The 278746-nt window shown below is 37.8% G+C and overlaps 34 protein-coding genes, 3 long non-coding RNA genes and 4 other non-coding genes across 68 annotated transcripts in view; 21 read left to right on the top strand and 20 right to left on the bottom strand.

Annotated features, from left to right (window-relative positions):
- Positions 1-1041, top strand: part of LOC137940554 (anthranilate phosphoribosyltransferase, chloroplastic-like) — a 6465-nt gene extending 5424 nt beyond the window's left edge. For 2 of the 3 annotated variants that reach the window (XM_068785680.1, XM_068785681.1), the window contains exons 8-11: positions 49-108; positions 192-310; positions 521-655; positions 744-1041. In XM_068785680.1, the coding sequence (XP_068641781.1) occupies positions 49-108; positions 192-310; positions 521-655; positions 744-767 (338 nt within the window). In that variant the 3' untranslated portion in view covers positions 768-1041. The remainder of the gene's footprint in view (positions 1-48; positions 109-191; positions 311-520; positions 656-743) is intronic. The other variant, XM_068785682.1, reaches the window with a different exon arrangement.
- A 255-nt stretch (positions 1042-1296) lies between these two features.
- On the bottom strand, positions 1297-3909 carry LOC137941585 (glutaredoxin-like). Its single transcript, XM_068787059.1, has 4 exons — positions 3796-3909; positions 2073-2161; positions 1566-1664; positions 1297-1487 (listed from the first exon to the last, which is right to left on the bottom strand). Exons 1-4 carry the CDS (start codon positions 3849-3851, stop codon positions 1414-1416), a joined length of 318 nt encoding a protein of 105 aa, XP_068643160.1. The 5' UTR covers positions 3852-3909; the 3' UTR covers positions 1297-1413.
- Positions 3910-4843: 934 nt separating this feature from the next.
- Positions 4844-6244, top strand: LOC137941886 (F-box/kelch-repeat protein At1g23390). The gene has a single exon (XM_068787496.1). It carries the CDS (start codon positions 4931-4933, stop codon positions 6095-6097), a length of 1167 nt encoding a protein of 388 aa, XP_068643597.1. The 5' UTR covers positions 4844-4930; the 3' UTR covers positions 6098-6244.
- A 3443-nt stretch (positions 6245-9687) lies between these two features.
- LOC137940890 (isocitrate dehydrogenase [NADP], chloroplastic/mitochondrial-like) lies at positions 9688-20449 on the bottom strand. Its single transcript, XM_068786007.1, has 10 exons — positions 20230-20449; positions 12323-12391; positions 12153-12239; positions 11954-12042; positions 11766-11869; positions 11143-11414; positions 10615-10649; positions 10349-10491; positions 10090-10237; positions 9688-9774 (listed from the first exon to the last, which is right to left on the bottom strand). Exons 1-9 carry the CDS (start codon positions 20447-20449, stop codon positions 10216-10218), a joined length of 1041 nt encoding a protein of 346 aa, XP_068642108.1. The 3' UTR covers positions 9688-9774; positions 10090-10215.
- Positions 20450-26038: 5589 nt separating this feature from the next.
- LOC137940032 (protein NSP-INTERACTING KINASE 3-like) lies at positions 26039-31064 on the top strand. 2 transcript variants are annotated; one of them, XM_068784933.1, is made up of 11 exons: positions 26039-26902; positions 27543-27675; positions 27759-27830; positions 27944-28087; positions 28265-28318; positions 28433-28492; positions 28600-28694; positions 28802-28951; positions 29136-29477; positions 29779-30170; positions 30387-31064. In XM_068784933.1, exons 1-11 carry the CDS (start codon positions 26800-26802, stop codon positions 30702-30704), a joined length of 1863 nt encoding a protein of 620 aa, XP_068641034.1. In that variant the 5' UTR covers positions 26039-26799; the 3' UTR covers positions 30705-31064. The 2 variants fall into 2 exon arrangements, with proteins under 2 accessions (XP_068641034.1, XP_068641033.1); XM_068784932.1 differs by having other exon boundaries at positions 26040-26902; positions 28247-28318.
- Positions 31065-31682: 618 nt separating this feature from the next.
- Positions 31683-31765, top strand: TRNAL-UAA (transfer RNA leucine (anticodon UAA)). Its single transcript has one exon. It is a non-coding gene; the product is annotated as a tRNA-Leu (tRNA).
- A 391-nt stretch (positions 31766-32156) lies between these two features.
- On the top strand, positions 32157-32239 carry TRNAL-UAA (transfer RNA leucine (anticodon UAA)). Its single transcript has one exon. It is a non-coding gene; the product is annotated as a tRNA-Leu (tRNA).
- Positions 32240-32288: 49 nt separating this feature from the next.
- Positions 32289-36982, top strand: LOC137941283 (uncharacterized). Of its 2 annotated transcripts, none has more exons than XR_011110377.1 (4): positions 32289-32672; positions 35011-35168; positions 35958-36083; positions 36181-36982. It is a non-coding gene; the product is annotated as an uncharacterized lncRNA (long non-coding RNA). The 2 variants fall into 2 exon arrangements; XR_011110378.1 differs by having other exon boundaries at positions 36176-36982.
- Positions 36983-37189: 207 nt separating this feature from the next.
- LOC137941282 (uncharacterized) lies at positions 37190-41638 on the bottom strand. Of its 3 annotated transcripts, none has more exons than XM_068786620.1 (3): positions 41198-41638; positions 38443-38790; positions 37190-37937 (listed from the first exon to the last, which is right to left on the bottom strand). In XM_068786620.1, exons 2-3 carry the CDS (start codon positions 38765-38767, stop codon positions 37258-37260), a joined length of 1005 nt encoding a protein of 334 aa, XP_068642721.1. In that variant the 5' UTR covers positions 38768-38790; positions 41198-41638; the 3' UTR covers positions 37190-37257. The 3 variants fall into 3 exon arrangements, with proteins under 3 accessions (XP_068642721.1, XP_068642722.1, XP_068642720.1); XM_068786621.1 differs by having other exon boundaries at positions 38443-38771; XM_068786619.1 differs by having other exon boundaries at positions 38443-38768.
- Positions 41639-60549: 18911 nt separating this feature from the next.
- LOC137940402 (homeobox protein knotted-1-like 6) lies at positions 60550-71010 on the top strand. The gene is made up of 5 exons (XM_068785447.1): positions 60550-60944; positions 61856-61975; positions 62063-62198; positions 70284-70522; positions 70638-71010. The coding sequence occupies exons 1-5, from the start codon at positions 60651-60653 to the stop codon at positions 70794-70796; spliced, it is 948 nt and encodes a 315-aa protein (XP_068641548.1). The 5' UTR covers positions 60550-60650; the 3' UTR covers positions 70797-71010.
- A 9522-nt stretch (positions 71011-80532) lies between these two features.
- LOC137941844 (vacuolar protein sorting-associated protein 25) lies at positions 80533-86899 on the top strand. Its single transcript, XM_068787441.1, has 8 exons — positions 80533-80655; positions 80759-80850; positions 83976-84068; positions 84693-84832; positions 84985-85038; positions 85126-85214; positions 85475-85550; positions 86576-86899. The coding sequence occupies exons 3-8, from the start codon at positions 84010-84012 to the stop codon at positions 86695-86697; spliced, it is 540 nt and encodes a 179-aa protein (XP_068643542.1). The 5' UTR covers positions 80533-80655; positions 80759-80850; positions 83976-84009; the 3' UTR covers positions 86698-86899.
- Positions 86900-90076: 3177 nt separating this feature from the next.
- LOC137940300 (2-phytyl-1,4-beta-naphthoquinone methyltransferase, chloroplastic) lies at positions 90077-94814 on the top strand. 2 transcript variants are annotated; one of them, XM_068785275.1, is made up of 8 exons: positions 90077-90409; positions 90627-90691; positions 90773-90863; positions 91512-91600; positions 93019-93152; positions 93230-93291; positions 94048-94147; positions 94487-94814. In XM_068785275.1, exons 1-8 carry the CDS (start codon positions 90275-90277, stop codon positions 94585-94587), a joined length of 777 nt encoding a protein of 258 aa, XP_068641376.1. In that variant the 5' UTR covers positions 90077-90274; the 3' UTR covers positions 94588-94814. The 2 variants fall into 2 exon arrangements, with proteins under 2 accessions (XP_068641376.1, XP_068641377.1); XM_068785276.1 differs by lacking the exon at positions 90077-90409 and adding an exon at positions 90441-90520.
- LOC137940295 (cysteine-rich receptor-like protein kinase 2) lies at positions 94685-100186 on the bottom strand. Of its 8 annotated transcripts, none has more exons than XM_068785259.1 (10): positions 99972-100186; positions 99059-99227; positions 98485-98591; positions 96843-97608; positions 96609-96722; positions 96325-96464; positions 96034-96244; positions 95703-95937; positions 95471-95621; positions 94685-95308 (listed from the first exon to the last, which is right to left on the bottom strand). In XM_068785259.1, exons 4-10 carry the CDS (start codon positions 97585-97587, stop codon positions 94967-94969), a joined length of 1938 nt encoding a protein of 645 aa, XP_068641360.1. In that variant the 5' UTR covers positions 97588-97608; positions 98485-98591; positions 99059-99227; positions 99972-100186; the 3' UTR covers positions 94685-94966. The 8 variants fall into 8 exon arrangements, with proteins under 8 accessions (XP_068641360.1, XP_068641364.1, XP_068641361.1 ...); XM_068785263.1 differs by having other exon boundaries at positions 98485-98526; XM_068785260.1 differs by having other exon boundaries at positions 99059-99193.
- Positions 100187-104110: 3924 nt separating this feature from the next.
- On the bottom strand, positions 104111-108987 carry LOC137940297 (sucrose-phosphatase 2-like). The gene is made up of 9 exons (XM_068785269.1): positions 108681-108987; positions 108419-108510; positions 108037-108336; positions 107803-107904; positions 107237-107431; positions 106412-106702; positions 104994-105180; positions 104433-104479; positions 104111-104358 (listed from the first exon to the last, which is right to left on the bottom strand). The coding sequence occupies exons 2-9, from the start codon at positions 108476-108478 to the stop codon at positions 104266-104268; spliced, it is 1275 nt and encodes a 424-aa protein (XP_068641370.1). The 5' UTR covers positions 108479-108510; positions 108681-108987; the 3' UTR covers positions 104111-104265.
- Positions 108988-109712: 725 nt separating this feature from the next.
- LOC137940299 (putative E3 ubiquitin-protein ligase SINAT1) lies at positions 109713-114606 on the bottom strand. 3 transcript variants are annotated; one of them, XM_068785272.1, is made up of 5 exons: positions 114376-114606; positions 113242-113380; positions 111883-112226; positions 111075-111461; positions 109713-110432 (listed from the first exon to the last, which is right to left on the bottom strand). In XM_068785272.1, the coding sequence occupies exons 3-5, from the start codon at positions 112135-112137 to the stop codon at positions 110100-110102; spliced, it is 975 nt and encodes a 324-aa protein (XP_068641373.1). In that variant the 5' UTR covers positions 112138-112226; positions 113242-113380; positions 114376-114606; the 3' UTR covers positions 109713-110099. The 3 variants fall into 3 exon arrangements, with proteins under 3 accessions (XP_068641373.1, XP_068641372.1, XP_068641375.1); XM_068785271.1 differs by lacking the exon at positions 113242-113380; XM_068785274.1 differs by lacking the exons at positions 113242-113380; positions 114376-114606 and having other exon boundaries at positions 111883-113110.
- Positions 114607-119015: 4409 nt separating this feature from the next.
- LOC137940296 (cysteine-rich receptor-like protein kinase 42) lies at positions 119016-122507 on the top strand. Of its 2 annotated transcripts, XM_068785267.1 has the most exons (8): positions 119016-119168; positions 119277-120054; positions 120347-120460; positions 120550-120689; positions 120781-120991; positions 121261-121495; positions 121588-121732; positions 121822-122507. In XM_068785267.1, exons 2-8 carry the CDS (start codon positions 119295-119297, stop codon positions 122149-122151), a joined length of 1935 nt encoding a protein of 644 aa, XP_068641368.1. In that variant the 5' UTR covers positions 119016-119168; positions 119277-119294; the 3' UTR covers positions 122152-122507. The 2 variants fall into 2 exon arrangements, with proteins under 2 accessions (XP_068641368.1, XP_068641367.1); XM_068785266.1 differs by having other exon boundaries at positions 119016-120054.
- A 497-nt stretch (positions 122508-123004) lies between these two features.
- On the bottom strand, positions 123005-126531 carry LOC137940889 (cysteine-rich receptor-like protein kinase 3). Its single transcript, XM_068786006.1, has 7 exons — positions 125757-126531; positions 125263-125376; positions 125037-125176; positions 124720-124930; positions 124384-124618; positions 123674-123815; positions 123005-123575 (listed from the first exon to the last, which is right to left on the bottom strand). Exons 1-7 carry the CDS (start codon positions 126529-126531, stop codon positions 123252-123254), a joined length of 1941 nt encoding a protein of 646 aa, XP_068642107.1. The 3' UTR covers positions 123005-123251.
- A 1166-nt stretch (positions 126532-127697) lies between these two features.
- Positions 127698-128486, bottom strand: LOC137940301 (putative cytochrome c oxidase subunit 5C-4). 2 transcript variants are annotated; one of them, XM_068785277.1, is made up of 2 exons: positions 128454-128486; positions 127698-127933 (listed from the first exon to the last, which is right to left on the bottom strand). In XM_068785277.1, exon 2 carries the CDS (start codon positions 127918-127920, stop codon positions 127723-127725), a length of 198 nt encoding a protein of 65 aa, XP_068641378.1. In that variant the 5' UTR covers positions 127921-127933; positions 128454-128486; the 3' UTR covers positions 127698-127722. The 2 variants fall into 2 exon arrangements, with proteins under 2 accessions (XP_068641378.1, XP_068641379.1); XM_068785278.1 differs by lacking the exon at positions 128454-128486 and adding an exon at positions 128268-128347.
- A 601-nt stretch (positions 128487-129087) lies between these two features.
- LOC137940298 (serine/threonine protein phosphatase 2A 55 kDa regulatory subunit B beta isoform-like) lies at positions 129088-133659 on the bottom strand. The gene is made up of 12 exons (XM_068785270.1): positions 133578-133659; positions 133445-133468; positions 133274-133359; positions 133043-133134; positions 132707-132825; positions 132057-132180; positions 131806-131929; positions 131292-131360; positions 130157-130248; positions 129958-130035; positions 129569-129642; positions 129088-129470 (listed from the first exon to the last, which is right to left on the bottom strand). Exons 1-12 carry the CDS (start codon positions 133582-133584, stop codon positions 129334-129336), a joined length of 1026 nt encoding a protein of 341 aa, XP_068641371.1. The 5' UTR covers positions 133585-133659; the 3' UTR covers positions 129088-129333.
- Positions 133660-143853: 10194 nt separating this feature from the next.
- Positions 143854-146972, bottom strand: LOC137940294 (LRR receptor-like serine/threonine-protein kinase GSO1). Its single transcript, XM_068785256.1, has one exon. The coding sequence runs from the start codon at positions 146970-146972 to the stop codon at positions 144063-144065; it is 2910 nt and encodes a 969-aa protein (XP_068641357.1). The 3' UTR covers positions 143854-144062.
- A 2587-nt stretch (positions 146973-149559) lies between these two features.
- LOC137941771 (uncharacterized) lies at positions 149560-153826 on the bottom strand. Its single transcript, XM_068787347.1, has 5 exons — positions 153330-153826; positions 152094-152160; positions 151565-151990; positions 150777-151117; positions 149560-150237 (listed from the first exon to the last, which is right to left on the bottom strand). The coding sequence occupies exons 1-5, from the start codon at positions 153405-153407 to the stop codon at positions 150019-150021; spliced, it is 1131 nt and encodes a 376-aa protein (XP_068643448.1). The 5' UTR covers positions 153408-153826; the 3' UTR covers positions 149560-150018.
- Positions 153827-154011: 185 nt separating this feature from the next.
- Positions 154012-158528, top strand: LOC137941799 (sirohydrochlorin ferrochelatase, chloroplastic). Of its 3 annotated transcripts, XM_068787379.1 has the most exons (7): positions 154012-154243; positions 155200-155241; positions 155946-156166; positions 156255-156316; positions 156765-156875; positions 156977-157069; positions 158156-158528. In XM_068787379.1, exons 1-7 carry the CDS (start codon positions 154200-154202, stop codon positions 158255-158257), a joined length of 675 nt encoding a protein of 224 aa, XP_068643480.1. In that variant the 5' UTR covers positions 154012-154199; the 3' UTR covers positions 158258-158528. The 3 variants fall into 3 exon arrangements, with proteins under 3 accessions (XP_068643480.1, XP_068643483.1, XP_068643481.1); XM_068787382.1 differs by lacking the exon at positions 155200-155241 and having other exon boundaries at positions 156066-156166; XM_068787380.1 differs by lacking the exon at positions 155200-155241.
- A 2209-nt stretch (positions 158529-160737) lies between these two features.
- Positions 160738-161251, bottom strand: LOC137940888 (probable inactive poly [ADP-ribose] polymerase SRO2). Its single transcript, XM_068786005.1, has 2 exons — positions 160861-161251; positions 160738-160811 (listed from the first exon to the last, which is right to left on the bottom strand). Exons 1-2 carry the CDS (start codon positions 161249-161251, stop codon positions 160738-160740), a joined length of 465 nt encoding a protein of 154 aa, XP_068642106.1.
- Positions 161252-164359: 3108 nt separating this feature from the next.
- On the bottom strand, positions 164360-179091 carry LOC137941091 (alpha-glucan water dikinase, chloroplastic-like). The gene is given in 34 exon segments (XM_068786344.1): positions 164360-164766; positions 166572-166687; positions 166915-167007; positions 167215-167388; positions 167714-167812; positions 168040-168150; positions 168337-168462; positions 168619-168757; positions 168888-168991; positions 169123-169336; positions 170536-170642; positions 170731-170907; positions 171839-171922; positions 172042-172194; positions 172278-172337; positions 172437-172499; positions 172572-172634; positions 172729-172914; positions 172989-173078; positions 173165-173327; positions 173475-173609; positions 173803-173891; positions 173993-174133; positions 174245-174340; positions 174468-174575; positions 174657-174998; positions 175100-175315; positions 176485-176656; positions 176739-176830; positions 177004-177082; positions 177165-177274; positions 177350-177391; positions 177797-178093; positions 178983-179091. Coding segments are annotated over 33 exon segments (4407 nt in total). The 5' UTR covers positions 178055-178093; positions 178983-179091; the 3' UTR covers positions 164360-164561.
- A 4104-nt stretch (positions 179092-183195) lies between these two features.
- On the top strand, positions 183196-185662 carry LOC137941378 (large ribosomal subunit protein bL12c-like). The gene is made up of 2 exons (XM_068786760.1): positions 183196-183901; positions 185380-185662. The coding sequence occupies exon 1, from the start codon at positions 183305-183307 to the stop codon at positions 183863-183865; it is 561 nt and encodes a 186-aa protein (XP_068642861.1). The 5' UTR covers positions 183196-183304; the 3' UTR covers positions 183866-183901; positions 185380-185662.
- A 1100-nt stretch (positions 185663-186762) lies between these two features.
- Positions 186763-190268, top strand: LOC137941842 (PWWP domain-containing protein 3-like). Its single transcript, XM_068787438.1, has 2 exons — positions 186763-186855; positions 186958-190268. The coding sequence occupies exon 2, from the start codon at positions 186978-186980 to the stop codon at positions 190059-190061; it is 3084 nt and encodes a 1027-aa protein (XP_068643539.1). The 5' UTR covers positions 186763-186855; positions 186958-186977; the 3' UTR covers positions 190062-190268.
- A 743-nt stretch (positions 190269-191011) lies between these two features.
- On the bottom strand, positions 191012-193059 carry LOC137942102 (uncharacterized). Of its 2 annotated transcripts, none has more exons than XM_068787783.1 (2): positions 193009-193059; positions 191012-191812 (listed from the first exon to the last, which is right to left on the bottom strand). In XM_068787783.1, exon 2 carries the CDS (start codon positions 191701-191703, stop codon positions 191116-191118), a length of 588 nt encoding a protein of 195 aa, XP_068643884.1. In that variant the 5' UTR covers positions 191704-191812; positions 193009-193059; the 3' UTR covers positions 191012-191115. The 2 variants fall into 2 exon arrangements, with proteins under 2 accessions (XP_068643884.1, XP_068643885.1); XM_068787784.1 differs by lacking the exon at positions 193009-193059 and adding an exon at positions 192274-192346.
- A 3794-nt stretch (positions 193060-196853) lies between these two features.
- Positions 196854-199146, bottom strand: LOC137941716 (dof zinc finger protein DOF5.6-like). Its single transcript, XM_068787251.1, has 2 exons — positions 198951-199146; positions 196854-198227 (listed from the first exon to the last, which is right to left on the bottom strand). Exons 1-2 carry the CDS (start codon positions 198999-199001, stop codon positions 197343-197345), a joined length of 936 nt encoding a protein of 311 aa, XP_068643352.1. The 5' UTR covers positions 199002-199146; the 3' UTR covers positions 196854-197342.
- A 7861-nt stretch (positions 199147-207007) lies between these two features.
- LOC137941222 (small ribosomal subunit protein uS12) lies at positions 207008-209271 on the top strand. Its single transcript, XM_068786537.1, has 4 exons — positions 207008-207116; positions 208539-208694; positions 208773-208899; positions 208997-209271. Exons 1-4 carry the CDS (start codon positions 207112-207114, stop codon positions 209135-209137), a joined length of 429 nt encoding a protein of 142 aa, XP_068642638.1. The 5' UTR covers positions 207008-207111; the 3' UTR covers positions 209138-209271.
- Positions 209272-210742: 1471 nt separating this feature from the next.
- LOC137940887 (uncharacterized) lies at positions 210743-211129 on the top strand. Its single transcript, XM_068786004.1, has one exon. It carries the CDS (start codon positions 210743-210745, stop codon positions 211127-211129), a length of 387 nt encoding a protein of 128 aa, XP_068642105.1.
- Positions 211072-214975, bottom strand: LOC137941393 (universal stress protein A-like protein). 2 transcript variants are annotated; one of them, XM_068786777.1, is made up of 4 exons: positions 214668-214975; positions 213766-213887; positions 213544-213662; positions 211072-211407 (listed from the first exon to the last, which is right to left on the bottom strand). In XM_068786777.1, exons 1-4 carry the CDS (start codon positions 214873-214875, stop codon positions 211299-211301), a joined length of 558 nt encoding a protein of 185 aa, XP_068642878.1. In that variant the 5' UTR covers positions 214876-214975; the 3' UTR covers positions 211072-211298. The 2 variants fall into 2 exon arrangements, with proteins under 2 accessions (XP_068642878.1, XP_068642879.1); XM_068786778.1 differs by having other exon boundaries at positions 213766-213848.
- A 5810-nt stretch (positions 214976-220785) lies between these two features.
- Positions 220786-221547, top strand: LOC137942142 (putative 4-hydroxy-4-methyl-2-oxoglutarate aldolase 3). The gene is made up of 2 exons (XM_068787835.1): positions 220786-220816; positions 220906-221547. The coding sequence occupies exon 2, from the start codon at positions 220923-220925 to the stop codon at positions 221487-221489; it is 567 nt and encodes a 188-aa protein (XP_068643936.1). The 5' UTR covers positions 220786-220816; positions 220906-220922; the 3' UTR covers positions 221490-221547.
- A 1362-nt stretch (positions 221548-222909) lies between these two features.
- LOC137940545 (uncharacterized) lies at positions 222910-224855 on the bottom strand. The gene is made up of 2 exons (XM_068785668.1): positions 224774-224855; positions 222910-223752 (listed from the first exon to the last, which is right to left on the bottom strand). Exon 2 carries the CDS (start codon positions 223697-223699, stop codon positions 223172-223174), a length of 528 nt encoding a protein of 175 aa, XP_068641769.1. The 5' UTR covers positions 223700-223752; positions 224774-224855; the 3' UTR covers positions 222910-223171.
- Positions 224856-224890: 35 nt separating this feature from the next.
- On the top strand, positions 224891-226425 carry LOC137940546 (uncharacterized). Of its 2 annotated transcripts, none has more exons than XR_011110331.1 (3): positions 224891-224982; positions 225087-225357; positions 225788-226425. It is a non-coding gene; the product is annotated as an uncharacterized lncRNA (long non-coding RNA). The 2 variants fall into 2 exon arrangements; XR_011110330.1 differs by having other exon boundaries at positions 225781-226425.
- A 7119-nt stretch (positions 226426-233544) lies between these two features.
- Positions 233545-235815, top strand: LOC137940547 (uncharacterized). The gene is made up of 3 exons (XR_011110332.1): positions 233545-234375; positions 234522-235559; positions 235655-235815. It is a non-coding gene; the product is annotated as an uncharacterized lncRNA (long non-coding RNA).
- LOC137942271 (small nucleolar RNA snoR1) lies at positions 233633-233729 on the top strand. The gene has a single exon (XR_011110515.1). It is a non-coding gene; the product is annotated as a small nucleolar RNA snoR1 (small nucleolar RNA).
- On the top strand, positions 233756-233852 carry LOC137942270 (small nucleolar RNA snoR1). The gene has a single exon (XR_011110514.1). It is a non-coding gene; the product is annotated as a small nucleolar RNA snoR1 (small nucleolar RNA).
- LOC137940544 (cinnamoyl-CoA reductase-like SNL6) lies at positions 235142-236959 on the bottom strand. Of its 2 annotated transcripts, XM_068785666.1 has the most exons (5): positions 236701-236959; positions 236423-236592; positions 236045-236242; positions 235784-235937; positions 235142-235524 (listed from the first exon to the last, which is right to left on the bottom strand). In XM_068785666.1, exons 1-5 carry the CDS (start codon positions 236957-236959, stop codon positions 235241-235243), a joined length of 1065 nt encoding a protein of 354 aa, XP_068641767.1. In that variant the 3' UTR covers positions 235142-235240. The 2 variants fall into 2 exon arrangements, with proteins under 2 accessions (XP_068641767.1, XP_068641766.1); XM_068785665.1 differs by having other exon boundaries at positions 236423-236959.
- Positions 236960-238811: 1852 nt separating this feature from the next.
- Positions 238812-243478, bottom strand: LOC137940312 (proline-rich receptor-like protein kinase PERK13). Its single transcript, XM_068785294.1, has 8 exons — positions 242100-243478; positions 241519-241989; positions 241338-241436; positions 241172-241242; positions 240999-241075; positions 240657-240804; positions 239766-239927; positions 238812-239500 (listed from the first exon to the last, which is right to left on the bottom strand). Exons 1-8 carry the CDS (start codon positions 242974-242976, stop codon positions 239144-239146), a joined length of 2262 nt encoding a protein of 753 aa, XP_068641395.1. The 5' UTR covers positions 242977-243478; the 3' UTR covers positions 238812-239143.
- A 5482-nt stretch (positions 243479-248960) lies between these two features.
- LOC137940886 (probable inactive poly [ADP-ribose] polymerase SRO2) lies at positions 248961-250854 on the top strand. The gene is made up of 5 exons (XM_068786002.1): positions 248961-249565; positions 249645-249889; positions 249974-250110; positions 250202-250297; positions 250411-250854. The coding sequence occupies exons 1-5, from the start codon at positions 248961-248963 to the stop codon at positions 250429-250431; spliced, it is 1104 nt and encodes a 367-aa protein (XP_068642103.1). The 3' UTR covers positions 250432-250854.
- Positions 250855-252095: 1241 nt separating this feature from the next.
- On the bottom strand, positions 252096-269218 carry LOC137941223 (serine/threonine-protein kinase BLUS1-like). 4 transcript variants are annotated; one of them, XM_068786538.1, is made up of 21 exons: positions 268911-269218; positions 264966-265306; positions 264079-264333; positions 263775-263899; positions 263621-263665; positions 263250-263331; positions 263105-263173; positions 262846-263016; positions 262679-262744; positions 257407-257475; positions 257137-257277; positions 256969-257045; positions 255311-255595; positions 254560-254651; positions 254355-254434; positions 253515-253634; positions 253368-253410; positions 253230-253273; positions 252670-252734; positions 252539-252590; positions 252096-252285 (listed from the first exon to the last, which is right to left on the bottom strand). In XM_068786538.1, exons 2-21 carry the CDS (start codon positions 265131-265133, stop codon positions 252226-252228), a joined length of 2109 nt encoding a protein of 702 aa, XP_068642639.1. In that variant the 5' UTR covers positions 265134-265306; positions 268911-269218; the 3' UTR covers positions 252096-252225. The 4 variants fall into 4 exon arrangements, with proteins under 4 accessions (XP_068642639.1, XP_068642642.1, XP_068642643.1 ...); XM_068786541.1 differs by having other exon boundaries at positions 254355-254431; XM_068786542.1 differs by having other exon boundaries at positions 257236-257277.
- Between the last annotated feature and the right edge of the window lie 9528 nt (positions 269219-278746).

The following is a 278746-nucleotide window of genomic DNA, read 5'->3' as shown; positions in this document are numbered from 1 at the left end:
TGAGTTCCTGGATCATTTTTGTTGATTTGGGTTCATGATGGTACGCAGGACCTGGAGTAGTTCTTGATGTCACCCCAGAAAGCATAGACAAGTTCTCCTTTGACCCATGTATGCGTGCATATTTTCTATTTCTTGAAAAAAAAGTTTATTGTTTAATAAACCTTTGAGCTGAGATCCCTTGTCTTTCACAGTGAACTTTGGCATCCCTCGCTGCACTCTAGAAAGCTTGAGAGGAGGTGGTCCAGAGTTCAATGCCAAAATTCTGAGAAGCACCCTATCTGGTGAAGAAGGACCAGTTGCAGACGCCTTAGTATGTTCTCCATCCCTCCTTCCTACTTTTTTTTTCTTTTCTTGTTAGATAAAAATGAGCTTGGTCAGTCTGGCCCACTGCCATTGAAAAGTAATTTCCCATGCAAAATTATGTCAAGACCTGGCCTATATAGAACGCTTGGGAAAAAAAAAAAAACTCATTGATTGGGCAATTCTAATGCAAAATACTGAACTGTTATCATATAACCAGATCCTAAATGCTGCTGCTGCTCTGTTAGTCAGCGGCCAAGTAAGTAGCCTTGCAGACGGAGTAAACCTTGCTCGTGAAACACACCGATCAGGAAAAGCAATCGAGACCCTGGATTCATGGATCGATATCTCCCAAGTGAGTATATAATCTTGTCAAACACTCTTGAGCCTATAATCAGATTTCCTCACAAAATTATAATATACAAATTTGTACCCTTTTTAAGCAGAGGCTGAAAGGTGGGAGATGAGGTGAAGTAGCTTGAAGCTTGTCACTTCAGTTTAGCTTAAAAAGTTGGGTCGATATGTTGCTGTGGTAACCATTGACTGACCCTGCTCCGCGAGGAAGGTAGAGGTGTGTCTATTTTACTCATCCACCCAAACTTTTTATCTAATTTATTAAATTATAAACGGCCTGATTAAATTTTTCGAGTAATTTAATTTTACCTGTTTATTGTTTAAATGAATGGAATGAATATGATTATAATCACCATTTTATGTGGTCTTTGCCATATTTATTTTATGAATTCCATCAACATTTTGTTCTTATTTCATCTTTCTCCGATTCAAATTTATTTTTAAAAATAAAAGCTTAACTTAGATTTTTTTGTTCATATTTGGGACTTCAATAGCTCATGCTCTTCTTAGGAGTTCTAATGACCAATGATACCACTTTTGAGTTCAATCGAAATGGACCAATGACACCAGTTAAAAAAGCCGGTTTGCTTCCTACTCCCATCAACCACGAGAATTGCTAACAGAAAAGAGCAACTCTTGCAATGCTGTGAAGACTGAAACCAACACTAAACACGCGACATAATTACAATACCAAATTTTATTCTTCGCAAGTTCAACAAGCAGCTGTTTTATACACCATTTTTCAATTAAATCGGACTCTCAAGAGGCGGACAGAGCTCCGGCTTCCGTCAGCAGAGGCACAAGCTTCCCTCCACTGTGTGTTGAGGTAACAGCTGAAATCAGCTTAGAAAGATTAGATTAACTCGAATCTCACAACACTTAAAACACTTCAGAAGTTTATGGGTGTTTACCATCACAACCGCCTATCTGCTTTCCTCCGATGAACACGTTTGGCACCGTGCGCTGCCCCGTCCACTCTGCTAATGCAGATTGTATCGCATTTCCATCACCTTCAACAAGGAAATTTTTTTCTTCAAATTTCAACAAGAAAAACTGATATATAATTTAGAGACAACATCTTGATCGAGAAGAACTTTCCTCCCTCTTACGACGGGTATTAATCAACAATAACCCATTTTAACCATCCAAACACAGCAAGGTGTGCTTCAGACTCCAGATTTGCAAGGATACACGAGGATTCATTACAGCCGGTGTGAAATCGAGTTGTGAATGTGAGACATCCAGTCAAAATTAAATGCAAGTAATGCTCAAAAGATCACCTTCATATAAAATTAATTCTCCTAGATATTGTTAAAAAAGACAACGGAAAAAGAAGATATCCCTGAAAAGGGTAAGGAGCCAGCAACTAAGGAAAATTGATAGGTTTGAAGTATAAAAAGAAAGAAGAAGATACTTGCTTTCAGCATCCAATTCAATCACTTTGTAATTAGCACCCAATTGGTTTAGCAACTGCTTGACTCGTGTACAGTATCCACAATATGTCTTGCTGAAATGCAAACAGAGTTCAAAATCAATCACTTCGGTGAAAAAGATAAAAAATGTTTTCAGGCTAAACAGGAAAGTACAGCTATAGAGGTCATTAATTCTGTATGAAATTGGTACCTAAAAAAGTATTAGTTAAGAAAAGAAAATATGATGCATTTGAGTTTAATTTCAGGGATCCTTTCTCCAAATATCTTCAGATAAGGATGAAGACCACTTATGTAGCTTTCTAATTCACTAGTTTCGATAAATTGAAAACACTACAAACAGTTGTGAATCTTGGAAAGCTCTTTTCAAGTCATTCTCCATATCTAGTCTCCCTCAAGGATGGTCACTTGCCAACGAGCTAGAATCATCAAAGACCACCTTCATACGAGGTCTTGGCAGAAAGAACAGAACATAGATAGAACTGAAAGTGCATCTACCCGTGATATAAAATGCAAAGGCCACTAATCCATCTGTGCTTTCATGACCTTTTTGCAGATTTGATCTATCATTCCTAAAAAACACTACAAAGCAATACATAAACAATTACACACCCGTTGATTGATCTATGTATACAATGTCGAACTCATTCAGCTTCACAATCTCACTCTAACAATAACTAGATCAAACACGCTTTTGACCAAAGAAATCTCCATTATCCATTCTCTTATGTGTCATCGTGTTGTAATTCAAAACATCATGACAGGAAAAATATATATATATAACACCTAGAGATTAAGTGTTATGCAGCCCAGGCGAAGCATGCAGGCCTATCCAGATGGCTGGCTAATGGGTTCAAAAATTCAAAATTTGAAGTAGGGAGGGACCATCTAAACAGATTTGGATAAGATTTTTGAGGGATTTTAGGCATGTGGGATAATGCCTTATTTTAATCTGAATAAATTTGAGATTTTGCCTTCTTAGGTGGCAATTTCTCATTGATTAGAGCTTTGAGTAAGGGATAAGGGGGTTTATCCCCATTAATGTGAAAGGTTCATCTTCCATCTATCGGCGATAGACTAAGCCTGAAAGACAAAAAGACAAAAAACTGCCTGCCGGAAATACAAGCGCACAAGTGATCCGAAGAATAAAAAAAATAGAAAAGGATGTAACAGACACTAGATTAATTAAGTCTACAATGTACAAACTTAAAAATAATTTCTCAGTGAAATGTTTGTAAAGCGAGACGCAGAGGTTGCCCGTGAAGGAAGCAAGAGCCGCAGAGTCGCAGCCCTTGAAAATATGTAAGAATTTGGCGAGGGCCGCGAATGTAAAATCACTTCAACGGAAAATCATGGAATAAATAATACCAACCGCGTATCCCTCGTTCCAATATTCCCCAATAATACGCTATTGAATAGCATAATCATGGAATCAATGCACAAATATACAAACCCAGACATCCATCGAATTTCAGAGGCAAAGCCAACGAAAATATTGACACATTCTTGTCTTCCAAAAAGAAAGAGAAAGGATCAAAATGATACTCCACAAACGAAACTAGAATCAAAAGATAAAGCTAAAACCAGTAACCATAAATCAGAAGAAAACTATAAATAAGGAAGCAAGAAAAAAAAAAACAGTCGTACAGCTGATACCAAAAAAGAAAACCAATCGAATGAAAAAAGAGGGAATCAGCAGAGAAATCCGAACCTGAATACAACAACAGGGTTGGAGGATACGATCTCCTTTGCCTTTGGAAGAGCCATTTCGAGCCCTAATCCACTGCCCAGGTACGAACTGAACAATCTTCCTACTGATACCGTCTCTTGATTTGCTATTTATAAACGAACGAAATCAACATTCATATCCCCAATTTTCCTCTCCGACAAAACATATAATTTTTTTTATTTTAAATTAAAAAAAATGAATCGTTATTATATAATATAATTTAGATTTTGATATAATTTTGAATTAAAATTTTTCAATGATAGAGTTCAGAAAATAAAATATTTATTTAATAAAATAATCACCAATTGAATGTATAATAATTAAATAAATATATATTAATCAATTACATAATTATTTATCTTATTTAAGTAATTAACTAAAAATAAGTAAATTTTATAAGTTTAAATTATTGTATACAAATATAATTTTAATATTTATTTTTACTAATTAATTATTATTTTAAAAAAAAAAAACAGAGGAGCAGCCTCCCATGATGTGAGGGCTTTCTCCCCCCACCCCACAGACTGCAAAAGACAACTGAAAAGGGAAGAGATAAGAACTGGCCGGCTTCTCCACGTTTTTATCTCTTCAAATGGGACCTGGAAAGGGAAGGGGAAGGAAGGCAGGGGGGGGGGGGTCCCAGTTTTGCAGGTTAGGTTTGCTTTTATACCATTAATAGGGACTTGATAGTAATCCCAAACCTTTATAGGAATAAGAGTAATTGACCTACCACGAATTGTGAACTAACACATGGATCAATTCTACTGACTCCGAAATATAAAAACACGGTTATCAAACGTACGGCTGAGATACTTGTTGATTGGATAATTGAGATGGTTGATTAGATGTTGAGATATTGGCATGGTTCGCACTTACATAACTTCTCGTATAGGCCATGTGACTTTTGTTTTGATAAAATCGAGTGAGCCCCCAATTAAGGATAGGACCCACAGAGGTCATTCTCATCCATAGAAACTCGACGGTGCGGACAGATTGGACAGATAAGACAGGAGGAATACGAAATGGTTTGCGGCGGTCGATGCTGGAAGTCTTACGAGTGGTTGGCCATCCTCAACCTTGAAACTCCTCCACTGCACATTATATAGTATATCCATTCATGGCGGCTTCAGACTCGCATCTTGACTCCTCAACCATGGCGACGATGGTAGAAGAAACCCAAGGGATCCAAGTATCCGCTCCAGCACCCGCAGCGGAGTCCTTCTCCCCTCTCCACGGGGATCTCCTCCAGGCCGTCCTTTGTCGTCTCTCGCTCTTTGATCTCCTCCCCGCTTCTTGTGTTTCCAGGTCATGGAGACGTGCGGTTACCCTCTCTCTCGACAACCCGCCGCGAGTTAAACCGTGGCTTATCCTTCGCCGGCGAGCGTCGTCCCCGAGTGCTCCCCCAGCCGCGCTTGCCTACGACCCCAATTCCTGCTCATGGATTTGCATCCCGTCTGTTCCGCTTTCGCATGCGTCTCCCCTCCGCGCCTCACATGGAAGCCTTCTCTACAGCCTTTCTCCCTCCAAGTTCTCTGTCTCGTGGGACGCTCTTAACTTCGTCTGGCGCGACGTGGGCCCCCCGGTGGTGTGGCGTTCGGACCCACTCGTGGCAGTCGTCGGGATGCATGTCGTCGTTGCCGGCGGGGCCTGCGATTTCGAGGACGAACCCCTCGCGGTGGAAGTGTACCGCGTCGATGATCCCCGCCGGCGGTTATCTTGCCAGCCCATGCCGCTCCAGTTCAAGAACTCCTCCTCGCCCGTGTGGCTTTCAGTGGCGGCGTCCAACAGTCAAATGTTTGTTTTGGGGAAAGATTCCGGCGCTTTCTGTTCGCTGAACATGGATACCATGACCTGGGGACCTGTTTCAAGCTTGAGTCCTGGCCCCTCGATCTTCTTCTCCGTCATCGGGTTTTCGGATGGAAGATTGATTCAAGTGGGGCTCGATGGAGACGCCATGAACGTATTCGGCTTGAGGATCTGGGAAGTGAGCCCTGAAACCTTTGAACGGAATCTGCTTGGCGAAATGCCATCGGACATGCTTGAACGGCTTAAGAAACCGGATTCCTCGCCCCTTTGGTCGATCAAAGCTTCTGTATCTGGGGATTTTGCGTATATCTACGACCCATCTGATCCAAGAGAGATCTTCTTCTGCGACTTCTCCTCCAGGAACTGTTCCTGGTGTTGTTTCGAAAATCCGGTTCTCAATGAAGGGAATCTGATCGACAACTTTGTGTTCACTTGCTCGAAGGTGGAGATTGATGACCTTCGGCCGGTCTGTAGGTAACCGGAAACATGTCTCCCAGTGAATTTTCTCCGCATTTGAATCGAATACCAACGGTTTGTTAGCCCATGAATTGGATTCGCCTTGTCACTACTTGTTGCCTTCGATCAAGGCATTCTGTTTCCATTTATCCACCCATTTACCCGTAGGTATACGGGTAAATAAACGGATGATTTAAAATTTAAACATTTATTTCCTTGTTCACGCACCTCAATATGCGCATATAGTAAAAGACCTTTATGATTTTAATGAACCAGTTTCTCCTTTAATCAATCAGTAGTATCAAATCAGTTGCTTCAACCGAGACTTCTCTGTTCCTCATGTACTGGAGCTTCCAGAGCTCCTGGTTGGAGCACCAGAAAAACCTGTTTCGCCTGCCTCTGTCTCTACACTACTAGACGGCAAATTATCATCCCAGTTCTTTAGCAGCTTCCATGGGATCAGAATCAATAGAAGTCCACCTGTACAGAAAGAATCATCAACTGAGCTTAAGTGTAATATCTGTTTAGATAAGGCATACCATTCATTGCCCATCTGTGCAATAAATCTAAATAATACCTGTTTAAATAAGGCATATCACTCTCTTTCTCTCAGTATGATTATGATTTGCCACTTCTATAAAAAAATTCTGGCTTCGCCACTGGTTATACTCATCCTCTCATTACTTGCAAAACATAAACCTCATAGTCAACATTTAGGTTCCATCGAACACTAATTGTATACTGACTGCGCGTGTTAAGTTATGCTAACACTATTTTGGATACTGACTGTGCATGTTAAGTTAAACCAACACTATTTGTATACTAACTGTGCATGTTAAGTTAAACTACTTCAACTACCTTTTTCAGAATACTTAAAATTTACCTCTTAAAATGATCCAAACTTACAAACATGACATTTATCCCTCACATTAATGTTGCTGATATGATGCACAAAATACTCACAAGATAAGCAAATCAACAGTTCCCCAGGGTCTTTCAATTACAGGGAAGAAGGAAACCTGTACTTGTGTCGAGAACACTTTGACTGTCAGCAGACGAGTTGAGAAAAGTTTCCGAGAAGTACGAATAAACATACAGATCCCTTTAGCCATTAGTGGCCTCAACCATTCTTATCGCATTGTGGAGTTGAATCAACTTTTCTGGGATATGGGTCCTCAAGCTCATATATACATTCCTTCTATCTGGAAAATATGGAGCAAAAAAATTAGCATCGGAAGAGACTACCAAAAAATCTGAAAATATGTACACAGTCAGTAAGTACATTGCAAAAATAAGAACTTGAATTACATGAACTTGACAAACTCAGCAACCAACTGAAGAATGTCTTTACAGATGAGTCCGTCCAAAACTTTCCAACATCAATGTGACAGTCCTCTATACTTTTAGATAGAGAAGCTTTTAGTTCAACTTCAATTTAGAGATAATTTGTCAGAAGCAAAAACTTTGCATGGTCCACCTGCAGTAATCTTCGATAAGTATGTTGTGATTAGTCACTCATCCATGAATTTTATGCCTTTCCTCCTTTTCGTGTGGAGTACATACTAAAATTTTCAATTAACTCGTCCTTTTAGAAAATTGATTATTGTCTTACTTTCTGAATATTGAAAACAGTGATTCCAATATGACTGTATAAAGAGAGTCAAGGATAATATATTAAACTTAGTTTAGCATTTTCAGAAAGGAAACCATTGCAGCTTCTGGCAGTGTCCAATCTGAAAGAATGAGAAATGGACCATCGAATTTGTTGTTCTTGTAAACCTGTTACCAGCAGCATCTGTACAGAAATCCTTGTCCATTACCAGCACCAATCTTCCACATTCTATGTCAGCAGATAATCTAACAAGGAAAGAAAACTTCAGGTTTGGTTGAAGAATTTTGAATGTGGACGGGATATTGTGGCCAGCACCATACACAAGAAGCTAGACAGGAACCAAACAGAAATCTTAATATTAAGTACACTGATTTTCATTCTAGGAATCAATATGGTCACAAGAATTTCATTTCTGCATAAGTTCAAAGGAGCAACTAAGGGGTTTGCTTAAACTTGATAACAAAGACACCTAAGCTTAAGATGATAAAATCTGATGAGGTTAGTCAACCAACAATTCACAATACAAGAATTGACAAAGGAGCACCTGGATCCACCTCCACCAATGCATGGTTCATTGAAAGAAATATCTACAGATACATTTTTTGCATTTGTGAAAGAACCTTCAGCTGAAACATATGCAGTACGTGGAACAGTATCTGCACAAAATAGAACACTAAAATTAGTTGAAACAAACTGACTTGTCCACAATAATATCAGATTTCTCAGTTTATTCATAATTATTTGCAGGTTTCTAATTGTAACAAAAAATTTATATATCTGAAGGATAAAGAGAATGTTCTCAACCAATAGTATGGTCATAGCTATCACAGCTAACTTGATCTCTTCATCACTTTGCATTACCATAAACAGAGCTAAAGTTTCTTGTCATACAGAACTACTGTTCTAAATCTTCTAAAAACAATCCAATAATAAGACGTTCAAACATGTTTCTTGAAATAACTGAAACATGTGCATCTAAAAGGCCCAGAAACTTGAGGACCACATAAAAATGAAAAAATGCATGAGAAGAGCAATAAATGGTCTTCCTGGTCCAGAAGGCTGGTACAGAACATGAATGAGATGACTGTGAGTAGCAACGCAGTAGTAGGTGAGTGTTGATGGATTCATTTAATATATATTTTGAACACAAAAAAATTGTCCATGTTCACTATCGAAGGCTGAGTTAGCGATTCTCACAGTTTTCATTTCAAAATGTAGAGAGATCAATCTAAAATAATATGGATACGACAGTTAAAGGCGACAGCAGCCAATGCACCATTTCTGTTCAGATGCTTGATTTCAACGAAAAGTTAACGGAATCACTTCCTCTACTGAAGTCATCCTTCTGGCTAGTTCCAATGGTTTTTCCTCATAAACCCATTTACTGTTAAGCCTATTTTGATTTGAACATTAAGTCGACCCTGAGTTTCAGCTAGATAAATAACAGACACAATCTGACCGTACTGAGCAATTTACTGTTGCTACCTTTGCCTCTGCAACTTTTAAGTCAGTGAGCATGATGAAACTCTTGAATATTTCCGAGCCAAGGTACAAAATCTTGGATACCTTGTGTTCAATGACGCGAATCTCTGGCTTCCCTGCTAGTAATCAGTTCTTTATTTTAAATCCGACATACACGGGCCATCAACCAGCAGTTTGTAATATACATCTTTTGATCAAAGCACATCATGGAGAATTTCTGAACCGATAAGACCACATTGACTTGGTGTTGGTGAATGGTGATCACTTGAATGCACAGAATTGTTTATTTCAGTAAATAGTGACCTCTGTGGAGACCAGTTAGACAACTGCAGCAGGTGGTGCCAGGATCTTGCCAGCTAAATTCTGTGCAACAGCATCAATGAATTCTTTGGTGTAATGTGTGGATCTAATGACAAGGTAAATAAATCGGTAATCAAGAAATAAAACAAAAGTGCAGATGATTACTGACTTAGGGCCATGGATCAGCAGGGTAAGATCTTTCGTCATTTTGCCTGACTCAACTGTTTCCACACAGGCAGCCTCCACCTTAAGTGCAAAATTCATCAATTTCTGGTGGCTATCAAGTTTTGCTCTGTTAATTATTTCTGGGAACAACGAAAAATAGAATTAGCATATACAAATCTATCCTAAAAAAAAAATCCATATTATAAATCAATCACACAGTTTCAACACAAGATGTTTGGCATGTCAGAAGATATTTTTAAGCTTTACACCTCTGTGTTGCAAGGAACCACAAAAAGCAAGAAAAATAAAAGGATGCCACACCAACCAAACAAAACATGAAGGGACAGCTACTAAGATGCCTCCAATAGAACATTCCAAAGATCCAGGAAAGTATCACTACTTCCATTAACTCAGTAACTCAAAATATGAAAGTTCTTGACAGGCTTTTCACTTACGACAATTTGAGAATATTCAACATAACAACAATTCCCATCCTCTAACAACATTCCAGTGGAACTTCCAGGGAGACCAGTTTATACACGTCCAATGCTCAGACAGATACTTTCGCCTTTCAGATTTATTCACTGGGTTTTTATCAAGACACTGCATACGTTAAGCATGTTAACACTAAGTCAAATTACTGCCTGAGCTTGTTGACGTTTCATGATTAAAGCAACAATGCCATCTGGGATTATACAGCTCTGAGGACAATACCTGTGCTGGAGCCCTCGAGTCCAAACAAATATAGATGCAATGCTATTTGTACTAGTTTCTTGTCCTTTTTTATACAAGTGAAAGTGCCTAGTCACAGTGCCATGAGCCGCCTCAGCCTCTAATGTCTTCCCATCAGAAGATAACTGTGGAAGGATTGAAATAAATTCGACAAATTGAAAGAGAGGAAGATACAATGGGTGTTACTAACACATTAAACATTCATACATATTAAACAACCAGTGAAGCTAAAAGAAATTCAAGATTACCAGCACAGATGTCATTAAGCCCAGAGAGCCAAATCCTGCATCCATCAAGAGAAAATTCAAACTTTACTGGAAAGTAACCATTGATGGTGCTAATTGCATCCTAATGCTCCGTTTTGATTGATATATACAAGTCTGAATTGTCATTTCTGGGGTATGCATGAAGGAGGATAGAAGAACAATCATGATGGTCCAACACACTTTCTAATATAAAATCTCACCTTAGGCACTTTTCAAAAAATTTACAAGCTTAACCAACAAATACAACATGATATATTCAGCTTGAATAAATTAATAAATAGATACTCTCCATTAATTTGTCAGTGTGCTCAAACAGGTACATGACAGTCAAGTTCAGAAAATATCTCAATCCAGCTAAAAAGTAATCTGTTGATTGGGCCATTGGAGGTGGTCTTAATTAAGTTCAAGTCTCAGCAAGGAAAGGAGTGCAGTGCGCAGCGTGCATGTGTAATCAACATCCAAGAAAATAATAATAACTTGACCTACATGATAACATGATAGATTATGTACCTTGAGCAAGAAAATCACTTTGGACATCCCCATCATAATTTTTGCAGGCCCATACATATCCACCTTCACGTTTTAGTGCATATGCCACCATATCATCAATCAGGCGATGCTCGTACCTGTGTTGATATATTTGCTGCCAAAGATTACAACATAGTTGGGTGATACAGATGTGGTGTAGATTCACCAGCAGGAGTGCCACCAACCATATGGATTGCTCTTCAAATTTGTCCTTCCATTTCTCTTCATACACCTCCTCAAAAATATCCTTGAACCTGTAAAAAGTTCTCAAATACTTCAGTTGCTTTTCTATAATAAGTCAATTACATAGTTATGGTTATTGAATAAAACAGGTGAAACCACATTGTAGAGTAGTTATCAAAATCACTAGAGGCAAAGGTGACTGAGCAGGTCTGAAATAGAAGATGGATGAAACAGTTTGACACAAACAGGAGTAAATCATGCACCCACTCAAACTACAGTACGCTGATCAGACATTAACAACCCACTGAATAAATTATGAAGTTACAGCAAATAAAATCACTTGAATTGAAAACTTGATTGTATCTTCAATAAAACACTGAGGCATATGACTAAGAACGGGTACACATAAAACCCAAGAATACCTGCCATCATATTTTTTCAAGATAGTATTCTTGGTGCTCAAGTAAAGAGGCCATTTCTTTCCATATGCCATTGCCATTGACAACTCAGCAAAGGCTCTAATAGACTGCAGGTTCAAGAGATTTCAGTAAAACTCCAACAGAACAACACAGATACAGATCGTCCGACCAGAATCCAATAGAAACCATACCGTGTCAACATTATACATGGACAATGCAATTCCTGGTCCATTAAAGTCGAACACATCAAGTTCCACAGGAACACTTCCATCCTCTGGAACTGAAACATAAAAAAATAAAGAATGCCAATGACAAAGAGAAAACACTTACAAAGAACCTCTATGATTTTTTTGCGAGTTTAATAAAGAATCTAACTATTGATGAGCTCACCAAAGACCATCTCAAGCTTTCCCGGTCCTCCAATGACCATGTCAGTTGCACGATACTGATCCGCAAAGGCATGTTTACCTATGCAAAAATAGGTTTTTTTCAACCTGAACAAGTAACAGATTATAAGATATAAGCAAGACATGAATTCAAGACTGAAGTATCATGAGGTATAAGTAAGACAATGCCTGAAACCATCCTGGGAATATTTCGGCAAATAATGGGCTCACGGAACACAGTTCCTGCATCAGACAAAACAACAATCATCCAATGAGAATAATAGAAGACAACAGATAAACCATTGCAGCCCCAACATTCAAACCCAGCAGTATCAAGATCAGGCAAAACTTAGATGTTAAAACTATCAGAAACATGCTCTAAGCATGAACAAATAAAAAGTACCAAAAAAGAGATGCCCATTCTCTTTCAACTGTTATATGAGATATACAATGATGACAAGAAAGGGGGAAGCAGTCTCTGGAGTTAAACTTCCAAATTGAAAAGATAGGACCCATGACTATGGTACCCAAGTTCACTGGACCACTAAGCTTCAGAAATTTATTACAAGAGTTTGAAATTTAAATTTTTTTAAACAAATTAGTCTTGAGAATGCAGAAACTTCTTTTTAAAGGATAACTTGAGATTGAACACATTATTATAGAACTCTATGAAACTCAATGAAACAATAGAAACCAATTCGTTAGTGACCTTATGATGCGGAACGGCATGAGTTTAACAGTTCTGAAGGTAAAATCGGGGAAGAACAGACGGGAATCAGAGAAAGAGAAAACTGGGACTGGTATTGAAGGAGAAAAAAATGTTGAGATCGTTGGAATTATGGTTTCAAAATATATTATTTATAAAATAAAATTATCATGATATTAAAGGCATAGGGCCCACTTCTAGATGTTGTCATTGAATGTTCAGTACAGGGAATAATGGCCAGCACATCCCACTGTAGAAGTAGATTCATTGGGTGCATTGACTAGACACATCCCTTGGGCATAAGGAGATGTATCTCTCTTGAGGAGATGTATCTCTCCTTAGAGGATATATCTCTCCTAAGGGGATGTATCCTTATGAATAGTCATAAGTGCCACACCCATTAGAAATCTATAAATTCCTCCATGGTCTTCCAAGTGAGACTAAGGCTATTTTCACAACCAGTCTGGCTGAATGGGAGCAAACTTATCACTTGTAAACGAATTATCAAAAGTTATCTTGTGCACTTCAAGTTCTATTTATATTCTTCAAGATGAAAGGTACGCTCTCTTTATTCTTATTATTTTAATTCTATGATATATGTATGACTCTCATGATAAAAAAAATTATGGAAGATTTAATATTTATTCCTATGATGTTTATTTTATTTTTATTAGACATCAAATCTAACAAATACAAGTGAATAATGCCTCTGCTGGTATCATAGAGATAGATTCTAAGTTTCTATATTTTTTCTATATTTTTTGGATTTTTTGGATATTTATTTATGAATGGAAATAAGCTTAGTTTAGGTTTATTGGGTTCTGGCGCCGCAGGCGGGCTTGCTAATACGGGCTGATGTAGGCGGGCCTTCTGTGCACGGGCTTCTGCGTGCGGGCCTGCTGGTGCAGGCTACTGTGCGTGGGCCTGCTGGTGCAGGCTTGTGCGGTCCGGGTCGGTAATGACCCAGAACCATGAACCAAACCGGGTTTTGCTAATATAATGAGCCAGAATATGTTTTAAGGGTTTATTTTTACCCAGAATTGTATTTTGAATAGAATTTCCATGTTATTTGGAATTTATTTGGCTATTTGAAGTATTTATAATTTGTGTTATTGCATGCCTTGTTATATATCTTTATGTATTTGTATGTGAAAATTAACTTAATTATATAATTTGAAAAATCCCCAAAGGGTAATGCATTTTGTATAGATGCATTTTGTATAGATTAAATTAATTTTATGTATGTTTATTTTGAGTATAATTTGTTTTATGAGTTATACTAATTTTATTATATGATTAGCAAAATCTCCAAAGGGTAATGTGAATTGTATAATTAGATTAGTATGTTGTAAATTAATTAATATGAATCCCCAAAGGGTAAGTATGAATTAATTTATTTGTTTGTTTGTTGGTTTGTGATATTGTTGGTTGTTTATCATGTGTGGAATGATTTGCCTAGTAACTCTCATGAATCCCCAAAGGGTAAATGGGAGTACTAGATGGCTGAAATGATTGTATAATTATGTATATTCTCCCAAATATTGAGATATTTTCTGGATGACAGGAATATCTAGTAGTGGACATAATTTTGCTGAGTCCCTAAAGAAAAATGTACTTGATGGGACTAATTATGTGAACTGGTCACAACGGGTTGACTTAATGCTACGAGGCTATAGGTTTGATAAGATTATCAAAGTGGATACTCCTCCTCAAAGACCTTCCCGAATAAACTACCCTGATAATCTGAAACAGTATAAGAAGGACCTTAGAAAATTTAAGGAATGGGATAATGCTAATGAAATTTCTAGGTCACATATTCTAGGGGTTCTAAGTGAGACTCTCTTGATGACTTATTTTCATGTCCCCACTACAAGAGATTCTCGACCAGATTGAGTTTAAATATGGTAAAAAGTCGTCTACTCACATCAATAACTTATGGCAAAAGTTCACTCGTGCCAAATGGGAAGAAAATGCTGATGTGAGAAAACATGTAAATGACATGCTTGCAATGGCAGATGAGTTACAATATCATGGTAGACCAATGGATGAAGAAACTAAAGTGGTCACCATTATCAACTCTTTACCCAAATCTCTCAAATATATTCAATACTTTTATTCTTTGTCCAAGACAAAGTGGACTATATTTGATTTGGTTACTATGATCGACCACCAGTCTGAAAGACTCAATCCAAGTATTGAGTTAGATAAACCTTCACCTAGTGCTAACGTAGTTTTGAAGCCGAAGAAAAAGAATTTTAAGAAGAAGGGAAAAAACTTTCGATTTCACAACTTCAAGGACAAAAAAATCAATCAACAAAGGGTTGAAGTACATGCAAATCAACGTGTTTGCTTCTTCTGTAATAAGTCAGGACATATAAAGAAGTATTGTAGGGATTTGAAAACCATGCAAGAAGGGCAACAGGAGAACACTAGTGAGTCCTTATCTCTTGAAACTTGTACTATTTATATCAAGCCTTTTAGTTGGTGGGTTGATTCTGGTGCAACTGTTCATGTATCGAATGAGTTGCAGGGCTTCAAGGAGCTAAGAAAGATTGAGGACAAAACAAGCTTTATTTACATGGGAAACGATGAAAAGGCCATTGTGGAAGGCGTGGGAACTTACAGGCTAAAGCTTGTTGATAATAAGTTTTTTGATTTAGAAGATTGTCTTTATGCTCCTTCTATGAGAAGAAGTCTATTATCTGTATCTTGTCTTGAGAAACTTGGATTTACATTTTACTTTGGAAATGGAAAGTTTCTTATGTTACAAGATGATAAAGTTATTTTGAGAGGTTTTTGAAATTCTGGTCTATATCAATTGTAACTTAGTGGAAATATGGTGTTTAATGTTTCTACTTCTTCGGATATTAAAGAAAAGGAATTGTATTTGTGGCATTTACGACTAGGGCATATAAACAAGGATAGAATTACGAGACTTGTGACACAAGGATTATTGAAAAATCTTTCACATAATGATTTTCCTATTTGTGAGTGTTGTATATATGGGAAAATGACAAAGATACCTTTTCCATCCAAACGCTCAAGAAGTTCTCATGTTTTGGATATTATTCATTCTGATATATGTGGACCTATGAATGTGAATACTCGTAATGGTCATTCGTATTTTATCACATTTATAGATGATTTCTTAAGATATGGAATAGTATATTTACTGCATAGAAAAAAAGAGGCCTTAGATTATTTCAAAACCTTCAAATTGGAGGTAGAAAATGCCACAGGAAAGAAGATCAAAACATTGCACACCGACAGAGGTGGAGAGTATTGTTCGGAGTTATTCTCTGAATTTTGCAAGTCAAAAGGGATTATCCATATGTTTAGCATGTCTTATACACCTGAACAGAATGGTATTGCTGAAAGGAGAAATCAAACCTTACTAGAGATGGTAAAATCTATGATGGCACTTGCAAATTTGCCAATATCCTTTTGGGGTGAACCACTATTGACAGCTACCTATATCTCAAATAGAGTACCTTCAAAGTCGGTTGAGAAAACACCTTATGAGGTATGGTCAGGCAAACTCCTAGTCTTAATCATTTTAAAGTATGGGGATGTGTTGCTCATGTTTTAAAACTTGATCCTAAGGACAAATTGAAGGCTAAGACTCGAAGATGTTTATTCGTTGGGTACTCTAAACATTCGAAAGGATATAGGTTATATGATCCCAAGGAGAAGGTGATTATTGAAAGTAGACATGTAAAATTCATTGAGGATAGATTTGATTGTGATGAAGATTTAGGTACGAAGTCTTACTTGGAAGAATGTGTTGAAATGTCTTCTTCTGAATCTCCTTCTAATATAGAGAATTCCACCCAAACGGATATTCGAAGAGGGACTAGAGAAAGAAAACCTAGTCAACTCCTATCATCTTTAGATTTTTATACCTATGCTGGAGAAACTTATGAAAGAACAAGGTTGAATAAAGATGTTACTGATCCTGTCACTTACAAGGAATCACTCCTTGATGTGGGTTCCAACAAGTGGAAGTCGGCAATGGAAGAAGAAATGGACTCTATGTATAAAAATGAAGTTTGGAAACTTATTGATCCTCCTACATTGGTTAAGCCTATTAAGTGCAAGTGGATTTTTACAAGGAAGAGAAATGTTGAAGGTAAAGTTGAAAGATTCAAAACTCGTCTTGTTACCAAGGGTTTTACTCAACAATACGGGATTGATTATGATGAAACATTTTCTCCTGTTGCACGAATACAGTCTATTCGAGCTCTCCTGGCATTGGTTGCATATTATGACTATGAGTTGTTCCAAATGGATGTTAAAACCGCTTTTCTAAATGGAAATTTGGATGAGAAAATTTATATGGAATAACCACATGGATTTGTTAGACCTGGAACTGAAGCAAAGTGTGTAAGTTGGACAAGTCTATTTACGGTTTGAAACAAGCCTCAAGATTATGAAATATCAAGTTCAATGAAGCAATTACAGCGTATGGTTTTACTCAGAATCCAGAAGATCACTGTGTTTATATAAAAACAGTGGGAAATCGCATTGTTTTTCTTACTTTATACGTAGATGATATTTTATTAGCCGGGAATGATATTCAGTTACTCCAAGGTATAAAGACATGGTTGTTTCAAACATTTGATATGAAAGACCTTGGGGAAGCTTCTTATATTCTTGGCATTAAAATTCTACGGGATAGATCTTTGCGAAAATTGAGTTTGTCTCAAGAGAAGTATATCAACACTCTTCTGGATCGGTTTCACATGTCTAACTGTATACAAGGTAAAGTACCTTATGATAACACTAAAAAGATGAGCCAGGTGGATTGTCCTTCTTGCCTCAAAGATAAGTTGGACGAATCTAAGTATCCATACGCTTCTGCTGTGGGGAGTTTTATGTATGCTCTTATATGTACAAGACCTGATCTTGCTTATGTTGTTGGGATTCTTAGACGGTTTCAGGCTAATCCAGGTTTCACTCACTGGGAAGGGGTAAAATGGGTAATGCGCTATCTAAAACGAATAAAGTCATATGCTTTGACTTATGAAGCGGACAAGTTGGAATTGGTTGGTTATTCCGACTCAGATTATCAAGGATGTATTGATACCCGAAAGTCTACTTCTCGTTTTATCTTTATGTTTGGCGGAGGTGTCATTTCTTGGAAAAGCAAGAAGCAAGACTGTGTCACGCAATCAACCATGGAGGCATAATATGTGGCTATGAACTTAGCTACAAGGGAGGTTGTCTATGCTTCACAAATTCTTGCGAAGTCTTCTAGTGGTAGACTATGTGGAGCGACCTATTCCTCTCTTTTGTGATAATGAACTTGCTATTGCTATCACGAAATATCTGAAGTGTCACTCCAAGGCTAAACATATCGAAGGGAAATACCACTACATACGAGACATGCTGAGGAAGGAGGAAGTTGTTATTTATAAGATATCTTCTCCGGATAACTTAGCTGATCCACTAACCAAGTGTCTTCCCGTGACCAGTTTCACTTTCCATGTGGGGAACATGGGTTTGATTTGTTTATAATTGATGAGACCAAGTGGGAGAACATTGTTTTGTATGCATTGTGGTCTCAATGATTCGTAATACTATGTATGTCATGACATTGTAATTTATATTCCATGGAATGATTTTGAAAGAATGCATATGTTTTTGTGTGATAATATGAGTACTCAGTGTATGCCTTGAGATTCAGCTTCCCTATTAGGTATGCACTTGTACGTGTATATGTGAGGGTCTCGATAGGGAATAAAGGTTGAGTCTCTAAATTGTCCAGGCCAATGGGACTGCATAGGCACAATTTCTTTTACGGCTAATACTCATGCTGGTATAGAGCTTTACCCTGAGCTCCTCAGGTACTGAGTATGCTATGGACGGTGAGATGTCTTGATGTCCAGCTTTTCTATTAGGTATATACTTGTATGTATATACGGAAGGGTCTCAATAGGAAGGTAGGGTTGGATGTCTAAATTATTCAGGCCTATGGTACTGATTAAGCACAGTTACCTTAGTGGCTAATACTCGAACTGGTATAGAGTTTTACCCTGAGTTCAGGTCCGAGTATGCTATGAATGGAGACCGCTGAACTGGCAAATTTGACAAGTATGGATTTGGTATATTCCCCAGCCTTGGATATCTAAGATATATACTGTGTAGGCCCGGGTTAACTACACATGTATATTAAAGTGTTTAAGGTAATGCTTATGGTCATGGTATGGTTTTATGTGTCAAGATTGATTTTTCATATTTTTTCGAAAATCGGAATTTGAAATGGATTTGAAACCAAGTGGGAGTTTGTTGGAATTTTGGTTTCAAAATATATTATTCATAAAATAAAATAACCATGATATTAAAGGCGTAGGGCCCACTTCTAGATGTTATAATTGAATGTTCAGTACATGGAATAATGGCCAGCACATCCCACTGTATAGGTAGATTCATTGGGTGCATTGACTGGACACATCCCTTGGGCATAAGAAGATGTATTTCTCCTTAGGGGATGTATCTCTCCTAAGGGGATGTATCCTTATGAATAGTCATAAGTGTCACACCCTTTGGAAATCTATAAATTCTTCCATGGTCTTCCAAGTGAGGCTAAGGCTATTTGCACACTCAGTCTGGCTGAACAGGAACAAGCTTATCACTTGTAAACGAATTATCAAAGGTTATCTTGTGTACTTCAAGTTCTATTTATATTCTTCAAGATGAAAGGTACACTCTCTTTATTCTTATTATTTTAATTCTATGATATATGTATGGTTCTCATAATAAGAAAAATTATGGAGAATTTAATATCTATTTCGATGATGTTTATTTTATTTTTATTAGACATCAAGTCTAACAGAGATGAGGAAATGTGTCTACGAGAATCCCACGACAGACACGTAAAACTAGTCGGAACACATGAATACGGCCAACCTGGGTCAAAGTTCTCCTCCCAACAAACATGGAGAACTGGAGATACAGAGCACAAAAATTAAACTATCAGCTCTACATGAATAGGATCACAGGATAATATCACGGCCCAACTTACTTAAGGGTAGCTTCAGCACTTTCCACCATGGCCCTATCATCAGTTGCGTCGCGATTCAGCAGTCCTAAATCGAAATACTTTATATCCAATCCAAATACGGAAAGATAAGCTGCGGTGAATTGAATTTACATAAATTAGAACCGAACTCGACATTACCAAATGCCATAAAAAATAACCGAAACAAAGAACTATCAAAGCCCACAAAGAGTACAAACCAAGTAATCTTACTTTCTCTTTTATCATTCTCCATATAATTCTCGTCATTTCATCACCTGCAAGTACCCATAAATATCTACTTAAAAGTAAAGATGATACAAAAACCAGAATTTTTAACAGAATTTCCGAAACTACCATCCATTTCGACGATAGGATTCTCCACTTTGATCTTTTCCACAGCAGCAGCAGAAGCAAAGCAGCGCGGGGAACCATTGGCGAAGCTACGGGAGATATTAGGGTCTCCAAAACGTACTCCATTGAATAAACTACTTCGAGAAAACGTGAAATATTTAGGATATTTTGAAAGCTTGACGGAGGACGATGACGGGGAATAGACGACGGCAGCGGCGGACATGGCTCGGGAGAGAGCGACGCAAAATTTAGCTGGGGGAAGAAACGGAGGGAGAAAGGAGGGAGCCACTCGCATTTAAAACGTGTCCTGCATGTATTAAAGCCCAAAAGAGGGGGATCGCTGTCATGGTGGCCGGCAAACAGGGAGGGCATCGAGCCTAGTCGAGCCCGAACCTGATTATTTTCGAGCCGAGTTTGATTTAAATATTTTGAGTCGAATTTCGACCCGAGCCTCATCTCAAACCTAAAATTGTTATCGAACTCGAGCCCAATGAGTTCGAGCCGAGCTCGAGCCTCAATATATATTTAAAACTTTTCAAAAAATATATATCAAATATATATTTAAAACTTTTCAAAAAATATATATCAAATAAAATGTATATAAAATTATACATACATTTTACATAAAATTGGGCATGACCTCTACATATAATTGGGCATAATTTATATATATAATACATATATAAGATTAGGCATAACTTCTACTTAAAATTGAGCATAATCTATATTTATAATACTTGTATAAAATTTGGCATAATTAATATACATAATACCTGCACAAACACTCCATAAAATTGTCTATACATTCCATAAATACTCCGTGAAATAGTTTATATACTCCATAAAATAGTCTAAACACTCCATACAATAATCAAACGCAACAAAATTAAATGAAATATCACTATCAATTTATAATCACCCAAATAAAAACTATAAATCCTTTAAATAAAATCCTATTACTATTTGAGACTTACTAGAAAATTACAATAAATATTTTAAATTTTTCTTAGGAAAGTTAAATGGACCTCTTATTGCCTTTTTTAAGGAAATAAATACAAATTAATAATTAATCTAATATATTATTATACTTATCGATAAATTTTTAATCACATAAAATGTCAAACACAAAATTGTTATGAAAATTGCCTCATGCTCAAAGTATTATATCATCAACTGTCAAATACTTATTCAAATTTTTTCTATATGGTTTTCTAACCCATATTGGCAAGAAAATCTTACTTAGAAAATTATATGATTTTTTAAAAATAATCTGTAATTAAAAAAATATTTTGAAAAAATATGAGGCACTAATGGTCCCTATATTTCTACTAAAAATGTTTTTTCAATATTTATTGAAAAAACCACTAATAGTCTCTAGAAACGTATTTCTACTAAAATATCTTTTCAATTTCTTTAAGAGCCATGAGGAAGGGACAAAAAGTTTTTTTTTTCTTGTTTATAATCTCACACGTAAGGGTGGCCTTGAATAAATTATATCTAAAATTATGCATAAATTTTTAAAAAATATAATGATAGGGGAGTTTCAGGATTGAATTTCAATAATGGATTAAAATGCACCAATATTAATCCTTTTTACTCTAATTGTTGTTTAGCTTGTTTTTTAATTTTTGAATCTGGCCATAATAAATTATGGCCTCCTTAGTGCCCTAGATGAAAATTTATATTTTAGGAAAAACTAAAAATATTTTTCCTATGATACATATTCCGAAAAAAACATTTAAATAAAATTTATTACTATTAGTGACTTATTAGAAAATTACAAGAAATATTTTAAAATTTTCTTAGGAAAGTTAAATGGACCTTTTATTGCCTCTTATAGGGAAATAAATAAATATTAATAATCAATATAATATATTATTATACTTATTGATAAATTTATAATTAAATAAAATATCAAACACAAAATTGCAATAAAAATTGCTTCATGCTAAAAGTATTACAGCATCAATTGCTAAATACTTACTCAAAAAAAATTTATACAGTTTTCTACCCCATTTTGGTACGAAAATATTACTTAGAAAATTATATGATTTTTAATAAAAAAATCAATTAGAAAAATGTTTAAAAAACATGAGACACTAATAGTTTATAGAAACTTATTTCTATAATTTTTTTTTTAAATTTTTTTGAGTGGAAAAGTTTTTTTTTTTACTTTATGATCTCGCACGGGGGAGGGGGGAGATTATTTCTCCCTTGAACTTAGGTTCTGGGTTTCTGCCGAGACGACGGGGAGGGAAGGGGGTTACGGTGTCGGGGATGACGGTTGCGACGGAAACAGAGGCGACGGCAAGGAGAGGAAGAAATCGAACGGACAACCATAGAGGCGGCCGACGAGTAGTTGCGACAGCGGTAGAGACGGCCAGTGAACAACTGCGACGATGGTAGAGGTGACAATAACAGCCGATGGGATGAAATACCCCCCCCCCCCCCCCCCGCTCTCGATCCCGATACTAATCCGACTCACGTCGAGCCCGCTCGCGAGCCGACGAACCGAACTTGGCTTCGATCGAGCTCGGCTCGATAAGGTAAATGAGCCGATTTCAATGCTTGAGCTCGATAGATAACGAATCGAACCGAGCCGAACTTGAGCCAGCTCAGTCCGAAGCCACCCCTAGCTTGACCGGAACAAAAACGGTTGGAATAGTAATGGGCTGAGTTATAATAAATAAAAGGCCCATTTTATGGACATTGAATCTGATGCAATAGAACATCTAAAATACACTGCAGTTGGGCTTCATGTTTTTTACCCAAAGGCTCTATTAAGTTGGGCCTATCTCATGATTTATGATTAATATTTACATTATAGTAAAATTTATAGTAATCATATAAACAATCTGACTTTTGGAACTTTAGTGCCCTAACCTTGACTAAGACCTCTTTGTCCATGGTCCTATTTCAATGAATACAATAAAATTACAAGTTATTTGAAATTGAATTTATTAATCCCCTGAAATTAGGGGCTTAAGTCTCATCCGATGACTAATAAGACCCATCTCAGATTTTGCAACTAATATTAGGTGAAAGTAACGATGTGTGACAAATTAATTAGAAGAGTCGTTTTCACATTGTCCTCGTGATGATTTGGAAGTCATGTTTAAGCAGACAAGAGCCAAAAAAAAGGTCAGGGGGACTTTCTGACATTTGATCCTGACAGGGTCACGATGCACTTAGGACAAGTACCGATAACGAAAGAAGCAAGTTGGTAACGATTATTAAGCAGGGTGTTTTTTTTAAATAGACTAGAATCCGACTCGTACACCTGACAATCCTAAATCGGATAGATAAAAGTCGGATCTAAATGAACTCGTTCAGTAATCAGGAAGAGTGGGAAGGCATTCAATCAGACTACTTAGACATTGAGCTGAGTCTCTCCTGATATAGACTCAATCGGAAGTGATCAATTTACTCAGATTCCCATTGTCTAATTCTATGCGGTAAGGCATGATTTACCCTCATCAATCTCACTTCATTTCTTCAACTCCCATCCCTCTTCCCAAATCAAAACTCAAAAAAAAAAAAAAAAAAAGTCAAACCCCGCCAACTCCACTCGATTATTTTCGGGTAACCTGATCCATCATAAACTCCACACAACACAGAGCAACTCTACTCGCCTTATCTGAATATCTTAGGTCGCAATGATTGAGAGAAAGCCCTTCCGTTTTTCTGCTCCAAGGAAAAATTCAAACCGGAAGCCATAATTTTGCTTTTGCATCTCAGGCCCTGAAATTATGAACGGGTAGTTGACAAAAAAGACATTTTTACTGAGTTGGATTTTAAAAATCATGGCTAATAATGCGCAAAACTTGAAAATAAAGCGGATTCATCTCCTACCTCGAGCCAAAAGGCAAAAGGTGAAGTTCCTTACCGACCAATCAAGCATTGTTTAATAATTCCAGAGGGACACGTCGCCTCCTTCTGAGAAAATCAAACCCGCTTATGCTTTTCAAGTATCATTCCAATGTCGGGAACCACCCCCCACTACCCACAAACATGATGATGTCATTGGTTCCGCTCCTTTACTTCGACCCAACTCAACCCCTTGGGTTGCTCAATGTTTTGCGTCTCGGGGTCGGTTGTTCCCACAACCCGGTTTGGGTAGGCTATATATATCAGACCAACGAAATAGAAAACAAGTCGGGAAGAATTCCCAAAATCTAGTTCGGAATAAAAGTGACGTGGCTCGCGGTCTACATTAATTATGTCATTTTCCTTTAGATATTGATGAGCCTGATTATCGGAGAGTTTTGTCCAGCGTAATGATTGGTACGCGAGCGACTGGCATAAGAGGTCGGTTAACTAGACTAGGTTATATCAATCCTGAAATGAGATGCCCACATCACAGGCAAGGTTAGGGGTTGCTCAAGCAAAACTGGCTCTACACTGAAATAAGATTTTTATTTTTGAAGAAAAATCTCGAAAATTAAATTCCAATAATCGCGGCCCGTTGGCAACTGCAGCCCTCCGGTGTCTCTCTGCGCCATCCAATTCCAACCCTGACTCAGCCAGCCCCACCACGTGCTATGCGACTTAGGCTTAGCCCCCGAACGGTGATTAAATTTGAAAACCAAAATAAAATAAAATAAAATCACTTTAAATAAAACATTTAAATTACGAGAAAAGCATGTTATGTTATGGCCTATGGGGATAAGCGCCTTCGGTAACCGAGTCGGGATTCCTTTTAACCCTCTTTCTTTAAAAACCTACAGAATATATGTCTGCAATCTGTGTGTGCGCAACTAACCCATTTTAATAATGCGGACTAGGACTACGTTTAACTCGCAGAATATGAGTACCGACCAGATCGGCGCGGATTTCCGTGGGACCGACTCTAGGTGAGAATCTAGTGAGACACCCCTCAGTGGGTCCGGTTCATGATGCTTTGTGCTTTGACTAAACGCGGAGGGCCCTCTTTCATGATAACTCTGACCTTGTAACATCTTCTAGAATGGTGGTTATGGGATAAAGGTTAAATGTTCGGGACGACTGATCAGGGCCGTTGGATTGGGTGGGTATAGATGGGGGAAGATTACCGCGAGGCACGGTAGCTCTACAGGGACGAATAATAATTGATAAACAAGATAGCAAGTGGAGATTTGTGCACAAGGAGAGGAGGGAAGTGGGCCCCTCGCGTATTTTAGTCTATCCCAGACCCAGACATCCCCTGCCAAAGAGCGTAACAGAAAGTTTCTATTTTTTTATTGAAAAACTTTTAAAAAATTCCAAAAGCAAACAAAGGGCGGGACAAAGGCAGCACGTGACCTGCCAACAATTTACCTTCCCAGCCCTTTTTTTTTCTTTTCAAAGCTTTTCTCTCTCTGTCTTCTTCTCACGTCCTCTCTTGTTCGTTCTCCGATCATCCCGTCTTTCAGTCCAATCACTACGGCTCGACAACCAGAAATATACTTTTAAAACCCAAAATTCTCGTCGCTTTTCTTCAAACTTACTGCGAGGGATTGACGCCATTTGCCTTGATTTTTTCTTCTTTTAACTCGTTTTAAGTGACTGCTATGAGTGTTTTCTTCTTTACTGATAATTTCGTGTCTCTCTTAAGTCTTATCAGTCCTCTTCATACACTCGTAAGAGCAGAGGAATTTTCAGAGTACCCAAAAATAATACAGCCTTTAATCTGCCAGTTTCTCCTTTTTCGACCTTGAGAAGAAAAAATGTAGAGATCTCAATTATTTTATTCTGTGCCCGTCCCAGGGCATCTGTATCTGTGTCGTATTAGGCTTTTGGCAATTTGCCTTTGCGTGATTGGTTGTATGTTTTTTCCTCTTAGGTGAAAAGATACTTAGATGAGAGAGAAGCAGAACAGATGAAGAAGAAAGCAGGGATAAAAACGAATGGCGCACCCATTTGGAATTTGCGGGCATTGGATGGGAGGTTTAGAATTGCTGCCGGAAGTTGCAAATCTCTAGAATTGTAGAATTTTAGACATGACAGTGTCCCTTCTCGAGAGTGAATCTGTTTTTCTGCTTGAGATGAAATGGTGTAGTTTCGTCGATGACTTGATGTTTTTAGTGGTTTGTCCTTTTACTTCGGTGTCTAAGTGAATTTCCGTGGGAATTCTGGCTACTGATACTAGCGTTGGATGTTGGGGGGACTCTCAGTCTGGTTCTTAGTTTTTGTTTTTTATGTTCCAGTAGTTTGAGCATCTGTCTATCGCCGAGAAGAAGTTTTAGATTTACTTCGCTGGAAACAAGTATAGGAGAATCTGCATTATCTAGGGAATATGGAGCTTGAAGCGGCAGGCTTACCTGGCCGTTGCGTCTAAGCAATTTGCCTAGGGACTGTTAAGCTGGAAATGGTGAAACTGGTCTCTATGCTTCTGTTATGGGGTTAATGTTGGTTTAGGAATGGCGTACTGAGTGGAAAACTTTTGCGAAAAGTTTATCATCTCCCAGAGGTTCTCAGAGGAATTTTTTCTTCGAAGATTCTGAATCTGGTGCTGCTTCAGTGGTTACAGCCAGCAGATTCTCTCTAAAAATGGTTCTCAGGTAGTGGATCTTTACCATCAGAAGACACTGAGATGTTCATGTAGCGGAATAGAGGATGGACAGGAGAAACTTATTATTTTGGATAGTGATTTGGGTGGTTTTCCTGTGGATAGAAAGTTCCTCTGCAACTCTTTCTCCTTCCGGAATAAACTATGAAGGTCAGAGGATTTCATTTCTTATTTTCTCTTATTTTCTGTTAATTTTGCTTTGCTTTCATTGTACTAGCCATATATTTGTTTCTTCATTTACCTAATATTCATTGAAAAAATATGGTTTACTTTAATTACCTTTCTTTGGTTCCGTGTTTGGGATTTAGTTTAATGGAGAAGTTTCATCACAACTTCTCTGTTGCATGTGTTGTTTCTCTTTCCCTCTAGCTTCTTCTTTGCTGTCTCTTTTCACAATTTTATCTGTTTTTTAACGTTTTCGGGAGTACTGAATTATGTTGTTGTTGTTGTTTCGAGATTTTGTTCACAGCTGAGATGGTCTTGTGAACCATCTTGTTTCCCTAAATGTTGTACGAAGAACTGTTTGAAATGTTTGCTCTACTTCCTGTGCATTACGCCGTTCTTTTTTTTTTTTTTCGAATCTCTTTTATTTGACTTTTACTCTTTGGAGAAGGCTGTCATGTATATCACCTCTGTTCCTGAGTAGCATTTTCCATGATTCTGTGTACACAATTAAATCTTGTCCCGTGTTGAATTAGTCAGTTTACTTTCGATTTTAGCTCTGTTTGCTGCGAAGCTTGATGTGTTTCTCTGTATAATTGCTGACTTACATTTGTACTCTATTGTTCAGTTGTCGCTCTGGTGGCGATAAAATCTAATCTAAATGACCCTTTTAATGTCCTGGAAAATTGGGATATTAATTCGGTTGACCCTTGTGGCTGGAGGATGGTTACCTGCTCTGCGGATGGCTATGTGTCTGCTCTGTATGAAACATGACTGTCTTTCTATTCCTTTACTAATCTAGACTTGTATTTCTACTAACCTTCTCCCCGGATGCCATTCGCAGAGGACTGCCTAGCCAGAACCTGTCTGGGACCTTATCTCCAGGGATTGCAAATCTAACGAATTTGCAGTCTGTGTAAGTTGTTGAACTGCTTATGCTTTGGATATGGATCTAGAGCTCCGAGTACTGAGTATGTTTAAAGAGTCCACAATGTGCACTGATCTTGGAATAAATGTTTCTCCCTGTAGGTTGCTGCAGAACAATGCTATTTCGGGCCCTATTCCTACCAACATTGGTAAACTCGAGAAGCTCCAGACACTTGATCTCTCAAACAATCAGTTCAGTGGGGAGCTTCCGAGTTCTTTAGGACAGCTGAAGAACTTAAATTATCTGTAAGTATTCTTTTTTTTTTTAACCTAGAATACTGGATTAAACAGGAAATTAATTTCGGTTCTTGCTATGAAATTTACATTCTTGTGAGTGTTTTCAAAGAAAGAATCTTATTGTGTTTCAAATTTTCCTTCTTTTGCTTTCTTCTTATGCTAATCCAGGCGATTGAATAACAACAGCTTTTCTGGACCGTTGCCTGAATCTTTATCTAATGTCCAAGGTCTAACACTCTTGTATGTCCAACATTCTTCACCTCTTGTGCATTTTTACATGTGGTGTTATAATAGAGACTAAGCGCAGAAGAATATTTTGTCCCACATATCTAATGATCTTCAAACTACTCACAGAGATCTTTCCTATAACAATCTGAGTGGTTCTTTGCCAAAGATATCTTCTAGAACTTTCAAGTAAGCATCTGGTGTACTCCTATTGCTACATCCCATTACTGAAGGCATTATTATGAACCCGAAATTGCTTTTTCAGTAATTCATTTTCTTGTATTTTGTCTTTTCAGTATCGTTGGAAATCCACTTATGTGTGGGTTTTCTCAAAACAACTGTTCAGCTGTGTCTAATGAGCCACTGCCATACCAGCCAGACATTTTAAAAGGTGATTATAAACAGAAACTCGTTCTTTCTTTGAAACTGGTAGAGAATATATGTTATTAATATACCAAAAAACTTGGGCGTAAGTTGTAGTTATTTTCTTCATTTCAGGTCAGTCACACTCAAAGGGATCAAGGAATCGGAGGCTGGCTATATCAATTAGTATAACAGTTGGTTCTGTGTTCCTCATCGCAATTGGTATAGCAATGTTCCTTTGGTGGCGTCACAGATACAATAAGCAGATTTTCTTTGATGTGAATGGTCAGTTTTATTTAAGATGGACCTTTGTGTTTGTTTGATATGCTTTTCTTTTCTTACACTTTTTTCTCAATACACATGTGAGATCTAATTGAAAGTTACAATGTGTTTTTTTGTTCTTCTTCTGTTACTTCTGCATGGTGCTTGTTGTAAATTTGTTTATTTGTACAACCCATTTTCATTGCAGATCAGTACGATCCAGAGGTATGCTTGGGTCATTTGAAGAGGTACTCTTTTAAGGAGCTTCGAGCAGCCACTGATCATTTTAATCAGAAAAACATTTTGGGGAGAGGAGGATTTGGCATCGTATACAAGGGTTGCTTGCAAGATGGTACACTTGTGGCTGTCAAACGACTTAAAGATTATAATGCTATTGGTGGGGAGCTTCAGTTCCAGACAGAAGTTGAGATGATAAGTTTAGCTGTTCATCGAAATCTTCTACGGCTATGGGGGTTCTGCACAGCGGAAAATGAAAGGCTGCTTGTCTATCCCTATATGCCTAACGGAAGTGTTGCTTCTCGATTAAGAGGTGAGTCGTTTACCAGTTTGTACAAGAATTTGACAGCCGATTTGTATTAGTTGAAACCTGTGTTCATGTTTTGAAGTTATCAAATTCATATTCCTGACTTGGCTCAATATGATAAATGCTGTTTTACTGTGGCAACTGTATTTTAGCATGTTTTTTTCTAATAATGTGGGTCTCCTGCATCCTTTCTATATGCTTATTATTTTGCTTCGCGCTCTCTCTCTCTCTCTCTCTCCCTCTCTCTTTGTAATCTCGGAGAGAGCAAATGGATGCTCAGTTCACTGATGTCACTAGTGTGTAGCAGATCATATTCATGGTAAGCCAGCACTGGACTGGGTGAGGAGAAAGAGAATTGCATTAGGAACAGCAAGGGGATTACTGTATTTGCATGAGCAGTGTGACCCTAAAATCATTCATCGTGATGTAAAAGCTGCAAATATTCTTCTGGATGAAGATTTTGAAGCCGTCGTTGGAGATTTTGGGTTGGCAAAACTCTTGGATCATCGAGAGTCACATGTGACTACAGCAGTGCGTGGGACTGTTGGCCACATAGCTCCAGAGTACTTGTCAACAGGACAGTCTTCCGAAAAGACGGATGTCTTTGGCTATGGAATTCTGCTCCTTGAGCTAATTACCGGTCAGAAGGCGCTGGATTTTGGACGGGCAGCAAACCAGAAAGGTGTAATGCTTGACTGGGTAAGTTATATAAATTCTACTCATTTTCTGAGTTTTGGATTACTGGGTTGCTCTTGTTGCCGCCGGAAACATGCGAGGAATCCTAAACTATGTTATTTAATTCATTAACGTTAAGAGCTCGCATTACTGATCATTAAATGCTTCGCTTGATGTCAAAACTTTTAAAACATTCATGATCCCCCTCCACCAACGTTTTTTTTTATCATTTATTTGCAGGTGAAGAAGCTTCACCAAGAGAACAAACTCCATGTTATGGTCGACAAGGATCTGAAGAACAACTACAACAGGGTGGAGTTAGAGGAGATGGTTCAGGTTGCTCTTCTTTGCACGCAGTTCCATCCTTCTCACCGACCGAAAATGTCTGAGGTGGTGAGAATGCTGGAAGGCGATGGCCTGGCCGAGAAATGGGAGGCCTCCCAGAAGATCGAGACCCCCAGATTTCGCTCAACGGAGAACCCGCCGCAAAAATATATCGACTTTATGGAGGAGTCCTCGTTGGTGGTGGAAGCTATTGAACTTTCAGGACCCAGATGAAACATCTCCGGTCAATCTTTCCCAATGTACACATCCTGCCTTGTGGGTGAGCTTTTGATGTGAAGAAGGAAGTATATGATTTTTGGTGGAATTTTTGTGCTCATAGCAGTCGCATGCTTTGTAATTCATCTGTATAAAACAAGGAAAGAAAATAGTGAGAACTACTAGTTCCTCTTACCGTGGAAAATCATTTTCAGCTTTCGGGTTTGTTTATTTTTAAAAGTTATTTCGTAAATTGGCTTGGGTGGTGGTGTGATCGTGTTCAGGTGGGATGGGTATCTCTCTTTTTGTGTAACTTACCGGGGCATTTCCTTTTTAATTTTATTATTTTATTTGAATTTAGAAGTTAAATTTTAATTATTTTCGTTTTGTTCTTTTTTAGTACATTATTGTTTATGCGGACTTTAAACAAGTTTTCATTTTTATAATTTATTTAAGATAAAATTAAAAATGACGTTATTCTAAATAAGCAATACTAACAATATTACAAAATAGCTCTTTTTAAACAAGAAAAAAGACAAGTATGGATATGGTTCACGTGTAGGCAAGTGGATAATTTTTGGTGGATGCCTACATATGAGAATTTTGCTCTGATACCGTGTTAAATTTGGGTCCAAGTCTTTATTTTAAAATGATTGGCCACTTAGGAAACCTTTACTCCCAACTAATAAATACAAGATTTTTATACTCACTAATGTATGTGAAATTATCCTTTAACATAGGTTGTATTTTAAAAAACCGAACCCTAATACCAAAACTCAACACCGACTCGATCCCTATCCTTGTATGTTGTAAAACCTCGTTCACCCTTTCTCCTCCTAAATCCAATTCATCTTGCCTTCTCCCTTTATCTAAAATTTGATGGTTTTTTTTTTCTTTATTTTATTCCAGACCTATGGGTGAAACTTGGAATCCAAACCAGGTTGGGTCAGATCGGAAATCAACCAATATTCTATAGACTATTAGATAGACGCAAGAGCTGGTTTGCCCGAGTGGTTAAGGGGGAAGACTTAAGATCTTCTGCACATAAGTGCGCGTGGGTTCGAACCCCACAGCCAGCAAATCGCATTTTTTTTGTAGTTTACAGTAACTCGGGGTTGGATTATCCAGTAGAAAAACCCTGCCTTTTACAAATTATATTTTAATAACAATATTTTGCTATTTAAAAAGTTTCAAATAAATCGTATTTGTGTCCCATCATGCCCCCTACCATCGGGTGACAATGTCTATGACATCTATGGGGTTGACCTAATTACTCCCAGATGAGGTGTTTTTTTGGCTAAACCGTCTACTTTGTTCCGGATGATTCCTCGCTGTTATTAGTATATTTTTTTAGGACAAAATATTTACATTTATGCTTAAATTAAAATCAAACTAAGACAAAAAGGACAAGAGGGAATGAAACATTTTCTCTTTTGATTGTTTTTAAGGAATCTTACACTATTGCAGATAGCTGGTTTGCCCGAGTGGTTAAGGGGGAAGACTTAAGATCTTCTGCACATAAGTGCGCGTGGGTTCGAACCCCACAGCCAGCATCTCAGACTCTATTACTTTTGTAGAATTTTTTGCGAGTACGAGATTCTTTCCAAGATCCGTCTGAGATTCGAAGATCGAATCTTTCCAACAGAGTTTCCTCTGCTGCATCTTCCTCGAGTCTTCAAATACGAGATTCTAACCAGAATCCTTCTGATTTTCGAAGATGCAATCTGTGCAAGAGCGATTTCCTCATCCTGCATCTGCTGGTTTTTTTTTTTTTTTTTTTTTTGCTTAAATCTACTACTTCTCTCACGAACTTGAACCTAAAATCGCTCTTTTGAAATACCAAATGAATACCTCACCTGTATTGCGACTATTTCTGCTTTGAAGACGATATATTCGAGGTGTTTCATCGGAGACGGCGGCAGATACAGGTAGCATCTGGAATATGAAGAGGAGCGTCGACAACATCATCAATCACTTGAACTTTAGGTAAAAGACTGGTACCCAAAAAATTATTTTCTCATCTGATTGCGCCAAGTTGCTTTTTTTTTATTCACACACAGACAAACAATACAGGCATGCTAGTGGTCTAATTGTTTCAAGCACAAGCAGAAGCAGAAACATAAACATAAAAAGAAATAGTTTCTTTCGTGTTAGTGAGTAATCTGCAAAAGGAAATATAATTGTTCGAAAATGTAAACAATCAAGTGACCCGGGAAACTACTTAGAAATTTTATTCAAGAACCTGAACAAGTGCATCATACACCTCATCAGTTCTATTCTACAAGAACTGATCTACGACTTATTCGAATCATCATAAACGCTGACCAGGTAACTAAGAACATGCCTAACTCACTAAATACGGTAGAGTCTACCGACTGCTAGCAGTAACTAGCGCTTCATATCTAGCCAAGCAAATAAATAAAACCAGAAGACCCGTGTTACTGGGTCTGCCATTGCCGTTCCGTGACTTGCCGGTTTGCTCGGTAATCAGCCAAGAGCTCCGCTGAGTTTCATAAAGAACTGCAGTGTCTGACGCTTCAGTATGGATTGGCAAAGCTTATGATTGAACCAAAGCAAACAAATGATTTTGGAGGAGAAGGTGGACTGTGTCCCCGTCTCTCCAGATTTAAGAGCTTTTCAAGACCCATGCAAGCAATCTTGCCAGAAAATTTCCATCGTTTGAGGGGAGAGCAAGTGCCTCAAGATACTTAGATGTGGTATGGTCTTGAGACGAGCTGAGGGAGAAATTTGAGCAAGTGATGGATATATATAGGTGAAGCCAAATAGAAGTTTCGATCAGACTGATAGAAAAAGGAGGAGGGTGTTTTCCTTACTTAGCCTCTTGTGTTTCATATATTGCAATGAAGGGTTCTGGATTTCCATATTATTTTTCAAAAAAAACGAAAGGAAAGAAAAATTATCTGGACTTCTGGACGGGCTGATATATAGATTTGATGTTGATTCTGATAGTACTATTCTTCGTCCAGGAATATGCTGTAATGTGTTTACTTTGAAACTTTATTCTTCAATTTTCCCGCGGTACACCTTTCTCAGTTTACATCAAACCCAATGGATCGCCCTTAACTGAGAAAGCAGGCTGAGTTTTGATCTCAAAACGGAAAGTTCTACCGTGACCATGACACTGCCAGGCTCTGCCATATCCACAGCTTCTGTGCTGAAGGTCAATCTATTCAATGGAATCTATGATTTTGCTTTGAATCTTTCCCAAAATTGGGAAAAGAATGAGGGATCTTCTTGTAAATTCAATTGATTCATTATACACATAGAGCACCTTTTTCAGTAGTGGATGACTTTTTGACAGCTGAAGCTTTTTCTCTTTATTATCTGATCTGTGCAATCCACTAACTCATGCTAATCTGTAACTTTTCTTTGCATCAATCTATATTAACTGCCCACTAATTCCTCTGCTCCAAAATGGGGCTGCTTGCTTTATCAAACTGATTTGGCCTGAGCTGCAGAGCTCATTTTCTTTTCCAACATCTGTGGCACACAGTTGTAAGGGGGTAAGATTGCTGATTGTATTTTCCTCACAAAGAAATGGCTCCAGGGGAATGGGTCAAAATGATTGGTGCAAGCACTCTCAGCCATCTTCTTGTCTATTTCCCCCAAGCATTTTGTGGGACCTGCCGATGAAAGAGGCTAAGACCACTGTTTCCAGTACAAAGAAACGTGTCATCCACATTGTGGATATCTGCCCAATATGGGGAAGAAGGCTGAGAAATGTTCTTTGTCCTTCATCAGGACTTTGTAGGATTTGTGTGCTAAAGGAGTGACCTCCTCCTCAGAAATGCACCCAATAATGTACACTTATACACTTAGACTATCCACTCATGTTTCCTTTCTGATTTGTGGGGGCTTCCTTTATTTCCTTTTCCTTTTTCTATGGAAACAAATGAACAAACAGACAGACAACACTTCCTTTTCTCAAGGAATCTGGCTTCTCCACTTTCTGTTTCCTATATCTAAAGATCATATGGGCAGATTGAGTTAAGCAAAGTAAGTTGGTCATCCTGCTTTAGGTTGAATTAGTGTTTCTGAATGGCAGAGAATCTGATAAAAAAAGTCCAAATCGGTCCAGCTCGAGGCTATAATAATTACTGGCTTTATCAGGACCCTGATCTTTTCTTGAGCAGTCCTTTTTCCTTTGGGCAGATTCAGGAAGGTAAATCACAGCTTCGAAAGAGGTTCTCTCTTCATGGCTACCGTAGTGGGAACCAAATATCATCATTGAAGAAGGATAGTCAGATGCATGTTAAAACTTACATACTCACTTTTGACTCAGATGGATTCCTTTTTCTTACAGGGGCTTGAACCTACAGTTATCAGACAGCGAGAAATCAAAGTTCAGACAGGAAATAGAGCTGCAGGCTTTTTGTTGAAGCCATCCATGCAGTAGTTCTCTCGAGACAAGCCTCAGCTTGATGATGTTTTGAGCGAACAAAATCTACCTCCAGTTCAATGGTTTGTGCTCTGTTCCCTTTTACAACGAAGAGCCACTTCTTTGTTTGCCATAAAATAATGCTAGACAAATCCAAATACGAAATTAGAAATTAACCTTAAGTATTCAAACTAGCAGTGCTTAGTTGTGTAATGAGATCAGGGTTGGGAGCTAGTGACAAGAACAAAGTGGGGTAGCTTGTGGCATACTGTACTGTTGAGTGGGAAAAAGTCCCACATTAAAAAATGGGAAAAAAGTAAATGTGTTATAAGGTTGAGCGATAAGACTCCTGTGTAGTTAGTCTTTCTGGGATAAAACCGATATTATAGATTCTGTAAGGCAAGAGTCTGTGTGCTCCATTAAAGAGTTTGTGCACACATCTTTGGTTTGTTATGTGTATGCCTAGACGTGAGTGGGAGTGTATAGTGAAAAAAAATTCCCACACTGAAAAATGAGAAGAAAAGTTAATGGGTTATAAAGTTGAGCAATAGTTCTCCTAAGTGGCTAATCATTTTGGGATAGAATTAAACTCAACCCAAAAATCCAACTTGTACAATGATAGTTTTTTGTTTCATCTTAATCTATATAATCTAATGTGAGGGAGGGAGGGTGGATAATCAAAATTACAATTTGGTAGAATGACCATTTCATCTTTGATTTTAATGGATTTTATTAACCTTATTGGGAGATACAGACTGTGGTATTGAAGAAGATTGTGTTAGAACATTACTTAGTTTTATCAGTAACTCTTCCCTTGACAAACGAAAAAAAACAGTGATTTTGGGTTTGTGCTCATGAGTTAATCAATATAGGCTTGTGCAACGGACATGCAATGGAGATGAAGGTGGTAAACGATATGAAGGCATATGAAGAGATCTAACACCAAGAATCCCAAGAGTGGAGGCCATTAAGGAACTTTATCCTGTGAGACGGATGAGGTGAGGAAAAAACCCATGTAGGTTTGTTTTATATCTTATTATGCTTTTCATTTTTATATATTATGTTAAGGATTGATCGGACTGTGAGCCAGCGCAGGATTGGGTCGAGGATAGGTTGGGGAGAAAGGAGAATGGAACAGCGACAAGTTGGATGCAGGGTCCATGCACAACCATTTTCTTACCATCATTTATGTGATTGAAGATTGATGGAGGAAAAACTAGAAATAATGATGAAGAACATGAAAATCAATTGAATTTAGTCTAGTCTTCTGGAACTCTTTGAAAAGATACTAGTATTGTTTCTAGCGACCATGACCTAGCGTAAAAAATGATACTAGTTTGAAGTTTTTCACTGGTCTTTATGAATCTCTTCTGCAATACGGACAAAAAACATAATTCAATAAAAGAAAGTGGCATTGTTCTATGCAAGATTTATATATCTAAATCCAGTTTTTTCCTCCATGCCTTTGTTTTGGTTTACTTTTGTAAAGTTTTTGAATATAATCTTGATTATTCATCTTGTCTTGCGCCTAATCTTTTTCATCAACCTCTCGTTCCCTCTTAGGAAAACACAAAGATTTGGAAATGAATCCAAGGAGCTGCAGAAGGCATTGTTTGCCAGCGTGCTCTCTGAACCGTATTGTACGTGCAAAAGAACCTGAGAGGATACAAAAAAGCCTGAGTTTGGGTTCTAAATTCTTATTTAAACTTTTCATATATAATGGCCAGGTTTTGCCGTTACAGGAAAGAGGAGAATGCTCAACTCAAATGGCATTTACAGGGCAATTATCAGACACAGCTTTCATCAGAAAAACTTAAAAACCCAACGAAAGATTAGGGCCGTGTACAAACGGTGCTTGACGAACATGCAATTAGTCAAGAGTTAACATTGTATGTATTTGAGAACGATAAAAACCCACCGTCAATGCTGGGAAGGAGGAAATTCTGGTTGTATTCAGTAATTTAGAACTGCAACAACGAGTTTCATTCCTATTTCCACACCCTGAGGACAATTGCCGGCAACGCCCATATCCATGGGATGAATGTCGCTGATGTTATAAAGTTTGAAGGAGAGATCAGAGACCAGGAGACCCAAGAGAGCAGACTAAACAAATTGAGCTCCATTAAGCAACCACCACATATAACTTTCATCTTGTACGACCATTTTACCACCCTACCCCAAATTCTCTGGTTTCCATACCCGGACAAGCCTGTCATAAAATGAGCATGTGGCCACCAATCCCCCTCTCTGCCAATCTGCTCCGTAAGCAAGAGACTCATGCTTCTTGTAAGCCTCCTTCACAACAAAATTTCCACTTGAGATATCCACAACTGCAAAACCATTGTGCATGCATGCTGCCAAAACAACATTAGGCATAAAAGGGTGATGCTTAATCCTCCACACTCCACCTCCTAAAGAAATAGAATTCTCATTGATGGGTTTGTGTGGTGATCTCACATCCCATAAGCGAAGAAACTCATCATAGCTCCCAGTAAGGAGTATGTTTGAATCTGAAGGATTCTTAGTAATACAACAAACACCCATTTTATGTGTTTTTCGGTCCTGGAAAACCACTTTTGAAGGACTTTCTCGCAAATCCCAGCAACTGAATTTACAGTCATCAGAGCCAGTGTACAACAAATGTGGTCGGTGAGCATCAAACGTGGTGGTCCAAACCTCAAAATCATGGGCTTCCCACTGTCGTGATATCTGGGGCCGAGACTCTCTGGAGGTAATTATTGATACGGAACCATCTGAAAGCCCAACAGAAACACATGTTGCTGAGGGTTCCCAGTCCAAACACAAGCACATGGAAGAGCTGACTTTTTCTGCTCCAGATTCTTTCAGAACCGCTAAGTATGTGGAAACAAGGACAAAAAAGATAGTTCAGACACTATTCGATAAAAGTAACAGAAGTTCATTTAGATTACTGCAGTAGATCTTTTGTTATTCAGCTAGAACAAGATATCCATTGTATGCACCATCTGTGCTGTTCTCTTAGTCCTCAGGAATCAACCACAGGCCTTGAAATGAAAACAGTAAACATGTAAATCTCCTCTCTACAATGATGAATTCAACTTTATTTTTCTGAAAATTTCAAGACTTTCCTTTGTAATGATTGATGACTACATAGTTGCAAGCCCATCCTTCCAGAACCTCTTACCTCACACTTGCCCACAGTTCAGTTGTGGCTCAGAGCTGAAAACGGATATGTTTGCCTATAATCATGATTAATCTATATTAAACCCTTCAGACCATCTCTTTCTTTATAATCTTGTAATTGCTAGTCAGTAATAATTGGTTTTCTTTTTCAAATTGGAAAACTTAAAATCTAAGAAAACCGGATCAAGGAAGTACCTCTACATTCAGATATATCTGAACTTGAATCTAGTCTGTGAATTTTCAGACAGCCATCAGCATCTGCTTGAGCAAGTAGAGGGTGCAAGTTTGCTCCTGCAGGGCTCCATTTCATGTCAAATACACCAGCTGTTTTTACTTGGTGAAGTAAGACCAGGCCAAGAGCATCATCAACAGAGAAAAGTGATACACTGCCAGATCGATTTGGTTGAACACCCTCTTCGAGTGTGTAAGTTGCAGCAGCTAGAATGTGATGGAATGGGTAGTGTGGGCAAAACTCTACTGCATCAGCATTGCCATCTAGATAGTAGTGAGCAAAATCCATACTGCTATTTTCACCGAATAAAACTGAATGTTAATAGAAACATCCGGAGTCAACAATTGTTTCAATATATAAACAAATAATGCTAGAGTAACAACTTCTTTGCACATTAGATATGTATGATGTGTTTAACTGCAAAGGCTCATAAAGGAATGCAGCACAGGGAGAATCTGTGCATGTTGAGATCAGCATATAGAGCCAGCAACAAATGCAATTACCTGCAATAGGAACGTCTCTATAGACCAGTACAACTTCCTAATGCTGCCATGATTTCCAATTGAAATTCATATTTAGACAGCATACGAGGAATTAGAACCATAGGTAGTCCCCATTTGAACAGAACCACAGGCAAATTTTAGACATTTGCCGCCTCAGGCAAGAGGCTGGGGTTTTGAAGATCAAGGCCCCAGCATTCCCTCAATCATGTGGCAGATATTGTCTTTCAAGGTACCAAACTTGAAGTAAGTTTCTTTCTACTTTTGAAGTACAATGATCAAACTTGTTGAGTTTTGATTAAACTGTGGGAATTATTCTAAACAACATTTTTTTTGCCCTACCGGTCTTTGGTCTAAGAATGACTTCTTTTGTCCATAATTGCAGACAGTGACATGAACTGCCAAGTAATTCAAGTTCGACAAAGAAAACAAACATAAACGCCAATAACAGAAAGAAATCACCTACAAGATAAAGAAACTTATGGAAGGCAAAATCAGGCAGACAATAGCTAAAGGCAAGATGCTCAACGATTGTGGCAGCCGAGTGCCACACAACAAACACCTAGTAGGAGGTCATTTCCAATTGGACTCTACACATTCTCTTCTCCACTATAGTGACTCAAATGCAAGCACCACCTTACCTTTGCAAGTCAGGAGTTCTTAGGCCCTCTGCGTATGTGAGCAAGTTGATAGAAAAAAATGAAGAAGATCAAATTGTATCCTACTCCTACCCCGAGAGGAACCATGAAATGTTATAGTCGATAAGAGCACAATTTATAGTCTGAACCAGATTTTGTACGTACGAATTAGGATAAAACCACAATAACAACAATACCACCATTACCAATGAAAGAAACAAGCAAAGAAGAAAATTTTATCTTCTCAATGGTATTGGCCCCATCAACATTATACCATTTGCACAATTTGAGCCTTTGCAACAAAGGCACATCATCTGCCCTACTTAATTGGGCTTACTACGGGTCCTCTCCCATATCAAACATATTGACAGACTCCCAGACTGTATTACATATATCTTGACACTCGATGAAGTAGAAAAGCGGATTTTAGGTGTTTACGGCATAACATTTCTCGACTTTATGAGAGTTTTAGAGACCAACCTGTATGGAGGGACAGAGGATGTCCGAGGAGAGACGCTCCTCAACGATGCGAAACGAGTGAAGCACTTGTCCGTCAATGAAAAAGCTCCACGAGGGTAGCGGGTAGAATGGAAAGGGAAGGCAGACAGCGTCGGAGGTTTTAGGTCTGTAACATCTGGTAAATCTCATCGGCTTGTTCAGCAGTATTGACAATTGAGAATTACCAAGCCCAATACAACCCAATCAACAAAATTAAAGATGGATCTGTATATTACCCATTTAGAAATAGCCCACAAATGAAGGAATACCCATTAAAGATCATCAAAGTCATCACCCCTTTGAGAACTCATAGTACGAGACAGAATCAGAACCGTTTATTCCTGTAGGATTCCCAGATTCTGTCCCACACTGACACCGCACAGAAAATCTCAATAGCCATTGCACTGCATCACAAAAGAGGTTTGGACGAAATTGGCATAGAATTTAGATTCAGAACCACAAGTAGTAAGAAAGACATGAGGCCCACCGAGGGCCCATTTCCGTAAGTAAAAACTTGCTTATTTCAGAGAAGCTTCTTTCGCCTCAAAGAGTTCACGACATATGTAACGAAAGCTTCACATAGGCACAATCGTTCTTTCCCCTTATGTGCTTCTCAACCCTAAACCCTATTTAACGAAAGCTTCACATAGGCACGACATATTTAACCCTAAACCCACCCTCCATTATCCCCTACACCCTAAACCTAACTTTTTCTCAAACCCTGAACCCTAACTCCATTAGCCCCTAAACCCTTAACCCTAATTCCATAACCTAAACCCTAAACTTTTTACACTAAACCCCCTAAAAGCCCCAAAACCTAAACCCTATTAATCCCAAACTCTAAACCCCTAAACCCTAACTTCTATTAACCCTACCTTGACCACGCTTTAAAAAAAATATCTAAACCCTAAACTCTAAATACCCTAAACCCCGAAATTGAACCCCAAATACCATAAACCCTAACCCTATATCCCGAAATTATGCAGAAACTAAACAATAAATACAAATACCACACACAGAAATTAAGATTAAATCAAATACAACAGTACAAATTAATTAAAAAAATTAGGGTTTAGGGTTACCTTCTGAAATTTGGGGAAAATCGAAAGCCAACGGGGAAATCGAAGCCAACTGGGGAAATCGAAGTAGAATCGAATAAATTGACGCTGAAATGGGGAAATCGAAGGAAATCGAAACCGAAATGGGTTAAATCGAAGGAATTCGGGAGGATTTTTAAGGGTAGAGCGAAGAGTGAGAGGGAGAAGGGAGAGTGAGGCCGAGAGGGAGAAGAGAGAGGGAGACGAGAGAGGAAGGCCGAGAGAGATAGGGAGAGGAGATGCGAAGACGATGAAGGAAGAAGAGAAGCGAAAACGATGAGAAGGGAGAAGAGATACGAAGACGACGAAGGGAGAAGAAGCGGAAGGGAGTGGGGAGACGAGGGGAAGAAGACATCGGGAGAAAAAAAAAATTCGGGGAGCGAGGCCGAGAGGAAGAGGTGCGAGTGAAAAAAAATCGCCGGGGGAGGAAAGACGCGTCCGAATGTTCGCTTTGTGGGGGTGAGTCAACGTGACGTTTCTCAGTTCATCTCTTGTCGGTAGTGGATAACCGAGCTCGAGCCAGCTTGATTCGATTCGGTATACCTAGATATTGAGCCGAGGTCGAGATCCAAATATGGCTCATTTGAGTTAACGAGCCGAGCTCGACCGAATCAAGGATCGGCTCGAAATCTTACGAGTCGGCTCGTTAACTGGTGAGTCGCGGGATCGGGAGTGGGAGCGAGAGCGAGAGCGGGGAAATGTCGAGCCCCTCCCGTCTGCCACTCTGGCTGACTCTGTCGCCGTCCATAGCTCCTTGCCAGCCGCTACATCCCCTTTCCCTCCGATTTCTTCCTCTTCCTGCAATTTCTTCGCCTCCTCTGTTTCTGTAGCCTTTGTTTCCATCATCGTCGCTTCCATCCCCGCCGCCTCCTTTGCCGACGACAAGTCCTTGCCGGCACCGCGCCTTCGCTCCGCGTAGTCACATTGGAAAACCAGAGCCCAGAGAGAGTTACCATAGTCGGGAGAAAAAATCCCCCCCGTGAAGTCGATTTTGCACGTGTGTAAATCACACATGCAAGATCATAAACAAGTAAAAAAAAAAAACTCTTTGTCGCTTCCTCATAGTTCTTGTAGAAATTGAAAAGACATTTAAGTATTATGTTTTAATTAAATATACTATTACAAGTTACTCATTTTCTTGTTTTTTATATTTTTCTCATTTTGGGGTACTAACATTGGAAACTGTTTATCAGTGTACATGAACTCATCTGCACTAAACACCAAATTTGAAGTTGAATTTTATGTAGATGAATGAAATGAATTTGAAGCAGGAGATGAAGATGAAGTTCAAAATTTAAGTTCCACGATTTTAGCCTTAGATGATTACCTACATTTTTCAGATGATGTTGGCATTGGTGCACCACTAGGGGTGGCATTGAGCAGAGCCGAGCCCGAACCTGAACCTACCTATGTTCAGAGCCGAGTTTGATTTAAATATTTCGAACTTGAGCTCAAGCCTAAAATTGTTATCAAGCTCAAGCCCAATAATTTTAACCCAGTTCGAGCTTCCACCTATATTTAAAACTTTACATAAAATATATGTCAAATAAATTATATATAAAATTATCTATACACTCTGCATAAAATTATTCATAAAAACTGCATAATTATATATAAACTTTATTCAAAAAATTAATTTATCTATAAAAAAGGAGCAGTTTTGCATTTCCTCTCTCTCTCTGCAGTCAATCCTTGCCACGATGGGAAGGTCACATGTGGCTGCAAGTCAAATGAGGCTATTTAGATCTCGAACTTAATAATTTAGTGCAGTATACTGTTTAAACTAAGAAACACCGAAACCACCACCCAGCATATCTTATGGATCTTATGGTTTCAGCCCTCAAGGCTTCCACAATATATTTCACCCATACATTCTTCCGCTTTTCTCAGTAAGAATTTAATGGCTTAGAAGGATATGCTTACTTCTCTCCTTCGTGTCCGCCCCGAACTCACTATGATCTTAATAGTTTCGGTCAGTTTTTACCCCACTTCAACTACCTTCACCCCCCACAAACATTGTATACAATCCCTTTATATTATTAATGTTGAATTTATAGAAAAGAAAAATATTTCATTGATTTGTTATAATCAGAGTACATGAATCTCTATCTATAATAGAGGAAAGCAGTAGAGTCCAATTACAGTTAAACTACCTTTAGGAGGGTTAGTCAGCAAAATGGATTTTTGAAGTTTATGCTCATCTCCAACATGAAGATCATGTCAGTCATGTACACGAACTTCAACTTCGCACTTGGTGTTAGTGTTGATGACTTCATGTACATTAGAAAACAGTTTCCAGTGTTAGTGCCCCAACATGAGAAAAACATAAAAAATAAGAGAATCCCTAAACCCTTACAATACACTTAATTACAACATAATCCTTAAACCTCAAATTAGTTAAAACAACCATTATTACTACACGAATAAGTTATTTAATGTATAATTAAATATATTAATATATTTATTAATTGAATTAGATATTTTTTTGTGCTTTCATATGGTAATTACATGAGCCAATGAAATATGCACATGATTAATTACAAATAATAAATAAATAACGTTATAAATAACAAAAACGAAAGTAATACGTTGAGTTATTAATTTATTAATAACATATGATATACTTTAACTTAAAAATGAATGATTTAAGAGAAAAAATTGATCTAATCATAACTTTAACACACTATATATTTGTACATAATATATTTTATGTATTATTAATTAATAATATATTGTCACAAAATTTAAAACCATTGGTTTAATTAATTATAGCAATTGGATAATTTATCAAATATTTATTTTAACAATATTTTAATTATGACTATTAAATCACTATTTTAATATAGTAATTATAAAATTAATATATTAAATAAATAAAAATTCTAAATTAATGATTTTATGATGATAGTTTAATTTTCCTAACTTAGGAAAAATTAAACCATCTTCATCTTCCTCAGCGGCGAGCCAGCGGGCAACGGCAACAGCGGCGGCCAACGTCGACAGAGGCGGCGCTCTGACGGTACACCGAGAGGGAGACCGAGAAGCTCTGCAACAGATGCTCGACCTCCTGTGCACTGCGACGGAGGTTGAGAGGGAGAGGAGAGGGAGGATGGCCGATGGGGTGGGGGAGGAGAGAGGGACGCCGAGAAGGAAGAGAAGTCGTTGTCAAGGGAGGAAGGCCTCCCTCCCTGTCCTCTCCCTCTCGACCTCCGTCGCAGAGCCTCTCGATCTTCCGTACTCTACACCGGAGGTCGAGAGGGAGAGGCCGTAGAGAGGGAGACCGGAGAGGGACGGTAGAGACAAGAGTGGGAGCAAAGAGCTCAGAGGGGGTTAGTCAACAAAATGAAAATTTGATCTTGATCTTCATCTTCATCTTATGTATCTACATGATCTTCATCTTATAGAAATTTAAAATTATTGATTTTAATAATTATAAAAATGAACTAATTAAACCAAAGTGTCTGAGTTAACAATATTTTAATTACCACTATTAAATCACTAATAAAATAGAGTGAATAAAAAAATTCTAATTAATGAATAAAAAATATTATATTAATAACATAAGATAGATTTGTATTGTATTAATTAATAATATATTTTGACATAATTAATGATGATATATTAATCAAATGCATACTTTAATTATATTTTATTTACCAGAGACTTAAATATGAAGTTTAATATAGTAATAAAATAAAATAAAATAATAAATAAATACATATACAACTTTTAAAATAACCTAAAAAAATTATTCAAATAACGAGTTCGTGCCTTTAATATTACAATCAACGAGTTACAAGTTTAGTACATATAAATTACGCATGTTCAAAAGTAATAAGAGTAAACCATCATTTATCGTTCCACATGGATGTCGATATGGCATCTCGAAATTGTGCGGCTCTTGTGGATTCTAATGCACTCTGCCTCCGAATGCTTGTTACTTGGCTACCCACATCCTCAAGATCATCGCAATCGTCACTGTCTGTATCATCCATTGCACCTAATTGGACCGCATCACCTCCTCCACCGAGCTCGCCACCCGAATCATCATCTTCATCTTCAAATATATCATCATAATCTTCTGCACGTATATAATTGTGCAATATGCAATAAGCATGTACAATTTTCACCTGGATCTTAAAAGAAAATGGAGGAGTGCCTTTTAATATTTGAAATCGAGCTTTTAAAGCACCAAAAGTTCGCTCAATAATATTCTGTAAAGATGAATGTCTTCGGTTGAATAATTCTTTTTCATTTCTAGGAATATTATCTCCAAATTCTTGCAGATGATATCAGGTTCCTCGATATGGAGCCAAAAATCCCGGAAGATTTGCATAACCAGCATCGACTAGATAATATTTTCCTATAATAAAAATTATATACCACATAAAATAATTGAAGATAAAATAGATAAAAAAGTACTGCATAAAAATATATTACTTACCTTCAGGTACAAAGATTTTATCTTGACGAGTCAATGCATCCTTCAATACACGGGAATCAGCTGCTGACCCCTCCCATCCAGCAAGTACATAAGTGAATTGCATATCAAATGAACATGCAGCCATCACATTTTGTGAGAATGTTGGCTTCAAGTGGAATGTTGGCTTTGATATGAGTTCCATCAATAGCTCCAATACAATCCTAATTATACATTTTCAATTAATATTTACTAACTTTGTATATTAATATAAAATTATTTAGTTATAGGAAGTGATGTTACCTTGAAGTAGGGATAAAACATTGAATTTGTTAAAATCTTCGAGTGTGTGCGTTCCGAAGGTCGTTTGACGTAATCAGAGTGAAGTTTGAGGATTGCATCCAACACCTTGTTGAAATACTTACTTATCGTCCAGTTTGATCTATCAAACATCTCTGCTGTGACACTATACACTTGTCCTTGACTAACAGTTAGGAGGAAATATGCAAGTTGTTCTTCAACTGAGATGGTCTTTGTGGCTGATAAAAACCCTTTACTAGAAAGTATATCTGCGAATTTGTGAAATACCAGTTGGTTCATCCTGTACACTTTACGAAATTTAACTGGAGATTTGTCTAGTGCCTTTTGCAAATACAATGGACTATTCATCCCACAAGAACGTGGTACACGTCTGTTGTAATGGTACATATAGTATCTTTCCATGGCGATCATCAAAGTTGTGAATGCAACCATAATTGCAACCTTTTCATCGTCTGTCATAGTATCCATGGAAATCCACAAATTCAATCACCTAAAATTCATAAACACGAGTAAACATCAATCTTCAATCATAACCTATTTGCAATTACACCTATAAACAACCATATTCATCCACATTCCCACATCCTACATTCATCCACATTCACACATCCTACATTCAATCATATCCTACATTCATCCCCATTCCCACATCCTACATTCAATCACATCCTACATTCATCAACATTCCCACATCCTACATTCATCCACATCCCACATCCTACATCCAATCACATCCTACATTCATCCCCATTCCCACATCCTACATTCAATCACATCCTACATTCATCCACATCCTACATTCAATCACATCCTACATTCATCCTACATTCAATCACATCCTACATTCATCCACATCCTACATTCAATCACATCCACATCCTACATTCAATCACATTCCACATCCATACTCAAAACACCATATTTATCTATGCAATATATAAACACAACAACATATCAAATTTAAATACAAACCATACTAATAAGTTTTGCAACATCATAATTCAAATATCATGTCTACTACATAATAATATTCCAAAAAAATAGTGTATTTATAACGCATTACAATTAGTTTTCAAAACAAAATTTAAGCCACTCAACCCGCTCTTCCACTGTCATTTCCATAAACATGACCTTCTTAGTTGGTGTATCCAACCATGAAGGAGCGCGATACTTCAATTCTGTAGGCAAGTCCGGGATTTCCCTGAGGGCATTGACGCAACCTCTTACAATATCGTCTTTCATCTTGAAATCCTGAAATGTCTGAGCAATTCGATCTATTGCATCAAAAATTCTGCTACTAGTGTCGTTATCGGGCATTTCGGTTCTCTTTCTACGACGACTTGAAGATGACCGTTTACTTCTTTCAGATTGATTACATAGAGACTCATCCATACTTAATAATGGTGATGGAGTATCGCTAACTATATCAACATCCGCTGGCTCATCCATCGGAACATGTTCCGATTCACGGATCACCTCATCGCCCTGATCTACAAAGGTTGAAGCTCCTGACCCTACCGCTATTGTGTTTCCCACCACCACAGCTAATTTGTCGTATAGGGGGCAGCCTTCACGTCTGTACTTCTCAGCATCTTTATGCTCTTACAAGAATAAAACATCATTTAGACGTCTTGGAATAGAGTTATACTAACGCAAAAAACATAAAAAATATTTTATAGTACATCATATAGTCGAGCCATACAGATTTACTGACCTTTATGTAATCAAGCCATACAGAATTACATGCAGTAACTCGTTGTGTGATTGCATCCCAACCAAACCCACTAGTGTTGATACAGCTCGTTACCGTTTGGTATATTTTCTTCCATGCTTTTGTTCGATTCTTCACCTGCTCAACAGTTTTTTTCATGACTGTGTCTTCATTGAACTTATTTACACAGTCCATGTATACCTCATGCTTCCACTCCCCGTTAGGCAACTTGTTCCCTAGATTGACCTGCTCGACCAAGAGATCGAGCATTTTGCTATCATCATCGAATGTCCAAATATCATATGTTCGACCACTTGGTTGTCTTCTTGCAGCCATGTATAATCTAAATCCGATACGGTCCTCACGGAAAAAACTTTATCAGACAACCTTTACTCGTCACGGAAACACAAACCATAAAAAAAAATACCATGTGGTGGATATGTATAATACCCGACTCTCCTCACCACATGGCAAAAACATTTCATAGCACTTCAAAAATTCTCAACAACATTCTCACACATTTCAAAATTAATTAAATTATTTTCACTAATGCATATGCACTAAACAATGAAAACACACACACATCAAATCCAAATTCACCGAAGACCCCTGGTAGAGCCCCATATAACTTCGCAGTCACTATGAACTGTACCTCATCAGTGATGGGGGTCGGGTTTCGTTGGCTAATGGATGCCCCGTGTAGGCGACTCAACCTTGTTTTGAATTGGACTAAAAACCCTTAAACACTAATTCCAGAACTTAATACCTTAAAAACCCAAAACCCTAAACCCTAACCCCCCCTCCCCAAAACCTAAAAAACCCTAGAGCTTAAAAACACAAAACCCCCAAAATCTTAAAAACCATAAACCCCCTAAACCTTAAAAATCTTAATCCCTAAAATACCCTAAACCCTTAGCCTAAACCGTAAACCCGAAACACAAACCATAAAAAAAACTACCATGTGATGGATATGTATAATACCCGAATCTCCTCACCACATGGCAAAAACATTTCATAGCACTTAAAAAATTCTCAATAACATTCTCACACATTTCAAAATTAATTTAATTATTTTCACTAATGCATATGCACTAAACAATGAAAACACACACACATCAAATCCAAATTCACCGAAGACCCTTGGTAAAGCCCCATATAACTTCGCAGTCACTATGAACTGTACCTCATCAGTGATGGGGGTCGGGTTTCGTTGGCTAATGGACGCCCGTGTAGGCGACTCAACCTTGTTTGAATTGGACTAAAAACCCCTAAACACTAATTCCAGAACTTAATACCTTAAAAGCCCAAAACCCTAAACCCCAACCCCCCCCCCCCCCCCCCCCAAAAAAAAAAAACCTAAAAAACCCTAGAGCTTAAAAACACAAAACCCCCAAAACCTTAAAAACCATAAACCCCCCTAAACCTTAAAAACCATAAACCCCCCTACACCTTAAAAATTCTAATCCCTAAAATACCATAAACCCCTAGCCTAAACCTTACCCGAAACACAAACCATAAAAAAAAAAACTAAACCATCAAACCCTAAACCCTATCACCTACTAAACTCTAAACCCTAAACACTAATTCCAGGACTTAATACATTAAAAGCCCTAAACCCTAAACCCTACACCCTAATTCCCAACCCTAAACCCAAAAAACCTTATAGCTTAAAAACCCTAAACCCCCTAAACCTTTAAAACCCTAATCCCTAAAATACCCTTAACCATAAACCCTAATTACGCACTAAACCCTAAACCCTAATCCCTAAAATACCATAAACCCTAAACCGTAACCCTAAATCCCAAAATAATGCACAAATAACCCCCAATTACGCATTGAAAATAAATTTAAATCAAATAAAACACTAATTTAATGAAAAAAATTCGGGTTTAGGCATACCTTCTGAAATTTGGGGAAATTCGAAGCCGAAGGGTGAAATCGAAGGGGAAATCCGAAGCCGAAGGGTGAAATCGAAGGGGGAAATCCGAAGCCGAAGGGTGAAATCGATGCCTAATCGAGACTAGCCAGAGAGATAAGGGAGTGGGAGGCCGAAAGGGAGAAGAGAGGGAGAAGACAGAGAAGAAAGGGAGGTCGGGAGGGAATAGAGAGAGAGAAGCGAGAGAGAGCTTGTCCGAGAGAAGAGAGGGAGTCACGGAGACGAGAGAGGGGGTGCGACAGAGAGGGCGAGGCCGAGAGAAGACCGAGAGTTGAAGCCGGAGACGAGAGGGAACTGAGATAGTGGCCGAGATCAACGTCGGGGACGCAGGGAGACGAAGGCCGAGAACAATGTCGGGGGCGCAGGGAGACGAGAGAGGGAAGGGAGTGCGGGAGAGAGGAAGAAAAAAGAAAAAACGACGCGCGATGGGGGGGGGGGGGGGGGGGGTGCGAGGAGAGAGAGCGAGGCCGAGGACGTCGCCCATCCTTCAATTCGAAGAAGATAAAAAATGGCCTTCTTCCACATGATTGAAATTAAACCGTGGAGATGGAGGGCCCCTTCATCCCCTGCATCGAGATGAAGCTTCATCTGCGCTCCACTAACGACTTCAAGTGGAGAAGGGCGTTATGTGGTTGAAGATCATCTTGTCCTTCAAGTTGACTAACCCCCTCAGGGAGAGAAGGGCTGCGGGAAACGAAGATGAGCAGACTCATGGAGAGGGGCGTGCTCGTTTCATGTACATGATTCTCAAAATTGGGCGGAAAGTGTTTTCCCTCGTTTATGCTTTGGACATGATCTCGTGAGTCATGTTAGTCATGTATATGACTTGAACTCCGGCGCTCCACTAACGACCTCAGGATATGAACTGAGTAATATGGCTGAAGTTCATGTCCTGATTCATGTTGACTAACTCCCCCTTGTCCCAATTACACTCAAACTCTAACACTTAAAGATAAGTCCTAGAATAATAAAATAACCTAATATAAATAGAAGATTAACATGACTAAAACACCTTTAAACTAAAACTCTTATGTGGGTTCATATCTTATTGGCTTGGGTCCATCTTCCAACATTCTTAAATATGTGGGCCTTCATTGGTTGTGTGGGCTTTAGGCCCATCTTGTGTGGGTCCATATCTTATGGGCTTGAGCCCATCTTCTAACACTCTTAGATATATGGGCCTTCCTTGGTAGTGTGGGTTTTGGCCCATCTTCCAACACTCCCCCTCAAGCTGGGGGTGAGAGAACATCATGAACTCCTAGCTTGCTGCAAATTATGTATATGATCTTCTTGTATAAAATGGCAGTCCTTCGTATTATCTAACACTCCCCCTCATGCGGGTGGCTCTTCCACGAGGCTCAACTAGCGTAAGATAAGTGAGAGTAAAATCATTCCATGTTGTATAACATTATTCCATACTCCAGTAGGGCACACTCTTATCTTCTATAGGGAGTGGGTCTATACGCAATGCTCAAAAGTGTAATAAAATTCTTCCATCACCGTGTCCCTCTACAGGACAACGACTCTCAAGTCGTAGTAATAATAAATGCCAATTAAAGGGGGTATAACATAGATGTAATAATAAACTCTTCCATCCCGGTGTCCCAACCCAAGCACCGAGTCTCACAGGTAAAAATTAACAGGTAACATAGATGTAGTAATAAGCTCTGTCACAGTGTCCCAACCCGGACACCAACTCTCATGGGTAGAAATTTACGGGTAACATAGATGTAATAATAAGCTCCTCTGTCAAGGTGTCCCAACCCAGGCACCGACTCTCACAGGTAGAAATGGGTGAGAAGTGGGAAATGCATGTCATTCATAAGATGACGATAAAAGACCCATGGGTATACATATAAAAAAGTCTCAATGGACTTAAAACAGCCATATGTATATGTGATGGACTTAAATTCACAACTGAAACAATACTCAAAAGGTTACAATAAAGGTTGGCCCAAAGATATGTGTGAGAGTCAAATAAAGGATGGTATGAGAAATGATATTGAGGCCACCACTTTTTCAATAATAATGTCCCATCTAAAGAGACACAATAGCAAGAGTTAAAATGGGTCTGGGCCCATATAACACGAACCAAATAATAAATCTTGTAAAATGACCCATTAAATAATCCGATGCAATATGTTGACCAAGGAATGTGTTGCGAATACCTCAAAATAATAATCCAATCGAAAAAAATATTGAATCGCACTGAGTCAAATAGTAGATCAATATAGCCGAGTCACGGAAGAGTAGGTATAAACTTTGGGCCCAGAATCATATACTGAGGCAGGAAATAAGTGTGTCGTGTCTGAGTTGATTCGGACCGAGTCACAACCCGTTGGGTTAACCCGATCAAATAGAACTGGGTTGCTCGACAGACACTCGACCTGGATTTAATCAACGCTTCCAACTTAGGAAAAAATTAATTTGGCCATACTTTGTCTTCTTCCCCGACGCCGAAGGACTTAGTGGAAACTGTCTTCGTCTAGAAACGACAACCAATATTCTCCATAGCCAAAAGATTTCTTGATAAGAACTGCAACAGAGCTGGCGCAAGGAGAGGAGTCAGTGAAGGACTTCCAAAATTTCAGCATATTAAAATCAATTTTGGTTGATAAATAGGCGGGAACAGAGAACTTAAGATCTAGCCGCAACCGAATAGGAATAAGTCGTAATCCAAGATAATTTCATCTGGCTCGATAATTGAATGGACAACAAAGAATAAGATCAATTTGCGATCTTCGCCAACCTGGGATGGATAGCAGCAACCGGATTTTCTTGAAGTCTCGGGAGCAAAGTCGTCTTCTTCGACGATGTTGGCCTCTGAAAAGTTATGAAAACCAAAGAACCACCAATACTTCAGATGGCAATCACGACATCTTCAGAGAAACAACGGACGAAAAATCAATCAGTAAAGGAACTTTCCAAAATCAGTACAGTCATCGTCCCCACTTCCAAAACATAACCGAAAAAAATAATCTGGCTAACAACGACAATCTTTCAACTAGCAGAAAATACTGGGATGGAGACGAGCCATCGAATGCAATATGTGGTATAAACAACTGGAAAAAAAATCCTTAATGTATGGAGTCAGTAGTTGTATATGCCAATCAACTGGATACTAAGCAGCATGAGATATGCCCATTGGAAATTTCTAGCAGAATAATACCAGCCCATATCAACAACAAGCAAACAAGCAAGATACCTGCAGAAGAGAAACTTTGTCGAAGAGCAACTTTGTATGAACTCTGAGCAATTCCGGTAACATATAATAAGCAAACTCCCGAAAATAGAATAGAAGTATAGAGGTGAAAACGTAAAGCAACTAACGGGTATAGGGACTGAAAAAAATAAACACGAACCTAAAACTGCTAGAGATAATAGATCAGAAAAGGATCTCATTACCTTTGTGGGTTGACCAAGTCAACTCATAGAACTTGCTCGGATACCATGCTGAATTTATGGAAAAGATAAATACTCCATTGACTTGTTATAATCAGAGTACATGAACCTCTATTTATAATAGAGGAAAGTAGTAAAGTCTAATTACAATTAAATTACCCTTGTCCTAATTACACCCAAACTCTAACACTTAAAGATAAGTCCTAGTATAATAAAATAACCCAAGATAAATAGAATGTTAACATGACTAAAACACCCTTAAGCTGAAACTCTTATGTTGGTCCATATCTTATGGGCTCGGGCCCGTGGTCCAACATTCTTAGATATGTGGGTCTTCCTTGGTCATGTGGGCTTGGACCCATCTTATATGGGTTTATATCTTATGGGCTTGAGCCCATCTTCCAACACTCTTACATATGTGGGTCTTCTTTGGTCGTGTGGGCTTGAGCCTATCTTCCAACAATTAAAAATAATCATGAACTATTCATAGACATGATAAAATAAGGTTAGGGATCAATGTAATATCAGTAAGAACCGAGCCATACTGCAAGTAAGTCAATGGGTAAATTTTTTCTTTTACGAAAAAACAAATACAAAACATCAATATGAAAATTGGTGCTCATAGTGCCAATTGTCACGAAGATGCATCCCATTGTTTCATTCTCATAGAAGTACAAGTGATTGCAAATAACTTATTTCCACTCAGGGCTACTTCACAAAACAATTGTCCTTCACTACATAATCCATCTCACCGTTACCCCCATGGCAGAAGGTAAGTGATTCTATTTCATTCGACAAAGGTGGTTCTCCTCCCATAAAATTGTCTCCATAACACAGGAGCCTTTGACGGGAAAATTTTGTTTCACTAAGCACCAACAAAAAATAAGAGCCTTGAGGCTTGAATACAAGATATACCAATCCCTTGAGGGGAGAGTCTCTCAATTTTCATTGTTCCCATAATAAATTGGCAACACATGTAAGTTTGCATAAGGCAGCTTTGGAAAAGTCAAAAAATGGCAGACTTGTACTTCCAAAAAACAATGTAGTATTAACATCCATTAAACCCATAGCAAAAAGAATTTCATAAATTATATGGAAAATTTGTAAGTCATACATTCGGTAGCGTCCTAATGTTAGTTGTATGCACATCATCGCATTAACATTGGTTAAAAAAATTATTCAAAGAAAGAAATTATCATTCTACACCACCATCATTCACAACCCATAAATTACAAATTCACGTGAATAATTGAAGTTAAGAGAGAGAAAGATACTTACACGCCAACATTGCAATCCACTGGCTTCCGCGACAAAACTCCATGACCCGTCGACGAGGAAAATGCGATTGTTACATCTTTGCAAAACACCCTGAAAATTCTCCTCCTTGTCCACCACTCTCCTGTTTGAAATTGTACCCACGCAAGTAGGGGTGGCATCGAATCGAGCAGGTTCACGAGCCGCTCGAGTTCGGCTCGGTTTGATTCGATTTATCTGGATCTCGAACTGAGTCGAGATCTAGATAAGGCTCGTTTGTGTTAATGAGCCGAGCTCAACCGAACCATGGTTCGGTTTGAAAACTCGCGAGCTGGCTCGTTAACGAGCTAAATCAAAAGCGGGAGTGGGAGCGAAGGGGGGGGGGGGGGGGATTCTTCCTCCCCTCATCACCTTCGAGCCCCTCCTATTTGTAGTTGTCGCAGCCTCTATCACCGGCCACTTCTGTAGTCGTCGGTTCGATTTCTTCCTCCCCTCGTATGCCTTCATCTTTGTTTTCGTTGCTGCAGCTTCCGTCACTGCTGCTTTCGTTGCAGTCGTCATCCCCGACGACAGGTCCTCGCCGGCGCCGCTAACCCCCTTCCCTCCGCGTCGTCTCGGCGAAAAACCAGAACCAGAGATACCTACGTTAAGGGCAAAAATAATTTCAAGCCCGCCCCCCCCCCAGGAACTATTAGTGCCTCATGTTTTTTGTAAACATTTTTCTAATTAAAAATTCTTATTAAAAAAATCATATAATTTTTCTACCAAGTTGGGCTAGAAAATCGTATAGAATTTTTTTGAATAAGTATTTGATAGTTGATGGTATAATACTTTTAGCATAAGGCAATTTTCATAGCAATTTTGTGTTTGACATTTTATTTGATTAAAAATTTATCGATAAGTATAATAATATATTAGATTGGTTATTAATTTGTTTTTATTTCCCTAGAAGAGGCAATAAGAAAAATTTAAAATGTTTCTTTTAATTTTCTAATAAGTCCCTAATAGTAATAGGATTTTTTTAAAGGTTTTTTTGGAAATATGTATCATAGGAAAATTTTTCAACGAGTGGCGCTAAGGAGGCCATAGTAAATTTATGGCCAGGTTAAAAAATTAAAAAATAAGCTTGACAACATTTGGAGTAAAAAAAAATTAATATTGATGCATTCTAATCGATTATTGAAATTCGATCCCGAACCTCCTCTTTTATGATTTTTTAAAAATGTATGCATAATTTTATATATAATTTATTTGACATATGTTTTATATAAAGTATTAAATGTAGGTTAAGCTCGAACTTGGTTAAAATTATTAGGCTCGAGTTCGATTACAATTTTAGGCTCGAGGCTAGGCTCGACTCGAGTTTGAGTTCAAAATATTTAAATCAAGCTCGACTTGAACAAGGTTCAGACTCAGCTGGATTCAGTGTCACCCTTATGCTCAATTTTATGTATAATGTATGTATAATTTTATATACAATTTATTTGACACATATTTTTTGAAAAATTTGAAATATATGTTGGTGCTCGAACTCGAGACATGTATTTTTTGAAAAGTTTAAAATGAATGTTGAAGCTTGAGCTCGACTTGAACTTGGTTAAAAGTATTAGGCTTGAGCTCGATAACAATTTTAAGCACGAGCCTGGGTGGAGCACTAGCTAGACAATGAGAGTACCAACACCGAAGATGACACAAGCGACAATAAAAGTGGCAACAAGCCGGCAAAAGAGGTAAGCTCGACGAAGGGAGTGCGCATAAGGTTGTCGAGGGGGGGTCGGATAGGGGTAGGAAGGGTAAGACGAGTAAGAGGGATAACCAAATTGTGACGCTGGGTAGCCAGTGACTGTCAGTGCCTTATTGTTGTTGTCGTTAGTAAGTAAGGAATCAAAGAGGGAAAATGAGGAATAAGAAGACCAAAACCCCCCATTTTCGCTGAATCGCTGCTTGAAGAACGCCGTTTCCGATCCTTTGATTCCCGTAGAGAGAACTAAAGCAGAGTGCCAGTGCCAAAGACGAAATGGAAGAGAGTCGATTGAAGTTGACCTCCCGCAACACTCTTGCTCTCGACTCCCCGAGTCCCGCCTCCCGCCTCCCAGAATCCTGAGCCGTCGTTAAGTTAACGAGCCGACTTGCGAGGTTTCGAACCGAACCATGGTTCGGTCAAACTCGGCTCATTATCTCAAACGAGCCTTACCCAGATCTCGAACTCGGTTCGAGATCCATATAACTCAAATCCAACCGAGTCGGAATCGAACCAAGCTTTAGCCACTCGCGAACCGGCTTGGTTCATATGCACCTCTAACAGTTTAATTGAATGAACTATGTAATGCATGCAAACTTCATTTCAACTTAAATGTTGACTAATCCCCCCATAAGTTTTAGTAGTATTATTATAATTTTATTTATCTATAAATCAAACCAATGTAAAAAAGTTATGACACTAGTTCATAATTTATTTTCTCTCAAGTTTTTTCCAAATTAGTCATTTTCTATGAGTCTTCAAAATCAACCTAAATAATTCAAATCCCAGAAAGGTACCTTATTTTTTTAAATTCTTTTCGATCGAAAGAGATGCTCAATCTTAAACTTAGTTATTATAAGATTAGGTAGTCGTAGGTGCAACAACTGCCTTTGACCAGGTGATGAGAAATTCCCTTTTGCAATTAGATAAAAGAGTGTTTATGCGTTTGACTGATGGCGAACCAGCTACGGCCGTCAAACAAACGCAGCCCGTTGCCATTCACCACCTCCTCCTCCACCACCACCACCAATCTTCAAAGTGCGCATTACCTCGAGGCTTCCAACTTTACACATACCAGGTATTTTGTTTCGTGGAGATGAGAATAAACTTCCCTAGATTGTTTGCCACTTCCTTCGTTTTGAACCCAATCGCAACCATTTTTCAAATGCACGATACTCTCAGACATGAGAGAAAGCCAGAACTTGAGATGGGTTTAATGCTTATTTAAACTCAGCAATGGAGGAATAACTAAAAGAAGTTCACAGGGATTGAAAGCTGGTGAGACTTCATTTCCTCAGCTGTTATTTTCATTGTCTGCCAAACTGTGAGCAGGAGGAAGAGGAAGAGTCAAGGCCACTGAATATGGGTGTCAACTTCCATTAACTCAAGCTCCATTCATGCAACCCCTTTTCTCGATGCTTTTAGGGGTTATCGCAGATCCAAGTGGTAACTCCCCCATCGCTTAATTCTCATTCCAATCTTCAAACTGTGAAGGCCTTTTGAAGCTATAGGCCGAGAGAGCATCTGAAGCCAGGGCTGTTGATCAGTAGGCATAGATACTACTCTTGAGGCCTTTTCTTCTCTCTTCTTTTTTGAATTGGTTGAGAGAGCACAATCCCTACTGGGATGATTCTGTTCCTTGTTTATGGCTGAGGTCAAAACCCCAAAACAGCATAGGAATGTTGTTCCCCGGCAGCATTAGAGTAAAATATTTGAGAGGTTCCTCACATAAGTCCATACCACTCCAATTCTTTTTTAATTTAAATGGGTAGAGGAGAGGAATCCTGCTCTTTTCCACTTTCATGTTTTGAAGATTTGCGTTGGAGTTGAGACGATCATTGTCTGTGACATTTTATATAAAATAATGGAGACTCTGGGAGATAACTCTACTGGGCTGTTGGCCAAATGATAATATTATCATTTCATCATGTTTTGCTTTTCAGGACACAACTAATGGAAAGTGCTATGTGGTTCTGTCCAGACTCTACATCCTCTGCAGTGTTTGGCCCTGTAAACTTTTGGATCATTATTAGTAGGAAACAGTGAGTTCCACTCCCAATGGAATTACAAGAACATTTTTTTATTTTTTAATTCACCTAAAAAGATGTTTATGTACTATTTAAATAAATTAAAATTCTTATTTACTCATGTTTGAATCTCCCTCTCTCTCTCTCTCTACTTTGAACCATCCTGTGTTGGAATCAAGTAAAATTCGAGTCGGAAGTACATATATGTAGTGCTTCTACTTGTGTGGAAGCTGTTGTAATATGCTTAATTTGTGATACAATTGAGTTTATGTTTCCCTCCCAATAAGTATTATCACGAAAAATTGATCGTCTCCAAAGACATTCTTCAACTTCTCTTTCACTAGTTTGTGCGTTTTCTTTATACACTACTCTCACGTGGCATAATCGCACGTAAAAATAATAAAATTTGAATGTTAAACTCCCAAATTTTTTAATTTTTAAACTCATAATTTAATAAAAATATAATTTTAAATATTTACATTTTGGTGTGTATGAGACCCAAGCTAATTTGTTAAAGCTTCAATTGTAAAAAAATTGCCCTTGAGTGACATATTTTGAAAAAAAAATTAGAAGTAATTTCTTGCGGTTTTTCTCTGATAACTTTATTTTGTACGTTATCTTGTTTTGTTTCAATTATGTACTTCCCAACCCATCTTGTCCGCTCCACTTCAAGCACAAAAGACTCCTCAAGTCTTCTTCCGCTGCCAAACTTACTTTTATAGCTACAAACAAAATTCCTTGTTATTTTCTTGTTCCAACCAATTGTCTCCTTGGGGTTGCTCCCACCACTCAATTCATTTTCTCCCTAACCCTGATTTTTTTTTTTCTTATCTTATACGTGATTTTTCTATCAAAATTCAGGTGCATTTTAGGACTTCTTGAACCATGTCTCAACGAGACACCAAAACCAAAAGTAATTTGTCGGATTTTCCGATTCATCTTCTCATGGGACGCAATATAGGCTGTCGAGTGCCAGAGCTATACTTTCGTTTCATTCTTAATCATTACTCGTGAATAAATTCCAGTCTATGCAGGTGAAAGACCTAGCTTTTCTTCACGTTCATGTTCGAGTAATTTTCCAACGCTCACGTAACAGTAGGGTTCGATCAATCGTCAGAGCTTTTAAAGTTTCAGCAGCCGAAACGGTGCAGCTGGTCTCTAATCTCCATTGCCACCCATACGTAAACGGCTTCAACAGCTCAAAGTTGAACTCAACGAAGAAGATGACGGAAGGCAGCTAGACTGACAGATAATGGATCTTGTGGAAGATCAGAAGAGCAAACATTCATCCATCCTCGGCGGAGAGAAACTAACACAGGAAGAAATTTCTGCAACTGTTGAAGCGGACCCATGACACAGTGAGTATAAGCTACTAGTCTTGACTGGTTGCCGCTGGAAATTAAGATTCTCGACATGGAGAATGACATGGGTCCCAGGTACCACTTCTACTCTGTACTGGAACACAAAAAAGCTCTCTTGGATACTGTAACACAGACTCACACACAGGGACATTTCTGTTAATGCCCCTGGAAACGAAGGGCAAATGTAGACCCCTCCATCGTCTCGCCAAAAAGCTAGCGAACGCATGTTCTGGTGTCTGAAACTCCTTTTGTAAGTTGAGATCTCCCGTCAATCAATCAATCAAACTGAAGTCCGCAGAGCGAGGTGCGACGAGGGGAGTAGGCGGAAGAGGAGAGTAAAGGAAAGACTCAGACAAGAACGAAGAGACGAGAGACAGAAAGAGAGAGAGAGAGAGAGAACAGCAGAACACGTAAACGCAGGCTGCTTCCTTCTCAAGCTGATTGCAGAAGGGTACAGTGAGCGGTCATGTTGCAAGGTGAGAGGAGAAAGATTATAAAACTTCCCGTGTCGTATCGCTCTCGTCGACAGATATCGTTGTGTAACGTGTCGGTCGAGAACCGAGAAGCGCCCATTGAGACGGAGAATCGAGCTTTCACGAAGCTCTATCGATTTCATTGGAATAACAGACCGGACTCGGATGAATTGATCCTTTTTAAGGAAAAAAATGGGTAAAATTTGAACTTTAGGGTAGTAGAAGGAAAAGAATGGGATCGATTTCTTTAAAGAGTAACGGGAGGGGCAGTATCGGAATAGCGGTCCCGAGTGTCACTCGACAGATCTCAGTTCAGTGAGTGTCCTTGGCTTGCGCCAGTCGCATTTATTGATTCATAACACCTTCAATATCGGGGTCCCGGACCTGGGATAGCGACCCTTCCTCTCTCGCCCCCCTGGCGCCAGAAGAAATCGCGCGCGAAACCGGGGGCATTTTCGTCACTCGCACTCGGAAAAAATCCATGCCGTATGATTCACCCTGCAAGTTATGATAACTTTATTAATTTCTAGAAAATTAATTAAAAAAACTAGAAAACACAAATGGTGTAGTTTGTACGAGGCCAGCCAGTCACACGCCCCAAGATCACTTGCAGTTCCTCTCTGCTGCTCCATAGCCGGAAACCTAAAAAATATTATAAAATAAAGATATCCAAAGGAATAATTTCTTCACCCTTTTTTTTTTTCCTTCCTCTATTTATACGGCCCAGTGGAACGGAACAGCTCTCGTCGGAGAATTCAGCTTCCGCGCCCCGGGTTTCCGGTCGGTGATCGCATGGAGGATGTGTACGGCCTCCATCACACCGTCGACTACTGCGATCAGTCTTCAATGTCATCTGAGAATTTCGTCTCTCAAGCCGATTTGCAGTCTATCTTCGCTGCGGGACGTATTCCGATCTTCGCTTCCGATCAGGTGTTCGAGGCGGCGCCGATCACCGACGCATCCCTCGCGCCCGATGTTCGCGGCGGACACGGTAACGCTGACGAGATTTCGCGGGCGATCAAAGCCAAGATCGCTTCGCATCCTCGCTATCCGAGGCTTCTGGAAGCGTACATAGACTGCCAGAAGGTAAAGAGTTTTTTGAGCGTTTCCGTGAGAGAGAAACGGAAAAACAAACACAAACACACACACGCACCCTCGCCCGCGGATTGTTGTGTTTCATGGAGTCTCTGCGTTCGAGCTTCTATCAAGTATCGTCTGTCCTTGTAGTGAGTCTTGGCGTTTCGTTCAACTGGTTTCCTTGGTCTTTTTTTGGCTCTTGTAAGATCTTGACCAGAAATTCCATTGAAAAGCTAGTTCTTTAGGGGCGAAGACTTTCAAAAACGCCGTCTTTTCTGGAAAGCCAAAATTTCTTTGTCTGAATTCGTTAAGAATTCCGACATTTCCTCTCGTGTAACAGCAGCGATTTCAAGTGTATTGAGGCTGTAAATATTTTCGTCCATCTTCAACCTTCTTCGCTTGTCTGTTACAAATCCAACTGTCTTTAGCACTTTCGTATTAATCCAAGTAATTCTCTCTACTCTTTAGTTGCAAACGCTTTTCTGAGTGAAAAGATGAAAAAATAGGTTCACAACGAGACCGCCTGGACGACGTAAGGATGCAATATTTGCTTCACTGTCGTTACCTGAAAAATCTCCCTTTCTCAATCTTCTGAAAGCTAGCTGTTATTGTAAGCTTCCTTTCGTCACTGTTCATTACTCTGCTCTCTTGTCTGCCGATCAAATCATCAAAATACTAGGGATAAATATTTTTTTTGAAATTAAACTCGCTTTCTTCGTCACGCTGAAGTGGCAATTTCTAGTAAAGTGCTTCTCATTCTTTCTCCGTCGGTGATCACTCAAATATCTTCTTTATCTTCTTCACGGAATAGTACTCAAAATTTTGCGCTATTAATTTGCTCTCTTTCTGTCTCTCTTTTTTTTTTTGTTTTTGTTTTTCGTGCTTCTACTCAAATCTTGTCTCTTCAACTTCACTATCAGGTCGGTGCGCCTCCGGAAATTGCTTCTCTTTTGGATGAAATCCGTCGAGAAAACGACGTCTATAAACGAAACACCGTCTCCACTCGCTTAGGGGCCGATCCCGAGCTCGACGAATTCATGGTCTCTCTAAAACTTAATTTTTCTTTCAAATGTATGATGTCTGCTAATTCTATAGTAGTGTTTGATATTTCTTCCCCTTTTCATCAGGAAACTTACTCCGACGTTTTGGTGAAATACAAAACCGACCTCGCCAGACCTTTCGATGAAGCAACCACCTTCTTGAACAACATCGAGGTGCAGCTCAGCAAACTTTGCAAAGGAGCTTCGAGAAGTTGCGCTTCTGGTATATATTACTGTCAACTCCTTGCACTTCCCTTCTTTTTTCTTTTTTCTTTTTTGAATGTTAGGTTTTAGGTGACAGTAGTATGTTTTTCGACTGCCGTTTCATTGATTTCTTAAAATTCATTTCTTTATATACAATTTGTTTTCCGCACGAATTCTCATATTGGCAGATCAGTCAACGACACAGCGAGAATTTATATTCGTGTATAAATAATAAAGTATCTTTTTTAATGGAGAAAAGTTTAGTAGGATGTTTCTCTGAGCGTCCATACGTTCAATGAGCAAACATAATATTTCATTATTGCATTATTGAGATTTGAAACTGGACTGTGTGCTATCATGCGCTGTCAGGCGAAATTAACGCCATCGATTACCCAATGAATGCGGCCTTATCGTGGCGTACTTGTGCACGTTATTTCATTTTGTTCCTAAAAGAAACCCTAGAAGGGAAGGTGCAAAATCGCAGGAGAAAGGGACTGTTCTAGCAGACATGCGAATGTTGTATTTGCTGCAGCTGAAATTCATATTTTGCTATATCTTGTAGCCAGAGGCAATCCTGTAGATCCGCATTCATATAATAACCATAAGCAGAGGACATAGATTTCTGTAGTGATTGGCGCGTGATAACTGAAATTCGACCAGGCTTTTTAAAGCTCAGGGGTTCGAGTTTCCCATACATCTCTTCTTTTCTCCCGTGTTATGTGCTGTGTTTAGGCTGTTTTTCCGGTCAGAAGAGATAAAAGTGTGTAGGAAACAGTAGCTGTTTACTAGAGTTTCTGATATAGACGTTTCGAGATAAATGACATCACCACTTTTTTTCTGATATTTTATTTAATATTCAGGTGACTTGATAGGGGGGGTGGGGGGTGTTTAATTTATATTATTTCTCGTTACAAATGCTTTTAACGTCAATGGTCATGAGCTTTCATGCACCCATACGCCCTTCGGATAATAGGAATATCAACCGTTGGTTCTACGTGTGTGCCAACAGTTCTTTTATTATGCTGTAATATGATTTTGGAGATAACACATGCCTTTTAGACACGCTTATAAAGTGGTATTGATTTCCATGTTAGTCGCGCTGTTTCTCCGTCTAACCAGTCGTCGATATTTTTGAGGTACTCCAGCTGCCTCTCTCGAGTTGGTTTTCTTTACATCATTCAAGTTCCAATACAACGAGTCTGCTGCATGTTTTGCAGGAGAGGTAGTAGATAAATATTGTGCAAACTCTGGGGTCTGTCAGGTCTCAAATGAATTCTTTAAACATTTTCTTGGAGCCCATGGAGGACTTGATGAGTTTTTTTATCCTGTTCAATCTGGTAATCTAAGATGTAAAAACCAGAAATGAAAGCAAGTTTTTTTCCTCCATGGTTCCCCAAAACCGTTGCAGGTACCAGATCCAGTCGCCCTTCTATCTTCTGATCCATTCTTGCCAAAAGCTGGTCTTTTAGTAGTATTTAAAGGTTTAATGTTCCTACGCTTCTTATGCTTGTTTGGACTTTTTAAACATCTTGTAAACTGGCCAAACTTCGTTTGAACTGCTTTGATGTGTTAAATATTACCTACCTGAGGTCCAGATATGGGATTTGCAATGGAAAGGGTCTCTCCCCCTGTTGTCCTCCTGGTTGTTGTAATTGCCTGGTTTATCTTTTTTATTATCTTAAAAGTGAATGTACAAAAAGTGATGATTCTGCCAACCATTAATCCTCACGTGGAGTCTTATACTTGTACAGTTGCTATCATTAATTAAAGTCTGATGTTCTGTCAGCTGTTTTGATCAAAGATATGGTTTTGTACTTCTGCTGAGGACATTCTCTAGTGTTCTTACTGTTATAATTAATTCATTGTATATCCTTTATTTTTCTGAGCCAGTTTATGCACTCATCAAGCGGTTCTCTTCCTTCCTTTCTTGTTATTAGATGATTTCGACATGCTACTTGTTCAGATTCAAGTGCAATCCTGCTGTTGCGTTACCTCATGTGGTTAGATGGTGGAGTTGATTTGTTGGTTGGGTAAACCAGTCCTGTAAAATTTCTGTTTGAACCTTTATGTCATCCATTTCCAGAATCCAATTAGATTCTTACAAGAAAATGATAAATAATAGAAAATGTACCAGCTCCCAGGGTGTACGCTTAGTTGGCTATAACTGGAATCCTATCTTCTCTCCTGTGGCATGTTTGCTTGATAGTCCAAACCTACCAGTCCTGGTGTTCCCTTAGTTGGCTGTAACTGGACTTATTTCTTCTCTCCCAGGGCATGTTGCTTGGTAGTCCTAATCTCTTCTGATTTCTTTGCTCGAGTCTGTGGGGTTTCCCAGTGCCTGTATTGTCTTATCTATATTGCTGAGTGAGTTCAGTCTGCCTTTGCATTCTTTCACTAGTTATTGCACAATCTTTGCTTTACACACTATTATCACATGTGACATGATGCCGTGAAATTTCAGTGTTTGATTAGTATATCTATAATTGCATTGGCATTGCTGTTCTGGTCAGTCCATACTCTTGGGATTGGTAGTTCTTTGGGAGAATTTGTGAACTATTGGTAGATTGTCTCTATTATATCCTATTTTGTAGATCACTCAACCAGCTTCTGTTTTCTGCAAACAATTTTTATCGTTCTAATTATGCATAATATGCTGACAGTGTACATATGTCTGGAATGCACTGTCTAGGATGGACCATAAATTTAATCTGATCTGTAATTACCATATGTCAAGAAACATATCTTTGACTGTAGATTTAATTAAATAATTTTAAAATGGGTTTTCCTGCTGTAAACTACTGGTAGCGAGTCTCTAATATAACCTATTTTGTAGATCACTCAACCTGCTTCTGTTCGCTGCAAACAATTTTTATCGTTTTAATTATGCATAATATTCTGACAGTGTGCATGTCTGGAATACACTGTCTAGGATGGATCATAAATTTAATCTGACCTGTAATTACCATATGTGCAGAAACAAATCTTTGACAGTAGATCTAATTATATAAATTTAAAATGGATTTTCCTGCTGTAAACCATTGGCAGACAATCTAAGGTTGTTTTGCTGAAATTTGATTGGTTCTATGGTCTTATTTTATGTTTGTATGATGGACTTCACTGTAATTAATTGCTCTGATGTTTAGTTTATGTAATGATTTTACATTTTCTTGTGATTAGACGTGAAGTTGAAGACCAAGTTCTTTGTTTTTCTGTGTGTATGTTCCTGTCTTCACAGAATGTACAGGTTGCAGCACTTGCAGAAGTTTGAGGCTTTCTTTATCTTAATAGATAGTTGATTATGATTTCTTTTGAGATGCATTGGTTTGATAATATTTAATGGATATTTTGCTTACCCTTCTAGTGGGAAAGAGAACTTTGCCAATTGATATATGTGAAAAGTAAGGAGAGAGAAGAAGAGATGAAGAGAGAAAGAGAGAAGAGAATGGTTCAAAACTGAACTGCCTTGGGTGGCTTGCATGGGCTTATTTATTAAGTAGAAAAATAAAAATTACATGTATGCCCCTCACTTAAGTGATACCCTATTTTTCTTATATCTTTCTCTAAATACCCTATTTACATGAAATTTGGCTATAAGCATAATTCAACGCTAGGAACAAGACTACATCAAGATAAAAGTGAAGGCCATGTGAAATGACCAAATTGCCCTTGTAATCTTGTTTTTCAACATCGCCCTTCAAGCTGGAGTGTATATTTCAAAGAGACCTAGCCTGTCACAGATGGAGTTGTCGCCTCTTTATTCATTACTTCATCTTTAATGAAATGACAATTTACTTCTATGTATTTTTTTTCATGAAACACTGATTTGCTAGCAATGAAAATGTTACCTGATTATCACAATTCATTACCATAGGATCTCTAGCTGATTTTCAGTAAAGCTTTGAGCTTGCATATTCAGCATCAGAACATAGCTTCTATTCTCAAGTGATCATTAGGCCTATGGAGTAGGTTTTTTCTTGGAGCTCCTTTTAGATATTTGAAAATCTCTGTGCCGCCTCAAGATGGATCTTACATGGGTGTTCCGTGAACAGTCTAATAATACTCATTTCAAAAGGGATATCTAGTCATGCGACCATAGTATATATGAGTGTGCCCACTAATTGTCGATACATTGTTTTATCATTCAATTGTGGACTCTATGATCATGAAAATTATGTCCTATTTCCATGGGTGTCTCAACTGGTTTAGCTCCCAGAAGATCATATTCTTGAAGCATGTAAGGTATTATCTAGCATTTGGCTGTTCAAATAATACAATCCTCCACTATCACTAGCAAAACTAATCGTCTTCCTCGTCACGAGATCTTGGAAGACAAAACGAGTAGGGTAGAAAGGTAAAGAACAATTCATAGAGCAATTGGATTGATAGACAGTAAGTTTAAGGGGAATTTAGGAACAAGCACGCCAAATTGAGGTGATAGAAAGGAGGTAGGAGTAACATTTCTCACTCTTTGTACTGGTGTAACTGATCCATCAACAAGATTAATTTGTTTAATAAGAAGTGACTCTTTAAGATAAAAAAATTAAGGAAGACATACATAACATATGTTTAGCTACTCTTGATACCCAAGATGGTGAATGACTCACAATAAATGCAGATATACTTGTGGGAGTTGGAGTACATGCTAAAGATGTAGTGGGAGATGTGACAGATAGTTGTGCCATATACTGAGCAATTTGTTGTTGTTGTTGAATTAATTGATGCATCCCATCTGTGGCACTAGATGGAATAGGTGCATTGAATCAAGTACATGAGCAGTACTATCATGTCTAATAGAATATGCCCATGTAGGTTTCCCAAAATTTATCCAACATTTGTTTGAGTAATGATTTGTGTGTCCACAATGAACAAATTTCATTTCAAATTTTCTATTCCCTTGGCTTGAATTGTCTCTACCTCTACCTTTGGTAGTCCTTGTGCGTCTTGAAAGACTTAATGGAGGCGGATGCACTAGTTGATGTTTTAAGTGCCATGGCTTCAGCCATTTTTGTATCTTTTCCAACTTTAGGCACAATTGTTTTCTCAACTCTCATTACTCTATTAAAAGTAGTAGAAAGGTTTGGGACTTCATCAGATTCAAGCACCTGACCCTTTATGTTGTCAAATTCAGCGCCTAAACCTGGAGTTCCTATTCATCCGTAGTAATGGGTGATGAACTTTAATTTCTTGCCAAATCCTAGAAACGAATTGTAATACTTTGTCATTGTTGTGTTACCCCTCTTTTACCCAAAAAACTTTATATAATTCATATACCCTAGAGAGATTGCTCTCTTGAGCATGTAAAGCTTTGAGAGATAACCACATAGCCTTGGTAGTCTCAAAGTTCATAATCTGATTTTGAAGGGAATAGTCTATGATATTGATAATCCAAATCATAACTTGGCTGTCCTTTGCTTCTCAGTCATCATTAGGAGGGACATGGGGCATCCCTAATAACCTTTAGCTTCTTCCTACCTTTAAGATGCATTCTAATAGACTTTGCTCAAGTAATATAATTATCACCATTCAATTTTTCAGATGTGACAGTAATTATATCCTTCACATAAAAAATATCCATTTCTCTAGGTGGAGTATACTCCTCACCGAAATCAGCCATAATATGTGTTTATGAACGCAAATTAGATCAAAGAAACCTTCCAAAAACTCTTTATGTAACTAACTCTAGTGCAGATTTAGGGTTAGGGCAATTACTGTGATGTGTGCACACCAAAGAACCAGAATTATAGAATATATTTCAAAATTCAGATCAAAATACTCAAAAAATGATCAACTAGGACTGACTTCAACATAGGTTAAAAATGACATCAACGTGAGCAGAGTAGAAATTGGCTCACATCCCAAAAAACAGCATAAAAATCCCTTCTTGGGCAGTTTAAAACATATAGATCTGTTTTATGAACAGCAGAACCAGTAACCATGTGGTTATGGTGGAGAGAAAAAAAGAAAACAATGGATTTTTACCAACCAGTAGTTGAAAGAATCTGAAAAGATCCTCCTTTTCTATAGACGCTGGCTTTAGAGAATGTAAATGATAATGAAAATATTCCCAGATTCAATCTGATGCTCTGATACTATGTAAGGAGTGAAGAAGAGATGAAGAGAAAGAGAGGAGAAGAGAGTGGAGAAAATGGCTAAAAACTTAATTGCCTCGGGTGGTGTGCAAGTCCCCAAGCTTATTTATTAAGTTGAAAATTATAAGTATGCCCCTCACTAAAATGAAACCTTATTCTCCTTATATCTCTCACCCTACATGTCCTATTTACCTGAAATTTGGGCTATAAACATAATTCAACATAAGGAACAAGATTCTAAGATATAAAAGTGAAGGTTAGGTGAAATGAGAAATTGCCCTTGTATTTGTTTTTTCAACAATACCATTTAAAAAAAATCTTTCTTAAAGAAATTACTAGTGGAAGGTTTGAGAAATATGAGGCAACAGGTGCTTTTCTGATTTTTGTATTCTTGTCAGTCACCTAGTGGATTTCAATGAAGTACAAGATTTTTGGAAAACTCATTGTTGCTTGAGTTTGAAAAATTCTCTGTCCAATTTTCGTTGGATGCTGTTTTCGTTGTTCTCTTTTTTTTTATTGTTACTTCTTTAAAATTGAATTTTCTGTAATCTTAGCATTGTCTTTATCTTTTGGCTCATTTATTTCTTTATGAGTCCATAAAGTAGGCACCAACTTTGGAAGTCATTGTTTAGACTTTAGAAGCTTACATTTCCTTTTGATGATTTTTTTATTTTTTCATTTTATTATGTTTTATTGTTGACTTGTGATTCTTTTTTCATTTGGGTGAAGCCCAGTTACTTCAGTGAACAATTTGTTGCAGTCGTATGTTTGGGTAGAGTTGTATACTATGGGTTATTTGGCTTCATGGTTGGAATATTGTTCAAGCTTTTATTGTTATTGTATAAAGTATGTTCTTCATCATGATGCCTGTATTCTGCTTGGAAAAGGGTGGATAGTTTAGTCATTTCACAGTGCTCTAGCCCGATATTGTAGGAATGGACTGCATATGCTAAGGACGCTGTCATTTTCTCTTGCTGCTATTAAGGATACCAGTTGCGGAGAAAAGAAGGCTGCAGCTCATATTTCTTTACTTGGCCTGGGATTTTTTCTTATGCTGTGAGTTTGGCCAAAGTGTGTTGCAGTGCTCATAACTCTGCTTGCATAAAGCTCATATGCTAAACCCTAAAGCTCATATCGGTGTTCCTGGTGGACTTGGATATGCTAATTTTGTTCTTTAGTTGTCTCCTTGTTAACAGCTTAAATGCCTCCTTCCATGGTTTTATCTTGGTTTATGTGATGATACTTGTTTTCCTATTTTTTTTTCTTTTTCTGATCTTGGTTCTTTATTTTTTCCCCGTATAAAATCTCATAGACCGAGGGAAGGGGGAATCTGAGATGGATTTGACATTGTCAATGTAGACATAGAGGAAGGCCTACCTGAATGGTGCACATGATGCTACTTGCGTATTATGGGAATGAGGTGTTACCTGAAAGTGGCATTGCTGGAAGTGTTGAAAAATTAATTGAAAAAGAGTTCACCTATTGATTGACGTAACATATGATAGACTCATGTGGCCATTCTATAATGGTCTAAACATGCAGCGTTCAATTGGGTGAATGGTCATTTCAGTTTGTTGTTGTTATTCTCTTGGGATGTGTCACTTTGGAAGTTCATCAAACTATTGGCATGATAGAGAATGATTTTCTCGGATATGAAATCATGTGTTGGAACTTTGCTGAACAGCAAATAGCAGTGCAAATTTGGGTAGAGCTTCGTCAATAGAAATAGCTGGATTGTTAATGTTGGAAAGCATCTCATGATATTGTGGTTTGCTTGGAAAGATAATTTTTAGCTTTGTGTTACCTATCCATGTCAAGAGCCTTTTATTATCATTACGGGGATCTGTTTTATCCATGGGAATGGTTAAGCTTGCAAAATTGTGAGTCGCTGAGAATGTTGGTGTATTTGCAGTTGCTGAAGTTATTGAAAGCTTCTGTAATTGGTTTTTATAATTCTTGATGGAATTTTTTTCAGTATTCTTTTTGTAAAACGAGTGTTGGTTGTTGTGTTTCAGACGACCCAGCTGGATCATCTGAGGAAGAATTGAGTGGGGGAGAGATAGATGTTCCGGAAGCACATCCTAGGTCTGAAGATCGAGAGCTGAAGGATAAACTTCTACGTAAATATAGTGGATGCTTAAGCAGTCTCAAGCAGGAATTTTCAAAGAAGAAGAAGAAGGGGAAACTCCCTAACGAAGCGAGACAGACGCTACTCGACTGGTGGACCATGCATTACAAGTGGCCTTACCCCACCGTAAGTATTTCCTTAGCAATAGACGAACGACTGTAAACAGCGGATATTTCATCCGACGTGTGAACATTCTGGAGTTTTTCTGGTTCTAATTGTAACAATTTCTTTGATGCTTCAGGAAGCTGATAAGATTGCATTGGCGGAATCAACTGGCTTAGACCAGAAACAGATAAACAATTGGTTTATAAATCAAAGGAAGCGTCACTGGAAGCCGTCAGAGAATATGCAGTTCGCGGTTATGGACAGCCTCTCAGGCCCCTTTTATGTAGACGACTGAAATGGCTTTCTCCTCTTTATTGAACGGCTGTATATTCTGGAACACTGATACAAACTCAATGGAACGCTTTGATTTCTCAGCAGTGGCATGATCTCTGTTTTGTTGGTGCTTCACGTCGCCTTCATGAGACCAACCGCCACCTGCTTAATCTCTCACTCATTCATCGCTCAACCATTTACACTTTATAATGAAACTTGTCCTCTCGTCGTCTTTATCCGCTCTGAATTCGATTCGTTGTGAAGTTTCCATGGTTGTCGTTTAAGTGTTTTTTTCATGGCTACATTTGAAAAGATTATTTTCAATATTTTTGTGTTTTTCTTCAATTAGAAAACGAAGATTTTCAAATGGTTTATAACTGTGTATATCAAATACAAATGTCATCCAGACCTTAAATCATTAGGAATTCTTTTTTCATTTGGGTGAAGACCTGGTTCCTTCGAGATGACAAATCCATTGCAGTTGCATGTGTAGGTAGGTGGATTTTCTAGCTTTTATTGTCGTTGTATGGAGTAGGTGGTTCCATCATGATGCTTGTGTTCAAGGTGGAATTGGGAGGACAGCGTCGTCATCTGACAATGCTCTAACCCGATATCATAGGGAGGGGAAGCATGTGGTTTGTCGGTTTACTTGGAATATTGATTTGATGGCCAGGGTAGTCATTTAAGATAAAACAAGGCCACCATCCTATCCTCTCACAGCTTCATTCTACTTTTAGTCTTCTCTCATAATGGCCATGGGTAGGCTGCAACCCACGTATGCCTACGCACCCACCCTCAAGCTTTTTGCTTCTGTCGTTTGGCCAAAGGGAGAAGTCCTACTCCTAGCTCTAGCTGCCTTAACTCTCCTACTTATACCCCATAGGGTCTTCTATTCTTTGGTTATCACCGTGCTAATTCCTCAGTAGATTTGATAGACCAGCTCCTGTGACTATTTATCTTGTATTTTCATTTTTTGGTGCAGCCTTAATTACAAATTTGCTATTGCCATTCCCCTCTAATTGGTCCTTACAAAGAGTGATATAATTAAAGAATGTGGACTTGAATGTGGATTTCTAAGTGATGTACAAATTATGAGTCCTTTTAAGGACTCCGGCTACCTAGTTTGTGTACTTAACCATCTATGAAAGGGGAGGTGAGGCTACCCATTGTACACAATTCTTGGAAACCAGTAAAAGGTGTAAGATCTTTCATGAGTGGCTACTAGTCGACATGATGTTTTAGAATCTGAATGGGTCATGACTTTCCTATCTTGGTGAAATCATGGTCATCGAAGTGTATGTACAAATCCTGACTCTTTTTTAAGGACTCCAATTACCTAGTTTTTGTACTTAACCATCTATGAAAGGGGAGATGATGCTACCCATTGTACACAATTCTTGCAAACTAGTAAAAGGTGTAAGATCTTTCATGTGAGTGTTCGTTTATTTTGTGTGAGGGTGTGAGTTCCTAGTAAAGAGAGCTTTGTACAAGGAATAATTATTATCTTGTATTATTATTTTATTAGTGTCAATAATAAAAAAAGGTAGAGATCATACCCCATAGAGGTATACAAATTGTCGAACTACATAAATCTTTTTATCACTTAACTTTTCTCTATTTGGTTATCAATTTTATTATTTGCACTATTTTCTTCTCTACAAGTTGCATTGGTCATAACATCTGGTATTAGAGCTTATGATTTCATTTACAAAACAAATTTTATTCAATTATTTTGCCGACAAATATGTCTAGAATGGTCATAAATAGCATCACCAAGTTCGAGATACAATGGTTTGACAATGCAAAATTTGCAATAAGGAAGTTGAAGATGTATGTAGTGTTAGTGAAAAACAACTACGACTTAGCTTCGTTGGAAAATAAAGAAAGTCATCAAAGATGAAAGATAAAGAATTCAAAGGAGAAAGATGAGTTAGACAAAGTTGATATGCTTAGGGTTTTGGATGAGTTGGTTCTATCCAACATGGAAGCTTAGAATATTTCAAATGGATCGATGGACAAACTAAAAAACATGTACCAAGGAAAGACTTTGGCAAACTAGATTTTGTGACTTTGACAGTTATACAGCCTGAAGACGAAGGTTGATATTTCTTTTAAAAAATATTTAAACAAATTCAACACTGTTGAAAATAAACTAGAGTGAAATTAAAAAAATTCGAATTTCGTTGGCTAGGATTTTGTATCTTTGATTTTGTTGGCAAAACAATGTTTTTGATGTGCATCCCTTGCCAACGAATTTAATTTCTTCAATTTATTGGCAGTGATGCAACCTAACCTCTAAAAGAGAATTATTAATTTCACTAACCGGGGGGGTATACCATTTTTAATATAAATATAATTATTTTATTAAAATATTCTCCCTATTTAATAAATATATTAATTAAAAATAAAGTAATTAATTGATTAAAATTAATAATATATAAAAATATGAACAATAAAATCCCAAATATTTTTATAAATTTTATAAAAATTTGCAAATTGTATATATTTTTTTAAAATATAAAATTTAAAAATTACGTAAAAAAAAACTATACCACACCAATGGGAGAATCTAGGAGTGACTGGTTCTGAGTCTATCATCTGCTAAAAACTCATTGCACCTTCATCTTTGAGTTCTTCATCTTACGATCTTGCTTCTCAACACGACAATCATACTGCGTAGCACGATGCTAAAATTCCTCAACATGACGTTGGACACTTCTCATCTACTCGTGAGTTTAGGACAACACCTCTTTATTTTTCTAAAGCTCCTCTATATTTGTAGTCAACTGAGATTGAAGATGGTTAGGCCATCCTAGGTAGAGGTGGTTGGGACAAACTCAACCCCTTAACATAGCCAGACCTTGCTCCACAAACTCAACAAACAATGATACTCTAGCTCACCAGTCTCCTATGGCTCTCATACCATCCGTTCCATCTCATCCGATGAAAAAAAACATAACTCAATTTTAATTATTTTTGTTTAAAATAAAATATATTATTTATAAGAAAGTTATACTTGCCTATTGTTCTTTAGATCTGCTAGTCCACTCATACTTGGATTGATGAGTAATCCGAAATTGCTCAATACTAGAGCAATTTTTACCTTATACATATAGAAGGACACATAGATGTAAATATATTACATTATTAGTAGATTTGAAAGAAAATATACTCTAACTTAAATACATATTATCTTCTCTTATACGCATAAAAGATTTTGACCCTATAGTATGTCGAATATTTTTTTACTAACATATTTTGACATTTACTCAAGAATATCTTTGCAAATAGAAATTAGACATGAGTAAAAATAATAATTGAGATTTAAAAACCTAATCCCTAGAAATCTAATCACTTGAAACCTCTCCCTTGAAACATGTTCACGCACAACCAATACTAGTCTTTGAAGGAAACCCCTCTATAAGGAGTGGACATTGTAGTGGGGTAACCTCTACGCTCCCTATACCAGGCGTGCATAGCAGTTCAGTGCTATTGAAATGCATCAAACAATATATAACACACAACAGCTCATGCTGCGTATCAACATCAAACTTCTCCTATAATACAAAACATTATCAAACTTAACATATAAGCTCAAAAAATAAAAGAAATATTTAATTGAGTAATTTGTAGTATTTACCTCAATACAAGGATACACAAGCTAATTGATCTTCAGTGTAGGCTTTAAACTTTTCCACCTTCACCTCCATATGTGTTGTTAGGATATGCACCTAATGAGTGAAAAGTGGAGAAAAGGGTTCCGAGGCCCTCCTATGTGAGTCTAAAAATTCATCGAGATCATCCCGTTGTGGTCTCCCATCAAACCATCAATAAGGAGCCCTTGCTCGGACCTCATGATTGCCTCGTCTGTGAGGAAATGGAAGGAGACGAAGTGGATGAAGATGGTGTCGAAGGTGATAGGGTAGATGTATCTATATACACAAAACATATATTACTATGAGCAAAATATAATTTAACATAAAAGAGTGCTAATATTAGTTGGCTTGCATACTCTGTCTCTGGGGGATGATCCTCTCCCCCATGTAACTCACTATTATGCAACTCAGATGGTAGTTCTATTGAATCTATTGCCTCAAATGATGCATGATATGTCGCTTGTGGTAGCCTAAGTGAACAAAAAGGCAAGATATCATATGAGCCATTATATTGAGTACGTTTATAGTATTAATGATGTCATTTCTAAAATAAGAATAACACTAACAATGTTTGTTATTAATTATTTATAGAAACTAACGTTATAGACCAATGAAATAAATATTCAAATTCATTGTCATCTATCAATATTATTTATCTTCGTTGTTTTCTTCCCCTTCTTTGCCAACCTCTTTTTTTTCTTCTCCTACTTTACCTTCTTCTTCCTTGTACTTGTATTTTGCCTCAAACTTCGTATTCTTCGTTTTTATCTTCTTTGTTGTCTTCATCCTCAAATACTAATATGATCCGGAGGAACATTTGACCTTGTCAATGGGCCTACATCATTGTCCACTTGGTCAATAGAGACATTAGTATTGGACAACTCTTGTTAGTAGGTAGTCATTTCATCAGGCGTGGACAATTTATTACTCTAACACATAACAAACATTTTCCATAATCACAATATAGACTACACACTATGAATTACCATGTTTTCAGTCTTTCATGTAATACATTTGTTCGGTTTGAAACGCTAATGCACAAGGTTTGTCATTTCACCAAGTTTACAATATATCAACATTGGTAAACCATTTATTTATCTTAATACTGTGCCTACTATTGCTTATATCAAACCACTTGCACTTGGGCCCATCAATAGAATTATTGCCTAAGTACCATAATTCGATTATTTAAGTTAAGATGTATAATAATCAAGGTAATTATATTTATAGTACCCTTTACAATTACACCATTGTTTTAAGTTTTAAAATTTACCTCAAGTTGGTGTGGATGCACATGTGATTAACAATACAATTCGAGTAGTCGTTACTTGATATTGGACCCATTCCAAGATGATAAATATCACTATTCATTTCAAGTTGGCCACATGCTACTAGAGTTTTGACATGTAATAGATTAAATAACATTAGAATTGTTCAATAAACCCAATGATCATGAGCCCATGTAATTGATTAGCACAATTATCCTTTTTGTTTAAACCAAATGACAAATTCTTCTTTATGTCGTTAGTCCATGTTAATTGTAGTCTCCTTTTGTAAAACTTCTATGCGTCCATTGTATAATAGAAATACTAAACGATTTAAAATCATATTCAATAACTAAACCTATAATATGAAATCAAGAAGTATTTACAAGATGAATTGTTTGATCTCATTGCAATTGTTAAGTACAACCCACAACATCTTATCATACAACTTCATGTCAAGAATCAATTTTTTGTTTTCTTCTTTGTTCATGTGTGTTAGGTGCTAAAACTAAGAGTTTATCCTTCTGGGGAAGAACATCTATATCATAATTTCGATATGTCCAGTTAAATTTCATTTCAACACCATCCAAGTACAATAAGCAAAATGTCAAAAGTCCATTGTCAATATGAGCATATGCAATTGAACATTTTTTTACGAACTCTATTCTATTTTCACTTTATGAATAAACCTCTCAATCGGGTACATCCATCAATATTGTACCAGACCACATAATATTGGTTATTGAGGTAGATGAGCTGCCGGATGGACCATTATATAAAAAAATGAGGGTTAAAATAATTTTCTCACTCTCATTAGATCACCATTATGTCTCCTTGTAATATTTTTAATACATAAACTCTATTTTTGAACACAACTCTTTGAATAATAATTATAGCTCAATGATTAGAATAGTTACACTTTTTGTTAAACAATCGCATAATCCTACTAGAAACAAATATTGCATCATTATGTAACAATTATGACTCTTTAAGCGTGATATATTTGCAGGATCCACCCTGACACAATATGATATATTTGAAGCAACTCCATCTGAAAACTTAATGCTAAAGTGCATGTACAAAATCATTTTTTATTTTATTGAGTCTTGAAGCATATAAATCGAATCATTGTTTCTTCTCAAATGTAATTCTCTTTTTATTTCCATATTTTTCAAGTCAAGTCTAACATTCACTGAATATTTTATTTTACCTCTTATGTTCAAAAGTGTATTCAAAATACTATCTCAAATATTTTTTTCGATATGCATAACATTTAAATTATGTATCGATCTCAACTTCAACCAATAGTTCAACTCAAAAAGTATATAGATTTAATGAATAAATAATTTGTCTTCTTTAATTACTTGTCTTCAAATACTAGTTAGAATGAGACATTAGACTGGCCGTAGGGGTGGCTTCGAATTGAGCTGGCTTGCGAGCGGCTCTATTCCAGCTCGGTTCGATTCGGTATACCCGAATCTCGAGCCGAATTCGACCAAATTTCTTTTTTTTAAATGTTTGCATAATTTTATATATAATTTATTTTACATATATGTTATATAGAGTATTAAATATAGGTTAAGCTCGAACTCAGCTAGAGCTTGAGTTCAAACTCGGTTACAATTATTAGGCTCGAGTTCGATTACAATTTTAGGTTCGAGGCTAGTGTCAATCGAGCTCAAATTCAAAATATTTAAATCAAGCTCGGCTTGAACAAGGTTCAGACTCAGCTGGATTTGATGTCACCCTTATGCCCAATTTTAAGTAGAGGTCATTCCAAATTTTATGTAAAATGTATGTATAATTTTATATACAATTTATTAGACATGTATTTTTTGAAAAGTTTCAACTGTATGTTGGAGCATGAACTCGAGACTTGTATTTTTTGAAAAATTTTAAATGAATGTTGAGCTCGAGCTTGGTTAAAATTATTAGGCTTGAGCTTGATAAAAATTTTAGGCTCAAACCTAAGTTTGGCTCGAGCTCGAGCTCGAAATATTTAAATCAAGCTCGGCTCGAATATAGACAGGTTTGGGCTCGACTAGTTTCGATGCCACCCGTAACTGGCCATGTATGTGGCAATCTCATCTTAATCTTAGCAAACCTGTAGCAAACATACCAAAGTTAGTGTTCCAGAAAAAAAAAAATCCATTTCACAATAATCCAAAGCATAGAAAAGGCCCATGTTTCACCATTTGAGCACTTGTTCATTGGTGCCTTCATCTTCATTGGGTTACCAATACCCGTCTGCTAATTCGCCCTTGAGACTCGTTTCTTCAGTAGATCTTCACCAATCTTCACTAGATTGTCCCGGTTTTGTTTGGCTTCAACATCGACGGATGATGCAGTCCCGCACTATGAGAGGGGTAGAGCCCTCGCCAGTGAGCCACCCCGGGACTCATCTTTGCTGGTGATAGCCTCTTGAATCCTCCATCTTTGTATATGTCAAATATAAAAGCATATGAACTCTTTTGCTATTTTTTTCTTGTTTTCAGTGATTGAACTATGTGCATCTACTGCAGTGAATTCCATTTCTTCTTTTATATACTGAAGGAATTGCATGGAAGAGCTTAGTGTTCCCATCTCCCTCCTTGATGCACTCATACCTTCTTATCTGCATTGAAAAAAACTCTTCTTTAGATCATTATTGATTCATACAAAGCTCGTCTTCTTCAGAGCTTTGCATTACAATCGTGTTTCTTCACGCTCTATTTTTCTGGACCACCTTCGTCGTTTTTAATATTTGATCAACTTGTCGCCTTGAATGCATGTATTTCAGGGGTGCCTTCCTTCTCCTTTCCATCAGATTTCAGGGCTGCCATCTTCCGCTGGTGCAAGGAGCACCGTGATAAGTTGGTCTTGGTCAAAATATTTTTGTTGGGCTGGGGTGGTTTGGATAAGTGCATCCGCTGCGGTTTCCAACACTAGACTTTGAGCTCAGGTTTGAGTTTGCTTCAGCTGCTTTGTTTGGATCCAAAATCTAACTCTGACCCCCTTCCTTTCCCTGGATTTATATCTGGATTCGATTGAATTTGAATTTGGTCGCAGCTGCTGCTTGTCCTCCTTTGTGGTCTTTTCAATCACTACTTGGTGGAGCCATTAGTAGGATTTGAATCTGATGCCACTCTCTCTTGCTTCCTAAGGTGATTGATTCGTAATTTTTTTTTTTGCTTCGACTAATAATGCCTTGTAAACCCTTCCTCACATTATCGGAGACTGGAGAAGTGTCTGAAGACTGATTGATATTTTAGCTCTATCCCTGTCTATTCGGTTTGTTTTGGTCTCTTTATAGTAAAATTATTTTGTTATTCCAATAAGACGGGCTTGGAAGACCGCTCAAATATCTCTCGTATGTCTTCCTCATTCCATGACCAAGACAATGTTATCTTTCTACTCTTCTTGAGGCGACCACTCTGATATCTCTCTCTCTCTCTTCCTTTTCAACTCTTCTTTTATGGCCTCCAGTAACCTTTTTCTCTTCCTCTGAGTCTAGCGAGGTAAGCCACAGGTCTCAACCCCATATAGCATATCTCTGGGTGTTGTGTAATTTTCCCGTTTCTCCATGTCCACCACTTCAGCTCCTCCAAGTTTTGGAATTTATTTGTTTGTAAAGGCTACTATGCGCTTTGCCAATTCATCATCATCTCATGGCCCTCTGGCCCTCTGAAAGTGAAAATAACGCAAAACCTGTTAGGAATTCACTTTCACGGGCTCCCTGGATATAATAAAATTTAAATTTTGTTTAAGTATTTTATTTTATATATTTAATTAAATTAAAAATAAAAATAAAATTTTAATCGATTATTAATTTTAAAAAATTAAAATTTATCTTAGTTGATTAAGAGAATAGTTAAATAAAATTATCTTATAAAAAATAAATCTAACAGAGTAATTTTATATAATAAAATATCCTTTTTATTTATATAAATTCATGATTTTAATAATATATTTGATTTCTATTTTAAGAGTGAGAATTTAGATATTACAAAAGTAATAATTTGATTAAGTATTTGGATATTATAAAATTCACTATTTGAAATTAAATAAATAATTATTTTTAAAATTATTTATTAATTTTAAAGTTAAAATAATTTTTGAATGTTTTTTTAATTTAAAAAAGTTAAAATTTATTTTAGTTTGGTCAAATTAAACAATCTAAAATAAAATTTAAATCTATTAAATTAAATTTATACAATAAAATATATATTTTTAGAAATTTATTATTTTTAATATTATATTAAATAACTATTTTAAGAATGAGAATTTAGATATTTTAAAGTAACAAATTGAATAATATTTGATAGTATAATTTTACTATATATATTTAATTAAATGAATAATATTAATTTTATTTATTTATTTATTATTTTAAAACAAATTAAAATATATTTAAGTTTAGTTAAATAAAACTATTATAAAATAAAATCTAAAAAAATATTTTTGTACAATACAATACCTCCTTTTTTCTTTACTGAAATTTATGAATTTTAATATTATATTTAATTAATGTTTAAAAGTAAAAAAATAGATATTAAAAAGTAAAATTTGTTTAAGTATTTTATTTATATTTATATTAAATAATTATTTTTTAAAAAATTATTTATTAATTTAGACAAGTTCAAATCCACCTTAACTTATTTATAAAAATTAAATAAAAATATTATAAAATTAAATCTATTAGGTTATTTTATTAATAATTTTCTTATATATTTTCCATTATAGCTGACACTAACACAACCAAGTAATTTACGTAATTCACTTTCACGATCACTTTTACTGCGTAATTCACTTTCAAAGTGCAAAAGAAAGGGATCGGTTCCAGGAGTCGTTAAAGATCGTTTAGTTTTTTCTTCATTTCAGCGTTCTGCAGCCTTCCCCTCCTCTGAAATCTGGAAGTCCAGTGCGCTCATCGGCGACTAAGAACGTTCGTAATACTTCCAGCGAACAATTTTTTCCTCAGGTAAGTGTTTCTGTTCTCTGGTTTTCCCCCTTTCGTTTTCATATTCTTGGAGATGACTGATTTCGTCTATTCGAGTAAAATCTTCCCTAAATAACCGTTACAGACGATCTTAGAGGAATATTCAACGTCTCCTGACAGTATTGGATTTCCGGCTATTAGTCACGACCCATCAGAGAATTTTCCCTCCATTTTCCTGTAAGTTCTTCACTTTTCTTCGTTCTTTTCTGTTTGATCTCAGTAGTATTAGATATTTTAATCTCAGTCGATATTTTGGGGCCTCCAATGTTCGAATGCGACTAAATCTCAAGATTGCACTCGTTCCCTTTCTTTGATATACAATAGCCCCTCATAGCAGCTCTCCTTTTCAATGTCGTAAAGTTATATTTTTTTCAACCTATGTCAAGATTTTTCCTGTCAACAGAATGACTTATATTGAGTACAAGTCAAGTGACCAGTGTCACTTAATTTTGATCCTGCATGTCTTCTTGCTCCATTTGGGACCAATAAATTTTTAGATATCTCGGATTTTATGTATGATATGCGGACAACTTATGGGTCCTTCTCGGATTTTTTGATGTCTGCCGTTTTCATTTCAGTTTCTTATTCAACTTTGTAAATATCTATGGTGGATAAAGGCAGTGATTTACAAAGAAGTACAGGCCGACTGTTAATTTAATTTCAGTGGCACTTTATTTTCTTACTGCGATGAGTTTATGGAATTTCCCTGCATGTGTGCCTACCAACCAATAGTTCGACTTACTACTAAAATCTCAAACCAGCATTTAAACATCAGGCCTATAGCATAAATGTGGACTTATGTAAGGATGTGGAGAATGAATGCATAGTTGTGGACTATAATGTTAGGTTGAATTTATATTATATAAATTGAAATCAAGGATCTATATACATTTTTAAATTTTTTATGTTTGACTATTTTAAAGAAAAAGTTAGAACTGTTAAATATTTTAAAAAGAAATGTATTTATGACATCATCAATGGTTGAACCGGCAGTCCGACCCCGGTTGAACCAGTCTGACCTGGACATGATCACCTAACTGAGTTGGTGACTGGGTTGGTTCTTATAACATTGGTAAGAGCATCTCCATAAGATCTTTGTTGTTGGTGCTCTTTCTCGCCCAAGGGTTCTATTGTTGCTCGGGCATTCTACATGTTGGTGCTTTCAGTCTCATTGTTGTTTAGCTTTGTGTGTGTGACAATTTATCTGTAATCCATTTCCATCCAAAGTCAAATGCTTTGGTATCTCCACACACCTAAGAACCTAATTTTCCCTCAGTTCACCGATCCTTAATTGTGGGCAAAGGTCGGGTCAAGGTTGGGTTTTGAACAACCCGAAGTGAACTCGACCCCAAAAAAATCCAAACAGATCTGGAAGTCCATACCCCCTTCCCCACCCCATTTCCCTTCCCTTCGACTTTCTCCCGCCCCATTCCTACCTCAAACCCATATCCTTGACCCATGGCCCAATTTACCATTCATTTAACATTATAAAAAGTTCTAGAAAAATTAGGATCCCAAATTATCAGTATGCAGCCGACGAGGCCTTGGGCAAGAAGAGCAACCCATTCAGGATCCGTTTTGAACCATTCATCTCTAATGATGGCTTTTGTTGGAGACACTAGCTTAGATGCCTGGATCAATGCAATAGGTACTTTCCTTTGGTTAAGAAATTCTTGGAGGATGGGTGGTGCCTAACCTTCTTAAGTTTTATGTTCTAGGACATAATATTCATGAGGGAGTATTGCTGACCGGGGCTACAATTTGAAATTACCTATGGGGACCAAAGAAACTTGTTTTGGGGTTATACCTTGCTCCCAACTTGTGTGTATTCAATAAGCCTTCTCGTTACAAATCTCTCCAGAACTAAATTGATCGATTCTTCACCATGAGGACCTTCGATTTAAGGGTTTCTCAACCAGGAGCTATTGGCGAGAGAGGAACTATCGCCAATGAAGCTCATATGGAACCTGGGCATCAATGTTGTTATGAGGAGTTCTTGGAGATGGTTCTAGCTAGCAGGAAGGAGGTGAATTGGTTTGCTTGGTATGAGGTCCTATGTTTGTGCATAACAGCCTAGCTCGATGGACGATGTGACAAACTCTCTGCCAGATGTACGTGATTCTAATAGCCGCCTCTTTGAATGTTGCCTGAGCATGTTTGAGCTGGCGATAACGGGCATATGTGATTCTGTGGATTTCCCATTGAATCTGCCGGTGATAGAATTTTGGAGACCTTGTCCCCATGAATCCCATTCTCGCCAGTATTTCGAGGAGAAGAACGAGGGGAAGATGATTCCGAAGTTGAACCAGTTTGAATCCCTGGCACAGGCTGGATATCAACATGATTTCAGTTTGGGTTTATGAACCTTTGAACCTCTGGTTCGGCCATTGGATGCTAGGCTGGGCACCTGAATGGTTCAGATTCGGTGGATCCATCTAAACCAATAACTACGCCTGCTTTATTATCCTGGGCAGGATGGATTTTGCCCTTTCTATTTAATATAGAGTCACCTCGTCCCCTTCAATTGCTGCCGGCGACTTTTCACATTCTGCGGCTGACAAGACTTGGTAGTAATGACTTTTCTTCTGAGGAGAAAGCTATTGAGAACTTGAGCTGTCTCCCTGGTCAGTGGCTTCCTTGTGAGTGGTTTTACTGGTTGATTGATTTGTGAAGAGGTTCATCCTTAAACAGGACTGCCTGGTATTGCAAATCCTCCACCCATATTGAAGCAATCAGATGGTCTGAAAGAGGAAAGGAGTGGGTAATTTTCACCCTTGCACTGTTAAGGCAACACCCATTAATGGTTTCAGGATCCAGCTTCAGGAAATGACTGATTTTCCCTGCAATTTCTTTGAAAATCCACTCGCTCCAAACATGAACAGTTACATTGCTGATGGTTATCCATGAAGTCTCCTCCCCAAAATTTCATCCCGTCGGACAATTCACTTATCTCAACAATCTGGTAGTTACGAGCCCGTGGCCCTAGATTTAGCACTCTTTCCTTCTCTTCAACCTTTGTTAAGGAAACTTACCAAGTTTGGTTCCCAGAAAGTGAAGGTTAGGCAGTTCCACCGTTTTTCATACCTCCTGAATCATTTTTTTCAAATCATCAGCCACAGCTTCATTAACCAGCAAAATACTTGTTTGAATAACATCAAAATAATTCCAAAAAAAAAAAAACATCAAACGTGTGCTATCAGAAAAATAGAAGAATTCTTGCAATGTTTTGATTTTCCTATGATTTTGAATTTTCCTCTTGCTTTTATAATCCATTCATCTTCCTCAATTGTTCTGTGTTTCAGGTGAGCATATAGTACCGAACATATAAAAGGTGAAATGCAGAAATTGGGAAATTTCAAGCTACCCCACTTCTTCAACTACCCACCTTATTTTACGTAAGCTCCTATAGGAGACTGCTGTTCATTTGTTGTCTGTTGTTCTATCTGCACAAGGTTTTGAAGCTTTCTAATATCTTAAATTTAACCAAACTGTTTGGAGTAATGCTTCATTTATTGTTTATTTTAAATTTCACACCATTATTTATTTTATTGATGTACCAATAGTATCCCATTGGCTCCTGTTGCAAATACTTCACTCCTGTGTAATTTATTGGAAAGGTCAGATTGAGAGAGGAAATACTAGCAAAGAAGCAAGAGTTGGTGGCTTCCTAGATATGTTTTATGTTGATAATGGCAAGTGGTGATTGAATGAAATTCACTTAAAAATTGAATTTTCACTCCTAAATCTGAATTTCTTTATAAATAACTTCCGTTGTAAAATTTGAAAATTTATGATACTAAAGGAGAATGAGCAAGGGTTGATTCAGCCAACTTCAACATAATGTGGTGTATTGTTAGTGAATAATTTCCTCCCTGGATGGATGTGACACATGAAAGCTGAAACATCCAGGCTACAGTCAGAACTTCAACAAAAATTCAAGAGATGATATTCTATGCTTTTTTTTTTTACAAGAGCTTTTGTATCTTGATTAAAGTTTTAACTATATTATCTCTTATCAGCTTGCAGCCAGTACGGGAAACACGAGTGAAACAGGTTCAGCTATGGAAAGAACTCATTCTTGAATATTGTAGATGCCAAAAGATATTTGTAATTAGCATAGAAGAAGAATTTCCCCTGTTCTCAAACCCAGTCATTGAAAGTAAGTTACCTCTGACCAGCTTCCAGGAGCTTCCACTCCTAAAAGTACTTAGGTTTGTTTTGTCTCATTTATTTAAATTTGTCATCCTTTTGAGTTTAATTTTTTTTTTCTAGAAATACTTTCATCCTTTTTAATGATGTTTTGTCACACAGGATCGCTAAACCATGAAGCTAGAAAGGTATTCCTTTCAGCTCTAGTATCAGAAGGTACATTGTCTTGGATAGGTTGTTTATGTCAGACTAAAACCAAGGACTACCTTTATCTGTTTTTCAAATTTCCCTCTCATTTCACAGGGCGTGCTGAATGGATGGACAAAGGACACAAAAAGTGCCTTATTCTGTGGCAGAGAATAGAAGACTGGGCAAATAGTATATTGCACTTTGTGAGTTGCATTATTCTTTCCATGTCAAGAAGCTAAACATGTCTAAATTTACGACAGCCAGATTTTAAATGTTTGTTGATGATCTTACAGTATACAACCAGAGACAGCTATTTTATAACAAAAAGATCTTCAGATGGGATTTATTTTCCTGAAAGATCCTTGCTGTCGTGCATTCATGGATTGTATAATATCCTTTTATAACCTGTGTTGTGTTTATGCGTTTGTGTAAGGCCCATGATCTATTTTCTGTGTGTAATCAGGTGAAAGAGAATGGATTTGAAGACAATGTCATGACTGTTGAAGACCTTCGATCAGGGGTTGAATCTCGAGGAACTGGTAAAAGTTTCTTTACAACTTATTTGTTTATTAGCTTATCTTTCTGGTTTGCATTCTCCTTTTTTATTTATACATTTTCACCATTTCATAACAAATATTATTTTCTGTATTCTCTTACATGATTCTTAATTACTATTTATGCACATGTTTGTTTGTGCGATTTAAATGCATGGAGCCATATCCTACTGTTTTGAGGTGCAAAGGTGCCAATCTAAAAAGGTTTTGAGCCATATCTAGACCAGCCTAATCAGTCATGGGGTCCAAATTCAGTAAGCCGGTACTAGTCATTTTTAATGTTGGTGCACAGTATCCTAGAGTTGTTTGAGATGGTATTTAGTGGTTAAAGTAACAGGTTTTTCTTTTACAAATTTTATTTTTTAGTATGAGTGGTTATAAAGTAACATAAGAATTGTTGTAAGGTAATTTTGTTATTAGTTGGAAATACACATGAACATTTGATATGTGTGAAATCTTCAAGAAACATGAAAGATCTTTAGATATACAGGGAAACAAATAAATTGAAAACGTCTATCTCACAAGACTTCAAAAATCTTTCTGTGATATATGATCTTATGGTTTTTTATTTGAGAAAGGCTAAGAAGTTTTAAGTAAAGATGCAATTGCAGTGAATCTATTTACTTTCAAATGATATTGAATTCTACGGTCTTACTCTCCTCCGCTCTTTTGCTATCTTGTCCTATTTTTTTCTTTAGTTTTTCTTCTCATTTTTGCTTGTTATCTAAACCTGTTAGACTATTTACCTACACTTTTGACCTTGGATGCTCAGGCCTAGGGACCTGATACTAAGTGTCTGACTTGTTTTCTTTTGAATAGTAAGGATCTTGAGGCTTGTAGCTGTTAAGGTTAAATACTATATTTTTTTCTTGAATTTTCAACATGTATATTGGTAGCAACTAGGGGTAGAAGCAAATTTATTTCTTTTTCCTATTGTCAAAAAGTGTGCAATTTTGAAATGTGGCCTTTCAGTAATCCGTTTTCCTCTGCCCTTGCATCCTATAACTCAGACCTGGAAGGGATTGACCGCAGTGTGTTGATGAGAGCCCTGAAAATATTGGAACAGAAAGGGAAAGCTGCAATTTTCAAGGGAAACTCGGCAGATGATGAAGGGGTGAAATTTTCTGCATAAGTTTTGCATCATCTACTAACAATTTCCTTCAAAACCAAGCCTGTAAAGTCTAATGGGTGGTCTTGAATCAAGGCCAATTTTATAGCCTACTTGCAAATGCAGAATTTGTCATTGGCATCTAACTTATCAGAAACTAAATCGAAATGCATCTCAGATATGTTGTTGAAAACTCGTAAATTCAAAACTCGTGCCTTGTAATTAATATCCTGTCTTCTTAATGATATTTTATGAAGATATTGCTTTTAAGGTCGCTGCTTGTTGTAGTTTAGTGCCTAAAACGCAGGGTTATTTATAACCTTTTTCCTTTTTGGGTGTTATAGATTAATGTAAAACAGGCTCTGGTGACCTGCAATTTAGACATTTTGTTTAGCATTTTTTAAGAATAAATTGTGAAAAATTCCCTAATTTGCTGAATGCAATGGCGAGGGAGTGGCGGCTCTCCATATTTGTATTAATCTTATCTTTAAATAATGAACGCCTGCGGCACGGCTCCCACAGAGACGGGAGAAATCCCCTCACGATGCTTCTCTCTCTCCCTCTCTGCAATGATTTGATCTTTGGAACAGATTTTGAATTTGTAGTAGAAACCCAGCTGTAGTAACTATTAAGCTGTCGATCTTATGCAACTTTTGTTCGTTTCGAGGACGGAAAGCAACCCAACGCCATTACAGACGTCCGCGGTTCTCATGCTTAGTTCAAGCTCTAGCTAAAGCCTGCGAATGTCTCGTCTCTTTCTTCGAGTATCAGCGAGCCAGCTGCTTTTGCTTACTCGATCAATCAGGATGAGATTTTCATCGTCTTTCCCTTCACATGCAAAATTCCACTCAATCTGGTTTGCTCGTCGGTCACAGAAGAAAAGCTGGCTATCCGTGTAAAAACAATCGGTCTCTTTCATACGAAGACGATGTATCTTCTTGGGTTTAGAGAAAACCAAGAAAATAATTCTTTCAGTTTTTTGAAAATAGAAAAGAATTCTTTCGTAAGGTAATGATTTTCCCGTTTCTTGTGCGTCTGTGAAAGGTAAATAAATGGGAAGCTGCCGGCTAGATTCAGCAGAGAACCTTGTGGGGTTTTCGACAGCAGAAAAAAATTCTATTCTCACGAAGAAAACGGCTCGTCTTCTGGATGTTTCAGCAACTGCTAAAAGCCTAAAACAACGAAGAAGAAGACTCAATTCCGTGTGTTCGTTGCGCCATATTCATGTCAATTATCAACTAGCTCGTCTCTTTCAGTCTTTCTAAGTCGTCTCCCACGAGATAGAATCGACATTGGTTGACATGGAAGCTGTAGAAGGGCTTCTGATAAAGGGAAAAAAAAAAACGAAGATGACGACCGATGAGATGCCATTCTTTTCAAGTTTCTGGTGAACTGAGGGACCCCTTCCAGTTTCGGAATTCAAAAGCCTCATTTCTTCATTTTCCAAAAGTCATTACCCTTTTTCTGCATCTTCTTCTGAACATGATATAATTAAACTTTAAGAAACTCCCAACCCATGAAAAAATTAATCCTCGAGCGAATCCAAGGACGAATTGCAACTGTAAGACTGAAAATTAAAACCGACCATCCCAATGAACAGGGCTATAGAGTAGAATAAGATGTATGAATGGATTTAAGTTTATGATTGATGATGAAAACGAAGATAACACTGTCGTCAAGTAGAACTGCTCTGCAATAAAGACACAAAGCAATCATTTTACGAGAAGCAGAAGGGTCAATGTGAAATGATTGGGTGACCAGTTCTATCCCCAACTCTTAGAAAGGAAAAGTATATTTTTAAAGACTAATTAATAGGAACTAGGGGAATCAACTGAATTGCTAATTTATATCATCCTCCAGACAAAAATCAGGTTCCAGCAACAGAGACTCTGTTCTTCTTTATTTTGCAGAGTACAACTTGTGCATTTATCTTCATCAGGAGACGGAAAAGGAAATGCCCGTATTGTACTCTATTTCTGGAACTTTGCAGAACGACTTTTAACAGCCTAACGAAAAAGGAATACTACAATCAAGGAAGAAAATGTGGAAGAAGAAGAGATATTACTGCGGAATCACAACAAAAGAATCGTAAATAGAAAATTCTGATTCATCCCGCAAACCCAGAACAAAATATGAAATTCTGAGCTTTCGAATCAACAATCTAACTCAAAAAACATATCTTAGATACAGAGAGAACGAAAACGAAAAGGAAAACAGAGGGAAAAAAGTCTTCTTTCCCCCTCTGTTTCTTCCATTGTAACGCACATCTCAAAACCCCATGGAAGAGAATAACACATCAATTATGAAGCGGGTTCGCTCCACTCGGCGTTAACCTCTCCTGCTCTTCGAAAACCGCGGCGCCTCTCCTAAACCCATGGTTTAATCTTCTGTACTGAACTCTGCTGTTGTGATCGTTCCAACCATTGAAGGAAATTACAAGCGAATATGAAGAGTGCTCTTGTGTTGCTGAAACCAGCAGAAGAGGAAGTATAGAGAACATGAGAAACATTTGTGCTTGTTTCATGTTCTCTGTAATTTCTCCAAGTGAAGAAGGAGTTTGTGAAAGAAGGGTGACTGATATCAAGGACTCGGAAGGGTTGTAGAAAAGCATTGTCGAGAGGCTGAGGGGAAACACCTGGATTGGCGCTGAAGTTTCAATTTATCGAATATTCAGTCCAACTCTGTTTCCAAAGTGGTTTTCATGAAGCAAATGGGACTGGTGACATTATAGGATACCTCTGATCGGCTGATCTTCTTCTTAAAAGGGTATTCTGGGAGCCATATTTTTCATACGTGTTTGTGAAGTTCTTTCTGAATATTGATTATCAATTGAGATGAACACAACGTATTTTGCCTTTTGCTTTTCTATAAGAATATTAAAATATTATATTTATAAAAAATATAATAATTATATATTTAATAAAATAATATAAAATATTTAAGTATTAACATAATGTAGTTTTTTCCTTCATTGAGATTTTTTTTTTTGAATTATCGAAATAAGAAATCAAAATAATAAGAACATAAGAAACCCCACACCAAAAAATAGTATTTTAATGTAAAATAAAATAAAATAAAAAGTAAATAGATTTGGTGATATTGTAATAACAAACAAAAAAGAGAATAAATAAAAAGTAACTAAAAGGCCAAGTCCATCAATTTGTAAATATAAAAAACCTAAAATAGTATTTAATATAAAATAAAAACATTAAATAGCTTTAATAATTATAGAATTAAAATCTAAATCCAACCGAAACCCTAAACCCTAAACCCTGAACCCGACACAGTATTTTTTTCTGAAACTTAAAACCCATCAAGATTTTTAGGGTTGGGTCGATCAAGTTCCTTGAGAAACCGCTAGCCAAAGAGCTAAAAGAGAGTTTTACCAGCAGGTAAAATGAGAAAGCATGCAAAGATACAACGAAATAACTGAATCTGGAGGCAGCAAAGTGGATTGGGGAACAATGTGATCGGACAGCGTTTGAACTTCTTAGTCGTGTTTTGCCTGTTAAAATTGTTCGAAGTTGAGGATTCTTCTAAGAGGACATTCGCTCTTATCCGAGCTGAGGGACGTTCTGCTCAAATCCGCCTCCCGTCTCTTATGTTGGCGTTATCTTCTTCACCGTTTCTTTTTACTTCCGGCATCGGTGGTGGATTCACCGGCAAATATCGATCGGTCAGGTCCTCCGCCGAGCGGCAGTCTCTCTTTAACCGCATTGCTCCAGTTTATGATACTGTACGTCCCTGCTGCCTTTCGATTCTTCTATTCGTTCCGATTTCAGATAAGAGATTAGTTGAAAGGAAAAAAGCTAACCAAAATGATGTTGTCTAAGGTCCAGTCCGACCGGTAAAAGGCACACTTACCTCGACTTGATCAATTACATGCTTGCAACAGTTTTTTCCTTCTTTTTATGTTATGGATTTCGGTTTTCATTTCTAAAATCTGCTGGCAGTTGAATGACTCGTTGAGTCTGGGGCAGCACCGCGTGTGGAAAAGGATGGCAGTCTCCTGGAGTGGGTATCTATTGAGCCGTCCCTGAGGCGCTTGTATTGTCTTATTTGTCTGTAGCCTTTCGTTTGACCATTGCTCTTATGGCAGGGCAAAGATAGGAGATTCCGTGCTTGATTTATGTTGTGGAAGCGGCGACTTATCCTTCCTTCTATCTGAGAAAGTCGGATTGTCAGGGAAGGTGCTTCAATTGTTCTTTCTCTTTACAGAATTAGACTCTACCTATCAGTTAATTTTTAGATTATAGGCTTCTTAAATGAATATCCGTGGTCGGCCTCCCTTCGTCATCTTTGCTAACAGAGCTGGTTTGGTCTTATTTTGCAATAGGCATAACATTCATTCTCTCTTGAACGTCCACCACCAGATCTCTTTGACAAATTTCACATATCCAACTGTTTTTATGTTGAATGCTGCTTCAGATCCCTCTTACGAATTATGACATGGCTCCCTGTAGCCATGGTACCTAATGTGTACTTCACGATACCTTTCAGGATTTGGAGCTACCCTATATGGTTCTATCAAACAAATAGAGATGGATATGGCACTCTGTTATCTCAGATTTGGTTACTTGATACCACTATTGTCGAATATTGATTTGTAGGCTCTCATTGAGAAGGCTTTATCAGAAGTTAAAAGCTTGTTTCCCTGTTCTCTTTCTTCTACTCGTCTTCACTTTCTGCTCTCACGTGTTTGTACAGTGATATCAGTATCAAAGTTTAGATATTTCATCTTTGGAAGTTGAGGATGTTCTTAGCATTTGTCCATATCTGTTGGCATCTCTTAGTCTTCATAACCAAGCGATTTTTATGAACTGCATGATATGCTGCAGGTAACTGGTCTTGATTTTTCAAAAGAGCAACTGTCGGTTGCTTCGGTTAAACAAGCCTCATTATGGAAGTCTTGCTACAAAAATATATCGTGAGTATCTGATAGTATTAGCTTTAGAATAACATGAATATCTCATTATTTGTGCCTTTAACTCAGAAGCAGTTCCTGCACAGCTTGCAATGTTAGTCTTTATAATGCATCAAAGTAAGATTCCTAAAAATTGAATCTATTAATAACTGTCGGTTGCTTCGGTTCAACAAACCTCATTATGGAAGTCTTGCTACAAAAATATTACATGAGTATCTGATAATATTAGCTTTAGAATAACATGAAATATCTCATTATTTATGCCTTTAACTCAGAAGCAGCTCCTGCACAGATTGCAATGTTAGTCTTTATAGTGCATCAAAGTAAGATTCCTAAAAACTGAAATCTTTTATTTTCTCGTGTTTGAGTTCAATCCTTACTATGAAGTCATCTGAGTGATCTATGGGCCTCATAACCTATGAACGAGAATGCCAACAGAGAAAATTAAGCTACTCCGGGTTGGTACTGATTTTGATGTTACTTGATGTTCAAACCACCTCAAATTAAATTTTGGCTCCCGCTGTCAAGGTAATCTCATCCCCTTGGGGTGTGACAGAGATTCTAAGGACCATGGATGTAGGCTTGTTGCTCTAAATCAAAGCTCTGTAGTGGAACTCGCTTCACAGTAACTGAAACATTGATTTTCATATTAAGCTCTTTGTTCAGCATATTGTTAAAGGGGAATTGTGCAATTGAGTTCAGTTGGTTAGAAGCCGTGAACAAAGACTAAGCATTACTCAACCTATGTTTTCCTGGGCATTTGTGGAATTCGAGCTCATTAAAGCAAATATCTTGGGTCAATTTATTGTCAAAGGGGCACTAGTTAATTGTATTCAGATGGATGAATACCACTACTCTCCTTTCTAGTGCCTTCTCTGTTTTTGGTGATCTCCTGTGAAATCCTTTCTATTGTTTGTTTCATACTCCTTGATCTGCTAACTCCAGTGGCGCACAACGTTGCAGAGGAGTTTCATGTCAATACCTAGTCCTAGAGAATCCTTTTGCCTCCTTAGGAGGCTGGTTATTCAGTGCTGGCCCTTACCCTCCCATTTGAAGATCACCCCCTGTATCTTTACCTAAGTTTGGACCTAGATCCTGATAATTTAATTGTTTATGGCTTTTCCAGTGTTCTAAGTGGGGTTTTTTGGGTGGGTGCATTGCATAACTTAGCCTTTTGAGTTGGAGAGTTAATTACAGATTTTCAATTAATGTAGTTTTATTTTATTTTTGGTATTAGATGATAGTTTTCATTAAAATGTGAAACAAAAGATCTACCCATAGTGGACTCTCTAGCCACAGGGAGTCACCTTCTTGGATTTTATTTAACATACTTGGATATTTATTCTTATTACATTTGAAAAATTTTCAGTTGCCTTTCTGAGAAGAAAAAACAAATTATTGATCCACATTATGAATTGCAGGTGGGTTGAAGGAGATGCACTTGATTTACATTTTCCAGATGAATACTTTGATGCAATCACCATGGGTTATGGGCTTCGTAATTTGATAGACAAGAGGGTTGCTATGAAGGAGATTCATCGAGTCCTGAGGCCAGGTTCCTATTTTATCTGTTTTGATCTGTTGCCTGCAGATATTGTTTCTTGATAGCATCACTTCATATTGGCATTGCAGGCTCCAGAGTTTCTATATTGGACTTCAACAAGAGCACAAATACATATGTCACCCTTCTTCAGGTAGTCTGACAGCACAGGTAGCAGTCTTTTATAGCTTTTCTGAATATCCTTTTCCGAGTTTCAAGAATGTTACTCAATTTTAGTGGGCCCGTTCATTCTCCAAAGTCCAATTTAAAACATTGTCTGTGTATGATTAATTGATTTTCGGCATTCATACATTACTGATTACTGAACCGGGTCTTTTTGGGTATTTCTTTAACATGCTGAAAGGGGATCATAGCAGGACAGTTAAAAGAGACAAAATGAAGGAAAGAGAGCAGCAAAGAAGAGATGAGTGAACAGTAATAATTTGCCAATCATGTCCAACCACTATAGTAACTAACAACAAGTGAAGATGTGGAGTTAGCAGTCCTGTCACTGGAATGCTACAATAATAACTGAAAAATGAATATCCTCTTCATACAGTTGCCTAAGTTCTCTTTACAATGGCCTAATTTCTTGGTAGGGTTCAAAAAATAGTCCAAATCTTTGAGAATTCCTAATCAAGATTTTAGAGGGTTGATTGCATGTATGCTAAGTGCTTCTGAGATTGCTCAAGTAGGGTTATGCATTTTAGGAAAATCATTTGCATGGGACGAGAGTGATCTCTGATCCTGTGACAAATGTTCTTCTATAAAAGCCACAATTTTTAGTTTGCGATGGATAAGCTGCTAGTGATAGTTGAGAATGATAGATGTTTCATTCTTAAATTATCATTCTCCTATCAATCGAAGGTACTGAACTTACTAACTTGTCCTGATGGTTTTCATTTTGAAGGAGTGGATGTTAGACAATGTTGTGGTGCCAGTCGCAACAAGTTATGGATTAACTGAACAGTACAAGTACTTAAAAAGCTCGATCAGAGATTTCTTAACAGGTCTGCTGTCTTTAAGTTTTAGCTATATAACAAATAACAGTAAATTTGAGAGAAAAGCAGAGAGGCTCAGAATTGAATGTTCTATTATTTAGGGCAGTGTCCTGCCTTTCTTAATGCAATCTTTCTGTCAAATATGGTGGCTGCTTCCTTTGATTTGAGACTTTCAGCTCTTACAAAATTTAGGAATCCCACTAATTGCACCTGACCTATACAACTCAGCCTCGAACATGTAATTATCAACCATTTCTCCAGTCATGTTATGTCATAATCATTGCTTTTCTCTAAGACGTATCCTTGACCTCACTGGATTTTTTTGCTAACAGAGACCGCTTGTTACAGGTCCAGAGCAGGAGAAACTTGCTAAGGAAGTGGGTTTTGGGAATGCCAAGCACTATGAGATTGGTGGGGGTTTAATGGGGGCATTGGTAGCCACTCGATAGTATCGGATTTATAGGGTTAGTTTAACAACTAACAAGGGTGTAGTAGGCTCTTTTGACGTGTCCCGGAATGTTACCAAAAAGAAGTCTGTATCTCAAAACTCTTGTATCGGAAAGCTTTGTTTCTTAGCTCTGTATCTTCAAAACTCTGTATCAGAAAGCCTATTTGTCCGGCTAACCATGGTCCTTATTCCATGTTTATCACATGTCTATATATTCCTATCTTGAGGTTGTTATATAACAAATAAAAATGTGTTACATGTAAACTGTACACCAATGCACCCCCTCATCCTGCTTGTCTGGGACACCAATCTGCATGTCTTCCAGCCGCACCTTTCAACCATGTGTATGCAAGAACTCTACTTTTGTCGTGTCTATGTTGCTACCTCGGATAGAAGCTGTAAGAGACGCTGCCAACTGAGTAGGAAGTGGAGTTGTAAAGGGGCCGCGGAGGGGCGTCGCTGGTGTCATTAAGCTCCATGGTCCTTTCATCTACAAAAGGTGGATTTGTGGGAGGCGGTAGTTCCTTCTCCTTCCTCTGAAGCATAAGTAGGACTCTTGACATTGGTGGACGTAACGCATGGTTCTCTTGTGTGCACAGCAGCGCCACATGCACCACTCTCAGGATTTCTTCCTTTATCGCTTCACTGTTTTGATAATTGTGGAGTAAAAGATTTGAGTCAATCAAGTCTTCCATCTTTTTTGCCTGGAAATGTCTCCATGTCTGACATCCAAAAGTTAAACAGAGGGAGAAACTGTATTTCATCAGAATGATCTCTACTATAAGGTGCCCAAGCTTTTGGGGCTCAGAAATCATTAGGGGATCGTACATGGATAATTTAAGGCCCTTCATTAGAAGGGTAGTGTTTGAAAGGTAAAGATTTACCGCCGTAACCAGGCTGTCCGTGTAGTCATACTCTCTAGTCTTGTTGTTTTGTCTCCCAGTCACGATCTCCATCAAAAGCACCCCAAAGCTGTAGACGTCTACCTTCTCAGTTAATTGACCATGCGCTAGGTACTCTGGGGCCATATATCCCCTGTAGTTCAAACAATTGCAAACGCATATAAATATACCAAGAGTAAGCATGGCTGTGTACATTAGGGAACCGAGCACTCACAATGTTCCCGCTATGGCAGTGCTAATGTGGCTTTTATCATCTTCGAAAGACCTAGCTAATCCAAAATCAGCAATTTTAGCTCGAAGCTTTGAATCTAGCAAAATGTTGCTTGCTTTGATGTCCCTGTGAATGATCCTGACCTTGGAGTTCTCATGGAGGTATGCTAAGCCTTCCACTGTCCCAACAATTATTTCAAATCTTTTGTCCCAGCTTAAAGCCTTACCTTTGTCTGCATCTGCAATGTAGTCAATGGATTACACAGATCGTATGGGTAGTCGGTTACAATATAAAGCAAAACTGCCTAATGTGAACGAGAGCAGTTTATTAGTACCGAAGATAAAGCAGTCAAGGCTCTTGTTAGCGAGGAATTCATAGACAAGAAGGCTTTCTGGTCCTGAACAATTGCAACCCAACAGCCGAACGAGGTTTTTGTGCTCCACGCTGCTGATTATGTTGACTTCATTGTAGAAGTCCGCAGCTCTGTGTTTGTTGTTTAAAAAGAGTCTCTTCACAGCAATCTCTCTTCCATCAGCCAAAACTCCCTGTAAATATATGTTACTCACAGAAACTTAACAATCTATATTTTTAAGCAAACAGTTTTTCTTGTGCGCAGGTAATTTACCTTATAAACTGATCCAAATCCTCCTTGCCCGAGTTTATTCGCTACGTCAAATGATCCAGTGGCCTTCTCAAGTGTGGAGTACTTGAAGTTCAAACTGCTATCGTTAAGGGTGGATGCCATTTGCTCAGCGTCATTTGAACCTGAAGATGAAATTCAAAAGTTTAACGTCAGTGCCTGGACACTGTCGATTTTTTCAGAAGTCTGACATAGAACGCTATTATAAAAAATAAATAAGTAAATTAAAATAAAACAAAAAACAGTGATATAGTGTGGCTGATTTGTACCTTTACGCTTCTTTTGTATTTTCCTTTGCTTCCAGATGTAGCAGCCAATAACGGCTCCTGCCAAAACAACAACTACAGAACTCACAGTGGCAACTACAATTACTAACGTGCTCACTGCGAATTCATACGAATTTCATTAAGAGGGAAGGACGATGACGGAGGCCTATCGAACAAATCAATGTAAAGAAAAATTCCATTGAACAAGCACCAACTGATAACCCTATACCGTTTTACCTTTGGAATTCCCGCTTGGTTCTGGATTCATGAAGTCTTTATTAGAATACTGCAAATAACATCCAGTATTCAGTGCACGCCCCTCTGTCCGAGGTAAGCATTTTGACACAGAAGCAGAAGCATTCTCCAAACATGCAATGCAAGAGCTCAAATTCAAGGTCTTCCAGCAATCAGCCAGCACATAAGCTGAGTCATTGCCAGAGAACGGCACTCTTGCTCTGGCATATCCATCGTTTGCCGGCGCATCTGCGGTAGCATCCGAAATTGCACGTCTCACCGACTCTTCAAACCTGGTGCTCTTCAGCGTTGCATTCCCACAGACGGCAGTGTCCTGTGGGCCACTGATTTCTTCAAAGAAGCTATAATTCTCAGCTCGCATGAAACAGCCGTCCAGGTAAATGCGACCACCATTATAGGGGAAACACTGGGGAAGAAGAGTTCGAGCCTCGGCATAGCAAAGTATACAGTCAAGTGATGGCAGATCCCCGTAGCATTGCGCAAGTCCGTAGCTTGCATCGGGTGGCTTCCCTATGATTGATACTCCATAGCGAGAACTCCGAATTTGGGTGCTTATATTCTCCATGGTGGCCACGAAGTTTGGCACGTAGATTGTGGAATTGTGCTCTAGTTGGTGTGTACAGGTCAAATTTATCTTGTGGGTTCTGGGGTCTCCAGTAGTTTCTGCTGATAGGTAAAGGACAACGAGCATGAATAGTAGAGCACAAAATCCAACATTTTTCTTCATTTTACGAGCTTTTGTATGAACCTGTTTAAGAAAGAAATGAGAGAACAACGTGTTACCGACCACCTTCATGGATCAGAAAATAACATGTAAAATGTCGATTATATCCTGGTATGGAAGGTTTTGCAGAAATCAGAATTGGTATGGAATATCATGTTTGTAACGACTAAATAACGGTGCTTAAGGGACCAAAGCCATCCACATTGGGTTAACTGTGAAACAGTCGTATTCTTAAGGGCTGCACACAGGTTCAACAAGAACTCATCCTAACCTTGATCCATTCTGTATTCTAACAAGTCGGCCCCTTTCCACAAGGTCGAGACGGGCTTGGTAAAAATATTTACCAGGGATTGCATTTTCCACTCTGAATCGCAAGGTCCTGTTGTCGTATCGTCTATGAACTTTTTAGATGTGAAGACTTGTAAAAAAATTCACTTTAAAGACGAAAATTAAGAAAATTGAGATTTTGTTCAGGAAATTGAATCAGACTTGTATTCTATCATCTAAATTCTAATGAAAATATTAGAATAATAATAGATAATTTAATTAAAACATTTGAAAAGCTAAAATTTCGGTAAATAACTATAGGCTGTTTGATTGATGCGTAACGGCGAAGGAACAAGAAAAAAGTTTGGAAACAAAGACACAACAAACGTGAACAATTTTTGCAGGAATGGGTTCAGAAGGTACGTCGGCAAGAACCGGATTTCAAAAACAAATCCCCGAATCGGGCACGCAAATGTACTTATGAGGTGGCAGCAACCAAAAAAGTCATTCATTTTGACTTTTGACAATGAGACAGATAGCTTCAGATGAAGACAACCAATTAATAGCAGATAATAATAATAATAATAATAATAATAAAATAAAATAAAATAAAAGGAAAGCTTCAGGTGTCACCTTATTGTCGATGAGTCACCCCCGCACATTCATTTAAGCGACCTAACAATCAGGAAGAACCATCAATGTGTCAGCCCGCAGCCCGTATCGACCTCAGTGGTAGGACCCTATCATTGAATGCAAATAAGAAAATTACCACATGGTACGAAGTCGGAGGCGCGAAAGCGCCCTTCAACCGATGCTTCTTGCTAGGACATTGGATATTGAAGGCCACATGGCCTGGAGTTTCTGCTTGATCCAGCAGAAACTGCAACCATCAATTAGTTGGTTGGGTGTGTGGACAGGTTACGGGTTACCCCCGCTCCACTCCTACCCGATCATGAGCAGGAACCCCGGTCCAGCCTTTTTTAAGGCTCACAGACTAACAGCGGCTTGAAGCAGATTCAGCATGGTCGCGGTTATAATTTGCAAACTGCGAACAGTACGCAGGCTGGTGACGCCGCGGGGATGGAAACTGAAAGTGCAGTTTCAGAAATCCCCATCGTCACGCACGGAACGATGGACATGGGAGTTTGAAATTTTGAAGACGAAGCACGGAATGATGATGAAAAAGGAAATTTGAAGACTAAGTTACATTGATTGGTTAGCAGCCGGATTTCAGCCTTTGACACCGCCAAGCTGTAAACCATGACGTCGCCTGATGAGCATTTCAAAAGTTGTAGGCCAGGCCCAAGCCAAATATGCATCCCTAGCTCGAGTCGTAGACACTCTGGCGCAACCCCGACAGGCACATTATAAAAATTCTGGAAAACTACTACAATTGGCATAAAAATAGAAAAAATACTAAGATAATATAAAGAGTCACTAAGTATGAAAATCACGTGGCTTCAAGACTTTTTTTACCTCTATCGACAATTAGAGAGGTGTTCGTAATCGGAAACGGAGAAGCAGAAACTTCAGAAACCAGACGTGATCTAACTGTTCTTTTTACTTTTCTTTTCTTGGAATACTTAAAAATGATAGTGATGATAATTGACAAATTCCTGAAAATACCGGCTACAAATTACCCTGTACCAATTCGCATCGTCAAAAAAGGGAGTTAGAGAGAGAGAGAGAGAGAGAGAGAGAGAGAGAGAGAGCGAACCGCAGATCTTTGCGATTCTCGCTTCTCCGGGAAGAAAAATAGCGGAACATATTTATCGCAACTCTCGTCGCTACTGAAGTAGATCTAAGTAATTAAAACGAACTCAAGAAGACAAGAAGAAGCTTCTATGCACCACGATTAGGATCAGCAGAGTTTAAAAAAAAAAAAAAAAGTAAAAAGCTTCCTATGGAACATTCAAAACAAGAAATTCGGTAAAAACCATAGCAGCATCGAAAAATCTCATCATTTTTGGGAGATCGAACCTCGCCTATGTAGTTCGGTTCGAGCTCCAAAATCAAAATTTCCTAAGACGGATAAGGAGATCCGTTAAAATTTTAAAGAAAAAAACCACAGAGCGGCCACATCATCCAAACGAAATAATTTACTCACATCAGTTTCTTACCATTTGCGACGGCGGAGGAAAGCTTCGGACCTTTAAGCTACTCTTAAGTCCATGACGGAAATCTCGCACGATCAAAGCGCTTAAAAGCCTTCAAGAGGATCGGAGAGCCGACAGAAGGGATAGAAGATGGAAAGGGAAGAGGCTCAGTGTAATTCATGGAAGGAAGAAGGAAAGAAGGGGAAGAGTCAGTTTTGATGACCTGTGAATTGCTGTTGTTGGTCTCTCGACTTGGTTGAAAAAATGTAAACGGCAGCACCCGCACTGAGGCGAGAAGGCAGTCAATACAAATGTCCGTTTATACCCCTAAGATTGTCACAATTTATTATGAGTCCTGACTTCACATTTTTTTATTAACCTTTATCATTAATTAATAAAGGGATTATTTAAAAATAATTTACACATGTTTTGAATAATTAACCATGAGCCATGCAAGTAGGTAATTATACTGTTTAAGGGATATATGTGTAAATAGACGAACACAAGGAAAAGGCTACTTTCGTCAGATGAAAAAATTATCTTGTCTGCATCTACAGATGTTCGTAACTGACTCGAAGACCTGGACGGACATGTATGGTACGGCGCAAAGCAGTTGGACGAGTAAAAAGAAAAGGGCCCACCAAGGAAAAACCAATCAACGGGGGAGACGCGTGCAACACGCAGCCGAGTCTTTTTGGGTACTGAGTTGGACTTCTGACCTCTCGCGGGCAGGGCGGATGACGAAAAGGGCAAAACCAAAAATTGAAAATTACTCGGGAGAGGGATGGAAGAATGACGCAAATTCGACGTTATGGGTTGTGCAATTTAGTCATATTTGTAATAACCATTGGACTTGGAAATGTTTTGGTTGTTTCGGTTCTTTCAAATCGCGGTGTCTTCGGTCAAATAGAAGACTCGCCCTTGACTCTTTGCTCTCTTATTTTTATTTACTGAAACGCCCTCTCCAAGCAAGAACATATTTTATTTAAAGGAAGGTGTATGGAGTCATAGTTTTATTGAAGAATCTTTAATGGAATTCCTCTGCCCCATTCCTTCATAAAAAGAGCAATTTGTGTTTTGTTTCTAGAATAGATTTTTATATATTTTTCTTTTATTTATCCAAATATATATATATATATATATATATTAATTGTTTACTGAAGAATCTATAGTGGGCGAGGGATAAGATGTTTTACTCTTTTTTGTTAATCCAATCTTCCGTAAAAGAGGAGGAAATCTTCACCCTTTTGGGCACAATCAAGAAACTCTTGCATGGGATAGAGGTCCTATTTTTCACCTTTATCTCTCCCTCTTGATGAATTAAGAAATGTAATTCGAACCCTCCATTGGTGTTACTTAGCTTATTCTTTTTTAAATTATTGTGAAGAAGTTTTCATCTGAGAAAAAAAAGGAGATAGATGTATTTTTTGTTGTTTGACAACTAAAATCACTGAGAGAAAAGAAAATAAATTCTCTCTTAGGCTGTGTTTGGTACAGAAAGTGAAAAGAAAAAAAATAGGAAGAGAAGAGAAAAATAAAGAGAAAATAAAATAAAATAAAAGAGATTTTTTTTTCTTGTTTGGATACCTAAGGAAAATGAGAGAAAAAATGGAAGAGAAAAATAGTTTCTCTTGTTTGGATACATGTGAAAAATGAAAAAGAAAATACAAATAGTATTATTTTAAAATTTTAAAATTTTCTCTCAAGTTTCTATTTCTTTTCTTTTGTTCCCAAATTCCATCATTTTGTGAGAGAAAATTTACTAACTCATTTTTATCTCTTACTTTCTTTTCTCTCAATGATTCTTTGCTGTCAAACAATAGAAAACAACTTTATCTTCCCTTTTCTTTTATGTGGGTTCCAAATAGGTCCTTAGTTAATAAATGTTCTCTCACAAAATGATGGAATTTGGGAAGAAAATAAAAGAAATAGAAACTGAAAATAACTTTATCTTCACATGTATTCAAACAGTAGAGTAGTTTACCTGTGATAATATTATTCTCCCCTCTAAACTTAGGGTGAATCAAAAGTGATTCGGCCAAAATAGAAGAGTCGAGTCCATCCTTAGGACTCAAATCACCCAATCTAAAATCTAATCCAATTTACTTGAACTGGAGTGGACTCGACGAGGTGGAAACCATGCTTTAATGTTAACTTTAATTTCACGTTATTTAAGTGAATGAAAAACAACAAATTGAAAAGCAAAAAAATTAAGATAACCAATGTTACAAAACCTATTAATGAGGTCCAACTACACTTTGTTCCTATGTCTAAATATCATCTAATTCATTTTATCATTATACTTGCAATAAAGTATTCTATTCCCCTTCCGTTTAAATGTATTTGTTTACTGAAACTTCAAGGTTGAAGCTCAAAAATCTGAGTTTGCATTTTCCATTTGACGCAAAACAAATTCCATGTGCGGCCTTCGGCTTCACCACCTTTCTCTTTCTTGAGCGCCGTGAATCAATTCCCACCTTGAAGGTGAGCAACGGGGAACTCTTGGCAGTTGGCACTTCTCCTTCCTCTCAAAAGGTGTCGGAGTCTATGTCATTCCTTAATACTCTACGTGTGGATAATTTGGGTGGTGATACCATGTGAAGTTGGGTCCAAAGTTCATCCCAAAATGACTAACCAACTTAGAAAAAATCCAATATCTTTATACTCACTGATCTATGTGAGACTATTCCTTAACAAATGTAAGTCCAATACTCAAAGATTAATAAATGTTATTCATTATAAATATAATCATGGGTAAAAATATAATGTGAATCCAAATTTCAGTGAATGACAACTTTAGTCCTGTTACTTGAGAAGTCTGGCCTTGTTGACAATTTCTAAGGAGCATGCATTTCAATTACTCAACACCAACGAAAGCCAAAGATTTCTTTAGCAAGATGAGCAAGCTTGGTGAAGGCGGATATGGTCAAGTTTACAAGGCAATAATGTTCAAATTCCACATATGCAGTTTTGTCTGCTCCATATACCTTGTTGTCGATTTAATATTTTATAACCGAGAGAGCAAGATGAGTTTAAGGCTGTTTAGGAAGCAAGAAGTGGACACCATAGTCAATGATTTCAATTAAATTTTGCTGAACAGAATAGGAGTCTGATTCAAATGTTTTTGTAAGATTTCACAACACAAAAGCAGCTTAGTTGATTGATTGATTTGACTACAAAATTATTAACCTTTCAATTATCTGCTTAATCATTTACCTTGGTAAAAGGGCAGCCTAGCAGATGGAAGACAAATTGTTTCTACAGGGCCTTTTCTTCACGAGACTGGAGAGCACTTTCTTCCATCACACTCCTCTCTTTTATGTTTATCTCAGAATCGTAAAAATAAAGACTCAAGATGACTTATCTTTACTTTTTGTGTAGTTGTTAGGAAATGCTCTTCAGAGACCCCCATATGTCCCCCATCTATGAAACTTAAATGAATGCCCCTGCACACTAGTATTTATGTTTATGTCTAGTGGAACTCATCGAGTGTTTTTTTTATGGGGTTTTGCTTGGATTTGAAGGTACGAACAAGAACAATGAAAGGAGAAAGAACCCAAGTTGAGAAAAGGAAAAAGTATCTGAAGAGTTATCAAGCTGTTATGCTTATCCTTGATTGCAAGTAATTTGGTCTGCATTTTCTGAAACAAAAACCAACACTTAATCGGTCAAAACCTACGTGTTACTTTTGACTGTGGATCAAAGTTAAATATTTTTCTAAATGAGTTCAAAAGTTGGTCATTTATCTAATCAAGTTTTAAAAATTGGGTAAAAAGCTAAAAATCTCTATAAGGAAAAAGAATTCCTCACAACAAGTAGTAGTCTGAGAAATGTCATCTTTAGATAGTTAAAACCAAAAGTTTTTGTTCAACTTTCTCCGTTTCTGCAACTACTTGTAAAGACCTCAAAATAGCGGTGAAATGAAAAAAAACAAGTGAGGCGGGAATGTGCGCACTGGGACTGATTAAACAATCTCAAAATCTTCAAAATTATAGTTAGATCTAATGGGAGACTTGGGTTAACCGTGTTGAATCAGGCAGTTAACCGTAAAGCAAGTGCTCCTGCTACTTTTGTCAAGAGTGAAAAAAGTACTGCTCTGGTTGGCTCTTTAATCAAGTCTTTTTTAACCCCTCTACACAGCAAAATCACCCAAATTCACAAAATACAAGGGCAATAAGTCGGGGATGTCTATTATTTTTATGAAAAAAGGAAAAAACAGAGACATCAGAAAACAGAGTCACCGATAAGTGAAAAGCTTATTTGCTGAAAGAAAAAGAACAAGAATCGCCCATGATTCGAGAGGGATAGGGCATAATATCTAGAAAAGCAAGTAGCCTGCATTTTTTCCTCCTAATTCATCCAACCAAGTCTGATGCATATGCACCCAAGCAAAACCATTTGATTCCTCAACCTGCATAACTTTCAATTATTTAGAGTATATTACTCATTGTTTGTTAGTTAAAATACTCCTGCACAGATCGATACCTTGGATTTCAGTAAGGCAGTGGTACGGCAGCATTGTCGCCCTTCATCTACAACATCATTTCAAGGCAGTTAGAAACTGGGAAAACCGGCAAGTATTGAACGGCAGCCTTAAAGAAAGATCAGTTCGTTTTGTCGAACTAGACACTAAAAGGAAAAATTAAATAAAACGATCTATAAAGACAGGAAGATCATCTAACATGTATGCTGAATTCACATTGATATAGCATCCGTTTCTGGTAGTTACTTGTACAAACCAATAACTACAGTGAAACCTAAAGAAGCTCAGTCATACTTAAAAGATGTTTTGACCTATCTCCCCCATGTTCCATGAGAATTTCAGCCATTCAGCGTTTCAAAGTTATGAAGAAGTTCACAAAGGCATGCACTTCAATGTATGCATATTGATTTTAATGGAGTAGAAAAGCTAGGCGGCTACTCAGGATAATTGAGCAGCAGAAAAAAACATAAGCTACAATATCAAACATTTGACACTAAGAATGGCAGGTAAAACTTTGATAAGGAAATAACTAATCATCAGTTTGTGGAATATTGGATTTTTACCAGACTCCTCCAACTTGTCAAACTTCACCAGCCATATATCTGAAGCAATCTGTGCTGATAAAACTCGATCCACCCATGTCCAGAACCGTTTTCCTTGTTTATCTCCATAAACTGTGCCTAACTTTGCTAAGCAGTCATGGAGAAGTTGCTCCTCTCCTGAAGGGTGGACAATGATGCCTGTCGGATACTGTAAATTGAAAAATACACCAAAAAGTCAAATAGCAGAGATGCATCATTAGGGGTCAGATATACTAATTAATTTACTTTCTCTTTTTTATTTTGGACACTAGCAGGTTCACTTCTATAAAACTCATCATAACAACACAATTTGGTATGAGAAGTCCAGAACTAATTTGCAAAACCTTTCTGCTTGGGGATTTAAGGTTCAGATTTAGATATCAAGATCCACTTCAGTTTCAAATTTTTTTAAGAACTGGCTCAAACTCACTGGAACCAAACCCAGAGATAATTAATATATCAATCAATGCTGATAATAATTATATATATATCGGTTAGAATGTATAATTGCTCCCGTTCAACATATGGGTGTGTACGAAGAGCAAACCAATCACTCATGTTTCACAAGCAAAAGACTAGTACTCCCAAGCCTACATGACTCGGCTCATTGTATGTTCCAACCATACAAAAGGAAAGCGTAACATATTAATGTGCAAATATGATTCATGGTGTATGTCTTGAGTAGCTGAACCTAATTGATTCATTTGCGTTCAAAGAATTGCATTAACCATATAAAACCAGGTTCAGCTAGGATTAGCGTATGCTACATCTGGTTGCCTCAGGATCAATCCAACCAAAGCCAGTGAAACCTGAGTTTCACCTTCAAAGAAGTAAGCAAACAAACACCAAGATTTGCATGCTCAAATGAATCCATGTAGGGTATGCTGCATTCTTTGACTAACATAAAAAAACAAACACCAAGATTTTGAATACTAAAACAACTCCATGTAGACTCAAACTAAAACCTGCGAAAGTTTCACTTAGTTACTTCAAACATAACTACTAAGTCTGTAAGCCAGGGGGAGATTTCCTCATACCTTATCTAGAATTGGCTAACCTCCAGTCAAGTTATAATTGGTTTTGTTGGTTTTGATTCTCAGGTAACCCAACCATAGACAGAACCTGGTTCTTCCGTGCTACGGGAAGATTTCACCTGCTCTTTTTAGACCCGGCAGATTTCCATTCACTTTCTATGCTAACCATTACCCCACCCAAACTAAATTTTCAAATTAGGTTCACATTTTGATAAAGCAGATCAGGTTGAAAATGCTTCACCAGATGTAAAGGTTGGTTGCTCTTTAGGTTGAGTTTTTCGTTGTTTCAGGATATTATTGCAACCTGACCCAGGTAGCAGTGTTACCGGCAGTATGATTTGAGAAATAAGTGAACAGGAGACATACACAGAGCTTCTTCATATTTTGCACATACTGTTCCGAGTTTGAAAGTTCTGCTCTACGCCACCTCTCATACAACATGTAGAACTTCACCACTTCATATCCAGGCCTAGGGTTCTCCAACTGACACCTTGAGAAGTCAACAACATCTCTTGGCGATGCATTTGTACCAAGGCGGAAATGCCCAATCGCTTGAATAATACCATCAGCACACCTTTCACTAGCATGTATTATATTGGGATTGTCATTGGCATTCTCTGCATGCCAATGCAATAGCTCTTCCTGTGCATTACTCACCTGCACCACTCAGGAAATGAGTAAATGAACAGATAAAAGCATTGAGCAATCAAAAGAAAAAAAATTAAAAAAAAAAGATCTCCAACATTAGCCTATTAATGAAACTACAGAGATATTTATATATAATAGATGCTGTAGCATACTGGTCCGTGAATTTATAGAGGTCATCACCATTTGTACATGTTGACAACCTCCCTATTCTGTTCTCTAAGTTTATAGAAAATTAGAGAACTACATTACTTATAGGAGACAAACATATTTGAATGACATGGTTGACAGATCATCGTGTGGCACAATTCTTAGGAGTGCAAGAATCTAATACAAATTTCTCCAAATGAACAGTGAACATGCATGCTACCTAAATGCGTGTATGAAAACTACCAGCAGCATCAGCAGAACTTCTAATTGTCTAAAACAATAATTAGTGGAACCCGCCTACTTAACAAAACCAGTAAATGGCTACTGAGACCTAAATATTCACCTCATATATCATTTTTTATAAGCATATTGTCTGGTGCATAAAATGCCTCTTACCATAACACCATGAACTTCTGGAATGCTAAACAGTTCAGCATCATTTCCAGAGTCACCACAAACAAGGGTATTTATGGGGAGCTTTCCATTAGCTTTGAACTTCTTGAGCAAATATGCCAGAGCCTGTCCTTTGCCAGCACCTTGTGGTAATATATCCAGATCCATTCCCCCACTGTAAATAATTTTCACGTCTAACTGGCAAATGATAAAGCAAAGGAAAGTAAAAATCCGAATTACCAACCAGTTGTATTTCAAAATAAAATTGATAAATTGATACATTGATAGAATACACAAAAGACACATTTTATTTCCTCTAATAAAAGGAAAATATTAGGAAAAGAAAAAAATGCCAATCTAGAAAAAGAAAAATGTCACCAAGGCTGAGGGGACTTTTCTCGTGTATCCATTAATCAAGAGAATGCTCCATTTTGTAAGAAACTTACACAAGGGTTTTCCAGACGAGCTGAAAGAGTTTTCATCACTTTCTGTGCATGCTCTTTTTCAACATAAAAACTAACAGGTGTATCTAGTAATCAAGCGAATGCTCCAGTTGGCAAAAAACTTACACCACGATTTTCCAGACTAGCAGAAAGAGTTTTCATCACTTCCTGTGCATGCGCTTTTTCAACATAAAAACTAACTTTGTGTGGCCGCTGTTCAGTTTCTGACTGCAAGAGACACAACCGGTCAATAGAAATCAGTCCTAATTGCTCAGTGCCCATCATTCTTAGTCCAAGTTCAGAAAGGACAAAATGCAAACTTAGACAAACAGCAGACAACAGACCTAAAGAAACTCTTACCTGAAATTTAAGCTGAAGAAACTTAGCAGTTTCCTCAACTACAATACTTCTGTTCCACTTCTGGTTTAGAAAAGACACCCAACCATCATCAGGCACCATCGAGTCACCATAGGTTATCTCAGTGCCTACTGACATAATAGTAATATCTGGAGTTAACATGGGTTTCTCTTTCCTCAACTCTTCGTACAGTGTCGGAGACCTTCCTGTTGAGAACACTAGCAGGGAATCGTGACGATAATTGGCTTCCCATAACGCATTGAATCTGAGTAAAGATAGATTCTCAGGGTCATGATGATCCACCTACAAATCGAAATGTCCACTCTAAGATGACAGAAGCACGGATACAGTTAATTTGGGTTTGAAAGATTCTCCAAACAACTACCATAGTATGGTCGAGATCAGAAACAATCATCAATCGCGCAGACCCTTGAAGCCTATCCATGAGTGCTTTCACAGCAGGCAGAACCCTGCGGACTGCGAGAAAATCTGGTATTAACAGTGGTATTGACAGAGAGAACCCATGTATATGACAGCTTTCAGGTAGCGATGACCCGACACTCTAAACGCCTGAATCCTAAAACAAAAAATAAAGGGAAAAAAAAAGAAACTGATAAGATAAATGCAAAGATGGAAGCAACCATTACCAGAGGACTGATGCCGATAAATTCAACAAAATCCGGAAGTCTGAGGAAAGAAACTTGGACCTAGGCTTCAAATTTCAGTTCAGTGTTTGCGTTGGGGAGAGGAACACAGTCCCAAGGTCGATTCTGCTTCAACTAGATCCAAATTCGTTGGTGCTTCTTTTTCTCTCTCATCAATAAAATACGTGTGTGTCTGCATCATCCGATTCTGTTGAAAGCAAACTACAGACAAAAAGGGCGAGAGCTTCGCAGCACATATTCGCATTTTTTGGGAAACTAGCGCATAAAAGGTTCTTTCGTGTCTCGTTAATTCACATTGTTCGTGGAATTATGTACATTTTATGCATATTATGTAATAAAACAGTTTTAAAATAACTTTAACTCTAGAATATATACCGAATATTTAGCAACCCAACATGTTTCGTTACAGAAATTCAAAACGTCCACCTGCAATCTACTTCAACTAGTTTCAGTAGTTTTTTCTTTTCTGTGTTATTTGAAAAACGAATTACTCGACTTTAGGTCACAACTCGCCACGATGAAGTGAATACAAAAGCATACATAGACTAAGACATTTGTGACTATTTCGGACAGACGAGTTCTCCCCATTTTCTTTGCATAGTTTCATTGATTAGCAAAAGCAATAGTGTTGTTATTTCCGTCAATTATTTAATAAAAGAGTTTATTCAGGTGCATTGTTGAACCAATAAAAAAACCATTTGGTTCAAAACATGCAACGGCTGAGAGGCTGAGATAACGTTGATCTTGATCGAACAGAGATAGCCGTTCTACATATTTTGCACCAAATAACTTTTCTTATTGGATTAACCCCCTCTACTCAGTTATGAGGTATGTATCTATCCCCTCTACTCAGTTATGAGGTATGTATCTATCAACTGTCTGAAATCTGGGGGCACCTGACCATCTTTCAGGACCCACCTAGAGGAATCTACCTTCGAGTCTTCGACATAAGAAGAAAAAAAAAAAGACCCTCTGTTCACTAGGAAATGATGCAGTAAGGAGTTAAAACTTGAACCTTACTTCCATTCACTAAAGAAAGAATTTGCAGAAGGAGAACGTTGGTAAATTTTTAAACATTCGGAAATTACAGAAATGGGTAGCAAATCTATAGCAAGTCAGCACAATTTTTGTGGCCCCAAAAACAAAATCGACCTCATTTCTTAGGGGCCACCAGGAACAGCTCCAGAATCCTCTACAACAACAAACATTTCTCTTGTGAAAAGCTCCAATTTGAATCAAAACAGCCTCTGTTTCCCCCTTTATCTCTTCAATGTTTCTCCAAAAAAAACATTCTCAAGTTGGTACACTGGATACATGGCTGGAACAAATCTCCAATTAGAATATTAGCAGTTAGAGAATGAGAATCGTGTACAAGGTATCCTGTTTTCCCCACCTAAGTCTTCACAATTGATCTTTCCAAATCCTGCCAGTGACCCTCAATTTGAGCTCCCTCTTGTCACCTCCGCATGACCCAGAGAAATACAGAGCTAAACTCCTAGGAACTATAAGACCATCATGGCTGTCTCGAACAGTCCTGTGATGTGTCCGGATGCTGCGGGGTACCCCTTGCCAGATCATCTTCCGGCCACAGCCACCAACCTCAAGACAATATCCAAACTTTTTAGCTTCAGATTCCTCACCCATGAACCGAAGGAAAGCCATGTACACTGGCTCATTCCCAAGAAGAAAGGCTTCAAAATGGAGGCAAAAGTAGCTGCCAAAGCAGTTGAAAAGCTACACAAAATAAAAAATATACATTAGTGGGAGACACATCTCATAGGCACACCTTGATCAAGTTTGTCGCCTAAATTGAAGTACTTTGATCTAGTTACCAATCAACATTCACCCAATTCAAACAAAGGTTGTCAAATCCCAGCCATGATATCAAGTACCTAGTTTCATTTGGTCTAGAATGAAAATGTATGAACAACTTAACTTAAACCATGAAAGAGGCAATGGCCAATGCCATAATTCAGTGAATATAAGGCTCTATATCCTTTTCATACAGTATTTATTTTCGGAACTATATATACACTTCATTTTCAAGTGTTGAAGAATTTGTTTGGTTGAAGTTTACTATACCAACATCCATCTTGAAAATTAAATTTATCTAATTTTCTAATGCTGAGCACTGATCTAAAACTGAATTTGTGCGCACAATAGAGTTCCCATATGGTCAATCAACTTCCAGGATACAGCAGAAAAGTAAAAGTTGCTTTACTCAGTTTATCTTACTCAACTGTCTTATTGAGAGCCAGTTGTAACTTTCAAAATGTCAAGTGTAGGCATTTCAAGTAGGACTAACAGTTTATACAAAGACCAATGAAATAAGAGCAACCAATAACAATAAAATTAATGGAACAAATTTGAACTTACAGTCAGTGTCCATGAAACAACATCAACAGAACAAGGGTCCTGTTTCACATATCGATGATTGAATGTGCAGCAAGTTTGAAGGTCCACCTTATGACTTTCCCTCAGATGAGCAAGCAGACAAGGAACATCACCCACGACAGAGCAATCTGAGCCTGGATGGGGGCAGTTATATGGCCTGTAAACACACTGCTCTTCGTGCTTCAATTTCCTGTAGTAAGGAAACATCTCTTCACAGCCCAACCGGTGGTATGTGCAAGGAAGCAGGAGAGACACAGCAAGTTTTTCAAGGGCAAGACATCTTATATTGCCAATTTCCTTTCTGCAGATAGGGCACTTATTGTCTACTTTTGTTTTACAATTGAAGCAGAGGGTATGCCCACTGGGACACTGCATTAGCCAAAAATGAGAGCTTGGTTATAAGTTTTATCAGATAATACAACATATTTTACATTGTTCATCAATAATGGCCTTTGGATGCTACAATTTGAGACCATTCTTTTTTTGTTAAATAATAAATAATTGATATCCTTTTGCCCAATATGATTTGAGACCATTCATAATCCTCAGAAATACGCCTTGATATAAGTTATAAAAATTAAGAAATTCTAGAGAGAGCTTTTGATTTTTGAAATCAGATCACAAGATCAAGATGATAAGAAGCACTAATGAATATTGATAAAAAATATGTCTTGAAAAAATTCACATAAGAGGGTACAGACATTGACCAGGATGCATTGAACCTACTATATCTTTTCTGACACAGTTTTGCAAAAAATATTTCTAAGAAAAAAAAAAAAAAAACACGAACCTGCTGAATTGGAGGATACATTGCATTGCTGCACACAGGACACTCCAAAAGACCATCAATATCACTGTCAGGAAGAACTACCACAGATTCCGTTCCACTTGGTATTTTAGACATGAGGTTTACTTGCTCATCTAACCCTATAGAAGCAGATTCAGCATCCCCTAGAATCAGATTTGATTCGTCCATATATTCAGATTGAAAATTAGATGAGAATCTAGCTCCTGTGTTTCTCTTTCCCAGTTTAGGAATGGTCATCCAGCAATAACATTGGTGAAAAGACAGCCAATTATATGTACACCTGACACCTCAAGCCAATGGCAAAGGAAATAGAGTCATCTCAAGGCCTGCAATAGCATTAGAAATTGATGAATAGTTTCCAATGAAAGTGTGAAAAACTGAACTAAGGCATATTGCAGCATCTGAAAATTGATCAGTCCTGTTTATTTTGCTCACCAAGCATACACCTCATAAGAATATCAATATGGGCAAGGATCATTCAATAAAACTGAACTAAGGCATATTGCAGCATCTGAAAATTGATCAGTCCTGTTTATTTTGCTCACCAAGCATACACCTCATAATAATATCAATATGGGCAAGGATCATTCAATAAGAGCTTATGTGTAAAATCATTTTACCTTTGAGGCATAATTTAATACACAAAAAGAAGCTAAATTGATGCCCCAACGCATTAAGAATGAGATAAGCAGGGAAGTATGAACAAGACAAGTGGTCCTTTCAAAAATCAGACGACCAACACTCACAGGAACTCTGCCAACCAGATCAGACTATTGCTAATTCAAAAATTTATTCAACGAGACAGTAAGAATTAGGCAGCCAAATGAGCTTTAAGCAGTAAAGTAGATGTGATGCACCACACTGAATATGAAAAATCCAGATCTTGAATCTTTTTTTTCCCTCTTTCTCTTTGAAAACTTGATTTGCTTTTGCATTTAAGATTCAGAACAAATACCCAGATCTTGAATATATGCAAAACCTCAAATAGTCATAATATACATACTCCTATGATTTAACTGAGCAAACCACTAGGTAACCTAACTGTGCGCATTTTCTCAATAAGATGAAACATTCCTTTTCTAAAATCATTCCAGCACAAAATCTTAAAGCAATTTTAGAAGTATTCATCTGATAATGGAACAGGATATGATGAAAACTATAAACCCCCAAGTTTACTGGATATGTCACCCAAGCAGCTCTTTGTTTTCACTTGGACTCTACATGAGGAAGCACTCAAGAGTAGTAAAATCTGCATATACAACAATAATTGCAAACAACACTACAATAGACAAGCAGAAATAATATCAGTCGAAATAAAAAAAAAACGGATGAAGCACAAACACAGTGCAGCCTTCGCTCTAGGAGAAATTCCACATGCATATTATGAGAAATTCCTTGTATAAAACTAGCAGTCCGTGCAACCATTTTACTTTTCACTCTTTCTGCATCTTCTTGAAGGAGTCTTTCACCATCCATTTCCCTTCAAAAAAAAATTTCCAAATGATAACCCATCCATCCAGTCTATTACCATATTACAAGCAAAGTTGAAGTTATGGACCAGTCATTTCAAACCCACTGGAAAAATGGAATAATTGTAGATATAACTAGACCCACTCAGATAATTTTCTGGACCAAAAAACGTCAATCAAAAAGATCAGTAATGAAGCATTCATCAAAACTTATATTTTCAATGTTTATAGTGTAGAAAGTAATTGGATAAGTTGCCAACAGAATAGAGAAGCTTACAAAAGAACATGCAGCAAACAGAAGCAAGGAATATTTAAAAAGTACGATGCACGCATGGACCAAAACCACGGAGGCACATCATTCCGTATATTGTTGTGAAAGGAGACAAAAATAGAATAGCAGCCAACGGTGATCTGAAAAAACAAAATTAACCCTAACACAAGCAAATAGATAACGCTATCAATAGCAAATACAGGACATGTACATTTTGCAGCCAAGAAGAACCCCCAAAACCATCAGACCAATGACATATAGAAACAAAATTCAGCCAATATACACGCGATCAACGAGATGGATAAAACCTTTGCATGAAAAAACATAAAACTGAATGTTAGAATGCTTATGATAATCAAAACCGATTGTTAGAAACGAACCCACGAAGCGGTAAAGAAGCGAGAAAAAAATAAGAACAGGTGAAACTAGACTTGATTCAAAACACATTATAACATATTCCCCACGGAGTCATCATCAAATTTCAGGGGGAAAAGTAATCACTATGAAACAAGCTTTCGAATATCAATCAGCTTGAAAAAGGAATAGAAAATTAAAAACACCAAAAAAAAAAAAAAAAATCTAAGAAAAAACTTAGAGGACATAATAGCTGCACCGCTACATAAACAAACGAAATCAAACTGTGTTAAAGGAAAACCCTACAAGCATCACATAGAAACAGGAAAGAGGAAATATGAATGCAGTGAAACGAAATGGATGCCATTAATCCAGCATTACCCAAAAGCGCTTGCTTCCGTCATTCAAAGGCAGAAACGGCGATTCATCGATTTTGAGGGAAAGGAAACCTCACTCGAAGTGGAAAAAGGGAAACAAATTATAGTCGATGAAAACTTGAAATGGCTGGTGTCGGAGGAAAGGGGCTCCCTTCGTACGCAAAGGAGAAAGAAAACCCAAAGAGTCCCTTGAGAAATTCGGACATCAATCCATTTTTCCGGAGTCCCAGTCTCCGACGAGTAACGAACGGATGATTCTCTGGCTCCAATTAGACGTTTTTCTGACCCGCTTAGATCTATATGATTACCAAAACACCCTCCTATAATACTTCAAATGACTTGGTGCGCCAATCGGGTATGGGTGCACCGTCCGTGCTCCTAAAAACAATAGAAACTACGGCCTGCGGTTGAAGGGTTGAAACCAAATCAAAGGCGCCGAGCTTCTCGTTACGAGAACCGTTAACGACGCCAACGAAATTTTTCCACCTAATGTGAGGGTGCTTTTGCGAGATGTGTAATACAAAACTAGAGTAACAATTTAATTGTGAGACTCGTTTGCTAAATGGAAGGTTGAACTTTGTAAGAGTGAAACAAGAAACTAATTCACAAGAAAGAGTGTCTTGGAACAATTAGAAAGATTATAGCTAATGAAACAAACAGTTCACTTAGTAAAATTCTAAGAAATTAACAAAAAATAATAAAATTACATGAAATTAAAAAAAAATTGTTTTTATTTTTTACATATCTTCTAAATTTGAAAATTTATGAGTATCACAAAAAGTAAATTCTTAAATGTTGAGCCAAACTCCATCAATGGAAATGATAAATAAGTCTCTCTTGCAACCTTAGAAAAGATAAACCTTAACATTTAGTTGTCAAAGTGGTTTTGTCCACTCTTGTGAGCGGTGGTTTTCCACATTTAACCAATTAGTCTTTTAGGTTGTATTGGCCAGCCTCTTGACATGGTATCAAAGTTGGGCACCATGTTCAGCGTTCGAATCCCGGCGAAAACGGTAGGGAACGGGATCGGTGGGTGTTAGAGCCAGGTGGTTCCGGTTTGGGATTCGAACGCGGGACATGGCGTGCCCCAGAACTCTCGATGTCAAGAGGTTGGCCAATACAACCTAAACGATTAATTTTTTAGGTTGCATTAACCAACCTCTTGACAAGGAAAATGAGTAATTCACAAAATTCTCTCCAATCTAGGGCATAAACAAATAGGACATTTGTAATTAACTGTGTTCCTTTCATTTTATAGGAACATTTCCAACTTTACAAAAAGTATAGGAGAAAACAGTCTAACATGTAACAAGAACGAAATCACAGATGATGCTATTAATTAGGAAGAGTGCACAATGTAAGTGCGGAAATTTCATTAACTAAGAAAGACAAAAGCTATCATCAAATAAATAAATTTTAATTAAAATAAAAAAATCGATATGATTAAATTTGCTGACTCAAAAGTTGTAAAGGTGGAAGTTTCGAATTTTCATTAACTTGGTGTATGATTGTACAAATGGTAAAACTTAAAGAAGCTTTATCATTAGGTGGGGTTAGTGCACAATGTAAGTGCGGAAGGAAAGTGGAATACAATGAAAAGTATTTTCCCTAAGGAAAGTGAGAGGGAATATAAAGTATTTGTTTTGTGTTAGTGTACACAATGAAAAATGCAGTGTAAAGTATTTGTTTGTATTAGTATGCACAATGAAAAGTGTGGTGTATAATGCATATAGATTATTTATTAAATCAAATATTTTGATATATTTGACTATCAAAAAATTAAAATAATATTAGTTCATAAATAAAATATATTCAATATAATAATTAAACAAATGCTTACTTTTATATTATTAAAATTGTAATCAAATTTTAATTTTATAATATCTAAATATTAAATAATTATACAAATATCGTACTAGATAGCATATTACAGAAATATCGTAATAATAAAAATAAAAATAATACAAATATAACTCAATCACCTTTTTAATATAAAAGATTATATTTGTTCATACAAAAGTACAACAGAAAAAATATTTAGTGGCATTAAAACATAATAATCAATAATTTTGCCACATCTGAATTGCTAAAACATCTCGATAATATGATGCTCTTGCAAATTGTAATGCAAACTCCCTCTGAGTACGTGCGATTAGAATAAATTATTAAAAATAAATAAAAAATAAAAAATAACTTAAGTGAATATAATAAATAAATAAATTATTTTTTAATAACATAAGATATGTTTTAACATTAAAAACCACTAATTTAATATAATAATAATAAAATTAATATAATAAATAAAAATATATTTATCAATAACATAATATATTTGTATGCATTATTAATTAATAATATATTATCACAAAATTTAAAACCATTGGTTTAATTAATTATAGCAATGGGATAATTAAACCAAAATAATTTATGAAATATCTAATTTAACAATATTTTAATTATGACTATTAAATCACTAATTTAATATGGTAATTATAAAATAAATATATTAAATAAATAAAAAATAATTATTTTAGAAATTAAAAATATAAATTATTATTTTTATGACGGTTTAATTTTTCCTAACTTAGGAAAAATTAAACCATCGTCTTCCTCAACGACGAGAGAATACGGCTACGGGCCAGCGGGCAATGGCGATGGAGGCAGCGGGCAACGGCGATGGAGGCGGCGGGCCAACAGGCAGCAACGACGGAGGCGACGCTCCGATAGTACGCCGAGAGGGAGAAGAGAGGGAGGCTGAGAAGCTTTGCGGGAGAGGCTCGGCCTCCCGTGGTCTGCGATGAAGGTTGAGAAGGAGAGGAGAGGGAGGCCGAGAGAGAAGAGAAGCCGAAGGTCGCGAGAGAAAAAAAAAATTTTCTCCAAAACCTTGTTCAACAGAGCTTCTTCCCCGACAGCCCGAACCCGAGATGTATTTGAGCGATGGTAAGTGAAATCAAAGTTCAACCCCTCTAATGTCACTTACCATCGTTTTATGCCTGAAACGGAAAAAACGAAATACAACTGTATTTAACTTTCCCGTGTAACTTACGGTAACCCGTTTCGCCCATTTTCCCATCTAAGCATACCCAAGCTAAGACTGAAGTTCTAAAGATGGAATCTCCGATCCGGCCAAGTGTTAAGAGACATGGCCGGCGAAACCGAGAAGGCGGAGGGAGGGAATGAGAAAAATAGGGTCTCTCAGCGAGTATTTATAGTGGCCATACTGATATTGCAAATTACTATCATACATATACCTCTTTGATAGATTTCTGAATCAAAGATCTTGCCGTCTGCTTGACATGCTTGAGTTTTTATTAAATTGTACAGAACGAAAACTCGGAAAACGGCATTTTGGGCATTCAAGTTGAGGTCACCCTAACGAACGAGGACGGCTGTGGATTCGGTGAAAAGACGGCAAAGGTTACAGAGCTCTGTGCGGCTATCAAATTAGAACCATTAAATGCGCTGTTGCCAGTGTTATAAATACAAAGCTCCTGCAGATCTCACCATTAAAGGAGGGCCCTTGGCCTCCTTTAAATAATTCCCATGTTATATAAACTAAAACAGATGAAAAATCGAAAAGCATATATACTTTTGATAAGACCAACAATCCCTTGGAGAGTGCCAAGCCTGCCGCCATGTGGCTCACCCACTACCTTGGACCTCTTATCCCAAATGTCAGCTTCCTTTGTGGCATGGGACCTGGTTAGATGGCTGGACGGTTTGACAAAAACATGTAATGCCAAATTTATCCAAAGTGCTCCTAATAAATGCACACAGATTTGTGCTTCTTTGATATATCTCTTGGATCCACATCCAAGTAAACCGTTTTTATTTGAAGATATATGCATTTGGAATTGTAATAAAAAAGATTCAAAGACATTTTATCTCTCTTGATATTTTAATGTTTGAAAATTGTAATAAAAAGATTCAAAGACAATGGATGGTCCTGCATTACAACGACTCCATGATGGCTAATTGAGACTATGGTTTCACTTTGGTGAACAAAAATTTCTTCAATTGAGTGTTCTAGAAACTATGATGACGATCACCTCTAAGGACAAGCAGTCCCAATTCCTTCCATGGCGACAGCTGAGAAGATGAATCGGTCGTTTTTGGAAAATATTAGTATTCGAAATTGAACCATTCTTTACGAAGTCAAATTTTAAAACCCCTTATCTAATTTTAAATTTTTTTACATAATAATCAAGAGTCAATGCTGGAACAAGCATGCAGCATGGTCATCAAAATATAAATGTCGATGATCAAATTTAGTTATATCATATTCAGAAGATTCTTTTTAATGGCCATCAATCGCGGTGGTGGTGGTTGGAAGGAGTTGAAAGTCCGACCAGCGACAACACTGCGACAGGCGCTTCATCTCGGCTTCTTCGGAAGTAAGCAAAGACGGCTACAAATCTGGAAATTTCATTTTTTTATTTCCAGTTTCCAAAAGTCTACAGCGTGTCAATTGGAATTACCCTTCGGTTGAAAACAAAAATAAATTTTCGTTTCTGTTTGCAGAACCCAGAACGGATTCAACGAAAATGACATCCAACCAGAAGGAATCGATCAGTGTGATTATGAAGATTGACTGTGGGAATCGCTTGCACTGTACATTCTCTTGGCCTCCACATACGGAACGGATTGGACCCAGATTGCAGTCCTTTCCTTGTTCGATCCCGTTATGAATTCAATAAAAAGGAGAAAAAATGTGAAAAGTTTGTCTAAGACGGATTGAGATTTGAATGCATCTTCAGGATCATCGAGACTTGGGAGAGAAAGTACTGCAAGAATTGGGTAAACGCGAGCCAGTTTTCTGAGGCAATCTATCTCCCCACTCCGAAATTATCTTTGCTTGTTCCAAGAATCTAATTGTCCTGCTTTTTCTCTTCTCTGTTTGATTAGATAGCGGAACCCAATTCAATGCATCGTCCGTACCGGGTTTCAGCACTCGTCTTCTTCTCAGTAATGCTCTCCCTGTCTCTCTCCGAAACCGCAACCTTCAATGGGAGTACCATCTGCGGACGTTCCCGAGCTGCCGACGGCGGCGTTCTCATTCAGAACTTCGTTGCCGACATGGAAGCTCTCTCCGGCCTCGTGGGTTCCAAAGGTTGGGGAGACCACGCCGTCGGACAGACTTCTCCGTCTCCAGTTTACGGGCTGGCCCAATGCTTCGACCATCTCTCTCACATGGATTGCCTCCTCTGTTTCGCCGAATGCCGAACAAGACTACCCAGATGCCTCCCTTCCACTTCGGCGCGATTTTTTCTGGACGGTTGCTTCCTCCGCTACGACAATTACAGCTTCTATGAAGAATTCGAAGACAAAGTGAATGACAAGAGCATCTGCGGCGAGACTGAAATGGTGGGCGGAGAGAAGCTAGGAGAGCTATGGACCAATCTGGTGAACGTAACTGCGTTAGCAACTACAACGGCAGTTCAAAATGGCGGGTTTGCTATGGTAGAGAAAAAAGGTGAATCGGGAAACAGCCTTTATGGGATGGCTCAGTGTTGGAAGAGTCTGGACATTAAAGGTTGCAGAGAATGCTTGACGAATGCAGGGAAAGATATAAAGGGATGTTTTCCTAGAACAGAAGCGAGGGTCCTCAATGCTGGTTGTTACATGAGGTATTCAACAGAAAAGTTACCAGAGGCAGTGCAAGACAATCAGGACGACAAGCATGGTATGTGCATGCTTCTCCGACGTCTTTGGCTTCTATTTTCGTATCATTGTCATCGTTTCGCTCCACTTTGCAGCATCTCTCTGGTTTTACAGCGAGGAGGCTTTTTCTGCTGTCCTCTTATAAACGAAAAAGATTTTTTTGTTGCTTACGCTGTATCGACTGCAATGGGTGTTTCTGCGCATATATTATCTGGATCTTCTTTCTGTCTGTTCAAGGATCCTACTTCCTTTATGTGCCGAAAGGTCTGAGATCTTCCATGTATTGTAACTTTGTTTTTTAATTAATGTTTCAGGAACTCCCAAAGTAGGAGTTATAGTTGCAGTTGTTACGTCCGTAACTATCATCACTCTGCTTTCTATTTGTGGTGCTTGTGTTGGCTATAGAAGAATAGCAAAGAAGAGAAAAGGTATTCCGATAACAAAGCTATGTAGAATTTTCTTCAATGCCCGACATCTGTAAACTTCCTGAGTCACCTTAATTTTTCCATTTTTGCAGAGTTAAAGCGCCTGGGGAAGCTCTCCTCTGTTGTGATTCATTCTAGTCTCAACTTCAAATATGAAACACTTGAAAAGGCAACAAACTATTTTGATGCCTCACGGAAACTAGGCCAAGGAGGGTCTGGTTCTGTCTATAAGGTAACTCTGCGTGGCTCTCTTTCCTACTGTAACTGAACAATTTCCAGCTAGAAATTGGAGATATGGATTTATTTATTTATTTTTCTGGCAGGGAACTCTCTCGGATGGGACAGTAGTTGCTGTCAAGAGATTATTTTTTAATACTACACAGTGGGTGGAAGAGTTCTTTAATGAAGTGAACCTGATCAGTGGAGTTGAACACAGAAACCTTGTAAAGCTTTTGGGTTGTAGCATTGAAGGCCCTGAAAGTCTTCTCATTTATGAATATGTGCCCAACAAGAGCCTTGATCATATGCTCTTTGGTAAGGTCACCTAGATCTTTTGCTGATCATGCAAATTTTCATTATCTAAGCAAGAAACTGAAGAAGCAGCTGTTATGTTTTCTGGGCTAACTGTTGAATAAGACTATCTAGACTCTAAATTCAAAAACTATTTTCTGTTTTGATTTCTTAGAGGCAAGCCCATTTTGAGATTTTAGACATCAATGATAGGCGTATTTTCTCTGTTTTGATAAGCTGATCTGAATTGATAAAGTTAGTGACTCTAGTATCCACACTTATCCTGAATGCAGACAAGGGAAAGTCCCAGTTTCTAAGCTGGCAGCAGAGGCTTGACATAATAGTCGGTATAGCTGAGGGACTTGCATACCTTCATAGTGGTGTCAAAACAAGAATAATTCACAGAGATATAAAAAGCAGTAATATTCTTCTGGATGAGAATCTCAACCCAAAGATTGCCGACTTCGGACTGGTTCGAGGCTTTTCAGCTGACAAAACCCATCTTAGCACCGGAATAGCTGGAACATTGTAAGGAATATCTTCCATGATTAAGACTGGTAGTTCAGGGTTTAGGGTTTAGGGTTTTCTTGTTTTTTTACTCCTTTTGTCTTTGATTTCAGGGGTTACATGGCTCCTGAGTATCTTGTTCGAGGGCAACTAACAGATAAAGCTGATGTTTATAGTTTTGGTGTTCTAATTCTCGAGATTACATGTGGCAGGAAGAACACCGTTTATGCACAAGAAACTGGTTCCATTTTAAGCACAGTGAGTTCTCACTTGCAATTTGATAACGGCAATGTAATACTTCGTTTCATTCTTTATCTCATTATGGTTTCGTTCTTGCGTGATTACAGGTTTGGAAGAATTACAGGTCCAATAACTTGACAGAATCTGTTGATCCAAGGTTGAATGGCAATTTTCCTGAAAAACGAGCAAGGGATGTCCTACAAATTGGGCTTCTGTGCACTCAGGCTTTAGTTTCTTTGAGACCTTCTATGTATGAAGTGGTTAACATGTTAACCAGTGAAGATACTACCATTCCTGCACCCAAGCAACCTCCATTTTTGAATGCTAGCGTTCTGGACCCAGACACACCAACTTTGTCTTCACATTCTCTAAATTCTTCATCACAGGCTACTTCCTGGGAGAGAACAGTTGATGCAAGGGAACCAAGACAGAAATAAGCTCAAAAGATACATGCAATGTCAAATGAGCATTAGAGTTTATTTTTTCTGGGTTGCAAATCGAGCATTTGAAGCCTTCAGCAAACACATGCATATCTTTTGTAATTCACCTCCACCCACGAAGATCTGTGGGAGCTTGAAGTTACTACTGCAAAGAAGTTACAGAATCCATGGAAGGAATTGAAGACACATTTGGATTTCCAAACAAGCAGGAACTGTTTGAGATTTGAGGCAAGAAGATTGATCTCCACTGAGATAACCAATTAACCAACGTGACATCACTGTTCTTTTCCATTCTGTTCTTGTAGTTACAGTGTTTATTGATTTAGCTGCCATTTTTTACCCAGACCAGCTTAAGCAAGTATACTCATGATTGTCATGGATTAACTATTTAACACGACTTATCAAAATCAGTCCTCATGAACTAACGAAACAAAAAGGCTCCAAAACAGAGTTCATATCTTGGGACAGTAGGAACTGCAAGCAGAAGACGGATGCATTCAAACATGTGAAGAAGAATCAAAGCTCGAGAGGTCTGCAACCTCCCCTCAGATAAAAACCTGAAAAAGCTTTGCATAATAACTGTCCCTAATCTTGATGTTTAGGAAGTAAGATACGTTTTATCTCATCATAAGAAGATAATCATCTCAAAGGTTAAAGGCCAAAATTGCAGGCTAGTGAAACATACCCAGATGGATGTCCACAGTTAATATACATATCTACAAGATCTTAATGTCAATACAATTTGATAAGCTTGGTTACAAAATTTCGAGATGAGAACTCTGTTTTGGCTGAGAAGAATTCCAGCCTCGCCTAGTCAAAACCATACTGTGAAAGAGAAGAGACCCTCACATGAGGTGATTACGGATGAATAAAAGTAACAAGGACCTTGCAGGTGATTCAGTAGGAAGGCCTCTTAAGAGCAAAGGTGATTCAGAGATTGCACAGGGTAATTTATATACCTCTTCACCCTAAAAGTCAGCTGGCTGGAGAGAAATAGAACTCAAGCTCCCGCTATAACAGCCTGACAGGTCCAATTAGGTGAAAGCCATGAAACCTGGTGCAGTGTGCAAGTTCATTCCTTGAAATTCACTGAGGGACTATCTGGGATCAACCAAGCTCACTGTCTTGCTATTTCCTGAAGATTGGGTGAGTGACCCAGGCTGGGAATGAGACTTTTCACCTTCTAAATGTGAAATTCCAGAATTAGCATTGAGAAAAGGCGGCTGAGTTGCTGATGGAATAGTAAGATTATCCTTCAGCATTTTGACGATCATTGACATGGAAGGTCGTAATTCTGCTGAGGCTTGAACACAAAGAAGCCCAATTTGGAGCACTCGTGTGGCTTCTTCATGGGGAAAATTGCCTTCCAAAGTGGGATCCACAGCTTCTGGAAGTCTGTTTGACATGTGATGGTTCCAAACCTAAGAAAAATGTTGGAAAGAATAAGCTCTACTGAGATGAATTCAATTTGTTAGATCGACTTGTAGAAAGAAAACATCAGAGGAGAAAAGAGTATTACAATATGCAGAACGTGTGAAAATTCTTGAGGGTAAGAATTCCTCCTCCTGCAAATTATTTCAATCAAGAGCACACCAAAGCTATAAATGTCTACTTTCTCAGTTAGCTTTCCACGAACAAGGTACTCAGGAGCCATGTAACCTCTGCAAAAAGAACATTGTAACATTATACCAGCCAATAAATATTCAACGGAGCAAAACGATAGTTCTTTTATGAATATCCACTCTTTTTAAAAAAAGGGGAAAGATGTTTTGATTAATAGATGTTAAAGTGAATGACCAAGTGGAGGTTCATTCTACAACACTATTGATGAGATTCTTGACTTCATCAGGTCTATCTAGTGCCTAAACCTGAATGATTCAGAAAAAACCTCATTTAGGCAAGTCAAGCTTTAATCAATCACAGTAAGATACATGCTGAAGCCTAGTCAGCAAGTACGCCCTCAAATTTGTACGGTTCAAGTCGTTTTGCACCAATTCTTTAGTGAAAATGAAAGAGCTTAAAACTCTGGACAATAAAAATCTGCACTTATGGGATTCATATAGCTCTCCAAATTGATTAAGGGGGAATCCGTGCGAAGAGCCTAGGACACAAAGCTATTCCAAAAACCATAGCAGAACTGATTGCAGTCAGTCATTCCTCCATAATGAAGAGTATGACTAGAAAATGATCAATGGCACTGGATTTGAACTAATTCATGAAGGAACTTACAGTGTGCCTGCTATCCCAGTGCTGATGTGAGTCTTATCCTCTGGGAAAAATCGTGCAAGCCCAAAATCAGCAATTTTGGCTGTGAAATTATCATCAAGCAGTACATTTCCCAACTTTATATCCCTGTGAATAATCCTGTGTCCCGATTCCTCATGAAGATAAGCCAAGCCTTCTGCAGTCCCCACGATTATATTATATCTAATTTCCCAGCTTAGAGATGGGGCATCTATTCTATCTGTTATCAAGAAAAATAAAATATATTAAAAAGACAAAGACAAATCTTCTTTTGAGAAGTCACAATGAATTTTTAAAATGTGCTTGTGAAAGAGAACTAACCAAATAGATGTTGATGGAGACTTCTGTTAGGTACATATTCATAAATGAGAATGCTCTCTGGACCAGTGATGCTGCAACCTAAAAGTTTAACAAGATTTTTGTGCTCAATTCTGCTAACCAAGTTAACTTCGTTAAAGAATTCATCCACCCATTGTCTTGTATTAAAGAACAACCTCTTTATTGCAACCTCTCTACCATCAGATGGTATCCCCTGCATCGGTTACAAAAATACAAGATATGGTTACAGTGAAAACATTAAGTCAAGAAAAAAGTGCTCTTCAGATTGCATTATTGAGATTTAAAAGTGAAAGAAAAACCTTGTAGACTGAACCTGATCCACCTTGACCAAGTTTATTTGAACTATGGAAGTAATTTGTTGCCTTTTCTAGAGTTTCATACTTGAAGCTAAGTTCAGACTTGTTCACAATGGTTGCTAAAGCACCCAGTTGCTTCCGTTCTGAAATCGATAAGAACTTAAGTGAAACACCATTCTTTAAAGATAAACCCAATTTGAAATTTTTTTAATCTTGAATACAGTCTCACCTTTCCTTCTCCTTGAGAATTCCTTTCTCCCAAAAAACAGAACTAATGCAGCAACCATCAAAGATGCAATCACAGATAAGCACACAGCAAGAATGACAACAAGGTGTCGTTGCCCTAGAGAGCCACATGAAAACACATTCAATTTCTTAAAAAAATCATTGCAAGTTAATTGACATTTCCAGCTTAAAAATATAAACAGGACTGGAAAAACAACTGCCTCGTCCATTTTTGGTGGTCACCAGTAGTTTCGCACTGTTTGGCCTGATACTTAGAGACGTAAAAATTAATTAGGAGCACGAAACTAAAGATAAAAATCTTGTCTGCACTTTCAAATAATGTAGCCAATATTGCAGCTTTTAAACAAAAAATCTCTTAACTGGAAGAAGATGAAAATTTAGTTGTTCACCATTCTGGACTAATCTTCAAATGTTGAAGAGGCTGATAACTAGATTATGAAAGAAAGACAAAGAAATGGATGAAGAAAAGCTACTCACCTCCACCTCCACTACGATCATCCGACCCTGAATTGTTGTAAAAATTCTGAGTAGAATATCTCAAGTAACACCCAGAGTTCAACACTCTCCCTTCTTCCATTGGAAGGCAGGAAGTGATATTTGATACAGCCTTGTCCAAGCATGTCCTACAAGAACTCTGATTGACAGATTCCCAACATTGAGCCAATCCATATACTGTTGAATTCGGATTCGCTCCATCAATAAAAGCCGTATAAAATCCACTATTCTTTGGGGCCTGAATAGTCAAATTCCTCAGTAACTTAATAGCACTTGCTCTGAAATCAGACGGACTCCTACTCACATCTGTCTCTCCGCAAACAGTCTTATCATCAGCGCTTACTGCCTCCTCGAAGAATTCATAATCGTCATATCTTAAATAACAGCCGTCGAGGAAATTTCGACCACCTCGAGTGGCTTTTTGGAAAGGAACGCATTTGAGTATTTGGGTCTTGCACAAGGCAAAACAGAGGTCACAATCAGTCTGAGAAAGATCAGCCATGCACTGCCCAAAGGCGTAAACCGTCGCGTTCCGCGAGCCTTCAATGACTTTGGCAAAACGTTGGGAGGATATTTGAGGCGTAACTGCATCCATGGCTGCGAGAAAGTTGGAGACGAAAGTTTGACGATCAGAAGTCGAGGCTGTGCGGTTGGAGCAGATCATAGCAGCTGTTGAGATTCTTGGGTCTGACACAGAAGGAGTTGCAACGAAAAGAAAGAAGGAGATAAGGAAGAAAGATACCTCACAAGAAGACATCTCATATGAGAAAGAAAGCTTTGAAGGGATTTTAACAGTTTTACGAGCTGGGGAAAAGAATCGATTACGAAAGACACACAACAGCACGAGGAACAACGAAAGCAAAATCTAGCAAAAAAACGAGTTTGTATTCTGGAATTCTATTCTGGATGTGAAAAAAATATATTTTGAAGAAGGATGCTTGAGGCGAGAGCCTGTAGCGGTCAAGAGATCGCCTGGCTCCAGACTAAAGAGACAAAAGGAATGCGATGTCACTGAAGCGAGAAGGAAGAGATTTTTTCTCCTTGACCAAAAACGAGCTGTTCGTGGGGAGGTGTAATATTTTTTAGTCATCTACAGGGGATTCTGAGCCTCGCGGAAGCCGGTAATTGATTACTCTGAAATGGATGCTTCAAACTTCAAAGTCTCGTCCATGAATGAAGTAAACACAGATTTTATGTGCTCTACACGTTATCTTCTTGGATTGCTCTCCAAGAGTCTACCTGGGCCGACTCTGACTGTCTAACGTCGTAAAATTGATTTTCATTTTCTGACACGGAGTCTCCTTCTGGAACCTGACATCCTGGAGTTCATCCGTCCAGTGTGTGAGATTCTGAGTTACTCGCCCGAGTCCAGACGATCCGACCGACTCGTTGGGAGCCCGAGTTCAAATCTATGCTGTTTTCGCACCAACTGGATTTTCGCATGTTTCGCACCAAACGTTGAATAAACGTCAATCTTGCATTGTTGCAGTCGCTTCTGGATTGCATAAACAGACGTTCCATTGCGAAATTTATCCGCCGTTCAACGAGGTAGAGCCAAGGAAGAAAACGAGAGTCACAGAATAATTCCTACTTTTTCAGACAATTTTCTATCTAATCTTATGCGTTTCCTTTGACCTCTGAAGCGAAGGAATGACTTTCAGGATCTCGTTTATTTCTATAATAAGTGGCATCATCATGGTGCCATTAGAACGTCCAAATGAAGAAACGGAAGAACAACGCAAAACACAGATAAGAAATGTCACCCACGCTTCACGATCATTTAAATTATTAAGGAAAACGAAATGGTTACATTTGGTCCGTTTTTCTCACTTACCCATAAAACAAGTCCCTTTTTTTCTGAATTATACGTTCTGATGATGACGATATACAGGCACATTCAGAAGAACATCTAACTTGAACAAGAGAAAACAAAACAAGAAAAATTAAACTACTCTTCTTCTACAACTACGCTGATCTCACCCTTCTCTAGCATGTCATAGGATTCCTTGGTTCTCCTTTGGGTGTTCCAATGATGCATTTTCCATAAACCTCCAGCCGCGAGGCCAAGAGTTATGCCATATATAATCTCCTTCACTAAGTTAGGATCTCCCTTGGCTGCATTCACGGCCACCTTGTGGGCACCCATCTTCTCTCTGACACTATTAAATCAAAAGCACCGGTCCTCTATTAATTTCCAAACAGGGAAGCATTGTAAAGGGTAAAAAGAACTGAATGAAAGCATAAGGATGAGAAAGATTTGGTATTTCAATGCAGAAAACATGTATAACCATGTAAGAGAATCAAAGTAGAGGAACCAAGAACAGACATCTCAAGCAAACTCCCTGGCAAATTCCCAAAGTCAATAAACCAAACATCTCTAACACGTCGAATTCAGTAGTCGAGGCACAGACAAGAACACTCAAAAACTCTTTAAAAAAGTTCTATGATGGAAGCTAAAATGTTCACATAATAAGTTCCCTCGAAGGCTCGAACCTGCTCCATCCTAGGCTTCAATACAAGGACTCCATGTCTGTATCTTTCTCTCGGTGCCGAACAGAAGGAAGTTCTCCGGTAAACCATTTTCGACTCTTTCAGAACAGATGTCAATGAATGAAAAACACGGAACATATTAAGTTGAAATCATAGTAGTTGAGTAAGCAGGGACTAAGATTTACGTACCTTTCAGGCTTCAATTCGCCGAGATATTGGAACCTTTGGAAGCACAGGCGCTGGGAAAGCAGCGAAGAGGAAGAGAGAAGGACAACCGCTGGATTGATGTTACTTGTCAGAAGTACACGTGTTGCGCATAAAAGCGCTTATTCACACGTGTCGACTTTTCTAGAAATCTCGCGTTAAGGCCTCTCAATTGATTAACTCGATTTAGATTTCTCGTCTTTGTTTTGTCTGTTCGGAACCCATCGAAAAGAAGGGGAAAAAACAGGTAATTATTATTATTCTAAAAAATAAATTTAAAGGAGAATTTGATCATTATTTTATTTTTATTATTTTTAAATAATAATAATCAAATTTTTATTTTTTTCTTTCCTCTAAAACGTGAAAATTTTGGTGGAAGGCATTCCCTCTAATATCCTTTTGAGGGTTCCTTGAGCCCTGATTCCGTCTGAAGGATTTGGAAGCTGTGGCACTGAAGACGGCCGGGCCTTAGTTGCACAAATCCCAATTCAGTACATTGCCAGTTGTTGTTACAAAATATTAAAATGCAAAATGACACAAGGCAAAAAAGATAAAAAAATAGGTATAAACCACAACTTTTCGCTTGACCAGCTTTCAAGCTTTCTCAAGGGCATGTTTGAAAAATAAAAATAAAAAAATTTAACCATTATTATTCCCAAAAATTTCACCCGTCCACGTTTAGTTGCAAGGCCTCAATGAGGTTACAAACATTTCCATTTTGCACAACAGAGCACCCCTCCACCAACAGTCATCTGATATCTCCCACGGCCTCGTTGCCTATTATCAGTCAGAGAACTACTCCATGAAGTCAGCTAGCTTCCACACCACACTTCTTTCTCTTGGAGATTCAGTTGTGGTTAACGTGTTATGAGTAGTACAAATACAAACTATTAGCAGAAGCACAAGCAATCAAGTTTTCTGTTGGATGCCATGCTAAATGAAGCAACTTGGAGTTCAACTCACAAGGAATTTCACTGTTACTGGAGTATGAACTTTGGTGTGCTGCAAAGTAGGATCCTATCAGTCATCGATTCAATCTGTGCCAAGTTTAACCAAGATAAACAGGAAGAAAGTATAGGCATATTGGCAGATTATACAACCTTGGCGAGAGTGTGCACGTCCAAAACTGGAACGTGATTTTGCAGCCTTTGGAACTGTCACATGAGGTTGCTTCCTAACATTGACATCGCAATTGGATAATGTACATGTCAGGTGGAATAACAAAATGGATATCTGATTCATTAATAATGCTCTACCACGAGCACAGGTTGGTTCATAACCTGTCAACCTGCTACTTCACCAAGATTGATAGCTGTACATTTTTTAACATTAGCAGTTCCAAATAGCCTCTTTAAGATGTTTCCAGTGTACTGCTATTTCCTGGACTGATCACCCCATATGGATGATTTTTAAGGACTAAAAGTGAATGCCCATATACCACAGACAGTATCATTATTTTAGGAAGAGCATATCAGCATATGAGGCATACCTGTTGGGATTTTTGCTAGCTTCCAGCGTAAGCCCTTCCTCACTTCCAGTGTCAAGCAAGAACACGCGAAAAAGATTGCTAAACCATTATACAGAGAGCACAGTAAAGTATTATGTCAACAACTGAAACTATTAAGTGGTAGACAGTCATATCATGCTCTCAGTTGAATCATCAAGCTGCATCATTCTAAGGCACGAACCTATATGTTCCAGTTGCAAATTGAAGACCATCTCCACTGAGGCAGCACTCAAATTTGTCGAAAATTGAATCATGGTTATATAAATCGCATAACTGCAGATACCATGTTGTATGCTGTCAAACTTTAATTTACCGTAGGCTAAAGAGTGCAGAGCATCTATACTTGGTCAACTTCACCACATGCTAATTTGCTATTTTAAGGTCCACTGAATCATATAATTACTAACAAGGAAGATAAAGAATCAGAACCTCTGTAAACACTAGAACAATGGGGTTCATTCAGTGAAGAAAAAAAATATATGAAAAACTCAAGATCAGCAGTTCTAAAAGTAACCTTCTTTTTAATGACAATGAGAAGATAGAATTCATTAGATTAATAGTGGGGCTCCCAAAGGAGACGAGTACAAGGCATCAAATATGTTATAATCAGGAAATTTCAACCAGGATAAATTTAAAGGGGAGGGAGTTGTCAACAGTGTGATGTTGCCAGGTAACTCTCTCCCTAGCCAAAGCATTAGCAATGCTATTAGCAATAGGACAGTATTACAATTTGATGAGTTGCAAGATGATCTGTGGATCAGAGACAGCTCTTAAGATGTGAGAATCATGGTAATAAGTCACGGCAGACTTAAGACTTGTTTTAAATCAGTTAGACTGCCTCTATTTAATTCTTGAGTTCATACATTTGAAAAAATATCATCTTTCTTTCCCATAAAAAAGATGATAAGTGAAGATCATAAATAAGCAGAGTTGACAGGTATAGGCCGCTGGGGTTAGGTTTGCATTCTGTTTTAAACTGACGCATGTTGTGAAAAGGCGAAACAGTCCGTGTAGTAATAGCATTAATCGCCCTTTCCGAATCAAACAGGCAACCCAAAAGATATCCTCCTCTCCTCTGCATTTGATTGACATCTACGAGATAAGTTAAACCCTCTTATCTCAAAGAATACAAGCAAGTGAACGAAAATAATATTTAACATCTTCAAGGGTACTCACTGTGCATCTTTTCATCACATTTAACCATGCTCACTTTCAAAATATTCAAAATAACAAAAAAAAAAAGAAGAAGCAAATTTATATACACCTATCCAAGACTTGTAGACTCTGCTTTTACAGGTGGAAACAGGTCATCTCACCTTTGGGCGAAGGTACTCATGGATCTTAAAAGTGGCAACAGGAGTAGTATCCATGCGAAAGTCCCATAGCTGCAAAAGTGATACTTTATTCGAGTAAAAATGAGACTAAACTATGTTAAGCAATTGTTAATAAGACAAAGATGGCTCAAAATGCTATTCTTGTTTAAAACCAAAACTGCAACTAACTTAAAATGAAGGCATATCTGTACAGTGATGATCAAATTCAAATTTCAGTTCCAGACTGAAGGAATTTTTTTTCATGGATATTGAAATTAAAGATATTGAAACGTGGAAATATAATACCACGGCATCTATTACTCAGGAAAATACAGTGACAGGTAAAAATTATCTCCTGGAAGAGCAGAAGATAAGTAACGGTACAAGCCAACACGAATTACTTGAATGTTTGAAGAACCAGGCTAGGTGTGTGTGCCAAAACAAAATTAAATGAAACGAATTTACACTAGAAAGCATAGTTATTTCTGATTCATAAATTGTGTGAGATATATAATACCTTTAGATTCATGTAATCTCGACTCAAAACGTGCCTTCCATCTCTTGAAAACTTCAAGTCAGAGATAGAGGCAATTATCTCAGTGAAAAATGATCTACTTCCATGGTTTTCCCGATCTAGTAATCTGTGTGATGTTTTAAATTAGAAAGTTCATGTGTCGTTCACTGCATGAACAGAGTTACATGAATCTGGCATATAAGATAAAACACAAGTGGAATTTACAAGGATAGTACAGGAGAAGGCAAGCTCACATCCTTGCTTGTTGGTCACAGAGTGCTGATTTTCGCATGTCAACCAGCCGAATAAATCCTCTTGAACTGCCATAAGCTAGAAGATTACAACTGAGTGGATGGAACTCTGCTGATGTTATCACCTCTGTTTGGAGAATTTAATACATTATTAGGTAAAGCAATATTAGAAAATTAAAAATATTAGAAAATATTTGTTTGCAAATGAGATGTCATGGGATATTGTTTTACATGTGATAGCGTTCACTGACGTTAAGACTTTTTATCAACATCATACATAGATGTGTAAATGAAATGTCATGGGATATTTTTTTAATTGTGAGAGTCCTCACTGATTTTAATACTTTCTGTGCACCATTATGCATAGTGATGCCCATAAGCTGGTTTAAGCTATTTTAACTACAATCAATATCATCCTATCATTGTCAAGTCATTGTCAAAGCCTTATCCAACTATATTGAGAATTTCTACAGGAGCACTCCACTCCATTCTGCACTATCATTTGCTAGCGTTCATGTTAGATTTATATGTTTGATTTCTTCTTGAACTATATTTGGCTAAACATGCTGTTAATTGATCCAACTCCTCAAACTTGAATTCTGCGTGATAGTCCATTACATGCACTTTGAAGACATTGCGGAAGACTAAATTACCAGTGAGGTCCTCCATGTTAGATGGTTTCATGTCCACAATGTTAAAACATTGATCACTAACTTCCAGGTTCCACAGGTGTATTCTCAGGTCATCAGCAGAGATGTAAGTCTCGCCATCGCTTGAACCAGCCCACAAAAGTAAATTAGGTCAAATCAGAACCTAAAAGTTAAGTGCATTAATTTTGAAACTGCTATGAGCAACACATGATGGTAATTGAATTTAACTATTAAGACGGGAAAGAAGGAAAAAAGAAAAAGCTATGAACAAGCAAATTATGCCATGCTTTGCACATGACGGTTTTTTTCCTACAAGCGAATAATAAAGGGTCCTTTTACCTGTTGTTTGAGATGGAATTAATATTAAAATCATGGGCATGAGCATACACCCGCCTGCATCTTGCAGAAGCATTATCTTCAAGTCTATCCATCTAGTCACGTGAAAGAGATAAACAACTTCTATAAGTCTCCAAACCCTTGAAAAGTAACTATTATTCTCTTTTGCCTATTAACTTCAAAAATCTAATAAGGAGCAAAAAAAGAGTATCATAACACCAATAGGCCTACTACCACTGGGATATGTTCAACAGATGAGGCAAGGACATTTTTAGGCTTTTTAGGAGTCCACTCCAAGCGATAGCCATGAGGAACAGTTTCTGCATTTTGCTCCATAATGAAACTCTTCTCAGCCAAAAGAGAATTTTCTGAACAAACAAATGGATTTGGATCCATTTCTTTTACCTTCTTTACTTTCTGTTCTAAAACCTGGATTTCCAATTCGGGCAAAATTAAAAATTCAGCATCTCAAATGAACAAAACATCCCCTTTAATAAACAACTTATATATTGAATTTTCACCTAAATAAGCACATTACCTTCCATAGTTTAATTGTCCGGTCATTTGCTGAAAGAATAAATAGAGCATTGTTAGGGGTAGGACACCATCGTAATTTGTTGATCTTTTCTTCTATTTCCAAACTCTTCAGGTAATCAAACTATAGGAGAAGGAATATGAATCACAATCAGCAATTCATATTGTAGACTCCAAATTTGAAATAAAATCAAATAAAAGCATGCCTCAGGCTCATGGCTCTGAAACTCAGTTTTGTAGCGATATTCAGGCTGTGTAGTGGCTTGATAATCCAAGCTCTCCAACTTCTTTTGTGAGAGAGACTAAGAAGATTTCAAGAATCAATAAGTAAAATGGAGCATTAGAAACTTGGCCTCTTACCAGTCAATACAAAGATGAAGAAAGCAAAAGAGAAAATATCAATAAATAAAGCATATCGAAATGGTTTGAGAATTTGGACAGAGTAAGATTGTTACGTTTCAAATGATTCTTACATCCTTTCTGTTTGTCCTTTCAAAAAGTACTACTCGACCTTCACGATCTCCAGTGGCAAGATATTCACCTCTTTTGTCAAACTCAAGAGCAGATATAATATCAACTACAAGTAACCAACAAATACAATCAGCTTTTGAATAGTTGCAACAAAACAAATGTAAATGACAGAACAGAGAAGAAATGCACTCTCAACTACTCAACACCTGAGCCCTTTCATGCATCAAACAAAAAATCCACTTTTCTTGTTTCCACTCATTTCATTCAAGAGAAATAAAAGGTACAAAGACTACAAGGTAAAAATTTATACAGTGTTGTCTCAATCTTTTAAGGAATCGGAAATTTAAAGAAATGGAAAACAGAACAAATCCATGAAAAAAAATTTAGTTATTGTTATATATACTATAAATGGAAAACAGGACAAATCCATGTAAAAAAATTCATCTATTGTTATGTATGCTCCAAAATTACAATAGGTCAAAACATTTACAGCGTTGGATGTAACCACAACTCAGGTAATGCACAGAGATATCTCTTCATCTAAAAGAAGAATAATGATATTAGGAATTTCCAACCTTCTGGAATCTCAGTTGGAAACAGAATAGTCACCTTTCCAGAAGATTGTGCACATCAATTACAAGCAAAGGAAAACCATGTCGCTAAAATCTGAACAGCCAATTTCCATAAATTGAACAACCAAAAGGCCAGACAACAAAAACTGAACGACAAGAATTTAAATTTTCATTAAATTTAAAATTATTATAACTCATAATTTCGTTGAGTCGGCTTCCTATTCCCTTATCTGCCTGGTTTGAAGTAGTGTCCATTATGTCATAGAGTAACTGCAATTAGAAACTCATTTACTTAATCCGAACGTGAACTACTAATCCACTGTTTGATTTAACTAAATATCTGAATATGAATCCTATGTTGTAATTTTCAGTTTTAGTTTTATTTTCTAAATTACTTTTCAGTTCTAGGTAATAAACCGATCCTTTTTGTGACCGAATACGGTTATTGACTTATGACAGATCGCTTGTAGTCATATAACAAATTTAATCAGATTCTTAAACAACTAGCCCTCCAGTGCATATCCATAGCTCTGCTTCATTTTTAATGCACATAGCTAATAATAATCAGCAGATAACGGAAAGTGGAAACCATAGAATAAAAATCATCAGAAGGAAAAAGATTTGAAAATTGTAACGACTTCAGCTATAACTATTGACAAAACGAAAACATAATAGCTTGCGAGAAATATCAAATAAAGAACAACAAAAATACTATCGTGAAATTTCTAACCATCTTGAACTTCCTCTCCGGGAGTTCGCTCCCCGAAAACCTGACAGAACTTCCATTCCAAAGGCGGCGAACCTTGGATACTCATTGGTTCTCAACAATTCTGCGAGTAAATCCTTGTAAGCTGAGGCGTCACAGACTCGCTCTCTGTTATCTAACGCCATAAAAACCATCAAAACTCATGAGCGAATTTGGAACTGAGTATCAACTGATCATAGCCGGAAAAATAGTCCACTTCACCTGCGATCGAATCTTCTTTTCCGTACCGCTCTCCATCTGTGTAATGTTTACATGGGAGGAGAGTCTGTTTATGGATGTTGCCTACAAGCGGCACGAGTGGCGCCAGAGAAGCCAAGTCACTGTAGGCGCCGAGAGCTGGAACCGGATTGTCCGAAGAATGACGTGGAATGGATATCTTTTCTTTAATTACAGCTGCTAAACTTGGATCAATGAGTCCCTCTGATATTACCGAAGCGAATTCGAATAGGTTAATGCAGTAATTCTTCCTGATTGAGAGATTAGAGGGTACTAAACGACAGTAGAACTGTAGTTATTCTCGAGAATTTTTATTTCAGTAAACTCCAACTTTATTTTTTTATAAAACTTACTAAAAAGACAAAAAGTATTTATTTACTCTTCCTTAACTAAACGTGAACAAATGAAGGTCGCTTAACTATTTTTGTATCATTATAATACCCAATCTATTTATTAAATATTAAATCCTAAATATTTACATTAAGATAATAAAGTTTTCAGGCTTTTAGCTAAAAAAAATAATATGATAATGTTTATCAACAAAAAATTATGATATTTTTAGCCAAAACAATGAAACTAATAGGGTTTTTTACCAAAATAACTAATTTCAAAAACATATTTCGAGAAACGACAACTTATTTTGAAAAATATCCAACTTTGACCGGTCTACTGTATATGTATACAGTCAAAGGTGAAACGTAATCTTTGACTGATTACGTGTCACCACATCATCGGTATAGTGTGAGTAGATGAACACATCAATTGCCGCGTCATTATTTCAACACGTCATCTGCCACGTCATTAAATGATAAAAAATTGAATAATTTTTATTTTAAAAATCAAATTTATGAATACACTTTTATTACCTTATATCTAAAATAATAAATTATAAAAAAATATAATAAACAATTTAAAAATTAACTCTTACTTATTTAACACCATTTATTATTGATTAGAATATTTATTAATTAAAAATAAATTTTATCGTTACACTTTTTATTACTTTATATTTTTTAAAAATAAAAATAAAATAAGTATACTAATTAATTAAAAATTTTATTGGCATATTATCGATTTTAAATATTTAAAAATTTAAAATATTTTAAAAATAGAAAAAATATTACTCTTACCCATTTATTATCGATTTAAAATATTTATAAATTAAAAAAAATCTTATTCTTAAGTCTTACCCATTTATTATCGATTTAAAATATTTATAAATTATTTTTTACAAAAAAATTTATTTTAGAGTTTTAAACACAATTTATTTGTATACTTTTTATCACCTTATTTAAAAAATAATAAATTATTAAAAAATATTATTTAATTAAAAATCTTACAACACCATTTATTATCGATTTAAAATATTTATTAATTGAAAAAATATGAAAATTTTATTTGAGTTTCAAAAAGAAATGTATCGATAAATTTGTGTTTTAAAACCCTTTCCATGCTGTAGATTTAAAGCCCTCGATGGAATTGAAGCAAAAAATGTTAAGTTGTGATCAGGACACAAGGGAGAGTAAATACTATAAATATCGATGATGTCAAAGAGATCGTTAATGGGAGCCATGGCGTCCCAACATATTTGACCCGGGTTTTAAAGACTGAAATTACATTTTTCCTTTATCTCCCTGCGACTCTCATCTGATATCATTGCATGACTCCATGCATAATCTACAAAGCTATTCTGGTATGTCTCCAAGTCTATCCATCCACTACCAATATGCATACAGTTTTCAATCTTTTTTTCTTAATTTGAAAATTCTAAATATGATCAATGGAAAGTCATTCCTTTAATAATAAAACAATCTAGACAAGCTAAAAACTATTCCCAACTTTTTTTATTTTCTGATTCAACAATAACAAAAGCTAGAGGAAAAAAACCATCATTCCCATCAAAAGTAGTAGCAATCAACAGACATGCAGGATACTTCCTATATAAATGTGTTCAGTATTGGAATCCTGCAATGGATGACCCAAATGCCCAAAAAACACAGTTAAACATCTTTTCATGACCAAATTCCTCACAACACAGTATATATTCATTAGCTAGATTCACCTCTTTTATTGCATCTAAAAAACGCGGCAAAAAATTATATGATTCATCCCAATCACCATAAATTGCTTTTATAGCCTTGCATTTTGCTCTCCATGTTTTCCCATACTTGACAGAGATATGAAATTTATCTTTTATGATCTGTTGTATATCATTAGGACTCAAAGTAAATTTCATCCTCACTGTTGGCATAATAACTTTACAAATGAAAGATAATGTACTCAGTTGATTATTGTGACATATAGTACTATTAGCACATGTGTGATCTCCACCATACTTTATTATCTTAAATTGACGAATCCTTCGATCACATGATGCAAAAATACTCCAAGGGCATCCATCTACACCACATTTAATTTTATAATCATAACTGCTAGACCTCAATGTCTTATACTCAACATGTCTTTCAATCGAGTATTTTCTCAAAAAATACATCATATGAGACTTATCCTCAAATATTTGACCCACACTGATATCATTTGATGTTGATTCTGAAATGTTTATTGTTCTAAAATCATCTTTGATACATCTAGTATTAACCTCCCAGGCATCTTCATATATATCCAGGTACCCAATTCCATCTATTTTTTCAACTCTGTTACTATGAACCCTGACTTCGAATAACTCATCCCCCTCCCCTTCAATATCTTCTAAACCAATATCATTATGACTAAAACTATCAATATCATCATCATTAACAACCCTGAATAAACACAACAATAAACATAAAAATCCGAGTATGGATAACATAAATATCACACATTTAAGAACGAAAGGGTAAAAAAATAACATGAGAGAAGACGTTCCACATTCAAATAGTGATGCAATAGACAAGGGATTCAAAAACCTCACTTCACGCCCTTGTGTATTAAACCTATATAGATAATAGTTTGTACTTAAAAACAAGTCATGTAAACTTAACAATTCATATCATAAATATACGAATATGTGTACATGGTAATTCTTGTTATTGGGGATAGGATGTTTCACCAATAAAGTTTTGATTCCTTGTACCTTTCCTTCTATGGGCTCTTTGTCTTAAGACCTTTTCTAAGAAAATCTCAACCATAGATCGATTACTTGAAGCCATCTCAAATAATTCAGTCAAATCATGATCATTTTCCACATTTAAGATAACAAAACCCCCGTCAGAAAATGGAACTTTGGCCTTAATAATCATTGGATGAGTATCACCATCCCACCTCGTGAGTCTGTACATCATTACTAAGAACTCACTAAACTTAGTCGAAACTGCAATCCTTTTCATTCGTGATTGACCTCCATCATAACTATCAAAATATCCAGACTTCTCCAATTTTCCATTGTATCGACAGAAGAACCCAACAATTGATGCCATATTATCTATAAAACTACATACATTAGTAAGAGTTTATTTATGAAAAAAATTATCTAAGTTCTAATTTTTATGACAAGTCCTAACAATGCAAAAACACACCTAAGTCCAAATTCACTGAACACCCCTGGAAGAGCCCCATATGACTTTGCAGTCACTACGAACTGTACCTCGTCAATGATGGGGGTCGGGTTTCGTTGGCTAATGGACGCCCATGCAGGCAACTTAGCTTAGTTTGAATTGGACCCAACCTACTCTTAATCAGACTCTCTACCCATCCCTAGGGACACATAAAAACTCAATAAAACATAGACAAAAAAAAATACCATGTGGTGGTTATGTATAACACCCAAATCTCCTCACACATGGCAAAATCATTCCATAGCACTTCAAAATTATTCAACAACATTCTACAATATTTAAAAATTAATCAAACTAATTCTATAACAGATGACTAGTCTTAATAATGCAAAAACACACCTAAGTCCAAATTCACCGAATACCCTTGGTAGAGCCCCATATGACTTCGCAGTCGCTACAAACTGTACCTCGTCAGTGATGGGGGATGGGTTTCGTTGGCTAATGGATGCCTATGCAAACGAATCAGCCTAATTTGAACTGGACCCAACCTACTCTTAATCAGACTTTCTACTCATCCCTAGGGACACATGGAAACTCAACAAAACATAGACAAAAAAATATCATATGGTGGTTATGTATAACACCCGAATCTCCTCACCACATGACAAAATCATTCCATAACACTTCAAAATTATTCATAAAATAAAATAAAAATTATTCAACAACATTCTACAACATTTAAAAATTAATCAAACTAATTCTATAACAGATGACTAGTCCTAACAATGCAAAAACACACCTAAGTCCAAATTCACCGAATACCTCTGGTAGAACCCCATATGACTTCACAGTCACTGCGAACCGTACCTCGTCAGTGATGGGGGTCGGGTTTCGTTGGCTAATGGACGCCCGTGCAGGCGACTCAGCCTAGTTTGAACTGGACTCAACCCTCTTTTCATTACCCAACCTACTCTTAATTAGAATTTGTACTCATCCTAGTAACTAGGGCAAACATAAGAAAATATAAACAAAACAAAAAAATCCATGTGGTGGATATTTATAACACCCAAATCTCCTTACCACATGGTATGATCATTCCATGATACTTCAAATTTATTTAACAACAACTACCAACTAAAAATCCTGCAAATCTTATCTCAATAGAGTAAACTGCAATGATTTTAATTTATCTGCAATTGACAGAAATTTCATTAACATAAAATCAGAAATTAAACAGTAAATCACAAAAAAATCAATACATTAATTAAACACCTAAATTCAAATCAACATTATAATTAAACACAGTAATTAGATTCAATTAAAAAAAGCCGTAAAAAATCACCCTGCTAAATTTGCTTCTGAAATTCAAATTTGGGTTTGGAGGGTGAGTAGGGCTTCGATTTTGAGAGAAGGGGCGGCGAGAGAGTGAAATGATAGGGTATTAAGAGAGGGGGCGTTGAGAGGAAATTATAGGGTTCGGTTTTGAGAGAGGGGGCGAAGAAAAGAGGAAATGATAGGCTTCGATTTTGAGAAAGGGACGGCGAGAGGATGAACAGAGGGGAGCGGAGAAGAAGAATGAGAGATGAGGTTGAGACGAAGAGAGAGCGGTTGAGAGGGGGGCGTCGAGGCTGAGGCCGAGCGGCGGCAGGTGGCACTACGAGAGGGCGAGAGGTTAGAACGAAAAAAATAAGAAGCGAGGCTTACGTGGCGCGAGAAATAAATTGGTTATTTTGTTAAAAACGTCCAAACTAATATTTACGGAGATCGTAAAAATAAAATTAATTAATGAAGTTTGGATAAAATAAATCATTTAAGGCATTTTGAATTGTTTTTAAAAAATTTCATTAATGGCAAGGACTAAATTGTTCGTGTAAAAAGGTTAACAAGTTATCGAAATAAAATTTGGTGAACTAGTTTTCTCATTTCTCTTCTGCTTTTCCTGTCAATATACAGTTTAGTTGGCTTACTCAATCTCCAATTTTCCAATTCCACTTGATGACGGTTTGACTTGGACTTCGAAGGGGTGACACGACAAAAAAAAAAAACAAAACAAAATATAATTATAAAATAGCTTATAAAAGTATCCTTCATATATAATATAATAATTATAATTAAATGAATATATAAATGATTATGGGAAAAAATGTAGTGTTTCATTGACTCTTAAGTATGTATTGGACAAAAGAGAAAGAATTTACTAACTGCAAAAAATTGTTTGGAAAGGAGAAAATGTATAATAAATTAATTAATGATCGAGTATAATCTTGATTTATTAATAAATCTAATCAACACAAAATAACTAAACGTTAGAAAGTATGTAAATTAGGCCATGTTAGTACCTTTTCTAGAAAACGTTGAAGTAAAAATATTTCCAGTAAAAATATGTTTTTATGAACTATTAATGACTCTTGTTTCTTGGAAACACTTTTCTAGCTGGGAAATTCTTAATTAAAAAATTATATAATTTTCAAGGTAAGATTTTTAGCCAAGATATGTAAAAAAAAACCATATGATTTTTTTAATTAAGTATTTGATAATTGTTTTTAATACTTTAAGCACAAGGCAGTTTTTAATGACATTTTTGTATTTGACTTTTTTTTTACTAAATATTTATTGGATAAATATAGTAATGTATGAGATTGATTATTAATTTCTACTTATTTTCCTATTAAAGGTAGTAACAAGTCCATTTAATTTTCCTTATAATTTCCTAGTAAGGTACTAATAAGGTGGTGTATGTGACTTTTCCAAGTACATAACACTTAAAAAGATAAATAAAAACTAATACACTACACAATTCACTTCTTAAAGAATAATAAATTTCAATGGGTCAAGACAAATTAGATATCCATATGTATAATTTGTAGAACCCCGAAAGATGAAGTCACATATACCACCTTCCCAGTGGGATGATTGATGTGTACCAATAAATCGCGATGATGATAACATTCAACTATTTTTAAATAAAAAATTATATATTAAACCTTAATTACCTACTTAATAATGTTCACCTACTTAATAATGTTCACCACATTAATAATGTTCATAGTTCATAGTTCCTTCTCTTTACATATGCTACACGCACAGGGTAGATGCAATTTACACAGCAAATCACACAGCTGGAGATGGTTTCGAACGAATTTTTTAAGAATAAACTGCCAAGATCCCATTGGTGCCGCTGCACCCACGCTCCCACTTGCCCTAAACCCTAATAAGTAACGATACAGCTAGCCCTACAGCTGCTCTATACAAATTACAAACGCTATAAAAGGAGATGTGGAGAAGCCTGTTTTTCAATGCTCACCCTTCCGTCTTGAAATCCTCACTGCTGCCTCCTCTTTTTCTCTTTTCATGTTTTAAATCAGCGTTGTGATTTTAGTGTTTTGGCTTGCTGCTTGTAGTTACGTTTGATTAGATTCTAACTCATTGATCCGATCTTTATCATGAAAGTGTTGTTTCATCGACTTCTCTTTGACTTGCTCGTACCTCAATCTTTCCGGTCAGTTCATGTTCCTTCTTGGAAGTCTTCTTACTGGATTCTCTCTTTATACTTGTGTGTAGAAGTTTGACAAATGTGTTTTAAGATGATGTCTTGTTCATGACACTGATTTTTGTTGATTTTGACTGTTTTACTGAATGATGCAAAAACTTCCAATCCGCCTGCTATACTTCATGCGCAGAGCGGCCACCTTTTGCAGATATTGACAATCAAAAGTACTAAGTTTTTTGCAGTTTCTTCAGAGTTTGATTTTCTGCTCTCGGAGATGAGCGATGTAAAACGAAACTTAGCTCATATTTCTTCTACTGAGTGTTTCTGGATCTTGTCCTCTATTCTGAGTCGGGGAACGTAAATCTTTTGTTCGTACAAAGGGTCTCAGTTTCAAATTTGTTGCAGGAGGACAGTGCTCAGTTAGTTTGTCTTTTTAATATTGCTAGGATTTCATTTCAACTCATGGTTATAGATCATATTTTTTGGGATGAAAAGAATGTCCTTGTTTTCATCAGTACATATGATTCTGATAATTCATAACATAGTATTTAACTACAAAAAAATGTCTCTATTCTCTATTTTTTGAAGAACAGCAATGCTAAAATAGTGTGGAAAACTATATTTTGCACTCGTAATCTTATTTTTATCCCAAATAATATGGATCATAGCTATAACACCTTTAATATTAGAATTATGAATTTAACATAATTGAATATAAATACTGTAAATTAACCTTACTTATATTGAAAATAGAAAAAAATAAATATAGTCACTTGGAATTAAAGGTATATAAATAAAATAAAATAAAAATTATTTTGTATGCTACTTTTATTACTTGTACATTATTCTTATGTACATGATATGTTCTAGTTAAATTTATTTATAGTTATTAAAAAAATTAAAATTTCATAAAATTCAACTGCATATGTGGCAGTAAATTTTCACAATGCAAAATGGGCCGGATCTTAGGTTGACAAACTGGGCTTTTGTCCTCAACTCAATAATAACTAACGATCTGAAATGTCGTCTAGCAGATTTGAACTAGGCGTTGGGCTTCTTAGAACTGTGTTAGACGAGAATTACATGCCAAAGTGATCTTTTAAGAATGAAGACTACAATTTAATCTCAGTTAAAACCCTTCAAAGTGTCAGTATTTTTTAATCTTTTAAGCTCCTCTTTCAACAAAAAGCTCAAAAGTTCACTTTTGATAGCAAAAGTTCTAATGAATGCAGACAGAGAGGAGTGAGGAGATCATTTGTTATTACCCACTGAAACACATAATTTACAACCGAAATTACACTTTTGATGAACTTAGCTCAAGATATACAGTTGAATTCACAAGAGTAAGAGTCTTTTTCCTTCGGCTGCTGCTGATACAGATCATGGCTTCTCTCTCCGCAAACAAATGAAAGAAGCAACTGAATGATATTATGAACTGTTAAAAAAGAGCTAAAAATTGGTATAGCTCAAATCTGTTTCCTCAGGAACCATGCTTGCCCTTATCTTCAGGTGAAAAAAAACGCACGGGACTGGAGATGTTCTTCTCCGTCGAAGAAACTAGCGCCATGGAATTCATTTTCCAATATTCCGAATTCCTCTTCTCTGCATCAGCGTAATCCCATCTACCCTCTTCCATTCTCTGCCCAACTCCGCCAGCGTCGGAGCTCGAAACAGAAACCTTTCTCCAGTTGCACCATATCCTCAGCATGAAATAGAGCATCGCCAGGCATACGACTGTTGAAGTAAACACCACTGCCACGATGATGCCTGCAGCTGCAGCGTTCGACAGCTGTTTTCCTTTCGAACTAGTTAGCCTATTGCATGAAGCCAATGGCGGGCCACAGAGATCTTTGTTACCCGTGAAGGAGCTTGCTGGGAATCTTGAGAAAGATGAAGGGACCTCTCCCTGGAGAAAATTGTTCGAGAGATTCAGTCTGTGAAGACTAGTTAGCTCCGCGAGTGAGGAGGGTATCTGACCTTGGAGATGATTGAAAGACAGGTTTATTCTCTCCAACTTCAAGAGATTGCCAAGAGATAAAGGGATTTCACCAGACAGGAGGTTGTTACTGAGGTCTAATATCTCTTGGAGCTCGCTAAGTCTTCCAAGCTCGGGCGGAATGGAACCTGTTAAGAAATTTTCTGAGAGTCTCAACTCGTAAAGCTTCTTGCATTGCTGGATGGTTGACGGAATCGGACCAGAAAGATTGTTTTTTTGCAGATTTAGAACATTCACAGAAGTTAACTTCCCAATCTCCTGAGGAATGTGGCCAGACAGGTTATTGTCTCGGAGAGAGAGCTTAATGAGCTTTGAGCACATTCCCAGTTCTGCTGGTACTGTTCCATTGAAATTATTGGAAGAAAGATCGAGCTCTCCCAGAGCTCTCAGGCTCCCCAACCACAAGGGGACATTACCTGTAAGTCGGTTTTCTCTCAGAAGAAGATGGTCCAACTGATTCAAGTTGGAAAGTTTAGAATCCAATCCACCCGCCAGGTCATTCGATGACAAATCAAGAATCTCTAGCCCAGTAAGCTGACCTAATTCCGACGGAATGTTCCCGGTTAAACGATTACGACCAAGCCGGAGTCGCATCAGGTTTCTTGATTCCAAAATTGAAGAAGGAATTGGACCAGTGAAGCTGTTATTTGTCAAGTCCAATTTGATCAAAGAGTTTGAACCCAAGAGAGGGGAGATACTTCCAGTAAACCTGTTATGGGAAAAATTAATGCTGGTTAACTTTTTCAGAAGGGAGAATGACTCTGGGATTGGTCCCTCCAATGAATTATTGTACAAGGTGATGAGTGTCAGCTCCGTGAGGAATCTGAAAGTTGGGGGCAGCTTCCCTGTCAGTTTATTGTCAGCCAAGACCAGTATCTGAAGCTTCTTACAATAGCTCAAGCTAGCCGGGATGTCACCCGACAACTCATTCTGCCTCAGTAGAAGAAAAACGAGATTCTGGAGTTTGCCGATTGTCTCCGGCACGCGCCCGGAAAAATGATTCCCGAAAAAATCAATCTCTGCCAAGCTCGAGCAGTTCGTCAATTCCCTTGGTATAGTTCCAGACAACTGGTTTTCGAAGAGATAGAGCGTTTGCAGTCTCTGAAGCTTGCCAATTTCTTTTGGAATTCTACCTGTCAGACGATTTTGGAAGAGTAAGAGAAGCTCCAAATTGATTAAATTACCAACCTGCGGAGGAATGTTGCCCGAAAAGCTATTATTAGAGAGAGCAATGTTTCTCAATCTCGCCAGTCTGTCGATACCAGACGGAATTTCGCCAGAGAAGCTATTGTTCGAAAGATCCAATTCTTGGAGCAGAGAACAGCCGAGAATTTCAGACGGAAACGGACCTGAGAAGAAATTTTGAGAGAGAAACAGTACTTCCAAACTCGAATTACCGAGACAGAGGTCTCTCGGAATCGTTCCACTGAGAAAATTGTTTGACAGGATGAGACTCTTGAGAGTTTGTAAACGGGTAGTGGAGATATTGATGGTTCCTGAAAGATGATTACTTGACAGGTCAAGTGTCTCAAGCTGGTTTAATTGGTTTAGCTCCAAAGGAATCACGCCAGCAAACTTGTTTCCGAGCAGATTCAAGTACTTCAAATTTGAAAGACCACCGAATTCCCTAGGAATCGACCCAGAAAGGCTGTTGTTTGCGAAGTTTAAGACCTGCAAGGCATCCAGATTTGACAGAGAAGAGGGCATTGCCTCTTCTAGCATATTGTGAGCCAATGAGATGTTCTGAAGCTTTTTGCACCTCCCAATCTCTTCTGGAATAACGCCAGTGAGACTGTTCATATTCAAATTCAGTGCTTTGAGATGCTTCAGATTGCCAATTTCCGTTGGGATACTACCATTTAATCGGCAAAATGCAAGAGCCAGTATCTCAAGCTCAGTACAGTTCCCAATATATGGGATGATTTCACCTGACAGCGAGTTGTCTCCTATTCGAAGAACTTTCAGTTTTTTTAGACGACCGAGCTCAGGAGGAATAGTGCCGGAGAGATAATTAGAAAAGAGCAGCAGTTCTCGCAGATATTTAAGCTCTCCGAGCTCAGATGGAATTGTCCCTGTAAGGGAATTCGACGACAAGTCGAGAGTTTGCAGTGAATCGAGATTTGAGAGTTCGGGTGAGATGATACCGGATAATCCAAATCCAGCCAAAACCAGACCTTCAAGGCGGGTTTCATCTGTCGAGCAGACTATCCCATTCCAACTGCAAATATGAGCTCCTGAAGACCAGTCGTCAAGAAGTCCATTAGAGTCAATGAACTTAGATTTAACTCTTAGAAGCCAGTAAGAATTCCTGGAATGCTCTGCTGATGTAGCAGTTAGCAAGATACATAGCAGAGAAGAGAGAAGAATTAAACTAAACTTCTGAACTCGACCCATCTAAGGACTCCAGATTTCCTCGGTGCTCAAAGAAACTACGAGAACAAGCAAGAGTGAATACTTACATTGGCTCCTGGGTTGGCAACTCAGATCAAAGAAGAATACACAACGGGGATGTTTGAACAAGCAATATAGCTGAAAAAGACGAGAGGATGAGAGTTGGGAGTCAGAGTTGGACTGCGGAGACAGAAATTTGAATGAGAAATGGAGTTGAGCAGGAATGATGATGAAAGCTTGGAGTTTAAATAGTTTACGCTAAAGTATCGGAGAGCTGCAAATCAATAAAGTTATTAAACTTTAACTAGGGCTTTTGTGAATCGTATATTTTGCTTCTCCTTTTCCCATTTCCACACTCAGAAAGGCTTACTTTTCAACGTGCCATTATCCGATTTTGTTCAGGTTTTGAGTACCTTGTGAGAATGGGAAGAACCCCAGAGATAAGATAGTGAGGTGGGTGTACTGAAAGGGGCAAGTTGGGGGTAGACCACTTAGAAAAAAACTAGACAAATTGAGGCTGTGGTCCCTCCAGATTTCCTTATTTTCATTCCAATGATCAACAAAAGTGTAAAGAAGAAAGCTTTCAATGAATTTAGGTATGATATTGACTTTAAATAAGATGGTTTTGTGATCAGATTGGTCAGGTAATTCATATTTCTTTTCTCTCAACCAGTACTCTTTCTCTGACTCTCCTCTAAAATAGATCCATTTGGATCATCTAAATGGTTTTTGCATTTATAAAGTGATTTTAAATTGACCCTTTTTCTAAATTTGGCTCAAATCAATAGTTTCTAAAGAATTCCTACATTCCAAATCAAAACAATCAGAACCATTTTCAGACAGTTCCATTGATGCAACACTGGTTCTCCTATCGCATCATCAGTGACTTACAGTAAAGCTTCAGAACCCGATGGCAGGTGAACACACCTATACCTCCATACCACTCCGACATTTTCTCCTAGAAACATCGTAACAGGTAGAATATTCTTATGGTTCGATCAAAACAAACTGCAAGGGGCCAAGCTAGGAAGTTCACAGCAGGTCCTAGTGAGTTGACCATGTAGAGATGGGCAATGTGAGACTTTGAATCGGTTGAACTCAATAATTGAAATTCAATACCGGTACCCAATCACGGGGCTTGCTTGCTTCCCTTGCCAGCCATTTATCTTCAATACTAAAATGATATAGCACTAGGCTGACGCCAAAGATCTAACATTTGTGTACACCATAAGGTCACCTAATTCAAAATTTATAAGAAGAAAACAGAAGAGCTAAACCACCCACACCTACTCTTTCTATAACAAAATCCCCAGAAGGGAGCTTAATCAATGGAACGAGATCAGAAGAAGACGTGAATGACAGAAATTACTGGTCATAGGTGTCCCGGAGATTCAGCGGTGTTTGACCAAAATAATAACGCAAAGAAGAACTGGCGGTTTCGTCTCAAGGAAGATTCTTGGTGAAAGGAGCCAAAGATGAGGAGACATAAGGCTCACTGTCAAAGGATTTTTATGGGGAGGCAGCGGAGTCTTGCTTGGCTTTCAGTGCCCAAGTCTACTCGTTGCCTTTGCTTGTATTTGCAGGCTTCAAGCACGGGCGAGTAGAGCAGATAATTCCAATGACAGGGAAAGTCAGAAACTTTTGCCGGGCGTGTGTTTCTTCTCTTTTTCCCTTTCCCTTTCACTTCGCCCACTCTGCCTGTATGGAAATAACGTGAATCATCTTCTGCCCTAACACGGTTCATAGCCCAACTGTCTAATGGGCTGGCTTTCTCTGTACGATGGAAGCTTGAATTCTTGGAAAATTAATTAAATCCACAGAGGTGTAAACGACTTGGTTTGGGGATGAGGCAGGTTAGATTTTCATATAAAAAATCGATTAAATTAAGTTATCGTTGTCGTTCCGATCCACTGGTGATGAAACTAAAACAAGCCCGATGCCTTGATTTCTTTCATTCTTAACAAAGTAAGTCCAAACCAATTCATTTAAGACTCCATAATACAGTAAAATAACTCTACATGAGAAAGAAGAAACAAAAGACTCATATAATCCTCTCATTTCCTTTCAAGAATAAGCACAAAAAACCTTTTCATTTAAGATAATCCTCAGAAAAACATACACGAATCTAAGATTTACCAGAGAAGAACGAGTTAAATTATCTAAACTTCAACAGGTCTAAAACACAAGTAAATGTAATCTTATTTGATGCAATTCCATTCAATTCTCATTTCATTAAACAGCATCAAAGCTTGCAGACTTCATCCATTTTGGGCAAACCCATGCATCATAGCAGTCCAGGTCACAACATCCTTAAATGGGTTCCTATTGAAATACTAAACTGCATCATCCATGATTCATGAAACTTGAATAAGTACGGTCCAAGATGCTGCATTTCTTTCAGGCATTTCGTTAAACAAGCTGCAGGCTTCTTTAGAAATTCCAATAAACAAACAGTAAAGAAATTAAACAAAATCCCCAAAGAATGAAGATGTAAAATATAAGAATAGGAGTCTTGTTAGTTGGACCTCGGAGTCATATCTAACTCAAACCATCAACAGTAAATTCTGAATGAACGAGCATATATTATGTATTGATGGAAAAGCTACAAATCGTTCAACAGTTACATCATGGATCCATGTCCTTTCTGTCAACCACTATCAAATGATTAGACTAACATGTACTGCACAAGCAGAGTAAATAAAATCGGAATCTAATAGATTCAACAACAAGAAAAAAAGGAATAACTTGTATGAGCAGCCGCCATTGACTATTTTCTATTCTTGTCTTCTTCTCCTTTTTGCAAATCAAGCTTCGAGTTTCTGTCACAGTCAGCACTATACCCATATTGCCATTCAGCACCCAAGCCACAAGCCAATGTCTAGGATATATTTTCTAAGCTCCATAAGACTAAGGACCTGATGCCAGCTCTGATGCAAATTTTGCCAGATAAATGCCACTAAGAAGCAAATAACATTGTTTCCTGTAGGGAAACTCTGAAGATGTTGCATTGAGTTCAATAATCAGAATGCCACAAATCTTTTGTGAGAGATCATGGATCGGGTGCAATAGGTGAAGAGGGGAAAAACCTCATGAGGAAGCTTGATAGAGACCAGATACAGATGACACCAAGGAATTGGAGCACATTCAACAGAGTTCCCAAAGAACTGTTTATGGCCAGTGTCTGTGATGTTGTCTCTGCTCCCCTCACAGAGAAGGAGAGAGCGGTCACCAATTGTGCTGCTCTATTCAGTTGATGCAGTCTATAAACCTGAAAATAGGAATGGTAAGACTCAATTGTCACAAACTTCCACACAAATAAATGATAAAACTCTTGCTTCACAAAAGGAACAACAGGTGGGTTCACTAAATATCTAAAAGCAAAAATGATGTGATTCACAGACAATCCTCATGATGAATGTGCTTTAAAGTCAACAGTGAAAAGAGCCAATGGCACCATGAAATGAGATTTTTTCCAGCTAAAATGAGGCAGTTTTAGATTCGGTGTAAATTTGTTAGCAGCTATGTCAAAATTATCCATAAAATGAGAGGAACCATACTATTGGAAATCCAATAATTGGCAATCTGATCAAAATCCACTAGATGCACATATACACACAAACACAATATCTTAGTCATAATTGGAGTAAACATACGGTAATCTCAACAAAAAGAGAAGGATAAGCCTACTGGTGGCAAGCAGGGTATGAAGGAATTTCTGTGCAAGCCACTTCACTTGCTCCTTCAAATGATATAATATCCTTTGCAGTTCCTAAAGAGGCTTATTTTACACAACTTCGGAGTCAGTACCTGAAATATAACAGGTATAACAGGCCAGGCAGGTGACTTCTGATATCTTGTGTACTTCTCAAAAGCGAATTGCACAACAATTCCTACCAAATAGGGGGCAAGAGTGGCAGAAGCAGCAGGCCCAGTCCAAGGCCACACCAATCCCATTGTCACTAGAGGTATTAGAAGGCTGAGTACCAAAGTGGCCACAGAAGAAATCCGGGGTCCTATGCCAGTTGATAAAAGGATACTTCCCCTAGAGGTGATTGGCCGAAGGGGTCTCTGTACATGATCCACCATCATAAGAAATACTGCTACACCACCATAGAAGAGAGCTTCGGTGAAGAATAATATGAGAAAATCTGCACAAAACAATATCACATGGTTAATGGAGTAATGCAGATTCCGTGACACCTAAACAAGTATTAGTAAAAATTAAGCATCAAATACTTGATCTACTTTTCTTTGTAAAGCTGAAGTCAAGCGTATGTTAGAGTAAGGCAGTCCTCAATTCCCAGTTGTGCAATAAAGCCCAACCTAACCTCATCACTACAGGGAAGATCGTACATGAGAAACATTCCCTAATTCTTTCAGAAGGAAAAATGACAAAGGCATCACTTTCCACTGGTATATATATATATATTTTAATGTGTTAAGTCAAGAATAGGAGTGTTGAGGTGGTAGGTCCTAGTAAGATGCTTAGATACGTGCATGTCATGCATGAAGCAGAATGCCTGACTAGTGCACTTGACAATACTCCAGCCAACATCTATAAATAAACATATAAAGAAAAAAAATCCAGTCACTACCTGTCAAAAGAGAGTCCTCAAATATAGTTGAGAGTATTCTCCTCAAGTATAAAGATGGCAGCACCAAAGATGCTACCAGCACAGCAGGGCCAACAAACCAGACTAAATTTGAGTGTTTCTTTTGTAGCTCAAATACTAGGATTTCATCCTGCCTTTTGTATGGAAGACCATAGAAAGAGATAAGCCCTGGCTTTCCTCCTGATCTTTCTACATAGATATCTGAATCATTTTCCAGATTGACATCTGCACCACCAGAATCCTGCTTCGATGGCTCTGTGGCAGCCAAATTTAGCTCATTTTCTGATATTTCATCTTCCATTGTGGCAAAAAGAATTAGTTGTCTTTTCGGAAGATTCTTCTTCACATTGAAGGGTCTGTGTGCAACTACCTTTGATTTACCAACTTGTTTCAACTGAAGCATAGAAACTACCAATTTGGCAGCAGTTAGAACTCGGAGTTGGCTTCATAGAAGAGAGGCAACTAAATCCATCTGTACTAAATAACAAAATATCTAGAATGATTGGTTTACCCTGTGTATTTACGAGACTCCATAGTTCATTTCTCTGGCCCTCAAGCAGTCGCAATGAAAAACTCAACTAGAAAAAAACAATGAAATAGTAAGACAACTGGCATGAAGATTTGAAAAACTCAGACTGCCTCAAAAAGAAAAATCCATCAGTTAACAATCAAAGTATCTAAAGAGCAGAAAATTTTATGTTATATATTTTCTGAGGAACACGGATAAGAATATTTATAGAAAAGGTCATGCTTGAAGAGAAAAAGTCTTCAAAATTGGAGTATATTCTACTACTGGTCTCAGTTTTTTGAAATTCTTATAACTACTTATGCAGTGGATAGATATCTCATCACAGTAGTCTGAAGCATGCACACCTGGAGTGCAACCATGGAAGGAGAGTTAAAGAATGTAGAAAGAAGATCAATAAGATATCCCAACTTGAAAACATGTAAGTTTCCTTTTTAGAGCCTAACAGTCTCTGTTATATTATACTCTTTGTTGATAGTCAGTCTTTCAGCCATTAAGTTCCATTTGAAATGTGAAGCAAATAAAGAAGTGGATGCTGGCAAATGAATAGTGGATCTATCACCACCTTTTGAGATATTCGGCTTCAAAGTCCTTTAAAAAAGGATGCTTGACTTTAAAGAAGTCTAATACTACCTAAATACAAGAAACAGAGGCTACAGAAATGATTAAGTGTTTAGATGGTTTAATCCTCTTCTTGCAAGGTTAACACAGTTTAGGGTGCAACAGGTTTCTTTTCCTCCAATGCCTCACTTCAAACTTTCCTGCAGGAAAATATATAATAAACAAAAAATGACCATCCACACCCCTACTATTAATCGTATTAACTCAAGCTCACACAAAGAACCATGATGATGGCGATGACTCTAGCAACTCACCTTATTATGGTCCGAAGAATGCAATCTTAAATGGAAGCTAATGACTGATACTTTATCCCAACTGCAGTTTAACCCTAGACCGAAAGTCCAAATGCTCTAAACACAATTATTGGGCTCAATAAGATAAAAGCAGCTATATACTAAAATCAGGACACGAAACAGATGGGCATAAATGTGTTAATCTTGGTTTAGGAGCTTGTAGGTTATAAGGACCTCAGTACAGAGGGAGTGTGAAGCATAGCTTCAACACGAACCTCTGAGCCACTTCACACATAATACCCGAAGCTAAATTACGAAATGGAAAGGGAGTGATGGATAACAGGATTTACGAGCCACATGAAGATACCTTTGAGCGCTCTTTGCGGGAATGAGAATAAGGAGAAAGGCCAGAGCAAGAGAAAGAACATCGAGTAGAAATTGCCATGTAAAGAATCAAAAACCACCGATTAGAAGCTCAAGTCATGCATGTTCACGGGCATTAGAGATAACCCATTTACTCTACCTTTGAGCGCTCTTTGCGGGAATGAGAATAAGGAGAAAGGCCAGAGCAAGAGAAAGAACTTCGAGTAGAAATTGCCATGTAAAGAATAAAAAACCACCAATTAGAAGCTCAAGTCATGCATGTTCACGGGCATTAGAGATAACCCATTTACTCGAGAAGATTGACAGACACTCGATACGAAAATGTTGCAAAAGAGAAGTAAAACTTCCAGAAGGCGAAGACGATTCGAAACTATTGAGATACGGATTTCGTCTTGTTGAGGCTCATTGGGTGAGAACGAATTTCTCGAGCCAGAGCCGCCAAAAGGAACGTTTTCACTCGCCGACTGATGGTGGGTCGACTTCAACTGTGCACGGTGAACCAGAGTCGCCGTTATTCTGGCACAGAACCGTGCAGATAAGTAGCGGCTCGAGTTTTTCTGAACCCGGCTAGTGTTGGTCCAAAAGCTAATCTTTATCACGGTTCCAACAGTTATTGGTTTGTAACGCGATCTGATTTGGTTCGGGGGCAGGCTAAAAAGTTGGGAACTGACCATTTATTCCTCCGACAAGTACCATCGAGCCAGCAGAAAACAAAGGTTATTCTACCGTCCCCGGCTGCGTTCTGCTGATAAGGAAGTGAAAGGAGCCTAGAACTGAATGTGGTGCTATTAGAAGACGACGATTTCTGCTAAAAAGTAATAAAAAGAAAAAATAGGCGAAGAAGAAGACAGGGATGATGAACTCAGCTTCTGTTGCTGGCCGAATTACTGTAAACAGGTATCTGAATATTGCCTCTTCAATGTGCTTCTGATTGTGTTCTGGATTCTTTTGCTTTGGCGGTGCTTTATGAGATTCCGGATTTCGTATGTGCTTATAGTATCTAATTGAGATGTATTTTATATGGTTTACTCAATTCATGTTGTTAAATGATTGGAGTATAATTGTAAACCTTCTAAACAATTAAACTTGCTACAAACTGCTCTTGTCTTTCCGTGTTTGGTTGTAAAGTTATGTTATCTAGTCGATATGATAACACAGTCATTTTGTTTTCCTGTTCCGCCGGAGAAGTTAATAAGACGCATATCTAGACGGCGATACTAAGCTTTCGCAAGAAAAGAAGGTTTCAACCCAAACATTATTAGAAGATGTTGATGCAAAAATCCAGGCCTGGTTGTGGTGTATCATGGGCTTGTATAATAGTCTAGCACTTCATTTTAGTAGTAACAGAATGAAGCATATAGAGATTTGTCCAAATATGTTGTATTGGATAAGAAAAGTGTACTTTTTTACCTGTTCTTGGCCTTTTGATTGGTTAAACTGTACAAGTTTTGTACTTTCATTTTCTACAAATAGAACATGGAAAACGTCTCTACTCACGTTGTCAAAATTGTAGATGAAACCCCATACAAGCCTCAAGCATCATACTCACTTCAATTGTGAATTTTTTATGCAGAAGTCTAGCCAGGGCACTTTTTTCTTTCTTTGATGGAAAATGGTACCTTGCCATGTCAGTTTTTGATGAAAGTCCATATCACAGTTGTAGTGTTTTCCTCCTCGTTGTCACAATTACATCACCTTTAATGCCACTACTTATTGGTTATTTGTGTTAGATCAAGGATATTATCTGTCTACAAATTAAATTGCATATCTCTTAATTTGCCTATTATCTGATAACTTATAACCATAATGAGTTCAGTCTCCATTTTTACCGTGTCTTCCTGTCTAATTTTCAGTCTATTGCTGCAGCCATCTGGAAATACTAGCTTTCCTTCTCTGTCAGTCTTCCTACTTATTAACTGTGTTATCTTTCCAGAAACAGTTTCTTAGCAAACTTATGTTTTACATTTGAAAAGCTAAACTAAAAAAGTTTGAACTCTAGTGTTTGTTCCTCCTTGCCAATGTCTGGACATTGAAAGAAAAATTAAATGGATCTTCTTTGTAAAAGTACATATCCTCTTCTAAAAATCTGGTTGTTGTAACAACATTTAATACTGAACAGAGATAAGGATGAAAGCAAATTCCTACAGAAACAGACTTTCTCATCTATATGAATTTTAATGGCTAGTTCAGGTGTGAAAATTACAGGTTTATCCCTTTAGATGCCTCAGAAAACTAAACTGAACTTACGTTGGAAGGCACTAGCAACAATCTTCATTACTAGTGTCACTCATCTTCTTGACACAAGGTGTTGTAGAACTCAAAAATTAACATAAAGTTGTTGATTTTAATTGACTGGATTCGATGCTAGTGTGAGTCCCTCTCATGAGATAGCAGTATCAGTCTGTCATAAATCCATGTTCCCGAAAATTAACAAAGAACATCAAAACACAAATTGTGGATTGTGGATACACTTGGACTCCTGTTCAATTGGAAAATTTTACCCTTAACTTCATCTATGCATCATAAATTCAGAATACCCTTAATATCAAAACTGATTTATTTATCCTGCCTTTCCTGTATTTTGATTTTTTTTTTCAAGTGGGAACAAAATTTTAATCAGAGGAAATGAGAGATATCCAGTTTGCCCTGAATTTATCAAGTTGCCAAGAAATTTCGCAAAAAGCAGAAATATTTCTCCGATTTCCTGTTTGAGTATCAGAAATGAAGAAAATGGAAGAAACAAAAATGTAGTTGGTGAAAGGGATGGTCTGATCATTGTTGACCATGGATCTCGACGGCAAGAATCAAATCTTATGCTCAGTGAGTTTTTCTTCGGATTGATTTGTTTCAGATATTTGTTTTTTGACATAGCATGTGGGACTAAAAATTTTAATTTTCTAGAATTCAGATGAGTTTGTAGCAATGTTTAAAGGTAAAACAGGGTACTCAATTGTGGAGCCTGCTCATATGGTGAGTTTTCTTCCATCACTACTCAAGTCATATTAAGTGCATATTAGTTTCAGATGTAACAAGATTCACTTCATAAAGATCTCAATTTTCTTAAACAACAGAAGTATATGATGTTGTTTCCTTTTATAGTTGTTCAATATCATGGCAATAGTGTGAGGCCAAAGATTCTTATTGATCAAATTATGTGTGATTAGTTGCTCCAGTATTGCCTTCTGTCCATTTGTATTTTCTTCTGGTATATCAGTAACTCTGCAAATTGGTTCCACTCAAACACTATTGTCTGAAAAGTTTTTGTTTAGTGAACCATTTTGTGGAAATTAAGAATACGTTGTGTAATCAAACAAAACCTTGCATTGAATATATTTTCATGCATCTCTCGTACTTCCTTCTTGAGGCTGGTTAGATTGATTATGTGCACACCCTTTCTTCATGTCTTTCTTGTTATTAGGAATTGGCAGAACCATCTATTGGAGATGCTTTTAGTTCATGTGTGCAGAAAGGGGCAACTAGGATAATTGTTAGTCCATTTTTCCTCTTCCCTGGAAAGCACTGGCATCAAGTGAGCTTTGAATTTTTAATATAGAGGTCTGTTTTTGGTAGATTATTTCAAACAAACAACAAATAGGAAGACCTTACTTTGTGATTCTTCTTTCTTTTCAGGATATTCCAACCTTGGCAGCTGAAGCTGCAAAATCTCATCCTGGCATCTCCTACCTTGTAACTGCACCTCTTGGTTTGCACAAGTTGTTAGTGGTATATATTTTCTTTTAACTGTTGACATGGCAACATAAACTTTCTAAAGACATTACTTAAGGACCAGAAAAACATGTTATTTCTTGTATATGTGTACAAGTTTTATGCAGTGAAGAAGGCCAGTAGCATGCTGGTACCTTTGAAGTTTGACAAGCTTGTTGTCTTCTTCTTTGAGTCTGGTTTTTGATTTCCCTGTTGTGGAACTTTTCAATTCAAGACATACTAGCTGTACTTTTCAATTCAAGACATACTAGCTGTGCTTAGCTATTCCCCTATGGGCCTTTCTCATTTTGTTTGCTGGCTACTCTATGGACCCTTCTCGTTTTGTTTGCTGGCTATCTTTTCTCAATTCACAACCATGCCATCAATGTGATTTGTTGTGTATTATACAACCTGCTCTTGTAGGGAACAATCAGGTGAACATTGTGCATGTTTTTAAGACGCTTGCAGCGACCTGCTTCTAGATGCATCTCTAACAAAAGACATGAGCAGCCCCATTGCATAGTTTTTTTTTTTTTTAAATTAGTGAAAACTTTATATCAATAAAGAAGAACTAATTACAAAAAAAAATGTTAATATCAGTTAGCAGGACTTAAATTCACAACGAGCAGCTGCAATAATGTGTCCTCCTCTGCCAGTTGATCTACCGTTGACTTTGCTGATCGGAGGATGTGTTTCCATGAGCACCATTTATCAATAATAAGATCTACAACTTGAAGAAATATCTGGTGAAATTTCCATGGCGGATTGGTCTTTCCCATCCCCATGAAATTACAATAGCTGAATCACCCTCAACAAATAATGGAAGGTCGAAATGACTACAGTAAAGTAATACTCTTACGGCCCAGTTTTTTGGTCTAGTTGATTTGTTAATTATCGGCATCTTCTGTTGCTATAATCTGCATAAACATGGGTTGATGCAATCAGTGGCTCAAATTTATCCTGCTTGTCTTATGGATGCATCAGCTATGACAAATTCTCTTTCTTGCCTGTTTGAGCCTTTGTTTTTATGAGGAATTGAAACATGCATATGTTGAGAAGTCTTGGGTACTTCCTAACAAACATTAAACCATATGTTTTTGGCAGGATATTGTGAATGATAGAATCAAACAATGTCTTACACGTGCAGCTGGAGAAGGAGGTGAGTGTGAGGTCTGTGCTGGTACAGGTAAATGTCGCTTCCACTGACTAGGGATGTTGACCCTTGATATCTCTCATTTTTCTTTGAAGTGTTCATCAGGTGGCAAATGAAAAGTAACTTTCAAAAATATTGAGCTTCAAGAGCATATATTATGTTCAGATAGTGAGCTTCAGGTGTAAATGCTTTTTTTTGAGAATTGGTAAATTCATGTCGATATTGGGGTTTTTAGGTGTGAAGTCTTGGGGTTCAAGTCTCACTATGGTTATTAAGTGTAGTGTATGCATCTAATCTATTAAACATTTTTATAAAAAATCATAAATTAATATTTTCACCTAATCCATAATAGTTTGTTATTTATTTCTTTCTTGACTCCACTGAATGATTCATCATCACCATAGGAACGTAGTCCTAATTATGTTAGTGTCAGCTACATAAATTCTCCTCTACTCTGGTCGCTTATTTGTTTGCTCCATCGGTTCCTTCCCTTGTTCGACCTTTTCTCATCACTTCCTGTGTTGTTTTTCGGCTTCCATCTTTTTTCCAGTTGGTCTGACCGGCACCAATGTGATCCTCAATGCCAAAACCTTCTCAAATTGATGCAATTTTATTCACACATAAGTGGTTATAAGTGTTATCGTATATTTGTATTTATGAAAGGGCATTATTATAATTTTATGTATCTTATAACTTAAACTTTTATATCTATGTATCGGGAAGAAATCAGAGAGTATCAAAACATAAATTGATCTCTTAGTTTCTTCGTTTGGAGAAATCCATTAACATGGTATCAGAGCTGTGGGAGATCATCGGCGCCAGTGGTATTCTTCGACGTTTTCGGTGCTCTCAGAGGTGAGTTATCTTCCTCCCAATTTATCAATTCGTTGGATCTAGGTTCTCGGTTCTTGATTTGGTTTCGGTGGACTCTCACGGAGTCATTTGCATCGGGAGATTCAGTTTAGGGTGAGGTTTTTGACAATACAGAGTTCGGACTCCAAAGATTTGTGCCTGAGCAAACGATTGGAGTAGCTTTTCGACGGTGAAAAGGGGTTCTGCGTCTCTGCCAAGAGAGATGGGACTGAGAGAGAAGGGGAGGATTCTTCTCTTCCTTTTCATTCTGTTGGATCTCGTTTGCAGGAGAACAAATTTCTGGATTGGTATTTTGTCGTTGCCATTTGTAGGTTACGACAGGTTACCGGCGGCGTGGTGACTCTCCGGCTAGTCTACGGTGATTTTCCCTGTTTTCTCTCCGTAATAGAATAGGCCTTACGACAGCGGGGTCAGTTGTTTCTTACACTGACTTCATTCGTCGTCTTTCTCGGAACAACGATTCACCGTCTTTTGCTTCCAGTTTTTGGAGAGTGAAGTGATTTTTAGGGTTTTTGTTGATTATCGCCTCATTTTTTTTGGTAGACGAGGGATGCGTGGTGGAGGTATTTGAGTGTGTGTGGTTTATGGTAGTTAATGATCAGATTGACGTCCTTTTCACCATATTTCCATTCTTTACAGAAGCAGAGAGTAGCAAGGGGGGAAACCGCTCATAAAGGAACAGGGTCTAAGCCATTTTTTTGGGCTCTGTGTCTATAGATACAGAACACCAGCCATGTGCCTGTACATAAAGAGGGCAAAGAAAGGAAATACAATAGGGTGTTTCTTTTTTGCAATTTGTGGGTTTTTGTCCAGAGAGGTGTCACCTGGATTTTATCATGTCATCTGATAGGTTAGACTCGTTCCCTATCCGTTTCACAGGTAAAAATTACACTGCCTAGGAATTTCAATTTCGTTTATTCGTTATGGGAAAAGCGTTATGGGCTCATATAGATGGGAATGATCCCGCACCTCGAGGGCTCGAGGCTTTGTCCAAGTGGATAGTCAAGGATGCTAGGGTCATGACCTGGATCCTTGGCTCCGTTGAGCCTCATTTTGTTCTCAATATGCGGCTTTATAGAAATGTGGCTGACATGTAGAGTTACCTCACCAAGGTTTACCATCAAGACAACACAGCTCGACGTTTTCAATTGGAGTATGAGATGACTAATTTCACACAAAGAAGTTTCTCCATTGAGAAATATTTTTCTGGTTTTCAAAACTTTTGGGCTGACTATGCAAACATTGTTTATTCTAATGTTCCCGTTGCAGCTCTCTCTGCTATTCAAGCAATGTATGAAACCAGCAAGAGAGATCAATTCTTGATGGAGCTCCGTTCCGATTTTTCAATTGCACGGTCTAATCTGATGAATCGGCATCCTATACCATCTCTAGATGCTTGTTTCAGTGAACTTCTTCGTGAGGAGCAACGTATAGTAACTCAGGCTGGCATGGAACATTGGGCTAATGTTAGCGCCCATGTTACTGTGGCTTATGCAGCACAGGGGAGAAATAAGGGAAGAGACATGCGTGTTGTTCAGTGCTATAGTTGTAAAAATTTTGGTCATATTGCTCGGGATTGCCCTAGGAAGTTTTGTAACTACTGCAAGAAACATGGTCATACCTGCCCTATTCAACTTGAAAAGAAGTAGAGTACTGCTTATCATGCCTGTGTTGGTGCCTTTAGTTCTACTGCATTGCCTGCTACCTCGCCAACTGTTCCTATTCCTGCTGCACCTACAAGGATTTGATACAATGTCAACACCAGAGTCAAATTCTTTAAAACTTGGATGGAACAGTTTTGATCCACAGCCAACTGCTTCCACATTCCCCAAAATGACACTGCATAGCAGTAAATGTCTTAGCCCACTTTCATCCACTGTTGATGATATGATGTTGTCAAGAGAAGAATTTGTAGGAGAAAGATAGACACCAAAACTAAATAAGGCTCTATTTTCGGGTCTCTCACGAAGACCAAATCCATGATTAATGATCCCATGAATTTCATCCTTAGAAGCACCATACCAAGCACACTCCATATTACTCTCCCCACCACGTTTCTTCGTTGTAGCTTCTAAAAAAATCTGGAAAGATTGCAATCGAGCTTTTGCAAATGAAGGAGAGTAAGAGTTCCTGTGTATGGCTACAACGGTTGTATTCTTTGCTAGAGAACCCATGTCAGATAAGAAAACCAGTTTGAGGAAATTGTGGTGTTTATCGTCGTCGTCAAGTCTCATTGGTATGGTTTCTCCTCCACTGTCTCTCTTGTGGCTACTTTATCTTCTATTTTCATTCTCACTTGTTACAAACAGGCCATGACACGAGTGTTGGCAGAATGCAATACAAACAAAACTTCGGGCACTTGAGGAGAATCACACTTGGGATATTGTTCTTTGCCCTCCTACAATTAAGCCTTTTGGGAGTAAATGGGTTTTCTCTGTAAAACATCGCTCTGATGACTCTTTGGATCGGTACAAAGCTCGCCTAATAGCTCTGGGCAACAAACAGGAATATGAGATTGATTATGAGGATACATTTGCTCTTATTGCCAAAATGACCACAGTTCGTACTATATTAGCTATTGTTGTTTCCGAGTCCTGGAAACTGCATCAGATGGATGTGAAGAACACCTTTCTTCACGGTGATCTTCAGGAAAAGATCTATATAAAGCTTCCCTGTGGTATGACTACTTCTTCTCCTCATGATGTCTGTCAGCTACAGTGTTCTCTATATGGACTCAAGCAAGCTCCCCGGGCTTGGTTTGAGAAGTTTTGCAGTATGCTTCTTACCTTCCGGTTTACACAAAGTCAGTATGATTCTTCTCTCTTCTTCCACAAGTCGACTTCGAGTATAGTCTTTATCTTGGTTTATGTGGATGATATTATCATTACTGGAACTGACTGTGGTTTGATTACTAAGGTTCAACAGCTGTTGCATGCCACTTTCCATATAAAAGATCTTGGCCAACTCACATACTTCTTAGGACTGGAAGTCCATCATCGGGCCAATGGTATTTTCTTAAACTAGCATAAGTATATTCAAGATATTATTACCTTGGCTGGCTTGGAGGATACTTCTTCTGTTGATACTCCTATGGAGGTAAATGTCAAATACAGGAAAGATTAAGGGGACCTTCTAGATGACCCTACTCTCTATCGGCGCCTGGTTGGGAGTCTCATCTACTTGACCACTACTCGCCCTGATATCTCCTATGTCGTTCATCAGGTCAGTCAGTTTATGTCATCTCCTTGTCATCTCTAAATTGCTGCAGTTCGACGCATCATCCGCTATCTTCGAGGTTCTCCTATTTGTGAGTTATTCTTTCATACAGGCGCCTCTCTTCAACTTATTGCTTATAGTGATGCTGATTGGGCTGGGTGTCCGAATACACGTCGATCTACTACGGGTTGGTGTATGTTTTTAGGTGATGCATTAATTTCTTAGAGACGTAAGAAACAAGATCGTGTCATGTCTACTGCTTGTTCTCAGATTGTATGGCTACGCAATCTTCTTGCGGAGTTTGAGTTCCCTCAAACTACTTCTACCCCTCTTCATGCTGATCACACTAGTATTATTCAGATTGCCACCAACCCTGTTTTCCATGAACGCACCAAGCACATTGAGGTTGATTGTCAGTCTATCCGAGATACCTTGTGATATCTCTTCCTTATATTTTCATCGGATTTCCAAGTTGTCGATGTCTTCACTAAAGCAATGACTAGACAACAGCATCAATTTTGGGTTGGCAAATTGTTGTTGGTTGACTTACCAACATCAATTTGAGGGGGGATGTTATCGTATATTTGTATTTATGAAAGGGCAGTATTGTAATTTTATGTATCTCATAACTTAAACTTCTATATCTATGTAATGGGAAGAAATCAGAGAGTATCGATACAGAAATCGATCTCTTGGTTTACCTTCGTTCGGAGAAATCCATTAACAATAAGGACACTTGATGTCAATGTATTCACCAGGTTTTGGTGCTTTTTTTTATGAGACGTTGCATTATTTAATTAACAAAAAAATCTTAAGTACAATGGGGGCCAGAGTTTGGGCTGGCAGCTTGTAATGATACAGCTTTTGAGAATTTGAACAAGACGAACTAAAAAGAAAATTCAATTGAAAGAACTTGATGGGTGATTCCCTCCTTAGCTGGCCTATTGGTGACTGAATTTGCTGATGTGGACATGTTACTAAGAAATTGAAAACAAAACCTCCAACTCAATCATTTGTAGTACATGTCTATTAAACCTCAATGGGGGTTATGGTGCATAATCCCACCTAGTCAACTTATATTCCCAGACGCCTATGTGCGAGTGATGGAACATCAACAAGGTCTAGTAGGTTAATTCACTGCATTTGAAAGAGAGAGAAAATGTCGGTCTAGAAGGTTAATTTAATGCATTTGAAGAGGGAGAGATTGTTCATTGTTCAGTGTTCAATGTTGATCCTTTCTGTTGAATTTCTATTCTCAAGTCTATTATATGGGCATTGTTCCTGCTTTTTAGGCTTACAACCGCTCAAAGCCATGGCCTGATCCGAGGACATAAGGAGAGGAGCATCGATAATGCACCGCTGTCTGGGTTGTTGGTATTGCTAGGTGGTGATAGAAGGTCCTTATTAATATTTCACTCATATTTCTGGAGGATCTCAGTTAAGCTCTCAGAATTATTACACGCTAAGATCCCAGACAAGCAACAAATTGAAGAAGTATAGCCAGAATATAATGATCGTGATCAAAGGGCATTTATTAACGGTCTCGATCGTATCTAAAGACTAACATGAGTTTCAACTCAGAGCAAGAGAGAGGGCCTCTCCCCCTCAACATTGGAAGAAGACCCTGTTCCATTTGAAGTATTTGTCTTTAAAATATTAAAAAAAATTACAACATTAAACATGATTGCTTTTCATCGTTGATATTGGTTGTATTAACACCAGCCAGCTGGAAGATAACATTGACCTCGTACATGATAACCATAATTTCATTGGTCACCCTCCTTTTCTCCCTCCTACATTCTTTTCCCTGCGAAAGTATTGTCCCAAGTTGGCAATAGTTGGACAATTAGTGGCCTAACTTGTGCAGATAACACATTCTTTGACCCGCAAAAGGAAGACAGTACGAATAGGAAGTTAATTTTCGTCCATCCAAAAATTAGTCAACGATCATTTTACAACTAAAAAGATTTTTTTAGTACTTAGATACATAGGATTATATCCACTAACAATAACAATAATTTCATTACTGTAGCATATAACTAACTTAGCGTGACACATTAGTTCATTTTCCTGCCTCCACATCTCAAATACAAATTTTGTTTCTGCCGTTGATCGTTGAAAATTTTATTAACTGCCACAGACGGACGTTTTATTCTCTATATAACAATATGCATCCGTTGTGCTGTCGATGTTTATCCTTGTGTTTTATGTTCTACACTCTCGGAAAATTTAGCGGGCACAGGAACCAGCGAATCGTAAAATCTTAAATCACATCTGAGGCCTTGTCTGCACCACAAATATCTTACCGTCCTTCACAACACCTTCAATATCCTGTGAAGATCCGTAAAGCTCCTCGATCGTACTCCCAACACGAGCAATACTTGAAAGAATTGAATTTCGGAAACTCGCATCTATTACTAGTGGATCCACCGAGTAGTCTAACACAACCTTCTCTTCCTCGTCTATGGGCACACTATGGATTAATAAAGAAAAATCAGTAAAAATTGATGACGCACATGGTGACCTAAAAAATGCTAAAATAACTCCATATCTATATATTAGAACTGCAATATTAGATACCAAAATAGATAAGAAAAAACAGAGCGAAAAAAAGTCTGAGACCTAGCCAGAAGAAGATATTAAATCTCCTTTAAATCAAATTTGGACACTCGTTGTTATCAACCTGTGTCTAGAGTTCGTTTGTTTTCTATTAGCTGAAGTATGCGGTGGACACCAAGCTGCAAGTCCACAATAGAGCTAACAAATAGAAATTATACCTACTGAGCATCTATCGGCTGCAGACAGGTGGAAGATATTATACCTACTGAGCATCATCGGCTGAGCATCTATCCTTTCCATGAAATTTTAACCATGACGTCCTAAAAAAATACTCTCCTATAGGTCCTCAACTGAACTGCTGCAGTCAAGGCCGTGAAAATGTATACTGTAAAAAAACTAAGAAAAGCACTAGGGAAAGACGCACTGGGTGTTCACTAATAAGACCCATAAAGGATCTCTCTGATCAGAGTACAAATTTGAAGCAACTGACAAGGTGAGCATCGTCACCATATGATAATGTCTGACAATGAAAAGAAACCCCACAACTTTCCATGCACACGGATGTCTACAATAGCATCATAATAAAAACATCAAAACTAAGACAGTTCATTTTCCTATGGGTCCAAGTTAACACAACAGCTGGTTAGTTCTGACCAGTTAAAAACACAAGAACATCCAATATAAATAAAAGCACAGCAAACATAAATGCCATTTAATCTTATGAACAACTAGAGTTAGACATATCACTAAATTAGTTAAAAAAAAGAGAATGTAATAAGATAAAATTTATATAATCTATAAGATGCACGGTTAAATCATGCATCTATTCTTTTCTTTGTCCTAAAATTTGCTAAGCATAAAAATATCAAAATCACTGTTAAATCTAGTTGTGCAAGTTTAATGACCACACAAATTCGCTAATAAAGGTTAAATGAAGGTTAAAAAAAATTGGTTTTTTATAACAAAATTACTCTGTTGAGTCATGCAATTTTCTACTGTTCAAAGTTGACTTGGGCGAGTGAAAGCAACTCAAACCGAGTTTTAGATATAAAAATTCAAAATTGGAGCTTGTTTACTCATTCTCACAAAAATTCAGTCAACGGGTTTAATATCGTTTTTTTTGTTTTTGTTTTTTTCTGAATGATGGTAAAGTTTTATTAAGAAAATAACAACAGGCTTAATATGTTTCATACACCTTTGACAGTTACTCATTAAAAGCACCAACAGGTTTGGGGCTAACCTGTCATTAAAACTGTGCTTGGAAGACAGAAAGTAGAGGGAAAAGAAAAGAAAGAGAAGAGGAAGAAAAAAAGAAAATAAAAGAAAATAAAAGAAAATGAAAGAGGCTTATTTTCTTTTCCTTGGATGCCCATATAAAATAAGAAAGAAAATGGAAGAAAAATATAATTTCTCTTGTTAGGATACAAGCGAAAAAATAAAAAAATTAAATTAGTATATTTAAAATTCAATGATTAAAATTTTCTCTGTTATTTTATTTTTTATTTTCTCTCCACATTCCATGCTTTTCTGAGAGAGTTCATTCACTAAGAGAGAGAGTAAGTTCTCTCATATTTTCTTTTCTCGTAAAAAATATGCTGCCAAACATTGGTAAAGGACTTTCTCTCTCCTTTTCTTTTTCTTTCTTTTCTTTTCTGTGGTTTCCAAACATGCCCTAAGAGATAAGAGTTTTTTACCAAGGAGAAAAAAGTTGGGGCTAACCTGTCATAAAGTCCAGCACCTGCATACCCTTCTAAATCCTCGCCATTGGAGTCTGACCTGTAGATAATTGATCGTCTTATAAAGAGGCCAATAGGTTTGCTTGGATAACCCAATACCTGACAGACAACAAGATCCATTAGCCCAGCAAGAAGCGATAGAAATCTGTGTTTATACACCCTGTAAGCATTTTATTACTCCAACCAATAGTTGCATCAGAGTTTTAGATTTATGACAAACGTAAAAACACATAATACATTTAACCATATTGAACTTTTGTACAAACTAGACTTTGTTAAATAATGAATGTGATACAGAAAGACTCATTGAACTACCATGTACTTACCCTGGGTGAATTGAGATCACTCTTCTTGCAAACAAAGCTCAAAGCACGACCTGGGTATGCTCCCACTAATGTCTCTCCAAGTCCTTTCACCACCTACATGAAAAAAGCCAGATTTTCAATGGAGGCACTCTAGGAGTCCAATGTAATGTTAGTTTTAGTACCATTAAAGCCAAGAAAAGGGAGAAAAGTTCTCGCCAGAAATGAGACAATAGATTACCAACTAAGCCAATCAGGAAACACAGTAAAATTGAAGTGGACGAGGATTTTACTAGTCCATAAGTCAGATTGAGATAGACATACCTCAGCATATATCTCGGATGAATCTCCAGATGATGGGTTAGTGGTATGAATTACAAAGGCATAATCAGCACTAATAATTTCTTGAACAAGGACAGCCATGCAGAGGTACTCATGATCCAATTTCACTCTCTGGGTGCTGAAATAGGCCCTCTCATTCCATTTTGAAGCCCAAACCTGAAAGAAATGAATAAATGTACCACCAAAATAAAATGGGTAGCTTGCAAGCAGATATTCTGAATACTGCAATCAGCATACTGCATCATGCAAGTATGAGATGTCAATCCTATATATCACCCGATTTAGAAAATAAGCCTTTGTTTTCAGTACTGAGACGATTTGCTAAAGTTTATCAGCTGATCATTTGGTCATATATACTTGGCCGCATAGTCATTTCATCATTCTTGGTTCAGAAAAGAGTTACACCCAATTCTCAAAGAAACCAGCAAATACTTTCAATCAGAAAGTAACTGCAGGTTAAATGATTTTTTCAGTTGCTCACCTTTTTTATTGCCTTCCATGCTTGTTCCCATCGTTCCGGATTTTCATCACCTGGCCATGGAATTCCTGAATTACTCATTTTGTCCTTCAGTTCTTGCACCTGAAGCAATTGAACTACTTATTTAAACCCTAAAAATTGAAAATTGTTCTTCACCCAAAAAGAATTGATAACACAATGTGCCTAATGTCCAGTTGAACAATCTGGAGTCAGATGGACTTTCTAGATTTCAACTGTCATACAGTTCAGGTACAATCTCAATAAAGTCAGTCCAAAGTGCGTGCTTTCATTCCACATGTTCTGATTCTACCAATGCAAATTGGACGTACCAATTGAGGTGGGGGAAGAAGCTGCAGCACTGTTTTCCGGATTTCACCAAGTGCACCAACATCTCCTGCTACCAATCTGTTCTTCAATTGTTGCAATTCAGTTGCTACTGTCTGTAAATAAGGTTGAAAATCATAAGTCACATTACTGACAATTTATTAGAATGAGGTTACATAACCTTCAAAAAAGTACTGAACTAACATAATCTACTCCTTGTCTTTGTTCCCACAAAATAAATATACTGTTAAATACACCAAACTACATTTCACTACCATATAAGAAGGATGAACTGAACCCACCTTGTTAGAATCATCTGATAGAACATTCTCAAAAACACCAAATGGTAGCGCAACAGAAGTAGGAATACCCACCCAGGAGGGAACTTTTCCTTTCAAATATGATATATTCCTGGATTTGGCTCCAACCTAATAAACATAAAGTTAAACACAATACACATAAAAAAATTACTGTCTAAACAAATGTCTTTTTCATTCTCACTTCTAACTACACCTTCTGAAATTCCATAAGACAGAAAAAGTTGGCTGCTCAAAAGTGCATCACATATTATATTCAATACTAACCATTTCACTGCTGAATTCGTCAGCTGAGATTGCATATCTACCAGCAAACTGCTTTCTAACAAGAGTTAGTGAAGGTCCAGTGACTGCATCTCTTTGATTTGATGAACTTGGATCTGCAAGTTCACTATCCTTGACCTCACTAAAGTTTCACACCACAAGGGAGAGTTAGAATTACCATTATATCATCAAATAAGAAACATTTCTGCACACTTTAATATAGAAGGTTGACAAAAAAACAAATTTCATTTCTTTGAGTTATAAGAATAGACCTGTAAATAACATCCGCTGATGTGGGTTTTAGCCTCAATAACTTGCCCTCTCTTGCTTGCAGGTCCAAAAGAATGTTAGGGTCAAAGCATGTAGCAAAGCAGACCTGCCATCAGAATATTTGTGATTCATAATTCACAATCTCTCATCATTACAATGTTTTGACAGTGCCATCAGCAATATAGAGATAAACACTAGGGATTGAAGTCCTACTGAACTAGAGGGTTGGCTCATTACCTTGGAGTTTCTTGCTCAAACTGAAACATGAGATAGGACATCTGGCATGTCTGGAGTAAGGACAGCAACAGCACCAACTGGGATTTCCTCCTCACCCTTTACACTGTTTGCCACTACAATGGTTGGATGCCCATATGATTCATTCTGGACAGAAAGCAATTTATCTACGACAACCACAAATCCAGCAACTTCAACTGGGCTTATGACCTGCCAACTGGTCCAAACATGAATACGCCATTAGAATTGTTCAATGGTTTGAATTAAAATTTTGCATGTCAAAGACTTTTCAAGATGTTCATTAACTTCAACATCCTCTAATGCTAAGAATCCCATATCCAGTGTGAAAGAGCTCCTAACAAGTCATTTTTCATGCACAACTAATACCACACGAATCCATTCTTCTTTACCATTTCAAATTTTCACCTTGTTTTGTGGGGTTCTCCAATGGTCTTTCCAACTCTATTTTCACTCTTTTAAAGTCAGAATTATTCTACTAGAAGAAGATATATCTGTTCTATTTAATGTTATCAAAGCTCATTGCTTCAGCACTGCCTCTTTGCCTCATACAAAGTGATGGTTGTCTGTTGAATACTTTTGAAGGTCAATGGCTGGCCAAGTGCTATTAGATGGATTTAACAACTGCTATTACCCAGCGGAGGTGTCAAGTATGAATGGAATTCATCTTTCATGCCACAGAAATGGAAGCACATAGTTGAGAGGTTAAGGAATTGTTTTGCACTAAGAAATTTTATTTTACAAAAAAATGCACGATTAAGAACAACTTCTAGATCTCTTTTTTTTTTTTTTTTTGAACTAGTTCCAGATCTCCTTTTAGATTGTAAAAAACTTATTGAAAACGGTATACATGCCAATTTTTCTTTTTTTTGTACTTCGTTCATGGTAGGATTCGAAATTATCAGAGATAATCAGGCTCTGAGTCCTATACACATAAACTTAAACTTCTGACCCAATCTAACCATCATGACTATTGGCATTGTCCAGTTATAAGGCTTTGTAATAAGTCATTTTTCACATTGTTTTACAGCAATAAAACCTGCCTAAGAAATGAAAAAAAAATAATGGATTAGAAAATGCAAGTATATCGTTCGGGAGTTAAAGGAATTTTTTTGAGGTGAGAAGTTTCCTGAAAAAACATGTCGGTCAAGAACAACTTTAAGATTTCCTCTCAGGTGGTAAAAACCTTATGAAAATGAACATATTGCTAAATTATTTTCCTTTTCTACTTTGTTCATGGTAAGCTTTCAAAAAATGGCCACAGATCAACAGGTTTTGAGTCCTATTAACAAGAACTCAACTTCTACTCCAATCTAATCATCATGACTATTGGCATTGCCCACTTGTAAGGCTTTGCAATAAGTCATGTTCCAAATCATTTTATAGCAATAAACTAACCTGCCTAGATGAGCTGTCTCCCGAAGAACAGGGTCAAGCCGGTTGAGAAGAGAAGACAAAGAAGCAGCTGATCCAGCACGAATAATTTCTTCAGTGAATATGTTTACCTGCAACACAAGATGTTAATGACAAATAAGCAGAGAAACTGCAGTGTTATAATCAATTAAACAGGAAATGTACTTGAAAAATACATACAGCCCATTGTTCAACTTCAAGCAGGTGTCCAAGGTATTCCGCTGAAGGTTGAAGGACATGGTGGTAGTGCTCTGCCTTGATTGAAAGTGCTAGGCGAGTACGATCAAGAACTGATTTGGTGTATAATGCCCACTGGTCATCTTTACTTCTGCAGAGGTCTAGGGCACGATTCCACCCCTTCATTAACAGCACCAATTTCAGAAGCAAACAGAGATGTAATGGCTATAAAGGTGTAACTAGCTACTAAATAATTAGAAGTCTCATCACCCCAAAAACAGAAAACTCCACTAACTTACCAAGCATAGAGAAACAAAATGTTAGGTATGGTTATGTTTTGCCTGTTTCAGTCAGGAAGTTTAAAATTTTCTTTCAGGCCCTACTATTACCAGGAGCTTATCGTCCCTTGCAAGTAATGTAGTCTGGTGTTATCATCCCTCACCACTGAAATCATACAACCTGCCCATTACTGCCACCTATTTATTGGACTCTTTTTCCCAGCTTAGGAAACAGACTTAAGAGTGGTAGAGATAACAGTAATCACTGTCTTCACAAAGTATGTCATCATTATGATTATAAAATATGATGTTGGGGTATCTATGTAATTGGTCCGTCATAAATCTAGGAGTGTCTCTGGTTTAGATAGTCAATTCAAGTCAGAAATTAGAAAGTTATCGAGTTTAGAAGTCAGTATTAAGTGATGAATGTAATAAGGCACATTTTAATCATGCTAGTATAATTCTGTTTGAAGTGATTAATAAAGAGGTTAAGGGTTGATTATAAAACCCCTAAAGAGACTGCCTGGCTGTATTCCTCTGTACTTCTCTCTTTCTCAATCTTAACCACTTGATTATTAGATTTTACAATTTAATCATTTTATTTTAAAAAAAAATGCTCGTCACCTCAATAGTTTAAATTTTGCCAATTACATCATGACACAACATTTTCTTCTGAAAACCAGGTCTCACCCTTAAACTAACAATAAAAAGCAGAAACCTCAAACTGATTACTATATATGATCTGATTTTCATCCAAATTTTTCTCTCTAAAATCTCTAAAGCCTAATGTCAATATGAAAGATACATAAACCAATAGTATTTTACTGAAGTACCTTTAAGCAGTAGATTAGTTCCTCATTGTCATCCGATGAGAGTATAAGATTCTCAAGAACAAGGGTGATGAAGTACATAACTTTCTGCAAGAAAAAGTAATAGGTAGCACTAAGTTTGATATGTACTAACAGCATAGATATGTCTGTCAGAAGGACAAACAACAGAGACTACAGTCAAGGGTAACACCAACAATATAATGTACCTCTGGAGCAGACTTGCTTAGGTCTTCATATCCCCTTTCAATGGCCGTTCTAACTGTCGAATCCAATGCAATATCCAAAAATATAAGATCCTTCAACCTCTCATGAGATCCATGAAGCAGTGGTTGAAGTTCTGCACGAGCTTCCAACAAACTCTGAATCATGTTTAGCAATACAATAAGTTCAAAGTGAACGTCTCTTCAACTGATGAATAAAAATACCCAAAGCATTGACCCACCTCCAGTAAAGGTTCAACATTTTTATCCTCAACATGGTCTAGAATGAATTGGAGGAGCGCCTGCAACACAAGCCATATAAATGCATGGGATTTAACCCGGCCATCAAGTGATCATGATGTTTTCATCAAATTTCTATGATTAATGTTGAGAATAGTTACTGGAAATCCAGCTGGCAAGCCGGAAACAGGATCGATTTGAACGCCAACCATGAAACCTTGGCCCTGAAACAAAAAGCATATATCAAAAAGAGGAAACTTCTACTTAGACATGCAAAGGGAAATTTCAGATATTACCTTTGTTTGATAACCCAAGCAAGTTGAGATAGCTGACTCAAGATCTGCACCTGAGTGAACTGCCTAGAGAATAATAATTCAAAAACAACAAATTACATTTCTAACACGAAAAGGAAAATAAAAGGAACGCCAAATAAAAAAGATTCTAAAAGCCAACCTTTAAAGTTCTCAAGTAGTTTCCGAGATCACGAAGCAGGCCCTCCTTCTCGTCACTTCGAAAATTTGGCTCAGAGTGAATGCCACGGTCATAACTTAAAAGCCGTTCTTTTGTTATGCCATTTGATTTTAAGGTACTCCAATAGACATCAATATTGAAATCACTTTTGATATAGTTAATAAGCGCCTGCAAGAATGTTGTCGTTATCTGTAATTAAAACTGCTTACAAAAAAGTTTAATAAAACTGTAGTACTGACTACCTGACAAATTATGACATCATCAGGACTAGTATTGTTATGCAACTTCTGATGCCACTCCTCCATCATTCCACCTTTACAGTAATTATTTCTCTGCCAAAATTTCATATTTTAGCTTCATAATTCCCATGTAAAAAGTGAAACTAAGAAATGCAGAAACATAATGATCCAGAAAGTACCTGGACCACTAGAATCTCATCTCGGATCCGCTGACCCACATCTCCTTCACCTCCACGGCCTACACCTGACATGATCATCCTTAAGAGCTCCCTATACTGAGGACCACTTTTGTATAAATCCTGAAGCAAATCTGTCAACCTGTCTTGAGCTTTACTGATTTCACTGCAAACAGGTCAGACAGAAGTTTATCTACAACTAAATATATTATTATAAATCATAAGTTGAGTAGACAATGGTAGATACATGGGAAAACGAACAATGCACAGAAGAAGTGAATATGATGGAGCAAGTTAGCAAGAAGAGGTATACCGAGGCTTGACGTTGTAGTTTCTATTCCATGTGAGCTGTCTTGTAGCCATGAATCTCATCCACACTAAAAGCCCTGCAAGACCCAACTGTCCAAAATCTTTTGCCCACTCTGTCAAGTCTGCTGCAATATTAAATCTGCCACAAAATGGCATCATTCTTGATAGATCATGTACAGGACCAGTTGCTCAAGATGAAAAAAAAAAAAAATTGGAAGAAAATAATGACCCCAGGTTAACTATTTCTGAAAAAGCTTTAAAACGAATTTTACACAAAAAAAGAAGTAACGGTAGAGGAGATTATGTCTTCTGTTAATCAACCATATAGTTACCTATGCATAAGAGATCTCTCAGCCTCACTCTCCAATTCAGCTATTCTATCCAGCAATGTCTTTGCAGTACCATTTCCATCGCCAACATCCTATGAAAACAGCATCAACATATTAAAAATCATAAAGACAAGATATCAGAGCAATGATAAAAAAAAAAAAAGAGACGAAACAAAATCCAAAAGAAATAGACCTTCTTAGCCTTCTCAACTTGACTGCTAAATTCAACATAAAAGTCAGACTTGTTGTTATTTATCCATCTCCCATTTGATAGAAGAACAAATGGCAGCCCCACAAAAGTGCCTCCATCAACCTCTATTTCTATATGCTGCAACTGAAAATTTTAAAAAGAAATTGTGAGAAGTTGGTAAAAAATGTGAGGTAAGTGTGAGTACTATTGCTCTTAACCCGTGTTAAGATTAAAGTTTCTGCTCTTCTTGAATACCTTGGATGCAGCATCCATAGAATCCTCTATGAATGGAGTTTCAAAAGCTCTGTCCATCGAAACTGAGCCAGGTGGAAGTGTACTGAGGGAAGGTGCCTGTCAAACATTAGACACCAATTCCGTAATTTCACATTATTAAAAAGATAACAAAAAAGTTGAGGCGAACTGTTTCAAACTAACAATCCATTGTTTAACATTGTCGAGTCCATGCTCAATGTCTTACCATCCACTCTCCAGCTCTTTCTGATAATGCCCAATGAAGCACGACTGGCTCTTTCATGTCTGTAGCAGCATAAATTTTGGTCTTCCCATGATGCTTTGACACAAGTACCTTTAAAATGGGAAAGTTATTTATTACTCTAGAAGAAAGAACAGCTTTGAAGAGTAAATAAAAAACAGAATGTTATCTAACCAGAAGTTTCTCATCTCCCAGTTTAAAAAGTTTCTTGTTCACAATGTTGCCACCATCCTTTTCTTCCTTAGCCTTCGACCATAGTTCAAATTTTGTTGGGGTTTGAGTTAAGAAAATTTCTTTTTCCTTCCCAGGCTCAGCCAAATATTTATTGAGAAACTGCATGAGGTCTCTTTTCTTGCGCTGGATTTTTTCACCAGTGAAATACTGTTTTGTCTTCAAATACTGTGAAGCATTGGTGGCTTGTATGTTTCCCTTGGTAATTCTTTTCCTTATCTCATCAATCGAGATGCCTTGATCTAATTCAAGTTGTAGCTCTTTCCTAGCATCTTCAAATTCCCTCTATCACAAAAACATAAATTGATTACCATACAGATGTAGATGATGGTACAAGATATAAAATGATCATTGCTACTAACAAAAGAACAGAGTAGGAATGTTACCAATTGTTGATCTGGGGAAAAGTTAGGTTTCCCCGCCTTTTCCCATCGTATATATGCTTGTATTTGAACAAGTTCATCAGGAATGTTTTTCTCAAATGTGGAAGTTCCCTCCTCAGGCTTGTCATCTCTTTTTGTTAACCTTGCACGAATCTCTTGTATGGAAGCTCCCTTGGCTACTTCCTCAAGTAATTCAGTTCGGGCAGCTTCATACTCTTCCTATAGCATGCACGAAAAAAATATTTCTTTAATGTTGAGCAGACAGATTCAACACCACTAACCCTCGTGAACCTTGAACTGAAAATCTCAAACTAATAAACCCCACCATGTAGTCATTGAGCTAGAGTTGCAATACACAGCATGCCTATTGTATCTTAATTACACTCCACCAAGAAAAAGTGTGAAATTGTACTAATCCACCAAAAATATCAACAATTACATCTATGCTTTTGGTTTTGAATTTCAGCACACTTACTCATCCATTGCCTTCTTTTTCTCTTAATATGACAATATACCCTTACTAAACTCAGGGAAGAAATAGGATAAATAGAATTTGAGTCCTCGTCTCCTTGTTTCTCTTTGGGAAGTGTATGGGAGGGTTCCCATTTCCCTCACTCTGTCTCTTTGCACATCAACAGAGGATGGGGAAAGGAAGTGTGGCCCCTCACGTATTGGAGGGAAAAAAAAGATTAAAAGTGAAAGGTATTTTTTAACGAAATTAAAAACCAAGGCTCCAAGTGGAGAAATCAATATGTCTAGGCAGTGTTTGTAAAATTGTAATTTCACTTCAAGAGAGTGAGTGCAATTAACTAGATATTACTAGATATTATAATCAAGCAAAAAAAGGAAAAGTAGGAATTGGCTTTTTCAAATTCGTGAGGGCATGAAGCCCTAATCTAATCTAAGATATTAGCATACTCTATCAACAGAAAAATGAAAGCAACACCAAGAGGAAACCACTGCTAATTAGCCTGAACTTTCTCACTGAAAAGACTATGAAACAACTACTTTCTACAAGCCATATCACATTAAAAATAACTGGAATCATCCTTTTCGAGGAAAAAAAATGGAAGTCATCCATCACCAAATGTTTGTAGAGTTCTAGTTGCTCAGGAAAGATGAAATGCGAAAAACAGCAAATGTGATATACTGGCATTGAAGGCCAAGATAAATGAATATCACAGAAATTAATGAAGAGTGTTAAAGTTGGGTTCAGGTCTATCCAAAAATGACTATCCGAAGCTATGAGGCTTTTCCTCTTTTAACAAAGAGATAGTATCAAATTGAGCTCACTGTGACAACTCTTGTATTCGAGTTAAACAGAAACTCTGTTCTCTTTCCTTATAGGTAACCATGTCTCGTGTAAACAGTGGACAACAGACACTTGCCTTCTCATGCTCTGGTGTATATGCTTGTTTACCCTTTCTTTCCCACCTCAGATACGCTTGAATCTGCACAAGGTCTTCAGGTACTGATATATTTGAAGGAATCGAATTGTTTGCATTTGACTTATCACTTCTAGGCAATTGGATGTAAAAGTTTTGACCTCCATCTTTAAACCTGGCATAAATAGTCTAACCACATCAATGAAACATAAAACTTGATTCATAAAATAGACAAATTAGATTTATTAGAAATTCACCATTTGTTTTGTGCTTCATCAAATATAAGAAATTCTATAGCTTGTATCTGAGGATCATCAATTGCCAACGACAAAAACATGTTTGGGCCAGACTAGGAGAAAGTAGAATGAAAGATTAGTAAGAGGAAGCAATTCATACTGTATTCAAATAAGCTTATTACCAAAAAAAAAAAAAAAATCTAAACTTCTCCCTGAAATCCAAATACAGAAACAAAACTATAGATTAGCATATAATGAAGATGTGGTATCACTTCTGATAACATACTTTCCGAAAAGGAGTATGCAGAGCACTGTTCTTGTACACTTTTGATCCATCAGGACAGTGAGAAGGTACTGACCAATTCCTGCACAAACTCATGAGAATAAAAAACTCACAGTGGAGGAATACAAAAGAGTGCACAAAAATATTCAACCATACAGTCATACCTATTTGTACCACAAATTGCACCCCAGTGAAGTATGAGCGAGCTATCACTATTTGTAATTTGTATATCTACTTGAGAATGAGAATCAGGAGCCACTGTACTGACAACAACCTGCTGAATAGGTAAGATAAAGTTTCACATTACTTTCCTAACTTTCAGGACAAAGTAAACTTCCAGAGGAAGTACCTGAAGCTCTGAACCTCCATCCAGATCGAATCTCCATGTGATCTGCCAAGGTTAGAAATAGTTAGAGATCTACTAACATTTTCAGAGTATATCCTCTTGAAACATTTAGAATATGAAAGATGGAATTTATTGGCACACTTTTTCAGACAAGTTATTACTATATCCAGTATCGGTAGGAGTCTCAAAAGTGCAACTCTGGATAACCATAACCATACTTCAAGCTTATATGCCTGAGATAGGAACAATGAAAATTATAGGAATATCCAAAGTTGATCAAAGTAGCCGTAGAAGAAAACCAACTTCAGTAATAAATAACAACCAATACTGAAAACATTTTTTTTTAAATGTACATACTTGAGATATATACTGATTTCCAATATAACAAAAGCACTCAGAGCTTCAAGAATTCCACTTATCCTCCTAATATTACATGAGGAAAGAACTTACCTCAGAGACAGAATTTGTTGCCAATACAGCACAAGGAACAATGGAAACCATGCTGTCTCTAGTTTTGGGACTTTTCTTGTAAAACTTGGCAAAAATTAGAGGATTGTGCAGCTGGTGTGCTGATTGATTTGACAATGATGCAGCGGTGACATGGTAAGCTGAACTCCCAGAAGAGTCTGAACGACCTTTCTTTGGATGGTCAGGTTTAAGGTAGGGTAGAGCTTGGTGAAGGATACCATGTCCTAAAGTATTGCTCATATCTCACGCTCAGGGATGCACCTCCCAAAAAAGTAAAAGCTGCCAAAAACAAATTATCATCATAAAACTAGTTGTAAACTTTTTTTTCTTGAAAGTAAACTTCACCATGCATAAGACTGAGGATCATCTAGAAAAGGAGTCGACTTGAATTTGGACAAAGATAGCAGTTGAAACAGTTTGCATTAGTCAGGTGTCTGTCATTACTTTAGAAAGCGTATCTTGATTCAAGTAAATTAAGTTCTCCAAACTATGCTTAAGAGTAAACGGCCAGTCCACCAATGCAATTCTATAGAGTTGAAAATCATGAACAGTTTAAATGCCTACTGAAAATTCTAAAAGAAAAAAGGAAAATAGTTGTCTTTCCCTTTCATCACGGTGGTAAAAATACTAAAAAGTACCGGCTCCGCTAAGAAAATCAACCATTACAGCAGAAGGTTAATCTAATTCTAGCCAAACGCACTTCATTATACAAAGGACGATATAGATTTCGTAAACTGATCGTAGTGGTAAAAAATAAAGCTAGAGTCAGCTAGTAGAAGAACAAAACATAACAGGAACAAAATAAGATTGATTCAAAAACGTATTACTGGTGGAAATTCAAAGAACTCCAAGTTTATAAAACTAATCGGCTCCATTCAAGTAGCTAGAAGGAGAACCAAATTAACAGCGCATTGGAGATCATAAGTTTCCTATAGATGACTCTACCGAGCGATATTTGTTGCCCATTGCAATCCAATGAAAGGTAAATTCGCAAGCTTCCGACAAACTCTGAGAATACTTTGTGAAAAATGTAACAAAAACAATAAAAAAATATTAGATTCAGCAGCAAATATTAAGAAAACAAGCAGACAATCGTAATTTGTCTACTTTCAAATGTTTTTATTTCATCATTTTCTTACTAATCAAATCAATTTTTCCACAAAATCACCTCTCACTACCTCCACGAAAACTCCGTATCTTCTTCCAAGAGAGGGAGAGAGTGAGAGAGAGTGAGACCGGTAGAAGCCTCAGCTAGCTGCTGCCAGTACTGCATTCATTCAACTGGGAGTAATCGGTGATTAACTCTCACAAATAAAAGACGATATTTTGCTTATATCATGACACGTATCATCATGGCAGTAGTTCACATAAAAGGAAACAGCCTTTGAATCTGGACCTTTCACGTGAGGAAGATCCATACCGCTGAGAAAAGCAACGAGCGATATTTTAGCATTGAAGCACCTAAAATAACCCAAGAGCCGATTTGGATAAAACATAACGTAGGAGAAAAAATCTATTTTAACGGTGGACAAAGCTCCATACATCAATTAAAATAATCATAATTTAAAACCATACATTGTCCAATATAAGCCCAACTCGTGACATTGAAAAATTAGCAATAAATAAAGATTTGTTTTTAGAAGGGTATCCAAAGCAGTAACGACAAAGCGGAAAAAATCTTCCAGTTCTTCTCTCACCCCTTGTTTACTATAAATTAATTCTAATATTATCAAAAAGCAAGAGAGGTCATCACGATAACGCGAGAGAAACGGCCGGACGGGTCCCTGGGCTCGCTTATCCGTTTCAAAGGATGAAACGGCCGCCATGCTTTTCATTGCCTCAACATGTCACATCGACCATAGGTTCCCTGTGAGAGGAAGTAGCTTTTAGTTTGGCCTCCGCGCTTTTATCCAAAGCACAGATGCTACCATGAATGAGAGAAGAAGCAGCTCTCCCTTGTTGCTGCCAAGTGGATGTGCTGTGTTGGATGCTTGGGTGTCCCATTCCCCCCCTTGTACCCTGATTCATCTTTTCTCTTCTGTTGTATACACGTAAGATTGTGGGTCTATCACCACCTCCCCCGATTGAGAGGCACCTTGTCCTCAAGGTGGAAGAAAGGGAACCGGGATAGAATGGTGGTGTAGGGCTCCCAACCTCAAATCATGGAAGGTCCTTCCATTGGACAAGTACTTCATAGGTGCCATCTTGGAGTTATCGAGTGCAGAAGACGTGGGTTGGTAGGGATTGGCTGGAAATGGGAGGGTGAGTGGGCTTTTTAAGTTGGCTGATGAGGAAAACAGGGTTTGCAGGCCAAAGTTTATAACTTGAGGTAAACAAGATCACCAACTTGGAAGTGTAGTTCCTTCCATTCAGTATCAGCTTGTGCATTCATTCGAGCCTGAGCATTATTTAAATTGAGCTTTGAGTTCTTCAAGGATGGCTTTCACCTATCAATGATGTGCTGAGAGAGTATAGGAGTAGTGTCGGTGGATCCCTCCTGGAAAAAGCTCAAAAAGGGTCATGCCAACAATAAGGAGGAAGGTGGTGTTGTACCAAAATTCTGTCCAAGCTATCCAATTAGGCCATTGCCGAGGGTGGCTGCTCACGAAGTAACGGAACTATGTGATCAAATATCTGTTGACCACTTCAATCTGACCGTCTGTCTATGGATGGTAGTCGGAGTTTGTGCGGAACTGGAACTAGATTGCCTAAAGAGTTCCTTCTAAAAATTATTAATGAAGATCGTGTCTCATTCAGAGACGATGGACTAAGGAAACCCATGCAAACGTATAACCTCTCGAATGAACAATGAGGCAACTTGGGTGGCGGTGTAGGGATGACCGAGGAGGAGGAAATGATTGTACTTGGTCAATCGGTTCACGACTACTAGGAAAGTGTCTAAACCTTGAACCTTTGGAAGACTGCCAAGGAAGTCTAGAGAGATCCTCTCATACTTGGTTGGGGATGGGGAGTAGTTGGAGCAATCTGACTAGTGTGAGAGCATTGTACTTATTCTGTTAATAGACATCACAAATGGCAACAATTTGTTGTACATCATGTTTGAGGCATATCCAATACACCATGTTGGCCAGGTGTTTCTAGGTGCAATAGTAACCTGAATGTCCTCCCGAAGGGGTAGAAAAAAATTCTTCAAGGAGGCGGGGGATACAAGTGTGGAAGACAGCATTACCAATCAGTTTTTGTACATCAAGTAACCTTTGACGATGTGGTAGGGTGGGTGGTTGTTGCTATCTATGAGTAGCTCCTACTGAATTTTGAGAAGTCCGTCATCCTTTTGAATCTCTTGCTCCAACTCTTCAAGACCAGAAAAACAAACCAAAGATACAACTGATAGGTCCATGGATTCTTCCTTTCGTGACAGAGCATCAACAACCTTGGTACTGGTACCAGGTTTGTACTAGGATGAATGGCCCGCCATTGACCATAAAGTTCCTGGAATGGCTATAAAAAATTGAAATTGGAGTTTCAAATTTAACCCATCATTTGTATATACCCATAAAGGAATAGGTATTTTCTCTTGTATGTGCTTCTTAATTTCAGCATTGAGGGTAATAAACCAAGAAAGTCAATGTGAAGGATTCTAATCATAGAACATAGTAGACCAAATATCAACATAATCCCAGTAATTATACCTTTTTGCATTGGGTGCAATTTCTTCATCAGTAATATTATGCTTTCCCCACACTAATGGAGATACAAATTTACTAACAGTGCATCGACTATAGGCAATTGGACTATCAGGATTTTTAATATTTGACAAAGTATTATTATTGGTAACCAATTGAGTGTGAGTCATAATTTTTTCATAATCAAACCAAGAGTTATTATTAGTGACCGGGAAAAATGAATCCTTCAACCACATAGAAATAATTTTCCAAGGATCACCGGTCACGAGCATATCCTAGCGATTAATAACCATAAATTCTTTCGTAATTGGAAGAGTGGTAAATTTTGGTTCAAATAATAATATGTCCTTCATTGACGTAGAAGTTGAAGCTTCGAAAACTTTATTTTTCCCATTATTGTTTGATCTGCCTCTGTCTCTTCCTCTAGCAGATTGGGAATTTCCCCTGCCAGGAAAATGAGTCATTAACCCTGTAGACATTCACAGGTAAGAAAATCAGGTAAGGAGTTATTTTTTCCTTTGATATATTCAATATCAAAATCAAATGCACTTAATTTTGCCTACCAATGGGCAAACATTTGGTTAGAAGCTAAATTTTTAACATCTTTCATAAGAATTTGTTTGTAGAACAATCTACTCATAACAAAAAATGTTGGTTGAGTAAATCATCCTAAAATTTACCAAGATATTTAACAATAGCAAGAGTTTCTGGCTTAATAGTTCAACTAGGCTTGTGTTTTATAGGACTGAATTAAATCATACCAATTCCTCTTTATTAGAAATTGGATTTAATTGTTTGAGTAAGCCTCCATATCTAATATGGGAAGCGTCGATTTTAACAACCTTTTTCCATTGAGGGTTGGCTAAAACAAGACAAGGAAGTTGTCGAGCTCTAGATTTAATTTTTTGGACAACCATGGTATGGGCTTCAATCCAAGGCTCCTGGTTTTTCTTTAATCTATTATAAAGAAGTCTAGAATACCCAAAACTCTTTGTAATTGATTTTTATCCCTAATTTCATCAAGGGATTTAGAAGCAAATTCATTTGTCGAGGAATAATTGTTCCTTTATGAATATCATGGCCCAAAAATCTTATAGAAGTTTGAAATAATTTCATTTTTTGGAACAGAAATCTCAAGACCATTTCATTTAATAATGATTTTGAAAGTTTTTAAATGTTTAAAGTGCGATTCTATAGTTGTAGAGAAGATGAGGATATTCATGATATTTTTGAAATTCAGAATGAACATTTTTTCAATCTGAAAGGCATAACATTTCATTCATAATGCCCAAAAGGAACAATAAATGTAGTTTTATATTTATCTTTTTCATTAGTTTGGATCTGCCAATATCTAGATTTAAGATCAAATTTGGAAAATATTTTAGCAGAATGCAATCTATCTAAAAAATTATTTTTATTAGGAATTGGATATTTAATCCATTTGAGACAATCATTAAGGGTTTATAATTCAACATTATTGACATAAAAAGTTGTACAAATCCATGGAGAATAGGATTTTCTAATCAATCCTCTTTCTAACAAGGTTTGAATTTCTTGTTTGCAGATATCTAAATATTCCTTTTTCATTTGGCTAAGACAAGCTTTTGTAATTCGAATACTGCCGATATGTTCTATTGTGTCAGCCGATGCGTATCGGCGATACGGCCTCCTTGCTCCTCAAATGGATCGTATTTGATTGTGCTCGAACGATTTAAGCCTCAGCCGTCGGCTGGACTCGACTGCCGTGACCACATCTCTTTTTTTATCCCCTTATCCATCTTCGCTTCGCTCTCTGCTCCGTTCCTCTCAAGGCGCTCCCGTCTTCTCCACTTCTACTCTGGCAATGGCGGCAAGTCTCTCTTCCCTCCCTCTCACCCCGTGCACTCCTTCTTGCCGGACGTATTCTTCGCCCAAACAGGGCCTCAAAATCCCCGTCTTCCGAATCCCTACTCCCAGTTTTTCTCGCCGGAGAGCCTCCTTCGTCACTCCCCTTGCCACTTCTGCAGTCTCTCCTAAGGTCGAAGAACTGGGACAAAACCTCAAAACTCTCACCTTAGAAGAAGCTCGAAGCCTTGTCGATTGGCTACAGGAGGAGCTAGGTGTATCCGCGGCTGCCTTCGCACCTGCGGGCGTTGCTGCGGCTCCTGGTGCAGCTGGAGCTGAGACTGCTCCAGCGCCAGTCGAGGAGAAGACGGAATTCGATGTGGTGATTGAGGATGTCCCAAGCAATGCAAGAATTGCAACAATTAAGGTCGTGAGGACTTTGACGAGCCTAGCATTGAAGGAGGCCAAAGAATTAATTGAGGGGTTGCCCAAGAAGTGTAAGGAGGGGGTGTCGAAGGAGGATGCTGAGCTGATAAAGAAGCAGTTGGAGGAGGTTGGAGCCAAGTGTTCTATTGTGTAGAACTCGGGAGAAGATGTTGGGTGGACGATACTTGAGGTTTGAACTCTCTCCTTCTTTTTCTACCCTGAATCTCCAATTTGGAATTTGTACTGGATTTTCTTAGGCTTCTGCTGCATTATGTCTTTCTTGCTACAATGCTGTAACCGTATTTGTCCTGTCTGAACTGAATATTTATATGAGATAAGTTCTGTTGATGGGCTTGTGAGTGATAGATAGGCTTGTCCCAAGATCAAAACAAAAAAGAAAAAATATTTCCTATCCAATGGAAGGTTAAGGGCATTATCACCAATGGGAGCAAATTGTCAGTTCTGGAATGGTCACGGGGACTATCCCAAAATGGGCAACTTAGTTATTTCATGTTGTTGTTTTGTTGATGATAATCTACATAATCATAATGATCTTACTAATTCACTTAAGTTGATTCCTTGGTGACAGACTTCTGCGATCATTCAAAGAACATAGTAAAGGATATAAACATGTAAAAGTGGGAACTTAGGTTTCTGGTCTGTTATGGTATCATATAAGTTTCATATAATTCTCATGGCTGTTGGTTGGACTCTCTCGGTCCTGCTGCAAATGTGGGATATACTGCCTAGCTGATGGGTCCTAGTGATTACTTTCTATTAGTTTTCTTTTATTTGCACTAGTTTGTTTATGTGTTTATTTAATATCTTTGGAAAATATCATGCCCATGTGCTTGATCCTGGTGATGGAAAGACAGTGGCTAGAGCTCATTGAAATGATAGAAAATTTTAAAGTTTCTCTTGGTCATTTGAAGTTCTTCTCCTTTCCTTGGTACTTTAAGAACCAATTCAAGGGAACTACTCTTGAACTAGTTTCTTAATGATGTCTTATATCAACGACATTGTAATGGTTCTCTCTTCTTGTGCTTGCATGAAAGTTTCCTTCTGGTTCAGTGGGTTTATGATCCAAAACCGTGCGACTGTTGTATGAGTTTGAGAGAGTTGTATTAGGAATGACAGTGGCTAGAGCTCATTGAAATGATAGAAAAATTTACAGTTTCTCTTGGTCATTTGAAGTTCTTCTCCTTTCCTTAGTATTTTAAGAACCGATTCAAGGGAACTACTCTTGAACTAATTTCTTAATGATGTCTAATATCAGTGACATTGTAATGGTTCTCTCTTCTAGTGCTTGCATGAAAGTTTCCTTCTGGTTCTATCCAAAACTCTGTGACTGTTGTATGAGTTTGAGAGAGTTGTATTAGGAATGACAGTGGCTAGAACTCATTGAAATGATAGAAAATTTTAAGTTTCTCTTGGTCATTTGAAGTTCTTCTCCTTTCCTTAGTACTTTAAAAACCAATTCAAGGGAATTACTCTTGAACTAGTTTCTTAATGACGTCTAATATCAGCGACGTTGTAATGGTTCTTTCTTCTTGTGCTTGCATGAAAGTTTCCTTCTGGTTCAGTGGGTTTATGATCCAAAACTGTGTGACTGTTGTATGAGTACTTTAACATGACCAGAACTTGAATGGAATTGTTGTTCCTGTGTAGGTGACACAGTACAATCAATGCCAGTGATTTACCAAGCAGGCAGTGTGATGTGATGCAGAGCTTTTCGTCTAACGAATCCACCTCTCTTGGGGTTGGATACTTGCAATAAATTTGTATTTTTCTAGAAGTGTTCTCCTTTTTGTTGTAGTTAGAATGATGCAGTCTTGTAAGGTCATTGTTAATTTGTCAAATAGCTCTTCTGTTTCTTGTTGAAGCAGAATTTTCCTTTATTTGATATGGAGTTGAAACTTTTCATTTGTCAAATATGACTCAGAAGAGCAAATATGAATTCGTGTCTTCGTAATCTTATTCACAGCACGGTCGTCTGTAACAAGCATAACGAGTAAATTCAAAAGGTAGGACTCCGCAGGGCTAAACAAAATCCTTTGATTGAGAGGTGGGATTACACCCCAGTAGAAGGAATGTGTGGTCCTTTTTTTAATTTTTTTTATTAATACAACAAGACAAAAAAATATTTTGGATAAATTTTAATACGATTTTATTATATAACATATATAAAAAGCATGCAATGCATTTTGAAATTAAAATAATATTATAAAATTTTAATTAAATAATTCTCAACGAAGAATAAATAAAATAAATTCATATCTTTCATTCTTATTTGATCATAGAATTCACCCTGGTTTTAATTCTTTCCAAAATGCTTAGAATTCAAAATGTCATCTCTTTCTCTCAATCTTTTAATTAATGTTATTGTTTAAATTGTTTATAAAAGTTATTAAATATATTTTAATAATTAAGAAATCAAGTAAGCATAAACATAACCATTAATTATTGTAGTTGTTTATTACTGCTTAAATTTATTGTTTTTAAATTCTAGTAGTCATAACTAAAATATTTATTGTATTATCCATTATTATTAGTTAAAATTAATTGTAATGATAATTATGTTTGATAGTAGTAATGCTTTATAATAATAATTAACATATCAATGTTTGACATTCGTATTATTGTTACATATTTGATGTGATAATGTTTACTAATTTAAGGTTTATCAATTATTATTGTTAAACCCACCCCAATTAGTCAATTATTTTCGCCCATCACAATGGTTTAAGACCAGGGAAAATCCGGATCAGCAAGTCAAATATACGAAGCACGACTGACCCGACTCAAGTCCTGACCCACCTGCCTCTCGTTATCGTAATTCGAAGGCAGGTCAGGTATTGGAGAACCGACCCGCTGGTTCACAAGCCAAATCGCCAAACCATGCTTATTAGTCATATATGCCCATCAAATTTGTTTTTCGTCCATCTCCGTCGAAACTTGCGTTAAACCAATTTCTCACGATTTTCATAGTCGAGAACTTGCTGTTATTACCCGTTTCCTCTCCGTCTCCGCGATCGATTTCTTCGCACGAATAGCGAACGAGAGAGAGAGAGAAGGCAGAAACAGAAAAGACTAAGATAATAAATAACCGTAAATACTGTTTCGTGTAATCGTGTGCTGTTCAAGGTACTCTCCTGCCCTTCTCTCCCTTTTTTCCCTTTCCTTTTTTGCTTGTATTATTTTACTCTTCTTCACTAAATTCCTTTTGAACTGAACAACCTATCGAAGGTTGGAGCAATTTTTCAAAAATGGATGACTCGTCGCCGGCTAAAACCCTAGACGGCTCGGAAGGGAAGGTCGCCGCTGGGGTTCCTGATGCGAATCCGACCGACTTAGGATTAGGGTTAGGGTTGCAGTCTAGGGTTCACAATGATGGCGGTGCGACGGTCTCTGGTCTCGGTGGGTGTCGCGATGACGAGGCCGAGAATGCAGGCAATGGCGCCGTTATCGTTGATAAGCTGGAGGTTTCGCTCGATGAAATCAGGGTTTCTGTTGAGGAAGTGATGGAGGAGAACGTCACTGTGGGTTCTGGCGGTGAGGAGTTGGCGAAGAGGAGAGTGGAAGAATCGGAGGTTAAGGAGATTCGAGTTGAAATTTTACTCGGTAAGAATGGGAGCGGTGGAAGAGTAGGAGGCGTGGGGCTTTCAGTAGATGAGAATGATGTTGCTGCTGGTGCTGATGGTGCTGATGGGTGCAGAAATCTTAGTGCTGGAGAGGGTAACAAAGGTGAAGCTTCGAAGGATGGGACCGTGGGGAAAGACGAGGAGGAAGAGGAGGAAGAGGAGGAAGAGGAGGGGGGTGAGTCTGGTGATCAAGACGTGCAGTTCGCTGTGGGTGATTTTGTCTGGGGTAAAATCAAGTCTCATCCCTGGTGGCCTGGACAAATCTATGACCCTTTAGAGGCATCAGATTATGCTGGTAGATTCCGTCGGCGGGACCGGCTCCTTGTTGCATACTTTGGGGATGGGACTTTTGCCTGGTGCTACCCGTCTCAACTCAAGCCTTTCGGAAAGGATTTTGCTCGACTATATAACCAGAGCAGTTCGAGAAGCTTTATTAATGCTGTGGAAAAGGCATTGGACGAGTTTGGTCGATGTGTGGAGTCGCAGATGACTTGTTCCTGCGTGGAAGCGCGGCCAAAGCTTGTTAAACCATTCACTATGAACTCAGGGATCAAGGAAGGAGTCACGGTTCCGGAGGGCTGGATTGCTGAACATTCAATCACTAGGTTTCAACCGGTGGACTTCCTTTGCGGCCTCAAAGATGTAGCTCAGGCTGTTTCAGTTAGCAATACGCTTGAACTTACTGTGTTGAAGAGTCGCTTGTCGGCTTTTTATCATGCTAGAGGATATGGTGATTTGCCCGTGTTCTATGACCCTCAAGGAATTACAGACCCTGAAGAAATTGGGGATATTCACCTATCTGAGAGAACCGAGCTTGAGGGAAGGACAGACGGCCCGAGTAAAGTAGATGGAGGGGAGTCGCTTACATCGGGAGTGACTAACCAAAAGGGCAATGGCTCATCCTTGAAAGGACCAGATATTGCAGAGGATAAGTTGTTACAGAGAAAGAAGCAGAGAAGCATGTCCGAGTTAATGGCTGGTGGCACGGATTCTGATGTCGAAAATGGCAGTCATGGCGGTGCCGAAGGAGGCAAAGAGCAGGGTAAATCAGCTTCTGCTTCCAAGAAGCGAAAGAAATCTGAGCAGTCTTCTCCTGTGCAGGAAGGGAAGGACGAGATGAAACATGCCTCAAAATCTGGGAAACATAAGAAGGCCGATAGCTATGCGTCTCTTTCCGTGTCCGTAGAAGAAGATAAACCTTGTGATGATGAAAATCAAGATGATGGGGCTGATGAAGGAAACCTTCTGTCTTCTCCAAGGAAGCGGAAAAAGAGCAAGTATTTGTCTCCACCTTACACGATGCTTAGTAGTAAAACTAGTAATTCCTTGAAGGAAGGGGAAGGAGAACGGGAAGTAGAAGCCACCCCAAAGCTTTTGAAAATTTCTGAGATCGGTGAGGGTATGAAAAAAGCTGCCGCCAAGCTTACTGGAGCCCCTCCTATCATAAAATGCAGCGGCGAAACCTTTCAGAAAAAGGCTTCTAAGAAAGTTGATGCCGAAGAAAAGACACCTCGGAGCTCCAGCCCACGGACTCCAAAATTGAAGGAGAAAAAACTTGTCATTGACGAGTATAATGTTGCTCCACAAGATATGCTTTCTGACTTAAGCTCCACAGCTGTTAATCCTCTTTTTCTGGGGGAGGATGAGTCTTCGGATTCTATTAAGGCCTTCTTTGAGAAGTTCAGAAATTCTCTGTACGTTAGAGGCTCTGACTATAACACTTACAAGGGGGGAAAAAAAAGAAAACTCTCAACGATTAAAGATGCAGATGGAACTGAAAAATCTGAAGGCAAATCGGGACCAAAGGAGTCCGGTGGCAGAAAGTCCTCCAAGGGTTCTGGTGGAGGCGGAGCTGATCATCGTGGACGAGAAGGGTCTTCTGGTCGAAAGAAGATATCATCATTCACCGAGCCTAAGAATACTATGCCACCGGGAAATGAACATTCCGAAGGGACCAAGGAGACCGAAGGTAAAGCTGTACATAAAAAACGGAAGCTAGGAGAAGAAGAAAATTCCGACGGTTCCAGGAAGAGAACCGGAGAGAGAGCTTCTGAAAAAGTCTGTACACTTGACAGTGCTAATGTTTACTCTCATACTGAGGCAAACCACAAGGAAGTTAACGGAGGTGGTCCGGCCGCCATTCTCCTGACATTTGGCCAAGGTACCACTTTCCCTTCAAATGAAGATTTGATTACAATATTTGACAAATTTGGGGAGCTTAATAAATCAGAGACAGAAGTGCTAGAGGACTTGGGCTGTGCTCGGGTGGTCTTCACGAGGAGCTCCGACGCCGAGAAAGCCTTCAATAGTTTGGACAAAATCAGTGCTCTGAGGACTGTCGTTGTTAGTTACCGTTTACGGTATATTTCAGCTCCATCCAGGGCGTCTGAAGTCGAAAACAATGTAGCTCAAAATCAGGCGAAAGCATCCACGTCCGATGATGATAAGGATGGAGCTCCAGTAGGCTTCGGATCACTCGTTCCTGGCTCTGGGATTGGGAATGATCCTACACCGACGTCTTCCCCAGCAACTCTCTTGGTGATAAAGAAGAACCTGGAGACTATGATGTCTACCCTGACAGACTCGGGGGATGGTGATATGGGTTCTGAGGAGAAGCTATCACCGGAGGTGAGCGCCAATTTGATAGGCGAGATAAGTGGGCTGTTGAAAAAGGTGACGAAACTAGTCGACTCTTCATCACAAGCATAGTCTGTTCAGGTTTCCTCCAAATGGGTAAACCTTTAGTTTTAGGTGGTCTTTAGTTTTCTGCTGCTGTTTGTAGGCTGCTGTGTAGTTGTACAATGATGGTATGTGGTGGTTCATTGTGACATATAGATTACTGGTTTTACTGCTGGTGGAGTTATACAATTACAGTTTACTCATACAGGGAAGTAATCTGTTCTTCTTTTTTCTTCATTTCTAATCTCTGGCCTGTTATATCCTTCCCATTCCAGAGATCAGTAATTACAAACTGCTACAATTTAGGTGTGGAGTGTAGTGTAGTGTCTCGACCACAAACGCTGAAATGCATTTCAATACTTCCCTAGTTCCAAATGGATCGAATCCTGTAAAATAGTTTTTGAGATTTCATCTTCCTTCTGTGTGCACCAACAGCAACCTGGACTGACTGGATCCTACAGATTTTAACCTGCGGTGATTAACAGCCAGACTGTTACCAAACATATAAAGCACATTTGGGAAGCATGATTCAACTTCACCTGATTGCTAATATTATCAGAATTTATTCCATATGTATTGTATGCCTTCACCTGAAGAAACTGACTTCACTCCATGATTGCTACTACTACCAGAATTTATTCTAAAAATATTGAATAACTCCACAGTCTACAAGTTTAATTGTCAGGATTTGGTAGATAATGAATAAAATAGCTCATTAGTGAAGCAATCCACACAGCTGAATGCAATAGAGATTCAGCTCATTAGTGTTGAACGGATGGCTGCTACTTCATGGTTAGGGTGCTGCCTTCTCTTTCTGAAACAGCAAATCCCCGCGCCACTGAAACAACCAAACAGAGGCACATGAACGGTGTAAACCATCGCAAGCACCCAGTATTTGCAAATTACAAAATCACGGACTAGAGCTTGAGAAAGTAAAACACTGGGAAGACCAAGGGATGTTCACTTGTTATTACGCCAAATAAGCAAAAAAAAAGGCTTTAGTATCGGTTTTTCATGATATTGCATTACATACTCCATGAACCTTGAAGAAATCCAAGAACCAGATCATTAGAAAAGAATATTCCTACTCCATTACAGCAAGACCACCAGCAGCTTTAATCTTCTCTATTATGTCATTGGCTTCCTCCTTGGTGACTCCTTGTTTCAGCAATACAGGTGCCTTCTCAACCAAATCTTTTGCTTCCTTTAATCCAAGATTAGTGAAAGTTCTGACCTCTTTAATCACCTTAATCTTTGCAGCAGTATCAAACTTCTCCAGTTTCACATCAAACGCTGTTTTCTCTGTCTTTTTCTCCTCTGCCTTTGCTGAACCTGCAGAACCACTATGTGCACCGAAGCCCATGTTATCAGATGAAACTGTTTGCATTTTAGGATGTCGTAACTTCTCTCTAAGAGTGGGGCCGATTTGCTTACGTTCTTCTGGAGGTAGAGCAGCTATCCCGTCTGCAAGCTGGACAACCTTCTCAGAGGGAGGCGGTCGTGGGGCATATGGATCATACACCGAGGGATACTTGTACCTTTTTGGCTTGGATTTTGGGTCTCTAGGTACATAATCAAGATGGAGTTGACGGCATAGAATAGGACATTTCCTTCTTTTATCAGCCAATAAAGAGGATTCACGAAATATTCTCAGAAATCCAAAACTTCTCATGATTTCCACCTTTAAAATGGAGTTTCATGGATAAATATGCTTATCCATTGTGCAGGGAGATTCTCTTTGTGGATGAAAATAGATTTTTTTAAGTCCAATAGCTGTTTACCTGCAGAAAAGGAAACATGCTAAGTTAACATCTTCCAGCACCTAAAACCACCTATGCAATAAAAGGACCATCTCAAACATGCTAAAGGCTTGGAGAAGATCAGAGCCATATTCTCAAGGATGCATTTGATCAGATATCAGAACTCCAAGACATCCTAGTGGTCCACTTTATGACCCATGAAAGCAATACTCAAAAAGATATGTAACAAAATGGAAGTAAATCACATCATAATTATCCAGAAAAATTGGACAATGTAGCCACAAGTTTACCAAATGTATTCCCCCTAGACACTTTTTGGTTAGGTACTTTAACATCAAAAAGCTCATATATAGAGAGTATCATTTACATTAGCTACAGCTTTGGGTAAGAGTAACACCGGGCATGTAAAGTAAAAGTTGAGGTGCCAACATTAATGCTTGAAAGATGTAGAATACCTAGAGAACTAAATGGGAGAAAGAAACCTGGTTATAGCCATCGGTAAGGCATTGCTCATTGAACTGAGGAAACACAACATAAGGCATCTAGACTGCCACTCAATCAAACAATTTTACTAACAGAGAACAACCAGCATGTGGCATGTTACCTATAAAAACCATCATCCAGCCATCAACCATCCTCAGTTTATATCAAGCAATTCAAAGACTAATCCGCACATGAAAAAGAACAAAATCTAAATAAATCTAATCAATCTTGCATGAACCCTAATCCCAAAGAGATGAACTGATTGTTAACCATTTTTTTTTTTTTTTTGAAGTACCAATTATTGACAACTGAAAATATTGCCGATACCAAAATAGAGAATTAAGAAACCAATAACAGGTATGTCTTCTTAACTAGTGTCAAGGCTAGTCATACTGTAAGAGATAGTGCTATCGAGATCCTGCACATCTGCCACACATACTAGGTCGAAACAATCCCTCCATATGACGGACAACGAGACGCTGTTCTGGCTTGTTGATTCTGCACTGCTTCAACATTTCGGTGAATAATTGACGTTCGCATTCCTCTTTGACTTCGTCCTTTAATGATCAGACAAGCCCGAAATAATCCAAAATTTGAATGCTTAGCATAATAACTAAACAGGTAAGCATTTGAAATCTATCCGAGAGAAAAACGAAGAAAGCAAAACTCGTAGCTTCAGAGTTGAAATATAGCATGCATCGACACTGTTGCGTTTCGTCAGAGAGAAAAATTACCTTCGCCGGGAAGGTTTATTGTACACGGCTAAGTTCTAACGAGAGCGTTTCTCAGTCGGAAGAAAAACCGTCTCGGTATATCGCCTAAACCCTTTTAAACCCTTCGAGTTCAAGCCACGATGTGATCACTGTGTCACAGAGACACTCAGGTTACATGCTCCGAGATTCCGTTGCAATCCGAGGGCCTACCAAGCAAAAGGATTTACATGGAGAGGTTCGTAACCTTCGGCTCAGCCCGGCTAACGGGGCCCGACCTACCCCGCACATGAAAAATGCATTTATTTGGAAAATTTGGGATCCGAAAAGACTGATACCGGGAGGTCAATTTTTTATTTTTATTCGATTTTTTGTCATTTATTAAATAAATACTTTTGATGAATTAGTATTCAGGAAATTTTACTTTGTTACCTATATATGATTTATTAACTAAAATAGTAAGTTATTTCGTACTAAATAACAAATTACCTGATTCTATATAAAAATCATTTATAATTTATTAACTAAAATAGCAAATTATTTCTTAATATTTTTGGGAATTTTACCAAAGTAACCAATTAAATTTTTTTATTAACTAAATAGCCAATTTCTTATTTATTTGTTAAATTAAAACCAAATTATTAAATATAATAAAGCTAAGGATATTCCAACGAGGCGCCTATCAGCCTCCCTTTCTTCCTTTCATCTTGCAAGCTCTTTCTCATTCTCCTCCTCCTTCAATCTTTTCTACTTCCGCCAAAGCTCCCCCCAGAGGTCTTTTGGTGTTGCCATGAGTCTCCTCTATTGCGAATATTCGAGGCATGCCAAAATCGGTAGTCACGCAGACGAAATGGTATTGACACGAAAGAAAACAATTATTAGTGGAGATTGGACTTAGTACAATGGTCATTCGTACACACCATCCTTAGTTTAACCTTGTAAAAGTGTTGCCCCCGTATGAAGATCCTTCACACAAAAAGAAGTAGGTAAGAATTCAATGGAAGTATGATTAAAGTGACATAATTGAGAAATATAAATAAAATTCTTTTGCATGGTAGGAACAAAAAGAACATTATTTAAGAAAAAATTCCATGAATGTGTAGAGAGATATGTAACCAGCATGAGTATTAGGAAAACCCGTGCCATCAACAATCAAAATGTTGTCAGTGCCGCCATAAGGAGTATGAATAGAGAGATTACTCAAGTCGGTGGTAACATGGTGTGATGCTCCACTGTATAGAAGCTAAGGAGAACTAATAGGAGAGTTGGTTTTTGCAAGATGTGCTCGTGGTTGCCATGATGCTGAAGGGCAAGGTTGCCAATGAGAGGGGTAGCGAGGAGCCTAGGAAGGTGGCAGAGGCCGTTGCATTAAGAGAAAGACAGGGCATTGTGGAATGGTGTCCTTTTTTCCCAGCACAACTGGCAACCACCGAGGTAGGGTTGAGGCTGAGACCGACAATCCGGAGGGACGATGTTGTAGAGACCTGAGGCAGTACTTGGCTGTGAGCGGTAGGAAGGCACCCCTTGTCGTCGGTGATTACGATTACCTAATTTTTCGGAATTGGAGCGAGAGAACTGGCGGGATTTGCAGAGGCTGGAAGTGGAGAGGAGTGAGCTTGATGGATACGTAGCGAAAGTTCTTTGTTGATGAGATTTTCATGCAGCTCATCAAAAGAAATCGGTAATATTTGAGACCCCTTAGTGGTAATACGTCACAACCATTGATAATATTAACAAGTGATTTGTACTCATCATCGAGGCTATCCAAAAAAATTTTAGTGAAATCCTCTGGATCCATAGGTTTTCCTAGGGCCACAAGTTCATTAGGACATGTTTTAATAAACTGCATATACTTGGAAATTGTTTGAAACCCCTTAGTGGCATGTTTGAGTTGCTCCTTGTTTTGTTTGATGTGACCATGCAAATGACGAGCCTAAGTACTAGCCAAAATATTCTGGGCTTCATGAGTGGTTCTTGATGAGTGATAAGCGGAATCAAAGATGGTATGAGAGAACCGACAAAAGCACAAAAAATCGGCCGATCCTGACAAAGCTATGTATGATATTCAGGATTGGGAGTGACTAGATTATTGACTATATTTGTGGTTGAAGGCGCAGGATAAGAACCATCAACGAACTTGTAGAGATCATAACCAATAAGAATAGTCTTTATCTAAAACTTTCAATAAAGATAATTGGTGGAGGTGAGTTTGATTGAATTGTGGATGTGGAGTACCGTAAGTGGTGTTGTTGGGTTATGGGCATTGGAAATAATGATTTGAGTATCTTCAGTAACCATGAGTATAAAATCAGCTTCTAGATTTATTTAATTTTCTTCCCTCTCGCACATATGAATCACATGTGCAAGCTCTTCTTCTTTCCGAATACAAATATTTATATGATAGATATTATCACTAAGAGAGTTTACATTACTTTAGAATTACAATTAGAGACAATTTCAAATTCTATGAGCTTTATCTGCGTCCGAATTTGACTGTGTACTTGTGCTTACCGTAGCAGCGTGGAGAATGGGTCTCTAGGTTTGTCTGCTGCAAAATCTAAGCTCAATGGGCCATGGATCTGAAGTCTTGGTTCCGGGCACTAACGTCGGTGGTGACTTTCCATGTCGAGATGCACGAATTCGCCGTCGTGAATGGTTGCCGTGACCGTTACTCCTGCTGCATTTCGTGTTTCGCACCACCCGTTTATGTGATTAAGATAATGCTATGAAACTGGAAAAAATAGATCAAATGTAAAGAAAGCTTTCGATTGACCCAGAATTCCAGACGATAAAAAGAAAAGTTTTGTTATTTACCTATCAGCGGAAGCTCAGTAACGGACGGGAAATAGCAGTGAAGAGACTCTTACGTAAAGAACTATTGCAGTGGCTTGCTTCTCTGCTTCTCTTCTAGTACTACTTCGTCTGCAATCCTCCCGTTTCAAGGGAAGATGAAGTCGAGGGAAGGGCATTTTCCTCCTTCTTTTATAATTATTAATTTATAAAATATTAATCTAATTAATTTAACTATTTATTTTTATGCTATTTAATGATGGTTTTTATGCTATTTAGTTTTAGCAAATTAGGTCCTGCTTGTTTATGTCTGTAACCTAATTTTATGATAAAACCATCCAATTCAAACATAGAACCACGGTTGTGGGTCAACGAGTCTACTCACCTTTGGTGAGTTTGTTAACGGTGAAATCACCTCTTTTATATTGGGTGATTCAATTGAATGGCCAGGACTCAGGTTGGGCTCCAGCTATGACCTTATCCACTCGAGGCAATCTGATGCAGACTTAAAAGAGTTCGAGGCGATTCTCGACTCATCAGAGTCGACTCACCTTGGCCTGTAACAACTTCCGACAGCGTTAGCTGCCCTAACGCCTCTTTCTCGTAGGGACGATGCGATCTCTTGGGTCGCCCCCAAACCCAGCCTCCGTTTAACAAGCCAGTGTTTGGTAAATTCCTGCTCAAATTCCAGAGAACCGCGAGGAGCTTAGAGTTATTCTTTCATGAACTCCTCTTGTTTAGAAGTCTTACTTCACCAGGAGCCTCCAAAAATTTTGCCGCCATGGATGCGAATAAAGGGGAGACTTCTAAAGCACGGAAGGTAATTCAAATCACATGGGAAGAGAAGGCAGCTGCATGAAATGGACTGAGATCTAGCTTTTGTTGGTTTTTGCAGTGCCTGCCTCACTTTTTCTTCTTGCCAATAGCTGACAAAGATGCTTTCAATCTATAGAATCTTAGAGTAGATCAAGCTACCGTCGAAGCTGAAATCTCAAGTGGAGCTATTTTAATCTCTGAAAGGAAGATGGAGGATGGTGCCCCGGTTAAAAAAAGAAGACAAGAAGAGCGAAACAAAAAGAAGAATCTCTTAGTTTATATCTCTAACCAAGATAAGGGCTCAATTATCACAAAAGAGATCAAGAAAAAGTACACGCTGAGATTTGAATGGAAATGCTATTTTTCTGGTTAAGTTTTCTTGCTGTCTTTCCTGTTTGCCTCACTTTTGTTCGTCTGGACATGACAGTATCTAACTTCTTGTCAAATGGAAGATAGTACGCTTTCATTAATAACGTTGAAGACAAGAGCCAACAGCTTTGTATCCCTCTAAATGCCAAGACAAAATGATAGCAAGCATCATTATTATCTCAAACAAGGAAAAAGTCCAAATCGGAAGGCCAGTTTCTAGTCATGTCATCTCGTGTTCTCATTGAAAAACATCTTTGGTAAGGGAAAACAACGGGAAGACCCAAGTTGTCAAATAACCAAAAGAACAAGAACATCAGAACCTTCTCTTAACCGATCAAACTAGCTCACAAAAGTAGGAATTGGATTAGAGCAAACTAGACAATCTAGACTAACGGGTTGGTCGTAGAAGAACCGTAGCCATTCATCATTCCAGACCACGACGATCCAGGGGCGTTCATCAAGAATCCAAATGAATCTTTTCCTACTTCGGAGCAGTGCGGCTGTTCGTTCCACTCAAGGGATAGAAGCTTGGGGTTTGGTTTCATGTCTATTGGAGTGGGATCCTCTGCTCCGCCAAATGGAAGCATCAACCTCTCTCCGTTGTCCATGTAGGTACCGTGTGAACCATCCAAGGAAAACCCTAGAGGAGAGCAGAAACCATGAAGGCTTGAGGAATTGAAACTGTTGCTCATGTCTCCCATTCCGCCCACATTACCCAAGTCGCTGCCTCCCATGAAAGCATAACTTCTTCCAGTGTTTCCAAATAAAGCGTCGAGCTTGTTATCAGCGAAATCAGCTGCTTGTCTAGAGTTTCCTGGTAGAGTATCGTACTTGCACTCCATTGGATTAGGGTTTCCAGGGTGGCCCATGAAGGGGTTAAGGTGCGACAAGTGCACTCCTGAAAATGAGAGATGCAGATCAGTTACTTCGTGCGAGGATGAACCGACAAGCTGATTGGGTGGTTGTTCGTTTGGCTTCTTTGAGGCCACCTTCTTGTTCTTCCGGCAGCCTCCACCGACGGGAACGTTCCTGAGGGATCCGCCTTTGGTCCAGTACCTCCGGCAGGTCTTGCAGAAATATCTGGGCTGGGAGAGGCTGTAATTGTTGTAGTAGCAGAACTTAGTGTGAGTAGAGTCGCATCTAGGACACTTGAGAGCTTGGTCATGTTGAGGTCTGAGTCTCCTCTCCAGCAATGGCGGCCTGGAGCATGTTATCATTTCCCCGGGGGAAGAAGCAGAATCCACAGCTCCTTCCTCGTGGACGGTGCCCTATTTTAAAAACGAAAAAGATGACAAAAACGTCAAACTCAGGATTTCATGGGAATGTCCTTTCACTCATCAGTCAAAAATGGCAGTCTTATTATTGAGAATCGAAATTGGACGAGATAAGTCTTGTCCGGCGAGGTCTTAGAGATCCAGGTGATCGTACTTAAAAAGAACGGTGAAAGAAGACTTTAAGGTAAATACAGGTTCAATACATGAAACTGAAAAACATTCGCTGCCTAAGCGACTGACTCTCGGCAGTTCTAAGACAAAAGCTAAAATAAATAAATCAACACAACATAGCTTCTTTAATTTGATCTTTGCAATGGTTTGATTGCAGCGCAAAGGTTCGAGAGACTGTGATATCTTCCAAACGTCCAATTTAGATGGAACGAAGGAGCTCCTTTCACTAATTTCCCCATTCATCAAAACCTTACTTGAAAGTTCATTCTAGTAAATAAAAAACCTTCATCCCGAAAAAAATCCTTTTCATAGAATTTAAGAATCGCGATCCAGCAACATTAGCACTCAAAAATCAACATTAGCTGTAATAATGATAGCTCTGATCGTTGGAGCTTCATTTCGTCACAATAGTTAAACAAAATCGAAAACGAAAACGAGAACCGGAAGAAGAAGAAGAAGGGGAAGAAGGGGGGAAAAGAAGATAAAAAGAAGATAAAAAGAAAGGAATAGCCACATTTTAGTCAGTTCTTCCCCATTAATCCATACCTGAAGCCAGTCGGGAGTATCCATGCAGACTTGAAGAGAGGTAAGACCCATTTCAAAAATCCAACTTTAAAAGGTAAATTAAGCCCAGATCAAATGAGCATTCGCGGACAGAGCAGAAACTACTCGAGATACTTTTTCTGAAGTGGGGTGGGTTGTTGGGGATGCGCGGTGTTCGTAGAAATGGAGAAGAAAAGCGAGGATTGGATGGTTTGTATGGTAGCGAGTTGCGAGCGCTGTGAATAAGAAGGCCTAAAAAGGAAGCGGAAGTAGCAGTAGTCGGTCGTCGGTGGCTTGTCTGGGTCCCACCATGTCTTCCAGCACCATCGAGTGTGGACAGTACTAACACCAACTCGGCTCGGCTCAGCTTAATATCTTCCATTTCACGTTATCCAGTTCCGACCCGAACCCGCTGCACTTCTCTCCGAACTGAGACATGCATCCTTTTTGTTCACATTATACCAATTAATCTCTTATGCCGAGTAGATTTGCCCGGGAGAATCTAATCGATCAATACTTAGGTTTATTATTTTCAAAAATAATTAGAAAAAATAAAATAATAATCAAATTTTCTTTTTTACTAACTATTTTTGAAAAAATAATGGTTAAAATTTTATTTTTTTAATTTCCATGGGTTCCAAACGAACCCTTAATGATTGATTCAATTAGAATAAGTATTCTTCACTAGCTAATCATATTTTAGACTCACCCGACTATATATTTATGGAATAATAATCATTATATACCTTATTATAAGCATATTTTACTTATATATTTCGTCATAAAGATTAGTTAAAATTAATAGTAGAATAAATTTCTAATAAAATTACTAAAGACTAAAATATACACATTAATAAGGTATTTGTATCATTACTTTATAAGAAAAATATTAATAAATAAATTATTTCCTTTTCTCCCCTCGCTCTCTCTCTCCATATTCCCGTTCGATTTAGACTAAAGGGGTCTAATTTGAATTCGCGGGAGCGGCTGCAGCTAGTGCAAATTTTCTTTTCTTAACTGCGAAGTTATCCTTGTAAGTGTGGAAACAACGGGGGTCCTACTTAACCCAGTAAATACTAAAAATAGCAAACACGACTCGCATGAGTCGCCACAATGAACGAGTTGAGGTGGTGGTAAAACCGTAACATAAGCGGCTTGGAGCCGCCGATGTGAATCTTGGGTCATCGAATGGTGACACGTGCCAGACTACGGTGGTGTGACGTGACAGACCAGGGAATATTTGGGACCTCGAAAAAGAGCAAACCGAAAGAGCACTCCACCCGGGCCCACCACCCTCTGATAGAGCGGACCTTCTTCCTCGCCTCGACCAAGCAAAGCATAGATTCTCCCAACTATCATTGCTCTTAAGGGCGAAGCCCCCCTCTGGGTCACAATGTACCGTATGAAGGACCAAGCACCACGTGCTTCCCATGGCTCGCGGGCCTTAGCTTTTCTCGCACAGGTCGTCCGTTCTCCGGTGATTTTCCCTGGCTCGAGACAGTCAACCCGCAATCCCCTCGGTCAAACACCGTTTGGTCTTTAAAACAGCTAATAGACGTGGCATTGGTGTTGTACGGGAATAGCACGACAGAAGACTGTACCAATTATGTCAGCAGAGAATGTGGGCCCGTCGTACTGACTAAAGTGGACAAAGAGAACTTAGTCATGTGACAAGAAGATTTTGGTTTTATCGTACGTCACCAATCATGTGACATTTATGAGGCACTTTAATTTGGCAAATTGCGGCTTACTGAAGGAGTTCAAGGCGTGTGACCGGGTCCCGCATTAGAGTGGCCCCACAATCCGATCTTTGATTTTGTTGGGAAGGATTCGATTTTGGGCATTTGAAATTCAAAGCTACTAAATTCTTGGGCACGGCACCCTTTCTTTATTAAGGACTATGTATGAACTCTTCATACAGTAATCCTGTGGTCAAAGAGTCAACTTGAGGTTAATAAAAGCTTTATAATATGGTTCACCCATTTTATGTCATCTAGTTGAGCCAGGTTCAATTAGACTTGGTCCTTCCATGTTTACCAGTTACGTAGCTGACTTAGGTCAATCCAGAATTCAGGTTACATGGAGAAGCTTCAGTAAGATAGGGTTATTTTCTAGACTTTGATAGGGAAGAGGCTCATTTGGCGTTAAAAAGACGGTGGAGGGGCTATTTTTCCCACCAAAGGATGGTTCTCTACCCCCTACTTCATTGTGTAGAGTTCCTACGTGGGTGGATGAGAGGGAGAGGGCCTTCTTTGCTAAGATTGGGGAGGGAGCACTACCCGCCTATTCTCCCCCTTATTTTATTTTTTTAATAGTTGAGGGGTTGGGTACCCTTCCCTATGGGCCTGAAAGAGGTGGGAGGAGGATCATGGATGGGACTGCCGTGCGTCCTGAAAGAAAGAGGAGAGGGTGGAGGTGTCCCTAACCAAGCGACCCAGCAGCACGCCACACTGTGGTAATTTAAAAAGTTTAAATAGCTTAAATTCCATTCCTTACTCCGATTCGGCGGCCACGAACAACAAAACATTCTCCAACCACCTGTGAAATCACGTATCGACCGAGCATTCAAAGGTCGGTGGAGAGGATGGCCTCTTCTTTTACTATTTTATGTTTTCGTCTTTGAATTTTGCTGGTTATTCTAATGGATGCATTCGTCTTTGAATTTCGCTGGTTATTCTAATGGACGCATTCGTCGTACCAATCCCTTATGTTAATGGAGGAAGAGGCAGCGCCGTTACGTGTGGGCCGCAGGTGATACGGTACGGCCGACCACGAGGATCTGCTCCACCAGCTGGTGTCGCTAGTATGCTGCTGCACGCTTACGTGTCCTTCCGTTGTGAACGGAAGGAGGAATCCCAGTCAGCGGCGTCGCATATTGCCGCGGGAGTTGTCTTTTTTACTGTCGAGACTGGACTCGCACTGTTCGTGGAAATGGTATCCAGTGGAGAGCACGCAGGGTGATTGACTTCGATCGGATGTTAAGGAGGGATTATGGTATTGTAATCGGTGGAATGTCGGGCAATCGGAAAACCCTTTCTCAATGCCATTTTCTGTAACTCAGTTCACTCCTTCCAAATGCATGTGGTTGTTTTATGGGAATTTTACCAAAATACCAGTTTGAAACAACTTATTTATGAAAATAACAAAGATCTTAAATTATTTACAAAACTACCGAACTTTGACCGGTTCACGGTATATGTGGACTGTCATAGGCGACACATAAGCTTTGACGGCTTACGCGTCGCCCAGTCACCAGAGTGATGTTGTAGATGAACACATAGGATGCCATATCATTATTATTGACACGTCATCTACTACGTTATTATATGATAAAAATTTGAATAAATTAAAAAAATTAAAAATCAAATACACTTTTTATTACCTTATATTTAAAATAAAATATTATTTAAAATTTTTAAATAAAAAAATAAAAAATTAACTCTTACTTATTTAACACCATTTAATATCAATTAAAATATTTATTAATTAAAAAATTATTGTTACACTTTTTATTTCTTCATATTTAAAAAAATAAAATAACATAAGTAAATTAATTAGTTTTAAAATATTTATAAATTAAAAACAAAAAAAATATTTTAGAGTTTAAAAATATAATTTATTTGTATACTTTTTATCAACTTATTTACAAAATAATAATATTTACAAATTTTAAATATTTATAAATAGAAAAAATTTAACTCTTACCCATTTATTATGGATTTAAAATATTTCTTTTTGCCCCGTCATATGGGCCACGTAAGCAGCCGCCATGTCAGCTCTCACATATATTTTTAAATCTAATCTCTTCCACGATCTTTCTCCTCTCTGCTGCCGCCGCTCTGCCTCAGCCACTCCCCTACTGCCGCTTCTCTACCTCGGCCTCAGCCTCGCCCCTGCTGCCGCCGCTCGGCCTCACCCTCGACGTCCCCCTCTCAACCGCTCTCTCTTCGTCTCAACCTCATCTCTCGTTCTTCTTCTCCGTTACCCTCTGTCCATCCTCTCGCCGCCCCTTCTCTCAAAACGTTCTCTTCTCCGCTCCCCTCTGTTAATCCTCTCGTCGTCCTGTCACCGCCCCTTCCCTCAAAACCTAGGAGGGTGATTTTTTAGGGTTTTTGTTAATTGAATCGAATTATTGTATTTAATTATAATATTGATTTGAATTTAGGTGTTTAATTACTGTATTGATTTTTTTGTGATTTAATGTTTAATTTCTGATTTTATGTTAATGAAATTTTTGCCAAATTAAAATTATTGTAAAGTTTTGTAAGATTTTTAATTAAATAATATATTTTTTAATAATTTATTATTTTGTAAATAAGGTGATAAAAAGTATACAAATAAATTATATTTTTAAACACTAAAACAACTTTTTTGTATATATATATTTTAATTTATATATATTTTAAATGGATAATGTATGGGTAAGACTTAAGAGTAATTTTTTTTCTATTTATAAATATTTTAAATGGATAATATATGGGTAAGACTTAAGAGTGAATTTTTTTCTATTCATAAATATTTTAAATAGATAATAAGACTTAAAAGTAAAAAAATTATTTATAAATATTTTAAATCCATAGTAAATGGGTAAGAGTTAGATTATTTCTATTTATAAATATTTTAAATTTCTAAATATTATTATTTTGTAAATAAGATGATAAAAAATATATAAATAAATTGTATTTTTAAACTATAAAATAACTTTTTTGTATATTATTTTAAACATTTAAATATTTTAAATCGATAATATATGGGTAAGACTTAAGAGTAAGATTTTTAAATTTTTAAATATTTTAAATCCATAATAAATGGGTAAGAGTTAGATTTTTTCTATTTATAAATATTTAAAACTTGTAAATATTATTATTTTGTAAATAAGGTGATAAAAAGTATACAAATAAATTCTATTTTTAAACTCTATTTTTTAAAATTTATAAATATTTTAAAACTAATTAATTTACTTATTTTATTTTATTTCTTAAAATATGAAGAAATAAAAAGTGTAACGATAATTTTTTAATTAATAAATATTTTAATTGATATTAAATGGTGTTAAATAAGTAAGAGTTAATTTTTTAATTTTTTATTAAAAAATTTTAAATAATTTTTTATTTTAAATATAATGTAATAAAAAGTGTATTTGATTTTTTAATTTATTCAAAATTTTATCATATAATGACGTGGCAGATGATGTGTCAATAATAATGAGTGGCATCCTATGTGTTCATCTACAACATCGCTCTGATGACGGGGCGACGTGTAAGCAGTCAAAGCTTATGTGTCGCCTTTGACTGTCCACATATATAGTGGACCTGTCAAAGTTAGGTAGTTTTGTAAATAATTTAAGAGCTTCGTTATTTTCATAAATAAATTATTTCAAACCAGTATTTTGGTAAAATTCACTTGTTTTATTTAAGGTTTAATCGACTGCAAGCTACTTTCACGTGACACTATCTCGGGCTATGGGGATAAGGTTGGCTTTTTGAGATTTTAAAATTGGATTTTCCGAACGGATTCAGAAAACCCACATTCAACCCATGCCCACCCCTTTATCAATCCCTTGTATCCACTGCAAACCATACCTAAATATTACAGGAAAATAAACCAACATGATTGTAAAAGATGTGCCAACTCTCAATGCATAAGTTGATTGAAAAAGCATCTTGCACTCTTGGTTTTCAAGATTATGAGTGAGATTGGCGTTTAGAAGGAATGAGTTCTCCATTGGGCCGACTCAATCCAGGTAAAAGAATATAGAATAGTTGAAATTGCAACAATTCAAGTTCTTACATTATGAAATTCATAAACTAAATGTAAACGGAGGGGAAGGATGAAGTATGCTTACCTCCAGCAATTGTGATAAAATTCCGGAAGAAAAGTGGTTCGTCTATTCAGAATTTCATTGATGGAGAAGTCACAGATGATCCAAATTTCTTAAACAAAAAATTCATCAAAAGAGGGAAGTTACAAGTGCCTATCTTATCTACATATATGGGATGTACTAAAAACAAGAAATATCTAATTCTTAAAAGGGATAAATAGTTATCCTTAAAAGCAGGAATTGCTGACTTGACCTATTTAATTCCTTATATGTACCATTTAATATTGATACATTCTCAAAACTTTTTTTTCCATAGAAATAATATCTTTATACCCAAACAAAAGAATTTAAATTACATTATTGCGGCGGTAAGTCTTTTAAAGCAAATATTACTTTTTATTGCAATGCAACTATCTCCTTTTCAATGAGAACCATATGTGGCATCTATCTTAATTCTTAATGAATGAACTTCCAAATGTTCACTCAAAATCATTAAAATTTAAGCATACATTATCATTATCTAAATTTCATGTATACAACTAAATAAGAGATGAAAAATATGAAATTAACAAAGTTTTTCAATTGATAAAATGTGATACAAACATATAGGAATCAACAATAATTAGATGTCCATAAATCGAAAAATCCCTTATAACATTCACATTGCTTGGATGAGGATAATTAGGAATGATAACCTTAGACAACAATAAATTGAAAAATTATTTTGATAGGTCTCAAATGTTAGTGTTATTCTTTTTATCAAAAATAACATTAGTGATGTCATAGGAATACTACATATGCAAGTACATCTGATATCATGCATCCTTGTCCACCTTGGCTATGATAGGTCACACTCTCTACTTCATCCGAGACGGTGTTTGTATGAAAGTGAGTTATGGAGAGAGATGATTGTGTCTCATAGACACAGTACAAAAGTCAATTAAATCACTCTCATTTATGTTAAATTATATTTTGCTCATGGTAAATTATGTTTTGTATACATAGATACATCCACATTTATCCTCACCCACCTCGATGGGTCTATCCACTTCAGTTCCATGTGCATCCTCGCATATGAGCTGATCGTGAGGCTTGACCAGGGGCTTCAAAGTTGATGAACTGGTGGCATACCTCGATGGGAGGAGGATCCCTATGGAGTTATGAGATGGGCATTGGGACTCCATAGTACTATTTTCACACATTGGGTTCGTCATGTATTGAAAACTATTATGGAGGTGAACGTTGAAATTTTTTAATCCTACGTTCAAAACCAAATAGTTTGTGGTTATCTTTATATTGAGATAAATGTTACAAATTGTTCAATTGGATTTTCTTTTTTAGTTTTTTAGTTTAAATTGTTAAAGTTGGTTATGTTTTGTGTTGTACGAAAAAAATTGATATCGATTTTACTAGTAATGTGTTAACACAAATTGTCATGCATAATATATTAGTAGTATATTGGGCGTTACATTTCGACAACATCGAACTACTATGTATGGGTGGTATGAGTATGGAGGCTACCCAACAACACCATCTACCCTTTATAGAGGAATTCCCTCGAGGACTGGCAGTGGTAGTGCATGAACTATTTGAAGGAGAAAGGTTCAAGGTAACCTAAATTTGTATGAACAATGTTTTAAAAATCAATTATTTTTTATTTTCTAATATCTACTACCTCCTGTTATTTTTCATAGGAGGATATACAATGACCGGTCTGAGAGGCACATGCGGAAGATGAGCTAGCTGATGAAAGAGCCATTATGAGACGGGTTAAAGGATTTTGGTCTAGCAACATTAAGAGGTTCGGTTTATCTCAGTTTTGCCTACACAAGGCCTCTGTTTGATGGAGTTATTTGTACATTGTGCACCCCCTTTACAAATAGGTAAATTTTCTAATGAAAGCACAAATCGTAAGTACAACTAAAATAATAGTTCAAACCCTTAATTTTGGTTGATGAGAAAATTTAAGTTCAATGTAGATTTCGAATTATTGAAATTGGTCATCTCAGACTAGTCAATCTCGGACTAGTCGGATGAATTGAGACTCAAAACTCCTGTTCAGGTCAATTGAGATCCATGGACCCGAGTTTAACGAGACTTTTATTACAAGACCCGATTTTTGCTGGACCAAGCAACACTATTTGCCTTGTGACCTTTGCCTCTACTTGGCGATAGGGTTATTTAGGTAATTTTCTTATAAAACAATGCAGAAACCATTAACTATATAAAGCTTTTTAGGGTTTCTCATTCGGAATCCTCCAGTGCTCCCCGAAGCTTAGACTCTCAGCCTCGGCCTCTTCCGCTATCCCTTGCGCGGATTTCTGTCAGATACTTCGATAGAAAATGGGGTAAATTTTTTACACGTTTTCGATCTGCTGCTACTTTATTGTCTGCTGTATAATAGCGAATGATGTGGACTTTAGATTATCTACTTGCGCATCTTCTCTCCTTTCCTTTTTCGCGTAATTATGCATTATCAATTTTTTCCCTTTTAGATGTATATTTTTGTTTTTCATACGTGTTTTTCGATTTCGGTAGCTTATATTTCTAGCTGTTGCTATTTTTCTGTTCTGTTTTGCTTCTGAGCTGTAGCTCGATTGTTTGTTTGCTTTCTTTAGCCGTGTGCTTAGGTCTTCGATTTGTAGATTATGAACGCGGCTGCTTATTTTTGACTGTCATCGTTAATCCTGTTAATAGATAATGAGGTGAAAAAAGTATGTTTGGGATGTTAAATGTAAGAGTAGTTTCATGGTCTTGTTTATAATGTAGTTTTGTGAATAAATCATTCTAAATATTTATGTAATTTAGAATGTATTCTACTTTCTCAACATGTGTAGCTTTTATATTTAGGGCTGTCAAGACATAGTTATTCTTTCTTTCTGAAAGTTTATGTGATATTAGTGGTTGAGGAAGAGGGAATCGAGTTTTTTTCCCCTCGTTAAGTGTTCTGAGCACTTTAATTAGACTATTGGTGTTTAGGGTTTATTGTTCAGCCGTATTTCTTACAGTAGGCTCTTGCAATATTTTTATTCTTTTTCTTGTGAGTGTTAATCCAATTATTGATGGGCCTCAGAGTACTGGGCCAGTGGATTAGACTCTGGGTAGACGTATCCATTTTTTATTTAGGAAAGAGGGTGGAGTATTTCTGATTAGATTTTTTCTGTATCAGTGTTTGGTCTATTGAAATCAAATCTCGATGTAATCTCATCCTTTCATAAGGTTTACACCTACATGGCAATCACTTTCATCTTTCTTACTGTGGAGAGCGTTTAAAATTTTCCTTCTCTCTTTTGCGCTTGTGTCTTTTGAAAAGTGTTGTGACGTCAGTATAGGGAGTAAACTGCCAGCTGATTTTGTCAATTGTGCAATGTTTAATTGGAAGGCTAGGCTTTTCAGTTTTGAATCTCACCTTTTATGTCTACTCAAGTGAGTAGGCTGGAAGTATCATGATACTGCTTTTTCTAAACAGAAATTTATAATGCGAAGGCTGATGCAATTGCATCATGCAGGCCTCCAAACTCTATGAAATCTCTTTAGTTGAAGGCCATAACAGAGAATTGTGTACCCTTGTGGCCGATGCCTGTAGTCTCTTTGCTGGGAAAACTGGATTGTAACTTTTTAAAATTTGTTAGCTGGCTATCCTTTTTTTTAATAGTTTTAAACTGTCCTGTATGTTATTACTCATGGAATTCAATTTGGCTAAGGCTTTGATTGTACTATACTGTCCTAGATTACCTAGATGCTAATTTATTGTTTTCTTTAAATGACAGGAAGACCCGTGGTATGGGAGCTGGGCGCAAGCTCAAAACTCACCGTAGGAGGCAAAAGTGGGCTGACAAGGCATACAAGAAAAGCCATCTTGGTAATGAGTGGAAGAAACCATTTGCTGGTTCTTCCCATGCCAAGGGCATTGTTCTTGAAAAGATGTATGTTTTTTCCCTTAATATCTCTAAAAAGTTTCGCGTGATGCATAAACTGACTTATTTAGATGCATTTTGTTGCAGTGGTATTGAAGCCAAGCAGCCCAACTCTGCCATTCGGAAGTGTGCTAGAGTTCAACTGATCAAGAATGGAAAGAAAATCGCTGCCTTCGTTCCCAATGATGGTTGTTTGAACTACATTGAAGAGAATGTGAGTGTTAATTTAAACCTTTGACAATCGCAAAACCTAATAAGTTCTTTAACTATTGATGTTGTTCTAATAGTATTATTCATTCTCTTTCTCCCAGGACGAGGTATTGATTGCTGGATTTGGTCGTAAAGGTCATGCAGTGGGAGATATTCCCGGAGTTAGGTTCAAAGTTGTGAAGGTCTCAGGTGTGTCTTTACTGGCACTCTTCAAGGAGAAGAAAGAGAAGCCAAGGTCTTAAGATTAAGTTCATTTATGCTTATGTTTTCTTCGTTAGTTTTTTTAAGTTGCTGAAATGTGTTTGTTGAAGATATGAACTGTCTACTTCATCCAGATGGCAGATTTTTGAGGGTCAATAGATTATTATTTTTTCTCTGTTTCAGAATTTCAATATCTTTCCTTAGAGTCGTTATTTTATTTTCCCAACTAAAACTCCTCAGTCTTGAGGCTTATCTTTGTTTGGGTAAATTGGTTCATTTTGCTAATCTATGTCCAAGTTAATTACGTGATTGTAAAAATTTCAGAATCAATGTAACCTACGTTCTTGACAGTTTTTATTTGGTCTAGGTTCAGAAAAACTTAGCTCAATTTAGTTGACCGTTGGCCCTTTCGTTGCCCATCCATTATCTTTTACTGTTCTATCAGACTATCCTAATTCAAATAAAAAAACTGAATGTGACTTTTATAACAATTATTTTTGGAGTAGACTGCTCTATAATCTTACCTAATTAATAACCTTAAATGATATGAATTTATTACACTAATATTGATTGATTGGGTGTGAGAGTTATTCAATATTAGACATGCAAGTAATGTAGAAAAAATTCAGAAAACGTGCTCTGGAAACTAAATTGATATTTCCCTTTCATGTTCTATGAGAATCGTTTGGGAAATTTCAGGAAATGTTCTGAGTAGTTTTATGAGAAAAGCAGTACTAATATTTTCTAAAAGTTTATTTGAAACTACATTTAAATTCCTCAAAATAAAGGGTTAAAATGAAAATAGGTAGCTTCGTTTGGGTTCCCTGAACTATCGAACAGAATCAGGACCATTTACTTACATGGATGTTTTAATATGAGAAGCAATCAGGGACATTTAGTTATGTCGGTACGCATAAATTGGCACTCCATCGATCTCATAAGCTCAGAATTAGCAGCTTTGAAGATTAAAGGGCTTTAGATTATCATAAGCTCTTTTTTTCCAGGTACCGGAACTTTGGGATGAAGATGATTGCATCTTCATTCGCTGATGCACTTCACTCGAGGTGTTTTTCGTAAAGAAAAAATAATTTTAAATCTTGAGCGGCGGTAGACCAATTTGGTCAAAAGTTGATGGACAAGACCACTGGTATAAACAAATAGCACGACGAAAACCTCACAATACAAATACCGATGTTCATTTTATGTTTTCACATTGCCACTTCCTAACATATATCATACTACTGTATAACGGCAAATTTTCCAAATAAATTCGACCAACTCCGAGTTTTGAGCCAAGTAATGCTTTTATTCCATCCCAACTCCAACGAAGCTTAAAAGAGTACCCTTTTTCCTTTTTTAAAACATTGCACTCGTCCCATTTTTTTTCTTTTTTTTTGTTTTCTACTGCAAAAGCAAAGAACCTCACCCTTTATCTTTATCAAAGGAGTCTCTCAGTTCCTTTAGATATCCAAAGCGCTCCTCACAAACCCTTTTCTCCCAGAATAAGTACCCGCTGTTTCTTGAGCGGCTCACCGGGAATAGCCTGCGCTCCTCCTCACTCAAAGTATAGGACTGTCTGAACAACCTATTCCAACCCATCACATCTCTTTCATTCCACAAAAACAAAAGGCCAGAGGTCGATAGAGATGTCTTCCATTGCCCAGCCTGTGGTGGTCTACCCACACTCTGTCTCCACACGGCCTTCCTCCCATACAAAGGGTTCCTTTGGCCCGGTTTTTATTGTACTGGCCATTATAACCGTTCTGTCCATGATTGCCTGTATCATCGGTCGCATCTTTGGAGATCGCTTCTGCCGCTCGAAGCCACAAGATAGCCACCCATTTCAACGCAAGGGAGACCCAGAAAACGGGTTCCATACAAGATATGCAGTCAAACCGAAAGGAAATGGTGAAAGGAATGCCAAAGTTACCGGAAATGGGGAGTTTAGGCAAGCCAGACCAGTAGAAAATGAAGATGTAAATGCTGAAAGCAAGCCAGTTGAAACTGGAAATGCAGCCAAACAAACTGCGTAGCACAAAAGATCACAAGCTATCATATCATGCAGAAGCCAATTCCAACATCAATATCTCTTTTTCTTTGTTTTTCTTTCACTAAATGTTTTCATTTCGACCCTTAGTGTAGTTGTAATCGATATGATGACTAGGTGGGTTGAATGACTAAGCCAAAGAATGTGACAAGCTCTCAATCATCGACTGGGTCCTGTGGGGCATCTTCTGCCTTCCGTTGGATAGCGATCACAGGGCATTCTGCATGCTTCACACAGAATTCACTCACTGTTCCCACAAATACCCTGTAAATAGATGTATAAAACCATAGTTCAGTTGCAAAAGTTAATTTTCACAAGCATGTTTTTCATTTCAAGTTCTTGGGTTTGCTGGTCAATGAAAATAAGTGTAACATTTCTAAAAAGGAATGAAACGAGTATAAACACATTATTTACAGAATCCTTGTTGCCATTCAGTAAGAAAAAAAAAGAAGAAACTATCTGAACAAAGTTCTTTCCTAAAAGACTAGTAACATGTAAACAGAATGCATGTATGCAATGGTCATAGGGGTGGATGTCTGGTATCAGATCTTCGGTTCAAGTCTAAAAAAATGCTTGTATGCAAACATGGTCAACAAACCATATCAAGTGTTTAGAGAATTTTAAGAGAGGAAACTTCCTTACGATAAAAAATCGAAATTATACTGAGGCTGCACATTGTCTTCTGTTGTCTAGATTAAAAGAGTCATGAAACTGGTAAAAAGCAATCTTCCTGCAGTGCATGCATATGCTTTTAGACTAAGACATGGGACTAAGATTTTTTAAACCCCATAAAATCTATTAGTTTTGACCTATGTCTACACATCGTACATTATTTTTGAACGCCGATAATTAAAGTGCATATGTTTTAAGGATCTTTGCATGCACACATTATTTATATGTTTCGATTTATCACTATCAAAGCTCTTTGTTGATCATAAACACACACTCCTTTCCCCTGGGGAGACTTGAACCCCAACCTCAAGCTAGAGTTCCCCATACAACCATCGAGTCAAAGGCCCAACTTTGTCAAGGTAAGACATCAATCAATGTTTTCATGTGCAGAGATTATATGCTAGATGTAGTACAGAATCTAGAATTTTTTTTATTTTTGAAAATGTAAATTTTCCTTCTGGATGAAACAACAGTTTGACATAGAGACATGAACCATAACTTGTCGAAAAGACCACTTCCATTTTTTCTAACTACGTGGAAGAATTCCTCTTCTCCAAGCTTATGAATATGAAGGGATATTTCGTTACAGTAGCAAATTTTAATGTAACTCTCTACTAGAAACAGTTAAGCAAGAACATGAAATCACTAAAGAGGATCCCATTCAAGAACATAAGATTCCATGTGATATTATGGCATGATGCAAACCTAGAAGGGGTTGATCAATTACAAGTGCCATAACACATGCATGTAATCATCTAGGAGTGTGGTTTCCATAGACATTTTTATGCAGTGTACAGATCTCTAGAAACGAGAGCATTAAAATTTAGTGTATGTAGCCACTATTGGCAATTCCAAAAACCAAAAAGACAACATTCTCAGAAGTGATTTTTTTTAGGATTTCATTGACTAAAGCAAGGCCAAAAAACTGCCAAAATAGAGACACATTTCTGACGTAACATACAACCTTCCTCTTGTTATTATACACCATTCCAGCCAAAAGTTTAATACTTCAACTTCCACATAAAACCTCTTTACCTATCCCATCATTGTACAAGACACATGTAAATTTATTAGAGCTTAGATTTTACAATGTCACCCTCCCTTGTCAATAGACACGATATACAGGCATCAGAACGTTCCATACAAAGTGGATGGCAATCAGTCTGTTAATAATTTTCTCCAGAGGAAAGAGGAATGAGAGAGGAGAATATCTTAACAATTATAAGTGGTCACCTCTAATAATAAACTTCCACAGAGCAATTCAAATATTTATCAATTCTAGTTGTTTAATGTGAATCTTTTATACTTCCTATGGCACAATACCAGTCAAATTGAACAGGTGCCTTTCCCAGGAAGCATTTGATCAACAACTCCTGAGATTGCACACAACTTGCTTAAAGGTTTATTGAAGAAGGAAGGCCTAGGTTGTTAAAATGAACTTGTGAAGGAAAATAAATCTTTTCTTTTATAAATTTGCAACACTATATTGCCTTTTGGAAGCAGCTTGCAAATCTAACAGTCACATTCTCAATATGCAGCAGAATTATGCAACAAAGTTTGGAAAGAGGATAGCTTAGGTTCTGTTTAGAGTTCTTCATGAATAATGCTCCACCGTTCAAAAGAATGGGAGGACCAACAGAATTGATGGAAGGCAAAAAAAAAAAAAAAAAAAAAAAGAAAGGACAATGGGAAGATAAGAAGCCAATGAGAGGCAAGCTTCATACATACTTCTGAAAAGGACCAAGCCCACGTTTTCCAACAACCAGAAAATCAGGACGAACTTTCTTAACTTCATGCAAGATAACATCCTTTGGATCACCTTTCTTGATCCATGCTTCGCAGCCAACCTACCAGCACAATCAAGAAATATATGAAGATGCTCAAAATTAAAAATATCTGTCAATGATGATAAGAAGAGAGCACACAAATGATGAAGAAAAAAATTCGTACCCCAACTTTATGGCAATGCTTAACAAAATACTCCAGCAGGTGAAGTCCTCTAATCTTATCTCTCCGTTGCATATCTTTAAAATCTGTAGGGGAAGCATAAATGCTGTCCATGTCATCAAACCCTAACAACAGCAAAAGAAAGAGTAATTATAATCAGAAATTACTTCTAGCTTTCAGTTTACTGCCCAAAGAAAGCCTCTCCCCACTAAAAAAGAAAGGTAACACAAATCTTTTGCACTCCCTAAATCGACTCTCATCATGATTATTGTCCAAAAGAATCATCAACATTCCAACACAATAATAATAAAGAAAGAGGGAACATTGTAAATAACTTTTATTTGCCCCGAAAAAATAAAATTAATTTCAAGACATCGAGCGGCTAATATTTAATCAGTTTTGACGTGGATCCACCCAAAAATTTGAAATACAAATCAAATTTCACAAATATTATCACAAAAGTTTAAAACAGATTCTGTAAGTTAGTATAACGGCATAAATATTCCGAATGAAACAACCACAAGATCAACACACGGCAAGAGAACTCAATGGAACGCAGCCTTTACCAAGTCAAACATTTACTGAGTCGTACGAGTTAAGAAACTAATTCAGAAAGCTTCATCAAGAGAGTCTCCAAATTCAGATTCTAGTTCGACGTGGAGAAAGAAAAATAGGAACTCAGATAAGATTTGTGCCCAATTTCACATGAAAAATGTACCTAACAAACGCAATGAATGAAAATAAAACCATAAAGATTCTAAATCGCAGCAGTCAACTCAAAATCGTTTAGCAGAATCAATAGAAGAACCCTAATAAGCTTAATAACCTAGTTATGTACTGACGGCGCATGTAGGGAGAAAAAACATGAAAAAATAAACAAGACGAGGACGAAGAAGAAGCGATACCATCTTCGTCAGGTACTTGAACATGGAGGAGGAGGATCCTGAAGCCGGCACCGTTGTCACGGACGATCCTCGCCATGGTCCATTCAAATGCGCCGCGGCTGCTAATAGAGGCGACGGGGTATCCTTTCAGACTCGACTGGTTCACAGCAATCATAATCCGAGTAGGAGGCGAAGAGGGTGACGACGACTCATCTTTCAGAGACGCCATTTTCTGACTGTGATGGCTCCCTGCTTGCCTCTCGCAGCTGTAATGGAAAATGGAGAACGGAATCAACAGACACTGAGTTGGCTGTCAGCTCCTCTTGCACTTTTTATAATAACGGAAATGCTCTCTCAGTCTCACTCTGTCTCCTTGCGAGTCGTGCAGGCATGAGCTAACGTGCGCAGGCCAGGGATGACAATTTCCGCCTCGTCTCCCACCGGACACCATTCTTGCTAACGTGCGCGGAAGAGGAAAGGCACGTGCAACAGATAAGACCCCAAGTGGTTGGCTCCCGCTTCCACATCACCATCGATAGGACTGGAACAGCACGACAAGGATCAGGTTTGGGTTAGGTTTTAGAAAATCTAACTCGGAAGCTTGTGCCCTCGTGCAAAACCCATATTACTTAGTAAAAAATTTAAGCCTATTCTCACTCTGTAGAGAATGATGATGGGTTAATGAGTTAAAGAGAGAGGTGACGTTGGGTCCAAGCCTATCCCCTATTGACCAGTAAACTTTTTTCTTAACTAATAAATTTAACATATTTCTTTGCGTTAATTCATTTAGGTTTTTAACACGGAAGTTTACCTTCTAAAAACTTAATAAGTTGAAAAGAGAGATTCTTTTAGTTTGTGGTCCAACTAATGAACTCTGCCTAAATGTTATTAAAACTCAATTAGTCATCAAACCCAAAGGGTGACTAGTTTCAGGAATTAGTAAAAGAGAAGATCCATTTTCATAGTTGTTCAATTTCACTAGGGGGAGTGTTAGTCAACAATGAAGTTACAATGAAGTTCACCGGTAATATATAATTCATTTGATTTAGTGGTGAAAGCGTGCCAATATCATTTGAAAAACACAGAGAATTGTCTCAGGCTAAAATTGTGAAATCATGATTCAGTCCGATTTTGCAAATCATTCACTTCAAGTATCGCTCAGGACGCATCATTCCCTCGCCTGAAGATTTTTTTTTCTTATTTGCACTATGATCTCCTTCTCGGTCTTCTTATCCCGAAATTTTTTTCCTCCCACTCTCTTCTTCCTCTCGTCTTCGCACTCCCTTCGACTTCTTCTCCCTTCTCATTATCTTTGCATCTCTTCTCCTTTCATCATCTTTGCATCTCCTCTCCCTATCTCTCTCAGCCTCCCTCTCCACCTTCCTCTCTTCTCACTCATGGCCTCCCCCTCGCTTCTCCTTCTCGCTCTTCTCTTTTCCCCTAAAAATCCTTCCGGTTTTCTTAGATTTCCCCATTTCAGCGTCAATTTCTTTGATTCTACTTCGATTTCCCTTGATTTTTACATTGGGTTTCGGTTTTCCCCAAATTTTATAAGCCTGGAGTTCTGATTTTTCAAAAAAGTGAAAAACATTATTCTTTTCTCTCGCATTCCTTCATTTTCTTGCGTTCGTCTGGATTTTCGTCATTTGGATGTGTTGTGAAGTCAAGGTGTGTAAGTCTTGGGGCAGAGCAGTTTCAGGGCCTTCAAAAGATCGACATTGAAGAATGGAGTCGTCGAAGCAACTCCCAGCAAATGGATCGAATGTTGCAAATGTTTATAACAAAGAAGTTGTGGATCCCTTCGCAAACAAGAAGCTGGAACCTGTATTGTGGATTGTTATGAGAGGAGTTACTACTTGGAGCTTAGTTTCTATGAAGGATTTGATGATCTCGTTGCAGCCATTGACTGGCCTCCTCCATGAGATTGATCTGATGTTTCAGATGGAGTTACGAGATAGCTTCATTGTCTGTTATTAAAATTCTTTGTAATAACAGTCAAAACCTATGGCTAATATTTTGGTTTAGAATGTGAGACAGTGTATGCTGAGGATGTAAATTGTTCTACATGGAGTTGAGTGGTGCATCTGTGATCTTTTTAACTGTCCCAAGCTTTATAGGAATTGAGTTAACGTTGCAACTATAATTTTAGACTAAGATGTGCGAAATTGTAAATCCCGTCCTAATTCTATAAAAAAGAAGTGAAAGGATTTTTGGTTTTATCCAATATTAGTTTGCCTTTGATCTTTGGGCTACTGAATGTTCGTGAATTGAGAGACTGGAGCTCCCTGTTGTGTGATTCTTATATATCTTATGTTATTAATTAATTAATTAATTTATTTATTTATTATATTTGTTTCTGTATTTTTAATTTTTTTATTTATTTATTTTTATAATTAATCATTGCATAGCTAATTCTCACACATAACTATTGTATTAATGTACAATCAACTGTAATAATTAATTAATATAAAATTTTATTTATTTAATTAAAATATTAATATATTTTATTTCTATATTAAATCACTTATTAGTGTAGTAACATGTTTGTTATGGTTAATTATCTATTTAAGTATATTATAAAAAGTTACTCATTTTCTCGTTTACATCATATTTTTTATTTTAGGACTTTAACACTGGAATTTGTTTTCTAGTATACTTGAACTCGTATATATTAACACCCAAGGAAGAGTTGAAGTTAAATCAAATTATTGTCTTGAATTTGAGGTCTTACTTAAACTTGAACTTGAACTTAAACTTCAATATTAACTAACCCCCTCTCGGTAAAGTACACAAAAAACTGTAAATACACTCTGTAAGTTACAAGTGAAAGTGTAATAGATATATGTAATTCACTTCCCACTCCGTTTCTTAACCCGAGTGAAAGTGAATTCACTGCATTTAAATTACATCAGGCGCGACCTTCCGCGATTTCACTTGCCCCCTCTGCAACCTCTCCCCCGCAACGTCGCTCGAACCTCTCTTCCTCTCGCCGTCCCCAGCACTGCTTGACACCGACCACCTTCCGCGATTTCTCTCTCCCCCCCCCCCCTCTGGAACCTCTCCCCGGCAACATCGCTCGACAAGCTGAGGTGGCAGTGGCACCAAACCCGACCTCTCGACTGGATTTTTTCGCTTAGAGAGCTACCAGCTACGAGTGGTGACGCTGACGCCTTCCGGTTTATACGCTACTGCCCTCCCCTTTCCACCAAGTTTGGAATTTGAGGTTGGAAAAACTGGGATTTCGTCTCTCTTTGGCTCAAGTTTTAGTGATTTCTGATGATGCTCAATTATAATTCGATAAAAATGTCTCCAATTCAGATCGAAGAAAGGTACGGGGATCTTCACCGCGACCGCGGAGATTTGCAAAATAATGCCCTAGCTGGTGGAAGCGGCAAGAGAGAAGAAGCGGTTGAGAGGTGGGACGAAAAACAGAAATCCCGTCGTCGGCCGCTGCAGGGACGACTTTTACCATTTCATTATTTTCCACCAACACTCTTCTTCCTTTTTGTTTCGTTATTTCGTTTTTTTCTTCCTTTTTTGTCTCCAAGATGGCGTGGCAAAAACTTGTAATTAAGATGGTTATTTTTCGCAAAAAAATCTTTTTCTCTTCAATTCATCCTCACCTTATCCTACTATCTCAACTCCGTCCCATTTTTGTCCTTGGCTCAATTTACTATTTATTTGATTTTATAAAATATTTAAAAATTAAAAGCTACATAAAAATATCCATAAAATCAAATTTACAATATAAAATTTAAGAATACACCTTGAAAATAAAGAAATTTTATCTTTTTATTTTTATATAACTATTTCATTTTTAGATATTACAAAATTACAACTTGAATACAAATTTAATATTATAAAAGTAAGCATTTGTTTAATTTATTATATTTAATTAATTAACTAATATTAATTTAGTTTTATAAAAGTCAAATTTATCAAAATATTTATTAATAATTAATCTCTTTATACTTTACACCGCAATTTCCATTGTGCACACTAACAAAAACAAATACTTTACACTGCACTTTACATAGTGCACACTAACACAAACAAGTATTTTACACTGCATTTTCTATTGCGCACACTAACATAAACTAATGATTCACTAGGTAATACACATTCACTTTTACTTTCACTTTCCCCAGCACTTTCAAAGTGCACTAACCTCCCCTTGAGTTTGTTAAAGAAATTTGATTAAGAAATTCTAAACATAAAATAATCTCGTTATGCTTACTAATAGAGACTTTTAGGTTTTTTACCCCATTTTTAAAACTTAATTAGATAAATGACGACCTTTTGAACCTATTTAGAAAAATACCTAACTTTGATCGGTCAATTACACATATTTATAGTCAAAAGTAACACGTAGGTTTTAACTAATTACGCGTCACTACGTCATCGTGGCAAATCAGCACTCGGTAAGTCAATTAACACATCATCGCCCATGTAAGAGGCCATGTCATCTCGCGCCATGTAAGCCCTCATCACCTTCTTATTTTTTTGGTTCTCAATCTCTCCCTGCTCGATCTTTTTCCTTTCCTCTCCTCTCGCCCTCTCATTGTACTAGCTATTGACGCTCCCCTATTGCCACCACTTGGGCCTTGCCTCCCCTCTCAACCCTCACATTGTCTCAGCCACATCTCTCTCTTCTTCTTTGTTCCCCTCAGTTCATCCTCTCTTTGCCCCTTTCTCAAAATCAAAGACTATGGTTTCATCTCCTTGCCACCCCCTCTTTCAAAACCGAAGCCCTACTCCCCCTCAAACCCAAATTTGAATTTCAAAAGCCGATTTAGAAAGGTGATTTTGTAGGGCTTTTGTTAATTGAATCTAATTATTGTGTAGAATTTAATTTAGGTATTTAATTAATGTATTGATTTTAATTGAATCTATAATTTGGTAAAAAAGTGTATAGATAAATTTGATTTTTAAACTATAAAATAAATTTTTCAAAAAAAATAATTAAAAAATATTTTAAATCGATAATAAAAAAATGTTAAATAGGTAAGAGCAAAATTTTTTAATTAATTAATAATTTTTTAAATAATTTATTATTTTAAATATTAGGTAGTAAAAAGTGTACCAATACATTTATTTTTAAACTCTAAAATAAAATTTTCATAATTTTTTTGTTAATAAATATTTTAAATCGATAATATCATGTGTTAAATAGGTAGAGTAAGCTTTTAATAATTTATTATTTTATGAATAAGGTGATAAAATTTGTACTGAATTTTTTTTTTAAAACTCTAAAATAATTTTTGAATAATTTTTTTAATTTATAAATATTTTAAATCGATAATAAGAGGTTTTAGATAGGTAAGAGTAAGATTTTTTAATTAATTAGTATACTTTTTTATTTTTTATTATTTAAAAAATAAATTAATAGAAAGTATACCAATAAATTTTATTTTTAAACTCTCATATAGAATTTTTATATTTTTTCAATTAATAAACATTTTAATTGATAATAAATGGTGTTAAATAGGTAAGAATTAATTTTAAATTAATTAATATGTTTTTTAATATTTTATTAATTTAAATATAAGGTAATTAAAAGTGTATTGATAAATTTGATTTTTAAACTCTAAATATATATATATATATATATATATATATATATAATTAATAAATATTTTAAATAGATGATAAAAGGTATTACATGGATGATAACGTGGTTTGCCGTGTTATATTTTATAATGTGGGTTTTTTTATTATTTAATGACATGGCATCCTGCATGGGTGATGACTTATCTATAGGATGATGTGTCATTCCATTGACCGAATATTGATGTGGCATGATGACGTGGTAACACAAGTGTACATGTCACCTTTACTTTACACATTTGTGTAATTCACCCGTAATAGTTAGGGATTTTTTTTAATAAGTTCAAAAGCTCCTCATTTATTTAATTAAGTTTTAAAAATCCGGTGAAAACCTAAATTTCCCTCAGTAAGATCCCCGCAAGATCTCCAGCATAGGAATAGATGTTGTTTCCTTGTTTCCTAGTCTCTTGTCGAACTTTAATTGTTTCAGCTTTAAAAAAAGAAATGAGGCCCACGCATCAATAATGGATGAGCTACAGAGAAGATGGCGAATCGTAGTGGAACTGTTTAAATTATCAGCCGACGTCCTGGTCTGCGGGTTGCTCTCAGTCTAAACTCATCGGGTTAGTTTATAATTCCTCGATTTTTCTTTCTTATTTTGCGATTGGCTTTTTTTTGTCCACTGGATCACTAATACCTTCCTTTTTCACAGCTTTCCTCACAACATCAATGGCAGCTATAGCGACTACAGATGCATGCGATGCATACTCAGAACTACTGGCTAGTGGCGATCTTCGTCCCCTTCAACCAATCTTTCAAATTTACGGCCGAGCTCGGGCATTCGCCGGGCCCATCGTGACAGTAAAGGCGGTGGACGACAATTACGAGGTGATACAGCAGCTTGCAAGCAGAGGGAATGGAAGGGTCCTGGTGATAGATGGAAGCGGCGGCATGAGAACAGCCTTAATGGGAAGTCTCTTGGCGGGATTAGCCCAGAAGAACGGTGGGTCTGGCGTAGTAGTAAATGGTTACATCAGAGATGTAGATGAGATTAATGGGGTGAATATAGGAGTAAGAGCACTGGGGTCTTACCCTGTGAAACCCAGCAAGAAGGGCGGCGGAGAAAAACATGTCCCTGTTTACATAGGAGGCACCTGGATTGGAGATGGAGAATGGCTGTATGCAGACAGTGATGGCATTCTTGTTTCAAAAACCGAGTTGTCTGTAAGTGTGGTAGTTAACCATGCAATTCTATTTAACAATGTCAATGTGCTTTCTGATCTTCGTCTGCCGTGAAAACATCGGCTATTCAGCCATCTGGTTAGCTCATGTAACAGTTCAATAAAAGATTGTTTCGTCTGGTTTTACTAAAATCTGTTAAGATGACTTCTGGCCTAGGGTTTTCTTGCTTTTATATCTTTGTCCACCTTATTTCCCCGACCGATTTCCGGTTATTTCTGTGATGGGTTACTCTGAAATCTGAATTCAGGCTCTGTACTTCCAGAAACTGGTGTACGAGCTTCTGTTAAAGAATTATTGCCCTTATTCAGAAGAACACGTTGAGAGATGGAAAGGAGAATACGTCTCGATCTACTATCAAAACTGAAAGGAATCATCTCAGAGAACTCGACGAGAGAGAAATAAAAATATTGTCAAAAGCACGTCTAGAAATGAAAATAATTGATTTTGAAGCTTGTTAATACATTGTGAATATAAATTTTGAAGCTTGAAAATAAAAAATACACAAATAATTTTTACAAGATTTAGCCTCGGAAACGAAATAAAGTTTATTGAATCGTAGTAATTTTTAAACATATATTATAAATCAATTTATCAGGTAAAGAAAGGGAAAAACAAAAAATTATAAAAATATTTATAAATTTAATAAACGAGTCTAAATTGAAACTGAAAAAATGGTAGGAGAAGAAAAAATGAGGAAAATAAAAATTAATATATAAATATATGTATTTAAAAAATAATACAATTAATTTTTAGTTAATTATATTTTTCTTGTGGTATACTTTACATTGTGAGAGAAAAACACATATTTAAATATGATAAGAGTTACAAAATTTAATGAAATATTTTTTTTAAAAAATTAATACATATCATTACCCATCTCTTTTTCATTTGATAAATTATTTTAGGATTAATTAATTAAATTCATACATAAGATAGACAAATCAAATGATTAAAGGGAAGGAAACGTGTCACCCATACGAAGAAGGCTGATTAAGAAGTATAAAATGCCTTCCAAAGAATAAAGAAGGTTTTCTTGTGGCTAATTGTAAAAGAGAGAATTTCAGTAATCTCTTATTTACAAAAAAATGTGGAATGCAAATGGAAGATGAAAGCACTTTTTTTGTTGAGGAAATACTCATTTTAACTACAGAATTTTCCTGGTAGGATTTCTACCAAAACAGAAAAGGAGATAAAAATAATTATCAAGAAAGCTGTGTTACAAAATATCATGAAAAATGGGGATGGCTACAAAGTAAAAAGGGTTTAAATGAATGTTAAATTGATTTGTTATTGCAGTAGATTTCAGCATAATTACATCTCTTAGCATGACTCGATCATCTTCTTACTAACAATTTTATGCACGATCAAAATAAAAAAAAATCTGCGATGGAGAAGAACTTTGTCGTCATACTTGTAAAGCTCAATGAACTGTGACGGAGATTACTGTTAATTGCAAGAAAAACGAGATCTCTGCTCTGCGATATTTTCCAAAAAGACGATGAAGAAGAAACCTATCTTACAACCCAACTGCTCATTTGCAGGTAAAAATCACTAAACCAACTGATTCAAAAAAAAAAAAAACCTATTTGTTAATGAAAATTTGGTCTTTTCCAATTCTTTCCTGGGGAAAAGAGGTTAATTGAGAACATCTTCTGTATCTTCAAAAAGAGTAATCGAAACTAAATGATTTGAGTATCATCACCGAAGAAGAGGCCAGCCACGCACATCCTTCTCCACTAAATGCTTTTCCCTGGAGTTCCCGTGAAAGAAACCCGGCCAAAACCCAAATGACCTATCTGATACAACTCCATCCACACTCTTTCAGCGTCACGCCCTGCACAGAAATTCTCCACCTGCCATTCGTATTCCTCCGTTTCAGTTTCACGTTTCGACCCTAACGGGAACTGCAAGTCTCCCTTCCCCTCCACCTTCTTCCTCGAATCGCGATCTTCCTGTACACGGCTCTCTGCCCTCTCTATTCCTCTAATCTTTCTCTTACTCTTCCACCCCTCCACGCGTCTCTTCCTCTTCAGCACTCCGACGCATCTTTTCCCGGCGGCCCAAGGCACCTTAATAAAAGCAAGAACAAGCAAGTTCACAACAGCGCACGGGCAACAGCAAACGGCAACGCAGTCGGCGAGAACATTCCCCGAACAAGAACGGCAAGACTTGCCGGAACAATCCACGAGGTCCTCGTTCTCGTCAGCCGAGAAACGTTCCCTCCTCGTCACTACGTTCTTTGAAGCCTCAGAAGTGGAGCCCATGCGCGTAATCCAGAAACTGGGTTGGTGTCGGCTCGATCTATCGGTCGCAGCACCTGATAGACTCGAACAGGAAGACGAGTCTTAGTTATGCTTTTTATTCACGTAGACAAGAAAATTGAAAAAATGGAGCTACATTCAAGCATTTACCATATTTTCACTGGACTCATAAATTAGGAAATTACTGTAAGAACCCTCGTTTTAGTAATCTGGCAGAGGGCCAGAGACGCTTTAATTCAAGTCGCCCTCACGCTATCACAAATTTGGTAATTTGGTAATTTTGAGGGACCCGCATGACTTATCCTGGAAAGAGTATTCTAGTCCTGTAGTGGTGCACTGGTGCACACTGCAGAGCCAGTTGGACTACTAAAACGGGTACTTGACCCTGAGCTTTTACGTTCCTAAAATAAACGGTCATAAATGAAACGCATAAGAGATGCGGTGGGGTCCATTTTATCAGACTATCTGGACCGGCCGTTCCAGAAAAGGAAAAAGCTTCAGCTTGTTCAGACAAAAGAGTAGGCCGCACATTGCCCATTTCACGGCAGCTTTTAAACGGCTCAGATCTCGCTTAGAGCCCCACTGGAGTGGGCCATGTGCATGACTGAATCACAAGCGACTATGTACGGCTTTCCTTGATTGTGTTGTACTTTTACTGAAGTGCCCTTGAAGAAGGAAGGGAATGACGGAAAACTGTGGAATTCGGTAACAAAAGAAGGGCGTGAGAAGCACGGGAGAATCTTTGTATTTGCCTGCATTGTCGTGATCTTGACCAGTGAGGGAGATTCTGAAAGGTGGATTCAATGTTGCAGGCACTCACTTGGTAGCAGTGATAGCTTTCTGGCGAAGGAGAACGCGAATGAGAGAGAGAGAGATGGAGATATTTATGTAATGCAGTCCACGAAAATCCAGTGGAGGATTCGTTTCAGATAGTCATGCTTATGCGCGTAGTTGAAGCCAAAGCAAACAAGAAAGGCTCACGGTAGCTCCTTCCATGAGCATTCATGCACGATTAGAGTGAAACTGAAAAATTCGAAACGGAAGACGAAGAAGAAAAGGTATGTACAGTGGACGCACCTCGATTTCAGATCGATCGGCGATACGTCTATATATATATACTCGGAATAAAATCACTCAGCGGCTCAATTCGGTCTGATCTGAAGTATTGGAGCACAAACCGGTGAGAAATTAACGCCGAGCGCCAAAGGAGGAAGGACGATGAGACCAGTCTGCAACAGGTAGGAAAAGAGACTACTGAAACCAATCTGAGATTCGGATTCTCCAAGGTGAGCTCTCCACCCTCAGCATTTCTATTTTTAAACGAAACAATAGGTTTTCGCTTTCTTTGATCCCTGTGAGGGAATTTTGTAAGTTTTTTCCCTCTTTATAGCGTCAGAGCACTCTGAAGCTCTGGTTGGCGGCTTCTGGGGCGTAGACATTAAAATATACTACGAAGAGGTCCGCCGTGGGAGCTTTCATGGTTCCCGATGACAGCGAATAACGGAGAGGTGTCTCTCCGTTTCCCAGTCTCAATTACCAAGCCAGATTTCCCCGTTTTTTCTCTTCCAAGAAATTTGCCACGGACCTTGGCCCTCACGTGTTCTCTGTCACCATCCACGTGAGCTCATAATGCTGCTCCCGTGGTCGCTCCCCTTCCAGAGGTACGATCTCAAACCCTTCAAAGTCTCCTTCTCCGTTTCACCCTTTTATTTTGCATCGGCCGTCAGCGTTTTCAGAATTCTGATCTATATATAATGATTCTCTATTGTTTTGGATTGCTTTCGAGAAATTATTTCAGTGGTTTGTTCTTCCTGTATATCGTAGTATTTCTATTTTCTGTCATTTTCGAGCGATGGTAGCGTACTGCCAGTGAGCAGTGACAGCAACATTGAAACCAAATGACATTTCGCGGCTATAAATTTGCCAAAATGGCTCAATTTTCACGATTCTGAGGTTAAAAGCTGAAAAGGACGAGCTATTTCTCTTTTCTGAAATTTCTTATTCGGACGACATTTCAAGCTCTGACGGAATACTATTATATATTTTTTAATATTTTGGTAGTTTCTTTCTCATTGATTGTGTAGAAGTCAGGAAAAAGAGACGTGACAGAAAACCCTCAACTAAACTAAAGTCATCTATGAACCTTCACTGGAAACATAGAGTGAAGAAAGGCAGTAAGCTATTGAAATTCAGCTTCACAAAGTAAAGTGAAGGCCAAACCAATGTACTTCATACTGCTTGCCCAAGGTAAAGTGAAGTTTACTTTCGGTGTAGTGGCAGTATTTTTACCGAAAGCTAAGTGATAACTATCTGTTTGCTGATTTCCTTTCTTTCCCTCAGACAAGTTTACATTTCTGTACTATTTAGCACTAAACTGACTGGCAGCACACGAATAGTCGATATCAGGATTGACTTTATCTTTTTTAAAAGCTGGGCTTGAAGGGGGTACATAAAGCCATGAATGAGCTTTATTAAGCATAAGATGAACACTACATGACTTCATGAATAACTATAAAACAAAAGACAATACTTTGACCGAGACACGGGATTGCTAGATAGTAATTCTACACCTACCTCTCACACATTCAATTGCTTCAATTTATGAGCATAATCAACACTGACTGACTCAGTGACGGACAAATTTTTTGCGAGTGCAATTACAATAGGGAGAGTAGGTGAGCTTTTGCATCAGGGTTGGTTACTTGTACAATACAGCCAGAAAACTGGTACCAACTGTACTGCCAAACTATATTATCTCTTGTTGTCAAGTTCACATGACATGTCTAATGCAAAATACTCTTCTTGTATGAGTATATAACTCACAAAAGCAAGGCTAATTGTGAATTTGTTAAGTCAGCTTCCACTTTGAGTCCTCTTCCAGTCAGGAATGGCACATTAGAGGGAATAAACCGTTCAGTCTCCTGTGTAGAGAACCGAAGAAATTTAGTTTGCGTTGCACTTGTAGGATCATGCCCATGTGGATGTGATCTGTGGCAAAGAATCAAACTGGTCAAAGGGACTAAACATGTGAATGTAAAACTCTTTTTGTGTGTGTGTGCCGAGTTTGATTTTAATCTTATTTAAGAGATCATACTAGTCAAAGAGAGAGGGATCGACAACCAGATTCTGTCGTTGAAGGAAGCAGGAAGTTTGACTTGGTCTAATTTATAAAAACTTATCCATGTTACCAGCAGCTAGGACTCCGCTCTCGCTGTCGCACGCCCGTGCATCTTCTTGTTTTTCGTATTTCAGTACTGTTTAATTTATGTAGAGATGGCAGCAACTCGAGAAGACGTAATTGAAGGGAGGTACCACCCCACGTGAATCTGATTCGTCAATCTGCTCATATTTCCCGATTTACATTACGGGTCACGGAAGAAAGTAGATTATTCAAAATGTGGAGAGGCCCAGAATGGGATTCATGTTTGAGTGTAATCCCATGCGAGAGGGAAAGATGGTGGGAGTCTTATCAGCAAAATGGTAGTGCGGTGAAGCTTTTGCAGCCATTGAACATGCTATCGAGTTGGACAATGGTCAGTTGGTCACGGCAAAAGGAACAAAAGTTACAAATACAATTGATCCAATACGACCAACCCTTAGTCAGAAGCAACATTTTTGACGTCCATAACTCCTCTGCACAGGTTTTAAGGTTAGAGCTTTTAATTATTCTGTTTTTTTTTTTAAGTAATGGTTTTATTTTGAGCATTAAATTTAATGAGCTAGAGCAATGTTATAAAAATTGACTTGGTTACTGATCTAATGGGTCTAGTTGAATATGAGTTAATTAAGATCTAATGGTTCCTCAATTAGCCTAAAATAATATTACTCTGATGTAATTCTTTAGAAAGAAAAAAAAATGCCACTATGTAAAAGGACGGGATGGAGAAGCCCCCTCCCGGCTCCCACTCTGAATCAACGGAATTCACCCACATGAGTAAGTTCTCAATTAAATTGGTCAAGCCAACGTGATCAACTAGGTTGCGACTCGCTTTCGTTCTCATCCAGACAAGAGATGAGTATCAGTTTGATGGGTTGATCCCTTTTAGTTTTATTACACTGGTTGTGAGCCTTATGTCACGGGGTCGCAACTCCTTTGCTTAACTCATGCGGCACTTGTGTACAAACTCCTTTTGCAAATACATAAGTCAGCCCAACTCTCACTCTTACTTGCAAGGGCTACACTCACTCGCCCGATGAAAATAATGAGAGAACTTAAGAGTACTCAAGGGACTTGCTCAAGAGAGATTGTATTGCACTCCAATGAGTTGTGTATAAACGAGAGTCTCTCCCCTATTTATAGTTTTGAGGGGGAGCAATGAATATTCTAGATTGTATATATTTGTCATTGATCCAATGGTTTGGATCCTTCTAGACTATTCCACTTCCATCCAGTTATGGGCATTTCTACTCTCTTATATATAATACTAAGGTGTATGCCCAAGTACGTATATCGGACCCAACTTGGTGTATGTGATGAACCTTTTAGAGAGCTTCTAGAGATCCCTCCTAGAACATGGGTTGGGCTATCCATAGAGGGTTTGGGCAAGAACCCCCTCTATCCTCAAATGGATCACGGGCCCAATGGGCATGCAGTGGGCTTAGGCCCTGTGACATTCTCCCCTACCTAATTTATGCAATGTCCTCGTTGCGTTCCTTGTACATCGTGGTCTGGTCCTCAAACTGCCATAACGCCTCATCTTCTTCCCATGTGGCCTCATTCTCTAGCAATCCACGTCATTTCACTAAGTACTTGGTCTTAGGCTGGACTCCCCTCCATCTCTTCACGCGATCGCTGATGATGTACTCCACCTCCTTGTCAAACGATGAAGTCATCAGTGGTGGTGCACGTTTGCTAACTCCTTGTGAAAGATCCTCCGCATCTGCATGATAGGGTTTCAATATGCTTGCAAGAAAGACCAGATGGATCTTGAGGGATGGTGGGAGTTGGACTTGGTATGAAACCTTTCCAACTCTCTTGATTGATGGGGTAAGACCTTTCATATCTTCTTACCAACCCCTTGTGCTTACCATGTAAAGCCTTGAATTGTTGGGCTGGTAACTTTATCATGACAAGGTCCCCTACCTTGAACTCAAGTGGTCGCCTCTTTTCATCCGTGTGCTTTTTCATCCTCTTAGTGGCCTTGTGCAGGTAGGACTTTGCTATGTCGGCCTGTTCATGCCAGTTCTTAGCAAACTGGTAGGCTACAAGGCTCTTGCCTTTATAGCTGGTCCCTACTGTCAATAGTGTGATCGATTATTAGCCTGTTACCAACTCTAAAGGGTTGAGGCCTGTTAACTCACTATTTTGCAAGTTGTAGTAAAATTGGGCCACATCCAAAAGCTTCACCCAATCTTTCTGATTTGCACTCACAAAATGTCTTAGGTATTCCTCCAACAATGCGTTCATGCGCTTTGTCTATCCGTCTGTTTGGGGGTGAAAGCTCGTTGAGAAGCAAAGTTCTGTCCCAGAGAGTTTGAACATCTCCGTCCAAAACTTCCCTGTGAACCGAGGGTCTCGGTCACTTATAATTGGCTTAGGGACTCCCTAATATTTCACCACATTTTTCAAGATCAGTCGAGCTGCTTCATCTGTTGTGGAATCTGTTGGAGCAACAATGAAAGTAACATACTTGGAGAACCGATCTACCACAACTAAGATAGACCCCATCCCGTCCATCTTAGGCAACGCCGATATGAAATCCATAGAGATGTTCTCCCACGGTCGTTCCGGAACAGGGTAATGGCTCCAACAATCCTCCTGCCTTTCTATGTTCAACCTTGTCTTATTGGCAAACTATACATGTCTTCACGTACTTGTCTATATTGTCCGTCATTCGTGGCCAATAGTACCTAGTCTCCAACAAAGCAAGGGTCCTTCTCAGCCCTGGGTGGCCAGCCCATAGGGTGTCATGACAGTCCTTCATCAATTCTCTTATGAGGGTGTCCCACTTTAGCACATAGAGATGGTTCCCCTTAGTGTAGAGAAATCCATCATTTTGCTAAAATCTCTTTGTCCTTCCATCCTCAATAACTTGAATGACGCCCTTATCGTATATGGTTTGTCAAAGTCTCATTAAGTTTGACGAGTTTAGCCTTCCGACTTAGTACGTCCGCAACCTGGTTAATCCGTCTAGGCTTGTATTCCATCACCATATCAAACTCGGCCAGGAAGTCTTGCCAACGCGCTTGCTTCAGACTCAACTTCTTCTAAGTCTGAAAATAACTTGTAGCTACATTGTCAGTCTTGACAATGAAGCGAGAGCCAAACAAGTAGTGCCTCCACGTTCTTAGGCAATGTACCACGACCATCATCTCTTTTTCTTGGACCGTATACTTTGGTTCCGTCTCATTCAGCTTCCGATTTTCATATGCAACAGGGTGCCCATCCTGTTCCAAAACCCTTCCAATGGCAAAGTCAGAAGCGTCAATGTGTACCTCAAAAGATTTGGAATAATCTGCCAACTTGAGCACTGGTTCCGCCGTTACCCCGCCCTTAAGGTCCTCAAACGCCTTTTTGCACTGCTCCATCCATGGCCATGAGACGTTCTTTTTCAACAAAACTGTGAGTGGAGTAGCACGCTGCGAGTATCCCTCAATGAACATCCGGTAGTAGTTGACAGGCCTAAGAAGCTCCGCAGCTCTGTCACCTTCGTGGGTGTCTCCCACTTTGCTATAACGTGGACCTTGGCCTTGTCCATCCAGATCCGCCATTTCCAATCCAATGCTCAAGGAATGAGACTTCCTTCAAGGCAAAAGAACACTTCCCTCTCTTCACATAGAGAGAGTTTTCTCGTAGCACATGAAAAACAATTCGTAAGTGGTCTAGGTGTTCTTTTAACATTTGGCTGTAGACCACAATATCATCCAAGTAGATCACCACGAATCGATCCAAGTATGGATGAAAGATTTTGTTCATCAAAGTGCAAAATGTAGCTGGGGCATTCGTCAAGCGGAAGGGCATGACTTGAAACTCGTAAACTCCATACCTCGTGACACAAATAGTCTTCGGCTTGTCTCCTTCAGTAATCCGCACTTGATAGTACCCCGATCATAGATCAAGTTTGTTAAAGTACCGTGCCTCAGCCTGTCTATCGAACAAATCTGCTATGAGCGAAATCAGATATTTGTTCTTGATAGTTACCTTGTTGAATGTTCGATAGTCGATGTACATCCTAAGGCTCCCATCGTGCTTCTTCTGAAACAATACCCAGACTCCATAAGGGGCTCTCGACGGTCGTATAAAGCCAGCATCCAACAACTCTCGTAGTTGCCTCCTTGATTCCTCTAGCTCAGGTGGCGACATCCGATATGGGGCTAGCGCAAGGGGTCTTGAACCGGCCTCCAACTCGATTTGGTGATCGACCTCCCTCCTTGGTGGTAATCTCTTGGGCAGCTCTGGCGGCCTGACATCCTGAAATTCACTAAGGACCTCCTCGACTTTCGGTGACATGGGTATCTTGTTTTTCTCTTTTGACAGTGGCCAAGTAGGTTACATCACCCTTTTTGAGGCCTTTGACCAGTTGCATAGTCGACAACATCTTGCCTAACTTCTTGCCATCCTTCAGCACCGGGACCATGCAAGGTGTCTTCTTATCCAAAAAACTCAACACACTCAAGCATGACATAGGAATGGCCTTGGCTGAGCTAAGGAACTCCATTCCAAGAATGACCTTGAAGTCATCCATAGGCACTACTGTCAGGTTAATGTCTTGCTATTCTTCTACCTTAAAGGCGATGATGCCCTTTGCAACCCCTATCACTGCCTTAGTCTCAGAGTTGACCGCCTTCATCCTACTCACATCCTTCTCCAATTTGAGACTCAACCTTTTGGCCTCTTCTCTTGAGATAAAGTTGTGAGTGGCTCCCGTATCAAACATAACACATGTGCTTTTGCCATTTAAACATACGTCTACGTAAATGAGTTCTTTGACTGAATGGGTAGCAGGCTTTGCCACATGAGCTTGCCCCTTTATGGCATTGAAAAGTCTAAGTGCCCCCATCTTAGGCTCCTCCTCTCACTCTCCTCCTTATGACCTTCCTTGTTTACCAACAGAACATTGAGAGCTTTCTTCTTTGGGCACTCAAAAACTCTATGGTCATCGTCACAAATGAAACAACCCGAGCGACAAGGGACGAACTTACCTTTGCCCTTTTGATCATAGCTGGTTTTCTGGCCTTCTTCCTTTTGGTACTTCGGCTTGTCTCCCCCACCTTTGCCTTGGTTAGGCTTGCCCTTTTTGCCTTTGTTTGAGCCCTCAACCTTCTTTGTGAATTCGACCAACTTCTTTGCTGTTGAGAGTGCAGTGGTCAAGTCTTGAACTCCATGCCTTTGCAACTCTTGCTCTACCCAAGGTTGTTATCCATCCATGAAGAAGAAGAGTTTATCCTTCTCAGCCATGTCAGATATATTCAGCAGCAAGGCTATGAACTGGTTGACATACTCTCGAATGGATCCCGTATGTTTCAGTCGCTTTAGATTCTTCCGAGCCAAATACTCCACGTTCTCTGGGAAGAATTGAGACTTGATCTCCTTCCTGAAATCTTCCCATGTTGCTATAGTGCAGCGGCCTTTGGTCACGTCACTGTATTTTTCGTCTCCACGATAGCATTGCATTGTCGGTGAGATACATAGTGGTTGTATTCCACCTTCATGACTTTCTCCGAAATCTTGGCAGCTTTAAAGTATTGCTCCATTTTCCAAAGAAAATTCTCTTAGTCCTTGGCATCTCGTTTCCTATTATAACTCTTAGGTTTTAGGACTTTGACCTTTGGAGCAAATTCCCTCGGTCCAAGCCCTCCCCTAGTGGCTACCGCCTTCTCCAACAGGGCTAACCGAATCTTAACATATTCAAGCTCAACTACTTCCTCTCGGAGGCTAGTCATTTCACCTTCCATAGTCTCAAACTTTTTCGACATACTTTCGACCTTCTCTGTCGTCTTTTCACCCAAGGTTTTAAAAATCCCTACCACACTTCGCATGTCGGCTTTAAGATTATGCAAAGCATCTACAAAAGCATTCGACTTGTTTAAACACTCAGAGAGAGTTTGTTCGAACTTATCGAGCCGAGTCTCCAATATAGAGATTCGAGCATCCAAGATCGATTCTCGACTTCGATCCCTTGACCTATCTCTCTTCGACTTTGAAGACTGGCCCTCCACCACCACGTTGGTCACTTGAGAATTACTAGCCATGATGTAGCAACAATCCTCAGCAATTCTCCCTCTCGAACCGAAACTATGATACCAAATGTCACGGGGTCGCAACTCCTTTGCTTAGCCATGAGAGAACTTAAGAGGACTCAAGGGACTTGCTTAAGTGAAATTGTATTGCACTCCGATGAGTTGTGTACAAATGAGAGACTTTCCCCTATTTATAATTTTGAGGGAGAGTAATGAATATTCTAGATTGTATACATTTGTCATTGATCCAATGATTTGGATTCTTCTAGACTATTTCACTACCATCTAGCTATGGGCCTTTCTAGACTCTTATATACAATACTAAAGTGTATGCCCAAGTACATATACCAAACCCAACTTGGTGTATGTATAGAACCTTCTAGAGATCCCTCATTCTAACACATGGGTTGGGCCATCATAGAGGGCTTGGACAAGAACTCTCTCTATGTATCCTCAAATGGATCACGGGCCCAATGGGCATGCAGTGGGCTTAGTCCCCGTAACACTTAGGCCAGAAAGTTATTGTACTTTTTATAAGTTATTGTTGTGGACTCGTGGTAGCGATTGAGCCCAATTTTGAATTCTTCAACCAGAGTTCTAATCCTTGAGACAGCCCCTATAAATCTGCTCCTACCACGAGACCCTATTGACAGAAAACCCTAAATGGAGTCGCAGGGGCGTCTGATGCCGATAGCTGCTGCGGGCGAACTCTTCCCCTGCGTCCTCCGCTTATGAGTAATTTTTGGTTTGCTTTAGGGCGAAGATGATATAGTGCTTCTTTTCTGACACCTCTTGTATGAGAAGGGTTCTTTGCAGAGCTCTTCCTTGAGCAAAGAAAGCAACTATCTGAGCCATTCTCACTCGTTTAGATCGTTCTAGGGCGAAGATGATTTAGTGCTTCTTTTCTGACACCTCTTGTATGAGAAGGGTTCTTTGCAGAGCTCTTCCTTGAGCAAAGAAAGCAACTATCTGAGCCATTCTCTTCGTGTGTTTTAGAAGTATTCTTTTATTTTTTGGATTTTTCCCCTTTCAATTGCAGCCGGTTCATTCAGTGCTAGATAAATCGTGTTTAACCTTTTCCCTGGTTTATGTCCATTATATTTGATCATTTTTGCCATACTTCTGGATTTGATAGATCTCCTCTATCTCTCTCTTTTATTTTTTTTTGCCTGTCAAGATTTCTCTAGTTTCGTACTCGCCTGTGACTTTTGGTGATGTTTTGTTTAGATATGGCCACTGTTTTACTTGGAAAGATCTACTATTTTGCTTGGTAAATCACAAGGAATGTGAGCGGAATAACTGTGAATAATTATAAATATTGAGAGAAGAATAAGGGCCAAGGGAGAGTCAGAGATTGTGAATGATCTGTTCTCACTTCTCTGGGGTCACATTTGCCACTATTTCTGTGCTATAGAGCCGAAACGCAACAGTTTACTCTCAATCAGAGGGGACATTAACTTCTGAATGTTGGGTTGCTAGCAGATCTCTGATGCTTTAGGGTAAGAGTTTTAAAATTTCAGTGTCTACCTGTTTTCGTATTTCACTTTTGGCGAAATTAGTTTTCAACTTCTGAAGTACAGCTTTTTGTTTTCCTACTTTTCGTTGTGTAATTCGTCCTATGTCACTGCATTGACTTCAACTATAGCTTAATTGTAAAATCGAACTTCAAATGGACAAGAACATCTGATTTGCGCATGCAGAGGAGATTAATGTCGTTGCGGGGGGCGGATTGGCATGAAATATTCCAGGCAATATTGAATTAACTACAATTTCTGAGCTGTTTATCATTTGGGGCATCTCACAACTAGTCGAAGCTCTTAAATGGAGTTCCTACCCAACGGTACATTGGAGAGGAATAAAGCCATGGGAGGAGGTGAGATTGCTTGTCACTGCTCATCTCTTTGAGAAACAACTCTTTACTTCTATAACTAGTCGCATAAATGCTGGGAAATAACAAAAAAAACTCATTGATCTAAAAAGAAGTAATGTTTTCAGGCAGTTAATTGCAGGCAAAATGTCTCTATAGAATTGCGTAAATATTTAACGACCTTAAGTCAGACTGAATAGCCAGTTGGTCGAACTGAATAGCCACGACTCAGTTGTCCCCTCTTTGGAGTAAATCAACTTACTCTGCCATCCCAATGAGTTAACAATGTGGTTGATTCATTTGAAGATCTGAATTTAGCATTCCAAGGATCAAATTATAAATCCCTGTTTTAAGGCCAACTATTTGAATAAGATTTCGGAAAAAAAGGAAAGCAAATCGAACTTCTAGAATCGGCCCTACAAATTATTACAAAAGGTTCTACCATGACAACAAAAGCGGGAGAATCCGAAAGCACTAAAATTAGGGTCGTCATTGGCTCAAGGCTTCTTGCAGCTTGACAATGGGCACATCAAACGATACAGTTTAGAATTGCTGAGCTCCAAAGGTGGCTCAGACTCGACGGACGTTTGGGTGCCGACGCTCTCCGCCGTCGCGATCTGCGGCACCAATTGGGCTGCGTCTTCCTCTCGGTCGATCACACGTTCATAGCAGATGAACCTTCCGCATGCTCCCTGAGTTTCGTACACACGTACGTGCGCCTCTGCCACCAGATCGACACTCACCGTCGCCAGCGATCTTTTCCGGTACATCTCTTTCGCCCCTGTTGAAGAAGATGAGTGGAAGGGGATAAAAAAGGTATCTTCTGCATGCTCGGCTACCTACTTGGAACAATCAACAGTTTCTGCATCGATTGTCAAGTTGATATCTATTCTAACGATCGTAACATGCAGCTGTTTGATGAAATGCCCGTACCAAAATCTTTCTTCTATGGATACGCACAACTACTGAATGCGAAAGAAAGAAATTCATGGTTTTCTTCAAGGAAATTGAGAAATGATCGAGGGGCTTGTCGAGGGTACCTTTGAGATAGGCGATAGTGGCAGTGGAATTTCTGTGAGACAATTGGGGACAGGTGACGAGGGCAGGGCATATGGTGGTAAGTTTCACATCTCCTTCCTGTGCGATTCTCCAGACAGCTCTCTCCGCCTTGGTCTTACCAAGAGCAAGCCACAGCTGATTCCCATAAACAACAGTGCAATGAACGATTACAATCTGGTTAATCGAATTGTGGCCTCAAATCCTTGTTATTTCGTTAATCCAATTTGTGTCACTGGTTTTACCTTCTTGTCTCTACAAAGGGTTTCATCACTCCAGCAGCTTTCATCCAAGAGACGAGGGCGGTCCAGGTGATTGTCATTGGCTTGCCAGACACAGGCAAGAAGAGAAGATGTAAAGACGCATCTTCTGACCGATTCGGTTCTTGCACAGGCCTCGATCATTTTCTCCGCAGCAGTGCACTCCAGGTCAGCCATGTGTTTCTGCTCAAGAAAGACAAATTATACGAGAAAGTTTTAATTAGTTTGCAGTCCCGGACCTCACTGTGCCACGAGATGGGTAGCCGTGTACACTGCAACACCGGTCACATGCATCCATGGAAGGCCCGCTGAATTCAACTACCCTTCCTGGCTAGGCAAAATGGAAAGCAATATTAGCTTTACCGAGTAACCAGATAGACCGGCAGGGTCGACATAGGAGGAGGTGTGAAATACGCCACTGCAGCCACTGAATACTTCGCACAAGCTCTCCAAGTTTGTCAATTGGGCCATCATCACCGAAATCCTCTTGCAGTTTTCACCAGCTCCCATTTCTCCCAGCCTCTCCAAATCCTCTACGGCAATCATAGAATATATAAAACCAATCCACACTTTTAGCAGGTGGCTTCTGTTTGTTATTAACAGCTGGTATTTGGAAAGAACGGAAAAATGAAAGGGACTACCTTGGCTTTCAAGGACAATTCGAACTAAATAGCCACGACTCAGAAGTCGATTGACGATGGCGAAGCCCAAAAGTGAAATCCCACTAGTCACACAGACCAGTTTGTTGTTCTCCTCAGCTGGTTCTTCTATAACGAAGTTATCGTGGCCTTCTTTTTTCCATTTCCCTCCCTTGGTGGTAAGAGAAATGGTTCTCACGATCTCCCGATGAAGTTCCTCCAACTCTGCCTTCCGGCGCTCCGCCGTCCGTACGACCCCCATCGTCTCCAACAGCTCAAAGAGTATCACGGAATGAACGGGAGAGATGCACAGACGCGTGGAGTGGATGAATATATAGGAGCTCGGCGATTCCGCTGGTCAAAGGCTACGATTCAAACATGGCATGGACCAGGATGAAGAACAAGAAAAAGATTGCAGAGACGACCAACACTACGTTGTTCACTGCAAAATTTACGGAGGTCATGCAGAAGGGACCTCCAGCTCAAGCGCTGCAAATTCCTCGGGAGCAAAAGACAACTACCACGGAGCCCATTATGTTTTGAGAGAGAAAGAAACCATAGGCTTGGCCCACATGAATCCTCACGTCACTGCGTCATAATCAAACTCTCTTCTTCTGTCATCATCGCTGTCCACCCATTTCACTGGTACTAACAATCCTCGTGGAGGACCAACCCCCATTCAAACCAGAAACAAGTAACGAGTTTCTCTTCTTTCTTGGGCTGGACATGCTTTAATCAGATTATAAAGCGACGTCGACAAGAAAGATGTAGCTTTCCGCAGCAATCGTCCTCGTAGTTACTGTCACCTTCTTTTTAACTAATGGACATTACAGCCTATTGCCGCTGTCCGGATCGAAGATTATGAAGACTATGAAAAAGAGAAACTATTATCTGAGAATCTGTTTTAATTTGTTTTTCTATTATTATGCGATCGGCGGAACTATTATAAACTACAGAATGCGTTAGAGCTACATGGTTTTTCTGGCTAAAACCAGTGACTTTTCCCATGCCACTTAGAAGTGGAGAAGATGAAGGGCCTCCTACACCCCTTTTCTTTGCTTTATAGGGCTGAAATCAAAAGGGTCCCCTCCACCACGTAAGATTTCTATTTAGGGTGGATTAGGGAGAGTTTGGCCCTCTCTGCCTCTCCAAATATCTAACAATTTCTTCTTGTTAAATACTAAAATATAATCTTTTATGACAAAATTTAACATTGTATTAAAATTTGAAATTTCTCTCAATTGATTTGTTACTCCATTATCCACACACTCATTTTTTCTCTCACTTTGGTTGGCCCGCCCCTGCCTATTGATGACTCAAACCAAGCACATTCGGAGGATCAACCCACAGGAAAATTCAAAGGAAGGCCCCTTAGCTAATGATAGGGGTGGGAATGGGTCACGTCGAGGTTAGGTTTCTTCAAAACCTGAACACGACCCCATAACTCGAACCCAAAAAATCAGAAATGTCAAACCCGACTGTGACTCGAACATCATCCCCACAACCGTCCTTGTAAACCTGATTTGAACCCGACTCATCCCCCACCCTTCCCTAGTTCGTTTTACATCTTGTCTCGTTCCCGCAGGTCGGATTTGGGAAAATCCTCCGAAATCCAATGGTTTTTTTCCCACCTCGTCTGTCCCACGGGGAAAACCCGAAACACTGACCAGGGGATTTCGGGTCAGGTTCCCATGAAACCCTACCTGACACCCACCCCTAACTAGCAAATAAACCCTAAGGCAACAGTAAAAACAATATCGTTTTAACTTAAAAGTTCATCTCGGAAGCTTTCAACCTCAGTGAAGTAGGAGCAGGTAAGAGTCTAATGCAGCCTTTGTCACACATGGTATTAAATTTACATCAGTGCCATTGCCTTTATTTCACATTAAATGATTAAAATAACCATTAATGATAACCACATAGTGTAAAAAAATATAAAGTACGCAATTAAATGGTTTAATCCAAATATGATGGGGAAATGGTTCATGACATAAACCCATAGGGCAAACTTGGTCGTCCAGCGTGGCAAAATTGCTGCAATTTGTTTAGAGGTCCAAACAAGTATCCTTTTTTCTGAGCAAAAATTCTGAAAAATTAGTAAGAATGGTCTCAAATAGGATTTTCTACATGGAGTTCTGGATAAGAAGAAAAAATAAATACCTGTAACAATAAGTTAGAATGGCCTGCATAAATACCTCCTGGAAAAGCTTAAATAGGCTTTGCTTTGAGGCCTTTAGAAACCAAAATCAGGTCAGTAGGACGAATGATGTTACAGATGAACAAAGACTCACTCTATTCATATTTGTATGAGGCTGTCATCCCCTGTTCATTTATCAAACAATTCATGGTTGCCAACCTGGGTGGATCCATATTATGCCTTCTCTAGAGTAGTAATCTACTATTGTTCAAGGCGAGGCAACGAGGTTCAGATTTATCTCTCAACAAATCACATGTAACTGTTCCGATTGCCTCGCTCATTCCTCACCGGCTTCATGCATGGAGTCTCCGAGTCATTGCTGCTTTGGTACTCTCCTGAAGAAGGTCCATCAGACTTCCATGCAGGGCCTGGTCTCGGCCCTGTATCTCTGGAATGATTCTCCCCACTGTACGAGGAGCTTCTCTGTTCGTACTCTCCAGAATTACCGAATTCGGAACTTTCTCCACTGCCGAAAGCCATTCGCCTGAATCTTTGGAGTTCCGAGTTGGGGTACTGGCTGGACTGGAAGACAGTGCTCTGGCCGACTTTTACACCGTTTGTGAGATCACATAACATTTCTCCGTCGTTGTCCAGTGCTCTTACCACCTGAGGGACAAACGGTTAATAGTAGAAAATCGTATGATCCTTCTATATTACAAGGGCGAAAAGTGCGTCTCTGTTCTTTGTATTTATTCCTGGAATTGTTACTTCCATCGTGATTGTCATTAAAGGCTCCCCCCTAATATGATGAAATAGAATAAGGATAGCAAACCTGGCTAGCAAAGTTTCTTCCATTGAAATCTACTTCATAAAATGAATATTCTTTAGTGTAATCTTATAAATCTTCTTAGGTGATGTGTATCTTTATTACCTTCATCATCCGGGGTCGCTTCTGGGCTGAATGACGAACACATGCCGCTGCTGCCTCTATCATTCTGATCATCTCATTATGGTCGTAATTGTTTCCGAGCCTTGGATCAACTAGTGCTTCGAAATTCCCAGTTTCAAGTGCTTCTATGAGGAGGGGCCGAGCCTGCAGAAGCCATGACAATGTCAATGCCGACATACAGAAGGAAATTTTGGCCTAATGGGCAGCATGAAGTATATAATATGGAAGACTTAAGCACCTCCAGTAAAGGTGGACAAATTATAGATATGGACAAATCTTGGTAATGCCATAATAGAGGCATTCATACACAAAGATTTTCATGATCATTATAACTGGAGTCTTCTTCCAGTTACGTTTGCCATTAGCATGTAAACCACTCGGCATATCAAGAACAGCATTTAATGTTTAAGGATCTAGTAAAGTCTTTGTTGGAATTGAAATCAAAAGAAACTGAGGATTCGAGCAACTATGTGGGATATGACCAGCAATTTTTGCAACAATAATCGTGCTTGTTCTCAGATGAGTTGCTTCTGGATAACTTGCTTTATCAGTCTTAGTATATTCCAATCTGCAGTAGATAAATGATAAAGACACAAATAACCAACAAATAGAGATCAAGAAGTGAGGCCTATTATTTATGCATGTTTAAACAATGATTATATGGATCTTCGTTTATCAGGTTCTTAATAGAATGGTCTCAAATCAAGAGTAGAACTGGACATAAGTAGCATTTAGGCATGGAAAAGAATGCATTTAAGCTCAACACCTTATGTGATCATTCCTTTCGTCTTCAGTTTCCTACAAAAGGTTGAATGGAAGATAGGATGAGCATCTTCTTAACAATGAACAGACAATTTTCCCTGCTTGACCTACCCATTCAACTAAGCTTTCTTCACCCAAAGGCTGGGAGGCATCCACTGGTTTACGTCCAGTGACAATCTCAAGAAGCACAACTCCAAATGAAAACACATCAGATCTGTCTGTCAACTTGCCACTTGATGCATATTCTGGAGCCATGTACCTGAACATCAAAACAACATGAAGTCACAAGGAAAATCAGCGAATCATCTTCACTCATACATTCATCAATATCATAACCTTATCCTAAATAAGTAAGGTTCAAGTATATGATCCAAGTACATAAAGATGATACAGAGGATGGCAGGGAAAGAACAACGGCGACCAGACCAAATTTTGAATGAAGTGATAACATACCCAAATGTCCCCATAACTCGAGTTGACACATGTGTGCAAGTATCATTGGTTAGTTTAGCAAGCCCAAAATCAGCAACCTAGAGCACAAACAGCTGGTTTTACATTAAAGAACATATTCGACATTTGGAAAAACATAGCTGGTGAGTTCACTTAATAAAGTTGTATGTCCATGCCTGTGCTTCAAAATAGTTATCCAAAAGAATGTTTGCTGACTTGATATCTCGATGGATAATGCGAGGATGACCTGGAAGAAGATTTAGAATGCAAGCAGCAAATATGATCAAAACATATCGCTGTTTCTTACTGAGTGATGGAGGGTGTTATTGAAAAACCACATACAGTCTTCATGCAGATATGCCAATCCTTTAGCAGAACCAATAGCAATTTTCATCCTCTTTGACCATTCCATCACATGCTCTCCTCTGCCTGCTCCACCAACTGTGTTCAAGTTCTCATGTAGTAAATCAGGTAAATACCAATTTTCAAAGCAATGGTAAAATGACATTTGTACTCAGCATACCATGCAAATGTTCCTCCAGGGTGCCATTTGGAACGAATTCATATACAAGTAGTCTATGATGCTCAGCTATGCAGTATCCCACCAATGAGACCAAATGCCGGTGGTGCACACGACTAATTATTTCGACTTCTGCCATAAATTCCCGCTCTCCTTGTCCACTGCCTGCCTTCAGCTGTTTCACAGCCACTTCTCTCCCATCTAGCAACTTACCCTTGTATACACATCCAAACCCACCTTCACCTATCACATTCTCTCGTGAAAATCCATTTGTTACATTCATCAGCTCTTCATAGGTGAAGGATGATTTTGAACTCCCAAGTGTACTTGGATCTCCTCCACCAGGATTATGTCCATGTGCTGTTCTCTGACTTCCATACCCATTTCCAATAGTTGAATGCGGTGGACCATAGTAAGAGTCTGATCTAGCAGAAACTCCTCTCGGGGGAAGTGGTGGTGTATTATAATATGAATCTAGAACAGAGAAGAATTAAGATAGAAATAAGATATAGGAGTAGCGAATGAAATATGCACACAGTTATTTACATTTGCTACAAAGGTCAGTTCTGAGATTTCTGTTTTACCTGAATGGTAGGTTGGAGTAGGTTTGTAGTGGTTAAAGAAAGCAGCAGAATGTTTTTTCTTCTTGTGCCTTTTCACCGCGAAGAGGACAACAGCAAGAACTACTAGCAACGCTCCTGCCACAACAAATCCCACTATAGCCTCTCCAGTTTTGGTTGAATCAGGTGAATCATGTAATGGTGTGGAGTGAGATGATTTGGAACCAGAGCGTCTCGAAGGATCATCAACTGGTGGAACACGATTAGGAGTTTTTGACGTCTGTGTAGTGGGATTGGATGGAACAGGAGTAACCCCGGACTTGGGGGTGTTCTTGGGAGGTGGATGTGCTGGTGGTGAATCAGGCAATGAAGGAGATTGAATGGCTGGAATATTTGGTTCTGTCCTAGAAGTTTGTGGTGGCAGAGATGATGGATCTTGGGACCCTGGGGTCGGTTGAGGAGGAGTTTGTGAAGGAATAGGAGCAGGATCTGAAGATGAACTTGAATTTTTTGATGGAGGCAAGCCGGGTGATGGGGGTGGAGGATGTTTTTTGCTAGGAGTAAGAGGGGGAGAAACATGTGAGGGTTGCGGTGGCACTAGCAAAGATGGTGCAGAATCGGCTGGTGGAGGGGGTGGTTTAGTGTTTGAAACGACCGGAGGCGGCAAAGAAGAACCTTCTGGTGGTGAGGCCCCTGTAGGAGATTTAGAATTAGAAGCATCAGGTGTGCTTAAATTTGGTGTGGTTAGTGATGTTGGAGGTGCCGGAGGGGACCCAGTTGGTTCCAGATTTTCTTGTGCTGGGGCAGGAGGGCTTTCATTTGGAGGAGCGGTGTTGTTTGAAGTTTCGTCTGATTCTGCAGAAGCAGAATCGGGTGATGGTGCTGAATCAAAAACATCCATGATCGTTTTCTTCTATCGGAATAAGCAATGACCCCTACACAATAAGAAACCGTTCCCTTCTCTCCTTAGCATCCCTAATTTTCTGTCAGAAACATCTGATGAACTTCGATTGCACCTCCAAAGAATGAATTCCATCAGCATCAGAAAAGGAATAGACGGAGTAGTCTGAAAGATACACGATCAATTCTCCCTCGCCGCAGTCATCTGACCAGCACCCAACAGGAAGGTAAGAAAGTACGAGAAATCCAACCATTCGACGAAGCAGAAAAACGATTGGCTTACCCTGCATTTGCAGCATTTACTTCATAATGCCATCAAATCAAGCTGCATTTCACGGATGGCTTCCGTCCGTCGAAATGGAAAAAGATTTCGGCAAAGAAATCCCGCAAATTGGACGAATTCACTTCTAAAATGTCACACTGATGCCAATATTAGAGAAGCAACGAAGCGTCAAACGGTTTCAAAGTTGTACTCAAGGTTTTTCCTCTGAAAGGAAAACCATCAGATCCCTCTCGCTTCCTTCCCACAAGTCGTCCATTTTTCTCTATTCTTTCCAATAGTAGCGGCCATTGCAGCAGCTGCTGCTTTTTTTCTCCCACAAGCTGACCTTAAGGCTAAAACCTCGCCTCACCGCTCAAACGACAGGTTTTCGTAAACGACAGGTTTTCGTGCACCGGTAATGCTAAAACACACAGCTGCGTTGGCGGAGATGAATCCTAATTCCTAAATTGCTAATGCTGGTTGTATTGCCTATTGGGCTGAAAGAAACGGTTGGATCTCTACACGCGAAGCGCAATATAGAATTCCTCGAACCGAAACTCGTTAGCAGCCGTTGGTCGTTGGAATTTGAATGATTGCGCGTTGAAGTTGGGTAACCGCGCTTAACACCCGGGAAAGATGGAATGTTTATGTATTTCCTCCGAGTGAACAAAAAACCTAATCTGCAATCCTGAACATGCTTATCATTAACCTAATTCCTTTCTCTCTCTATCCTGGCCGTACACGCGTCATGTAATTTATCAATTCTTTCTGATTTCACAATTGACCTACATAAATGAACGGTCTAAATTACCCTAAAAGTTAATTACCTTGCTTTTAATTGGTCCATTAATTATGTGAATCTATTCAAAGTTTAAAACTTTAAACTAAACTATTTGAATTATTGCAATTTATGTGAGGGATTTTTTAAATTAAATAAAATTTGATGTAATTTAATCAATGTTAGGAGAGTTAGACTCGTCAATTGAATTGAGTTCAACCAAACGTGTCCATCCACTAATTCTGTTAAACCTCTAAACTGAGAATGGAAATTAGATGAAGATAAATTCCTATCTCGACATTTTAGAATCTATACTCTAATTTTTTTAAAAAAAATTAATGAAATTTTGATAAATAATCCAATATAATTTCAGGATGATTAGGATCCAGCCACCTATCGGCACTTAAAATGGATGCCGATTGATCGAACGTGGCAACAGGTCTTCCTTAACAAAAAAAATAGGTGTCACGACGAGGCAGGATGTGATCAGAGCAGATGTGCTTCAAGCTGGAGCACGTTCGTGTTTGGCAGTTGGGGTGGCATTTATCCTATGATAAAAAAAATTGCTTATTTTATGCAGGGTGTCTTATTTTCACGTTTCATAGTTTTTGTTCTTCGTGTTACTTCTCGGTGTTTGAAGATACGCCTCAATGAAGCTGAATTGCAGGCTCGCAACTGATTTAATTGACATACTTCTGATTCGAAAAAGAAGAGAAGCTCACAACTGGAGACAATGGGTTTGTGCTACCTATCTAATCTGACAGTTTCTATACAACTTTTCCCGATCTAATAGTTGAATTATGAAGCAGAAACCAATTCTTGTACTAGATTTGTCAAAAAAGTTCATTACTGAAGTTTAAACTTTCACATAAAGCCACTTCCAATCTCTTATGATCGTTTAAAAGGGTTTCCTTGCCTATTTAAGGCTCATCTCAAAATGACTAATCAACAAATCTATGTGAAATTGGGTCCAAAGTCAAAATAACTAGCCAACTTAGGAAGTTACTCTCCCTCACATAAGCCTTCTTTTGTGACTATATATATATATAATTTGGACAGAGATCCATATATGAGTACATACCTATGTAAAGTTAAGTCAAGGCTCATCCAAAAATGACTAATCAACTTAGGAAACTCATTTACCAAGTAATAAACTAAAGATTTTTGTACTCATTGATCCATGTGGAACTATTATTTAACATAAAGTTTTGCAATCTGTTGTGAACAAAACAATAATTACAATAATTAACTCCTGACAGCAGGTTAGTATGGAGAGGATTGCGTAAAATGTACAATTACAGGATTTGAACAGGTGAAGTTGACAAAGCGATAATGAAACCTAAACTGTTTTAATGCTCATGTAGCCAAATTACACTCTTGGAGATTGATTCTTCATAATCATTCATCACTACCGCTAACAAAAACAATAATTTCTTATGACCCAAACGAGTGTAAATCATTTGTTCCCTTCTAATGATAGGTCCTTTTTACTATATTTCTTGCGCCTTTGTGTTGTAGGAAATCCATTGATTCATGTCATTATGGAGCTAAAACTTTGACATGACCCCCAAAAAGGATGGGTTTAATATGTTTCGCATCATTTGAAACTAACAGTATTAAAAATAAATGTTTTTAACAACGGTTCTTAAAGCAGATTATGTTTTAATCTTTCTTTCAGTCTTTTGCTATCTCCTTCCCCCTTGGTTCTTCTTCCTTTTCTTGAACCAGTTCCACTGAACCACAATCAGATATTATATCCATTTCACTAACCATCTATGCATACAGTTATAACTTCGATAGAATTTACTTTGCATAAAGCATTCTTCAATATAAAACTTTCATTGTAAGAGTAATCATTTTATCTAGAGTTAATTAAACTTATTTGATCATTAATTTTCATATCTCTAAATTTTGAAACTGTTGATTTTTTCTTATACAGTTTTATGTGTTTAACAAAATCCTAATTTTTCACAAAATTTTCTATTAATCAGGTTCACTTAAAAGCAAGCCAAAACTACACATCCGAATTCAAGCCTGCTATTTTAACTGGGTGGTGCATTGGCTCCACCTGATTAAAAGTGATTCAAGTCAGGTCAAACCAAATCCAACTCACCGTGGGCTCCTGCAACCTAAAAAGTTCAATGGTATGTTTGGCCATGAAGGTTTCCCTGTAACACAAGAAAGGTGCTTTGAAGCTGAAAGGGATGTTACTTATCTCCCAAGTAGCTTAGGTTTCTCCGATGGGCAAAGATTATCTCAATCTGGGTTTTTTAATAGGGTGAATTGACCAAACAATTTAATGAAGTTGACTCAGATTTATTAAGGGTAGGTTGGATCAGATCAGACTCGCTCTTTCCATTTTGGCCAAATAAAAAAAAAAAACAGGTGCCTGTTACTAGAAAAGGCCTGTAGCAGGTAGACTTTATTCATTCAGTAATCTTGAGTGTCTTTTCTAACCTTTCACTAGTGAAATCCGTCATCGAAAAATCTGGACTGGGACATTGATCTCTCTTTTCTCGTCTTTATCTTAGTGGACACGTCCTTCAATCAGTTTGCTTCTTCGTCCTCTTCGGAAGCTTCTGCAAAATAAATGAATTCTCCAGCAATGTGGAATCAAAAGCAAGGTCTCAAGAAAAAAGAAAGAAAAAGAATACACATAATAAGACTTTTTCTTGCACACAAGCTGCTTTCCTCCGATGGCTCGCTTTCACTGGTACCAGCCTGTTAGTTGAATGATTTTCTGCTGCCGCAGTTCAGTTAACTGATCTCTTAAGTCTTAAGTTTCTTAGTTCTCTTGGAAGGAATTTGATTCATCCATAATGGTTCAAGATTCGGGACTTTGAGCACAACTTTTGTTCTATTTTTCCTTTTTTTATTTTTTTTAATAAACTATGGCTAATACTAAGGGCTACCTGTTTCATTCACTTTCAAGTCGATTTGTGTGGTGGAGGAAAAACTTCCGTGAAAGGAGAGAATCACATTCCAACGCCATTAGAATTGAAGACCTGCAAGATGGCAGACGAACAAAACAAGTCCCAGAGAACAATATTACTGTCTGAAGACAAATCGACAAGTGGAGATACTTCTGAAACTAAAACAACATGTTTTGCTCAAGTTAGAAAGAGAATTCATCCAATTTTCACGGATTCGAAAATCACAGAGCTAGCCGAGCCATCGCAGGATCATTTCATGCTCGCGTACGAGAAGAAAACCGTATTCGTCGTGTATTTATGAAGGCACTAATCAGAAATTAAGGCAGAAAAAGTATGAGAAGAAACTATCGAATGTATCCCGTTGCTCAATAATGGATTGCAGAAAAAAGGAAGAGGAAATAAATGCGGCGATTCAGATGAACTGGAGATGAGCAAAATCGAATCATTGATGTTTCTTGTTGTTGTTCTGTCAATATTCACTGCACAGTCGAGCAATAAGTTCGATCTCCTTCACTTCTCGCCATTAAAAGATCAAATGTGAAAGAAATCCTTCCAGCTTTTTCGTAACCACTTTCTCTTATGCCGAACCAAAAAGATCGTCAGCAGACAATTAAAGATGAAGAATCACTTGCCTTATGCTCCAGACTCTGATGCTGCAGTCGTTGGAAGCGCAGGATCAGTACCTGCAAATGGTTTCGTTAACTGGATTAGAAGCTCTACTGTGGCGAGCTTCGATCGCACACATGCACGTGGTCTCGTCTTAGATTCGGAGACGGAGACTAATCCAATCTCAAGAAACAATTTTTTAAATTAAAAATCTCCAATTTCGATCATTTACCAATGGATTAGGTTTTCAGTTGCCGACCTCTGAAAGGGAACTTCAGAGGTCCCCTAATTAACATTAAAAGGAAATTAATTAAGTATTAATCAATTTTGAAATGTCAGATGACATGAATAGACGGAATAAGAAACGCGTGTACTGTTAGAGTCCGTACACGCAACGCACGTTCAAACGGGGTCCTGTTCTATTAATTTTTAACTTGGCAACCAAGTTTCCCGTCGTCAAAGGAGGCACCACATCAAGGAGGGCTTTTTAGTAACATCAAATCGTTCAAAACTGGCTTCACTCCCGAAAAGCCGAAACACGACTCTCCTTGGGCGTCCCGCGAAACGGCGGAACTAAAACTGGTGGCGGTTGCGTGCCGCCGCACCGCCATAAAGGTGACTCAAAGAGAGGCGGTTTCGGCTACCTGTTTGTGCCTCGTGACTCTCTAATATATAACCGAAAGGCTCTTTTGCCTCCTCCGCCAAGTCATCCATCATTGTTGCCTGTATATATCTGCTGTTGCAGACCGACAATTGAGTCCTCCTGGCTTTGCGTTCTTATTGGGGTTCAGAACGTTGGCGAAGGAAGTCTATTGACCCTTTTTTTTCTTCGTTTGATCCTGATTCTTCTCCTCTTGAGTTTGTGTAGCCTCGTGGAGGTCTTTCCTGAGACTACGACAGAATTTGAGATTTGGGTTCTGTTTATTGATTTTCAGGTGTGTTGCTTTGTAATATTACAATAGTTTCTTTCTTGTAAGGTTGTTATTAATTCTCGTTTCTTCTCTGCTGGTTTTAGCATGAATTCGTGATTTCCTCGTGTTGTTTCTTTCTCCTGTTCTGGTTATCTGTTTGTGCCAACTACGGCCTTTATCTGAAAAGAGAATTCATTGTCTATGTTGAACTTGTAGATTTGAGGTTCGTTATCGGTGGAGCAATGCGGAAGGGTTTGTGAATTTATTCATTATTTATTCTGAAACGAATATCATCAACTGTAGATGTCTTTGGTCTTGATCTTCGATATCGGTGCCTTTACTAAATACCCACATTGATTTTCTTGCCTGACAAGGTAAATTGCTACCGACTTATCGGGTTTCTTGCCTGAAACCCCGTGTAGCCAACGTTTTTACCTTTTTGGGCTATTGCGGTCCTGCCTTTACAAGAGCAGTCCGTGAAGTATTAAGTGAAGGATGGATCTCGGTGTGGGATCAACTGGAGAAACGAATTCTGCATCTCAATTTTTTCTTAATAGAAACCTAGAGTCGAACATTTCTGGCCTGGGTACGTCCAACCAACACAGCGAGCATATTGACATCGAGGCAGCCGCTGGCACCGGTGAACAGGAGCTATCATTTTCTCAGCGCAACAATGAGATTGAAACGTCGGTTTCTGATTCCGAAAGCAGTGTTAGTGATTCCCAACATACGATATCTGGTTTCTTTGGAGACAAGATGGTAAGACTTGACGACGGCGATAAACACCACAATTTCCTCAAACGGGTTTTCTTATCTGAAATGGGTTCTCTAGCAAAGAATACAACCGTTGTAGCCATACACAGGAACTCTTACTCTTCTTCATCTGCAAAAGCTCGGTTGCAATCTTTCCAGATTTTTTTAGAAGCTACAGCGAAGAAACGTGGTGGGGAGAGTAATATGAAGTGTGCTTGGTATGGTGCTTCCAAGGATGAAATTCATGGGATCATTAATCATGGATTTGGTCTGTGTGAGAGACCCGAAAATGGAGCCTTATTTGGTTCTGGTGTCTATCTTTCTCCTACAAATTCTTCTCTTGAAAGGTATACTTGAAAGTTTCTTTCTGGTGCTTGGTTATCTAGTTCTATTAATGTTCCTTAACCTGGCTTCTCATATTGTCAGCATCATATCATCAAGAGTGGATGAAAATGGGCTAAGACATTTGCTGCTATGCCGTGTCATTTTGGGGAATGTGGAAGCAGTTGGCTGTGGATCAAAACTGTTTCATCCAAGTTCTGAAGAATTTGACTCCGGTGTTGATAATATATCAAATCCTAAGAGATATATAATATGGAGTACAAACATGAACACTCATATTTTGCCTGAGTTCGTCATAAGCTTCAGGGGTCCTACTACTACGCCCAGAGGTAATAAAACTTACTCTGTAGCTGTTTCTTTTTCTTATAGATAAGTGAGGCTCGAATGGGGATCAAACTTTCTTTATATTCTAGGTTTTCAAAGCCTGCAGCAACCTGTGAGGAAACCTACCTCGGCATGGATGCCATTTCCAAAGCTCATAGTGTTGCTTTCAGATTTCTTACCTCCTAATGCAATTAATTTGATCAAGAAGTATCACAACGATTACCAGGTATTAATGTCTGAATTGAAGATCTTTTACTTGGAGGATGTTTTCATGTTTTTTGAAGCGTTATAAATTTATATAGACGAATGACCTGCAGGCAAAGAAGATTACGAGGGAGCATATGATAAAGGGGGTAAGAATAATCGCAGGGGACAAGTTGTTGGCATCCGCCATCAAATCCTTCCGTTCAAAGGTGCGTCTCCTTGTTGCTGTGTAACCAATATGGGAGGCTAAAATTGGTTCTCAATTTTGAAGATACAAGCAAGTTGAAATTTCTTAACATTGGCCTTGATTTCTTGTTCGCAGAATCCCATTCAGAAATTCTAATGGGGGGCGAAAGCAAAAGATACAATTTTTATTCATGGAAGCATCTGAGAGTGGGAAGTGAAGACACTTTGGAAGGGAGGAGGAAAAGGAATTGCGTTTCGGTTGTTGGCCAAATAGCGCTTAACGAGAACACTTAAAAGTAGGGGTGGAAGAGGAGAATCAGGGATTGTTCTCTGTTTCTCCCTTCCGAGTAGAAAAAGAAAATTGTACCAATTGCCTTTTTCGTTTTTTGCTCCAAAAATGAACTTTTGCCAAATTAAATCCGAAGATTGGGAAGTCGTTGATGGATTTTTGTGACGTTTGAAGGAAATGAAATGAAATGAATCGTCGGGAGAGACTGATCAGCACAGTGCATCAATGTTTATTTATTTACCAATTTCTTTGAGAAAAGCAGCGAACACTTTTTTTTTTTTTAAAAAAAATCCCGATATGTTCTCTTTGTAAGATATGCTTGAAAAGCTGATGAATCAATCGTAAGCAGAAAAGAAACGAAAAGCAGACGAATAATTGATGGCACTTGGACTGGGTAAAGAGACCGGAGGAGCCTTGGAGCTTGAAAACAATAATGTTTTCCTCTTTCTTAGAGCGCAAGTACATGGAAGCGCTCCCAGTTGGAGGAGCAGAATAAAGAAGACTTTGTGAGCGGATGGTTCGGTTAACACTTGGTTGTTTCTCACACCAAAAACCAACAACCAACAACCAACAACGTGAAAAGACTGCTGCTGTCGACTGAAGGCGGTTTTGGTTAGAAACGGAGTTCGTTCCAGGATATTCCTAGTATGTGTCCACCATTGCTTGCTTTACACTTCTCCAAATGTCAACTACGAAGAAGACATAAATCCAACCTCGTTTGTTTTTACCTTCTTCTCAACCCTATAGACGTGTTCCTCTCTGTACTCCGCTTCACCACTTATTTTTTTTTCATATAAATTATAACTTTTTTAAACCTAAGTATTATGCTAATGTAAAAAAATAAATTAAGCCAAAAAAATCCAAAATTAAGGAAACTTTATTATTTTATTTTAAATTTAAATATTATTTTAATTTAGAAAAAAATCTATTCCCACCCAAAGGTTTTTTTCCCTGACTCACAAGGTAAAAAGAAAAATCTCGAACTTAGGTTTTTTGATAGAAACAGGAAAAAGTCGGGGAAGCCAAGGAGAAAGAAAAGGAAGGGAAGGAGAAACTATAGGAGAAGTTGCGGCCAGCGCGACCTGCTGTCCTTCATAATTCCTAATTCTTAATTATATAAAAATGACATAAAAATATATATAACGCAAACAAATGGCGCCCATAAAATCGTAAAAACAGCGCTCTAATAATTTCTGATGAATTTGGATTCCATATGTAGTTATAGTGTCAGCCGTTGTTACAGCCCACGGATTTAACCCTACCATCCATGATTTTATAATGATTTACACTTGCCTTTCTACATAAATCTCCCTCAGTAAGCAAGCCCTTGGTAAGATCATAATCATTGACGCAAGTCTTTTCCACATCAATAGACGGTGAAGGGAATTACAACCCTCCCTCCTCCCTGTTGAGTAACTTTTATATTATATTATATTATATTATATTATATTATATTATATTATATTATATTATATTATATAAACAAATCACTTATCCCATTCAATTACAGGAAGCGTCTAGAAGGAGGGTCGGATATAAAATCAATCTCAAAATTGGGGATCACATGCCTATTTTTCATAATTGTACACCGAAAATTACATTCGAAGATTGGCTGTGAAGGGATTTTCTCGGGAAGTCCCGAAATAGATGGTGGAAAACTATTTATTGCCCTTGCTTCTCTTTCTGCCTTACTTCTCTTTCTACATTCAACTTCCGTTCAAGCTGGCAACATAACAAGGAGAAACAGAAATCAGATCTCTGAAATTGTTGTTACTTCTTTTCCTAAAACCAACTAAAATGAAGTTAGAAAATGGAAGACAGAAAGAGAAGCAATAGCAAAATCATTATCATCACAACCTCGATGCGGTCAACCAAGTCAAATGGTGATGAACAACTATTTTATCTTTTCGAATTTATAAAACTAACATTTGTCATAAACGTAAGCTAAAGTGGAAAATGTACTAAAAAATTTTACCTGAGCATTTTTCACTTTCGCTCTCTGCAACTCTTCAATGAGGCTCCCAATGCTGTGAGTCAATATATGATTTAGTCCAACAAGTCAACAAACAGAAAATAATGTATATCAGACTTTAAGGGCTAGCGTACCTTTGTTGGAGCTGAATCACCTGGGATTGTAGTTCTCTCTCCCTGCTTGAAGAAGCTGGGGAAAACTGTATTTTAAGAAAACAAAATGACAATTACTCTTAAAGAACAACATGCACGGATACTACTTTTGAAACCAAACAAATCGTCTAGAAGCAGGCAAGATTATTAGCCTATTAAGTATCTTCTCTCAATGGTCATAAAAAAAGCAAGAAGATGCTGTGGACTGAGTCTTTGGTTCAATGGCCACATTCAGTTTGTCCCCCCCCCCAAAAAAAAGCATCATCTGCAATCTCAGAGAAAATTTAGTTTAAAGTTTCAAAAACGAGAGTCATTCTTCATCAGATTTTTTTTTTATTAAAAGGTGGAATTGCCCATCCTTCTATAGTTGAGAGACTATAAAATTCGTATGCCTTGCCTGATAAACAAAATACACACACTACGACCATATATGCAAATAGACACCAAGAAAATTTTGTAACTCTAATGTAAATGTACACGCAGATTCTGTACCCAAGTTAGTACCATATATGCATGCTTCTTATACTGTTAATAGTTCGTACCTGTGCTGGGCCATTTACCCCAGAATCAATTGGATCTGGATAGCCTGTATCAAGAAAGACAAATTAAATAGAGAAAATATGTTTGATACAGAGAACATGATAAAAATGCAAAGATGAAAAGACAGGGTTGGCTCTAACCAGATGCTTGCTCCACACATTTAATCAATTTAACAATTTGTTCCTGTCAGCATTCACAAAGTGCAAGAGGTAATATTTCAGAAGCATATAAATAACTATATGCAGAAATGTACAGAAACAGAAAGAAGGGCAGGCGCATTATTCTACCCTTTGCATGTTATTTTGTTGCAAAATATATTGAAGAGATGGAAGAACTGAGGCAGCTGTTATTGTCGAACTTGATGGTCCACAAGAAGCATTAGGCAAGCAGTCTTGTGGATGAGTAACCTAAATAACATATACATTAAATAAATTTCACCAAAGCCATTGCAAAAATAACAGAGTAAGAGAACGAAACAAATTGAAGGCGGGCAGCAAATTAGATGCTGAATATAATATCATAAAGCATGCAAGACGCACATGAAAGAATCAGCTCAGAATGCAAATAGAAGGGTACTTTCAAAGGAAAAGAACTGGAAGAACTTCCAGCATTAATTGTTCAAGATTTGAAATTTATCAGTAACAAATTTTCATATTGAAAAGTTTACCATTGATTTTTGGAGAACCGTCTCAAACAAAAAGTAATTTGCACCAAAAAAATTAGACTCCATGAGACAAAATTGAAGGCAACATAACAAAGCACCCGTAAAGACCCCCAAACATCTTTAATACATGTCATGTCGAATGATAGAAATACCCTTTTATCACATCACAGCACCTTGTCCTAATCGTGTTACTATTAACCTGTTGGTCCTACACAACATGTAAGCCCTGTAATGACTATTCTGTAAGCTATTACAGCTAATTTGAAATTATACTAGGTGGATATATAAACGGTAATTCTAGAAATCACACTAATAAATTATGTATTTTAGTAATATTATTCTAGAAAACCATTTTCCATCCATAGAATCTCAGTTCAAATAATGCAAATTAAAACACAGAAAACCTTCAAACCCCCAATCATATTCCTTTAGAAAAGACAACTTTTCAGCAAAATTGCTATACCACATCAGAAGTAATCTTGAAACGCCCTTTCTGCTGCACGACTGACCCATCCATTGCCTCATCCAACGAATGCATGGCTGCTGCAGAGATCAAAATCTCCTTAAGCAATATGGTCTGACAACAGAAAAGATATAGCAGCAAAATTGAAAAGAAAGTGACCTACTCTCTTGGCTGACCAGAGAAGAGAACAATGCATAATACATACCAGATGAATGGCTGTTAATATCCTTCTTATGACGGCAAAGTAGTGGTCCACTATAATTTCGATCATTTTGATGCTTTTGTTGTGCATGATCCCTTCAAAATTACAAACAATCAACACAAGCCACAGCACATAAAAGCACAAAGTACATGGCAAAGTGGTTCCATCCAGTAATAAGGATATATATCCCCAAGCACAACAGAAATCCAGGAAAGTCTCCATTGGAGAACCAAAACAAGAAAAAGAAATGTTCAGTGGAGATAACATTGAACATAGGTGGTCTTAATATTTCCCCAACTTTTTAAGTTAGGCAAGAGTTATATCATAGATGTAAAACAAAATGTATGATTCGGTTTTCCCTGTGTCTTCAAGAAAAGTACTTCATCTCATCTTACACCCATAGACAGTGGAATTGATATTTGTCTCAAATTTAATAGACTTTCATGATAAACAGGTCACAAAAGTATTGTCTTCAGAATCAGTTTCAAGTAGGACTAGATGTTAACCATAGGACTTCAGATCAATTTTGACGTAGCAAGATACTAGACATAAAAGCCAGCTATCTTCACATCATTAAACAGATGAATAACAGTAGCAAATGCTAGAGACAACAAATTCTTCAGTTAAAAACATGAAATAAAACAGAATATTAACCTTTTTCTTGAAAGACAGGATATCAACCTCAATGGGAAGCAAACACAAAATCTTCAAAAACCAAAATTTCATAAATTTTATAAAGGTGAAGAACTATTACCTTTCGCCATTCCCAGTTCTAGAAGAGGAAATTACTTGCTCTGGTACAAGGGACCCACTCAAAAATTTCTGTCGTTGTCCAGGTACAGCAACAGCATTCCTGGGTAAAGAGCTAGTTCTTTCCATAAGTTCTCCATTATTATTGATCTGATATTTAGTTTCAGGAAGGTCAGCTGGTGGTGATGACTCCAGTTGAAACCTGTCTCTCGAATGTGGCTTCATATCATTCTTCCAGGTTGGGCTGTTTGCATTGAGATCTTCATCCTCACATACATCAAAGTAACCCCTGCATCAAGTGTTAAATTGTTGCAGAAGAATAAAAAATTAATGGATGATCCCCTCATGATTGCTGCAATTGAAAAATAAAAGTTAAGGTGGCTTCAAGCCAAAATATCCATCAGATAAGTGCATGTGGACTATAGGGATGGACGTCCAATCTACTAAGCCAGACCAATATTCCCATGTTTCAGTCCTAAACAAGTGGTCCTCTAAGACATCTTCCTTTAAATGAGATGCAACCTTCAGATAATTCTGGTAATTTCTGATCAGCTTACATTATTTATCACAGATTACAGTATAGAATTGCCCACATGGCGCAATGCTTCAATCACTTGAAAGGAGAACCCAGAAGAACTACCAGTACAACACTGTTTAGGTACCAAAATATGTATGAGAACCATCCTGTACTAAGTAACTGATATTCCTTACATCTTACAACACAACATCCCAAATGAAAAGCAAGTTATTATTAACTCAGATTTGTGATATGAGCTTTTGTCAAATTCATTCCCTCTCAACCAGTCAAACGAGGGATACCTCGTTAAATTTGAAGTATTAACGTAATTTCTTTTTTAAGTTCCCTTCTAACTAGAGCATTTTGAACATGTGTCTTACCATAAAAAAAGTCCAAAGCACTAATCGTTATGTTAAATATAATTAACCCAAAACATTTAAAATACTGGACTCATTTGGATCGGGATGCCTTAAAATGGTTTTAGATATCCTGGATAGATGTGTAGAGAGCATTCAGGATTGATATTCTATAATGATTTCAGAAATCTTGGACTTAAGGCGGAGATCATAGACCAAATAGACAGGGTAGGTGCAACTAATTACTTTCCTAGCTTGAAAACTTGCAATATGTACAAAAATGGCAACTTTTCCATGTATTTATAACTTTGCCATTCTTGCCATTTTATCCTTCAAGTTTTTAAATGTAAAATGAACCAAAATTGGTGTCATAAGGAATAAAGAGAATGGAAGGAGAGACAAAAAATATGAAAAATTAAGTGGTTAAGACTGGAGATCATGGTAAATTAGAAACACAATGCAGCACATTTTGGTGAACTCCTTCCGTATTCCTTTTTGCATTTTGAATTTCTTATTTCAAATTAAGATTCTGGTTTGAATATCATACTGATCTTATCTATGTGCAACCCCCTAGGCATATTTCTTCATCACCTGTGACCCCAACACTATCCATTGGCATAAAAAAATGTATGAAGGTACTGTCAATATTTGACTGGTGTGTATTTTCAAAATATAACTAAAAATAACAAAAAAATCAAATATTGAAGGGAGTTAAGAATTTTAATTCCATGATAGTCAAAAAAATTCTTAATCAGCTGGTATATCCAAGAACTTGGAACTGAATCTCACTTGAGTGCCTGAAGAGGTTTTGCAGGAAATGAAGAAGCAAGTGAACCTTCTGCATTGTGAAGATCACGAAGTCCCTCCTGAAAATAACAAGAACAATGTACTTCTCTTTTAGTGAGAAAAAAATAGCGACATCTTACAGATAGGATAAAAATAAAGACAAAGAGATACCCCAGGTGCTACAGCTTTATTTTCGTTGAGCATATCAGGGGACCGCACCTTTGGTGCAATGCCCCTGACATCACCACCCTTCTTCAAATTGTTACTTACATCTGCATCTTGGTGGGTGGGCATTCCATCATCATCCTGAATCTGTAGAGAATAGAATGTTAGCCAAGTCAAACTGTATTCTTTAGAATGCGTTAGAACAAAATCAAATAAGCATGACACATTCAATTCTTGGACCATTAATTGGAAAAAAAAAAAAAAAAACCTCCTTACAAGAGCAGCTTGAGCTTTCAAGTCCTCCAGATTAAAGTTCCATGCGCTTATTCCTCGTATATACTCTTGCTGCCAGGCACCAAGAACTTGCATTTAGAAAGCTGGCTCACTTTTTTTTCCTTTTTTTTTTGAATGGTGGCTCACTTAAAGATATCAAAATCTGAAACCTAGTCATCTCACATAGAATAATTAAGACAACATCAAGAATGTAAAACAGGACAGCGCTACAAAATGGCAGTCAAGATTTAAATCAATCAGAGGTCTCCTAAAAGGAATTCATCCATGATATTAGATGTACAAGACCTCCAAAAATATAAATCAATCAGTGGGTGCATATTCTCTATAATTCTGACAGAAAATAAATATGGAATAATAACAACGGCAGTAGTAAATCCTCCATGAGAGCTTTAAGAGAGAGATCTCGGTCTTTCCCAGCAGGTTGGCTGCTATTTTGTTTGATGAGCTTTATTTAGCAAAGGAGAACAAACAAACAAGCAAAGGTGCATTCCCCTTACAACAAGCCATTGGAGGGCAGCACCTTGTTTAGCAAGAGAATCAGCTAAAAAATTAGTTGATCTGGGAACATGAGTCCAAAAACTGGTTAGCTGCCTATTGCTGGATCATTAGCTTGAAAGCTAAAGGGCCCCTTTGGGCTGCTTTACTTCTGCTGGTGTGCCACAAAGGAGGTAGAAACTTGACTAAAGTTCAGCTTGCCAGATATGTTATATGCTGTCTTTTGTTTTCAAACCACCTTTGCACAATTAGCAGCACCATAATGAAACTATTGACCATCTCCTCCACTTCCCTACCTATTTCATAATGTGGGCTTCTAGTATTCAAATGTTTAGCATTATACCATGCTATCCAGCTACTTTTGTAGCTAGTATCTCACAATGTTTGTTTTTGCCCTTTAAAGGCTGGAAAAATTGTGAGACAAACCACTTTGGCTGTGATTCCTTGCTCTATGTGGAAAGAAAGGAATGCAATAATTTTCTAAGAAAGCATGTTCTTTAATGGGTACCACTGAGAGAGCTATTCCTCAAATCCTTCCTTGGGCAAGTCTCTTCAATGAGTTCAATGACTACCCTAGTGTTTGATTCAAAGAATTTAGAAATCAGAGGCAGGTCTCCCCCTATGATCCCCCTTACCCTCAACTCCTGAAGCGCATTTTGTTTTTGAAAATAACAAGAATAATATTAACGACCAAAGAATATACTAAAAAAAAAGAAATTTGTTTCAAAAGAAGTTGGCTGGCCTTAAAAGCTGTTTGCAACTTTTGTATTCTTTCACTGCTATATTAGAAGATATTGGTGGTATTAGGGCACTTACCAACTAATTGTATTGCTAACCCATTAGCAAGGTAAGTGGGTTGCTATCTCTCCATTGTCAGCAGCCCCAAATCAGCCTTAGTTTTTCTTTCTTTTTTTTGGCTCAATAATACTGTCTTAGTGGTATATTGTTGTTGTGTATTAGAGTACATATTTTCCTCGTGAGCAACTTATTTCAGAGTAAGAACAGACAGAAGTGATTTTCTTCCTTTTTCCCAATAAGTCAACATCGTTACACCATTGGGATACTTCAAATAAACTTGAGTACATGTAGGATACACAGGTGCTAAAACCTTTTCTTGAGATATCTTCCAAACTGTTGGGGTCCTTGCCCCGGATGTTGTTGACTCGGTGTGAAACCAGTTGGTACTGTAGTTTGAGAATTCTGCTGATCCCAAGTACTCCGCCTCCATCATTGAATATGGGAATATAAAAGTAAAGAGGAGAGGCATGACAAGAAGAATTGTGTGAAATGAGTGAATGTATCCAGTTGAGGCATTAATGAATCTGAAAAACATGAATCTCTCCAGACAGCAAGCACTTGGGGGTAAAATTGGAACCTTGTATGGTTGACTTTTTTGCATGAAGTTAATGGTAGAGTTGTAACATCACTTAACGTATGTTTAAAAGTCTTTTGAGGGGTATACCTGTCATTCTTCAAATAGGTAAAAAGTCCCACACATGAAAAGGCTTATTCTATAGGTTTATAAGGTAGGCCAATAGGCCTTCAAAGTAGTTAGTCATTCTGGGATGGAACCAGACCCTTCTATAGGTTTATAAGGTCAACGAATAGTCTTCAAAGTGGTTAATCATTCTGATAGGACCTCCTTTGCATGCAATCAGTCAGAGGGCGAACTTAGATGATCAACCTTTTGGATGTGTTACATGTAAAGGGTGGGCTAGTTCTACATGGTTAAGGATAAGAAAGGTAAGAGCTGGAATAGATAGATAGGGGAAAAGGATGCGGTTCAAAGAAAGAGGAACAAGGGAGGTGACTTGCCAGGGTTGTGTAGCTCAGTTAAAAAGTGCTTGGAACAAGGGTAAGCAAGGGACCTAGGTTTACTAGTGGACGTGTCAATTTTAGGGTTAGAGTGAGAGAAAAATTTGGCTAGTGTTTAGATAGGGAATCAAATAAGCTAAGAGAGGGAGTAGAGAGAATAGGCAGCAGTGACTGAGAGTAATGAGAGGAAAAAGGGGGTTTGCATAGGGGAGAGTGGAAGAGTTAGACGTGGATTTGGATTGGGGAGGAGTTTTATTAGAAGGTCGCTAAGAGAGACCTAATAGAGCTGGAAAAGTTGGGGAGGGACTCATGTGGAAGAGGTTGGGTGGAAGCGGGATTCTATAGGTTAGAGATAGACTCCTAAGGAAGCTACGACGTGTGAGGGAGGAATGGGGACTCTAGATGGACTCAAGGTCACATAAGTCACCAAGAGTTCTGGTTGGTTGGGACTCTAAGTGGCATGGATAAAAGAAGAGTGAGCTCTAGTGGATGAATGGAATGGTGAACCTATTGTGCAGCTAGGATGGCTAGGATGGGAAGTAGAACTCAGATGGGACTCAGATGGGAGAAAGCCCTTACTGGGGCCTCCTACTTAGAATAGGATGGCTGGAAGTGGTGTGGAGGGAGCCAACTGCTGAAGGTTGAACTCTTCTGGATGTGTAGAAGACTGGAGATGGACCGAGTGGCTACATGGCTGGGTGACTGACATCTTGAACATGTAGATGGATGCTGGCACTCGGGCAGCAGTGCTGATATAGGAGAATTGTTGGGGTGGCTGGTGGAAAATAAGAAATGCATAGAGAGCTAAAAAGAATATGGGGGGGGGGGGGGGGGGGGGGGGGGGGCTAATTTACCGATTATCAATGGTCAGTGGCGTAAGCTAAAGTCGCTATAATTTATAGACTTTCCAATTGAGTTATTTTTATTCTATAACCTATGTGGGACTAATGCAAGACTTCTTCTATTGGCTACTGGCTAACCTACTTCTACTAGGACTCCTGTATGTGCTCTAACTTGTTGCCTACATGACCTCTTTTCTTCTTTTGCAAATCCACTGACTCCTTGCTCCAAAAGACCCTCGGACTCACCCTTGTCATTATGCCTAAACTTGATGCTTCCATACATTGAACCTAAGACCCTATCCTACCCTATCGACCCATTCAGGGGCATCTACACTTATGTTTTAACCAATCACTCTTGGCGAACATGGTCTGGTGTTGGACGTAACTGGGGTTCATAACACATTCTGGCATGGAACCAGGCCCAAACATAACCTGGCATCAAACCTAGTTCTGACCCCACACCCTTTTGGTGCACCAACCATACAATCCATGGACCAGGGCGTGAAAGGAAGTATTAACATGGGTAAAAAGTCTCAAAAATGAAAATAGTTTGGGATTCTATTGGTTATAGGATTGCGCAATAGTCCCCCAAAGTGGAAATTACCTTGGGATGGAACCAGGCACAAACTTAACTGTCCTCTTATGTAACTTCATTGAGTTTAATATAAGAGAGAGGGGTCGACCATTAGCCCTAATCTCTCAAGTTGATGCATGGTAATTTTATCCTCTTTCTTCTATTTTCTCCGTCTTGTCTTCTATTGTCTTAACTAGAGATCAAGTTACATGCATCAATTCTTTGAGCCATGTCTATATTAATAGTATGGCAAAGCGTCATAGGCAACCAGGTAGCAGTTAAAAATCTTAGAAGCTGCTATTATGCCATATGCAGCAGCAGCAGTTTGGCAAGTGTTTCTAAGATCTCCTGTACTCCTACAAGTGTCTACAACAGGGTTCACTCCAGCAACTTGAACTGTTGGACCAGTGCCCAAATTATTAATACAAGGAGCATCTATAACTTGTCAAAGCCAAGTTCAAAGACCTCAAAAACCAGGTCCAAGCAATTAAAAAATACACTCCTGACTTATGCTTGTTCAAATTAAGATAACAGTCACTATACTTGTCCATCTATGTATTTTGCATAAAGTGAATGTAACTAAGAGAGAGGGGTCAATTTTTGCCCTATTCTTCCTTCTTCGACACAAACTATTGTTGTGATATTCTCTTTCTTCTTTGCTCTATTTCACATTCAAGCTTGACTCTGTTAAGTAACCTACTAAAGAAATACTTTTAGACAGGCAATAGAAAAAATTTCACAAACACAAGAAATCCCTACCAATATGGCCTTTTTTTTATCTTCAAACTGGTTCCTGTACGCACAAGTGTCTGTTGTGTTTCAGAACATGATTTTAGTCACTAACAGCTATTTGCAGTCAACAATATAGTGCTGCTAATATCCCTAGAGTAGGGTTGGTATCAGGTCGGTTTGAGCAGGGAACTCAAGCCAAAAAAACCAGGTTCAGGTTTTCTTCCTCACCCCATAGAGTAGGGACGGGGTTAGGGAAAGAAACCCACACAGGTTCAGGGCTGGGACAAGTTTTACCAAACCTGACCCAACCAGGACCCTAACTCAACCTAATTAACTTCTGTGCCTGTTTTTGAAATTATAACTATATATATTAAAAAAAAGACAACTTCTTTAATTTTTTGAGGGACTTTTTATTATTCTTTATTTACATAGTATAATATTTTTTTAGATTTTTATAATATCAAATAAATGGTAGATTGGGCTATGGACTGAAGCAGGGATGGGTTAGGGATACGGGGACGGGCGGGGACAGGATTGTGGGGATGGATATTGGAGTGGGCTCTTTTCAGGGTCGGGATTAGAAACCCAATCCATGCTCACCCCTAACCAAGAGTTTACTCCCAAACAGGGTAGAGGGTAGATGTTCACTGAACTACTTGGCCAGAAAGCCCTCATGTGGAGCAGTCCAGACTCAGACAAATCTGAGCATAAGACCACTATTATCCTGTGTATTTTAATACATGCTGAGTAAAATTATCTCCTCATTCATGCCAACTGTCCAGGGGCATATTTTTACCTGAGAAAGCTGCTCTTTATCTCCATACATTGCCATATTCTGTACAAGAAAGTCAGACTCTTTCACCTGAAAATGAAAGAAACCTCAGTACACAGATGAAATTTCTGCCAAACAGAATTAACAACAAAAAAAGGATTTAGTAAAAGGTAGAAGAGCAAAATAAAGACCTTCAGAGCCCGAAACCGTTCACCAAGGGGAGCAAGACCTTCAAGAATGGATCGAGCTAAATACTCATATGGACGAGCATGCTTAAAAAAAGAGTGCTTCAAAAGTTTTTCGGAAGAGGGCCGCTTCTTTGGATCTTTTACAAGGCATGCACCTACCAGCTCTTTAAAAGACTAAAAAGAGAACAAAATATTCAAAGCAATATTCCAAAGCACTTGATTCAGTACAATGTATATTAGTTTAGAAAGCCATGCAAAGAACCTTAGAGAATCTTCTGTCACGTTCATAATCGAGACCAGGAGGAGCATTTTGTAGTGTCATGAGCAAAACCTGCATTGCAAACATAGAAAAACAAATAAATAAAATTCAGTAGGTATATACTCATAAGCAAATGGAGGAGGTGTACCTTCATAGGTGGATACTTAGAAAATGGGGCATGACCATGAGCAAGTTCTAAAGCCGTTATCCCAAGGGACCAAATATCAGCCCTGTCAGCAGTAAAGAAGAAGCAATTGTTGAGAATAAATCTCACAGCAACTACAAAGTGATCCACAACCAAGATAAGAACTTTTGCTGGAACATTACAATCTTTTTTTTTTTTGGAAAAGGCAATCCCATCTAACTTGAGCTTCTTTTTTCTTTTCTTTTTTTTTTAACAAAGGAAGCTTCTTAGTTGGATGTCTTTCTTTATAATCAATTTTTTTTTTTTTTTTTACAAAGAAACTTGTAAGAGATTAGAAAAAAGACTTTGAGAATATTATTTTCACAACAACTCACTTAAAGTCATATCCATGTAATTGTTGCATTACTTCAGGAGCCATCCTGTAAAATGAAAAAAAGCAAAGAGACAAAAAGTAAGATTCAGTTATCATGAGGCACAAAGTGAGCTACACTTGCAGAAGCAAGATTCCAAGTAGTCCAAGAAGAGCACCAGCAAGGGGTCCCAACAAACGTATTTCTTGAACGTTGTCTGTCCCCAGTATCAAACATGCATGCTGAAACTCCAAAATCTGCTAACTTTACAGAGCCATTGGAATCAACTAAAATATTTCCAGCCTGCATAGGATGGTTAACCGGAATGAAATTAACTATAAGTATACAAGTATATTTGGTGTGAGGGGTGAGAAAAATACAACTGCTAACAACTTTATTTTGTGATCGGTGTGGTGATAAGATGTTTAATTTGCGGGTTTGAAATGATTCCAGGAATGCGTAAATTAAAGAACAGTCAATACCTTAACATCTCTATGAATGTGGCCATGACTATGAAGATACACAAGAGCCTTAAGAACCTCACGCAAGAGGGTCGCAATAACAGGCTCTTCAAAACCTTCTGGATAAGCAGACTTCATTATATGAAGGCAAGACCCCCCTGCCATATAAGGCATCACAACCCAAAGGCTTTGCTCTGCAGTAAATGAGCAATGTGCTCGTAAAAGATTTGGATGATCAATCAAGCTCATAGTTTGCACTTCTCGACGGATCCCATCCTGTATAACATGAGTAAGAAAATGCAAAATAAGGCGTCTCTATACTGAGCAAATCTTTACCAATGACATCAAAACAGAGATATAGCAAAACTTATGAAATAGTCTGACCAATATTCATTGCATCCTTTGCATTTCAGTAAGTATTCAAAGTAGATAAGATGACAACTTTAAATTTTATTATTCTGTAATTTTTTTGCCAATGACTGAAAATTAGTAATTTATAACAACAGAAGACAATTATTAGCCTACTGTTTGCCATGAAATTCTTTGGTAGAAACCTTATTGACAAGGACATCGGTGCCCTTACACCATGTCAAAAAGTAAAAAGCTTCAGCCACCTACCAACAGGCCAGGTATGCAATTTTCATGACCTTTTTTAAGGAATCTCTCTCTCTCTCTCTCTCTCTCTCTCTCTAACACACACAAATACACAAAAACAAAAATCCGTATTGTCTCTAAATTGACTAAACCATCCTTCAAAGTGCCAGCTCCAAGATGCCATAATTAGTATTTCTTAATTGTGTTATAGCACCTCTTGATATGCAGTCATTTTCTGCATCTCAGAATGGAAAACATTATTAATATCACATCAATCTCGCATCATGAGCATCAAACAGAAATTAAATACATACCAGGTCATTATTGCACCTTTCCAGATCCAAAACCTTGATGGCCACTATCTCATTAAGCGGAATGCAGAGGGCCCTGAAAACAGTGGCACTGACACCTTCACCAACCTCCTCATATAATTTGTAGTCTTTTGCATTGGCAGGAAATTTTTTATCTGATACACGTTCCATGGTTCTGCCCTATAGCACATTCTTAGTGCCCTTCGTACAACAAGAAGTTAAATAGTGCATAAATGAGTTCTACAATAACTTGCTGTTGAGATCAAACTGAGATTCTTCCAACTTGATAATAGTCTCCTCCCAGCAACATAATGTCTCACACAAAGCCTAACCTGAGAAAGCCCCTGAAGATGATCATGTTCTTAATGGTCTTTAGGTAGAAAAAAACCAATGTAAGCGAGTAATCATGTATTTTCATAACGAATTTTCATAAAGTATATTATGAAAAATGGTCCAATTTCACAGGTATCTCAAGTTTCCACGTAAAACCCACACTAGAGCACCAGAGCCATCTTCAACCAGATTGGAAAAGTCAGAATTATAAACTTTCTAAATCCAACAATTTGGGCAGGATGTTAACGAGACAAAAAAATTGCAACTAGCACTGAAGATGCTGAAGATGTAATATAAATGAGAGCACAGTAAAAAGTAGTGCTTAGAATGCAAGTAAAGTTCCTATGAAAATGTGTTAACTGATTCAAACGAATATATAGCAACTAGAAGGAAAAGAGAACTGATGCCTCCTCATTAGAAATAAGTTGGCAACAAATAGAGAAAAAGAAAGATGAAAGGAACAGAGAAGAGGCCAAAACTACATTGTATAACGAGGCAGCAAAGGCAAGAATGAATAAACTAATCCAGCTGTCTGCACCACCAGCTTTGAGTCTTTTTTTAACATAAATAAAAGCCAGCAACATGAACTGAAATACTCTTCCAACAGCTACAGAGTAATATTATTTTTAAATGACTTAGAAAAGTTAAATGACAAACTATTAACTATTACAGGATACGTAATAAAGAGCTCTTAGTTTTCCAAATTAATGCCTATCAATCATTAAATCGCTCCAATGAAGAAATTGGACTTTAAAGTAGAAAAAGTGACAAATACCGCTAATATGGAATAGAGTAACTCGGTGATGAAGTTTTGATGACAGTAAGAGAGAACAGTGCGCACCAAATTTTATGTGGCTTGTATCTGGAAACTCTATGGGCATGTATAACAGTAAAGAAAAAAGTATAGTCCCTAAAAGCCCTACATAGTTGACAGTCCCTCCAAGGTAAAGAGTATACATATTGTAGATTTCAAAGAGTAAGAAGTCCCCTAGTCTATAGCTATATGTGCTCCATATCTCAAGCTAGTTGCTTGAACTGAGAATTGTTGTGCATACGAGAATGGTCTTAAATTGGTTTCGGCTTGAAAAAATCCTATAATTATTAGTTGAAAACAGCCCTCCTAACCTCAGCTAGTCATTTTGGGAGAGACTGGCCCAACACAAGCCCATGTTTGTATTCTATGTAGCCTTTGTACATGTTCTCTATGGACCAAATGTGTATGTTTTCCACATCTTAAGCCAGGTTATCTGTTAAGGCCAAGACGTGAGGGGAAGTATTGAGGGTAAAATGTCCTCCAATCTATAGTTGTACATGCTCCAGGTCTTAGGCCAGTTGTCTGAAGTGGGAATCGTTGTGTATGGGTGAAAAGTCTCTCACTAGCTTGAGCTTGAAAAAAAATTATGCTTATTAGTTGGAAAAATATCCCTAATATCAGTCAGTCATTTTGAAAAGAACTGACCCAACTTTATCATTAAAAAGGTAGAAAAGTAATTTGAACAGACGGTCATCCCAGAATGCTCCATACAAACATATAAACGTCAGCATAATGTTCCTTAAAACATCCCGACATCCCTCCAAGGCAATGTAGACATATTGTATCTATTTACCATCATTCTCTGAGTAAGATTAACATGTATTTGGCAGCCCATGTGTTGTAAAATCTGTTGATACTATGCCAAGGAATTAAAACACTAGAAGATCTTTTACCTTCCAAACCAACGAAGGACAACATATCAAGGGCTTTATTCTTGGAACGAGCAGTAGAAGCTCACAAACTCATTTCAAGAGAAACATTCAAGCACTCAGAAACATTTCTCAGATGGTCCGAGCAAATTACAAGGACACCAGGTTGTTTTATGTTGTAGACACCAAGTTTTCATGCAAAGACAGACAAGCACAAAAAGGAAGAGCTTGAGAGCTGTCACGTGGTAAACTATCATTCAAATCCAGAAAGGGATACACGAGATATGCCCCACATATTTCCTATTGGGAAAACATACATGGCACATTATTTTAAATTTTCTAGTACAGGAATCTTGTCAAGTATAGAACTTATATGTCATGAAACAGTTTCTCTTCCCAACATTCTGTGGATCACCTCAAGCAAAGACCATTGAAACCAAAAGACACTAATAGTAACTAAACATTAGCCTTTATGCCTAGAAATATGGTCCATGACTTACAGGAAGTTTTCTTCTTTTTTTTTTTGGTTGTTTCAAGAATACTGGTTGGCAACCTATCTTAAAACTCTAGTTAACTGGGCTGTTGGGCCTATTGAGTTAAGTTCAAGTAGGGGTTCATCATAAACGGTTAATGTTGCTGGGTTCATTAGAGCACCAATCTCTCTTCTCTTTACAAGTTCCCGTTTCAAAGTTCAAAACCAATTTTTACAAGCTTTATTGTCGTATAATGTATGTGTATGCCCCAAAGTCCATCAAAATGCACGTTCAAATTTAACCAGGACCCGCATATTCAAACTTAATATTGGAAGTTAGCAACTTTGATGAGCGCTGCTGGAACTTTGATGTGTGCCCACCAGCATGTATTTCATACTGGCACATTCCTTTTGCATATAGCTACATCCTCCATTACCGAGAGAGGTGTAGAGCTACATCCTCCATAACCAAGAGAAGCATACAAACTTTCAAAATCTTGCAGTTTTGTCACAAACTAAAATTTTAAAAGCCATTCCAAGTTCAGAAATATTTTAAGCAGTAAATCCGTGCAAGCTTCTACCAGAAAAGACAATATAGGCACCAATGCTTCATCAATTTGGGGATAGGATACCAAAACAAGAGTTTAACTGGTGGTAACCCTAATTTAGGAGTTAATTTCCTAAAATGCAGCTCCTATGGATTTCACAAGTGGATAACTTCTCTTGCATTTAATATTCTATAGTTTTTTGTTAAAAAATGATAGCATTCCAGTCTTCTTCCTAGACTCATTAAAATACAGCATTTATGCGAAGCACGCGATTTTCGGGCTCGGTTGAACAGATGGTACTCTGTGTTATGTGTCTTGTTATGATCCTCATAGAATAATGATTTTAGTTATTATGATTATTAAGTTTTGAAACTGCTCTAAATGCGCAAATTCTGACATTTGTTGCAATTACATATGTCTCCTCTACCATGCCACATCACGGGTATCTCCACGGGATGAGAAAGACATCAAGCAGAGTAAATTCATGGAGAACCATATCATACGATCCCTACCAAAAACATCTATTACGTCTTGATACTAATAAAGCAAGTGCAAATTTGCCACAGGGTTTCCTCCCACAAGAACCAATTAAATCCAATAACTGACATACAAAAACAATAAATTTTGAGACAAAAGTGTATTTACAACTTCAAGAATTGCTTATTTTCACCCAGTAGCAACGAAAACAGCAAACACAATTTCAAACTGACAAGAGACAAAACAACGAAAAATAAAGTAAATGAGACAGTAAAATGCTCAATTTCAAACATCTGATCCAGAAGAATAGAACAGTTGAAACCGTAACTTTCTACAGCACACACATTTACCCAATTTAAAAGTCTTTGACTTAATGAAATTCACAAAATAAACATAGAATACAACAACAATAATAATAACAGAAACGAACCATACCTGATCTGGAAGCCTAAATCTAGAGTTTAAATAACATATTGCTGCCAGAAAATGAGAATTGCATGTATTCCGATTCTCCTTAACAGGAAAAACAGCCGGAGAAGAGATCTACTAGATATTAACGAACAAGGCAAACTTCTTCGTCCCGTCCGCCACCACCTAATTTAGAGCTCTTAACTGTCTCTTTCGACGATCAGAGTATATCAATGAAGGTACGAGAGAAAGAAGAAAAAAAAAACAAAGGGGGCCTTCTTTTTCTCTCTCTTTTTTCGCTCTCTTTTCTCTAGGAGAGATTCAGTTGCAGAAGGGAGACGTGAAACAGTCGAGGAGGATATGAGGAAGGATGCTGCTGTGCAATTTGGCCGTGGGTCCAGCCCCAATGTGTAAATTCTTTACGTTTTCAGTTCGGAGTTGGTAGAAAAGAAAACAAGCGTAACAGAGCGTCCCTCCTAGAGTAAACTCCAACTTCGTAGCCATTATCGTGAGAGGTACCGAAGTGAGATGATCTACCCGACGAGAAACGACCGTCTCTCGGGCGTCTGAAGTGTGTCTCGCGGGATCCCCACCACACGGTAGGGATACTAGGAGGCGTCACTCCGAAGTTATCGATTAATTTTTACGGCGAAAGCATTTGCTGTGTTTACCAAAAGGGCGAGATTTCCTTACCTTTGACTCTCGTCTTAAGACACTCCCCATTTGCCACTTCGCCCACTCTGTCAAAGCTGGCTGTCAGCTTTGTATCCCTGCCGTACAAAACATGCCAGTCCTATTCCTTCACCCATTCGCGCAAGTGCCGCTTCTCCGCCGTCGATCTCGTCAAAGCCATGGATACCCGCGCATGTGGCATGACCGAACGCGAGCTTATTGACCCTCTTCTATTCTCGCATTAAATAGTTGAGGATCTTGACACGTGGGTACAACAAGGGTCGAGATTCATTTTGTCGGGGGCCTTTTAATTATTTAATAAAATTAGAATAATAATATATGTTCGAGCGAAAATTATGAACCAAATTAATGAACTGTCGGGTACTTTTGGTAAGGAGTACGGAAAGCGCGGGAGCAAGACAAGCTAAAGACGCTAGGGTGGGTTTTGCTTCGGGAGTGTCGGAGACTGCTGGCTGGTTTGATTGTTCTCGGACAAATGCCACGTGCTCGTCACCCTAACTGTCCTTGCTGTTTTCTTTCCCTAGGTTTATATGTGAATCCTTTATGTATTTCTCCTCTAGAGCTATGCAAGCTAAGTGGTAAAAGAGGTAAATTGTGTTTACTTTTGAGGCAAAGAAAGCAAGAGAGGAGAAAGAGGGTGCGAGTCAAGTCGAGGGTAGATGAGCTGACATAGGACAAACCCCATGTCCCAACTTTGTCCTTGATCCATCTTTATATCCCCACCCTTTCTCTGCAACTGGGGTATTTAATCCCTGCGAATAGGGTGTGGAGAAACCCATCCCAAACCTCATAACATGGCAATTTTTCCACCCCTTATCCTAGCTTTGTCTTTGACCTGTCCTTACATCCCCACCCTTTCCTTATAGTTGAATTTTTAATTTCTATAAATATGGTATGGAGAAACCCATCCCAAACCTCAAAACTTTGGCAATGTTTTTTCCACCCCATCCCTAATCCACAAGGTGAAACAAGAACCTCATCCTCATGTTTTTTTATCTCTATGAAACTACACTTAATACCGGAGAAAATCATGTCAAATAATGATACCCCGATCGGTAATTTGATGGCATTAAGCGAGCGACAATAATGCAATAGTTAATCGAGGAAAACCAATGTAAGAGGCAATGCCTCGCCTCTAATGCAATCCCTATGGGAAACTTGATTAAGTTGGTGTCTTTATCCTTCCAACAACAAACAACTCTAGAACAGATCTAGATGTGAGAATTTCTATCATAATTCATGTACACTTTCTCTTGGGTGCATTTTTCAATACTCTCATGCATGACTTGAGATGCTCTGGATATTTGGGTGTTCCACATGAAAATATGTTTTCTCTACTAATTGATAGATGAGGCACACAACGTAGTAATAGCTTTGTTCACTTGGAAGGCAAAGTCATTTGTTTGTTTTATGAATCGAAATGAGTAACATCACAATCTAACTTGAATTAAGTATTGCTGGTAGTTGATCAATAACTTATGAAAATTTGGGTGTGATTCTTACCATTTGAGTTAAGTCATTTTGATTAGCCAGTATCAAAACAAGTTTGAACGATTGACAAAAAGAGTAAAGGGGTGGCCACATAATGCATTAGGACAATAATAAGTAGCTTCAAAGAACTAGTTGCAATAGAAATAACATTATTTGCTCCAATGGCTCTAGTAGAAGTAAGCCATTTGGCAAAAATGTAAGAAATGAAAGCTCAAAAGATTCAGATGACCGTGCTTTATTTAGGGTAATAAAGACTATAGAGTGAGTACGAAACTAAAAAATTACTTCTATGATGCTCGAGATGATTGTCCTAATCAACCTTTTGTAGATGTAACATTCAAGGGCCAAACATTTTACATCTCAATGCATGTGGTGACGAGAGAATTGGGGCACAAATGACATAAGTTAGTTGTCTTATCAAATGACAACCAATGGTATTTATTATAGACAGGGAGCACACACAACGTCATTAACATATAGTTCGCACGTTGATTACCGATTTAGCCAATGAACGGGGCAACATGATGTTGTGCTAATTAATGGTACTAAGATTACTAGTCTCAACAACACACTAATGAACTTCCTTCTTAGTGGCGGACATAAATATGAAGCAACGATGTACCTCTTACCACTTAAAGGAATTGTCATGGTCTTTATGCGCAATGGTTGTGGCAGTTTTGGTGACATGCACTACAAGTTTTTGGACTAAACTTTGGCATTCACGCAAAGGATGAGTACTACTACAAATTGGGAGGAATGACTACACGATTAATACAAATCATTAATTTAGCAAATACACTTAAATTAGTGAGAAATGGATTCTCCATAACCATCATTATTGGAATTGTCGACAATTCAAAAAGCAACAACAAGAGTGACCTATTTTTTAAGTGATCGCCACATTGAAATCTTTTCCAATACTGCCTAATGATACCCCCATTTCCACAAGGAAAATTTTGTAATATAATAGTGAAAGGGATGTTGAATTTTGGGATTACTTTAGGTGGGTGGGGGGGCGTGGATGCTTGCCTCTAATTTGCTTCCCCAATTGGGGAGAGTTTTACATGTATTTCCTTCAAATAATGAGTAGCTAAAAATAATAACTTACTCCTTAAAATAAAAACTCCAATTTCAATTAGAGTAATTGGAATAGTGACATTAAGTACAAATAAGTTTTCAGTTGTGACAATAAGTTTTCACTTGCTATCTCATTCTTTCTCTAATGTCTTAGGGGGTAGAATGAAGTAGTCACACATAGGAAACCTTAGCATTCATATTTGGTTTGAAAACCTTAAAAAATATTTTCAAAAACTTATATTTTTTTTATAAGTTTAGTTTTTTTTAAAATATCTCATACATCTTTTTTCTATGGAATTATTTATTTAAAATATTCTTTTTGGGGATAACATAACTAAATTCAATATTTTAATAAACTCATATTTTTTTAATTTAAAATTATAAAAATTTATGAGTTTCAAATTAATTTGTTTTTTTTGTATTATAAATTTAACTATAAAATATTAAATTAATAATAAAATTAATATTTGGTTTTATTGCAATATCTTAGACATTGCTTTCTTAATTGGAAACTAAAATATTTTAGAATTACAAAAGAATTGATATAATTTTCTAGAAACATTTGACATGGATAACCGATAGTTCTCGCAAAGTTGTTATATTAAAATTTTACTTCAACATTTTCTAAAAAGATGTTTTACTTTAACATACTAAAATTTTATATATTCTAAGAATAAATTCAATCTTCAACAAAAAGATCAAAGAGAAGGCAATAATTTGAGCGAAACATCAAGTTTATCATAGAGAGTTTATACGGTTGTTCTTAAAATTAAGAATAATTTTTTTATTAAATCAAATTTACTTTATGAATTACCTCCATTTCAAAGTCTTTCTAGCTTCGATGGTCAATTGATATTTTTCTTTGGACCTTCTCATGCGCAAGAAATATGACAATTGGAAATATTGTGTAAGACTATTGCATGCTAAACAAGATGACTATAAAATATATTTTTAGTACCTATCATTGATGGACTCTAAGATGAATAGAGAGTCTTATTTTTCCAAATTGGATTTGCAAGCCAAGGATTGTCAGATTCAAGTGAATTCAAATGACACTCATAAAACACTGTTTCACCCACATGAAAGGCCATTGGAGATTTCTTGTGATGACTAAAAAACATACCTTCTACTCTCCAAGCTCTATTGAATGAGTCCTTTTGACCTTACTCGTAGAAGTTCATCCTTGTCTATTTTTACAACTTCTTAGTTTATAACCACACTAAAGAACTCTTAAAACATCATGAATGGTTCTGTAACCATAAGCTATTTGTTAAAATGAGTAAATATAGTTTCAACTAGACAAGAAAGGATTACTTAGGACATTACAAATCATGAAGCAGATTCAACAAAGTTAGCAGCCATGCGCAGTCATGGCTAATACCTACCACTTTCAAGGGATTGTGGGGCTTTCTCAGGCTCATGTGGAACTATTAATAGTTATTCAAAGGTATGCATAGATTGTTACTCCATGCACAGAACTCTCGAGAAAAAGGGACAGATAGAACTATTAAAAAATGATTTTTTGTTCGACCGACGCTACTACTTGAACATTTGAAAGCATTGAAGCAAAGTCTAACAGTGCTTTCATCTAAGATTTCTCTTGGTTGTTTGAGGTAGAATATGGTGCATTTGGATAATGGAATTAGGTTGCACTTTCTTAGAGATTGTCATGCAATTGTCTTCCATAATCAAGTATTATCTAATTGAATTTGAACATTGCCTATAGATGAAAAAAAAATATGTTGTTCATAGGTGGCGGACTTACTTATTCGTAGAGATGGTAGTGAGTAGTGATTGACCACATGACACCTAAACTATTCAATGGACCAATGGATCACTACACCCACATAACAAAAATGGTTATTAAAATTTTGGGTATTGCTTCAAGATTTATTATTGTCAATAAGAATGCGATAGTTGATACCCTATCTAGTATCGACTATTTTGATGCCACCATTTTAGTTCGTCTACCAATTACAAATTGCATTAATATGGAAACCTAAGGAGAAGCAACACACATAGACCTTAGAAAGACAATCAAACACTTGACTAGTTGGTTTGCTTATGAGTGGCGTAACCAATTGCTCTACTATAAAGGTCAAATGGTAATTCCTCATTACCAAAGCTAAAACTGATATTAATCCATGAATTTCATATGGCAAAGATAGCTTGACATGTCAAGTGCCTCTACACTTATGTCCATCTAATGAATACATCCTTCTAGTAAGGGCTCACAGTGATGTTAAGAAGTTTGTAATGGAGTGTCTAGAGTGTCAATTCCAAAAGTATGAAATGACATTACCACCAACTATTGGTTCATACAGAGGTATGGATGCACATCTCTCCAGATCATAATTGTATTTGTGGATTACTTCTCTAAATACGTATATTTTTGCTAGATGTCATATCCATATATTGCTAGGAAAGTAGCTCAGGTGTTTGTCAACCAAGTGGTCTGGTTAAATGGTATGCCACTACTCATTTTTTTAAATTGTGACTTCATATTTATTAACAAATTTTGATAGGAATTTTTTAAACTCCAATGATCCCATTAAACTAACAAACAACTGTCAACTCTAAGTTGGTGTTTGGAGATTATCTAAGGTGTTTTGTGGGATTACCCACAAAAATGGGTCTGATTGTCACCTTGTACTGAGAGATTATAATACATCCTACCTCAATGTTGCTAAGATAACCTTTTTTTGAACCATTTGCAGATGTTTGCCACCAACTATGACTCCTGTATTCAAGTATAGTAGCCTCAACTGATGTGAAATATTGCCTCCCAAAAAAAAAGATTAACTTTTTGAAAGACATAATCAATCATTTCTTAAGAGTCAATGGTAGATGGAGGTCACTTATGACAAACTATATACCTATAGGGAGTTAAGTGAGATATATGTGGTCTATATGAAGGCACATTATACAAATGAGGTGCACTATGATGACCATTTTGTCAAGTTATCTCTAAAGGTATTATGATTTCTATCAAACTTTAGAGAGGATTGGAACAATGACCTATAAGTTGGATCTTTCAGTTAATCTTTCATCCTATATTATATGTTATCCAAGTTAAGTTGAAGGTCTAAACTAAGATGGCAGTACTACCTTTAGCGATCATCAACATAATATGCTACTTGGGAGGATGCAATAGAAATAACCTTCAAAGTGAGGTACATGCTTAGCACCACCGGTCGACTACTTTCCCCCTACCCCCCAAGAGGGGCATGTATAAAGTGTTGTATTTTCTTTGAATTTGGCAATGAACAAAATCATTTCCCACAAAGCCAAAGCCATAGATGGCTTCCTCCATCAAATATTTCTTTACCGATAAATAAACTAAAAAGTCATCAAAAAGTGATTTTCCCTTGAAAATATCTCTACATCAACATAGTTGAGTTCTAGACTGCTTGGTCGGAATTAATGGACTTAAACCAATCAATTTATTGCTCATGAATAGAATAAGTTATGGCGTGAATGAGTTTTATTCATACTCGACCATATGATTGGTTGGATCAAAAGATTTCTTACTACCTAGACCATGGTTCAATAGATCCCATCTATAAAGAGTTTGCCTAAGTTGGGATGCTAAAAAATAAATACAATATTGAAATAGTCACTAATTGTAATAGGATTTTATTTAAAGGTTTTTTTGGGAATATGTATCATAGGAAAAATATTTCTAGTTTTTCCTAGAATATAAATTTTCATCTAGGGGCACTAAGGAGGTCATAGTAAATTTATGGCTAGATTACAAGCTAGACAACAATTGGAGTAAAAAAGATTAATATTGGTGCATTTTAATCCATTATTGAAACTCAATTCTGAACCTTCCCTATCATTTTTTTTTACATGTATACTTAATTTTATATATAATTAATTGAAGCCACCCCTACGTGTGAGATCATAAACAAGGGAAAAAAAACTCTTTGTCCCTTCCTCATGGCTATTGAAGAAATTGAAAATATATTTTAGTAGAAATACGTTCTAGAGACTATTAGTGGGTTTTTTCAATAAATGTTGAAAAAAAAATTTTAGTAGAAATATAGGGACAATTAGTGCCTCATGTTTTTTGAAATATTTTTCTAATTATAAATTCTTGTTAAAAAATCATATAATTTTCTAAGTAAGATTTTATTGCCAAGATGGGCTAGAAAACGGTATAGAAAAATTTTGAATAAGTATTTGACAGTTGATGATATAATCCTTTTAGCATGAGGCAATTTTCATAGTAATTTTGTATTTGACATTTTATTTGATTAAAAATTTATCAATAAGTATAATAATATATTAGATTAATTATTAATTTTTATTTATTTCCTTAGAAAAGATAATAAGAGGTCCATTTAACTTTCCTAAGAAAAATTTAAAATATTTCTTTTAATTTTCTAGTAAGTCTCTAATAGTAATAAGATTTTATTTAAAGGATTTATACTTTTTATTTGGGTGATTGTAAATTGATAGTGATATTTTATTTAATTTTGTTGTGTTTGATTATTGTATGGAGTTTATTCATAATGTTTTGTAGTGTATGGAGTATTTAAATTTAATTTTAAGTAGAGGTCATGCCGAATTTTATATAAGTATTATATACATAGATTATGCTTAATTTTAAGTAGAGGTCATGCCCAATCTTATACATGTATTATATATATAGGTTATGCCCAATTTTATGTAGAGGTCATACCCAATTTTATGTAAAATATATGCATAATTTTATATACAATTTATTTTATATATATTTTTTGAAAATTTTTAAATATATGTAGAAGCTCGAGCTCGGCTTGAATTCGGTTAAAATTTTTGGGTTTGAGCTCAATAAAAATTGTAGGCTCAAGATGAGGTTCGGCTCGAAGCTCGGCTCGAAATATTTAAATCAAGTTCGGCTCGAACATAGGCAGGTCCAAGCTCGACTCGGCTCGATGCCACCCCTAGTTTCATCTATACTCGACCATATGATTGGTTGGATCAAAAGATTTCCTACTTCCTGGACCATGTGGTTCAATAGATCCCATCTCTAAAGAGTTTGCCTAAGTTGGGAAGCTAAGAAATAAATACATTATTTTATATGGTTCTAAGTGTTTTTCTCCTAATGGCTTGGACGAAATATTTGTTGGATAAAATCTATATTCCACCATTGGTATAAAACAAAATTTTAATTAGATTGGTAATGGACACTTTCATGACAAGTCATCTATGAAACTGATATTTGTTTCTTAATTCTTGTATTCAATTTTTATTAATGAGTTGAATTTTAGTCTACTGAATTCCAACCTTGTTGATTTATCGGTGGATAATAAGAAAATTTAGGGCGAATGACAATTTAATAGTAAAATAATAAAAATATATCAACAATTTGATTTCTAAATGAGCAAAATATCATTTTCTTCAACTGTTTAGTATTGTAATTTAAAATATTAAAGATATAAAATATTAAACTAGCTGAGGTTCAAAAAGGGAGATGAGGTGGGAGAGAGCTTAGAGGAATTATCTGATTTTATTAAATCAAAATGGTTATTATCTCTATTTGGAATGGATCATGAAACTCATAAAAAAAGGTCTAATGTAACTCTTTAGTAAACGAGATGCCACACGGAAAACACTTATGTCGTTATGATAAAATGATATTACAAGAGAAGGAAGGGCATTTATTTTAAAAAAATATTTTGTTTAATATTTTATATTTTCAGATTTGAGTTTTTTTTAACATACTAAGTAAATAAAAAAACTACTTCACAATACCTTTGAATGATATTCACTTTGTTTATAAATTTATCATCAATATTCAAATGATAATTTCATGATTTTATACTTCCTAAAATATTTTACACCTAATAAATTAAATCTGTTATAACGAAGACACAAATCCGATCATAATAATCAACGATATCAAACTACGAAACATATAATCTAAGAGAGAAAGCAAATATGAGCAGAAAATTAGTAAATCAACTGAAACAACACAATGGGAACAATCTTACGTGGTTCGGCGACAACCTACTCCACGGGAGGAAACGAGAATCCACTAAAATCGGAAAGGGGTGAAGCTTTGCGGCTTCAAGCATACAAAATCGATGTCCGATTTCTCCCTCGACGAACCCCTTTTTCTCTGCGCAGAGAATCCCCCAAAACCCTCGTCGTCTCGACCTCTCCTCTAAAAAAACCCAAATCAGAGCTCCCGATTTAACTTCTTAATCGGGTCCCGACGCGGATCCGAATTGGATCGGGTCGGGTAATCGGATTCAAGACACCCGATTAACAAAATCTATAAAAGGGTTGGGCTCCTCTATCCTTTGCAAATTTGAAGAGAATAGGCAGGGAAGCGTCCTTTGGGCAAAGGGTAGAGATGGTGGCTATAGAGGGGCTCTCCTTTCATCCCCTCTCTTCATGTAGAAATAAACCAATTGAAGTCAATTGATTTAAGGAGCGAGAGAGCCCCTACCCTCCACTCCATCTTTCTCTAAACATAAGGGTTTCTATGTGTTCAAACACCTCCCTTATGTTGGAATAGAAAATGGGGAAGAAGGCATGTCTCTCCCTTTTCCCCATAGTTGCCCCTTTTCGCTGAGGAACAATAATGAGAAAAGGGAGGACTCTCACCT

Source organism: Aristolochia californica, unplaced genomic scaffold (assembly GCF_029961685.1).
Source record: "Aristolochia californica isolate CCGP_79_NKW_82.1479 unplaced genomic scaffold, dmAriCali1.0.hap1 SCAF_9, whole genome shotgun sequence".
Classification (NCBI taxonomy): Eukaryota; Viridiplantae; Streptophyta; class Magnoliopsida; order Piperales; family Aristolochiaceae; genus Aristolochia; species Aristolochia californica.
Note: the sequence above shows the minus strand (reverse complement) of the source record. Positions and strands in the feature narration are given on the sequence as shown.

Coding starts and splice junctions, on each gene's coding strand:
- LOC137940300 (XM_068785275.1), top strand. CDS start 90,275: ATGTTGGCGTTATCTTCTTCACCGTTTCTTTTTACTTCCGGCATCGGT. Junction 93,153..93,229: donor TCATCGAGTCCTGAGGCCAG/GTTCCTATTTTA, acceptor TTGGCATTGCAG/GCTCCAGAGTTTCTATATTG. Junction 94,148..94,486: donor GATCAGAGATTTCTTAACAG/GTCTGCTGTCTT, acceptor CGCTTGTTACAG/GTCCAGAGCAGGAGAAACTT.
- LOC137940544 (XM_068785665.1), bottom strand. CDS start 236,959: ATGGGGGTCGTACGGACGGCGGAGCGCCGGAAGGCAGAGTTGGAGGAA. Junction 236,243..236,422: donor CCGGTCTATCTGGTTACTCG/GTAAAGCTAATA, acceptor TTTCTTGAGCAG/AAACACATGGCTGACCTGGA. Junction 235,525..235,783: donor CACTATCGCCTATCTCAAAG/GTACCCTCGACA, acceptor CTTCTTCAACAG/GGGCGAAAGAGATGTACCGG.
- LOC137940032 (XM_068784932.1), top strand. CDS start 26,800: ATGGACAGGAGAAACTTATTATTTTGGATAGTGATTTGGGTGGTTTTC. Junction 27,676..27,758: donor GATGGCTATGTGTCTGCTCT/GTATGAAACATG, acceptor TGCCATTCGCAG/AGGACTGCCTAGCCAGAACC. Junction 28,493..28,599: donor ATATCTTCTAGAACTTTCAA/GTAAGCATCTGG, acceptor TTGTCTTTTCAG/TATCGTTGGAAATCCACTTA.
- LOC137941716 (XM_068787251.1), bottom strand. CDS start 199,001: ATGGGTCTTACCTCTCTTCAAGTCTGCATGGATACTCCCGACTGGCTT. Junction 198,228..198,950: donor ATACTCCCGACTGGCTTCAG/GTATGGATTAAT, acceptor TTTTTAAAATAG/GGCACCGTCCACGAGGAAGG.
- LOC137940301 (XM_068785277.1), bottom strand. CDS start 127,920: ATGGGTGCCCACAAGGTGGCCGTGAATGCAGCCAAGGGAGATCCTAAC.
- LOC137940886 (XM_068786002.1), top strand. CDS start 248,961: ATGGATCTCGGTGTGGGATCAACTGGAGAAACGAATTCTGCATCTCAA. Junction 250,111..250,201: donor AGTATCACAACGATTACCAG/GTATTAATGTCT, acceptor AATGACCTGCAG/GCAAAGAAGATTACGAGGGA. Junction 250,298..250,410: donor TCAAATCCTTCCGTTCAAAG/GTGCGTCTCCTT, acceptor TCTTGTTCGCAG/AATCCCATTCAGAAATTCTA.
- LOC137941799 (XM_068787379.1), top strand. CDS start 154,200: ATGATGAACTCAGCTTCTGTTGCTGGCCGAATTACTGTAAACAG. Junction 155,242..155,945: donor AATACTAGCTTTCCTTCTCT/GTCAGTCTTCCT, acceptor TTTTTTTTCAAG/TGGGAACAAAATTTTAATCA. Junction 156,317..156,764: donor TTGTGGAGCCTGCTCATATG/GTGAGTTTTCTT, acceptor TCTTGTTATTAG/GAATTGGCAGAACCATCTAT.
- LOC137941378 (XM_068786760.1), top strand. CDS start 183,305: ATGGCGGCAAGTCTCTCTTCCCTCCCTCTCACCCCGTGCACTCCTTCT.
- LOC137940297 (XM_068785269.1), bottom strand. CDS start 108,478: ATGGATAGGCTTCAAGGGTCTGCGCGATTGATGATTGTTTCTGATCTC. Junction 107,432..107,802: donor CTAGTCTGGAAAATCGTGGT/GTAAGTTTTTTG, acceptor ATCATTTGCCAG/TTAGACGTGAAAATTATTTA. Junction 106,703..107,236: donor CAGAAGTTCATGGTGTTATG/GTAAGAGGCATT, acceptor TGAGTGGTGCAG/GTGAGTAATGCACAGGAAGA.
- LOC137942142 (XM_068787835.1), top strand. CDS start 220,923: ATGGCAGCTATAGCGACTACAGATGCATGCGATGCATACTCAGAACTA.
- LOC137941585 (XM_068787059.1), bottom strand. CDS start 3,851: ATGGCTCTTCCAAAGGCAAAGGAGATCGTATCCTCCAACCCTGTTGTT. Junction 1,665..2,072: donor GATTGAATTGGATGCTGAAA/GCAAGTATCTTC, acceptor TCCTTGTTGAAG/GTGATGGAAATGCGATACAA. Junction 1,488..1,565: donor GCAGATAGGCGGTTGTGATG/GTAAACACCCAT, acceptor AGCTGATTTCAG/CTGTTACCTCAACACACAGT.
- LOC137940296 (XM_068785267.1), top strand. CDS start 119,295: ATGCATCGTCCGTACCGGGTTTCAGCACTCGTCTTCTTCTCAGTAATG. Junction 120,461..120,549: donor AATAGCAAAGAAGAGAAAAG/GTATTCCGATAA, acceptor CCATTTTTGCAG/AGTTAAAGCGCCTGGGGAAG. Junction 121,733..121,821: donor CTGGTTCCATTTTAAGCACA/GTGAGTTCTCAC, acceptor GCGTGATTACAG/GTTTGGAAGAATTACAGGTC.
- LOC137941223 (XM_068786538.1), bottom strand. CDS start 265,133: ATGGAACGTGTATCAGATAAAAAATTTCCTGCCAATGCAAAAGACTAC. Junction 264,334..264,965: donor AAAGGTGCAATAATGACCTG/GTATGTATTTAA, acceptor CATGTTATACAG/GATGGGATCCGTCGAGAAGT. Junction 263,174..263,249: donor CTAAGTATCCACCTATGAAG/GTACACCTCCTC, acceptor TTTGCAATGCAG/GTTTTGCTCATGACACTACA.
- LOC137940299 (XM_068785272.1), bottom strand. CDS start 112,137: ATGACCATTCCTAAACTGGGAAAGAGAAACACAGGAGCTAGATTCTCA. Junction 111,462..111,882: donor TGTATCCTCCAATTCAGCAG/GTTCGTGTTTTT, acceptor TGGCTAATGCAG/TGTCCCAGTGGGCATACCCT. Junction 110,433..111,074: donor TTGTTTCATGGACACTGACT/GTAAGTTCAAAT, acceptor TATTTTGTGTAG/CTTTTCAACTGCTTTGGCAG.
- LOC137941393 (XM_068786777.1), bottom strand. CDS start 214,875: ATGGCGTCTCTGAAAGATGAGTCGTCGTCACCCTCTTCGCCTCCTACT. Junction 213,888..214,667: donor TCAAGTACCTGACGAAGATG/GTATCGCTTCTT, acceptor TGCTGTTGTTAG/GGTTTGATGACATGGACAGC. Junction 211,408..213,543: donor GGGCTTGGTCCTTTTCAGAA/GTATGTATGAAG, acceptor ATCTATTTACAG/GGTATTTGTGGGAACAGTGA.
- LOC137940298 (XM_068785270.1), bottom strand. Junction 131,361..131,805: donor GAGATTACATGAATCTAAAG/GTATTATATATC, acceptor TCACTTTTGCAG/CTATGGGACTTTCGCATGGA. Junction 130,036..130,156: donor TTTGCAACTGGAACATATAG/GTTCGTGCCTTA, acceptor ATAATGGTTTAG/CAATCTTTTTCGCGTGTTCT.
- LOC137940294 (XM_068785256.1), bottom strand. CDS start 146,972: ATGGGTCGAGTTCAGAAGTTTAGTTTAATTCTTCTCTCTTCTCTGCTA.
- LOC137940887 (XM_068786004.1), top strand. CDS start 210,743: ATGTCTTCCATTGCCCAGCCTGTGGTGGTCTACCCACACTCTGTCTCC.
- LOC137940402 (XM_068785447.1), top strand. CDS start 60,651: ATGGAGGATGTGTACGGCCTCCATCACACCGTCGACTACTGCGATCAG. Junction 61,976..62,062: donor CCGAGCTCGACGAATTCATG/GTCTCTCTAAAA, acceptor CCTTTTCATCAG/GAAACTTACTCCGACGTTTT. Junction 62,199..70,283: donor TTCGAGAAGTTGCGCTTCTG/GTATATATTACT, acceptor GTTGTGTTTCAG/ACGACCCAGCTGGATCATCT.
- LOC137941771 (XM_068787347.1), bottom strand. CDS start 153,407: ATGGCAATTTCTACTCGATGTTCTTTCTCTTGCTCTGGCCTTTCTCCT. Junction 152,161..153,329: donor CCCGCAAAGAGCGCTCAAAG/GTATCTTCATGT, acceptor GTTTTTTTCTAG/TTGAGTTTTTCATTGCGACT. Junction 151,118..151,564: donor TGAGGACTCTCTTTTGACAG/GTAGTGACTGGA, acceptor TGTTTTGTGCAG/ATTTTCTCATATTATTCTTC.
- LOC137940295 (XM_068785257.1), bottom strand. Junction 96,723..96,842: donor ACCAAGCGGGAATTCCAAAG/GTAAAACGGTAT, acceptor ATGAATTCGCAG/TGAGCACGTTAGTAATTGTA. Junction 96,245..96,324: donor GATTTGGATCAGTTTATAAG/GTAAATTACCTG, acceptor ATATATTTACAG/GGAGTTTTGGCTGATGGAAG.
- LOC137941844 (XM_068787441.1), top strand. CDS start 84,010: ATGCAGAAATTGGGAAATTTCAAGCTACCCCACTTCTTCAACTACCCA. Junction 84,069..84,692: donor AACTACCCACCTTATTTTAC/GTAAGCTCCTAT, acceptor ATCTCTTATCAG/CTTGCAGCCAGTACGGGAAA. Junction 84,833..84,984: donor CTCAAACCCAGTCATTGAAA/GTAAGTTACCTC, acceptor TTTGTCACACAG/GATCGCTAAACCATGAAGCT.
- LOC137942102 (XM_068787783.1), bottom strand. CDS start 191,703: ATGAGAAGTTTTGGATTTCTGAGAATATTTCGTGAATCCTCTTTATTG.
- LOC137941282 (XM_068786620.1), bottom strand. CDS start 38,767: ATGGATTTTGCTCACTACTATCTAGATGGCAATGCTGATGCAGTAGAG. Junction 37,938..38,442: donor AGATATATCTGAATGTAGAG/GTACTTCCTTGA, acceptor CCACATACTTAG/CGGTTCTGAAAGAATCTGGA.
- LOC137941222 (XM_068786537.1), top strand. Junction 208,695..208,772: donor GGCATTGTTCTTGAAAAGAT/GTATGTTTTTTC, acceptor ATTTTGTTGCAG/TGGTATTGAAGCCAAGCAGC. Junction 208,900..208,996: donor TGAACTACATTGAAGAGAAT/GTGAGTGTTAAT, acceptor TCTTTCTCCCAG/GACGAGGTATTGATTGCTGG.
- LOC137940888 (XM_068786005.1), bottom strand. CDS start 161,251: ATGGGTTCTCTAGCAAAGAATACAACCGTTGTAGCCATACACAGGAAC. Junction 160,812..160,860: donor ATCAAAACTGTTCCATCCAA/GTTTTAAAGAAT, acceptor AAATCCTTGTAG/GTGCAGCAGGAATAGGAACA.
- LOC137940312 (XM_068785294.1), bottom strand. CDS start 242,976: ATGGATGTTTTTGATTCAGCACCATCACCCGATTCTGCTTCTGCAGAA. Junction 241,990..242,099: donor TACTCCAACCTACCATTCAG/GTAAAACAGAAA, acceptor TCTCTGTTCTAG/ATTCATATTATAATACACCA. Junction 240,805..240,998: donor CGAGTTATGGGGACATTTGG/GTATGTTATCAC, acceptor TTTGATGTTCAG/GTACATGGCTCCAGAATATG.
- LOC137940890 (XM_068786007.1), bottom strand. CDS start 20,449: ATGTCCGCCGCTGCCGTCGTCTATTCCCCGTCATCGTCCTCCGTCAAG. Junction 12,043..12,152: donor AAAGCTTGAGATGGTCTTTG/GTGAGCTCATCA, acceptor TTTATGTTTCAG/TTCCAGAGGATGGAAGTGTT. Junction 10,492..10,614: donor GCTTAATGACATCTGTGCTG/GTAATCTTGAAT, acceptor ATCCTTCCACAG/TTATCTTCTGATGGGAAGAC.
- LOC137941842 (XM_068787438.1), top strand. CDS start 186,978: ATGGATGACTCGTCGCCGGCTAAAACCCTAGACGGCTCGGAAGGGAAG.
- LOC137940889 (XM_068786006.1), bottom strand. CDS start 126,531: ATGTCTTCTTGTGAGGTATCTTTCTTCCTTATCTCCTTCTTTCTTTTC. Junction 124,931..125,036: donor GATCAGGTTCAGTCTACAAG/GTTTTTCTTTCA, acceptor TAACCGATGCAG/GGGATACCATCTGATGGTAG. Junction 124,619..124,719: donor TCTCCATCAACATCTATTTG/GTTAGTTCTCTT, acceptor TCTTGATAACAG/ATAGAATAGATGCCCCATCT.
- LOC137940545 (XM_068785668.1), bottom strand. CDS start 223,699: ATGGGCTCCACTTCTGAGGCTTCAAAGAACGTAGTGACGAGGAGGGAA.
- LOC137941886 (XM_068787496.1), top strand. CDS start 4,931: ATGGCGGCTTCAGACTCGCATCTTGACTCCTCAACCATGGCGACGATG.